At 44.6% G+C, this 250,219-nt stretch overlaps 8 protein-coding genes and 1 long non-coding RNA gene across 18 annotated transcripts; 6 read left to right on the top strand and 3 right to left on the bottom strand.

Moving 5' to 3' along the window:
- Positions 1 to 15,465: 15,465 nt before the first annotated feature.
- Positions 15,466 to 51,745, bottom strand: snrkb (SNF related kinase b). The gene is made up of 6 exons (XM_046353322.1): positions 51,398 to 51,745; positions 38,996 to 39,714; positions 20,674 to 20,815; positions 17,222 to 17,434; positions 16,889 to 17,026; positions 15,466 to 16,798 (listed from the first exon to the last, which is right to left on the bottom strand). Exons 2-6 carry the CDS (start codon positions 39,582 to 39,584, stop codon positions 15,541 to 15,543), a joined length of 2,340 nt encoding a protein of 779 aa, XP_046209278.1. The 5' UTR covers positions 39,585 to 39,714; positions 51,398 to 51,745; the 3' UTR covers positions 15,466 to 15,540.
- Positions 51,746 to 55,140: 3,395 nt separating this feature from the next.
- Positions 55,141 to 71,116, top strand: ldhd (lactate dehydrogenase D). Its single transcript, XM_046353309.1, is given in 11 exon segments — positions 55,141 to 55,363; positions 60,936 to 61,048; positions 61,446 to 61,587; positions 64,329 to 64,469; positions 64,751 to 64,938; positions 65,131 to 65,330; positions 69,627 to 69,755; positions 69,901 to 70,028; positions 70,136 to 70,226; positions 70,356 to 70,467; positions 70,588 to 71,116. Coding segments are annotated over 11 exon segments (1,509 nt in total). The 5' UTR covers positions 55,141 to 55,264; the 3' UTR covers positions 70,754 to 71,116.
- A 199-nt stretch (positions 71,117 to 71,315) lies between these two features.
- znrf1 (zinc and ring finger 1) lies at positions 71,316 to 101,227 on the bottom strand. Of its 3 annotated transcripts, none has more exons than XM_046353281.1 (5): positions 100,030 to 101,227; positions 86,496 to 86,591; positions 75,855 to 75,960; positions 73,965 to 74,056; positions 71,316 to 73,189 (listed from the first exon to the last, which is right to left on the bottom strand). In XM_046353281.1, exons 1-4 carry the CDS (start codon positions 100,412 to 100,414, stop codon positions 73,999 to 74,001), a joined length of 645 nt encoding a protein of 214 aa, XP_046209237.1. In that variant the 5' UTR covers positions 100,415 to 101,227; the 3' UTR covers positions 71,316 to 73,189; positions 73,965 to 73,998. The 3 variants fall into 3 exon arrangements, with proteins under 3 accessions (XP_046209237.1, XP_046209247.1, XP_046209253.1); XM_046353291.1 differs by having other exon boundaries at positions 71,316 to 73,029; XM_046353297.1 differs by having other exon boundaries at positions 71,316 to 73,003.
- A 1,057-nt stretch (positions 101,228 to 102,284) lies between these two features.
- gins3 (GINS complex subunit 3) lies at positions 102,285 to 117,452 on the top strand. Its single transcript, XM_046319496.1, has 3 exons — positions 102,285 to 102,742; positions 109,504 to 109,737; positions 116,892 to 117,452. The coding sequence occupies exons 1-3, from the start codon at positions 102,572 to 102,574 to the stop codon at positions 117,120 to 117,122; spliced, it is 636 nt and encodes a 211-aa protein (XP_046175452.1). The 5' UTR covers positions 102,285 to 102,571; the 3' UTR covers positions 117,123 to 117,452.
- A 3,232-nt stretch (positions 117,453 to 120,684) lies between these two features.
- On the top strand, positions 120,685 to 128,456 carry LOC124008254. Its single transcript, XR_006834076.1, has 4 exons — positions 120,685 to 120,746; positions 127,282 to 127,426; positions 127,748 to 127,826; positions 128,238 to 128,456. It is a non-coding gene; the product is annotated as an uncharacterized LOC124008254 (long non-coding RNA).
- Positions 128,457 to 128,984: 528 nt separating this feature from the next.
- On the top strand, positions 128,985 to 176,204 carry LOC124037935 (protein NDRG4). Of its 7 annotated transcripts, XM_046353219.1 has the most exons (19): positions 128,989 to 129,140; positions 132,433 to 132,506; positions 147,795 to 147,885; positions 148,844 to 148,996; positions 150,021 to 150,059; positions 158,878 to 158,983; positions 162,150 to 162,270; positions 162,446 to 162,508; positions 162,627 to 162,687; positions 162,986 to 163,072; positions 163,222 to 163,278; positions 164,246 to 164,349; positions 166,006 to 166,062; positions 166,847 to 166,898; positions 171,474 to 171,521; positions 171,679 to 171,714; positions 172,099 to 172,150; positions 172,492 to 172,530; positions 175,198 to 176,204. In XM_046353219.1, exons 2-19 carry the CDS (start codon positions 132,433 to 132,435, stop codon positions 175,344 to 175,346), a joined length of 1,389 nt encoding a protein of 462 aa, XP_046209175.1. In that variant the 5' UTR covers positions 128,989 to 129,140; the 3' UTR covers positions 175,347 to 176,204. The 7 variants fall into 7 exon arrangements, with proteins under 7 accessions (XP_046209191.1, XP_046209208.1, XP_046209175.1 ...); XM_046353235.1 differs by lacking the exon at positions 132,433 to 132,506 and having other exon boundaries at positions 128,985 to 129,140; XM_046353243.1 differs by lacking the exon at positions 148,844 to 148,996.
- A 16,529-nt stretch (positions 176,205 to 192,733) lies between these two features.
- si:ch211-194m7.8 (olfactomedin-4) lies at positions 192,734 to 195,151 on the top strand. The gene is made up of 5 exons (XM_046353193.1): positions 192,734 to 192,923; positions 193,148 to 193,306; positions 193,467 to 193,679; positions 193,900 to 194,032; positions 194,190 to 195,151. The coding sequence occupies exons 1-5, from the start codon at positions 192,891 to 192,893 to the stop codon at positions 195,026 to 195,028; spliced, it is 1,377 nt and encodes a 458-aa protein (XP_046209149.1). The 5' UTR covers positions 192,734 to 192,890; the 3' UTR covers positions 195,029 to 195,151.
- si:dkeyp-50b9.1 lies at positions 195,147 to 210,946 on the bottom strand. Its single transcript, XM_046353207.1, has 13 exons — positions 210,851 to 210,946; positions 210,580 to 210,745; positions 208,974 to 209,109; positions 202,316 to 202,508; positions 199,060 to 199,224; positions 197,566 to 197,653; positions 196,886 to 197,010; positions 196,743 to 196,804; positions 196,590 to 196,656; positions 196,282 to 196,366; positions 195,961 to 196,036; positions 195,754 to 195,825; positions 195,147 to 195,575 (listed from the first exon to the last, which is right to left on the bottom strand). Exons 2-13 carry the CDS (start codon positions 210,721 to 210,723, stop codon positions 195,484 to 195,486), a joined length of 1,305 nt encoding a protein of 434 aa, XP_046209163.1. The 5' UTR covers positions 210,724 to 210,745; positions 210,851 to 210,946; the 3' UTR covers positions 195,147 to 195,483.
- A 51-nt stretch (positions 210,947 to 210,997) lies between these two features.
- On the top strand, positions 210,998 to 247,648 carry LOC124037916 (sphingomyelin phosphodiesterase 3-like). Of its 2 annotated transcripts, none has more exons than XM_046353169.1 (8): positions 210,998 to 211,406; positions 227,237 to 228,969; positions 238,058 to 238,133; positions 243,220 to 243,378; positions 243,541 to 243,630; positions 244,648 to 244,711; positions 246,019 to 246,178; positions 246,675 to 247,648. In XM_046353169.1, exons 2-8 carry the CDS (start codon positions 227,572 to 227,574, stop codon positions 246,774 to 246,776), a joined length of 2,049 nt encoding a protein of 682 aa, XP_046209125.1. In that variant the 5' UTR covers positions 210,998 to 211,406; positions 227,237 to 227,571; the 3' UTR covers positions 246,777 to 247,648. The 2 variants fall into 2 exon arrangements, with proteins under 2 accessions (XP_046209125.1, XP_046209135.1); XM_046353179.1 differs by lacking the exon at positions 210,998 to 211,406 and adding an exon at positions 217,051 to 217,216.
- The last annotated feature ends 2,571 nt before the right edge of the window (positions 247,649 to 250,219 follow it).

Below are 250,219 nucleotides of genomic sequence, written 5' to 3'. Positions count from 1 at the left end.
GTTTCATAAAATGCGGCACTTCCTGATTGGATTTTTATCTGGGTTTCGCCTGTAACATCAGTTCTGTGTTTTCTTTCCAAAGCTGTCAATTATATGCATAGTCGAGCATATTTTCGTGACAAAATATCTTGTTTAAAACGGGAAAGTTTTTCATCCAAAAATTCAAATAGCGCCCCCTATATCCAACTGATTAACATCTTCAATAATGTTCCACCTGGAGAATTCCTTTGTCTTTAGAAATGCAATGGAACGCAGGTCGCTCTCACAGGTGCGAGCATGATCAGCTCATGGCCTTCTGCCAGACCTCTGGTTGAAACAGCTCTCATTCTCTCCCCCTTCATAGTAGAAGCCTGAAACTACATTCTAAAGACTGTTGACATCTAGTGGAAGCCTTAGGAAGTGCAATATGACCACATAGACACTGCGTATTCGATAGGTAATGAGTTGAAAAATTACAAACCTCAGATTTCACACTTCCTAGTTGGACTTTTCTCAGGGTTTCGCCTGCTTTATGAGTTTTGTTATACTCACAGACATCATTCAAACAGTTTCAGAATCTTCAGAGTGTTTATCGAAATCTACTAATAATATGCATATATTAGCTTCTGGGCCTGAGTGGCAGGCAGTTTACTCTGGGCATGCTTTTCATCCGAACGTGAAAATGCTGCCCCCTTTCCCAAACAGGTTAAAACATTGCATTGGAGGGGGTGTGGACCAGCATCTGCATAAACCTAGTACCGTAGTCCTTATTCTGTCCCTGACTTCCTCCATCCTGCTCTGTGTATGACATGGTGACGTTGGACCCAGGTGCAGAGAAGAGACCAGACAAGGAATCCAAAGATAAACATAATACTGTACTGAGAAATGGTAGCCGCAGGATCACAGTACACTTGAAAAACAACAAACACTAAGTCAAAAACTTACACAGGAAACGAATGCACACGGTCAACAATTCAAGCTTCTGCAAAGGACAACAGAAAACACACCTCTTCTAACTTCTTAGGGCTAGGCCCCTTTTTTCTAAATTTCCGCCTGAATGACGTGCCCAAAGTAAGCTGCCTGTTGCTCAGGCCCTGAAGCCAGGATATGCATATATTTGGGTAGAAATGCATATAAGTGTGTAGAAATGTTAAAATAATTAAAAGAATCCAAAGAATAACACCCCAAAATTTGAGAGACCCTGCTCTTACAATAGAAAGTGTAAGGGCATACTGGAAATTATTCCTACGGCTTCCAGAGGGTGTCAGCAGTTTATGTTCAAGGTTTCAGGTTTGTAACTTCAAAAACGAAGAAGAAATATCTGTTTTAGTACAGGGAGACCGTCTTGGAAATTTGTGTTTGCGTTCACCATGAAGAAAGGACGCACCTGCTAAAAAGTTTCCTATTGAACATACTTCTTTCTGTAAGAAATATTATAATTTGATTACATTTCAGAGTATCTAAGGAGTAAATAGAAACTTATTTTGACTTGTTAAAACAAAGTTTAGGGGTAGATTTTTGGATTCCTTTCTCTGCATGTTAAACGAGTGGATTACTCAAATCAATGGCGCCAACTTAACTGACTTGTCCCTGGAGGGGGAGCGTCACCTGAGTGGGTTGATTCACTGATGTGGTCATCCTGTCTGGGTTGGCGCCCCCCCTTGGGTTGTGCCGTGGTGGAGATCAGCCTAGTGGGCTATATTCAGCCTAGTCTCAGGATGGTAAATTGGTGGTTGAAGATATCCCTCTAGTGGTGTGGGGGCTGTGTGGGGTTATATCCTTCCTGTTTGGCCCTGTCCGGGGGTGTCCTCGGATGGGGCCACAGTGTCTCCTGACCCCTCCTGTCTCAGCCTCCAGTATTTATGCTGCAGTAGTTTATGTGTCGGGGGGCTAGGGTCAGTTTGTTATATCTGGAGTATTTCTACTGTCCTATTCGGTGTCCTGTGTGAATTTAAGTGTGCTCTCTCTAATTCTCTCTTTCTCTCTTTCTCTCTCTCAGAGGACCCGAGCCCTAGGACCATGCCTCAGGACTACCTGACATGATGACTCCTTGCTCCCCAGTCCACCTGGCCGTGCTTTTGTTATAATCTTCACCCAGCACAGCCAGAAGAGGACTGGCCACCCCACATAGCCTGGTTCCTCTCTCGGTTTCTTCCTAGGTTTTGGCCTTTCTAGGGAGTTTTTCCTAGCCACCATGCTTCTACACCTGCATTGCTTGCTGTTTGGGGTTTTAGGCTGGGTTTCTGTACAGCACTTTGAGATATCAACTGATGTGCGAAGGGCTATATAAATAAATTAGATTTGATTTGATGACTTTTTGGGATATAAAGAAGGATTTTATCTAACAAAATGACACTATATGTTTTGGCTGGGACCCTTTGGATGACAAGCCAGAGGAAGATTTTCAAAAAGTAAGTGAATATTTCATCGCTTTTTGTGAATTTCTGAAACCTGTGCCGGTGGAAAAATATTTGTGGGGCGCCATCCTCAAACAATCGCATGGCATGCTTTCGCTGTAATCTCTACTATAAATCGTACAGTACAGTTAGATTAACCTCTCTGAACCACCCATCCCGGATCCGGTATAATTGTCATCAGCAACACTGAATAGCATAGCACCACAGTCAAATAATATTACTAGAAAATATTCATATTCATGAAATCACAAGTGCAATATTGCAAAACACAGCTTAGCCTTTTGTTAATCCACCTGACGTCTCAGATTTTGAAATTATGCTTTGCAGCAAAGCAATACAAGCGTTTGTGTAAGTTCGCTCGACAAAACAATAAGTACACTTAGCAACTCAGGATCTTGAATAGTCCCTGCGAGCGAGGTTCCTCGAGTCCACCCTTAAGGGAAGATCATGGGTGGACAGCCACACCCGTTGATCCGGTCGGAAGAGCCGAAGAGGCCTTCGGTGCCGGTTTGCCTGGGGTTGGTGTCAGGCAGAGGAGCGGAGCAAGGGGGATCCAGGTGCAGCGACACAGTTGAATTAACCTCTCGGCTGCTGGCACCCCCGCTTCAGCCTCTTGTTCAGGAAATAGGGGAGGGCGAACCCGAACTGACACTCAAACGGCGACAGTCCATTGGACGAGTTCGGCAGTGTGTTGTGAGCATACTCTGGCCAGACGAGGAAATTGCTCCAGTTGCTGGCCTGGGTGGAGCTGAAACTGCGGAGGAACTTCTCCAGCTCCTGGTTGGCCAGTTCCGTTTGCCCATTCGACTGTGGGTGGAACACTGAGGAGAGACTCACTGACGGCCCCAATAGGGAGCAGAAGGCTTTCCAATACCGTGTGACAGAAACGATGTCCTGGCGAAGTCCATGTAGTTGAAAGACAAAGGTAATCATGAGATCAGCGGTCTCTTTCTCTGAGGGAAACTTGGGTAAGGTGATGAAATGGGCTGCCTTGGAAAACCGATCGAGGACCACCAGGATATTGGTAAGCCCTTGGAATGGGGGTAACCCTGTGATAAAGTCTATGGAAAGGTGGGACCAGGGCAGGATGGAGATAGGCAGAGGTTGGAGCAACCCAGCCGGTCTCTGTTGTGAGGACTTGCTTTGGGCACAGGGGAAGCAGGCTGTAACGAAGGATCTCACATCCTCAATCATGTTGGGCCACCAGAATTTCCGCCTCAGGAACTCCAGTGTCCAATTAACCCCTGGATGCCCAGGTAATTTAGAGGAGTGTCCCCATAGTAGTACTCAGGAACGGGCTGATCGCGGGACATGAAGTCTGTTAGTGGGACCCCCACCGGGGTCACGTTCTCAGATCTGGGCTTGTTGGACCGTGGTCTCAATACTCCATATCAAGAGGGCCACAATGCGGAAGCTGGGGATGATGGGCTCAGAGTCCCCCTCCTCGTTGGAGACACTGTATTGGCGGAACAGGGTGTCTGCTTTCTGATTCTTGGATCCCAGGCAATAGGCTAGTGTGAAGTTGAACCTGTTAAAGAACAGAGCCCACCTAGCCTGGTGAGTGTTCAACCTCTTGGCTTCTTGAATGGCGACCAAGTTCTTATGGTCCGTCCAGATCACGAAAGGATGAGGTGCCCCCTCCAACCAGTGTCTCCATCCCTCAAGGTCCCACGTAACTGCCAAGAGCTCCCGGTTGCCAACATCGTAGTTGCGTTCCGCTTGGAGAGAGTTTCTTGTCGCCCTCGTTCCGCTGTGAAAGGACCACCCCTGCTCCGGTGTCTGAGGTGTCCACCAAGGGACGGGTAGGATCAGGATGTACGAGGACGGGTCCGGAGGTGAAACATCCCTTGAGCTCCCCGAATGCTCAGTCAGGCTCAGAGGTCCAGAAAAAACGGTTCTGGGACATGCGGGTTAGGGCCGTGAGAGGTGCTGCCACAGCACCAAAGTTGAGTTCTCGACTTTGAGGACACTGAGGTGAAGCACTTGGAGCCAAGCACAAACAAGTCTGTATTGCAAACGGCCTGGCCCCTGGTTTCTGTTGATGCTATATCGATCTGCTGCTGCCCTCCTAGGTTGGCCTCCTGGACTCAGGTCAGCTGTCCCTGTTGTGTTTCTGAGTGGATGGAGTCCCTGGTCCTCATCCAGCTGTCAAACAACGTCCAGCCTGTTACCAAGAGGTGGCTCATCTCCCTGATCGAGGCATCCGAGCGAGATGAAGGTTAGCTAGGATCAGCACCAGGGCAGAGGTCTGACTGTTGTTCAATTATTTCAATTGTTGTTCAATTGTTTGTTTCGTTCCAACTCAGTACTATTAAGTATTAACCAAATCTGATTTAGCTGATTCGCCTGTAGAGTTATGTTCAACAATGTATAGAAATGTTTTATATGTTCAATATTCATGTTTATATTTTTCAATATTCATAAATGTATGTAAGAAATGTGTTGTTAAAATCAAAATACTACTCATATTACAGAGCAAGTAGTAAAGCTTCATATGACACCGACGTACTGTTTGTACTGTATTCTGTTTACCTCAGCATTTTCTGTCCTCTCTGTCATGATCTTGCTTAGCTAATCTGTTCTGCAGCATAGCAGAGCACCACCTCTGACTGATCATTTCAGTGCTCTCTCTTGTCTTCTCTCACACTCTGTGATCTGCATTTGTGAGTGATAAAGTACACCTTCCCTCTGCATGACCAGCAGAGACTGAATGACATTGGATGGTACTCTAGGAAGCCGATATTGAGACAGCCTGTCCCTAAACAACAACAACAACATGCAGTAAACACAAACACACACACACATTTACTCCTTTGCCCTACTAAGGATCTCTCTCTTCATGTGAAGACGCAATCCAGTCTTATTTTGCAGGCACCTTAACATTTTACTTCAGTTTTTGAGATTTCTACACCTGAGTCCTGGCTTCCCAGGCCTGGTCCTGACCTTTCTTCTGCTGGAGCTGGTACAGGTGGTGGAGTGGTGACAGGGCAGGCGGGGACGGGTGATGGAGGTGGAGGAATATGACGGACCCTGTCAGCGGTCACATGTTACAGGCTGTGTTCAGCATCCTAGAATTAGGAATTAGAATACTAGAATGGACATGAACCTTGACTTTGACGGGACAAAGGTCAGACATTTTGTTCAGAGAGTTGGTTAAACATGATTTGCCAGTTCTGTGATAAAATATGTAAGTGATAATGCCAGAGAAGCACGTGTTTGGAGGATATATTGGCACGTGTGTTGTTAGGCCCGAGATAAAGTCGAAGGCCGGCTTATCAACATATTCAAATAATAACTGAAATTAAAAACATTATTTTGATGAATTTATTCATCCTATTCCATCATTCTGCAAGATATAGTCCCAACACAAATCTGGGGTTGTTACCCAAGCCAGCTGGTCGGTCGTTCTATCGGTTTGTTTGCCAGAGACACGACACAGTCCTTCAGTCTATTTGATCTGTATCTATGGACATTTGTTCTAAATGTCCTATTGCCATTATGGTTGGCAACGTTCTTATCCCTTGCTTGCTAGCTAGCCAACTACTGTACGGCTAACTTACAGTAATGTCAAAAAGTGCCGAATAACAGCAAAGTAGCTGCATTTGCATTTGCTTAAGCTGTTTTCTAGTGACATTTATTTGGATACATCCATAACAATGAGCTAATGAGGGGCGATTTCGCATAGAAAATGTGCTCACTCATCTGGACACTGTTGTTCAGAGGAGCTAGCCAACAACACAGCTAACACAATCACTTCAAAACTAAGCTGTACATATTGCAAACTCGCTGCACTTTGTTTCGTTTGACTTTTTTCAATTCATCTTTCTTTGTACATATCCATAAAAATGATACCAGCTGAGTCATGATTACGACTGGCTGAGAAATGCTGCCTGCCTATCTGTCTCGTCCCAACAGCTGGAGATCAAATTTGAATATTGAAACAATGTTGCAAATGTCGGATAGCCAGACATTAAGGTTTATACAAATCTCCGCTGTTGAAAACTAAATGTTAGTCTAAAAGAAAGGTGAGATAATGTCTAGATGCTTTTTATAGTGGATATCAAGTTTATAAATTGCCTGGCTGGGCTGATGAGACAGTGGATTACACAGTCAAATGGGACAGAGTAAATAGGCATTTTAACGTCATAAATTTAGCTAGTGGGACACGATCAATGAGGGCACTATCGAAAGTACGTATGCATAAATCATCAGATACATTTTTACGTGATTTGGAAAATAACATACAGTATACTTGGTTTTACTTGCATTAAGTACCTACAGTGGCGAGAAAAAGTATGTGACCCTTTGGCATATGATCGGATCTTCATCTAGTTCACAACAATAGACAAACACAGTCAGCTTAAACTAATAACACACAAACAATTACACATTTTCATGTCTTTATTGAACACACCGTGTAAACATTCACAGTGCAGGGTGGGGAAAGTATGTGAACCCTTGGATTTAATAACTGGTTGAGCCTCCTTTGGCAGCAGTAACCTCAACCAAGCATTTTCTGTAGTTTTGGATCAGACATGCACAACGGTCAGGAGGATTTTTGGACTATTCCTCTATACAAAACTGTTTCAGTTCAGCAATAATCTTGGGATGTCTGGTGTGAACTGCTCTCTTGAGGTCATGCTACAGCATCTCAATTGGGTTGAGGTCAGGACTCTGACTGGGCCACTCCAGAAGGTGTATTTTCTTTTGTTGAAGCCATTCTGTTGTTGATTTAGTTCTGTGTTTTGGGTGGTAGTCCTGTTGCATCACCCAACTTCTGTTGCGCTTCAATTGGTGGACAGGTAAGCCTCCTGCAAAATGTCTTGATAAACTTGGTAATTCATTTTTCCGTCGATGATAGCAAGCCGTCCAGGCCCTGAGGCAGCCAAGCAGCCCCAAACCATGATGCTCCCTCCACCATACTTTACAGTTGGGGTGAGGTTTTGATGTTAGTGTGCTGTGCCTTTTTTTCTCCACACATAGTGTTGTGTGTTTCTACCAAACAACTCAACTGTAGTTTCATCTGTCTACTGAATATTTTGCCAGTAGCACTGTGGAACAATCAAGGTGCACTATTGCGAATTTCAGACATGCAGCATAGTTTTATTTGGACAGCAGTGCCATTGTCTGTGGTGTCCGCCCATGAACACCATTCTTGTTTAGTGTTTTACGTATCGTAGATTCTTCAACAGAGATGTTAGCATGTTTCAGAGATTTCTGTAAGTCTTTAGCTGACACTCTAGGATTCTTCTTAACCTCATTGAGCATTCTGCTCTGTGCTCTTGCACTGTGGACCGATGAAGGTCAAGGTTTTAAGAGATACTTCTGTAACCCTTTCCAGCTTTATGCAAGTCAACAATTCTTAATCTTAGGTCTTCTGAGATCTCTTTTGTTCGAGGCAGGGTTCACATCAGGCAATACTTCTTGTGAATAGCAAACTCAAATTTTGTGAGTGTTTTTATAGGGCAGGGCAGCTCTAACCAACATCTCCAAACTTTTCTCGTTGATTGGACTCCAGGTTAGCTGACTCCTGACTCCAATTAGCTTTAAGAGAAGTCATTAGCCTAGGGGTTCACATACTTTTTCCAACCTGCACTGTGAATGTTTAAATTATGTATTCAATATAGACAAGAAAAACACAATCATTTATGTGTTATCAGTTTAAGTACACTATGTTTGTCTATTGTTGTGACTGATAAAAATCAGATCAAATTTGATGACCAATTTGCTTTTTCTTACCACAGTATTTCAGTTCAACAAAGGCTTTCTGCCGGGCAATAAAGTCAGATTGAAGCTCTGACAGAGGCTGGTCTGCTGTGGGGGCAATAGCAAACACAACAGTGTCATCTCCATACAGGTGAAAGTTTTTTACAGATAAACCAATATTGTTCATGTAAACAGTGTAAAGAACCAGACCAAAAATTGATCCTTTGTTATGTCCAGAAAACCTGATTTAACACCATCATTAAATACACGCTGTTGTCACGACTGTCCTTGTGTGATCCAAATGGGCAGATCAGGTTTGTAATTAATAAACTTCCACCAGACCCCCTCTCACCCGCAGAGTGGAGGAGGGAACTGGTGTGGGTGGGTTTTGACACCTCACGCCCTGTCGTAAATTAAGGTAGAAGAAGACTCACTCCCTCCCTCTTTAAATGCGCATAGGAATGTACCTTTGTTTCACAGACAGTTTTCCCGCCGAAACTCTAACACGTTCAAAAGCGAATACTGGAACAATATTTCTAACATAGGAATGTGGGGAATGGTTAGAGATCATCTATATAAAACTAATGTCATATTGCTTTTTATTTTGTCATGTCATTTTGTGATGTCCTTAACAACATCACAGAGATCAGAGCAGATACGTACAACATTTGTAAACTCTTCCAGAAACCCTTCTCAGCCCGTGTACAACATGGGAGTGTGGCAGGCCAGGTGGTATTAAGCCAAGATGTGAACAGAGAGGGAATTCTACTGCAAATGATCTATGTAGATAAATCTGGTAAATAAGTAGATGTGAGCAACGTGCAGTGGTCAATGTTATTTCCTTATCAGTGCCCATCTATGTCCCTATGCACATGTCTGTATTTGCTCCTGTCCTTGTATGTACCTGTAACCATATTACTGTATGCCTGTGTGTATGTTTCAGACAGCGTTTGAGGTTCTGGGCTTTGTCTCAGTCATGTCTAACTGCTGGCTGCTGCCTCCTCGGGTTAGGCAGTTCTGTCTGGAGGGAGGGATCAGCGGCAAGAACATCATACTCTTCATCTTCCTGGTGGAGGTACAGTATGAGGGAGGGGAGTTAGGTTTGGGGAGCCATCCTGGTGGAGGTACAGTATGAGGGAGGGGAGTTAGGTTTGGGGATCCATCCTGGTGGAGGTACAGTATGAGGGAGGGGAGTTAGGTTTGGGGATCCATCCTGGTGGAGGTACAGTATGAGGGAGGGGAGTTAGGTTTGGGGATCCATCCTGGTGGAGGTACAGTATGAGGGAGGGGAGTTAGGTTTGGGGAGCCATCCTGGTGGAGGTACAGTATGAGGGAGGGGAGTTAGGTTTGGGGAGCCATCCTGGTGGAGGTACAGTATGAGGGAGGGGAGTTAGGTTTGGGGAGCCATCCTGGTGGAGGTACAGTATGAGGGAGGGGAGTTAGGTTTGGGGAGCCATCCTGGTGGAGGTACAGTATGAGGGAGGGAGTTAGGTTTGGGGAGCCATCCTGGTGGAGGTACAGTATGAGGGAGGGAGTTAGGTTTGGGGAGCCATCCTGGTGGAGGTACAGTATGAGGGAGGGGAGTTAGGTTTGGGGAGCCATCCTGGTGGAGGTACAGTATGAGGGAGGAGAGTTAGGTTTGGGGAGCCATCCTGGTGGAGGTACAGTATGAGGGAGGGGAGTTAGGTTTGGGGAGCCATCCTGGTGGAGGTACAGTATGAGGGAGGGAGTTAGGTTTGGGGAGCCATCCTGGTGGAGGTACAGTATGAGGGAGGGGAGTTAGGTTTGGGGAGCCATCCTGGTGGAGGTACAGTATGAGGGAGGGGAGTTAGGTTTGGGGAGCCATCCTGGTGGAGGTACAGTATGAGGGAAGGGGAGTTAGGTTTGGGGAGCCATCCTGGTGGAGGTACAGTATGAGGGGGAGGGGAGTTAGGTTTGGGGAGCCATCCTGGTGGAGGTACAGTATGAGGGAAGGGGAGTTAGGTTTGGGGAGCCATCCTGGTGGAGGTACAGTATGAGGGAGGGGAGTTAGGTTTGGGGAGCCATCCTGGTGGAGGTACAGTATGAGGGAAGGGAGTTAGGTTTGGGGAGCCATCCTGGTGGAGGTACAGTATGAGGGAGGGGAGTTAGGTTTGGGGAGCCATCCTGGTGGAGGTACAGTATGAGGGAGGGAGTTAGGTTTGGGGAGCCATCCTGGTGGAGGTACAGTATGAGAGAGGGGAGTTGGGTTTGGGGAGCCATCCTGGTGGAGGTACAGTATGAGGGAAGGGAGTTAGGTTTGGGGAGCCATCCTGGTGGAGGTACAGTATGAGGGAGGGGAGTTGGGTTTGGGGAGCCATCCTGGTGGAGGTACAGTATGAGGGAGGGGAGTTAGGTTTGGGGAGCCATCCTGGTGGAGGTACAGTATGAGAGAGGGGAGTTAGGTTTGGGGAGCCATCCTGGTGGAGGTACAGTATGAGGGAAGGGGAGTTAGGTTTGGGGAGCCATCCTGGTGGAGGTACAGTATGAGGGAGGGGAGTTAGGTTTGGGGAGCCATCCTGGTGGAGGTACAGTATGAGGGAAGGGAGTTAGGTTTGGGAGCCATCCTGGTGGAGGTACAGTATGAGGGAGGGGAGTTGGGTTTGGGGAGCCATCCTGGTGGAGGTACAGTATGAGGGAGGGGAGTTAGGTTTGGGGAGCCATCCTGGTGGAGGTACAGTATGAGAGAGGGGAGTTAGGTTTGGGGAGCCATCCTGGTGGAGGTACAGTATGAGGGAGGGGAGTTAGGTTTGGGGAGCCATCCTGGTGGAGGTACAGTATGAGGGAGGGGAGTTAGGTTTGGGGAGCCATCCTGGTGGAGGTACAGTATGAGGGAAGGGGAGTTAGGTTTGGGGAGCCATCCTGGTGGAGGTACAGTATGAGGGAAGGGAGTTAGGTTTGGGGAGCCATCCTGGTGGAGGTACAGTATGAGGGAGGGGAGTTGGGTTTGGGGAGCCATCCTGGTGGAGGTACAGTATGAGGGAGGGGAGTTAGGTTTGGGGAGCCATCCTGGTGGAGGTACAGTATGAGGGAAGGGGAGTTAGGTTTGGGGAGCCATCCTGGTGGAGGTACAGTATGAGGGAGGGGAGTTAGGTTTGGGGAGCCATCCTGGTGGAGGTACAGTATGTTGTTACTGTTCATCATCTGCCCAACTGACATAAGTGTGTGTGTTTGTCAGCATAAATCCAGTAGATAGTTTAAAAAATTGTTCAGTTTGGTATAGAAGAGGGAAAATTGGAACGCTTGTATATCAGGACAATGCCATATTGATCGATTTGGGACAAAAGCGTGAAAATTGACACACTTGTATAATTTTTCACACTGTACAAAACCTGATATAGTGCCATTTCAGCAAAGCCCAGTGTAAGCATGTAGTGCCCCCTGGGGCTATATAGACCCAACACAGTGGAAGCCATGACCCAAAACATCAATACAGGTAAGTGCATTTTCACCATTGACCTATAGGGTGTACATCTCCCTTTGACTCCTGCAGAAGCTTTGAAGGCTGTGGAACCCCTGAGGGTGTTTGTGTTTCCCATCCAGTGTTGGTCTGGAGACTCTGGATCTGGGGGCTCATTAGAACCAGCTGCCACGACGAAGATGGGGATGATCCACAGACAAGTCTGGGAGCTGAGCCATGAGAGCCTGCTCTCCGCCCCAAGAAACTCTGTCAGTATCTCCCTCTGGAGGACTGCTTCAGTCATACGTAGAGTGGTCTCTCATGTCATGGGAGATACTAGAGAGAAGGCCAGGGACTAAAGGGAAACGCAAAGAAGAAGAACTATGTTCATTGTGTTAATATAGCATTAGCATCCTTTTTTTTCCCATGTTGCATATCATTTTGTAAAATGTTCCCAGTGTGCTCCATGTAATTTCCCATTATCAGTGTTACATTGTACGCTTAACATATAATAGGCACATCACAAACACAACGAGAGTACTTGATATCACATAATACAGTATATCTGTGCACTTCTACTTGAAGTTGACTATATTTTAAACATTTGGATTGATGAGCTTGTTGTTGGAATATTTGTAGGCCTATCTATTACATATGTATTATCAGTATCTTTTAAAAATAAAGATTTCAGAACTGATGCAGTGTTGGATGAATGTAGATAGCAAGGCTGATGGTTGTACTTGATTTAGTATAGTTTGCCATCAAAATTATTTGTACAGTATGCTCTTGTCAAAATGTACTGAAATCCACTTGGACTTTGCTAAAAAAAAAGACAATGTTCCATGGCCGTTTCGGAGGAGTAATTATACATTGGTTTATCCTTACTATAGTACATATAACCCATTAAATCACATCACACACCATATCACTGGTTAAATCCATTTTAATAAATAAATACAAAAATAAATAAATCTCATTGAGACCTAGAATTGGATTCAATCCGTAGCGCCTAAAATCAGTGTTATAGCGTGATTGAAATTTAAAGGTGAAATCTGCCATTCAAACAACAAAGGCCACCCCACCACTGATTTGGTAAACAGAGGAGAGATGGGGCTGGAGAAATGTAAGCGCTCTCAAATTCATAGACTGAACTATGGGTGCAAGGACTGACCAGCTCTGAGATTAAAATGATAGTTTTAACCATGTTTGGAGGCTATACAATGTTTGTTTACAAATGAAGAGGTGTAAAAGGTTAAAATATGTATTGTGATGGGGTACAACAGTTGAACTAAGCATTTATAAGTTATATTCTTCAAGAATGAGTGGGTATACCACCAATTTAAAAGTAAAAAAATGGACCTAGCAATCACAAATTGCCGTTTTAAATGCAATGCTTCCGCGGTAAACACTTCATATGTCGGCTCAATCGAAAATTACTTACAAATTTAAACCGTGCTACAACACTGATCTTCTGCGCTACAAATTGAATCCAGCCCTATAGTCATAGTTTAAATCAGGTTCAATGGGCCGACAGACAGACAGACACTTCCCAGGTAAGGTGACTCCAGGCTAGGTGTGGAGGAGACAGCTGGTTGGCGGAGTGGAATGGAGACCCCCCCCCATCCAATGACAGAAGAGGAAAGGAGACAGGGGAGATTGAAGTGTCCATATCATATGAATGTGTGACAGCTGAGGTTAGTGCTCTGTGCCCAACACTACACTCTTCTCTTCCACAACGAGGGGGATAAAAGTATGCCATTAATTCTGCTCTCATACAGTCCTCTGGGGATTCCACTGATGAGAAAGAACACAGCTTTTGGAGGACTCTCGTTCTATAACATTTCTTCTTTGCATAATAGCTAGTTCGCATCTAGATTAGGATTTCTGATTTGATCAAGTGGTATCTCTTAATAGTATGTATAGGTGTACTCTCAGAACCATAGACAGACAGAATACATATATACACAAATCCCCAGGCAAGTCCAACAACAATATGCAGGGACACGGTTTGTTTGTTTAACGGCCCAGAGTACACTGAGGCATATGTGGTAAATAATACAGATTTAAATACAGGGATTTAATGTACAGTATCTGTCATCGCTCTCGAGACTGATTCATTCTGCCACACTTAGATACCACAAAATAATAGTTATTATCACGCACCTGTGGATATGTCCTACGACAAAGAAACTGTTGTCCGACAAAATAAAAGGGTCCAATAGCATTTGTAAGAATAACGATGAAAGATTTTTAAATAAAGTACATTATACACACAAACAATCTGGAAGACCTGCATTTCCGTAGTCGATATCATATCCATTTTCAAAAGTCTCTTGTATTAAACCCTGTCCAACAATTGTTCACAGATTTTGCTCTCCCTGCATTAGTCAGTTTAGGTCCCAAACCTTACACCTCTCAGACTACCACTGACGTATCCAACCCCCAGCATTAAATGATACCATGCTTCCAGCTACATTGTCAATGGCATCAACCCTTTCATCAGTCCGCTAGCTGAGCTAATGTAGACGGGCGGCTGAGGCAGGGAGTATAGCTGTCCCCTCTACAGCATGCATCATCTTCATGCTAGACATTACAATTATAGCACTGTACTAGCAGGCCTCAGAGTGACAACATACCATACGCTGAAATGGGCTCAGTTCGAGATAAGCTAGTGCAAAATGAAGAGCTACGATATAAGGGATTTTATAATAGCAATCAATACAAAGCTATATACTATATATTGATAGTCTAAGAAGACTACACAAAAAGCAGTTAATAAACTTCAGTACATGGCAGCACAAGAAGTTGAGTTATTTTCTCACAAAGGAAGCAGCAGTAGATGCTAAGTATAACGAGGTAAGGGCTACACAGATCTAACAAGAATTGTCTACAAAATGTCTGAGGTCACAGTAAGATAGTTCAGTTCAGGTAGGATGCAGACTTCTAGTTCAGGTAGGATGCAGACTTCTAGTTCAGGTAGGATGCAGACTTCTAGTTCAGGTAGGATGCAGACTTCTAGTTCAGGTAGGATGCAGACTTCTAGTTCAGGTAGGATGCAGACTTCTAGTTCAGGTAGGATGCAGACTTCTAGTTCAGGTAGGATGCAGACTTCTAGTTCAGGTAGGATGCAGACTTCTAGTTCAGGTAGGATGCAGACTTCTAGTTCAGGTAGGATGCAGACTTCTAGTTCAGGTAGGATGCAGACTTCTAGTTCAGGTAGGATGCAGACTTCTAGTTCAGGTAGGATGCAGACTTCTAGTTCAGGTAGGATGCAGACTTCTAGTTCAGGTAGGATGCAGACTTCTAGTTCAGGTAGGATGCAGACTTCTAGTTCAGGTAGGATGCAGACTTCTAGTTCAGGTAGGATGCAGACTTCTAGTTCAGGTAGGATGCAGACTTCTAGTTCAGGTAGGATGCAGACTTCTAGTTCAGGTAGGATGCAGACTTCTAGTTCAGGTAGGATGCAGACTTCTAGTTCAGGTAGGATGCAGACTTCTAGTTCAGGTAGGATGCAGACTTCTAGTTCAGGTAGGATGCAGACTTCTAGTTCAGGTAGGATGCAGACTTCTAGTTCAGGTAGGATGCAGACTTCTAGTTCAGGTAGGATGCAGACTTCTAGTTCAGGTAGGATGCAGACTTCTAGTTCAGGTAGGATGCAGACTTCTAGTTCAGGTAGGATGCAGACTTCTAGTTCAGGTAGGATGCAGACTTCTAGTTCAGGTAGGATGCAGACTTCTAGTTCAGGTAGGATGCAGACTTCTAGTTCAGGTAGGATGCAGACTTCTAGTTCAGGTAGGATGCAGACTTCTAGTTCAGGTAGGATGCAGACTTCTAGTTCAGGGCAGGACCCAGACTGCTCTGGTGTTTTGTGTTGAACTAGATGGATCGGTGACAGGCTCTGGCCTGGTGTGAGGCTGTCTTGATGGGCCTGAGGACCCCTAGTTTGTGCCCCGTGGCCAGGCTATAAAGTGAGTGAGTGATGTGGGAGGTATAGGGAGGTAAAGCTACAGGTGGCTCTGCCTACAACACGTGGCAGCAGTTGTACTGGGCGAAGGGCAGGAGTTTCTCCTTGGAGGTGGGCTGGATGTTGAAGGACAAGGCCTTCTCACAGAGGGGGAACTGCAGTAGGCGGTCTCGCAAGTTCACGTTCTTCCCCTTCCCAGGATCCAATCTGACTGCAGGGTCGGTCCCCGCCTCTCTGAGCCCAAGAGGGCCCTGTGGTGCAATATGGGATCTCTCCAACTGGAGCTCCTCCGGCATTTCCCCCTCAAACTCTCCTCCAGGCCCACCCACCTTGCGTGTCGTCTCCACTCCGTCAGGACCCAGGTCTACACAGTGGTTACGTGGCAGAGAGCGGGGTGAAGCGCTTGGAGTGGAACCCCCACCCTGCACCAGGAGCTTAGGCTTGGACTCTGTGGTGTTGTTGTTGTTTTCAAGCATAGTGTCTTCCTCCACTTCCATGATGTATGGGGTAGGAGACTCTCGTTGCCCCCGACAACACTGCACCCGCCCTAGGCGAGACAGGCATGGAGGATGAGCTTTCGGAGTGAGTTGACTATCTACCACTGTCTGAATCAGGTTTTCTAAACCATTGATTGGCTGGTCTGTAGTCGCATGACTACCTAGCCTCAGTGGGTCACATGACATATTCTCTTCCTCCATGGGCTTCTCCTCTGACTCCACTGTACCCTGTTCCTGTCTGGCTGCCACCTGGTCAGACTCCATATCTTTGTTGTGGCTGGAAACCTTGTCCTGCTGTTCCCTGTCCCCCTCCCCCCTCTTTGTGTCCGGTGCTTCCTTCACTGAGGTGCCCAACAGGCCTGTTTCCTCTCCCTGACCTGGCACTACTCTGACTGGGTGCCTCTGTGGAGCCTCTGGAGCTGAGAGCATGGGACTTGACTGTTCTGTAGACCCAGTGGTTGATACCAAGCCTACTATGTGAGGCAGTGCTTGAATATTATGAAGTCCAACATGTGGTTTGATTGCCTCTTCCTCCTCCTCTTCTTCTTCCTCATCCTCTTCACAGATCAGCTGCAGGGCTCCCAGGCTTTTGACCTGCAGGGGTTCATCAGGGGGTTGGGGGTGCAGGGTGAGCCCCGGGCAGGGCCCTGTGCTGTACTCAGGGAAGGGGCTCTCTGTGCGACTTGGCTGTGGCTGGAGCAAAAGGGGCCTGTGGGCTAGGAAGTCCCCAGACTCTGACACCCCTCGGCGGGGACAGCCAGGCAGCAGTCCATGGAGCCCCCTCTGCTCCAGATCCAGAGGCTCAGACAGTGGCCTCCTGTAGAAGAGACAGGGACGTTAGTAGTGTTCATGATCCGTTAGTGGCCTAGTATGTAATGTGACTGTCAGGGACGTGAATAGGTCTTACTGGAGTTGTGGTGGCTCAGCCCATGCACTGTCGACTTTGGGCATCTCGCTGGGCTGCTCCTGCTTGTCTCTCAGGATGCGCTCCCCCAGCAGGTAATACGTGGCTGTGATGTGGTTGTATCGGTCTGCCTCTAGAGCCCTGGGTGCAACACAATGATTGGTATACACTTAAAATAAAATAATGAACTATCAAAATCAACTACATCCATAACGCATATCACCAAGCTCCCTTGCTTGAAAAACTTACAGATCTGTGGCAGGGTACAAAGGAAGAGGATAGAGATTGAGAGAGAGAGAATATGGGAAGGAGAGGGAGATGTAGAGATGTCCTCACTCTTGGATGACGTCGCGGTCTGCAATGTTGCCACTGGTCATGGCCTGGAGGATGACCTCGTGTTCCTCTGGGGACAGGCTACGGTGGGAGGTGAGGGGGGCGGCACTGTGTCCCGCGGGCGAGGAGTCGACCCCTAGCAGCCAGGGGTGGTTCTCGATCTCCTGCAGGGAGGCACGGCTAGATGGATCCCTCTGCAGCATATGGGAGATCAGACTGAGAGAGAGAGAGAGAGAGAATTCATCTTCTATGGACCAGATACTATATATAAATATCTCCTTTTGGAACACCGGTACAAGTGAGTGAAGTTCTCATGTACACTGATTCAGTAATTGACAGGCAAAGCACATAACCCCATATATCTGTGATAGGAGAGGGAATGAGATCAAACTGTCTATCTCATAGTTAATCAATATTTATGAGTGCCTGCAGACCTCAGACAGTCTTTAGGTGCACCCATGCAGGGCCAGGCAGATAATTTGCTGAGAAGCATGGCATAATCTGACTCTTGGCATCATCATGCAGGCTCTGAGACAGGATGGGGACTTTGTATTTCTCTCTTATATGTGTGTGTGCATAGAGGTATGCAAAGTCTGCATCAGACATCTATTTGTTCATGCGACTGTTTTATTGCACTGCAGTGAAAGGCTGAGCGGCCTCTACAAGCTCATTTGAATTACCAGCAGGGGGTGCCACTGCGCCCTCTGTGTCTCATGTATTTATTTATTTAATTTGGCAAGTTAAGTTAAACTTCTTATTTACAATGACGGCCTACCCTGGCCACACCTTAACGACACTGGGCCAATTGTGCGCCACCCTATGGGACTCCCAATCACGGCCGGTTGTGGTATAGCCTGGAATTGAACCAGGGTCTGTAGTGACGCCTCTAGCACTGAGATGCAATGCCTTAGACCACTGCGCCAACTCGGGAGCCCAAGTCGGGAGCTTAGTGTATGTGTATACACTAAGCTCTTTCCATGACATGACTGGCCAGGTGAATCCAGGTGAAAGCTATGATCCCTTATTGATGTCACTTGTTAATTCCACTTCAATCAGTGCAGATGAAGGGGAGGGGACAGGTTAAATAAGGATTTTAAAGCTGCGACACAAATGGGGCATGGATTGTGTATGAATGCCATGGTAGTATGTGCCAGGCACACCGGTTTGAGTGTGTAAAGAACTGCAATGCTGCTGGGTTTTTCACACTCAACAGTTTCCTGTCTGTATCAAGAATAGTCCACCACCCAAAGGACATCCAGCCAACTTGACATAACTGTGGGAAGCATTGGAGTCAACATGGGCCAGCATCCCTGTGAAACGCTTTCGACACCTTGTAGTCCATGCCCTGACGATATTTCGGCTGTTCTGAAGGCAAAGGGGGTGCAACTCAATATTAAATCAAATCAATTTATATAGCCTTGCGTACATCAGCTGATATCTCAAAGTGCTGTACAGAAACCCAGCCTAAAACCCCAAACAGCAAGCAATGCCGGTGTAGAAGCACGGTGTTCCGTGCTTCTATTATATTAGGTGTTCCTAATGTTTTGTCTGTCTGTGTGTGCGTGTGTGTCTTTACGTGGTTTAACCATGTAAGACCAGGATCACCAAATCAGCTTATGCACTTATCAGAAATGTTCTATTTGCCCTTAAATCCATCTATACTGTTCAAGTACCCATGCTTCTCTGAACCTCCAATAATGCTGTTGGTGTTTGGTATAACCTATTCATACAACTACTTAAATATTTATAGAAATTAATTATTTACATACCACCCTAACTGACCCATGCATATCTCACAACACTACTGTAGAGTAAAGCACTAAATACAAATTAAGAGTTGCTTGAGAGAGAGAGAGAGAGAGAGAGAGAGAGAGAGAGAGAGAGAGAGAGAGAGAGAGAGAGAGAGAGAGAGAGAGAGAGAGAGAGAGAGAGAGAGAGAGAGAGAGAGAGAGAGAGAGAGAGAGAGAGAGAGAGAGAGAGAGAGAGAGAGAGAGAGAGAGAGAGAGAGAGAGAGAGCAACAGAGGGGAGAGAAATAAATGGGCAACGAGAGAGAGAAAATGAAAGAGATGAAGGGTGGGGAGAGGAGGTTTCTGCTTTCGTTCAGTTGATTGTTGCCCGCAGGACTAAACTGTTTAGCAAGAAATCATCTTTCCATTAAAGGAGCTTTCATCAGGGCCCTGGTCATGTGGCCCATGTTCTATGTTTGGAACTGTTCTTGAGCCAGTCATCCAGAAGTCTGAGGCAGAGTCATCTGCTTCGGAACCACAACATCTGCCAGGTCTCTGGTCTGAGGTTCATGGGCTGCAGGGGTGTTCTTCAGTCTCAACCACACATAGCACTGGTACCAAGGGGCTCAGCTAACACAACTTTTAAAACAAATACAGCTTTGTCAAGATTGATCTTTAATATATACCAGAGCTGGGGTGAGATCTGAGGTCCGATATGGAATGGACTAGGTATGCAGGGATTGATCACACCCATGCCAATCCAATACAGCATGGGTTGCAGCCAACTCACTCAATTTCCTATAACGCCTGACATGAACTTTCCCTTTAGTCAGCTCTTTATTCTACCCACTGGTTGGCTTGCCCCCTCAAATCAACACTCAATATTGTATTCCCTATTCAGTGATTGGCTTTCCCCAATTGACAAAAACAGCCAATGATCACAGGGTACACTGTGTCTAGAAGTCTGTTTGTACAAGGTTGTCAGATAGGTGTGAGGTTTAGAGTTTGGTCGATAGGAGACACTGGTTTATCATTTCTGGGCATGATCTAGGGCAGTGTAGGCTGGGGCAGTGTAGGCTAAGGCAGTGTAGGCTGGGGCAGTGTAGGCTAAGGCAGTGTAGGCTGGAGCAGTGTAGGCTGGGGCAGTGTAGACTGGGGCCGGGCAGGCTAGGGCAGTATAGGCTGGGGCAGTGTAGGCTGGGGCAGTGTAGGCTGGGGCCGGTCAGGCTGGGGCCGGGCAGGCTAAGGCAGTGTAGGCTGGGGCAGTGTAGGCTAGGGCAGTGTAGACTGGGGCCGGGCAGGCTAAGGCAGTGGAGGCTGGGGCAGGGCAGGCTAAGGCAGTGTAGGCTGGGGCATTGTAGGCTGGAGCAGTGTAGGCTGGGGCAGTGTAGGCTGGGGCCAGGCAGGCTGGGGCAGTGTAGGCTGGGGCAGTGTAGGCTGGGGCAGTGTAGGCTGGGGCCGGGCAGGCTGGGGCAGTGTAGGCTGGGGCAGTGTAGGCTGGGGTAGGACAGGTTGGGGTAGGACAATTTGGCGCATTGTATTCATAAACACGGAGAGCTGACAACTGACTGACATCATGATTATTGTGTGTATTTTTGTCATATAACCACAGTATCTGACCGAATAATAAAACCATATGACATATTCTTACTGTGTTAAGGTCAATGTGTGGATGTGTGAGAGAGAGAGCTGGGGGCCTATCTCTGTAAGTGATGGGTGGTACTCACTCTTTGCAGTCTGAGGAGACGTGGGCTGGGACGGTGTAATGACAGTCCATGATCATGGTGAGCGTCTCACTGTCATTGGTCTCCTGGAAAGGGGGCTGTCCACACACCAGCATGTACAGGATCACCCCCAACGACCAGATATCTGTAACACAAACACCATGCATACAGTCATCATATGATACAATACAGAAACACCCTGTCACACTTGAGTAAAGTGAGTACGCACACACATACTATATGATCACTAGGGCCTAGAGATTTGTATGGTCAGGTCACAAGATCATGAAAACATAATTTTCCTAACAGAAAACAAGCACTCAAACAAACCAATAAACAACCATCTACAGTATAACTTGTTCCTCAATAGGCTGGTTTCAGTAGCTGAAGTATATGATGTTGTTTACAGAGCCAGGCATTTGTCCCAGACAGCTGTGTGAGTACATAACTCTCCCTCCTCCAGGCAGACTGGGTCTGGAGTCTGAAACCTGGAGCGAGCAGACAGGCCTTGAGACACTCATTGTCAACCTCTCACCCACACTGTAAGTTGCCCTATGATTGCTTGCCCTAAAAGACAGACAGGCAACCTCTCACCCACACTGACACAGGCCCTGCTCAGAGCCTTCTATTTGTCTCTGCTCTTATTGAGTGACATTCTTCAGCGTGCACGGTGCACGCCCTTCCTGTCTCCTCCCCTCTCCCCTTCCTCAGGGCCGGAGTAACGCAAGGTCTCTGGAAGCGCTTTCAGAACATCCTGCACCCAGAACAACTCAGAACAGTGTGTGACCTGTCACAAGTAGAGAGCAGCTGTGGAACATGGGGGCTGGCCACAGAGAACTAATCTTTTTCAGGATGGTTCCATTCCAAGATATCTGTCCAGGAAAATAAACCTCCCTCCTTCTCAGTCATGTGCATAGAGAAAGGAGCACTGGAGAGAGTACGTGAGAGAGATGGCGAATCGAATATGTAACCCAATTCCCTGAAAAGGGGCTGATTCAAATACCATACATACAGATAATCTTTATTTGCATGTTGTTTATTAACCTTTATTTAACCGGGCAAGTCAGGGGCCTCCCGGGTGGCGCAGTGGTTAAGGGCGCTGTACTGCAGTGCCAGCTGTGCCACCAGAGACTCTGGGTTTGCACTCAGGCTCTGTCGTAACTGGCCGCAACCGGGAGGTCTGTGGGTCGACGCACAATTGGCCTAGCGTCGTCCGGGTTAGGGAGGGTTTGGCCGGTAAGGAAATCATTGTCTCATCGCGCACCAGCGACTCCTGTGGCGGGCCGGGCGCAGTGCGCGCTAACCAAGGTTGCCAGGTGCACGGTGTTTCCTCCGACACATTGGTGCAGCTGGCTTCCGGGCTGGATGGCGTTGTGTTAAGAAGCAGTGCAGCTTGGTTGGGTTGTGTATCGGAGGACGCATGACTTTCAACCTTTGTCTCTCCCGAGCCCGTACGGGAGTTGTAGCGATGAGACAAGATAGTAGCTACTAAAACAATTGGATCCCACGAAATTGGGAGAAAAAGGGGTAAAATTCAACAACAAAAAACACACAAAAAAAAACTGGGCAAGTCTGGGCAAAAATCTTATTTAAAATGACGGCCTCTTACCCAGAGTGAGTTACAATTAGAGTATCCATCTCTCTGGGATAGGCGGGACGCTTGCGTCTCACTTGGCCAATAGCCAGGGAAAATGTAGAGCGCCAAATTCAAATAAAATACTATAAAAATCTAACTTTCTTTAAATCACACATGTAAGATACCAAATTACAGTTACACTCATTGTGAATCCAGCCAACCTGTCAGATTTCAAAAAGGCTTTTCGACGAAAGCGTAAGATGTTACTATCTGATGATAGCACAACAGTAAACAAAGAGAGTAGCATATTTCAACGCTGCAGGCGCAACACAAAACACAGAAATAAAATATAAATCATACCTTGCCTTTGACGAGCGTCTTATGTTTGCACTCCAATATGTCCCATAAATATCAAAATAGGTCCTTTTGTTCGATTAATTCCGTCGATATATATCCAAAATGTCCATTTATTTGGCGTGTTTAATCCAGAAAAACACAGCTTCCAACTTGCGCAACGTCACTACAAAATATCTCAAAAGTTACCTGTAAACTTTGCCAAAACATTTCAAACTACTTTTGTAATACAACTTTAGGTATTTTTAAACGTTAATAATCGATCAAATTGAATACGGGACAATCTGTGTTCAATACAGGAAGACAACAAACTCACGCTACTTTTCAAGTCATGCTCCTCTCTCAAAAAGTACACTTCAAATGACACTGATTCAAGATGGCCGTACTTCTTCATTACACAAAGGAATAACCTCAACCAATTTCTAAAGACTGTTGAAATCCAGTGGAAGTGGTAGGAACTGCAAACAAGTCGCTTAGAAATCTAGTTTCCCAATGAAAACTCATTGAATAGACAGTGACTTAAAAAAAAACATATGAATATTTTGTCCTCTGTTATACTCAGACATGATTCAAACAGTTTTATAAACTTCAGAGTGTTTTCTATCCAAATCTACTAATAATAGCATATCTTATGTTCTGGGGATGAGTATCAGAAAGTTGAAATTGGGCACGCTATTTATCCAAAAGTGAAAATGCTGCCCCCTATCCCTAAATAGTTCCCCCCCTCTTCCATCTACACACAATACCCCTTATTGACAAAGCAAAAACAGTTTTTTAGAACATTTAGCAAATGTATATATATATTTTTAGGATGGAAAAATCACATTTACATAAGTATTCATACCTTTCACTCAGTACTTTGTTGAAGCACCTTTGGCAGCGATTACTGCCTCAAGTCTTCTTGGGTATGTATCTGGGGAGTTTCTGCCGTTCTTCTCTGCAGATCCTCTCAAGCTCTGTCAGGTTGGATGGAGAGCTATTTTCAGGTCTCTCCAGAAATGTTCAATCAGGTTCAAGTCCGGGCTCTGGCTGGGCCACTCAAGGACATTCAGAGACTTGTCCCGAAGCCACTCCTGCGTTGTCTTGGCTGTCTGCTTGGGGTTGTTGCCCTGTTGGAAGGTAAACCTTCGCACCAGTCTGGGGTCTGGAGCGCTCTGGAGCAGGTTATCATCAAGGAGCTCTCTGTACTTTGCTCCGCTTATCTTTCCCTCAATCCTGACTAGTCTCTCAGTCCCTACCACTGAAGAAAAATCCCCATAGCATGATGCTGCCACCACCATCCTTCACCGTAGGGCTGGTGCCAGGTTTCCTCCAGATGTGACGCTTGGCATTCAAGAATGATGGAGGCCACTGTACTCTTGGGACCTTCAATGCTACAGAAATGTTTTGTACCCTTCCCCATATCTGGAATTATAGACCATTCCTCTTTACAAAACTGTTTCAGTTCAGCAATATTTTTGGGATGTCTGGTGTGAACCGCTCTCAAAATCTGTTTGAGGTCAAGACTCTGACTGGGCCACTCCAGAAGGTGTATTTTCTTCTGTTGAAGCCATTCTGTTGTTGATTTAGTTGTGTGTTTTGGGTGGTTGTCCTGTTGCATCACCCAACTTCTGTTGAGCTTCAATTGGCGGACAGATAGCCTTATGTTCTCCTGCAAAATGTTTTGATAAACTTGGGAATTCATTTTTCTGTCAATGATAGCACACTGTCCAGGCCCTGAGGCAGCCAAGCAGCCCCAAACCATGATGCTCCATCCACCATACTTTACAGTTGGGGTGAGGTTTTGATGTTAGTGTGCTGTGCTTTTTCTCTCCTCACATAGTGTTGTGTGTTCCTTCCAAACAACTCAACTGTAGTTTCATCTGTCTACAGAATATTTTGCCAGAAGCGCTGTGGAACATCCAGGTGCTCCCATGAACACCATTCTTGTTTAATGTTTAGCATATTGTAGACTCGTCAACAGTGATGATGTTAGCATGTTCCAGAGATTTCTGTAAGTCTTTAGCTGACACACTAGGATTATTCTTAACATTGAGCATTCTGCGCTGTGCTCTTGCAGTCATCTTTGCAGGATGGCCACTCCTAGGGAGAGTAGCAACAGTGCTGAACTTTCTCCATTTATAGACAATTTGTCTTCCTGTGGACTGATGAACATCAAGGCTTTTAGAGATACTTTTGCAACCCTTTCCAGCTTTATGCAAGTCAACCATTCTTAATCTTCGGTCTTCTTGGATCTCTTTTGTTTGAGGTATGGTTCACATCAGGCACTGCTTCTTGTGAATATCAAACTCAAATTGTGTTTGTTTCTTTTATAGAAAATAATTTTGTCAGAAAGTTGTTTTCATTGCAAGTTAAAAGCGTACCGTTAGCTAGCTAGCTTACGTTACGTGATCTGTGTAGTACTATTATTCATATCTCAGAAAGCCATTTGCATTGCTAGTTTTAGCCTAATGTTAGCTATGAAAAATACATTTTAATTTTAATTGATTCAGTGTTTACCAGAGACGGTAATGTGAAGAACATGACCTGCAACAATGTCAGTTAAGGATATAGGCCAAGGACTAGATAGTGTATTTTTATACCACTTTCAACACTTTAACATAGGTTGTATACTACACTATCTTAGGTTGTATACTACACTATCTGTTTAGCACATGGCCTCACGTGAATTCTTCAAAAGATGGGTGGGGCTAAGGCTTAAGAGGGTATGAACGATGCTGAATGGGTGTAGACAAAGAAGAGTAGGTATACCAAAATATTCAAGGGCATTCTCTCAAAAGTGGGGTTACAAATTTATCGACTTTCAAAGCTGAATTACTTTCCCATTGTTCCTCAACTGCAGTGTATTATATACAATTTTCTAGCTCTAAGTCTTTGCTTTCCTCCAATGTAAAAAAAACACAATTTCAAATTTTGCTACATAAGACCGAATCGAGCCGGTCGGGCACATGTAGAAAACAATGTAGTTCATTGTACATTGTTCCAGAGAAGAGGAGTGCGTGCTGGTCTAAGCAGAGACATTCCCCTGACTGACAGTCAGACGACTCAGCCTGAACAGAACAGCCTCATGGGACAGGACAGTGGGCGTCATCACAGCTGCATGCTGGGACAGAGGAGATTATGATGCCTGCTGAGTGCATGTTACCATTGTCCCAGAGGGCTCTTGACAATGAAAACAATAACCCTCACTCTCTTTCTGCCTCGTTACCATATCTATCCCACATATATAAACATTCACACAGAAATACTCTCATGAACGCGCGCACACACACAGACACACACACACACAACCCTCTCCACCTCAGTTATACAACGGCAGCAAATTCAAAATGCGACGCTCCCTCTCTCAATCCACTGGGGATTTCCACATATTCTTACCACACATTAGATCTGACAGATCTGCAGTGCTGCACTCAAAAGACACATCACTCACTGCTAAACAAGCACAAACACTGTCTTCACCCTTTACCCTGTCAAAAGCACAATTATCGTCATCACTCGTCTCTGAGCCCAGGGAAAGTAAACAGAAGTTGAAAAGTGAAAATCAACCACGAGCACCGAGCATTCGATCGTAAAGCAAATAACCTTTCCTTGGCTGAGCTGCCATATTTAATCAAGCTCAGTCCAATAAATCGTATGTATGTGTTCCCACTACGTAACATATTAACTGTAGTTCGCCTTTTCTCTGCTGATGACTCCTGAACACTGAGATACATGCACATAATAATGTGTGTTCAAAGGGTAGAACATGAATAGCTGGCCTTTTTAAGTTAAGGTTCAGCTAATGACATCTGACAGCCAGAATGCCCCATGGCACTGATTGCTGTATGAGGGCAAAGGTTACCCATGTGGAATTCCTGTGATTATTCTCCTGATCTATTCTCTTCCTGCAATCTCGATCTATAAACAGTGGGGTCAGAAATTATTGACACTGTTGATAAAGATGAGAAAAAATGACTGTATAAAATAAATAATTCAAATACTGCTAACATTTGGTTCCATGGAAGTTGGTTTCACAAAAAAAAAATAAAGAAGCCATACATTTCCTGACCGGTAAAACATAACCTTTTTCAAACATTCTGAGAACAGAAGTGAAAATGTTGCCTATTCTGGAAACGTTTATTTTTAGGTTGCAGGGTGGATTTGAGAATGTTTTTTTTCTCTGGTTGCTTGAACATTTTCCTGGTAGGTTTTATTAATAAATGCTCTGAGAAGGAAATTATAATTTATTTGGAGGTTTTTGAATAACTTCCTTACAACTTTCAGTGATTAGTTTTCATTTATGTTTACCTATACAGACTTTTGATGACACTGCTAGTTTATTTTGGGTTAACTTTTTTGGGATTCCAAGCACAGATAGAACACATGAAAATGTATTTCCTCAGGCATGAACCATGCAAACACTTTTCTTATTATTACACAGCATCAATGAGATTAAAAACTATAATCTTCTGTTCTTTATCCATGGAATTAGTCCACTGTGCCACCAAGATGGAGCTTAAATGCCTTGTTTGTTTGTTTTTCCGCATACAAAGCTGTTCATTTTAGTCTATTCAAACAGACCCTATTTCAAACAAAACAAGCACTCATTAATATCAGGTGTGGCCAATTAGGTGTGGCCAATTAGTGGGGGTGACCAACACACCTGAACACATTTAAGTAAGATGGTACCGAAGAAGATGGCTGACGTGTTACATGCCCGTAACCAATTGTGCTTTTTTTTGAGTCGTTTGTAACTTATTCTGTTTAAACTTATTTTGTACGTAATGTTGCTGCTACCGTCTTTATGACCGAAAATAACTTCTGGACTTCTGGACAGAACTGGGATTTACTCACCAGGAACTAGAAGAAGCTTTTCTGTTAACGAGTCCGATGAGAAAGATATACTGTTTTCCCGGGAACAGGCCCAGATCCCCATCATTTGCGTGAAGAAAAGACGGAGGAGAAGAGGACGCAGAATGGGCTGCCTTTTGAGAATCTGTAGGCCAGCGAGTAAACTCCCACTGCCATCAATTCTACTTGCTCACATGCAATCATTGAAAATAAAATTGATGACCTACAATAATTCTACCAACGGGACATTAAGAACTGTAATATCTTATGTTTCACCGAGTCGTGGCTGAACGACAACACAGATAATATAGTGCTGGAGGGATTTTCAATGCACCGGCAGAACAGAGAACCTACGTCTGGTAAGATGAGGGGTGGGAGTGTGTATTTTTGTCAATAACAGCTGGTGCGCGATGTCTAATATTAAATAAGTCTACAGGTATTTCTCGCCTGAAGTTGAGTACCTTATGATAAGCTGTAGACCACATTACCTACCAAGAGAGTTACCTATATTATCTATATTATTCGTAGCCATCTATTTAGCACCACTGACCGATTCTGGCACTAAGACCGCACCCAACCAACTCTATAAGCCAATAAGCAAACAAGAAAAATCTCACTCAGAAGTGGCGCTCCTAGAGGCCGAGAACTTTAATGCAGGCAAACTTAAATCAGTTTTACCACCATGTCACATGTGCAACCAGAGGGGAAAAAAACTCTAAACCACCTGTACTCCACACACAAAGATGCATACAAAGCTCTTCCCTGCCCTCTATTTGGCCAATCTGACCATAATTCTATCCTCCTGATTCCTACTTACAAACAAAAACTAAAGCAGGAATTACCAGTGACTCGCTCAATACTGATGACGCGGATGCTAAGCTACAGGACTGTTTGCTAGCACAGACTGGAATATGTTCCGGCATTGAGGATTATACCACCTCAATCATCGGCTTCATCAATAAGTGCATTGACGGCATCGACCCCAAAGTGACCATACGTACATATCCCTACTTTAAGCCATGGATAACAGGCAACAGTCACATTGAGCTAAAGGCTAGAGCTGCCGCTTTCAAGAAGTGGGACACTAATCCGGATGCCAATAAGAAATTCTGCTATGCCCTCAGACGAACCATCAAACAAGCAAAGTGTCAATACAGGATCAAGATTGTATCCTACTACACTGGCTCTGACGCTCGTCGGATGTGGCAGGGCATAAAAACTATTACTGACTAAAGAGGGAAACCCAGACGCGAGCTGCCCAGTGACGCAACCCTACCAGATGAGCTAAATGCCTTTTATGATTGCTTCTAGGCAAGCAAAACTGAAACATGGAAGAGAGCACTAGCTGTTCTGGATGGCTGTGATAATGCTCTCGGTAGTGAGCAAGACCTTTTAAACAGGTCAACATTCACAAAGCCGGCAGGCCAGATGGATTACCAGGACGTGTACCCAAAGCATGCGCGGACCAACTGACAAGTATCTTCACTGACATTTTCAACCTCTCTGTAATAGCTACATGTTTCAAGCAGACCACCATAGTCCCTGTGCCCAAGGAAGCGAAGGTAACGTGCCTAACTGCTTACCGCCCCGTAGCACTCACATCAGTAACGATGAAGTGCTTTAAAAGGCGGGTCATGGCTAACCTCAACAGCATCCTCCCGGATACCCTAGACCCACTCCAATTCGCATACTGCCCCAACAGATCCACAGATGACGCAATCTCAATCGCACTCCACACTGCCCTTTCCCACTTAGACAAAAGGAACACCTATGTGAGAATGATGTTCGTTGACTAAAGCTCAGCATTTAACACCATAGTGCCCATGAAGTTCATCACTAAGCTAAGGACCCTGGGGCTAAACACCTCCCTCTGCAACTGGATCCTGGACTTCCTGATGGACCACCCCCAGGTGGTAAGGGTAGGCAGCAATACATCTGCCAAGCTGGTCCTCAACACTGGGGCCCATCAGGGGTGTGTACTTAGTCCCCTCCTGTACTCCCTGTTCACCCATGACTGCGTGGCCAAACACAACTCCAACACCATCATTATGTTTGCTGACGACAACAGTGGTAGGCCTGATCACCGACAACGATGAGACAGCTTATAGGGAGGAGGTCTGAGAACTGGCAGGGTGGTGTTAGGACAACAATCTCTCCCTCAATGTGAGCAAGACAAAGGAGCTGATCGTGGACTACAGGAAAGGCGGGCCGAACAGCCCCCATTAACATCGACGGGGCTGTGTTTGGACCAACAAACTATCATGGTCCAAACACACCAAGACAGTCGTGAAGAGGGCACGACAAAACTTTTTCCCACTCAGGAGACTGAAAAGAATTTGCATGGGTCCCCACATCCTCAAAGTTCTACAGCTACACCATCGAGCACATCCAGACCGGTTGTATTACCGCCTGGTATGGCAACTGCTTGGCATCTGACCGTAAGGCGCTACAGAGGGTAATGCATACGGCCCAGTACATCCCTGAGGCCAAGCTTCCTGCCATCCAGGACCAAAATACTAGGCGTGTCAGAGGAAAGCCCAAAACTTGTCAGAGACTTCAGTCACCCAAGTCATAGACTGTTTTCTCTGCTACCGCACGGCAAGAGGTACCAGAGCGCCAAGTATAGGATTAAAAGGCTCCTCAACACCTTCTACCCCCAAGCCATAAAACTGCTGAACAATTAATCAAATGGCCACCAGACTATTACATGACCCACCCCCCCAAACATTTATTTTATACACTGCTGCTACTCGCTATTTGTTATCTATGCATATTCACTTCACCCCTACCTACATGTACAAACTACTTTAGCCTGTACCCCCACACATTGACTCGGTACCGGTACCCCATGTATATAGCCTTGTTATGTTATTGTGTTACTTTTTATTATTTTTTACTTTTAGTTTATTTGGTAAATATATTTTCTTAACTCTTTTTGAACTGCACTGTTGGTTAAGGGCTTGTAAGTAAGCATTTCACAGGAAGGTCTACACTTCTTATATTCGGCGCATGTGACAAAGTTTGATTTGATTTAACCTCTTGAGTGTAGGGGGTTGAATACAAATGGTTGAAAATGGTTGAATACAAACATTGTAGTTATTGCCTCAGTAAGCCAATCAAACAGGAAAAATGTCAGTACAGAGACAAAGTTGAATCGCAATTCAACGGCTTAGACACAAGACGTATGTGGCAGGGTCTACAGACAATCACGGATTACAAAGGGAAAACCAGCCACGTCAGACACCGACATCTTGCTCCCAGACAAGCTAAACACCTACTTCGGCCTCTTTGAGGATAACACATTGCCACCGACGCGGCCCGCTCCCAAGGACTGTGGGCTCTCGTTCTCCGTGGCCGACTTGAGCAAGACATTTCAGTGTGTTAACCCTCGCAAGGCTGCCGGCCCATGCGGCATCCCTAGCCGCATCCTCAGAGCATACACAGACCAGCTGGCTGGAGTGTTTACGGACATATTCAATCTCTCCCTATCCCAGTCTGCTGTCCCAACTTGCTTCAAGATGTCCACCACTGTTCCTGTACCCAATAAAGCAAAGGTAACTGAACTAAATGACTATTACCCCGTAGCACTCACTTCTGTCATCATGAAGTGCTTTGAGAGGCTAGTTAAGGATCATATCACCTCTACCTTACCTGACACCCAAGACCTACTTCAATTTGCTTACTAACCCCAATAGTGTAGAGCCAAAGACGATGCCATCGCACAACATCACTGCCTTATCCCAGCTGGACAAAAGGAATACCTACAACAGAATGCTGCTTATTGACTATAGCTCAGCCTTCAAAACCATGGTATCCTCTAAGCTCATCATTAAGCTCAGGGCCCTGGGTCTGAACCCTGTCCTGTGCAACTGGGTCCTGGACTTCTTGACAGACCACCCCCAGGTGGTGAAGGTAGGAAACAACACCTCCACGTCACTGATCCTCAACACAGGGGCCCCACAAGGGTGTGTACTCAGCCCTCTCCTGTACTTCCTGTTCACCCATGACTGCGTGGCCACGCATGCCTACAACTCAATCATCAAGTTCGACACAAAAGTAGTAGTCCTGATTACCAACAATGACGAGAGCCTACAGGGAGGAGGCGAGGGCCCTGGCGGAGTGGTGCCAGGAAAATAACCTCTCCCTCAATGAAATGAAGGAACTGATCCTGGACTTCAGAAAACAGCAGAGGGAATACGCTCCTATTCACATCAACGGGACCGCAGTGGAGAAGGTGGAAAGTTCCTCGGCGTACACATCACTGACAATCTGAAATGGTCCACCACACAGACGGTGTGGTCAAGAGGGTGCAACAGAGCCTCTTCAACCTCAGGAGGCTTAAGAAACTTGGCTTGGCCCCTAAGACCATCACAAACCTTTGAAGATGCACAACTGAGAGTATCCTGTCGGGCTGTATCACCTCTTGGTACGGCAACTGCACCACCTGCAACCACATGGCTCTCCAGAGGGTGGTGCAGTCTGCCCAACGTATGACCCGGGTCACATTGCCTGCCCTCCAGGACACCTACAGCACCTGATGTTACAGGAAGGCCAAAAAGATCATCAAGAACATCAACCACCCGAGCCATGGCCTGTTCACCCTGTTATCATCCAGAAGGCGAGGTCAGTACAGGTTCATCAAAGCTGGGACGAGAGACTGAAAAACAGCTTCTATCTCAAGGCCATTAGACTGTTAAATAGCCATCACTAGTCGGCTACCACCCAGTTACTCAACCCTGCACTTTAGAGGTTGGTGCCCTATATACATAGACATGGAATCACTGGCCATTTTAATAATGGAACACCAGTCACTTCAATAATGTTTCCATACTGCTTTACTCATGTGTTTATTCTGTATTTTAGTCAATGCCACTCCGACATTGCTCGTTCTAATATTTACATATTTCTTAATTCCATTCTTTTACTTTTAGATTTGCATATTGTTATATACAACTGCACTGTTGGAGCTAGGAAAACAAGCATTTTGCTACACCCACAATAATATCTGCTAAATATGTGTATGTGACCAATCATTTTTTAGTTTTTAGTTTTGTTGATGCTGATAACGGAATGTATGTTTTTAAATAACATTCTTGTGGTTTTTATGGAAAACTTGCTTAATGTTCTTGGAACAATTTGAGGACATTACTGTAAATAGAACCATGAGGAAACAATATGATGAAGTACTGAAATTCCCACAGAAGAATGTCGTTTCTTAACGTTCTCTGAACTATTCGAGAACATTCCCAATGACAAACCAGTTGGAGAACATTACTAGAACATTACCAACATTTTCATTGAATGTAACCATGTTGGACATTTTAGGAAACATAATGAAAGTAATGAAATGCCAAAGAAAATGTAGTTTCTTGCACTATGATGCAGTGCCTTAGACCACTGCGCCACTCGGGACCTTATGGACTTCCCTCTTCAATTAAAACCACAGTTTTTCAATGTCTAGTGACTAAGCTGGCCATTGCAAAATAATTTTGTGGCCAATAAACCATTTCTTTGTGGATTTTGATGTGTGCTTGGGGTTATGGTCTTGCTGGAAGATCAACTCCTGACAGAGGCAACCAGGTTTTTGGCAAAAAACGTCCTGGTACTGGGTAAAGTTCATGATGCTGTTAACCTTAAGGGCCCCAGAACCAGTGGAAGCAAAATAGCCCCATAACATCAAAGATCCACCATATTTTAAAGTAGATATGGCTTTTTTTCTGCTCATGTGTTCTCATTTTGACACCAAACCCACCACTGGTGTGCGTGGCCAAAGAGCTGTATTTTCATGTCCTCAACAAAAAAATGTAAACGCCTGGAGTTTGCAAAACTGTGTGTGTGTGTGTGTGTGTGTGTGTGTGTGTGTGTGTGTGTGTGTGTGTGTGTGTGTGTGTGTGTGTGTGTGTGTGTGTGTGTGTGTGTGTGTGTGTGTGTGTGTGTGTGTGTGTGTGTGTGTGTGTGTGGAGAGCTAGTTCTCCCGGTCTCTCTCTCTGTTCTGTCAAATATCCTACCAGATGGTGTTCAGTCCCTCTCTCAGAGGAAATGCTCTGTCCTAGAGTAAATAATGAGAGCCCTCTACCTCACCCAATCTGTTCCTCTCTCCCTAAATCTGTCACACTCGGACTGAACGAGAGGATCATACTAAACCACTGAATCACCATGTAGTGACGCCTCATGGAATGGGGTAAGGGTGAATCATAGAAAGGAAACTACACCCACTTTAGACTGATGAATGAAAATAGTTTATCTGAAAGCACATAATCACAAGCATTACCTGCAACAACTCTCCTTAACTCTACCTCAAAGCTGTATATTAATGAGCGCCAACTGGCCTGCTACAACTCTCCTTAACTCTACCTCAAAGTTGTATAATAATGAGCGCCAACTGGCCTGCTACTAACTCTCCCCAACTCTACATGTAGATTTCCTCTGCTATTGAGTATGCCACGACTGTCCGTTTAGGCACAACCCAGGTAGAGATAGACAAGTTCTACTTAAATAGCCCTGGACACAAGACAAGACCTGAGATGGTATCTGACTGTTCTTCTCCACACTGCTTTGTTTCGGCTTATGCAGTATAACAGCCATGTGTTAGACACAGAACAGGCCACTGTCCCATCGCCCTGGGTCTGGTACTGCTGCGTGGCTCTGCACACACAGGCCTCTGATTCTCTCTGCCGCATCACATGACCACAGTCATGCTGCACTCAGTTTAATGGCCCTCGGGATCCATTCATAGCTTCATACAGTACCCACCTATAAAATACCAGTACACCCTGTACAAATATTTAATACGTGGTTGTACATTTGTTTGTATATTGCAACATAGGTGTATGAGTGATACACAGTGTGCTATAAAAAGGAGTTTATGACTCACGTCCCCATGGACTAAGGTAATCTCTTTTCTCAGTACAGAAGGGACATCTCTTTCTCAGAGCTACTCAGCATTATCCACAAACCTGCATCTGTGCAGAAAGAGGGATATAATGGAGTATCATGTCTCTAAGCTCTTCTTTCACACGCACATGTCACGCCTTGCAGTGTTCCGCAGAGCTGCAAGGCTGGGGTGAACCTCATTTGCATTCTGTCCAATCACTCCAATCTTCCAGGTGTCATTTATCTTCTAAGAGCAGTTTGAAATTCTTACATTGGAAATTCAATTTACTTTCTGAATTGCCTGAATGTAAATGGAGTTGACCCCAACCCTGCTGTGTTGTGTTGTGCTGTGTTATCATAACAGGGCTGCATGGCAGTATAATGGCAGTGGGCCTCAGTGAGCAAGCTGCCTCGCTCAGCTGGCACTCTGTCACTAAGACCTAATAAGTAGATTACACCAGCACCTGCTTAGTGGACCAGGATAAGAGCATGCTGAACTAATGAATATTCATTAAGTGATACAGTAACTGTACACAACCACCCAGGTAACCTGTGGAAATACTACATCACACTGACTCAGGCTCCATCCATAGCATTTACAGGCGTCATCAGAAGACGACTAAGTCACAGAGACTAGACCATAGAATCCAGTAGTAATAGGATATCTGTGGTCTAGAGACACAATGCCTTCAGAAAGTATTCAGACCCCTTGACTTTTTCCACATTTTATTAGATTACAGCCTTATTTTAAAATGTATTAAATAGTCCCCCCCCCCCAATCTACACACAATACCCCATAATGGTAAAAGCAAAAACAGGTTTTTAGAAATGTTTGCTAATTTATAAAAAAATTAAAAAAGAAGAAAAAATATATATCACACATAAGTATTCAGACCCTTTACTCAGTGCTTAGTTGAAGCACCTTTGGCAGTGATTACAGCCTTGTGTCTTCTTGGGTATGACGTGACAAGCTTGGCACATGTGTATTTGGGGAGTTTCTCCCATTCTTTTCTGCAGATCCTCTCAAGCTCTGTCAGGTTGGATGGAGAGCATTGCTGCACAGACATTTTCACGTCTCTTCAGAGATTTTTGATCGGATTCAAGTCCGGGCTCTGACTGGGCCACTCAAGGACATTCCGAGACTTGTCCTGAAGCCACTCCTGCAATGTCTTGACTGTGTGCTTAGGGTCGTTGTCCTGTTGGAAGGTGAACCTTCGTTCCAGTCTGCGGTTCTGAGCATTCTGAAGCAGGTGTTCATCAAGGATCTCTATGTACTTTGCTCCGTTCATCTTTGCCTCGATCCTGACTAGTCTCTTAGTCCCTACCATTGAAAAACATCCCCACAGCATGATGCTGCCACCACCATGCTTCACCGTAGGGATGGTGTCAGGTTTCCTCCAGACACGATGCTTGGCATTCAGGACAAATAGTTAAATCTTGGATTTATCAGAACAGAGAATCTTGTTTCTCATGGTCTGAGAGCCATTTGGTGCCTGTTGGCAAACTCCAAGCAGGCTGTCATGTGCCTTTTACTTTGGAGTGACTTCCGTCTGGCCACTCTACCATAAAGGCCTGATAGGTGGAGTGCTGCAGACATGGTTGTCCTTCTGGAAGGTTCTCCCATCTCCATAGAGGAACTCTAGAGCTCTGTTAGAGTGACCATTGGGTTCTTCAATCAATTGAATTTACCACAGGTGGACTCCAATCAAGTTGTACAGTAGAAACATCTCAAGTATAATCAATGTAAACAGGACACACCTGAGCTCAATTTAGACTCTCAAAGCAAAGTGTCTGAATACTTATGTAAATAAGGTATGTTTTTTGTTATTACATTTGCTAAAATTTCTAAAACCCTATTTATGCTTTTTCATTATGGGGCATTGTGTGTAGATGGTATTTAATCCAATTTAGAATAAAGCTGTAACAAAATGTGGAAAAATTCAAGGGGTCTGAATATTTTCTGAAGGCACTAAATATAATCACACACACACACACACACACACACACACACACACACACACACACACACACACACACACACACACACACACACACACACACACACACACACACACACACACACACACACACACACACACAGCAGGCCTTGTCCCGGCTTGACTTCAACAGCCTGTCAGATAACATCAGGGACAAGTTGATACTAGAAACAAGGTCTCTTCAGCCACATGGGTAGGTGTGTGTTGTTTCCCAGGCTCATTGACTGGGCTCAAACCAGGTTAATGCCCCAAACCTGTCCTGTGCCGTATGTTGGGTGTGGAATGGGACCTTTCTCTGTGCCAGGCACTGCAGTGCACAGCATGCCACACAATCTGATTATACCACTGTGAGCCTCAACCCAGTGGGCAGACTGCCACTGGTCAGTCGCACACACAACACCAAGGCCACCCACGTGCAATAGGTCAAAATATTTGGGATTTTACAGTAGTTCCACTGCCTTGCAAGCCAATAATCTTGTTTTGATCTAATTATCAAAATGTGTGCCAGATGTGTTTGAGGTTAATCAACCCGTAGTAACCAGAGGGATACAACCAAAAAAATCTGCTCTGATTTACTTGAGCTTCCACTACAAATGTAGGTGAGCACTGTCCAAGCATTATTGCACGTGCCCACAGTGACACACATAGGACTGATCAGAGAATATACTGTGGCTCCAGTGATCAGAGAATATACTGTTGCTCCAGTGATCGGAGAATATACTGTAGCTCCAGTGATCAGAGAATATACTGGAGCTCCAGTGATCAGAGAATATACTGTAGCTCCACTGACAAGAGAATATACTGTAGCTCCAGTGATCAGAGAATATATTGTAGCTCCACTGATCAGAAAATATACTGTAGCTCCACTGATCAGAGAATATACTGTAGCTCCAGTGATTGTCACCAGTATCCCGGCTACAATAGTCTCTATTTGAGGTGTGGAAGTTAAAGCCAGGTACTGGTGAATGTGGTGGTTGTGTTGTGGTTGTGTCTTTAGTTTCAGTGCACATGCCTAAACCCCTGCGGTCCCTCTGCAGTGGGAAGCCCACTTAGCTTTTGGCACCTGGCAGGCTTAGCTGGAGCTGTATCTCAGAGGAGTCTGACCCAGTTAGGGGCTGGCACACTCCCAGCACCACACTGCATACAGCCCAGTCAGTATGACTTTCGTCTGTGTTACCAGCCCTGCATGGGTTACATGGCTGCTTGAGAACAGTCTCAACTATATGTTCTATAGTATGTAGCCATAGGGGATATTCTTTACTTTGCGTAGTGCTGATCTTCATTTTTTCACATGGCCCATCAGCAGTTATGATTAAGGAATGTACATGACCATGCATCTGCGCACTAGAAGAGTGTTGTTCCGAGATGAGGTATGAATCTGATTTGAGTCCCTCTAAACTGTGATCCTGTCTCATAGGGTTACTGGATTACTCACCGCTAAAAACCCAGAGAATAACTCTGCACACGCTCTTCTACTATTGCTCAGTATTCTGCTAGGGTGTTAATGACACCGCACCATAACACTTTCCACATGTTAAGATGTCATGGTGCATTTTCACAATAACAGTCCATTTCCCTGTAGCAGACGAATGAGGTGCAGCCAGGTGTTCATATCTGGGGCAGGCCAGGAGTGTGTATTTGGGGCATGCTTAGGTCTGGAATACTACAGGGCTGGAGACATTGTACATTTACTCTCGCTGCACTACTCTCCACTGATTTTAATTTCATTGAAGAAAAATCCAGATACAACCCTGCCTGTCTGCGGAAAACAAACCAGACCTAAAAACAACATCAGTGGGCAGACAGGCTGAACTGTAAGTGGAAACCCACAGTCCTCCTACCCTGACACAGAGACAACTATCCGCCTGGCTCTAGGCTTTAAAGATGGAATTCGCAGTAGGGGGGAAACAGCGCCACTGGCCGCCCCACCACCGTTGTTATTATTGCCGAACTGAGGTAAAAAATATACAGTGTGATACATATTCTGCTCTTCTATCGCACGTGCAATGATGTCCGAGGGGGCGGAGGGGGGGGGGGGGGGGGGGGGGGGGGGGGGGGGGGACTGTGTACATTGCTTACAGTAACTTTAGGTGTTGTAATATCGCAAACAGACATGGCTGTTTCCCCATTAAGGATTCCAGCTTTAAGCCCTGCATGTACACAGCTTCACTGTCCCTGCCCTGGATTAAAGCCCTGTGTGGATTGCTTCAACCACATCGCCCATCCACACGCAAATTACATTTCCATTCCAGATTCTATGCAGCCCAGAGAGTAGTCCATCTGTTCACGTTTGTGTGTGTATGTTGGGTGAGCTAGAGGAATGCCTGCCTGACTGACAGATCCACAGGCAGTACCACAGACACGCCCATGTTTATCTCTCCAGCTTTATCTTGGTCTCAGGGGATTTATGGTAATTCTGTGTAGCTCAATGGCTTAGCCTTAGAAGGACCTGAATCTATATATGTGGTCTTACGGGCAGAATATAATTTTTAAAAACTCAGTGAATCACGTACTTGTCTGCAAAATGAGTCACACGCAAACAATGTTCTATTTATTTTATCTTCACATTTCTCTCATCTCATTGCATCACTTGTCCCTTCCTATGAAGAAAACAGCCAGCCAGATAACCAGATGGACAGACAGACCCCCTGCCGAACCAGACACCCCCGTCCCGGTCCCCCATTTGTCTTACCTACAGCCGGAGCATCATACTCATCTCCCAGCAGGATCTCTGGGGCGGAGTAAGCCAGCGAGCCACAGCTGGTCATCAGCATGGTCCCGGGCTTGAAGAGGTTGCTGAAGCCGAAGTCGGTCAGCTTGACGGTCCCCTGCTGCCTGAAGAACACCACGTTCTCTGGCTTGAGGTCTCGGTGCACCACGTGGAGCCGGTGGCAGTAGGAGATTGCTCGGACGATCTGGGCGAAGTGAACTTTAGCCGTGTCCTCAGCCACGCCACCCTCGTGGCGCAAGATGTAGTCATACATGTCTCCTCCATCGCCCAGCTCCAAGATGAGGTAGAGCTTGTTGGCAGTGTCGATGACCTCGTAGAGCCGCACCACATTGGGATGCTGCACCAGCTTCATACAGCGCACCTCCTGCAGCAGGTGGCCCGTCGCCATGGCGTCCAGCTTGGTCTTGTCGATCACCTTGACTGCCACCAGCTGGCCTGTGAAGACGTGGCGTGCCAGCTTGACAACAGCGAAGTGGCCTTTACCCAGCGTGCGATCCAGGTCATAGAGGCCGGCGATCTTTCCCTCGTAGCCGCTCTTGGAGGCAGCCATGTCTGGGTGGGGCAGGGCAGAGACGGGGTGAGGGGAGTGGTGTGTTGGTGCTGGAGACAGTCTCAGTCTGGATGAGGGACCTTGGAGGGGTCTTGAAGCTCTATGGAGGCTCTCTCTACTGATGCATTACCTGGACAAACAGAGAGATGTGACACAGAGTTGTGCTTGATATCAAACAAGACGGAGGAGGGTTTTAGTGCAGATTGGTATGTGTAATGGGGTGTTTGAAATAAACTAAAACCAATATACTTTGGGCCTTATATCTCAATGTATTGTAATTTCTGCAGTCTGTTGCAGCTAGGGTCCTTATTCGAGTGCGAGTGCTCTGATCAGTGGTACAGACTGAGTGCTCATTGTGTGGACTGCCATTACAGTACTGCTACGGTAACACACACACACACATTATGCAACTGCTTTCAACAAGCTATTCATTGTAGAGGTCTATACATTTGTGCAAACTATATTACAATACGAACAGAATCTACTTTTACAATCTTGAAACTAATTTTATCAGTCATAGTGGCCATTGTCAACATTTATGCAAGAGAATTTAAACTTCAGAACGGTTGCCAAAATATCCTGGCTGCACTTCATTCTCATTTCCAGTTTCTCACACAGACTGTCCTGCCACTGAACCTATACGTGCGCGTGTGTGTGTACAGTAGGCCTGACAGACAGGTTAGGGAAGCGTTCCTATCAACATAAAGGGAGTGGAAGCATCAAGCAGGAAGTAGCCTCGTTGACAAACACAGACAGTTGAGGAGGCCATGTTACGACAACTAAAAAGCTTTTTTTCTGTGACACCTTACGACATTAAAACAGTCTCAAATCCCTTAATGGCATCATAAACACCCAAGCAACCTTCTGTGCCTCCAAGAATCCCAGAGGACTTTCGAAGGAAGCAGGAAAGAAGGCAGAAAGAACAACAGAACAGGTGTCACTATTGTAGCGCTCTAAGGCATAGATCCACATAACTGTGAGGATAATAGCCAGGACAGGAGAGAGGAAGAGCTAGAATAAACAGTTGGGGAAGGGCTCGATGGAGGAGGGTGGCAGATACAGACAAGGTTGGAAGGGATAAAGGCTATGGATGTTGAGTGTGTTTAGGGAATTAGTGGCAGGGAGTCAGATAACAGCAATCCTGCAAAAATGGTATGGATCAATATCTGTAATGAGATATCATAATTTGTTTGTGTGGGTGTATCGCAGTGGGGGGGTGTGTGTGTGCATGCGTTTGTGCGTGCATGTGTGTGTGTGTGTGTGTGTGCGCGCTCGTGCAAGTGTGTGTGTGTGTGCGTGTCTGTGTAACTGAATGGTTAAAGAGCAACTGCCCCTAAACTTCTCATTTATAAAACAGTCTGTGGCATTAATTAGACTACAAAAGTGTAAATAGGATAATTTTGGTCAAAGTCTGTCTCATCCAAAACAGAGTTTGTGAGACTTGTGATCGTGACTGCCTCACAATGTAAATGAAGGTTGGGTTTGGTTCGATCCCACCCACACCCACAGCTGGCAGCACTCAAGTGATCATCAATTCAGAGGGCAGATGCCCGTGGTAAATTTACATTTGGGTTGACTTTGAGAATCCCTATGGATATCCCGATGGGGCTAGTTATTCGGCCCCCTTGAACTTTGCGACCTTTTGACACATTTCAGGCTTCAAACATAAAGATATAAAACTGTATTTTGTTGTGAATAATCAACAACAAGTGGGACACAATCATGAAGTGGAACGACATTTATTGGATATTTCAAACTTTTTTAACAAATCAAAAACTGAAAAATTGTGCGTGCTAAATTATTCAGCCCCCTTAAGTTAATACTTTGTAGCACCACCTTTTGCTGCGATTACAGCTGTAAGTCGCTTGGGGTATGTCTATCAGTTTTGCACATCGAGAGACTGAAATTTTTTCCCATTCCTCCTTGCAAAACAGCTCGAGCTCAGTGAGGTTGGATGGAGAGCATTTGTGAACAGCAGTTTTCAGTTCTTTCCACAGATTCTCGATTGGATTCAGGTCTGGACTTTGACTTGGCCATTCCAACACCTGGATATGTTTATTTTTGAACCACTCCATTGTAGACTTTGCTTTATGTTTTGGATCATTGTCTTGTTGAAGACAAATCTCCGTCCCAGTCTCAGGTCTTTTGCAGACTCCATCAGGTTTTCTTCCAGAATGGTCCTGTATTTGGCTCCATCCATCTTCCCATCAATTTTAACCATCTTCCCTGTCCCTGCTGAAGAAAAGCAGGCCCAAACCATGATGCTGCCACCACCATGTTTGACAGTGGGGATGGTGTGTTCAGGGTGATGAGCTGTGTTGCTTTTACGCCAAACATAATGTTTTGCATTGTTGCCAAAAAGTTACATTTTGGTTTCATCTGACCAGAGCACCTTCTTCCACATGTTTGGTGTGTCTCCCAGGTGGCTTGTGGCAAACTTTAAACTACACTTTTTATGGATATCTTTAAGAAATGGCTTTCGTCTTGCCACTCTTCCATAAAGGCCAGATTTGTGCAATATACGACTGATTGTTGTCCTATGGACAGAGTCTCCCACCTCAGCTGTAGATCTCTGCAGTTCATCCAGAGTAATCATGGGCCTCTTGGCTGCATCTCTGATCAGTCTTCTCCTTGTATGAGCTGAAAGTTTAGAGGGACGGCCAGGTCTTGGTAGATTTGCAGTGGTCTGATACTCCTTCCATTTCAATATTATCGCTTGCACAGTGCTCATTGGGATGTTTAAAGCTTGGGAAATATTTTTGTATCCAAATCCGGCTTTAAACTTCTTCACAACAGTATCTCGGACCTGCCTGGTGTGTTCCTTGTTCTTCATGATGCTCTCTGCGCTTTTAACGGACCTCTGAGACTATCACAGTGCAGGTGCATTTATACGGAGACTTGATTACGCACAGGTGGATTGTATTTATCATCATTTAGGTCAACATTGGATCATTCAGAGATCCTCACTGAACTTCTGGAGAGAGTTTGCTGCACTGAAAGTAAAGGGGCTGAATAATTTTGCACGCCCAATTTTTCAGTTTTTGATTTGTTAAAAAAGTTTGAAATATCCAATAAATGTCATTCCACTTCACGATTGCGTCCCACTTGTTGTTGATTCTTTAAAAAAATACAGTTTTATATCTTTATGTTTGAAGCCTGAAATGTGGCAAAAGGTCGCAAAGTTCAAGGGGGCCGAATACTTTCGCAAGGCACTGTACAAAGGGACAATATGTTAAAATTCCAATAGCGTTAAATTTCGATGACTTAAAAACATCAAACCAACTATATAAATTGTAGAAATGCATATGCAAATATTGAACACATTTACTGAGAACTAAAAGGTGAACAACATAAAAATTGTGTAATTTTACATTGTGTAATTTTATTGACGGTCCTTAGCATTTCCCCAGGGCTAGTTATCTAAAGTCAAACAAACTTTGCCACGGTCGCACACATGCTGGCTGAAGCTAATTAGCTAAATCATTTGGCAAACTCTTCCCACTTGCAAACACACTCATCAAATCAGACCCCGAGACCAAGACACGTATTTCTTAATGAACCATATGTAAAAATCAGGCCAAATCAGGAAGTGCAGACGCCCTTTAATGAGAAGCAGAAGCTTTGGAGAGAGAGCAGGCCTTCTCACATGTGTCTGAGTGCAGAGTCCTTGGAGGAGCATGTGCAGACAGACACAGAGATCAGTATGCAGAAATCAATGCTGCTAATTATTGACCTACCCACAGTCTGATGGGCGTCTGATGGCCAAGTCTCTGGACTCTCTCTCTCTCTCTCTCTCTCTCTGCAGCATATGAGACACCCAGACCTTCAGCCAACAAGAAACAGTCTCATAACATAACTTGTGTATAATGCTAAAGAAACGTGACAGTGGATCATCATGTTTACACTGTGTTTTTGTTGCCACTGCAAAGCTGGACAACTGAACTTATAGCTAACCTACCTGAAACATTGTGGGAATCCATTAAGGTTCGGTGGTATTATTACAAGAAGTGAACACAAGGGGCGCTATTTTTAAAACTCAAGAATTATTAGTTCTCTCATAGTTATACTTAACTTATATGCAGTGGCACAGCACGCCCCCTAGCGGGAGCTGTGGGAGTGCGTGCTGTGTCACCAGAAATTACAAAAGAGCCGTGTCCCCGACCCAAAAAATAATACAAATAAAGCTTTTGTATTTAATGAACAAAACAATTTAAGCAACAGGGATCTTGATCCAGGAGGGGATTTAATGTCTGCTGTAGCCAAGAAGCTTGATCTTGACATCTAGCCATTTAGCAAGTTAGCAAACCAAATGCATAGCTAGAGGCTTGAGCTGAATATCATTTATTTGACACATCTTAGATTTCTTATAGTTATACTTAACATAGATAGGAGTGGCGTAGCATGCACCCCGGGTGCCCCCAAATTGTTTAATTTAAAATGTTTTTTTTATTTTTTATGGTATTGACAATCATACCATTGGTAATTCAAAATATACCGTTTATAGCATATACTGAGGTATCAGCCAAGCCTAGTGTATACATACACTAGAGCTGTGTTTGAAAACTAACTCATACTAACTAAGTTCCCGGATGTCGTACTAAATTCGCTAAAATACGAATTATACAAGCAGTGGACACTATTTCCATGCTTTTAGGCCCCATAATGCAATTATTCAGAAAATGAGCGTAGCTTCACAACGTTTTCAGATTTTAAGAAAATGAAGGACAATATGCAGCCAAAGTCCGACGAGAGCTTATAAAAATGTATTGCTTTCACAAATTATGATGTGTTAAGACCATTTTGAGCGACGTAATGCCTTTTCAAATAAGTTACACGTTATGTTGGCTGACAATTTGTTAGCTACGCTATCCTTACGAACCGCATAGCATATCATTACAGCAGTATGTACCGGTGTTGGCTAGCTACCTAAAGTAATGTTAGTTGGCTACTAATAAATCAGACCTTCCAGTATATTAACTATATGCTAACAAACTACCCAACGTTGATTGACTTGATTATTCATGTCACGCTTAGCTAAGTGGCATAGTAGTTGTGTGTTCTCAATGGACATGGTTAATTCGTTCTGGCTATCTACTCTAATTTCAGAGCACTCTCGTGTGAGTGTGCCAGCACGCAGAATAATTCAAATCAAATTTTATTTGTCACATACACATGGTTAGCAGATGTTAATGCGAGTGTAGCGATCTAACAAGTAATCTAACAATTCCACAACAACTACCTTATACACACAAGTGTAAAGGAATGAATAAGAATATGTACATAAAAATATATGAATGAGCAATGGCCGAACGGCACAGGCAAGATAGAGTAGATGGTATAGAATACAGTATATACAGTAACAAAGTATTGAGATACACTTGTTATTGACCAAATACTTATTTTCCACCATAATTTTCATTAAAAATCCTACAATGGGATTTTCTGGATTTTTTTTCTTCTCATTTTGTCTGTCATAGTTGAAGTGTATTACCTATGATGAAAATTACAGGCCTCTCTCATCTTTTTAAGTGGGAGAACTTGCACAATTGGTGGCTGACTAAATACTTTTTTGCCCCACTGTACATATGAGATGAGTAATGTAGGGTATGTAAACGTTATATAAAGTGGCTAGTGATACGTTTATTACATCAAGTTTTCCATTATTAAAGTGGCTGGATTTGAGTCAGTATGTTAGCAGCAGCCACTCAATGTTAGTGATGGCTGTTTAACAGTCTGATGGCCTTGAGATAGAAGCTGTTTTTCAGTCTCTCCGTCCCCGCTTTGATGCACCTGTACTGACCTCGCCTTCTGGATGATAGTGGGGTGAACAGGCAATGGCTCGGGTGGTTGTTGTCCTTGATGATCTTTTTGGCCTTCCTGTGACATCGGGTGGTGTTGGTGTCCTGGAGGGCAGGTAGTTTGTCCCCGGTGATGCGTTGTGCCGACCTCAATACCCTCTGGAGAGCCTTATGGTTGTTAGCGGAGCAGTTGCCGTACCAGGCGGTGATACAGCCCGACAGGATGCTCTCGGTTGTGCATCTGTAAAAGTTTGAGTGTTTTTGGTGACAAGCCAAATTTCTTCAGCCTCCTGAGGTTGAAGAGGCGCTGCTGCGCCTTCTTCACCACACTGTCTGTGTGGGTGGACCATTTCAGTTTGTCCGTGATGTGTACGCCAAGGAACTTAAAACTTTCCACCTTCTCCACTACTGTCCTGTCGATGTGGATAGGGGGCTGCTCCCTCTGCTGTTTCATGAAGTCCACGACCATCTCCTTTGTTTTGTTGACATTGGGTGTGAGGTTATTTTCCTGACACCACACTCCAAGGGCCCTCACCTCCTCCCTGTAGGCCGTCTCGTCATTGTTGGTAATCAAGCCTACCACTGTAGTATTGTCTGCAAACTTGATGATTGAGTTGGAGTCGTGCATGGCCACGCAGTTATGGGAGAACAGGGAGTACAGGAGAGGGCTGAGAACGCACCGTTGTGTGGCCCCAGTGTTGAGGATCAGCGGGGAGGAGATGTTTCCTACCCTCACCACCTGGGGGGTGCCCGTCAGGAAGTCCAGGACCCAGTTGCACAGAGCAGGGTCGAGACACAGGGTCTCGAGCTTAATGACGAGTTTGGAGGGTACTATGGTGTTAAATGCTGAGCTGTCGTCGATGAACAATATTCTTACATGGGTATTCCTCCTGTCCAGATGGGTTTGTGCAGTGTGATTGCGATTGCAGTTGTGTCGTCTGTGGACCTATTGGGGCGGTAAGCAAATTGGAGTGGGTCTAGGGTGTCAGGTAGAGTGGAGGTGATATTGTCCTTGACTAGTCTCTCAAAGCACTTCATGATGACGGAAGTGAGTGCTACGGGACGATAGTCATTTTGTTCAGTTACCTCCGCTTTCTTGGGAACAGGAACAATGATGACCCTCTTGAAGCATGTGGGAACAGCAGACTGGGATAAGGATTTGTGGGTAGTTAACTTTGTTTGGGGCACTAATGCCCTAAAAAGCTTCACGGTTGGTTTTTCGTTTGTTGTTTTGTTGGCAACATTTTGAAATAAAAAGGAAAATGTACGCTCACCACACTGCACCTTGGTCTTCTTCCAGCAACGGCCATGACAGCGAGCAAAGAAGTTGTTTAGTTTGTCTGGGAGCAAGACATCGTGGTCCGCGACGGGGCTGGTTTTCCTTTTGTAGTCCGTGATTGACTGTAGACCCAGCCACATACCTCTCGTGTCTGAGCCGGTGAATTGCGACTCTACTTTGTCTCTATACTGACAATTAGCTTGTTTGATTGCCTTGCGGAGGGAATAGCTACACTATTTGTATTCGGTCATGTTTCCGGTCACCTTGCCCTGATTAAAAGCAGTGGTTCGCGCTTTCAATTTTGTGCGAATGCTGCCATCAATCCATGGTTTCTGGTTGGGGAATGTTTTAATAGACGCTGTTGGTACATCACTGATGCACTTGCTAATAAACTCGCTCACCGCATCAGCGTATTCATCAATGTTATTTTCCGACACTATGCGGAACATATCCCAGTCCACGTGATCAAAGCAATCTTGAAGCGTGGTATCCGAATGGTCTGACCAGCGTTGAACAGACCTGAGCACGGGCGCTTCCTGTTTTAGTTTCTGTCTATAGGCTGAGAGCTACAAAATGGAGTTGTGGTCAGATTTTACGAAAGGAGGGTTGGGTGAGGGCTTTGTATGCATCGCGAAAGTTAGAATAACAATGATCCAGGGTTTTGCCAGGCTGGGTCGCGCATTCGATATGCTGATAAAATTTAGAGAGCCTTGTTTTCAGATTAACCTTGTTAAAAAACCCAGGTACAATAAATGCAATGTCAGGATATGTGGTTTCCAGTTTACATAGAGTCAAATGAAGTTATTTCAGGACCGTCGATGTGTCTGCTTGGGGGGATATACACGACTGTGATTATGATTGAAGAGAATTCTCTTGGTAGATAATGCGGTCGGCATTTGATTGTAAGGGATTCTAGGTCAGGTGAACAAAAGGACTTGAGTTCCTGTATGTTGTTATGATCACACCACGTCTCGTTAATCATAAGGCATACACCCCCGCCCTTCTTCTTACCAAAGAGATGTTTGTTTCTGTCGGTGCGATGCGTGAAGAAACCAGGTGGCTGTACCGACTCTGATGACCTATCCCAAGTGAGCCATGTTTCTGTGAAACAAAGAACGTTACAATCTCTGATGTCTCTCTGGAAGGCAACCCTTGCTCGGATTTCGTCTACCTTCTTGTCAAGAGACTGGACATTGGTGAGTAGTATATTGAATTTACGAACGCAACACCCGTTGAATATAACCGGTGGCAGTAAAAGTTGGCATAAAATGCGTATTTAAATTGTTGCCAGCAGCATAGTTAGTCACCAACTCTCTGAATAACATGAAAACAGCCTAACCAGCTCTGCTAGGGTGAGTAAAATGGTCAGAGTGAGGTGTTCTCTCAGTTGTGGCTGGAAGTAGCTAGCAAGCTAGACAACGTTAGCCAGTTAGCTCGGGTACTTGACTGTCGTTGTGACGTCAGAACGCTCGGATCAACCCTACTCCTCGGCCAGAGCGTCAGGTGTGGGCTCTAAACGATCCGAGAGCAAAACGCTCTGAATTTACAAACGGACAATCTGACAACGCTCTGAATTTACGAACACTCAGAGTGCACTCTGGCACTCCAGATTGATTTTTACAAACACACCCAAAGTGGTATGATGTCTAGCTAATTTGTTATGCTAATAAGCTAGCAAGAGGTTGCACAGCAACAGCATCAACTTCTGCTAGACAGGCAAAGGGCTAGTATTATCAACTAAAAGGATACCGTTTGTTTACAGTATACTAAAATGAACTAATAGCATATAGTATGTAGTATATACTCATTAAGTAAGTTAGTATGGGTATTCAAATACATCACTGTACACAGAAAGGCAAACTCACTTGTGCATTCAAATGAACACAGCCACACAAACACAATGTGTGTGACTTGCCTCAGGATCTGTCCTTGGGATAGAGCTTTTATGTTACATCTGAGAGATGCAGCAGTTATGTTAAACAACACTCAGTGGAAAAGCTGTGCTGTGGTAGACTGTAAAAGAGAGGGGGAGTGAGAGAGAGAACAGAGAATGAGAGAGTTTAAGGATAAGGCCATCCTCCTATTCACTGTGGCTTTCACTGCCTCTCTTGTCAGTTACCAAAGCAGAACAGGTCTTAAACAGACCGCTGCTTCCTATAGGGAGCAGGGAGGGAACAACACTGTTTCCTTCTGATAGTGTTCACACAGGGAAAAGGCTTCCGCTGGGGAGATTCCTTTTACAGTTATAAAAACACACAGACACACATACCGACAAACTAGCACATACATACACTCGCACGCACACACCCACATGCCTGCAGGTGCACGTACACACATACACAAATAAACAATGCCAAGGCATCATGATTTTAGTACACTCAGCATATTTCTTTGCAAACATAAAGGATCTCACATCTTGAGCCAATTATTGAAAATATGTTTTTACTAGTGCTAGCTGAGCAGAAAAGGCAGAGAGCACATTCTACCTAAGTGAACATTTCAGACAAACAACAATAGAAGGGCCACACTTAAAGATGCACGCAGGGATCTTAAGCGCAAGAAATGTGTAACATATTGCACAAATTGAGTTCGTAACATATCACAGGAATTGCAAAATAAAACGGATGACGTAGTACACAATTTGAAGACACAGTACACAAAAAAGGGGACCCATTTTGGCTCAAGAGCACCACTTTCAAAACTACTGGCTGAAATTATACAAAAGTTTGAGAGTGCATCTTTAACACAAAGACAAGGGTGAATATGGACCCATGCACTGCAACACACACACACACACACACACACACACACACACACACACACACACACACACACACACACACACACACACACACACACACACACACACACACACACACACACACACACACACACACACACACACACACACACACACACACACACACACACACATGGTACAGCTGGGCAGGATTATGGTGTGAGAGAAGCATAACGAAAGAGGGGCAAGGGGATGACTCATTCGGTTTCGTATCAGAGGGAAGAGTAGAGAGTGAGAAGATAGGGATGGAGAGGGGAAAAGGGAGGGAGGAGGAAATGGAGTCAGGATAGTGAAGGGGAAAATGGAGGGAGGAGTGATGGAGGAACAGAGTGGGGTTTCCTTAGGTATGATCTCATCTCACTTGTTCCCATCATGCAATATTCAACATGGTGAGGTCCACGTGGGAATAGGGGAGCAGAGACTTGAGAGAGCACTCTCTCTTCTGAATTCTCAATTCACTCATTACAACAAAGTAGATTCAATTCTACACTCATTCCCAGCATTTAAACTCATCACATATTTAACTCCTCCATTACCTCTGTCTCTCCCTTTGTATGGAACAGCATTTTAATATTAATAGAAATACAATTAGGAGGTGAAGTACAGTGTTGAGTGGGTTGTGTCTTAAATACCCTTATATCGGTCTATCCTTGTCTTCCTTCCCTCATGACTAGGGCCCAAAGTTTGGTCACGGACAGTCAAATCAATATGGTGGATACCTATCCAGTTCTTTCACCTATCAGTGGTAATGAGAGAGCGGAGTTGAGGACAGCATGGCTCTCAAGGCCTACCGAGACACATAGTTAGTTGATGTGTTGAGCAGCACACGCTCTGTTTCTCTATGCAGCAGATCGAAGCACTTAACAGAGGCTGTGTGCTGAGACTGACTGCTGCAGGGCCTGTGTGACCTGGCTGCTCTCCCTTCTTTCCTGTCCCCTCTCTCTCCCCTAGGCCCACCCCATGACCCAGGGGTCACAGCGCAGGCAGAGGACAATCTGTCTCCTCCCGCAAATGTTTTTAAAAATTAACTGAGGACAAGATGGTCATAAGCAGTAACTTGTACACATGCCAACAAGCCCACACGCACACATGCACTCTGACTGTATACACACAATCACATGCTTGTTCCCTCAATTATCAACTCTGTAGGATCACTTTAACTTTCCTCTGCTATTCAATCACCCCATCTGTATTCCTGTCCACCCTCTTCTTCTCTCTCCCTCTCTGGTTGGTGGTCCTGTGATGACTCAGAGTTGACCCATGCTCCATGGTTTCCCTGGAGAAGCCAAGATAATAAAAAGAAGAAGTGCAGGCCAGGATCCAGCTCTCTTGTTACAGTAACGACCAATAGGCTACAGCGTTATCAGTGTTCACACAATGCACTGTGAGATGCCACCGGACTTGCCACCCCCCTTAACAAAAGACAACACACACAGAACACATGAGCAATAATTTTACTCATCATCCCCTGTACTACAATCATCATCATCTTTCATTATGGGATCATGAACATCAACAGTTCTTTACTTACATTAAAGCATTCAAAGTTTCTGCTAAACTTGAATAGGAATCTGGATATTAGAGATGATGGATCTATCATCCGTGAGTCAGTGTAATTTTCTGTGAAAGCTGCGAGCACATATGGATAGATATCAAAATGCAAAAAACAATTGTCCCATTGTCCCCTTGGAGATTAATATAAGCAGTACAACAGCCCGGCGTAAACACTTACTTTCGACTGGTAAACTTCCACTCCGCAACTGCAGTCCTGAGTTCGCAAAATACGCATCTACTACGCATCTGATGAAATGCACAAAAATAGACATGTCGTAAACATCCGCGGTCTGACAATAACATTCGAACCAAAGATGATGATGCTAAAATTGCTAAAAGAGTGAGAATATTGCTACCTTAAAAGGTTACAAAAATAACTTACCATTGAGAGGAAAATGCGTTATCCTTGAGGCTCGTGGAGCGACCTGCCTCTGTAAACAGCTTGGCACTTCTTGCTATTCCAATACTACTTGATGAGTTGGAATCGTAAAGCTATTGGTTTCCAATATTGTCCCGACGTCCTGTTGTGTTCACTGTGCCAGTGGCGTGTGTATGCCCCGATGTATCCGAAAGGACGAGGCAACAGGGATGGATGGTCGATGCTGCGAGTGCGCCTCTCTGCAGTATTCGCGCATTCATTCACTGTCTGATCGGCTCTGAGCGCTGGCCTGCTACTGACGTCAAAGCATTCCAGCTCACTCGCGTCCTCTGCGGACGATGTTGTCTCCCAGTGCGCGAGAGAAAGGGCTGAGGGCCTATACAGGAAAAAATGTCTGTTCTGAAGTCAAGAGAGAGGAAGACTATTATGCAATGCAACAGCCAGCGTGTCACTGTCTATAATTAGGTAGGTGGAGGAAAGCAAGAAACAATGGGGATAATACCATTACTCACATATTTCTATGGGTTGAGGCATAGTGGCCTATTAGTGGAGGCCTTTCAACCACATCACATTAGGTGGACTGTAGCCTTTAGCAATGATTCATAACTACAAAGGCGTTTTACAAATTGTAATTCTTTAGAATGCCTTTGCAGAGAAATAATGAAAACACGTTCTCTTTCGTCAGTATGGCTACCTTAGCCTATTATAAATGACAAAAGATTATCCTCAGACACCTGTATGTAACAGATGCAATCAACTTGTTAATATCTGTAATAAGTACATATTACACAACATAAGCTGTTGTAAATACACAAGGAGGACAGAAAGTCCTGTAAACAAACTAAAGCAGTTGAGCAGAAGCAAACAGTGCGGAGAGTCCTGGAGTTCTAAGTGGAAAGAGAGAGCATTTTAATCATCCCAGAGGCATTGATCAGGTCTCTGAACATATTTGGCCCAGGCAGCAGAGAGTTCTGGTCTGGGGTGTTGGGACCTGTGCCACACAGACTGACAGCTTGTCCGCTAAAAGCTATTCTGGAACCAGTGGAATAAGAAGGGTATCAGATACGGCCTCAAATAACCCTCTCTCTCTCTATTGATCCTGGTTGAAGGGCCCCCAACCGAGCCCATATCACTGTAGGCCACTGACCCACACTGAAATGTGAAAATCCATCAAGTGTATTGACAAAACTTTGTACTGGGGCTATAATACAAAACCTACCAGCAGCACAGCTGAGCAGCCAGATATTTTGATTGATTTCATCTTGGGAAAAAAGGAGATATCTCATTCCAATTTTCTGCTGTCTTATATGACCTGCGGACATGTCACTAGAGCAACAAAAAAAACAGAGCTTTCTAAATAGAATGGCTAGCTACATAAACAAATGAAAAAAATAACAGTACTGTACCTTGCGTCTGATTATAGCCTACTGGATGAGGAATAGCCTTGAGGAGACTTGTGGTACCATACTCCCATCTAGTGGAACGATGCTATCACTAGAGGCTTCTTTCCTATGACATTTGCATTTTATAAATGCGTCACCATTCAATGTGTCACTTTGTGACTTTGGCCAAATTGATTTTAAAAAAAAGCTTGGCTTAATTAAAAGGCTCACAGTAACAAATTGATAGCTATGTCTTACAAAACTTGTTTACAGTCGAATGGATTGTAGATTATACAAATGATTCCAAATATGTTATTCAAGACAAAAAAAAACTGTTTAATGTTAAAATTTGAAACACTAGTAGCCTGATTGGTTTTGCTTGATATTGCTGCTCAATATGTAGGTGGCGTCTCGAGCCAGACGGATTACATCCGCAATCTTTAAATGCTACAGTTAAAGGTCCAATACAGCTGTTTTTATCTCATATATAAAATCATTTCTGAGTATCTTACTGTAATTGCTTTCAATTAAAATGGTCAAAAAGAAACAAAAATAGCTTCTTAGCAAAGAGCAATTTCTCAAGCAAGAATTTTGCTAGGACTGTCTGGGAATGGTCTGAGTGGGAGGGGACAACTGAAAACTAGCTTTGGAACTCTCGAATTGATCTATTAACTACTTCTGCACCTGGCCAAAATCTACCCCACCAAAACAGGCAGAAATTTCAGGAGGTGTTTTCAAACAGCTCTTACAACAAAATTGCATTATCATAATTTTGTATAATATTATTCCATCCTCAGTGTGGAAATATATATATAACACAGGGAAATCATGTTTTTGACTGCACTGGGCCTACAAGCCGTTGCCCAAGGTCTGGCTAGTTGAGACTAATGTGTAGGCAGGTACCTGGCGTGAGGTCGACGTCAGAAGTGCGATGACGCGAAAGCGTAAGACTTCGCTGTTAAGATCAGAGACTCGTCTCCTGAGCATGCACCTTCGTTCAAGGTCTACATACCTATGTCTCCTAATTACAAACCAAGTAATCTTACTTATAGGTCATCAAGCTCTCTTGAGAACCTTGATGATCCGCGAAATGGAGTCAGTCAGCAGTGGTGAGCGCTCTGAAGTTGAACCAGTCCAGGATGTATTGGGCCTACCTGTGGTGACAGGTGTGGTAGTCTTCCGACATTTGCCCTGAGAATCGTACCAGAGATGATTTTGGACAGGTAGGAGTGCGAATTTTGGAAAGAGTGGATTCCTGCTTTTTGGCTGACCCATACATTGAGTCAAGCTGGGTGAAGGACAAACTGGTTACATTTGTGGAAGTTTCGAGAAGTGGAATTGTTTAGATTTGTGTATCTACCTTCTAGAGGAAGTGGGCACTTGGAGTCACGTGGCTCGGGACTCAACCTGTGGTGGGCTTTGCTCTCTGGAGTCACTAAAAGGGTGATCAGTGGGATAGCGTTGTGTAGAGGTGGATCAAATTAAAAGGTATATTCCTAGTGTTTGTGACGCCTGCCGTTTGGCAAGACGTAGACTCGGTGGCAATGGCAAGACTGAGAATACCCTGTCTGTCATGTTTAGCTTTGCTATTCTGTGAGGGCCTATGTTCTGAACCTGCTTCGGTGCTTTAGGTGCCAAGGATTCAGACATGTTGCAGCAGTGTGTAGAAGGGAGATCCCATGATGTGAGAAATGTGCAGGAAGGAATAGTCAGAGGGAGCGTGCTGTTGGGATAGAGAAAGCACTGTAGTCAACTGTGGGGGTGCCAATGTAGCTGGGGATCCCAAGTGCCCTGTGAGAGAGAGACAGGTTGAGATTTCCAGAGTTCAAGTGGGGAAGAAAGTTTCCTATGAGGCAGTGAAGAGAGTAGAAGATAGCCCAAGGATGAGTGAGTCGACTGGGATGCCCCCATGAGTAGGCCTGAAGAGAGAGAGCCAGCGAGGATGAGTTTTAGTAAGGTTGGATTTCTTGCATTTACAGCCATGGTGATCAACTGCACTGCACTGATGGAGCAGAAATCACAGAAAATAGATGTGGTAGTTGCAGCAGCAGATAAATATTTGGGTGTGAAATATTTTTAGTTTAGAAGATCTACAGGATGTTTTGAGAGAAGGGGTTCCATCCTCCCAGGCCGACAGCCTGTTGTAGGCTCGTTTAGGGCCAAAGTTGTGGGATGGGGTGGTGGGATAGTGTTTAGGTGCAGGGTTATATGGTGGTGCAATTAAAGTTTTTCCCATTCCACTTTTCCCTTTTTTTTGGTCACAAAATGTGCAATCCGTACTCTGACCTGCGAATGGCAGCAATACAACACAGCATCTGGTCTACCGGAAAACCAAACGAAGAAGAAGTCTCGACGTCACTACTGTAAACTTCTGATCCGGAAGAATACTTTGTCCATTATGAAATCGCAGGCGACAGCTAAGTGCATTTAGTATACAGTAGTTTATTATAAAAAAATATTTCACGGGCCGACATCCTGATCTGTGAATATGACCTTCGCCTTGAGACCAACGCGACGCTTGTACGCTCACCTGTCAACGTCTAATTTCGTGCAGTGTCGCACTATCAAGAAAGAACACACTTTAAAAGTGAGCATTCAGTTAACTTGGTAATGTGTCAAGTTTGTTCTGATATTTTGATCATACCGGTAGTTAATGTTTAAAAGCTTAATGAGCTGCTTGATATATTCTTGTTCTGGTGGATAGATAACCGAAATGCACGACTGCATTTATTCTGTAGACTAGTAGTAGAGCCTTAGCCCTTGATCATGACTCCGTTACATTGCATTACACATGAGTCATTGGAGGAAGGCGTCTTCTGTAGGGGGAATTGTGTTAAGATCTCGACGCTCAGTCTGAACATTAACATGCATCTCTTGCGCTACTGTTTTGGAAACACAAGAACCTTATCTTTCATATCAGCGAGAAATGTTTTATTTGTCTTTTTGTTAAACTAAATGTTAAATTGATACACACCTTGTTAAGGTTAGTGTGGCCATTTCTCTATGTTACAGCACTTGTTTACTGAAGACAAGAGGCTATCTAAGCATGTTCCGAACACCTGTGTGTAATGCCGCGTTCACAACAACTGGGAACTCAGTGCAAATCATGAAGTCGGTGAACGTCAGGTTGGAATTCGAGAGGCCCGGGTTCCTGATTTGGAATTCCGAGTTGGATAACACTTCAACTCGATTTTTCCCAGTCGGATATAGTTTTTTCCGTGTTCCCAGTTGTTTTGATTTCATCCGACTTCCGTGCTCCCAGTTGTTTTGATTTCATTCGACTTCCGTGCTCCCAGTTGTTTTGATTTCATTCGACTTCCGAGCTCCCTGTTGTTTTGACTGTGGCATATGAAGCTGAAGCGTAGTTTAGTCAGATGGAGGCACCCATAGCTGAGTGGCTCTGCGCAAACTGCTACATTATGTGTATATGTTTTATTTGAAATATTATTTCTAACTGATGAAAGATACGATATTTTTCGAAAGCAATATAGCAAGTGATGATTATATACATTTATAAACGTTACAATACAGCGTCGGGATTGTAGTTCACGTGTGGCATTTGTGGGCGAAGCAAATGGCGGAGAACTATAGGGAGAAGGCATAATTCGACCTAGTTTTCCAGAGCTAGTATAGCCTAGTCATCTAGGCTACCAAGTAAGCAAAATTACGTTGAAAATATGTATTTTTCAGACGTGGACATCACATGCATTTCAGGTGCTGGGCGTCAAAAATACATATTTTACGAAAATGAAAAGACGTCTTGTGTTTTTTTCCGGATGTTTAAAGACGTCTTCTCCGGACATTGAAATCAGTGCATTATAGGTGTTGAATGAAAGGTAAAAAAATAGGTATTTTACGGACGTGGAAAATACTTATTTTTCAGGCGTTGAATCTATGGCCAAAATTAAACTGCTATACATTTTTAATTAAGTAAGCATTATATCGCAATAATATTTGCGATATATCTTCATAGGAAAGAGGAGCAGACTGCAGACCACTTCAACTACAATAGCATTATAGAGTAACGGTTATATATTTTTAATTTTTTGCTGTGACTGATACGTTGTTGTTTATCTATCTTAGATGAATGTACTGACTCAGTCACTCTGAATAAGAGTGTCTGCTGATTGACCTAGACCTAAATGTAAAAACAAATTAGTTGAATGCACTAAGTCACTCTGGATAAGAGTGTCTGCTGACTGACCTAAATGTAAAACAAATATATATATATTGCAAAGCATGATGGGTATTAGTCTAATTAGTTGCGCCCCCAAACAAGTACACGTTTGGTCAGTGCGAGCCAGATCTAAATCTGAACGAATCATACAGTACGGCACAGTTTAGTATAGTAGAACACAGAGTACAGTACAGGCCCCGGTTTCCCCATGGCAGTGTTTTAACAAAGCATCTGTCCTACAACTAACGAAGATGTAACATGCGTTTCCCAAAACACCACACAGATAGAACGGTCGGTAAGTGTTTTGTTGAAGCATGTGTCTGTACTGATGGAGTCGAAAGAAATGTGGGGCTTCTCTCGGATCACCCTTTTCCATGAAAATCTTACCTTGACATTTGAATTATTTGACAATACTGATGACGAATCAGCTCCTAGAGAGATAAACACTCATATATTGAGGTGGCTTATTCTAATTATTTTCCAATAAAAATGCACTAAATCACAGATTTGGAACATTGAGCTCATGTTAGGCTACACATCATGAAATGTGGTCCTTCTGTAGCTCAGTTGGTAGAGCATGGCGCTTGTAACGCCAGGGTAGTGGGTTCGATCCCCGGGACCACCCATACGTAGAATGTATGCACACATGACTGTAAGTCGCTTTGGATAAAAGCGTCTGCTAAATGGCATATATTATATTATATATTATTATTATTATATTAAATAAGTTAGAGGAGCCAAATAAAAGTAAATTGAATGAACATGAAATCTATTTCAATATCATTTAATACCGTATATAGGCCTATGTAGCCTATACTGTACAGAAGGTAGGCTATTTATCTAATGCAGTCATCTCAGTTTTCACTTGAAGCATCTTTTCATCCTTTGCTTGTTTGCAACAATTTCAAAGACATTGTATTTGTAGTCAACTTCATTGTGACGTTACCCGCAGTCACAGAGACAGATAAACCTCTTCTGTGTGTGAAGTGACATGGAAGGGAAAAAAGGCATCTAACGCACTTAACTGTTCTAAGAGTGGTCTGAGGCAATCGTTAGAATATAAGTGTTTGTAAGTCGCTCTGGATAAGAGCGTCTGCTAAATGACTTAAATGTAAATGTAAATGTTTATAAGTGCATCGTTAATAATAATGCTTTTGGGAAACAGCTCAGATATCTATCGATGAACTTAGCCTTAAGCTGCACAGGACAGAGTTTTATTCGGCAGAATACGACACAGTAGAGAGACATTTAGTAGAGGACAGTTTAGTAGGGTACAATAGATTTCCGGAACTCTGTCCTGGGGCCCCAATTGGGTGCATGTTATGGTTTTTACCCTAGCACTACACAGCTGATTCAAACAATCATAGCTTGAGGATGAGTTGGTGATTTGAATCAGCTGTGTATTTATTTAACCTGGCAAGTCAGTTAAGAACAAATTCTTATTTACAATGACGGCCTACCGGGGAACAGGACTGCCTCGTTGAGAACTACAGATTTTTACTTTGTCAACTCTGGGATTAGAGGGGGGAAGGCAGGACCGAGTTTGGGAAACCCTGCACAAAGTATACTTTGCTTTACTTTTTTTTAAAGTTCACTGAGGACACATTCTCATTTACAGCAATGACCTGGGGAATAGTTACAGGAGAGTGTAGGGGGATTAATGAGCCAATTGGAAGCTAGGGTTGATTAGGTGGCCAGGACACCAGGGTTAACACCCTTACAATAAGTGCCATGCTATCTATAATAACCATAGATTGTGTCATGAGGTTGGCCTGGGGTTAGGTTTATGACAGTCATAAATACCTCTTCCCCCCCCTTTTTCCTCTCTCTACCCTACTGATGTTACATTTGCAAAACCCTTGGTTAACATAGAGATTCTGGGAACATCAGAAGGTGGGGGGAAATGAACTATATTCTGGTAATCTGACCAATTGAACATATGCGGTGGTACTTAATGAATATGATGTCAGTTCAGTTGTCATCTGAGACATTCTCATCAATGATAAGATGACAAACTCTACAGTGGAAAGTCTACACCTCAGAGTTATCGGATTCACATGGAATTGCTGTTCAATTTAAATGTTTGAATATGAAATTATTCGTGATGAAATGTGATTTTAGCTTCTAAAATGTGAGATTTGGGTTTTCATAATGGCTCTGCTCAATCGGTGGCCCGCCCCTGTGAAGGGACATGGGCTATAAAACTTTTCAAACTAGGCTACCCTGGGGCGGCAGTTCAAACCCCCGAGCTGACAAGGTACAAATCTGTCGTTCTGCCCCTGAACAAGCAGTTAACCCACTGTTCCTAGGCCGTCATTGAAAATAAGAATTTGTTCTTAACTGACTTGCCTAGTAAAATAAAGGTGAAAAAAACACACCCTCCTCTCCCTAAGCCCTTGACAACAATATAACCTCCTGTTCCGAGGACGTGAGAACGACGGTCCGATGACAGAATGGTTCAGATAATAACTACAGAACAAAGCCAACATCAGCTTGAGCTTTGGTTGCGAATGGTATGAACTCTTATTCACTACAGAAGTGATACCTCCTAGCCGTTGAGTTAGCAACAGCTGCTGCAAACGAGGGTTAGGAAGGAACAGACAGAGTATCCCGTCGACCACACAATGACGTTACTACAACGTATTCAATTTACCAGCAGAAAGATTCTTCAAAGGACACGGTTGGGCAACACGGCCTTCCATCTACCACCAACCTACCGAAGCGCAGCTCAGAGTAAATATGTATTGCATTTTCCTTTTCCAAATGGGAGGTCATTTGGGAGGTCATTTAGAATGCATAAATGCATAAGATACTGTATTTACGATAGCGCAGCTTCGCCCTTTGTTCCTCAGTCTTTCCACTCTTTCACTCAAACCCAGCCCCTTTTCATTTGTGTAACCAGCTGTCATATCTGTTCCGCACGCTAGGGACATTTTCCTTTATGACGTCATTTGTAATCAAGTTATGATTTAAATATGTGTTTGTGTAATTCTGTGTGATTAGTTAGTTATTTAGTAAATAAATAATTAAACCCAATTTTGTATTGCTGATTCAACTTGTTAGCCAGGGTTCGTGCAGATAACCAATAATTTACAACTTTCAGATGTGACTGAATTAAGATGACGATTAATATTGACTGCTATTGATGTAAAATATTACTAGGTCTTTAAGACTTTATTCGGAAGATAACAGTTCTATAAATATTATTTTGTGGTGCCCAACTCCTTAATTACATTTAAATGATTAGCTCAATCAGGTAATATTAATTAGAGATACATTAATTTTATAGAATAGCATGTCATATCACTTAATCCGGCATAGCCAAAGACACGACAAGAGTCAGTACACCTGTTTAACGTCCCATCCGAAAGACTGCACCCTACAAAGGGCAATGATCCCAATCATTGGGTTAATTTGTTTGGGACCAGAGGAAAGAGTGCCTCCTACTGGCCCTCCAACACCACTTCGAGCAGCGTCTGGTCTCCCATCCATGGACAGACCAGGACCGACCCTGCTTAGCTTCAGAAGCAAGCCAGCAGTGCTCTACTATATTGTTCTGTACTATACTCTGATCTTCTTTACTGTACTGTGCCGTCCAAACTTGTGAAACGTAGATGTCTATGATTGACCAAAAAAAGACGTTGCATGACGTCAAATGCTTAGTGGGTGCTGAAAACAGGGGTCTCTCCTTGTCAATCCTTATCTTTTGTCGTTTTTTTTTTGTAGTTGTAATTTTCAGAACTTGTGAACAGTAATGCTTTATTACTTGTTACAAGCATGTATACATGCCTTTTTAAGGCTTTTAATTATATATATTTCTGTGCATTTTTTTATTCACCTTCCTGCCTTTCTTGTCTATAGAAGTCTATAGAAGTATACAGTTGATTAATTCAGTCACAAGTCCAACAAGCCTGTGGTTCTAGTATAGTCCCCTTGTTCAGGTATGGCTAAACTGTTCTTATTGTGTGTGTCCCTGTGTTAGAATGGTGGGTGGGAGCGGGTGATCCCTGCATTCCGCTCGGTGTGTGGTGAAGATGGAGTGTCCCTGGGTGCAGCAGTCAGGGAGCAACATGGCAGAGACGAGTCTGTACACAGGTGAGCTCAGCCGTCTGGCACAGAGCAGGTGTGTCCTGTCTCCAACATGCAGGCACACATACGCACACACTCGATTTGTGTATGTGTTTCAGGGTTGGGGTCAATTTCAATTGAAGCCAGTCAATTCAGGAAGTGAACTTAAATTTAAATTCAATAATTGAAAAAAGGGCATTTCTTTTCAATGTCTTCTCAATAAACTGAAAAGTAGAAGCTATTAAAAATTTTATTTAAAAAAAAATCTGATTATTACATTTGCATAAATTCCTGAATTGACTGCCTTCAATTCGAATTGACCCAACCCTGATGTGTTTCTGGTGATGGATAGCTACAGGGATTCGGGGTGTGCCTTGGTGGTTCTAGGAGTATCCGATAAGTCTAAGTGATTGTTCTCTCCCAGATGTCGCCCCCCAGACATAGTGGTGTGGCCGCGGAGTGTGGAAGAGGTCAGTGCCCTCGCCAAGATCTGCCACCACCACCACCTTCCCATCATCCCATTTGGCACAGGCACAGGCCTCGAGGGAGGAGTGGGTGCACTTAAGGTGAGAGCGAATCAGTCTGTGTCAAGGAGAAAGATAAATACCAGCCTGGAAAGTTTGATTAATCTCTCTGTGAATTTATATATCATTTGATTAAGATAATTGATTGTAGACAAATTAGCCATTTTAATTGATAGGATTCAGATAATCTTCAATAAATATAGTACCCAACATCCAATTTGGAACTTAATTCTTCCTAACAATGAGTAAGACATAAGGAATCCAATAAATTATAAAAAGCCACCCATGGAGCCTACACACCCCATGCCAATCCAACCCCAACAACCAGTATACAGCATCGTTTATCAGTGTTTGAAAAGTAGTATGGAGTATTGCTTCTTCTGCATCCTTTGTAATGTATTCCCTGTGAATCTGGTGATGTTTTTTCCCTCTGTTCAGAGAAATTAGTCATTGAAGTCACTTGCATTATTTACCATAAATAAGTACCACATTTTGTCCACTACTGCCACCACACCCTTTTATCCATGTTGCTGGTCTCTTGTGTTCATTAGATGGATCACAACATTCTTTTTACAACTTTGGGTAGAAAACCAATGGCTTTTGCTCATGATGAAAATAGATTTTATGGTCATCTTCACAATTTGAGCTTGTCCTCCATGAAAGCAATTCTGTTTTTCATTCTCTTAGGCTTAATTTCTGTCCTCTGTGTGTGGTTTATTCCCTTCAAAAAGGTCTGGATTAGTTAGACCATTCCTGGTGAACAAACAAACCATTAGGTTACAGCACTTCAATGGTAAAAATCCCAAATACACACTGTGTGTGTATATATATATATATATATATATATATATATATGTGTTTTGCAATGGTAATTGTATTGGGTAGGGTTTAATGGTAAATGTCACTAATCACACTACATAAATGTTTTCTAAGAATTTGATTGAAAAACATATGACTGCCATGCAATGGATTATATTTGAATTATTTTTTAAGGGTTGTCATAACATTTTAGTCACTAGCCCATTTCTCCATCAAAGTTTTGGGCTTGAAAGAAAATTCTTCATATGAGAATTGCACCGTACGGATAGTTCTCAGAGAGCTGCCACTTGTTGGACTATTCAAGGAGAGCTGGGTTGAAGCTTTCGGTTGCTAAGAGAAGGACAAACTGAATTCCTTTCATGGAGGACTGGCTTGACCACACAATACATTTATCAGCAAAAGCTATTGGTTTTCTACCCAATTTCCAAAGAAAATGTTGTGATTCATTTAATAAACACAAGAGACCAGCAACATGGATAAAAGGGTGTAGTGGCTGTAGCAGGAACAGCGGTATCTAGTGGACAAAACATGGTACTTTCACACATTTATGGTAAATGTGGCAAGCGACTTTGTTAGAGGAATTCTAAATTCCTATATGTTTTATAGCCAAAATCAATTTCGCACTCTCTCTAGTTCATTAATGAGGTGTAAGTTCATTAATTATGCATGAAGTAGATCGAGACCAGTCTTAAAAGCCAGGTAACAGCGTTTAATTCCAGAGAGTACTCCCACATACACATTTCCACAGGTTATAAACTGAAAATGATGTCAGCGTTTTCTAAACGTTCTATCTATTTCACAAGTAGAGGGGCACTCTAGCTCTCGAGTCTTCGCGTTATCAGCACGAAGTCAAGGTCAGTCAGTATAAATCAGCATCCTAGACAGTCTGGAGATGGGCCGTTCCTGCCACCTGGAGATTGTACAATGAATGAACTAAGGAACAGACCTTCATTGTTACTAAACTCCTGACTACATTATATACAATTGGGAATGGGAGCAAGAGAGAAAATTCATATGTACAGTACATTATAGCATTTGGACTAGTCAGTTCTGATTGGAATGTATACATAATTAGTCATTTCAACCATAATTTCCTCTAACAGACTTCAATGGCTAATTTCTCTGAACAGGGGTAAACAACCCTCACCAGATTCACAGAGATATACTTTACAAATATTGAATAAGCAAAGCAATACTCTAAGCCACAGCTCCATACTACTTGTCAAACATAGAGAACTCAATCACATTTATTTATAAAGCCCTTCTTACACCAGCTGATGTCACAAAGTGCTGTACAGAAACCCAGCCTAAAACCCCAAACAGCAAGCAATACAGGTGTAGAAGCACGGTGGTTAGGAAAACTCCCTAGATAGGACAGAACCTAGGAAGAAACCTAGAAAGGAACCAGGCTGTGAGCGTACTGATTGATGGGTGGGATTAGCCTGGATGGATGTTCCTTGTGTCTCACTCAATGGTAGGAAAAGTGTAGACCAAATCGTATGTTGAGTACTATAATTTGTTGAATATTATGTGAATCCAATTTGGGTACAATCAGTCAGCTTTATTTCTCAATAACAACCTGAGATGCTGGGTGTCATGGCTTGTTGAAATGACATGGAATGACCCTAGAGAGAAAGATTACTAGAGTGAGAGAGAAAGTTGTTTTGTGTAAAAGCCATAATAATTCATGTTGACGTTTTTTGTTTCTCTCGCACAATGTTAGTCGGAATGTGTGTGACAGAGTAAGACAGGATGCAGTGTCATCATCTCCTAAAGGTGTCTAAATGAAGGGTGCTGTGTAAGAGGTCTTGAAAAGGGGGTCAATGTGTTGTCAGTACCAAATAGCACAGGCAGACGTCTGTACAGTGCATCCCTGACCTCTGATAACATGGGTCCTTGTATTCACAATGTTTCATTGAGGGTCTATAGGAAGTATTCCAAGTGTGTGTGTGTGTGTGTGTAAGGGCGGGGTGTGTTTTAGTCTGAGGAACATGGACAGGGTGTTGGACCTCCATCAGGAGGACTTTGATGTGAGCGTGGAGCCAGGTGTGACACGCAAAGGCCTCAACTCCTACCTGAGAGACACGGGCCTGTGGTTTCGGTGAGTCACGTGACCTGCAATGATGTCACTGCTCCAACGGGTAGGCCCAATAGGGCTGTCACTATACACACGCCTGAGTTTAGTTAATCAATGTGAAATGAAGGGGAACATTTTTCTATCATGATATAGGGGTCCATGGGTGGAAAATGTTGGGAAACCCTGATATAAGTAATCACACCAACTACTTTCATGTACAATGGTATTGCATGATCGTCATTCCAGCTGACATTTTGTGCCCGAGGTTGGGAAGAATATTTGTGAAGTGTTGGGTATGAAATCACTGAGGTGTTCTACTGTCTGTCGGCACACACAGACCCTGGTGCAGACGCGTCTCTGTGTGGCATGGCTGCCACCAGTGCATCAGGCACCAATGCGGTGCGCTACGGCACCATGCGGGAGAACGTACTCAACCTAGAGGTGGTGCTGGCAGATGGATCCATCATCCATACAGCAGGCAGGGGGCGCCGTCCCCGGTAACACTCCCAGACATGTATATATTCATGGTTATATACGTCATTGGTTACACTGCCAGGCCTGAAACAGAAAGTGACAGTTAAAACAGGTTTTAGTGTTTAGCTATTAACAACCTATGTGGTGTTCTTTTTCTGTAATTTCACCAGTAATGAGGACATGTATGACCTTTGACCTTCTCTCGTCTCCGTTAGGAAGACGTCAGCGGGGTACAACCTGACCAACCTGTTTGTGGGTTCAGAGGGCACTCTGGGAGTGATCACGAAGACCACCCTGCGTCTCTACGGGGTGCCAGAAGCCATGGTGTCTGCTGTGTGCACCTTTCCCTCTGTCCAGGCAGCAGTGGACAGCACTGTGCAGGTCCTCCAGACTGGAGTGCCCATCGCACGCATCGGTGAGTAGACAAGGTGGACATTTACTAGTTTAACACAGAACTTACCTCTGCGTTCATTGTTTTCTTACTGTAAGGTGCCTGTCCATCTTAAATTGACATTTACATTACATTTAAGTCATTTAGCAGACGCTCTTATCCAGAGCGACTTACAAATTGGTGCAATCACCTTATGACATCCAGTGGGACAGTCACTTAACAATAGTGCATCTAAAACTTAGGGGGGGTGGGGTGAGAGGGATTACTTAACCTATCCTAGGTATTCCTTAAAGAGGTGGGGTTTCAGGTGTCTCCGGAAGGTGGTGATTGACTCCGCTGTCCTGGCGTCGTGAGGGAGTTTGTTCCACCATTGGGGGCCAGGGCAGCGAACAGTTTTGACTGGGCTGAGCGGGAGCTGTACTTCCTCAGTGGTAGGGAGGCGAGCAGGCCAGAGGTGGATGAACGCAGTGCCCTTGTTTGGGTGTAGGGCCTGATCAGAGCCTGGAGGTACTGAGGTGCCGTTCCCCTCACAGCTCCGTAGGCAAGCACCATGGTCTTGTAGCGGATGCGAGCTTCAACTGGAAGCCAGTGGAGAGAACGGAGGAGCGGGGTGACGTGAGAGAACTTGGGAAGGTTGAACACCAGACGGGCTGCGGCGTTCTGGATGAGTTGAAGGGGTTTAATGGCACAGGCAGGGAGCCCAGCCAACAGCGAGTTGCAGTAATCCAGACGGGAGATGACAAGTGCCTGGATTAGGACCTGCGCCGCTTCCTGTGTGAGGCAGGGTCGTACTCTGCGGATGTTGTAGAGCATGAACCTACAGGAACGGGCCACCGCCTTGATGTTAGTTGAGAACGACAGGGTGTTGTCCAGGATCACGCCAAGGTTCTTGGCGCTCTGGGAGGAGGACACAATGGAGTTGTCAACCGTGATGGCGAGATCATGGAACGGGCAGTCCTTCCCCGGGAGGAAGAGCAGCTCCGTCTTGCCGAGGTTCAGCTTGAGGTGGTGATCCGTCATCCACACTGATATGTCTGCCAGACATGCAGAGATGCGATTCGCCACCTGGTCATCAGAAGGGGGAAAGGAGAAGATTAATTGTGTGTCGTCTGCATAGCAATGATAAGAGAGACCATGTGAGGTTATGACAGAGCCAAGTGACTTGGTGTATAGCGAGAATAGGAGAGGGCCAAGAACAGAGCCCTGGGGGACACCAGTGGTGAGAGCGCGTGGTGAGGAGACAGATTCTCGCCACGCCACCTGGTAGGAGCGACCTGTCAGGTAGGACGCAATCCAAGCGTGGGCCGCGCCGGGAGATGCCCAACTCGGAGAGGGTGGAGAGGAGGATCTGATGGTTCACAGTATCGAAGGCAGCCGATAGATCTAGAAGGATGAGAGCAGAGGGAGAGAGAGTTAGCTTTAGCAGTGCGGAGCGCCTCCGTGATACAGAGGAGAGCAGTCTCAGTTGAATGACTAGTCTTGAAACCTGACTGATTTGGATCAAGAAGGTCATTCAGAGAGAGATAGCGGGAGAGCTGGCCAAGGACGGCACGTTCAAGAGTTTTGGAGAGAAAAGAAAGAAGGGATACTGGTCTGTAATTGTTGACATCGGAGGGATCGAGTGTAGGTTTTTTCAGAAGGGGTGCAACTCTCGCTCTCTTGAAGACGGAAGGGACGTAGCCAACGGTCAGGGATGAGTTGATGAGCGAGGTGAGGTAAGGGAGAAGGTCTCCGGAAATGGTCTGGAGAAGAGAGGAGGGGATAGGGTCAAGCGGGCAGGTTGTTGGGCGGCCGGCCGTCACAAGACGCGAGATTTCATCTGGAGAGAGAGGGGAGAAAGAGGTCAGAGCACAGGGTAGGGCAGTGTGAGCAGAACCAGCGGTGTCGTTTGACTTAGCAAACGAGGATCGGATGTCGTCGACCTTCTTTTCAAAATGGTTGACGAAGTCATCTGCAGAGAGGGAGGAGGGGGGAGGGGGCGGAGGATTCAGGAGGGAGGAGAAGGTGGCAAAGAGCTTCCTAGGGTTGGAGGCAGAAGCTTGGAATTTAGCGTGGTAGAAAGTGGCTTTAGCAGCAGAGACAGAGGAGGAAAATGTAGAGAGGAGGGAGTGAAAGGATGCCAGGTCCGCAGGGAGGCGAGTTTTCCTCCATTTCCGCTCGGCTGCCCGGAGCCCTGTTCTGTGAGCTCGCAATGAGTCATCGAGCCACGGAGCGGGAGGGGAGGACCGAGCCGGCCTGGAGGATAGGGGACATAGAGAGTCAAGGGATGCAGAGAGGGAGGAGAGGAGGGTTGAGGAGGCAGAATCAGGAGATAGGTGGGAGAAGGTTTGAGCGGAGGGAAGAGATGATAGGATGGAAGAGGAGAGAGTAGCGGGGGAGAGAGAGCGAAGGTTGGGACGGCGCGATACCATCCGAGTAGGGGCAGTGTGGGAGGTGTTGGATGAGAGCGAGAGGGAAAAGGATACAAGGCAGTGGTCGGAGACTTGGAGGGGAGTTGCAATGAGGTTAGTGGAAGAACAGCATCTAGTAAAGATGAGGTCGAGCGTATTGCCTGCCTTGTGAGTAGGGGGAAGGTGAGAGGGTGAGGTCAAAAGAGGAGAGGAGTGGAAAGAAGGAGGCAGAGAGGAAAGAGTCAAAGGTAGACGTGGGGAGGTTAAAGTCGCCCAGAACTGTGAGAGGTGAGCCGTCCTCAGGAAAGGAGCTTATCAAGGCATCAAGCTCATTGATGAACTCTCCGAGGGAACCTGGAGGGCGATAAATGATAAGGATGTTAAGCTTGAAAGGGCTAGTAACTGTGACAGCATGGAATTCAAAGGAGGCGATAGACAGATGGGTAAGGGGAGAAAGAGAGAATGACTACTTGGGAGAGATGAGGATCCCGGTGCCACCACCCCGCTGACCAGACGCTCTCGGGGTGTGCGAGAACACGTGGGCGGACGAAGAGAGAGCAGTAGGAGTAGCAGTGTTGTCTGTGGTGATCCATGTTTCCGTCAGGGCCAAGAAGTCGAGGGACTGGAGGGAGGCATGGGCTGAGATGAACTCTGCCTTGTTGACCGCAGATTGGCAGTTCCAGAGGCTACCGGAGACCTGGAACTCCACGTGGGTCGTGCGCGCTGGGACCACCAGAGTAGGGTGGCCGCGGCCACGCGGTGAGGAGCGTTTGTATGGTCTGTGCAGAGAGGAGAGAACAGGGATAAACCGACACATAGTTGACAGGCTACAGAAGAGGCTACGCTAATGCAAAGGAGATTGGAATGACAAGTGGACTACACGTCTCGAATGTTCAGAAAGTTAAGCTACGTAGCAAGAATCTTATTGACTAAAATGATTAAAATGATACAGTACTGCTGAAGTAGGTCAGCTGGCAGTGGGTGCGTTGTTGACACTACACTAATCAAGTCGTTCCGTTGAGTGTAATAGTTTCTGCAGTGTTGCTATTCGGGGCTAGCAGGCTAGCTAGCAGTGTTGTTTACGTTACGTTGCGTTAAAAGAACGACAATAGATGGCTAGCGAACCTAGAAAATCGCTCTAGACTACACAATTATCTTTGATACAAAGACGGCTATGTAGCTAGCTAAGTAGCTAGCTACGATCAAACAAATCAAACCGTTGTACTGTAATGAAAATGAAGTGAAAATGTGATACAACCTGTGAATGCGACCGGGTAGTTGAGTTCTATACAGAAGACGTTGGCTAGCGTTGGCTAGCTGTTGGCTAGCTAGCAGAGTCACCTACGTTAAGGACGACAAATAGCTGGCTAGCTAACCTCGGTAAATTAAGATAATCACTCTAAGACTACACACTCTAAACCTAAACAACACAATTATCTTGGATACGATGATACGATGATACGAAGACAGCAAAGACAGCTATGTAGCTAGCTAACACTACACTGATCAAGTCGTTCAGTTGAGTGTAACAGTTTCTCCAGTGCAGCTAATCAGTGGACGTTAGCTAGCTGGCTAGTGAAGACTACGTTAGGACGGCGAAATACGATAATTACGCAATTATCTTTGATACAAAGACGGCTATGTAGCTAGCTGAGAAGAAATTGCTAAGATAAGACAAATCAAACCGTTGTGATATAATGAAATATAATGAAAAAAGTAATGAAAAAGTTATACTACCCGTTGGAGCGACGTGCAGATGCGACCACTCGCTCCAACCGGAACTATGCATTCTTACTCAGAGTAACCAAGGGCTTTAGACACTAATTGGAGGACCTGATGCTATTTAAAACACTGACCAAATGTTTTTTACCACAATCTTCTCAGTGGAGCTGGAGCCTTGTTCTAATCCAACCATGTCTGTCCTTGCCAGAGTTCCTTGATGATGTGATGATTGACGCCTGTAACAGCTTCAACTCGCTGTCCTACCCCGTGGCCCCCACTCTCTTCCTGGAGTTCCACGGCACTGAGAAGAGTCTGGAGGAGCAGGTTACCGTCACAGGTGTTTTGTTGCTGTACGGTGTTATACTGAATTATACTGAATGTGTGATGTAATTGTACGTTAAGTTAACGTTACTTGCGATAGTTTGCTGTAAATTTGACTTGAGTGAGATTTCTTCTTTATTTGTTGATTGGAAACTGTCCAGAGGAGATCACGCAGGCTAACGGTGGGTCAGACTTTAGCTGGGCACGGGATGCAGAGACCCGCGGGCGCCTGTGGAAGGCACGGCACGATGCCTGGTACGCTGCCCTGGCACTCAGACCGGGCTGCAAGGTAAGTAAGGCTCTGACTCTAATAATTATTGATAAGTAATGTAATCACTTCGGCATTATTGTTTAATGTTGTAACAGAAATGTGCTGACTCCATTTTGGTCCTGCAGGCCTACTCCACAGATGTGTGCGTCCCTCTCTCTCGTCTCCCTCAGATCATTGTGGAAACCAAGGAGGACCTGATGCTAAACGGACTCACAGGTAACGGATAGCTAACAATCAACACAGACTCCCTGGTGGAGCATCACTCAGAGGATACAGTGTTTGTTTATGTTACTGTACATGTTTGTGTGTGACCGGTAGTGTATTGAGGATTCTTTCTCTCCTGAGGTCCGATCGCGGGTCATGTTGGAGATGGAAACTTCCATTGTATAATGGTCATGGACCCCAATGACCAGGATGAGGTCATTAGAGTTCATGAGTTCACTGAGCGACTGGCCAGGTACTGTATGTCTCTCTTTCCTTTCTCCTTTTATCGCCATTAAATCGACCCCTTGTTCCTGACCATTGAACTCCTCTCTTATCCCTGTATTTATAGTTCTCTTTTTCTCTCATGCTGTAGGAGAGCACTGGCCCTGGACGGGACATGTACGGGGGAGCACGGGGTGGGCCTGGGGAAACGAGCGTTGCTCCGAGAGGAGATGGGACCCCTGGCCATCGAGGTCATGCAGGGCCTCAAAGCCACCCTTGATCCCAAGAACCTCATGAATCCTGGGAAGGTTCTGTAGCTGAAGGTACTGTAGCTATGACCTTATCAGAGCACTGAATCAATGAATGTAAAACAATACCTTTGTCTGCCACAGGGTGTCAGGAGTTTGGTATTTTATAGAGTAACTGACTGAGTACCACGGGCAAATTGTGTTATTTTTGCCTGTCCAGTTCCTCAGAATGAACTGCTGCTAATTTAGAAGTTATTACAATGGAACGGTGGCTCGAAATTATTTATTTGCAACAAACCTAATGCAACGTTCTGTGTTTTGTTTCTGTTCAATTGTGTGCCCTGTTGATGTGTACATACTGTATTCAAACTGTAATTGGTCGCTTCTGATTGACAATTAAGTATTTTTAAATAAAAATCCCTCATATTGCCATGGTGTAGTTGTTCTTATGTCTAAAGATTTTCTTACAATCTGATTTGTCAATATTAGCTGATGCCTTCAAATTTGGTGAACAAAGTAACTAAATGATAAGCATTTACACACCATCATTTCATGAGTAGATTTGTCAAACTGAACATTTAGGCCTGAATCTAGTTAAGGAAATTACATGGAAAGACATGTTTATTTAGACTTTTATTATTATATTTATCATTACCCATCCCACAGATTGCACATCAAAATCATGAGACAATTAGTTGATACCTCCAAAACAGGCATCCATTCACATCCTTGGAAAAAAAAGTAATCAAAAGACATTAAAACTAAATAAAGCAAGAAATGTAGGTATGGCCCTTTAGAGCGTTGAGCAGGGCTACAGTTAGCAGGAGACGTTAACTTATATACTTTATATCATAACTGACTAGTAGTCTGTCTCCCCTGTGTCTGAGAAGCTTGGTGGTTGTCTGCTTGCTTAATAAATGGTTTTTGTAGTGCCCTCACGGGTATGAAGCAGATAACCCTGCAAAAATACTATTCTCTACATTTTAATCTAGCACAAATGGAAGAAAAATTTGTTCAGTCTTTTTTTTTTTCCTCACAGAAACACAATTCTGTTATTCTTTATGCATTAAAGGCATTCTGAAGAGTACTGTGAGTTTTCTGACCGATTTGGAAAAACAAATCTTAAATGTGAATAAATAAATTGTAACCCCAGAATAGCTCAGTTGTAACCCCGGAGTAGCTCAGTTGTAACCCCGGAGTAGCTCAGTTGTAACCCCGGAATAGCACTAAAATGTTTGGGTTGATGGGTCCATTACAGTAGGTCAACACAACCAGAGAGGACATTACCTATTTCAGCAGAAAGCATATGTGGCACAGACAGTCTCTTAGGCCAAGATGCATCACACACACACTCTCACATGAACACACTCAAGGCCCCTACAAAGAAATGACTCATTCTGATCAGTGTCCCCATCACAGCAAAAACCTGGTGGACAAAAATAACTACATAGAATATGTCATGTTGATTTTCTGTAACTGTAAACATTAGCGAAATAAAGGGAGAAATGACACATTCACACAGGGAAAATGGACATCTAAATTGTAAACGTTTCAAACACAGACCAACACACAGTATTGTCTCAGACTTCTATTTGACCCTTTAGCAAATCAGGCTCTCACACTACAGAGATCATCATCACCCCAACCACACCACAGGTATGGTGACTGACATCATCCTCACCGCCCCAGCACATAGAAGAACGTAAACCAACGAACCCCAACTGCCCCCTACAACACACAAGCACACATTCACACACCACCAAGCATAAACAATGTACCCCCTCCACACACAGAACAAGTGTAGTTTGACTGGCATCTTCACTGCCCAAACACATAGAGAAGCATCAACTACACACCTGACACCACCCACCCACACACACAAACCTACACAGACAGACCCTGCCTGCCCCACCAATTCGGCATCTCACACACCGCTACTCCACCTCAAAGCGAAGACTAAGAGAAGCACATGTGACTCCAGCTAATGAGTGAGTGGGTGGGTGCTGTAACTATAGTGATTGGGGGGGCTTCTGTCTGATGATCAGACAACGTCCTGGGAGTCGACCTTTCCCTGGCACACAGGGTGCATCCAGCCCGATTCTTCCTCCCCTGTCTCTTCCGGTGAAGGCCATGTGAGGACTGGATCCAGATGCGTGACAGGGAGCGCTAGACTCTGGAGGCAGAATGGAGGGCAGAGCAGGGGGCCAGGGCATGTGGTGGGGCAACTGGCTGGCTGGGGTGGGGTGACAAGCGGCCTGATGTGGCAGTTTGTCTGGAGGGATGGTCAGCCTGGTTGGGCCCGACTGGCAGTCTCTAGGGCTGAAGGGGCAGGGAGGAGGGGCACTCTGTAATGCATGTGGAAGTGACAGTATTGGCTTGATGTTTCTTCTTTTGGTTCAGTTTGCTAGGAATTTTCTTGATAGATCAATTGATTGGTTGTTTTGATTGTTTCATTTTTTTGGTTACTTCAGTATCCAGTTATCCATGGTTGGACCATAAAGTGCCCTGAGAGGTTATAGCCATATAATCAAAGTGGATACACAAAGACAGTTAAGGGTGTTATTTTAAATGTATAATTCACACTTACAGAATGCTATAATTTCATACCGACTAAGAAAGTTTTATTCAGGGTGGTTATACTGTACATGCATGTGTGCGTATGTATGCATTATACAGTGCATTTACACTGAGTATACCAAACATTAGCAACACCTTCCTAGTATTGAGTTGCTCAATTAGTCAAGGCGTGGACTCTACAAGGTGTCAAGTTTTCCACAGGGATGCTGGCCCATGTTGACTCCAAATGTTTCCCACAGTTGTGTCAAGTTGTCTGGATGTCCTTTGGGTGGTGGACCATTCTTGATACACACGGGAAACTGCCGAGCGTGAAAAACACAGCACCGTTGCAGTTGACACACTCAAACCGGTGCGCCTGGCACCTACTACCCCGTTCAAAGGCACTTAAATCGATTTGCCTTGCCCATTCACCCTCTTTAACCAGTCTCCTCCCCTTCATCTACACTGGTTTTAAATAGATTTAACAAGTGACATCAATAAGGGATCATAGCATTCACCTGGTCAGCCTAAGTCATGGAAAGAGGTGTTCATAATGTTTTGTACACTCAGTGTAGACGTTAGTGAGTGAGCTATTTCAAGAGTATGTTCTCATCATATTACTACTACCTAGTTACACCGAGTGAGTGTCCTATTTGTACCATAGTATTCTTGTAAGAATCTCCTGTCCCCAGTCTCCTGTGTGGAAGAGAAGGGATGCTCTCACCTTGAAGGAGTAGTAGTAGCAGCACAGAGGTCAGTCAGTCTGAAGGATGCTCAGGGCAGGACCGATTAATCTCAAACCAGGAGTCTATACAGCTGGGAGAGGAAGAGAGAGGGAAACACAACCATTACATGAATGCACTTATCTCGTTGGCCTCGGTTACGGTATATCACTGAGCCCTAAATGTATTGCCCCACTGCGTATAATTAATCTAGTGGAGTCATTTCAGGCTGGGTAATCTTGTGAGCCTGCGTGTACATTGGGAACGTATTCAGAGCCCTCGACTTTTTCCACATTTTGTTACGTTGCAGCCTTTTTCTAAAATATATATTTTTTATTCTCTCAATCTACACACAATACCTCATCATTACCAAGTGAAAAAAGGTTTTTAGAATGTTTTGTAATTGTCTTTTTAAAAAAATATAGAAATACCTGATTTACATAAGTATTCGGACCCTTTGCTATGACAAATTAAGCTCAGGTGCATCCTGTTTCTATTGATCCTCACTGAGATGTTTCTACAACTTGATTGGATTCCACATGTGGTAAATTCAATTGATTGGACAGTGCATGTCAGAGCAAAAACCAAGCCATGAGGTCAAATGAATTGTCCCTTGAGCTCCGAGACAGGATTGTGTTGAGGCACAGATGTGGGGAAGAGTACAAAAACAATCATTCTTAAATGGAAGAAGTTTGGAACCACCAAGACTCTTCCTAGAGATGTGCCCCTGGTCAAACTGAGCAATCGGTGGAGAAGGGAGGTGACCAAGAACCCAATGGTCACTGACAGAGATTGAGTTCCTCTGTGGAGATGGGAGAACCTTCCAGAATGACAACCATCTATGCAAAACTCCACCAATCAGGCCTTTATGGTAGAATGGCCAGACGGAAGCCACTCCTCAGTGAAAGGCACATTGGCATCCCACTTGGTGTTTGCCAAAAGGCACCAAAAGGACTCTCAGACCATGAGAAACAAGATTCTTTGGTCTAATGAAACCAAGATTGAACACTTTGGCCTGACTGCCAAGCATCACGTCTCGAGTAACCCTGGCACCATCCCTACGGTTAAGCATGGTGGTGGCAGCATCATGCTGTGGGGATGTTTTTCAGGGGCAGGGACTGGGAGACTAGTCAAGATCGAGAGAAAGATGAACAGAGCAAAGTACAGAGAGATCCTTGATGAAAACCTGCTCCAGAGTGCTCAGGCCCTCAGACTAGGGCGAAGGTTCACCTTTGAACAGGACAACGCAGGAGTGGCTTCGGGACAAGTCTGAATGTCCTTGAGTGGCCCAGCCTGAGCCCGGACTTGAACCAGATCGAACATCTCTGGAAAGACCTGATAATAGCTGTGAAGTGATGCTCCCCATCCAACCTGACAGAGCTTGAGAGGATCTGCAGAGAATGGAAGAAACTCCCAAAATACAGGGGTGCCAAGCTTGTAGCGTCATACCAAAGAAGACTCGATACTGTAATAGCTGCCAAAGGTGCTTCAACAAAGTACTGAGTAAAGGGTCGGAATACTTATGTAAATCTGATGTATATATTTTTTTCAATTAGCAATTTAAAAAAAATATATATATGTTTTTGCTTTGTCATTATGGGCTATTGTGTGTAAATTGTTTTTTTCTCCCCCTCATCAATTTACAACATTTTAGAATAAGGCTGTAACGTAACAAAATGTGGAAAAAGTCAAGGAGTCTGACTGAATACTTTCCGAATGCGCTGTACAGTCCGGACCAGGAGTTAAGTCAGAGGGTTCATCAAATGGCATCCTAATTCCCTATGGTGCATGTCTTTTGACCTGAGCCATATGTGCCCTATTCAAAAGTAGTGCACTATCTAGGGGATAGGAGGTCATTTGAGACGCAGCCTGAGAGCGGAGTCGTACCTCACCTTTTGTGATAGATGCAGAGACAAGGCAGTCTGGCGATGGTGTCTCCTTGCTGCAGCTCCTCCAGACAGATCACACATTCCCCGGCATCCCTTGCTAGCACGTCATCTGTGACACACACAAACACATGCAGGCGCACACACACAAAAGAAAGCAAGACAACGGTGAGTGGCAATGACACATCACATCGTACCAAATATGAAAAACAAAGACAGTGTGTCACTGCCACAAGAACAAAACTAAATTCAGTAAAAAACTGGAGACTATTCCAGTAAAGCAACAATAGAACAGATACACCAGAATAGAACAGAGCAAAATAAACACAGCTGTGCACTCTGCTATTCAGGTGGAAGAGCATCCAGTCAGTGCGTCAGAGGAGAGGGAGGACTAGGCCTTGTCTGGTTGCTGCTGTGTAAAACAAACAGCAGGGGGCAGCATTGAGCACAGTCTGGTCTAGACCAACACAACCAGAGAAGAAGAGGTGAAGCAAGAGGGTCCACTGCTGTCAAAATCTGTCCACGCGGGAATACAGTGATAAGCAGACCGATAAGCAGACCGCCTGCCTACCCGCCTTTTGGGACAACGACTCCTATTTTTAGGGCAGAGACACAGTATCTCTAACAACTCACTGATGCAGGGTTTTACTGACTTACACCGGGCCAACACATCGTTTGGCTTCTAGACCCAACATGGCTCACAGTTACTGTCTCTGTGCACAGTCAGACGGTATACGAACCAGAAGACTGTGTGTGTGTCTGTTACTGGAAACATCCAGCCATTTGTTCAGCAAGGTAATGATCTGCAGGATAGAACACGGTAGCTCATACCCCAACAGTGAGTCACTGAAACACATTTCACAACAGCCATTGTTCTTAGAATAAAGACATTGTGGATTCCAGTAAAACCTAGTTTAAATTTGACAGGAAATGCTGCAGTGCCAGAACAGAGTAGGACACCAGACCACATCCTGTTACAGCAACTCAATACTTTCCCTGGAAACACCAGTGTGTGTGCGCGTGCGTGCGTGCGCAAGCACGCATCGTTCTTGTCATGACTGTTTTGTTTGAGTGAGAGTGGGGTTTTAGAACAAAGGGTAGACTTAAACAATAAGGCCCAAGGGGGTGTGGTGTATGGCCAATATATCATGGCTAAGGGCTGTTATTAGGCACAACGTGAAGCAGAGTGCCTTATTGCTTTTATAAACTGGTTACCAACATACACTGAGTATACCAAACATTAGGAACACCTTCCTAATATTGAGTATCAAAGGCTTTCCACCGGGATGCTGGTCCATGTTGACTCCAATGCTTCCCACAGTTGTGTCAAGTTGGCTGAATGTCCTTTGGGTGGTGGACCATTCTTGATACACACGGGAAACTGTTTATTTTTTTTAACTCAGCAGCATTGCTGTTCTTGACACAAACCTGTGCACCTGGCACCTACTACCATACCCTATTCAAAGCCACTTTTCTTTGTATTGCCCATTCACCCTCTGAATGTCACACATACACAATCCATGTCTCAATTGTTTCAAGACTTAAAAATCCTTCTTTAACCCGTCTCTCCCCCTTCATGTACACTGATTGAAGTGTAATTAACAAGTGACATCAATAAAGGATCATCGCTTTCACCTGGTTGGTCTATGCCAGTGAAAGAACAGTAAACAAGTATGTTTGTGTCATACCCGTGGTATATTATCTGATATACACATTCTGTTTTAGCCAATCAGCATCACAGACCCAAACTACCCAGTTTATAAAACGGGATGGTGAGGTGGACGTGATGCACTGAACCTCTGGTAGTCCATTCAAAGCATTTAAGGAAGTGAAGGTTATATTTTTAAATGACCCTAAATGAAATGTTTGGTTAGGTTTGAGCACTGGGTGAAAACAGTATTAGAACAAAGGAAAGCGGGGGGGAGGAGGGATGAGAGACGAGGGAGGGAATGTGGGGAAGCTAAGGTGAAGGGAGGAGAAGACAGCGTGAGATGGAGTGAGAGACAGACAGAAGACATATGCTCTGAATGTAAATCAGCTTAGCTAGCTGCCCAGTCCCGTCAACCCTCTGCCTCCCCCTCTCTCCCCCCCACCTCCCACCCCCTCTCCTCCAACATCCTCAATCTCCAAAACTGGTCCTCAGTAAATTTATACACAGCTGTTCCCTTTCCACACCCTTGCAGATAGAACAATAAGCACCCCCTCCTCCTCCCCCCGTCCTCACCTCCTGCTCCTTAGCTTGTTATCCTCTTAGGAGCTATGGCATCAGCGGCTCGCTTCGCATTATGCCAGCCAGCCAGAGGGAGGGAGTGTTTTTGTGCATGCAATGTTGTGTACATGGGGGGGGGATTTAGGTCTAGGTCTTCACACTGCAAAGTACAGTGCAGTATGTGTCTATATATTTGCGTCTGTGGGTATGCATTATTATTTGTGTGAAGTTTGTTAGGTCTTATGTTTTATGCTTATGTATGCGTGTGGGTTTTCTAGGAATCTAGGGGTGTTTGAGTGAGTGACTGAATGTGACACTGTTTTAGTAGAAATGTTAAGTTGGAGATTGAAGGATAGGTGAAGCCAGTCCACGTCAGCTGACCACAGTCTTTTTTGGGCTACGACATTGCATGATGATATTTTAATACCTGTGGTTAAATATAGCCCTTGCAGAGAGAGGAGAGTTGGTGAGAGAGAGGAGAGAGAAAGAGTTTGGCTTTTACAGCACAGGTGATAGCTGCCTGCTAGTCTGGAGGACACACAGAGACAGACAGGGAAGTAAGCCATGCTTGAGAAAGCCATAAAATAAAAAGTACTTTAATCCTATTTGATGTGTTTGGGAAGAATGCCAAATCTCTGTTGGCAATATACTGTATGCAAATGACACTGAGTGGGAAAGGAGTTTATCTGTGAAATAAACATGAATAATTCAATAACGTCAAGATATTACACTGTCTCTTACAGTTGATGGCGGACGGTGCTGTTTTTGACCAATATTAATGCACTTATATATATGTCTGTATTAGCTGGGTGTCACCACCCCTATGTTAATCTCCTATAAGGATCAATACTGGCTGGGGTGGGCAGGAGTTCACAGGTATAAGCACCATTAAAGACCACTGGGTAAACCACACAAATAATGTGTGGCATTTCTAACCAGTAACCAATATCACAATGTCAATCTGGCTGGCCAGATACCCACACACTGTATGGGTCCTCTATGTCATTATAATAGACACACACACACAACTCTCTAGCTGCTCCACAAACAGAAACAGTCAGAATGCAGACAGACACACATTTATCACTGCCACTGCGGACAGGGTGTGTGTGTGTGTGTGTGTGTGTGAGGTACATTGGCCATGCAGAGAGATCTGCTGATGTGTGACAGGAAGCGGGCCCAGCTGATTGACAATGGGCCACAGAGCATTCTGGGAAATAAGATAAGCCGCAGCCCTGTCCCTATGTGTCACTAACTCAGGGGATTGCAGAGCGAGAAAGGGGGGGGGGGGGACAGAGAGGAAGAGATGGAGAGAGAAAGCAAATGTGTCAGAAATCAAATTTGAAAGGACAGTTGAAAAACAACCCCAAAAAAATGAGAGATTTCTCCTCTTACTCTTTATCAGCCATCTCTGTATCACACTCCAGACTCTTCCATCCTTCTCAGTCACTCTCTGTACTATTCCATCCATCCCAGTCAGTTTAGCTCTACTTTTGCTGCTCACTATCAAGCCAGGCAACCTGGGCTACTATTGCCGGATACCAAGCACGCTAAGCAGTTAGCCCTTGTTTTAGGACCACCGATTTCCAGAGGTTTCTACTGCTGGCGTCTCTCATTTCACAGAGTGAATAGCGTGCTCGTCCTACTATCATTACTATCATGCCTCCGAAAAAAGGCAAGGACCACATCTCTGCTGGACAGGTACGTGAACTCTTGGAAAAGCTGAAAGTTTTCTATACAGAAATGATACTTCAGCAGGAAAAGAACTGTAAAAGCTTCATACAAATGATCATGGAGTCGACCAACAAACAGCTGGACGACCTGACTAAAGATGTACAAGACATTAAAACACGCCTTCAGTTCACACAGAAGGATGTGAATGAAGACACACTTGAAGATACACTTTCCAGAAACGGTTCCTCGATGCGGAATGAAATCACCACAGTCAGGGAGGGCCTCCAGAACCTGTCTGGGAAGGCAGAATGAAATCACCACAGTCAGGGAGGGCCTCCAGAACCTGTCTGGGAAGGCAGAATGAAATCACCACAGTCAGGGAGGGCCTCCAGAACCTGTCTGGGAAGGCAGAATGAAATCACCACAGTCAGGGAGGGCCTCCAGAACCTGTCTGGGAAGGCAGAATGAAATCACCACAGTCAGGGAGGGCCTCCAGAACCTGTCTGGGAAGGCAGAATGAAATCACCACAGTCAGGGAGGGAACCTCCAGAACATGTCTGGGAAGGCAGAATGAAATCACCACAGTCAGGGAGGGCCTCCAGAACCTGTCTGGGAAGGCAGAATGAAATCACCACAGTCAGGGAGGGCCTCCAGAACCTGTCTGGGAAGGCAGAATGAAATCACCACAGTCAGGGAGGGCCTCCAGAACCTGTCTGGGAAGGCTGATTACCTGGATGGACATTCGAGGAGAAATAATCTCGTAATAGATGTTATCCAGGAGAGCCAAAGTGAGACATGGGCTGAATCAGAGGACAATGTTTGAAAGCTGTTTACTGAGGAGCTAAAACTGGATCAACAGGTAGAGCTGGAACGTGCTCACCGGTCTGGGAATCCAGGGGGCACTGGTGGTGCAAATGGAACCAGACCCAGGACAATTGTAGTGAAATTCCTCAGTTTTAAAGATAAACATGCAGTCCTTGAAAATGCCAAACGTCTTAAAGAGTCCTTCGTCTTCATCAATGAGGGTTTCTCAGATGCAGTCTGTCAAAGAAGAAAGGAACTAATACCAGCCATGAAGGCTGCAAGAGAACGAGGTGACATAGCATATCTGAGGTATGACAAACTGATTGTTCACCTCAGTTAACTCCCAAGGAGTTAGGAGGAGCAACAGACAAGTCATTCCAGCTCCACACACACATCTCAGATTCCAACTGCTGATTCATGTTTGGACATATAAATACTGTGCATCTACCAAAGAAAGGTCTGTTGATTGCGCACTTGAATATATGCAGTTCAAGGAACAAAATTCATGAAATATGCTGTCTAGTGCAGTCAAACAATATTCATGTATTGGCAATAACAGAGACTCACATGGACTCTTCTCTTGAGGATGCTGAGATCTCTATACCTGGATATAATTTGTTCAGGAGGGACTGAAATAGATATGGGGGCGCAGTTGCAGTTTACATCCAGAGTCATATTCCAGCAAAACAACGTAAAGACTTCATGTTGAATGGATTAGAGGTGCTACGGGTACAGGTGGATTTTCCACATTTGAACCTAAACTAGTTGGTTGCTACTATAGGCCACCTGGTGCTGATGTGAAATATATTGATGTAATTTGCAAAATGTTGGACAAGGTAGCTGATGAAAACAGGGAAATATATTTTGGGGGTAGATATAAATATTGATTTTTTTAACACCAACTGTCCAATGAGAAAGAAACGTATTTCTGTTGCCAATGTACAGTTGAAGTCAGAAGTTTACATACACCTTAGCCAAATACATTTAAACACAGTTTTTCACAATCCCTGACATTTAATCCTAGTAAAAATGCACTCTCTTATGTCAGTTAGGATCACCACTTAATATTAAGAGTGTGAAATGTCAGAATAATAGTAGAGATAATGATTTATTCAGCTTTTATTTTTCATCACATTCCCAGTGGGTCAGAAGTTTACATACACTCAATTAGTATTTGGTAGCATTGCCTTTCAATTGTTTAACTTGGGTCAGACATTTCGGGTAGCCTTCCACAAGCTTCCCACAATAAAGTTGGGTGAATTTTGGCCCATTCCTCCTGACAGAGCTGGTGTAACTGAGTCAGGTTTGTAGGCCTCCTTGCTCGCACACGCTTTTTCAGTTCGGACCACAAATTTTCTATGGGATTGAGGTCAGGGCTTTGTGATAGTAACTCCAATACCCTGACTTCGTTGTCCTTATGCCGTTTGCCACAACTTTGGAAGTATGCTTGAGGTTGTTGTCCATTTGGAAGACCCATTTGCGACCAAGCTTTAACTTCCTGACTGATGTCTTGAGATATTGCTTCAATATATCCACAATTTTCCTTTCTCATGATGCCATTTGTTTTGTGAAGTGCACCAGTCCCTCTTGCAACAAAGCACCCACACAACATGATGCTGCCACCCCTGTGCTTCACGGTTGGGATAGTGTTCTTCGACTTGCAAGCCTCCTCATTTTTCCTCCAAACATAACAATGGTTGTTATGGCCAAACAGTTCTATTTTTGTTTCATCAGACCAGAGGACATTTCTCCAAAAAGCATGATCTTTGTCCACACGTGCAGTTGCAAACCGTAGTCTGGCTTTTTTATGGTGGTTTTGGAGCAGTGGCTTCTTCCTTGCTGAGCAGCCTTTCAAGTTATGTTGATATAGGACTCGTTTTACTGTCGATATAGATACTTTTGTACCCGTTTCCTCCAGCATCTTCACAGGATCCTTTGCTGTTGTTCTGGGATTGATTTGCACTTTTCGCACCAAAGTACCTTCATCTCTAGGAGACAGAACACGTCTCCTCCCTGAGCGGTATGACGGCTGCGTGGTCCCATGGTGTTTATACTTGCGTAATATTATTTGTACAGATGAACGTGGTACCTTCAGGTGTTTGGAAATTGCTCCCAAGGATGAACCAGAGTTATGGAGGTCTACAATTTTTTTTCTGAGTTCTTGGCAGATTTCCACATAATGTCAAGCAAAGAGGCAATGAGTTTGAAGGTAGGCCTTGAAATACATCCACAGGTACACCTCCATTTGACTCAAATGATGTCAATTAGCCTATCAGAAGCTTCTAAAACCATGACATCATTTTCTGGAATATTCCAAGCTGTTTAAAGGCACACTCAACTTAGTGTATGTAAACTTCTGACCCACTGGAATTGTGATACATAGAATTATAAGTGAAATCTGTCTGTAAACAATTGTGGGAAAATAACTTGTGTCATGCACAAAGTAGATGTCTTAACCGACTTGCCAAAACTAGTTTGTTAACAAGAAATTTGTGGAGTGGTTGAAAAATGAGTTTTAATGACTCCAACCTAAGTGTATGTAAACTTCCGACTTCAACTGTATGTAACCTGACCCAAGTTATGACATTACCAACCAGAACGTTCACTAATAGGTCTGGTATCACATCATCAACTTGTATCGATCACATTTTTACTAACATGGCTGAACATTGTTCTAATGCTGTATCAGTGGCACTAGGTTGCAGTGATCATAACTTGATTGCACTCACTAGGAAAACTAAAATACCAAAATCTGGCCCTAAGATAATCTACCTCAGGTCCTACAGAGGGTTCAGGACTCATTTGTGGATGAGATTAAAAATGTGCAACGGTTAGAAGTATGTAGTAAGGATGATCCTGAAAATGTCACTTAAGTTTATGAAATCATTTATGGTTATAGTTGATAAGTACGCCCCTTTAAGAAAATGCACTGTGAGGTCAAACGGTGCCCCGTGGATTGATGATGAGAAATGTAATGATTCAATGTTATGATGCCAAAAAAGTAGCAGATAAATGTGGCACTCTGTTTGATAAACAAAGTTATTGTAAATTAAGAAATCTTGTGACCAAGCTAAACAAAGGAAAGAAGAAGGGATTCGATAAGCACAAAATTGATGAAGGGTGATGGGAAAAAGCTGTGGGGAACGTTCAACACTTATGGGTAGGAATTCAAACATGTTCGCCTTTTTTGTTGAATCAGAGGGTAAATTTATTACAAAACCACATGACATCGCAAACTACTTTAATTAATATTTTACGGGCAAAGTGGACAAGTTGAGGAATGCTATGATTCCAACTGATGGCTCAGTGGCATATACCCTTATAAAAGATTGTATGATGAAGGAAAGGCAATGCATGTTCGAATTTCATCAAGTAGAAAGTGAAGAGGTAGAAAGGATGCTGCTGTCTCTTTCAGATGACAAGTCACCTGGTACAGATAATCTTGACGCCAGATTGCTTAGAGCTACAGCTAGCCAAATATCTACCCCAATCTCTTATATTTTGAATAAGTGCTTGATGTAGTGGGTGTGCCCAGAAGTCTGGAAAGAGTCAAAGGTTATTCCACTACCTAAGGATTTAAAAAAATCTGCATTCACTGGTCCTAATAGTCGTCCTATAAGTTTGCTGCCTGAGTTAAGTTAATTTTATCTGTACAAATCAAGGATTATTTCTAATGTAGTGATCTAATAACGGGTTTCCAGCATGTGTACAAAGAAGGGCATTCTACGAGTACGCCCTTAGCACAAATGACAGATTATTGGTTAGAGAGTATGGATGACAGGAAGTTAGTTGGTGTTGTGTTGCTAGATTTCAGTGCTGCTTTTGATGTAATTGATCATGAACTGTTACTAGGTAAACTCAAATGTTATGGTTTTAAGTCTGCAGCTCTATCCTAGATGGAAAGCTATCTATCCAGGAGAAGGCAAAAATGGTTATTTAATGGTAGCTTTTCAAACAATAAATATATACACTGTGGTGTTCCTCAAGGAAGTAGCCCAGGCCAATTTTTCATGACCTTCTGAGATGAACAAAGCAAGAATGGTCATGTATGCTGATGACTCCACAATGTATAGCGCAGCATCAGAATGTAATGAGCTAACAGATGTACTGAGCAGTGAACCAAGAATGGTGTCTGAGTGGGTTGATATGAACAAATTGTCACACTTCGAGTCCTGTCCAGTTCTATGGTCATCTGCAGCAAAGAAAGATATAAAACATCTCCAAATCACTCAAAACAGGGCTGGTAGATTATCTCTTCATTGATCTAGCTCAGTAGCTCAGTAGCTCAGTTGGTAGAGCATGGCGCTTGTAACGCCAGGGTAGTGGGTTCGATCCCCGGGACCACCCATACATAGAATGTATGCACACATGACTGTAAGTCGCTTTGGATAAAAGCGTCTGCTAAATAGCATATATTATTATTATTATTATTATCTAACCATATGAATATTATCCAAATGCATCAGAATCTCTCATGGCTTCATGTTAAAAACAAATTACAATCTAGTCTTCTGATTTTCTTTAGGAATGTTATATTTACATTTTTTTTTAAACAACAGTATTTTTCAGTCCAGTTAGTACATACTAGCAACACACATAACCACCAAACCAGACAGGCAAATTCAGGGCAGCTAAAACAACCCAAGCCAAGGAGAAATCGCCTTAAGAAATACAGTTTTATATAGAGACATAGCTGAATGGAACAATTTACCAATCCATATTTCTCAGGAAAAATGTAAATCCACCTTCAAGAAGAAGAAAAAAAACATCTAATGCGATAGATCACATGACTGGATGGCAAATAGATAGCATCAACTGAATGTTAAATGTGTTTCCTGTCAGGTATTTTAATGATCTGTATTGTCTACTTGTTGAAAGTCTTGATTGTGGTTGTTTGTAATGTCTTGTTAATTGGTGTTGGACCCCAAGAGGATTAGAACAGTGTTACGGCGTTAGCTAATGAGGATCCTAATAAAAATTACAATCTCAATCTTTTTCTACCCCCATTCCTTTTCAGCCCCTCATCTAGCTCCTTCTCCGTCCTGACAGACCTGGCTTTAAATGAGCCCCAGAAAGCAGACTGGTCATACGTGACATGCAGCCCACAGGGTCACCTTCAGCCCCAGACCGGAACGGAAAGTGCTCACTCAAACAGGTAGCAGTCAGTCAATCACAGGGGTGACCAAGGCTGCAGGCAGCCATCTCAGCTAGTCACGCTGTCACTCAAACAACCTGGAGCCAGGCCAGCACACATGGTCACGGGAAAAGAACAGCAGACAAGTACCCATAATGCCCTGGAAAGCTAATTGTATACCTGAATCGACTCGGAATGTATATCTGGCTTGACTGCCTGAACATACTTATATGTGCCTAGCTGACACTCTGAACATTTAACTGTCTCTCCCACAATCGGAGCATACTGATTACACATGAACCAAAACCAATTACAGAGCTCATGGCATACATACACTATCTCTGTGTATGGCTACTGTATGGTGCATGTAGATCAGGTTTTTCTTGTTTAGATACTGTGATTACTTAAGTACAAGCAGCTCAAGCCATTGTTATAGAATTCTAATTATATTTCTATGGCTACAGTCTGCAATGGACAATCCTGAACTCTCATATCGAGGCATGTTCACAGACAGACAGTAGTAATATGGAGAGAATCGATGGAGGGAATAACACTCGCCGTGACCCCCCAGCTCTGGTGCTAGAGAGACGGCTCATATAAAGTTCACGTCTACATTCCCACAGTCACAGCCAACATCGACATAGTAAGAGATAGGGGGGAGAGAGCATCATAGGAGACGGTGATGAGAGGCTATGTGAGCAAGAGAGAGAAGGCTAATGAGAAGAATGCAAAGATTCAGAGGAGGAAAAGTGACAAACAAGAGGGGAGAGAAGAGATCAAGAGCAGGATATAGGGTCTGGGGAGAGGTAGAGGAAGTGTGTCTCACCATTATAGGACAGGCGGGGCTTGCTTAGACACATGATGAAGTGCACCTCCATCTCATTGGACGCCACAGACTTGGAGCAGACAGGACACTTGAACCCTGTGGAGAACGAGGTTAGACCTTAGTATATACACACACAAGTTACACTGGCGCTCAAAGCAACCATCCAATTTACAACAGTGAATAAGTGAAACTAATTATCTTAGATTATTACAAACCAATGTTCCAAACTAAAATAGGGGCACCACAAACATTGGCATCAACCATGTAGTCACACTGAATCACTCGGTCTGTCTTTTCTAGTCAGCCCCCTTTGCATGACAATGTGATACAGACCTGTCCCCTATTAATCATGTAATACAACACTTATCATCTGTAAAAATGTTGAATCTTCACCTGCATATGGAAAGGGACTGCAGATGGAAATGAGCTGTGTTGCAAAATCTGGTGAGATATACAGTATGTTGTCCCTGACGAATAAACTAAACTCTTTTTCAAACTGTGTTGATACAAATCTGGCACATAGAGTGAGTCATTAATCACATACTGTATATCCCATCCCAAATAGCAGACATGACTTACTGCAAAGCCCTATTTTAGCTATCTCCCTTACGATGTTTGGTTTCAGCTTTGTGCATACAACAGCATTAGCAAAGCAAATAGCAGGAGATTACATCAATTCCTGGCGTCGCTCTCTATCCAGCCACGGGTTGAGTTTTGCATCATGAGCTCTCAATACTGCTTAAACACAGACACTATTAGTGTTCAGCTGGCTGCATCCAACACTTTAAAATGTACACAGCAACCATAAAACAGACACCAGGGTAGTGTCCCAAATGGCACCCTTCCCCTATATCGTGCACTACTTTGGAATATAGGGTCTCGTTTGGGACGCAACCCAGTAGTGTTTAGCTGGCTGCTGCACCAAACCCTTTACGTTTATTTACACAGTTACCATGCCAGATCCCACAGCGCTGGTCTGGACTTGCCAGTGTTTTAATACACAATAGCAGGCCATTATCACGTTGGCCATGAAACCACTCAGTACAGCGACCACGCTGTGCTGTGTGTGCATGGCCAGAAATGAGCTCAGCCGTGCCAAAATCAGTGTGCTTTTGGTAGAATTATAACTATGCACTCATGAAGATGTTGCTATCAATTTAATACTGGTAGCATATGACCGAGTTATTCTTCAATCCTAGTTAGTTATTCATGTAATGTTTTAGAAATGGTACATGGGACAGCAGTGGGCAGAATGTGTCCTTCCGTATTTTCTCTTTACTCAGTAGAGGGAAGGACAGCATAAATGTGTCAGTGATGGGATTCGTAACCTTATTGCCCATGGACAATATGTGCTTGGGAGACTGCAGAACTACCGCTATGCCACGCTACTGCACCGGAATGTGTGTTTAGTGTTAAGTCAGGGTCTAAACTCTTTCTATGGAGGCTTGTCTGGTTTCTATGAGTCTGTCTGGGATTTACCTAAAGAGCATAAAGCATTAAGCAGACGGACTACCACAGTCGGGAGAAGAGTTGGAGAGATGAAGAAAAGCTGTAGAGTTCGAGGTAAGAGAGTAGCTTGGAAGATACGTTTGACAAAGGGATGAAGGTGGGATTGATAGACAGAGGGAGGGAGAAACTAAGAAGGGAAGTAAATGTAGTCAGTAAACCAGGGCCCCCTCCCCACCCACCAGCCCCCCACGGCAGCTGACCCACTTTTCCCCTGGCTGCTATTTTCAGCCCCTCCTTAGGGACAGATGGAGAGGGGGATGGAAGACATTTGAGAGGAAAAAAAGCGAGGTGCAGGAGGACTTCATAAGAGAGATGCTCTGCAGAGGTTGGATGGACCTGATGGACAGAGAAAGGCCATGAATCCCCTGCCAGAAGGCAAGAGGCCAGAGAGGCCCTGTCTGTAAATGGCAAAGCAGACATTATATGGCAGCATCTCTATGACCATTCCAATGATCAAAGAAGTGTTCAAACAGAGTTCCCTTGACAACACTGTGGACCGTTTATCCTCATCATGGAATGGAAACAATGCTAATTTACCCTTCCCTTTCTTGTTCAGACTTTCGGCCATTTTCTCTCACTGAATATAAGTGTGTGTGTGTCCATCCACTGAGGCGACATCAGCCTCTGAGAACATACTGTAACTGAGAAATAGCACTCTAGTGTGAGGTCAAATAGGGGCAAAAGAAAATCACAAGACTGCATCAAAACATAAGCAAACAAAGATATTCCCCACAGTGAACACAGTGTGTGTCATGAACACAGAGCTGGCCCTTCATCAAACCACACATACAAGACATACTTCATACTGGCAGAGAGAGCACAAATAATCAACACAAACAAATGTACCTGCATGAAGCTAAGACTAACCACCACACCATAAGGGAAGGGCGGCTTATAATAATGGCCGGAACGGAGCGAATGGAATAGCGTCGCTGTATTTGAAACCATTCCACTCCAACCATTACCATGAGTCCGTCCACCCCAATTAAGGTGACACCAATCTCCTGTGGTATATGTACATATCTACCTCTATCAACTTTGTACTGGTACCCCGTGTACACAGCCAAGTTATCGTTATTCCTTGTGTATTTATTCCTTGTGTCATTATCTTTCTATTATTTCTGTTTTTCTCTCTGCATTGTTGGGACCCGTAGGCACTTCACTGTTACTCTACCTGTTGTTTACGAAGAGTGTGACAAATAAAATGGTATTTTGTTTGATAGTCTTACTAGGTAATAATACAGCCACTGTATACCTACCCTGAACAATGTCGAGTACAGATGTCACACAACTGTATAGATATCAAGCCATTGTTAAAGTAACTATGGAGTGGGCATGCTAAGCCCAAGATGACCAGCGCGCTGCCCCCATGTTCCTGTAGGTGAAATAGAGCCGTCACACTGCGCTTCTGTTAAAGTGTCCCAAGGCGCCTCTCGACAAAGCCGACACTTTTCTCAAGCCGAGCCGACTGACTCAATCTCTGCTTCATGCATTTTTCATGATACCGCTGCAGTCCAGCCCCATTCGCCATCGTCAATGACAACGAATTCAAAACCTTACAAAAATACCTATGTCTCGGAAGCTCATAAAATGCCCATGACTGGCCACCAGCAATATGATAGCTTCCTTCCTCAGGATCATTACCCTCTCGATACCTAACCCCTCCTCTCCCTGTGTGTGAGAGAAGAAAAACCATCTCCTTTTTTAGATGATGTCAAACTGCATTTACCCTTCTTCAGAAGCACTTCAAATGTGAATTACTGCGATTTAAGGTAAAATTGTAAACATTAGGCATAAGAAATGGATCACTTAAACCACCAAACAAAAAAAAGACGTAGATAGACAGGATCAGCACCCTAAATGACTTTAGATCAAATTAACGGTTAGGTTAATTGTTTTGTAAACCACACTCCGACTGAATCAATACATTGTTGTGACAAGTGTATTCAACCGTCACATAAATATCTAGGCTCTAGGCCAGGTTGAAACGGAAGACTGAAAAACACAAAAAGGTTTTGGATAAATGCTACTATTTGCAAATAACAGTTAACTGCTGATGGTAAGGCAAGGCCATGCATCTGACACAATATTTCACTCATGTGGCACAAACATCACTGCATAAGCACAGTTAAAATACCTCAGAATAATTTCCTCCACACGGGTCTTTTGGGGGCCATAAGTGAGATTTGGTTGGGGGGCCCCTCACGTCACAATAACACTTTAGTGGCCCCCCTCTTGATGGTGGAGAGAAAACTGAAGTTTTAAAGTTAATTTCCTGCAATTCTACACATTTTGTCATGGGGCGTAGAGAACATGTTGCAGTTTTATAAAAAAATGTCATGCAATTCTAGGGCACAGACAAAATGTGCACTTTTACAGCTAATTTCCTGCAAATCTACCTATTTTTCCATGGGATTGAGAGAGATTTTTGCCATTTTAAAGCTGGGGAAAATCAGGAGCTGAGACAAAACGCTAGTTGACTTGACAAACAAGACGAACTGGCAAAAGACAAACAGAGAACACAGGTATAAGTACCCAGGGGATAATGGGGAAGATGGGCGACACCTGGAGGGGGGTGGAGACAAGCACAAGGACAGGTGAAATAGATAAGATATGCATCTGCTGGTCACAGATACCTTAAATAAAAAGTAGGGTGTGGATCAGAACACCAGTCCATATCTGGTGTGACCAACATTTGCCTCTTGCAGCGTGACACATCTCCTTTGCATAGAGTTGATCAGGCTGTCAATTGTGGCCTGTGGAATATTGTCATTCCACAGGCCACAGGCTTGTCTCCACTTACCTCCAGGTGTCACCAATCTTCCCCATTATCCCCTGGGTAATTATACCTGTGTGCTCGGTTTGTCTGTTGCCAATTCGCCTTGTTTGTCAAATCAACAAGCATTTTGTATGCACTCCTCTTCAATGGCTGAGATGTTGCTGAATAATGGCAGGAACTGGAACAGGATGTCATACACGTTGATCCAGAGCATCCCAAACAGGCTCAAATGGGTGACATGTCTGGTAAGTATGCAGGCCATGGAAGAACTGGGACATTTTCAGCTTCCAGGAATTGTGTACAGTTCCTTGCGACATGGGGCTGTGCATTATCATGCTGAAATATAAGGTGATGTCGGTGGATGAATGGCATGACACTGGGCCTCAGGATCTCATCACTGTATCTCTGTGCATTCAAATTGCCATTGATAAATGCAATTGTGTTTGTTGTCCGTTGCTTATGCCTGCCAATACCATAACCCCTGTTCACAACATTGACATGAGCAAACCGCTCGCCCACACGACGCCGTACACGCTCTGCAATCTGCCCAGTACAGTTGAAACAGGGATTCATCCGTGAAGAACACGCTTCTTCAGCATGCCAGTGGCCATCGAAGGTGAACATTTGCCCACTGAAGTGGGTTACGACGCCAAACTGCAGACCCTGGTTAGGTCGACAGTTTGTGCAGAAATTATTTTTGTGTGCAAACCCCAGTTTCATCAGCTGTCCAGATGGCTGGTCTCAGACGATCCTGGAGGTGAAGAAGCCAGATGTGGAGGTCCTGGGCTGAAGTGGTTATACGTGGTCTGCGGTCGTAAGGCCTGTTGGACATACTGCCAAATTCTTTAAAATGTTGGAAGCAGCTTAAGGTAGAGAAATTAACCTTAAATTATCTGGCAACAGCTCTGGTGAACATTCCTGCAGTCAGCATGTCAATTACACGCTCCCTCAAAACTTGTGGCATTGTGTTGTGTGACATAAGTGCACATTTTAGAGTGGCCTTTTACTGTCCCCAGCACAAGGAGCACCTGTGTAATGATCATGCTGTTTAATCAGCTTCTTGATATGCCACACTTGTCAGGTGGATGGACTATCTTCGCAAATAAAAAATGTTGAGAGAAATAAGCTTTTGGGTGTATGGAAAATTTCAGGGATCTTTTATTTCAGCTCATGAAACCAACACTTTACATGTTGCGTGTATATTTTTGTTCCGTGTACTGTATATTATTTTTATTTTTTCACTTGGGGGCCTCCTAGCGACCACTTATGCCTGGAACCGGCCCTGCCTCCACAAGCCAAAACTGTGAGCCAGATGAACACTAACTTGGAAAGATCTGGTTTTGAATTAATAAAGTATACATTTTCAGTTTCCAAATGTTCTGAAGACCATCATGACACACTCACCCAAAGCCAACAAACTATTTTAATTAATTGTAGCAATTCACATAGACAAATGTTTGGCTTCTACCTTGAACTTGTATTGATTTTAAGGCAATCATGAATCTTAACACTTCATGAATCATTAATCTCTACTTAAAGCAATCCTGTCATCGCCTCAAGCATTCTGCATAAATTATACAATGCATTTGTTAAGTATTCAGACCCCTTGCCTTTTTCCACATTGTTACGTTACAGCCTTATTCTAAAATAGATAACATTTTTTAAAATCTTCATCACTCCACACAATACTCCATAATGACAAAGCGAAGACAGGTTTTTAGAAATTACAGACAGACCCTTTGCTATGAGACTCGAAATTAAGCTCAGGTGCATCCTGTTTCCATTGATCATCCTTGAGATGTTTTTATAACTTGATTGGAGTCCATCTGAGGTAAATTATATTGATTGGACATGATTTGGAAAGGCACACACCTGACAGTGCATGTCAGAGCAAAACCCAAGCCATGAGGTCAAAGGAATTGTCTATAGAGCTCCAAAACAGGATTGTGTCGAGGCACAGATCTGGGGAAGGGTACAAAAACAATTCTGCAGCATTGAAGGTCCCCATAAACACAGCGGCCTCCATCATTCTTAAATGGAAGAAGTTTGGAACCACCAAGACTCTTCCTAGAGCTGGCTGCCCGGCCAAACAGAGCAATCGGGGTGAGAAGGGAGGTGACCAAAATCCCAATGGTCACGCTGACAGAGCTCCATAATTCCTCTGCGGAGATGGTATAACCTTCCAGAAGGAAGGTTACCATCTCTGCAACACTCCACCAATCATGCCTTTATGATAGAATGGCCAGACGGAAGCCACTCCTCAGTAAAAGGCACATGACAGCCCACTTGGTGTTTGCCAAAAGGCACCTAAAGGACTCAGACAATGAAAAACGTAATTCTCTGGTCTGATGAAACCAAAATGAATGCCAAGCGTCACGTCTGGAGGAAACCTGGCACCATCCCTACGGTGAAGCATGGTGGTGGCAGCATCATGCTGTGGGGATGTTTTCAGTGGCAGGGACTGGGAGACTAGTCAGGATTACGGGAAAGATGAACGGAGCAAAGTACAGAGAGATACTTGATGAAAACCTGCTCCAGAGCGCTCAGGACCTTAGACTGGAGCGAAGGTACACCTTCAAAACAGGACAACGACCCTAAGCACACAGCCAAGACAACGCAGGAGTGGCATTGGGACAAGTATCTGAATGTCCTTGAGTGGCCCAGTGTTAATGGAATTTATATGTTTAAATGAATGATTAGAATATTCCACCCTGAAACCATATAATTGTATGAAATTGATTAGGATCATAAAATTATTATTAATGATGTGTGTAGTTTTTGTCAGTAAAATTATATAATAAGTGTGTAGTTTTAGTCAGAATTAGGGTAAAACAAAATAATTGTACAATATGTCTCTATAATATCTTAAACACAGACTGTCTGAGCAAAATTCGGTGCCGACCTTGGCTAGGGGCCACAGAGATTTGGGCGAGGGCAGGGAGTACTTCTCACGGCATCACGGTCTCCATACTCTATGTCGGCTGGGTAGGGAGACAGGATACCTTCTGTTTGTGTGTGAAAGTATGTGCGTAAGGAGCCAATATAAAATGAATGGTTTTGTACAATGAACTAGCGCTCTCGTGAATAAACATTTTGGCTATCATAGCTGGGCCTCAGTCTGTTTTATTCAACCAGTATCTTGCAAATCTTGGGTTGCAGACTGAGTAGTTTAATTGAATTGGGTTATGAACATTGAGAACATAATTCTCGTAACACCCAGCCAGAGCCAAGACTTGAACCCGATCGAACATCTCTGGAGAGACCTGAAAATAGCTGTGCATTGACACTAAATCAAATCAAATTTATTTATATAGCCCTTCGTACATCAGCTGATATCTCAAAGTGCTGTACAGAAACCCAGCCTAAAACCCCAAACAGCAAGCAATGCAGGTGTAGAAGCACGATGGCTAGGAAAAACTCCCTAGAAAGGCCAAAACCCAGGAAGAAACCTAGAGAGGAACCAGGCTATGTGGGGTGGCCAGTCCTCTTCTGGCTGTGCCGGGTGGAGATTATAACAGAACATGGCCAAGATGTTCAAATGTTCATAAATGACCAGCATGGTCGAATAATTACCCATTACCCATCCAACCTGACAGAGCTTGAGAGGATCTGCAGAGAAGAATGGGAGAAACTCCCCAAATACACGTGTGCCAAGCTTGTCGCGCCAATACCCAAGAAGACTTGTGGCTGTAGTCGCTGCCAAAATTTGCTTCAACAAAGTACTGAATAAAGAGTCTGAATACTTATGTAAATGTGAGATTTACGTTGTTTTTTTTATTATACATTTGAAAACATTTCTAAAAACGTGTTTTTGCTTTGTCATTATGGGGTATTCTGTACAGATTGCTGAGGGGTGGAAAACAATTTTCATTTTAGAATAACGTAACATAACGTATTTTAGAATAACGTAACAAAAGGTGGAAAAAGTCAAGGGGTCTGAATACATTCCTAATGCACTGTATATAATACATGATGGTTTAAATAGGTCAGAATATCATTAAACAACATGTATTATTAGAACAAAGTAAGAAGTAAGTTTCAGTGTGTTAAAATGCAAGGATGCCTACCCACCTGTTCCCTTAAGCATTCCATAAACATAAACACTATCTAAAGGGAGTATTCACAACAAGAAGACCACCAGCAGATCATTGGATTTCAAAATCACAATATCAATATTTAGATTCATATTTTAATAGCATTCCCTTGGCTCATTGGTAAAATGCAACAAGCACACACACACAAAAAAAAAACTGACTAGATCTCTCCCTAAATTCATGATGTTTTCAAAATGACATTCGACCGAATCTGTCTTTGCTCAGAGAATCATGTAGAGGGAGAGATGGAGGGAAGAGAGGAGCAGGGGAGTTGTGGTAGCCAGCCAGACAAACACAGTACTGAGAGGTTCAAGGGTAGCATTATGAACAGAGCCAAGAGGTACAGTAGCAGACGAACAGAGTGCACATCCCAAATGGCACCCTATTCCTTATACAGATGTAGGATCTTAAATTTGAGCCAGTTTGCTACAGCAGGAAAATCACCCTGCTGTAACAGGAAATGTGAATTATGTGGATTATAATTAATGGACAATTTTGTAGGAGTTGCTACATTTTTTAAAAGGGAAAATCAAGTCTGATATTTCAAAGTGGAAATTAAACTTCAAATACACTACAGGTTTTACATTTCCTACATTGCAGAAAAATTATTCTGCAACAGGGTGATCAAATTAAGATCCTACATAAGATTCTACAAAGGTAGTGCACTATATAGGGAATAGGGTGCAATTTAGAATGTGACCCTGGTCAAAAGTAGTGCACCATATAGGGAATAGGGTGCTGGTTGGGATGCAAGACAGAGAGGGGATAAGACACCATTAAAGGGTACAGATGGGAAGTCTGTCTCCCTCTAGCAGGCAAGGTGACAACTAGCTCCTTGTAATACCCTGCCCGACCTGCTGTCCAGAAAGCCTCTGTCTCTCTGAGGAGAGCAAACACCTTGCTATTTCAAGCCCTCTCTCTGTCAAGTCAAGGACATAGCTTGTTTACTGTCTACACAGGTCATTAGAGTAGACAAGACAACATAGATTATCTTATTAAATGAGTGACCTTGTTTGTTTGTGTATAACTTCTTTCCACGTGTCTGGGCTGGTTGTCCCTCTAATGATGGTACTAAATGAGGAGTGTATGAGTGTGTCTAGAGACCGGTTTAGTCCAGAATACAGGACATTATGTTCAGAATACAGGACATTATGTTCAGAATACAGGACATCATGCCCATACATGGATAGTAGCCATTTGATTACATCACATCCAACTCAAACCCAACTCAGACAACTCTTTACCTTACCGGAAAGAACAGCAGTTTCCATGGAAACAGCTGAATGAGAGAGTCAAAGACTTGGAGAGGGAAAGGGGGAGGAGGGGGCCGAGAGAGCTGACATACTGACCTATTGTTGTTTTAGCTAAACTCTTTGATTGCAGGAAGTAATGTGGCCTTAGATACAGGTGAGACGGGGGTAGAGTATGGGTAGGAGGGAGGTGTGTAATGGCACTGGTGTGTATTGTGTCGGGAGAAAGGGGTATCATTACACAGCGAATAAGACAGAATGGGCTGTTATGCTGTGGTGAGAAACAATGTGATTTAGGTTTGTGATGCTTAATGATTTAGAAAGCATCCAGTGATCAGTAATGCTTACTAGCCATTGGCATTATCAGTGTAGTTGATTGACAGGGGCCATTGCCCCCTGCTACTGATGTCAAAGGTTTATCTTTAGAAAGTCTCTGCTGTATGAGGACAGGATTTAGTCCCTACACCACGGCAACGGTCGCCACTGCCTTAGCTCCGTCCATTTGTGGTGTCCTTTTATTAGAAAGGTCTGTCGGCTGTCACTCAACAACAGACTGGCTGTGAAACACTGGTGACAGAAAGTCTGTTAGAGGAACTTGTCAAGCTTCTATCCCTCTCTCACCTTACCTCAGTCTCTTCCTTTCTCCCTCTCTCACCTTACCCCAGTCTCTTCCTTTCTCCCTCTCTCACCTTACCTCAGTCTCTTCCTTTCTCCCTCTCTCACCTTACCTCAGTCTCTTCCTTTCTCCCTCTCTCACCTTACCTCAGTCTCTTCCTTTCTCCCTCTCTCACCTTACCTCAGTCTCTTCCTTTCTCCCTCTCTCACCTTACCTCAGTCTCTTCCTTTCTCCCTCTATCCCTCTCTCCCTCTCTCACCTTACCTCAGTCTCTTCCTTTCTCCCTCTCACCTTACCTCAGTCTCTTCCTTTCTCCCTCTCTCACCTTACCTCAGTCTCTTCCTTTCTCCCTCTCTCACCTTACCTCAGTCTCTTCCTTTCTCCCTCTATCCCTCTCTCACCTTACCTCAGTCTCTTCCTTTCTCCCTCTATCCCTCCCTCCCTCCCTGGCCCTCTGTCTCTTGAGGAAACAAGTGTGTGAGGATATTGTGGGGATAGCAAGGAGCAAGCAAGTGTGCATCTTGAAAACAGCAGTGACAAGCAACATGGTTGTCACAGCAACAGAAATCCTCTCTCAGCAATCCAGTGTAGACTGTGTGTGTGTCCCTCTTCCTCTGTATACACTGTGCTGAGCTAATGGGAGAATGGAGAGAGACAGTGTTTGAGGAGATGGGAAAACAGAAATAAAATGAGTGACCTATATTGTTGAATCGTGCTGCCAGACAGTTTAGCACATATGTTCCACAATCCCATCATTCCAAAAAAACTTGCCACTAAAACCCAGCCACAACAGTGTGTGTCTACAGTAGTGCGTGTGTTCATGTGTGTGTGTGTTATCGTTGTCATTATTTACGTTTCAATTTAAATGGAGGTGTACACAAGGGAATGATTGCTTATGGCTCTAATCTGAGAACAATTACATTGGTTTCCGCTAAAAGAGAGTTCAATCAGTGCTCTGCTCAGCTCACATCGGTGAGTGAGTGATTACTTATCTCTGTGACAGGTGACTGTACACGGTGGGTCAAACACAGGAGAGATATTACACAGACCATTTTTAAAGGGTCTTTCATCTGAAAGTGCATAACAACAACAGTAGGTGAACAACTCACTAAGTGACAATGCAGAAAGGACTCAGAAAGGACTGTTTAGGAACAGCATTAGTGGAGGGAGAATTGTCTCAGTGTTGTTCACTGCTTGCATCTAGATCAAACAGTTGACTAATCAGAAGGAGGTTTCCTGTCAGGATCAAGTTTATCAGGCAGTCATACACCAGCCGTGTAGGCACGGAGGAAGCCAGGCCCAACCAATCAGATTGAGCAAAAACAAAAATATTTACTTGTCAGTGGTCCAAACGGGACATTATTTGTCATGCAAATAAGCTGTGTGTTTTTGGTCCACCCAAATTTCAGCTGGCCCACCCACAGCACTGTCATACACTATTGATAGAGTGTCAATGCAGTATCACGGAGGCTGAGGAAAAGGACAGGGCAAAACAGTCCAGTTGGTAAAGATCAGAGGCCTCTGTGATATTTGGGCATTTCCACTGTAACGGAATTATTCTGAGACTCAGATATTTCCATTTAAAATGTATGCCAAACAAAAAACATTGATTTCAACTCCTTTGCAAAATGACATTTTGAACAATTTACACAGTAAAAAATAATAATTCAATGGAAAAACTGTGCAAAGTTTGGTAACATAATTAATTGGTAACACAGCTTTATTCTGTTACTAAACGTATCTGCACAGTTCATCCTGTGAATCCGTTTTTGAAAAATGTTCAGGGAAATGTTTAAAAGTAGTCCTTGTGAATAAAGTGATTTTTCTTATTTTTCCACACTATGAGGTTGGAATAATACTGTGAAATTGTGAAAATTATAATAATTACTTTTTTGTGTTTTGGTGGGTTGGCGTTCTGGCATACCTGATGGCCTGCCTCCCCACTCAGACCACTCCCAGACAGTCCTAGCAAAATTCTTCCTTGAGAAATGGCTATTTCCTAAGAAGCATTTTTTCATCTTTTTGACCATTTTAATTGAAAACAAATCAGAGTAGGTTCCTTAATTGATAATGAGATAAGAAGGGCTGTCTTGGACCAGTGTGATTCTGCTCCCATAGAATTGCCCATTTGTAATGATCAAACCCTTGGAGAAGTACAGTATATCCCATTGTCATAGGAGTGCTCTGTGACTTTGTGTCATTACATTGTTCATTTTGCAGCAGAACTGTCTACGGTCTACCATGGTGGAAACTCAAGCCTTCGTGTGTTAAAATGCTTTGCAAGACTGCCAGTACTGTTTCTAGTTTGACAAATCAATTGAAGGCAACAAGATGTCTGACAAATGCTCCACTGAGATAAGAAATATCCAGAAAAAAAATACTACATACTATGATAAGAGTGTGACCATAACAGACTGGAGGGTTTGAAATTGATACAATTTAAGATTGTGTCTCTGTCTCAAAACATGCTCTATCAGAGACATAGACATGGAGCTCAGAATGGAGTTACTAGAAATCTGTAATACTGTTGGTCTAGAATAGACCAGTGTAAGGCATTGGTCTACTTAGCATGGCCTTCACTTTTCAATCCCCATTAATAAATACCCTGTGAAACTGAAACCTGAATACATTGACTATCTTTTCCATCCTTAGGCCTTCTTTAGCCACCCCCCAACCAGAGTGGACAGAAGAAAGCGGTTTTGAAAACAGGGCTAAAATCTGTACCCGAAGCAGGACCAGTGCCTTGCTCACAGAAAGCTTCTCAGTCACATAAACATGAATATCATGGGTCGCCTAGTGATAAAAGGGAGGCAAACAATCTGGATGATGCCTAACTCTCTGTTTCCCTCCCATGGGCTGCTGTTTTGGGCTTTGGTAATGAGGGCCTGGGGACCTGAGCCAGTGTCCTCAGTTTTCTGCAGCTCAGGCCCTGACAAGCCCAGTCAGTGACACATATTGTGGTTTGAGGTAAGCGGATGATAATGCTGGGCCCTCCCTCCTCCTCTCTAATCATAGGCCAATTGACTGAGCTAGATTTGGGAACATGGCTTAAAGCGTCATTTCTCACAACAAGGTATTGGAGACATCCTGCCAGACAAGAGGTCAGACACTCAATAAACCCTGACTTCGTGGCCTGCCGCACACACTTCACAAATGAATGAATGAAGTTCCACGGATGGTAGGGAAGTTTGCTGATGACATCTAGCCTAATGTCAAAGCATCCCTCTGTAAACCCTGATAACTTCGATGTATGCTGCCAGCCAGAGGTGGATGTGTTGACACTTACCACTGTGGGCGCTAAACCACCGGGGTGCAATGTGCAGGGGCAAGGTGTCTGCCAACGACCCTCGGGATCCCAGATAGAGCATACCGTCCGTGTGATGCCCGCCGCCTGTTTCCTGGTAGCCGTTACCATGGGCAGCGTTAGTGCCAGACCCCCCTCCGGCCCTGTCCGAGTCAGTTCCTCTGGGGGTATAAAACCCAAAGGGCACCGCAGGACTATGTTCTATGCCCATCCCAGCCACTGAACTCACTGAGCGGCTGCGTAGCCCCATAGTGCCACTCGGTCGGTAGTGGCCAAAGTGAGCCGAGGGCGGCACTGCGCTGTCATCCGTCGAGACACCGGGAAAAGCACCCCGTGGCCGCCCTGCCGTACTTTGCTTGCCCCCCATCCAAAGTACCCGAGCAAAATGGGTGGGGGTTGTTGAAATGGGGGCTCCGCAGAGAGTCGAGCCGTCACTGGAATCGCCCCCGACACGCCTGTCTGCAGTGGACTTCTCGCCCTTTGCCAAAGACAAAACGGAACCTAAAAAAAATCTGGGTTGTCAAGTCTGACTAACAGACGCAACAGCCCATTTCCCTGACCGCAGCATGAGCGACTGGGTGCTTTGATTCACACCAACCGAGAAAAAAATAGAATCTAAAGGATGATGTCAAACGAATGACTGACAAACAAAACGATAAAGATAAGCAACACGTTTTCCCTCACAGCTAATGACAGGTAGCCTGCCCAAAATCACAACAAGGTTGACAAACATAAAGCGCAACAAACGTATCCGACAGTAGAGCTTCTCCGCAATTGGCTACCACATTTACATGTATTATTTTGCCTTGACTGGCTCAGCTGATCATAGCAATGACAACTGTTGCTGTCTGTCTGCCAGTATGTCTTTCCAACGATGTGTGTCCGAGTCCACTTGTTCTCCGGTTCCCGGAGATTCGGGTCAATGTATGCCGCTCCCCTGCACTATCATATCCGCGCGCTCGCTCTCACTCTTGCTGCTGGCAGACAATGGCGTTCAGTGCGCATACTCGGATTATCAATGTAAAGACAGTGTGAAGAGGGAATACACAGTACTCTATATTCTTAATCACGATTAATTGATTAACAGATTGTCCTCGTTGTCTATCTCTTCTAGAAATCCAACGATGGCTCTTGTCTGGCTCGTCCCCGGCTGCCAAATCAGAATGCAGTGTGAGCAGAGGACGAGATATGACCTGATGTCATAACCAAGTTAACATGCAGATGGCACAGCATTCATATTTCTCACCATATACGGCATTGTTGAGATTATTGACTCATGAGTAATTATGGGATTAGGCCTACTAAATCTCATCATGTTGATTAGTAGCCTTCATGTATTTCCCCCCAAATAGTCCTAATTGTTATTGGCATAAATTATTGCCGAACTGTTTATTAGCCTACTGTTAAATAAACTATAAATGAACAAGCAATGAAGACTATTCACCATTTATAAACCCAGTAAACAATTTGTAAGGTGCCAGAATGTAAAATAAACTACCACTGTGTGTTTTTTAAAAGCAATCTGACTGAGAAAACGGTCTATCATTCCATGGTATCGCAGTTGAAAGAGAAAGGATAGCCTATAGGCCTACGGAACGAGTCAGAGGTATTTACTTTGCCTTCTTTTATTAATGTGTGTGGGTGTGCCACTGTGCCAGGAAACACACATCAAATGCGTGTTAACAATCGCTTTGATTTAGGCTACACGTGATACAGGTTGGCCTATGTGTCTGAATGTGTGGGTTTGAGTGACAGCACAGTCAGGGGCGACAGACACCTGTCACTCCCATTCACTCATGCAACAAGGCAGTCTAACTAACAGTATATCAGAATGTCATATCTCAGGTCAAAATAACCCAATTAGGGCATCCTTGTTGATGTGGTCATTAAACATAGCCTACCTACCCCCCACCCCCACACAAACACACCCACAAACACCAACCTACAAGATAAATATTTTAACTGCTTCATACAAAGGCGACCTTGGGACCTCCACTGGCTAAATTAGTAATTGCAAATTACTAATCACTCACCATCACTTAAACTTGCATTGTTGTTGCAAAGAAATTACATGCCACCTCAGATAGACTGAACAGCATGGTTATCTTCAGACTGAATAACGTGTTTTCAGCGATACAGGTTAGAGTATTTTAGCCTATATGATCAGTGAAAAATATAGCTAGTCTGCTAATAATGCACGGAGATTTGAGTTTTTTTTAAGAACAAAGAAAAATAAGCATTAAGCATATGTCTTTCATGTGCACGTCTTTCATGTACTCTTCTCATAAGAACCAGTAATTATAGGCTAAATGTTCAGAAAGCTCTCTGTTTTATCCGATTGTTTTGACTGTCGAAAATCGATTGCTCTCGCCTGACTCAAAAGCGGACTGTTGCGCATGTCGGTTCATTTCGAAGTTTCGCGCCAAACCAGGGAAGCAAAGTGTAAACAGTCCCACACAGCAGAAGTTAGAGACCTCGCTAATAACTTGGCAGATATCTATTTTTGAACTACTGTGAGTTTTTAATGGAAACACATTCGTACCTTCCCGTGCCTCCCGGAGTGGGGATGGAAGAGAATTTCTTATCTCTTGATGACATTTTGCTTTCTCACGAGAGGCTACCCAGTCGGACAGAATGCACATTTCCCCGACTGGGATTCCTGGAGAAATCGAGTGACTCGCGAGACATTCAAGAGGTGAGTCGAACATGTGAAACAACGTAGAACGAAAAACCACATCTGATAATGTTACTGTGTAGCTATTAATCTCACCACCTGTGGCTGTTAGCTAGCTAACTAGTTATCGTTTTAGTTATCCACTTGGTATTCCTGCTGGTCATTCAGTCACCTCGTTCACTAGCCCTAGATCATGACCCAGTTCCATTACATTACATTACACAAGTCACTGGAGGAAAGCAACATTTAAAATACGTATTTTCTAGGCGTTTAAGTTCACTTCAATTTTGTTTCTGATTGAAAGCAAGAAAGGTATTTAATGTTTAAAATGCATATTTTACACGATGACTGTATGTTTGTTTTACTCCATGTGTAACTCTGTGTCGTTGTATCTGTCGAACTGCTTTGCTTTATCTTGGCCAGGTCGCAATTGTAAATGAGAACTTGTTCTCAACTTGCCTACCTGGTTAAATAAAGGTGAAATAAAAAAAATAAAAACGATGTTGAAAAGGCGTCTTTTCCGGACGTTGACAATTTTTTTTACTTCCGGAAGTTGAAATGTTTATTTTATGTTCTGAAAGAAAGTTGACAATTAGTCATTTATAGACCTTTGTTTGGGCCAAATAAGGCTCGTCCATACCGGACAAAATCTGAACCAAGCAGACGTGCACTGGTGATTTTAGCATGTAAATCTTGGTGGGGGAAAAAAAGTGGGAGATGCATGCCAGCAAAGCCACTACACAATACATTAATTGCACTATAACGGTGACAAACGGTGTCTACATAAAGCTGCAGTCCTAACTTCTTACCACTGCTACACCTGGCTATCAGCGGAGCCTTGTCTGCCGCTAAACAGTTAATTCAGCCTCATTTACTACCTTTAAAACAAAACAGCTGACTTGCTTAAACAAATGTGGTTTCTACAGACAATTTAGATGTACAAACTATGGCAGAAGGGGGCGATGAGCAGATAAAAGTCCATTTCGATTAAGACATTATTGAGCGAGCTAAGACTGAAGTAGTCAATTTTGAAATGTACAGCGACAGAATTCAGAACATGGGTCGTTCTTAGTGTATTCTCCCTATACAGCAAGTCAGAACCGTAGGATAAATACAGGGGGCATATAAGCAGACAATGAAAGCTCTTCCAAAATGTGTTGATTACATTTCTCTAAAACACATTATAGGCTACATGTGCACCACCAAATCAGAACAGTAGGTTGAAATTAAGAGGGGTAAATAGACAAAATTATTAGTGTAAGGCACATGGGATACTAACAGCTTACTACACAACATACTCCTAGTATTACTTTCATAGCTACAGTATAAATATCTCCCTGGCATATTACAGCATTTATGCAGCAGCATACAATACATTGTTGGACTCACCTTGTTGTGCTGTGCTCACTTGAATAGGAAGGTGGTGCGGCGGTCCTTCGTTGGCAAAATTTGTCATCAAAGTCTGTAATTCTCTGGATTTATAGTGCTTTCAAGACAACAGGAACTCTGGGGGGGAGGTTGAATCATGATGACGTCAGTGATCTTCAGCTCGTAGCTCTAGAAAGAGGCCCGAGTTTCGAATTTACAATTCCGAGTTGGATAAAAGTTCAAAACGTATTTTCCCAGTCGTAGCTCATTTTTCCTGAGTTCCCAGTTGTCTTAAAGCCAGATTTTTCAGTTCGGAGTTAGTTGTTTTGAGCGCTGCACAAATCATGCTTAATTGACAGCATGGCCAATGTTGAATATTTAAGATTAAGGGTCTCTTTTCCTAGTTTAAAATAATAGACTTTGGACCACACAGACACTCCACAGAATAGCATTGCTTTGCAATACTTGCATTTAGCCACACTGAATCCTTCCAAACCACTCATTGTTGAATTTGAGATTTCCTTGTGTAATGTGATTTCCATGTGTAATGTTTATGTCCAATGGCCGATGAGCACCTATACGTTTTATCTATAATTTATTTTCATTATTTTCCTTCATACAACAAGGATTACAAAGGATTTATCAGTAGATTGTCGACTTGATTCATGATGATTTTGAAAGTGTGATGTTGACATGATCAGTCAAATCAAAGCTACTGTACACGTAATGTGATTTGACTTCCTTTGATCTGTGGCTTATGACATTGAGCCTTCTTGGTTGGGCACTTCTAATGGAACTCTATGGCAGAAACCAAGGGGCTAGAATTTTCTATCTGTACCCTAGACTTGGCTGTGATGTGGTGTCCCCATGAGTGACAGAACACTGAGCCGATCACAGCACAACACTGTATTTTCTCCTGGCTTGCCCCACCACAGAAAGCACTGATCTAGGCTGAAACACCTGGATTTTTGAGCTGCCTTCCTCAAGAAAACAAGAGACCATGTTTATGTGGCTTTTTTAACTCAATTACATATATTTTTTTGCATTGTTTGCAAACTGATGTGACATGTATAAATGCCAAAATAGCATGCAAAAAGGATGGCCCGCCACTGCGTAAATGATTGGTTCAGCTACCCAACTTTATCAGGTGTTATCGCGAGCCTATTTGTAATGTGTTTACAACAGCGGGTAATACAGAAGTATTTTATTTAGTCAAAAATGGACAGATACAAACTTGAAACCACTAATGACAATGGGGTAAAACTCCTGGACAACAGTTGTGATTGTCCATTCCAAATGGTCCCTTTTACTTTGACCTGTCCCTGTTTTTAGGATTTGTTTGTTCACATGCCAGTGCATTTTTATTTTGGTTGAGCGCCATTTAGGTTAGGCTATTTGATCTAAGAAACCTGCATGATGTAAAAAGTGTCCTTCTCAAAATGTATGACAATGTAATATCTCCAGCCTGTAGGCTACAGAAAGGCCACAAACACTTTCTACAGTGGTTCCTCCTTTAAAAGTTGTGAGCTTGCACTGTGGGACTTAGAGGTACCCAGCTTCACGGCTTCATTGTTCCAGACCACCACAAGGGGGAGTTAGAGCACTCATTGTGTATTTGGGTTCCAAGGTTTTTATATGACCAATCATATCGAGTGGTTCCAATGACGAATTTTGACGCAAGCCACCCTTGCCTTGTGGCATCCTTCAACAAAGAGGGCTGACAAAACATTATTGTGGAACCAGATGTAAGTTGTTCTAACGCGGGGGAATAAACGACTTGTGTAGAATGTAAACCTCGATGCTGTCAACTGTGTTTTATGTCTGCGTAGCGTAATGGAAAAAATAAAAACTTCTGGCCTAGTGATCGATGACTAACGAGCTCGCTGCCCAGGCTTGCATAATTACAAAGAGGAGATTCTCCTGATTTAAGATGGTGCCAGTGAAACAGTTTTGCTTCCGTCCCTCTCCTCGCCCCTACCTGGGCTCAAACCAGGGACCCCCTGTACACACAGACAACAGCCACCCTCGAAGCATCGTGACCCATCGCTCCACAAAAGCCACGGCCCATGCAGAGCAAGAGGAACAACTACTTCAAGGTCTCAGTGAGTGACGTCCCCGATTTGAAATGCTATTAGCGCACACCTCGCTAACTAGCTAGCCATTTCACACCGGTAAACCCGACTTGAAATAAAATCGAAATATACACATTGCGATATTGTTTCCAGCAGCACATTTCCAGTCACCAACGCTCTGGTAAACACGAAAAATGCCTTACCAGCTCTGCTAGGGTGAGTAAAATGGTCAGAGTAGTCTCATTTGTGTCTGGGCGTAGCTAGCCAACGTTAGCTTGGGTGCTTGACTGCTGTTTTTATAAGGCCGGAACGCTCAAATCAACCCTACTCCTCGGCCCGAAGGTCCAGTGTGTGCTCTGAGTGACATGGTCTGAATTTACAAACAATTTTTCTCTGAATGGAAACACCATGATATTAATCAAATTATGCCACATTTCTTCAAATCAATCCTATATACTATGTTATTACAAAAAAGGTTTTAAATTCTCTGGCATGCCAGTACGGAATACTATCAAATGCTTCTCAAAGATGCCCTCTGGTGGTCAAACTAACAACTAACTTGCAGTAACTGAAGAAATGGCTGAGAATTCAATGACCTGCCACAGAATGCTGCAGCAGCACACAGGGTGTGCCGCAGTGTGACGCAACTTTTAGAGGAACCACTGTACCATGTCCTACATCTGCTGTATGATATTTATTTTTATTTGGTGGAGCGCTGCAGTAATGCGTCTCTCAAACAGCACCCCGAAGAGGTGCGCTGGGAATGGACAAGCAAAATATTTTGCGCCCCTACCTTAGACAAAATGTGAACTGCTTATCACAGGGTGGCATCATCCCGCACCTAAAAATTGTATTTATTACATTTTTATTTAACCTTTTATTTAAATAGGAAAGTCAGTTAAAAACAAATTATTATTTACAATGACGGCCTATCCCAGCCAACTCCTAACCCGGACGACATTGGGACTCCCAATCACGGCCGGTTGTAATACAGCATGGACTCGAACTAGGGTCTGTAGTGATGCCTCTAGTACTGAGATGCAGTGCCTTAGACCGCTGCGCCACTCGGAAGTCCATATGCCACTGGCTGAGAGAAATTGTCATTGTTTTTGGGCAGAATTCTGGGAGGTTTTGTGTTGTTGTTGGAGGTGAGTATTGGTCAGTTTAGTGCAGAAAATGCAGCCCTGATCGATCTGCCTAATCAGTGGGGTGGCCGTGGTGTTATGAAGGGGAGAGTTTTGTTAAGAGCACAGATAGTTATAAACATCTTTGCCGTGACGCTCAGTCTAAACATTAGCATGCATCGCTTGTGGTACGGTTTTGGAAGCATAAGGACCTTTCATATCGGTGAGAAATATTTATTTTAAAAAAAAATTAAAGGTTAAATTTATACGCCTTTTTTAAAAATGTTTATGCTGTGGATTGTTTCGAATCACAAGCTCGTGGGCCTATGCCTATTTAGGAAGCCCCACAATTTGGGCAACTGAGTGTGGCAATAGGCCTAGTTGATAATAACGTCGTAGTTTCTCAAAATCATTGTCAGGTGGGTTATTCATAAAAATCGGAAATAAAATGATCACTTTTAGATGTTTAAGTCAACTAATGCTGTATCACCAGCCCCTGCCATATGGACACATTGATACACCATGATCCATTGGTGGCTAAAGAAATGAGTACATGGAACTCGGCCCATTTTAATTCCTATTTTTATGATTAACCACTTGACAATGATTACTTAAACTACAGCTTTATTATTTAAATGAAAACCATTCCACAAAATATGCATATGAAAATCATAACTGGCACGCAGAATAGTAGAAATGGCCGGATAAATTGTAATCGGATATTGCCTATAGACTACTTTGAAGCAAGGTAAGCCATGCCTCATAACTACTCCAGCAGCAACCAGCTGAGGAGTTGCAGGAGAAATCCAGCTCAAAATAGGCTCTGTATGTTCTGCGTGTGTGATAGTCATCATGTATCTTATCCATCTAATTTAATTCCACTAAATTATGCAAATGAACCTATAGGCCGATAAGCATGATGGTCAAATGTATTTCCATCAATAAATAAAAAGCATTACTTTACAATGGGATTTTTTTTTATCCCAGTCATTTTGGCCGGTAACAGGATTTTTATTTTATTTTAAAAAAATTTATCGGATTTGTATTTTTTCTGACAAAAGCCGGCCATTGCCTGCTAATGGAAACCCTGTCAGGGATATGAGTCTAGCGAAGTTGTAAAGTATGTTTTACAGAAAAACATTTCATGCAATCTCATTGGCTTGTGGTGGCCTTGTTGTTTTAAGCAAGAGTTTTGGAAAATATTGCACTTTGAAGACGTGCATCCATAGACGCGATATAGCAAATTTGGTGCGAGTGGTTCTGGAGAAGATGTTTTAACATTATAAATTATCCAAAAATGTATCAAAAGCAAAAAAAAATAATGTTCTGGTATTTGGCAAGCGTGGTAAAGACTACAGAATTAGCTAATTCTAGGGCGACGTGTCCATTTTGTCCTGATGGTCTCAGTGGGCCCACAGCTTGAACCCCGGCATTGCTGCTTGCAGCTGTATTTCTCATTATTAATAGGAGACAAATATAAGCACCCACAAATTGTGTAGCTATAGACTCATATAATGTTATAAAGTAATGAGCCTTGTGCGTGGCCAAACTGAAATGCATTTTGGGGAGATGTTTGTTGTGACTATACAGTTTATTAGGTATACCATATGGTTCGCTCCTACAGACAGTGTGTCGTGGCTGTGGCTTGCTATATAAATCAGGCAGACAGGCGCCGATGCAATTCAGTTACTGTTCGATTGAATGTTAGAATGGGCAAAACAAGTGACCTAATCCAGTGGTTCTCAATCCTCTCCTTGGGGACCCCCAGCCATTTAATCTATTCCAGAGCTAGCACACCTTTTTCAACTTGTCAACTAATGATCAATCTCTTGATCAATCCCTTGACTATGTGAATCAGGTGAGCTAGTTGAGGGTTACTACAAAATTGTGAAACATCTGAGGGTGCCCGAGAAGAGGTTAGAGTACCAATGACCTGAGTGACTTTGAGCGTAAGCAGCATGACTCCATGGCCACATCATGCCTGGTGTCAACGGTACAGGCTGGTGGTGTAATGCTGTGGGGATTGTTTTCCTGGCACATGTTAGGTCTATTGATACCAATTGAGCAATGTGCCCATGCCCCAAAGAATTCAGTCTGCTCTGGAGGCAAAGTGGGTCCGGCCCGGTACTTGATGGGTGTGCCTAATAAGGGTATATATCTAGCTAGCGGTGTTATTTTTGATCCATCACCAAAATAATATTTTTCTCCGGTCTTCCAGGGTACGAAGATGGAGATGCCCCTGTTCCTGGCAAAGGGCTTGTATGAGAGGAAGAGGCGTGTTGTCTCAGTGGAGCTGCCTAAGGTCTACAAAGAGGGCTGGAGGACTGTGTTCAACGCAGACCCCACTGTAGTTGACCTTCACAAGATGGGACCCTATTACTATGGCCTCGGCTCCCAGTTGCTGCACTTTGACAGCCCTGAGAATCCGGAGATTGCCCAGGCAGTACTTCAGGTGAGTACAGCACACAAACAGTGATATCAGAGGGTATAAATATCTCACTGCTCACTCCACTACCCCCCCCCCCCCCCCCCCAGAAACTGTGCACATCCCAACTAACGTTCCTTGTTTTATTAGTCTGCTGTTGATACAGTCCCAAAATGTTTGCCATTTCAGCAATCAAGTTTTCAAGATATAGAACTTTCTAAATATAGAAACTGTCACAGTATGATGCGTTTTGCATGAATCGAGTTTTCCTTCCATATCAATCATGGGGTGATATCGTACTATCACTCTTTTAACATCATCATTGATTTCATATAAGGGAGAAGTGTATAGAGAATTATAGAAACCGATTCTGGGGAAAAGGTTTTTGAAGACTACAATTTTAAACATACTGGCCCTGTGCAGAAACCCAACTCCTGCCTCATTGGTGCTACTACCATAGCAAAATTATTTCTCACTGATCTTTATCTATTTGTACTAGAGGTCGACCGATTGTGATTTTTCAACGCCGATGACGATTATTGGAGGACCAAAAAAAGCCGATAGCGACTAATCGGCCGATTTTAAAAATAAATAAATAATAGTAAATATTTATATTTTTTTTTTGTAATAATGAAAATTACAACAATACTGAATGAACACTTATTTGAACCTATAATACATCAATAAAATCAATTTAGCCTCAAATAAATAATGAAACATGTTCAATTTGGTTGAAATAATGCAAAAACAAAGTGTTGGAGACGAAAGTAAAAGTGCAATATGTGCCATGTAAGAAAGCTAACGTTTAAGTTCCTTGCCCAGAACACATGAAAGCTGGTGGTTCCTTTTAACATGAGTCTTCAATATTCCCAGGTAAGACGTTTTAGGTTGTAGGAATTATATTTCTCTCCTATACGATTTTGTATTTCATATACCTTTGACTATTGGATGTTCTTTAGAATTGCCGGTGTGACAAGATAGCTTCCGTCCCTCTCCTTTCTCCTACCTGGGCTTGAACCAGGAACACATCGACAACAGCCACCCTCGAAGCAGCGTTACCCATGCAGAGCAAGCGTTTTGAAACGCTATTAGCACGCACCCTGCTAACAAGCTAGCCATTTCACATCGTTTACACCAGCCTAATCTCGGGAGTTGATACGCTTGAAGTCATAAACAGCTGCTGGCAAACGCACAAAAGTGCTGTTTGAATGAATGCTTACGAGCCTGCTGCTGCTTACCATCGCTCAGTCAGACTGCTCTATCATATCATAGACTTAGTTATAACATGATAACACACAGAAATACGAGCCTTGGGTTATTAATATGGTCAAATCCCGAAACCATCATCTCGAAAACAAGACGTTTATTCTTTCAGTGAATTACGGAACCGTTCCGTATTTTATCTACCGGGTGGCATCCATAAGTCTAAATATTCCTGTTACATTGCACAACCTTCAATATTATTTCATAATTACGTAAAATTCTGGCAAATTAGTCGGCCCAAACTGTTGCATATACACTGACTCTGCGTGCAATGAACGCAAGAGAAGTGACACAATTTCACCTGGTTAATATTGCCTGCTAACATTTTAATTTATTTTAGCCAAATATGCAGGTTTAAAAATACACTGCTCAAAAAAATAAAGGGAACACTTAAACAACACAATGTAACTCCAAGTCAATCACACTTCTGTGAAATCAAACTGTCCACTTAGGAAGCAACACTGATTGACAATAAATGTCACATGCTGTTGTGCAAATGGAATATACAACAGGTGGAAATTATAGGCAATTAGCAAGACACCCCCAATAAAGGAGTGGTTCAGCAGGTGGTAACCGTAACCACAGACCATTTCTCAGTTCCTATGCTTCCTGGCTGATGTTTTGGTCACTTTTGAATGCTGGCGGTGCTTTCACTCTAGTGGTAGCATGAGACTGAGTCTACAACCCACACAAGTGGCTCAGGTAGTGCAGCTCATCCAGGATGGGACATCAATGCGAGCTGTGGCAAGAAGGTTTGCTGTGTCTGTCAGCGTAGTGTCCAGAGCATGGAGGCGATACCAGGAGACAGGCCAGTACATCAGGAGACGTGGAGGAGGCCGTAGGAGGGCAACAACCCAGCAGCAGGACCGCTACCTCCGCCTTTGTGCAAGGAGGAGCAGGAGGAGCACTGCCAGAGCCCTGCAAAATTACCCCCAGCAGGCCACGGATGTGCATGTGTCTGCTTAAACGGTCAGAAACGGACTCCATGAGGGTGGTATGAAGGCCCGACGTCCACAGGTGGGGGTTGTGCTTACAGCCCAACACTGTGCAGGACACTGTTTGGCATTTGCCAGAGAACACCAAGATTGGTAAATTCACCACTGGTGCCCTGTTCTCTTCACAGATGAAAGCAGGTTCACACTGAGCACATGTGACAGATGTGACAGTCTGGAGACACCGTGGAGAACGCTCTGCTGCCTGCAACATCCTCCAGCATGACCGGTTTGGCGGCGGGTCAGTCATGGTGTGGGGTGGCATTTCTTTGGGGGGCAGCACAGCCCTCCATGTGCTCGCCAGAGGTAGCCTGACTGTCATTAGGTACCGAGATGAGATCCTCAGACCCCTTGTGAGACCATATGCTGGTGCGGTTGGGCCTGGGTTCCTCCTAATGCAAGACAATGCTAGACCTCATGTGGCTGGAGTGCGTCAGCAGTTCCTGCAAGAGGAAGGCATTGATGTTTATGGTTAGGTACACATTGGAGCAACGATACGCACCACATCGATTATATGCAAAGCAGGACACGCTAGATAAACTAGTAATATCATCAACCATGTGTAGTTAACTCGTGATTATGATTGATTTTTATAAGATAAGTTTAATGCTAGCTAGTAACTTACCTTGGCTTACTGCGTTCGCGTAACAGGCAGTCTCCTCGTGTAGTGCAATGTAATCAGGTGGTTAGAGCGTTGGACTAGTTAACTGTAAGGTTGCAAGATGGAATCCCCTGAGCTGACAAGGTAAAAATCTGTCATTCTGCCCCTGAACGAGGCAGTTAACCCACCGTTCCTAGGCCATCATTGAAAATAAGAATGTGTTCTTAACTGACTTGCCTAGTTAAATAAAGATTAAATAAAGGTGTAAAAATAAAAAAACGTCCAAATCGGTGTCCAAAAATACAGATTTCCGATTGTTTTGAAAACTTGAAATCGGCCCCAATTAATCGGCCATTCCGATTAATCGGACGACCTCTAATTTGTACCCTTTTAGTTGTATAATATCACTAGAAAGTTTATGATTGAGTCACCACCCAGGTCAAATGGTTGAACACGCTGACAAACCCATTCAGTGTTATGTCCCATAGTCAGCCACTAGGTGGTGCTATGTGATCGAATTGTCATTGACTAAAAGGCTGCGTAGTGTTGTTTTGTTGCTGGGCAGACTGACAAATCACATCAGTCATCTTTGAAAAACAATGACTTCAAGTGATTCCAACAGGATTATTATTTGTCTCTCTGCATCCACAAAGGATGACTGAGTTTCATCAAATGTTTTTATTCACCTCTTCTATCTCCTTCATGTATGTATACTGGTTGTGTGTATTTTTACATTTACATTTAAGTCATTTAGCAGACGCTCTTATCCAGAGTGACTTACAAATTGGTGCATTCACCTTATGACATCCAGTGGGACAGTCACTTTGGTGGTGTTTATATTGACCTCCCTCTTTATTCACCTCTTGTATTTTCTTGAGCTCTCGGTATGCTTGTGTGTATTTCTCGTTGCTTGGGTTGATGTGAAACATATTCTCATGTCTTATCCCAATGATGCTTGTAAACTCTGTATTGCTGATTCTATGTAATTGGCAATTGAGAGGCTTTGAAGCCACCAGTCAGCCATATTTGCACACTCCAGTAGGAGCTGTCCTCCCATAGGAATCAATGGAATTCTACAGTATTTCAATGAATTGTTTCAAGGACAGAATGACATGTATTCACATTTTTTGCAGTGGGGAGAGTAACATTAGTCATCCATTTTTTATATATATTTATTTATATATTTATTTACATATATATTTGTATTTATATATATATATATATTTTTTATATATATATATTTTTTTATATATATATTTTTTATATATATATTTTTATATATATATATATTTTTATATATATATATTTTTTATATATATATATATATTTATAAATATATATATATATATTTATAAATATAAATATATATATATATATTTATAAATATATATTTATAAATATATATTTATATATATATTATATTTATATAATATATTTATATATTTATATATATATATATTTATATTTATTTATATATATATATTTATATATATTTATATATATATATTTATAAATATATATATATATTTATAAATATATATATATATTTATATATATATTTATATTTATTTATATTATATTTATATATATATTTATTTATTTATAAATATATATTATATTTATATATATTTATAAATATATATTTATTTATATATATTTATAAATATATATATATATATATATATATATATATATATATATATAAAAGGATGTGTGTGTTATTTTTTAGCTCATGTAATTTTTAAAGTATGCATTTAAATGTGCAATAGTCTCCCGATTGGCGCAGCGGTCAAAGGCACTGCAGTGCTAGAGACGTCACTACAGACTACAGACTGTTTGGCCGGCCGGGATGTCCTTGTCCCATCGTGCTCTAACGACTGCTTGTGGCGGGCCGGGCGCATGCACGCTGACTTCGGTCGCCAGTTGTACGGTGTTTCTTCCGACACACTGGTGCGGCTGCCTTCCGAGTTAAGCGAGCAATGTGTCAAGAAGCAGTGCGGCTTGGCAGGGTCGTATTTTGGAGGAAGCATGGCTCGCGACCTTTGCCTCTCCCAAGTCTGTATGGGACTTGCAGTGATGGGGCAAGACCGTAACTACCACTTGGATATCACAAAAAAGGGTTAAAAAGTACAACAAATAAAGGTACAATTTGAAAAAAATCACGTCGCCATTTCCTGGTTGCTAAAATTTTAACAGTTTGCCCAATTTTAGTTTGACAAAACAAGCATAGAGAACCATTGTACCATCTAAACCACTGTTAAATGTCTTTTCATTAACCAAACCTATTGTATTTTCAGTTTGAAGCTGGTGTACAAAACCGAAAGTAAAAGATGTAACATAAGAACGGGAAGCATAGAAATGGCAAAAATAGAACAGATTTAATTCATCTTAGACTTGCTTTCAATGACATATCTATAACTTAAATTTCTATGTGAATATTGTCCAGGTGTCCAAAATGTTACATATTGAAGCTTTAAGATGTCTAATAGAATACATGTGGCAACAATTAATATAGACATTGATAAATGCATTTCTGTAGCTGTATTTATTTTATTTATTTTTTACAATAGAGGGTGAGTGCCAAGATGGAGTCACTGCTTCAACACAGCTCCTGTGTGTGTGTGTTACTACCTCCGTTCAAAAGTTTGGAGTCACTTAGAAATGTATTTATTTTTTTAATGAAAATAAGAAAAAATGTGTCCATTTTTAAAATGGCATTAAATTGATCAGAAATACAGTGTACACATTGTTACTTTTGTTAATGACTATTATTATGGAATATCTACATAGGCCCATTATGAACAACCATCACTCCTGTGTTCCAATGGCACGTTGTGTTTGCTAATCCAAGTTTATCATTTTAAAAGGGTAATTGATCAGTAGAAAACCCTTTTGCAATTGTGTTAGCACAGCTGAAAACTGTTCTGATTTAAAGAAGCAATAAAACTGGCCTTCTTTAGACTAATTGAGTATCTGGGGCCAGTTGAGGACTTGTGAGGTGTCTGTTTATCAAACTAGACACTAATGTACTTGTCCTCTTGCTCAGTTGTGCACCGGGGCTCACACTCTTTCTATTCTAGTTAGAACCAGTTTGCGCTGTTATGTGAAGAGAGTAGTACACAGCGTTGTACGAGATCTTCAGTTTCTTGGCAATTCCTCGCATGGAATAGACTGACGAGTATCAGAAGAAAGGTCTTTGATTCTGCCATTTTGAGCCTGTAATTGAACCCACAAATGCTGATTCTCCAGATACTCAACTCGTCTGAAGAAGGCCAGTTTTATTGCTTCTTTAACCACAACAACAGTTTTCAGCTGTGCTAACATAATTGCAAAAGGGTTTTCTAATGATCAATTAGCCTTTTAAAATTGTAAACTTGGATGAGCTAACACAACGTGCCATTGCAACACAGTGATGGTTGCTGATAATGGGCCTTTGTAGATATTCCATAAAAAATCAGTCGTTTCCAGCTACAATAGTAATTTACAACATTAACAATGTCTACACTGTATTTCTGGTAAATGTTATTCTATTTTAACGGACCAAAAAAACATGTTCTTTCAAAAACAAGGACATTTCTCAGTGACCCCAAACTTTTGAACGGTAGTGTACACTGAACAAAAATATAGAAATGCGATATGTAAAGTGTTTCATGAGCTGAAATAACAGATCTCAGAAATGTCCCATATGCACAAAAAGCTTGTTTCTCTCAACTTTTGTGCACAAATTTGTTTACGTCCCAGTTAGATAGCATTTTAGCATTTGTCAACATAATCCATCCACCTGACAGGTGTGGCATATCAAAAAGCTGATTAAACAGCATGATCATTACACAGGTGCACCCTGTGTTTGGGGACAGTAACAGGCCAATCTAAAATGCCACAGATGTCTCAACTTTTGAGGTGGTGTACAATTGTCAGGAATGTCCACCAGAGCTGTTGCCAGAGAATTCAATGTTGATTTCTCTACCATAAGCCACCTCCGTCTTTTTAGAGAATTTGGCGGTACGTCCAACTGGCGTTACAACCGCAGACCACTTGTAACCACTCAAGCCCAGGACCTCCACATCCGGCTTCTTCACCTGTGGGATCGTCTGAGGGGAGGGGAGTGTTTTTGTCTAATAACGCCTTTCTGTGGGGAAAAACACATTTATTGGCTGCGCCGCTGCCCAGTCATGTGAAATCCTATAGATTAGGGCCTAAAATAATTTATTTCAATTGAATTATTTTTTTATATGAACTATAACTCAGTAAAATCTTTGACATTTTGTATGTTGCCTTTTATTTTTGTTCAGTATAAATCATTGGCTTAACCTCTTCACCTCCAGACATTCATTGGTCGTTTCCGCCGGACCATGGATTCCTCACAGAATGCCTACAACGAAGACACATCAGCCCTGGTGGAGCGCTTGGATTACCTGGAGAGGGCACTGTTTCGGGCAGGGCAGAGCGGCCTCAACAGCTTCCAGAACTGGGAGAGGGGCCGCGCATCAACGATCACTGCCTCTAGCTTGGTGCTCAACTACCGCAAGAGGAAGATCACTGATCTGCAGCCCTGAGGGACATCTCCAAAGATGCATCCCAAATGGCACCATATTCCCTATACAGTGCACTACTTCGGCCCTGGTCAAAAGTAGTGCAGTATAAAGGGAATATGGTGCCATTTGGAACTCAAAGCAACAGGCCAGAAGAGAAATGACTGAGTTGGAAGGAGAGTAGTGGAGGTGTGTGTGTCATAAAAGATAGAAAACTGATTCCCACATGAAACTTAGCTGAGGTTTGCTTTTATGTTATGGTGTAATCTTGTGTTTTATTTTGAGATCTTTATACACATTCTGTACACATGTTTTTCAAAGACTTTGTAAATAATAAAAAAAATATCTGCTTTACGTAATGTATGTTTGAATGTTTATAAAATTAAAGCTACCGTAGTCTTTAAATTGGATGTCATCCTTAAAGTAAGACATGTTGCAGTTTAACAGGAATGTTTTTTTTAAAAGTAGTTGCCTTATTTTGCCAACGCATGTGGCCATGCATTTCATCAGGGAAGATAAGGCAAAAAACAACTTTTAAATGGTTGTGTAAGGATTAACAGGAATGTATTACCATATTATCTAGCTCTGCATGCATAATGAATGTAACCTACCCTTTCTTCATAAATGTCATTATTACAACAACAACTTAATGAATATATGCCAGAACTGATTTACCGCACATCTATTTAGTCTGTTTGAAAACCATCTACAGTACATCATCATATGCTGTGTTCATAACCAAGTGGGAAGGTGGTATTTATCACACGACTGGGGAAAATCCACTGGAACGCCCCACCAACGGGTAATTATTTAACTAGGCAAGTCTTTTAAGAACAAATTCTTATTTACAATGATGGCCTACCAAAAGGCCTCCTATGGGTGCTGGGTTTAAAAATATAGGACAAAACAAACATCATGACAGGAAAATAATTACTAGTGGGAAACGATCATCCCTGAGCTCAAGCGTCTTCCACACGCTAAGTAAATGACATCTAACAGCGTTTTTGTTAGTTAAATGCAAAAACATTTTTTAATAAGAAGCAATCTATTCATTTGGTTTTTAAACACTTGAATTTGTTTCCAAACATGATAGCTGTACTTTTAGTTTATGGTGGACGCAGTTTGTTGGCCATTAGCTGATCAGCGTTTCTCAACGAGTTCAAAGCACATGAATATATCCAACTGGTATTTATGACTTCACAACTAGTAACAATGTTAGTCTACAGAGGAGTAGCTTGGATCTCTGCACATAGAGAATGATGAAGGATTCTTATCTGTCCCATTATGTCATCTGAGCACACGGGCAGAGCCATTGAGGCCATCTCCATTTTGAAGTAGTCCATGTTCCTCTACTACTTCTATGAGCGGGTAAACGGGCTGAAAAGGCGCATTCTGCCATCTGGAATGTGTTCATTGGCTGATCCCTCTTGATGACCTGGATGGAATTATGTGATCATGCTCAAACAGGCTTTTGGTCACTGGACTCCTATCTATTGATCTGCCATAGAGCCCGTAGTCATAACAGCACAGAGAGTTGTTGATGCTGCTGCATTAGCTACGCATTGGTTGTTAGGGCACTTCATCTTTACAATGAAACTGCCGTAAGGCATGACCCAGTTAAAAGTACATCTAATTTGTACTCTTGTCAGCATCAAAGTTTCAGCCTGTGAACATTTTAATCCACAGGGAATGATTCTTGACTCAAAATGTGAATTGGCTAAAAAATGTCATCTCAATTTGTTTAACCTGAAATGTGGTTTGCATAATGTAATCCTCTGTTTACAGTACATATTCATGTGGTGCAGTGTCTGCATAATAATGACTGCAGTGACGGGGAGCTCTCAGGAGATGTGTTATGGCCAGCTGACTGCGCAGGGTTACAACGTCAAGTTTTGAATGGTTTATTTTTGCAAAAGTGTTAATGTGTGATACATAAACGTGAGTGCGTTGGCCTTGTGCTGCTGCTGTCACTCATTGGACTTGTCTTTGTCGCAGCACTGCCTGTTCCCCAGAGGTGACATTCACACACGTCACGTGCATTTATTGTGTGTGAGAGATGATCAAAAGCTCTATCTGCGTCAAAATGCACACGGGCAAGTCTCGGTGTGCAAACCTCCGCACTTCACACACAAATAAAAGACCTGTAGGAAGCTTTCTAAAGAGAACAAGTACTGTTTACAAACGATTAAAATGTCTATCCCTGTTGAGGGGAAATGTACATACATTATGTATGGTAGTACATATGTTTCTACAGTGCAGTGACAGTCCTATATGTTCTCTCCTGTGTTAAATGCGGGTCAGCTGATGCCTGCGCTGTTAGGGAGTTGGTGATTCGATAGAAGCTATTGACGTTCCCCTCTGGGGTGTAGCTATTGATCCTGGGGACTGACCTCTGTGGGGAGGGTTTGAAAAATATCAACTTTTCCCTCGTCATAGACCTACGTCATAGTGTACTGTAACTTTTTATGCTGGACCATCAGGAATCTTACCAGTCCAGACCATTTGGAGGGACTCTGCAGTTCTGGTAATGGTAGAAATCTGTTGTCAGTGTTTCCTGACCAGGGAAATTCCTGGCTCTAGTCATTAGTACTGCAGAACTGAGGTTACGTTCTTAGCTCTTTAGCACAGGGCCCATTTCTCCATGGTCTTGAGGCGAGAGAGAGAATATGCCTTGGCTAGAGTAGCTTCCAATCAATGCCCCAGCGGACTAAGCCAGGGTTGTCTAGATATCTGAAGATTGTGACGCAATGCCTGAGCACCACGTGATTCTAGTGTGTGTGCTATGTAGTATGGCTGATTTGCAGGCTTCTAGAATGTTCTGGTCTGATCTTGTCTGGTGCTGTGATAACTGTCGGAGCTCTCCCTGGAGCCAACTAGAGAGACTATGCTCAGCCAAAAGATTATCAACATCAAAGGGTAGAGTTAGGGACAGAGTCCAGGAACTGACACACACAACCCAACACAGCAGCCTCTGCTTTCTGTTTAGTTTAAGGGTCTCTGACGGATTTAAAACAAACCTATTTGTGTACGCTTGCGCCACACTTTCTGGGTATTATGCAGGCAGAGTTGGGCTTTTACTATGAATGTGGCTGCCAATATTCTGTTTCCATGCAATTAACAATTTAATTATCTTTTCTTTGAAGTGTATGACTGCACAGTTCCATAATAGGGCTTGTGTTTTGGGTATATCCAGCCCACATTATTTAGACTACTTTGGTCTACTACAGCACTTCTCTTTAAAGTCCTTGTCCTTATTTGAATAATGGTGGTGGGATGCTGCTGGCTTTTTGTTCTGTAACACTACATCTCATTGAAGGTTGCTTCTTCTCACCTTTCTATTTTCTGATTGTCTTCTGTAGGGTGTCTGCCCTTTTTTACCTGCATGGCTTCACAGATCAAAGAACAACACTGAATATCAGAGGAGGCTGGTGGAGGAGCTATTTGTAATATCTGGAATGGAATAAATGGAATGATATCGAACACATCAAACATATGGAAACCACATGTTTGTTCTATTTATTCCATTCCACACGTTACAATGAGCTCATCCTCCTATAGCTCCTCCCACCAGCCTCCACTGCTGAATATATGCTAATGTGTGGAAGCTGTTTCATTGCAAAGATAGTTGAAAAGGTACTGGAAAATAAGGTATTATAAGGAGGTGTATATGTTTTGTGTCAAATTGCACTAATGTACAGTATGTGTTTGTGCTGCTAATTTATTTATTAGGCTGCTTTCTTGGCCAGGGCGCATTTTTTAAATCGATGCTCACCGCAAAGTGAGCTTCCTGCTTCAATTATAAATGAAATAATAAGATGTCCAACATCTGATAGATGTCTTTATTTATGTCTTGAACGACACCACCCAACGACATAAAGCGTCTGGATTAATCAGGACCTCCACCTCAGTGAGGTGAAACGTTAACACGAGCGACTAAAAGTAAACTTTTGACGAGCTTTACTTTTCCTGCGAGATGACGCCTTCCTCTCATCCTCACTACAGGGAGCATGTAGCCTCGCTACATCAATAGAACTGTCCCTGCATCTGTCTGCTTTCTCCTCCTCTCTGTCTCCTCAGACTGCCATGTCTGCGTGAGAGCTGTGCACGTTCCAGGGGTTTCTGTAAGAGAACAGAGGCGTAGCGAGTGAGAGGTGCTGAGGCGCACATTGCATCCACATCGCAGCGATGAGGTGTGTCAGGATTAGCAGTATCTGAGTGAACGCCCCCACACCGCTCTTCAAATTGGTATAATCTCCCCCCGCTGCGCACTCTGGCACGGACACATGGGCTGGGGGTGGGAGGGTAGAGAGAGAGAGGAATATATTCTTCCCAATATTATCTAATGCGACAAACATTGGTATTGTATAGGCTGAGTGTAGACTGATAAGTAGTGATAATGGAAAAACTGCGACACAGAACCATTGGTTACCCATGTGATGACGCACAGCATGGCTAAACTACCTATGAACGCTCTATAAAGTATACCATAATGTACATGTAAAGTGTTACCACTAATCCATCTCTCTTTGTCTTGATTGATTCTCTGCATTCTCCCTGGTTCCCTCCTTCTCTACCTCTGTCGGTGGATTGTATGTAGCGCTGGGTGTTCTGTCCATGGACAAGGGAACTTCTCAAGAGAAGTGGTCTCCATAAATACATCAGAGCAGAGCCACTCTCGCTGCCTGAGAGCTGCCCATTCTCAGCATAACACACAGATGAGTCAGAGTTGTACTGCAGGAGGAATACTGTACTCCAGGGTTCCCCAACTGGTGGTCCAATGGACAAATTTGACCCGTGGTTGATTTAATTTGGCACCCCAAGTATTCTGAGAATTTTTAAAAATATTATTATTTATTATTATTGCTGGACATAAGACTAAAAACACCAGAAAATCAGCTCCAAGTTATTTTAATTTAGGAAATGAATCAAAGTATTCCCACGCATAATAGAGATATACAATCACCAGCCAGTTTATTAAGTACACTCATCTAGTACTGTATCGTACCCCCCTTTGCCTGCAAAACAGACTGAATTCTTTGGGGTAATCTACAAAGTGTCAAACGTTCCACATGGATGTTGGTTCATGCTGACTCGATGGCATCATGCTGCAGATTTGACGGCGGTGCGTTCATGATGCGAACAACCTGTTCCATCTCATCCCAAAGATGCTCTAATGCACCAGCCTTTTCTGAGTCAAGATCACTTTTTGAGTCAAAATGCAACTTGAGATGTACTGCTCATATATACATGAGCCCGTCCTCCTATGTATATACACACACACACAGGTGACGTCAGAAGTTTACATACAATTTAGCCAAATACATTTAAACTAGGTTTTTCACAATTCCTGACATTTTAATCCTAGTAAATAATTCCCTGTTTTAGGTCAGTTAGAATCACCACTTTATTTGAAGAATGTGAAATGTCAGAATAACAGTGGAGATAATGATTTATTTCAGCTTTTATTTCTTTCATCACATTCCCAGTGGGTCAGAAGTTTACATACACTCAATTAGTATTTGGTAGCATTGCCTTCAAATTGTTGAACTTGGGTCAAACGTTTCGGGTAGCCTTCCACAAGCTTCCCACAATAAGTTGGGTGAATTTTGGCCCCTTCCTCCTGTCAGAGCTGGTGTAACTGAGTCAGGTTTGTAGGCCTCCTTGCTCGCACAGGCTTTTTCAGTTCTGCCACACATTTTCGTTGGGATTAAGGACAGGGCTTTGTGATGGCCACTCCAGTAGCTTTGTTGTCCTTAAGCTATTTTGCCACAACTTTGGAAGTATACTTGGGGTCATTGTCCATTTGGAAGACCCATTTGCGATCAAGCATTAACATCCTGACTGATGTCTTGAGATGTTGCTTCAATATATCCACCTTCTTTTCCTGCCTCATGATGCCATCTATTTTGTGAAGTGCACCACTCCCTCTTGCAGCAAAGCACCCACACAACATGATGCTGCCACCCCGTGCTTCACTGTTGGTATGGTGTTCTTCGGCTTGCAAGGATCCCCTTTTTCCTCGAAACACAACGATGGTCATTATGGCCAAACAGTTCTATTTTTGTTTCATCAGACCAGAGGACATTTCTCCAAAAAGTACGATCCTAGTCCCCATGTGCAGTTGCCAACTGTAGTCTGGCTTTTTTATGGTGGTTTTGGAGCAGTGGCTTCTTCCTTGCTGAGCGGCCTTTCAGGAGCATTCTTCATACCAAACCACATGACCTTTGTTTTGGAGGTGTTCAGAATAAGGTTAAGGGCAGAGAGTTTGTTGGACACAAAAAAAACTTTGTTGTAGAGCGTTTAACACAAAATTCGGCCCACAAGAATGGAATGGTCTACCATATCAAAAGCTTTGGCTTACTCAATAAAAATAGTAGAAAGATTTTGCTTAGAATCAAGGGTAATAGTGACTTCATTTAGGACCTTTAAGGTCGCTAAGCACATCCATAACCTGAGCGGAAACCAAGTTTTTCCAAAACGTTTGATAAACAGGGAAAAATATAAATTGGCCTACAACAGTTAGGATCCGCTTGATCTCCCCCTTTAAGTAAAGGACGCACTGTGGCTCCCTTCCAAGCAATGGGAACCTCCCCAAAGAGGAGAGAGAGTTTTTTTAAAGTCAGAGATCGGCTTGGTGATGATAGGGGCTGTAACCTTAAAGAAGAAAAGTTTCTAAACCATCTGACCCAAATGTTTGTGGGGGTCAAGTTTAAGGAGATCCTTTAGCACCGCGGACTCAGTAACCGCCTGCAGGGAGAAACTTTGTAGCGGGGCAGGGGTAAAAGAGGGAGGAGCATCAGGGATAGTCGCATTAGAAGGGGTGGGAAATGTTTGACGGGCAAGGAGGAATGGCTGAGTCAAATAGGAATCCTGACTTAATGAAGTGGCGATTTAAAGAGCTCAGACATGTGCTCTTTGTCAGTAACAACCACATCATCAACATTAAGGGACATGGGCAGCTATGAGGAGGGTTTATTCTCCAGGTCTTTAACTGTTTTCCAGATCTTCTTGGGGTTAAACCCAAAGAGAGAGAACTGCTCCTTAAAGTAACTAGCTTTGGCCGTCCGGTTAACCTGAGAGCACTTATTTCTCATTTGCCTCACGAGAGCCAGTCAGCCTGAGTATGCGTGTGCCAAGCGATTTGACAAACAGAATTCTTGAGGTGGAGTAACTCTGCCAAATCTGTAACGGCGTTCTTCGTTTGTCGAAAGAGAGTCGGACCGAAATGCAGCGTGGTGGTTACTCATGTCTTTAATGAATCAAATGACGATACATGAAATAACTAAATAAATACAAAACAACAAACGGAATGTGAAAAACCTAATTACAGCCTATCTGGTGAAATACACAGAGACAGGAACAATCACCCACGAAATACACAGTGAAACCCCGGCTACCTAAATATGGTTCCCAATCAGAGACAACGAGAATCACCTGACTCTGATTGAGAACCGCCTCAGGCAGCCAACCTAAGCTACACCCCTACTCAGCCGCAATCCCAATGCCTACAAAACCCCAATACGAAACACAACATATAAACCCATGTCACACCCTGGCCTGACCAAATATATAACGAAAACACAAAACACTATGACCAAGGCGTGACAAAATCACTGTCGAACCAGGGGCTGAATCTGTTTTTCATTTTCTTTATGGGCGCGTGTTAACAATACCTCTGAAAATATAAAAAAAGAAGGTTCAAGCGTATTTGACAGAGTGGATCAAGATGATTCTATACCATTTTACAGAGGCCAGTTCATGAAGGAAGGCTTTCTCATTCAAGTTAGCAAGCGTCTGACATCAGGACAGGTCATTTCCCTGAACAGCCATTACAAACACAGGCTGTAAAACAGTGATCACTAAGGTCATTACAGAAAACATCAGACTGATACCTATCATGATTGTTTGTGAGGATAACATCAAGGAGAGTAGCCTTTTCTGGGTGTTTGGAGTCGTACCTTGTGGGATTGGTAATAATCTGAGAAAGATTTAGGGAGTCCCATTACTTTAGGACTTGGTCAGATGGTTTAAGCATGTCCCAGTCACCTAGCAGGACAAATTCAGACTTTGTGTAAGGGGCCAGGAGAGAGCTTATGGCATTTAGGGTACAGGCCGGTGCTCGTGTACAAATGTGATCATGTAAAAATGTAAGCAAGGTTTGAAATAATTGTTTAAGTAAAATAGTATACCTGTTTGGGCTTCTTGCGGTCAATTTGCAGTCTACAAATGATTTGTAATTATGTTCCGGCCCCCTGACCATCTGCTCAAGAAAAGATCGGCCCGCGGCTGAATCTAGTTGATGATCCCTGCTGTACAGTATGTGGGTTGAGTAGTTAAGCAAGCTGGCACAAACACCATCCCACATACTGGACCAAGTGCTCTTTAACATTTCTCCTCTGAGGGTAGAGTCCCTCACTGTGCCAGGTCTCTGGTGTCCCTTCAGCCTCTCAGCCAGGCCATGCCCTGTTGGTCAACGGCTATTCTCCACTCCAAGATGCTTCTCAAATGTCACCCCTGATCCTATTCCCTATGTAGTGCACTTATTTTGACCAGAGCACTGAGCACTGCATAGGGGATAGGGTGCCATTTCAGACACAGTCCAGTCCCTCTGTGTGCCAGGTTTCCCTTCAGTCTCTATGCTGGTCACACCCTATTGGCTAACGGCTGTTCAGTTCTCCACTCCAGCATACTATCCTATCTACATCCTAATAAGGTCTCTGACCTGCTTACTGTGCTGGACCATCAGCAGTATCACTGCACAGACAAATTAGGGCCAATAGCTCCCTGTTTGTGAACACTGCGTACACTAATCTGTGTCTGATGAACACTGAGCATTTTGTCCAGACCAAACATGACAGCGTTTAGAACTGTGACTCACCCTGCCTCACTGAACAAAAATATAAATGCAACAAGTAACTATTTGAGTTACAGTTCATTTAAGGAAATCATTCAATGTAAATAAATTCATCAGGCTCTAATCTATAGAGTTCACATGACTGTGAATACAGATATGAATCTGTTGGTCACAGATACCTGAAAAGAAAGGTAGGGTGTTGATCAGAAAACCAGTTAGTGTCTGGTGTGACAACCATTTGCCTCATGCAGTGCGACACATCTCCTTCACATAGAGTTGATCAGGTTGTTGATTGTGGCCTGTGGAATGTTGTCCCACTCCTCTTCAATGGCTGTGCAAAGTTGGTGGATATTAGCAGAAACTGAAACACTCTGTCATACACGTCGATCCAGAGCATCCCAAACTTCCCCAGTGTGCCAGTGGCCATCGAAGGTGAACATTTTCCCACTGAAGTCAGTTATGACACTGTCTGCAGTCAGGTCAAGACCCTGGTGAGGAGACAAGTACGTAGATGAGCTTCCCTGAGACTGTTTCTGACAGTTTGTGCAGAAATTCTTTGGTTGTGCAAACCCACAGTTTCATCAGCTGTCTGGGTGGCTGGGCTCAGCAATCCCACAGGTGAAGAAGCCGGATGTGGAGGTCCTGGACTGGCGTGGTTATACGTGGTCTAAGTTGTGAGGCCGGGTGTACGTACTGCCAAATTCTCTAAAACGACATTGGAGGCAGCTTATAGTAGAGAAATTAACATTCAATTCTCTGGAAATGAACTCTGAGGAACATTCCTGCAGTCAGCATGCCAATTGCACGCTCCCTCAACACTTGAGACATCTGTGGCATTGTGTTATGTGACAAAACTGCACATTTTAGAGTGGGCTTTTATTGTCCCCAGGACAAAGTGCACCTGTGTAATGATCATGCTGTTTAATCATCTTCTTGATATGTCACTACTGTCAGGTGGATGGATTATCTGGGCAAAGGAGAAATGCTCACTAATAGGGATCTAAACAAATTTGTGCAGAAAATTTGAGAGAAATATGTTATTGTGAAAATTTCTGCCATCTGTTATTTCAGCTGATGAAACATGGGACTTTGTGTTTATTTTTTTGTTCAGTGTATTTTATTGTAAGTCACCTAAATATCTAACTACATTTCCCATTGTTCACGTGACAATGACTGGTCTTGATAGAGATGATTTGGTATCGTATGATCATCCGTAGACAAATTGGCATTAAAGTAACTGTCCAGTGTTTCTAGATTTCTATGAAATATTACTTATAATTAATTACAATATGAGTGAAATACTTTTCCTTCCGCAAAAAATGTAATTAGGTATGGCATACCCCAACAACAGAATGGTGTGGGCGTATAACGGTCATGATCATATGCTCATGCTGGATATTGGCTGGAACTGGAAGAGGCTGTCGTACGCGTCGATCCAGAGCATCCCAAACGTGCTCAATGGGTGACATGTCTGGTGAGTATGCAGGTCATGGAAGAACTAAGACATTTTCAGGTTGAATTTATTAACCCTAGAAACAAGAGTGTGTCATACAGATCAGTACTGACTTAGACAACCCTGGGCAACCTGCGTATTACTAAGTAATATAGAGAATACACAGTCTAACCTCCTTACCAGGAGCAGGCCTTCTGCTCTCCAGTTAAAGAGAAAAGCGAACTGCTTTGCTTTGTTGTGTTTAGTTGTGTATCAGCCGTAGAAAAAGGTTTGCATACCCTCTCCTCCAACAACCAGCAGCCACACTAATCACTAACGGTCATGATCATATGCTCATGCTAGATATTGGCTGGAACTGGAAGAGGCTGTCGTACGCGTCGATCCAGAGCGTCCCAAACGTGCTCAATGGGTGACATGTCTGGTGAGTATGCAGGTCATGGAAGAACTAAGACATTTTCAGCTTCCAGAAATACACATGGTCTGCGGTTACATTGGAGGAGGCTTATGGTAGAGACATGAGCATTCAATTATCTGGCAACAGCTCCGTTGGACATTCTTGCAGGCAGCATGCTAATTGCATGCTTGATACATGTGTGGCATTGTGTTGTGTGACCAAACTTAGAGTGGCTTTTTATTGTCTCCAGCACAAGGTGCACCTTTGTAATGATCATGCTGTTTAATCAGTTTCTTGATATGCCACACCTGTCAGGTGGACGGGTTATCCTGGCAAAGGAGAAATGCTCACTAACAGGGATATAAAAAAAATGTGTACAAAATGTGAGAAAAATAAGCTTTTTGTTCATATGGAACATTTCTGGGTCTTTTATTTCAGCTCATGAAACATGGGACCAACACTTTTGCGTTTTTATTTTTGTTCAGCGAAGAAGAGGCTCTCCATTTTGGCAATCGGTCCATCTGGTCTGATATTACTGTGTCTCGTCAGTGAATCAGTGCTGTTCTAAAGTAGGTCACTTGTTGCAGATCCAGCAAACAAACACAGATCCAATATTGCCTGCATGATGAAAAAAAGATGTTCAAAATAAAAGTAAACCAGCAGATCCCTTTTAACAAACCCAATGTATTGGTTTATTCCTGTGTGTGTGCGTGGGAGGGGGGCGCCTGAGAGAGGCTGTCTACAGTTAAAATGTGCTAAATGAAATAATAAATCCATAAGTACTGGTTTTGGTGGAATGTGCCACTGTGTGGGTGTTGCAGAAAATAGACTTCTGAAGCTCATGATTGTGAACTCATTGGTGCAGAACCTTCCTTCACTCTTCTGCTTTCAACAGCAAGTTATTACCCCAAAAAGATCAGTTTCTCTCCTTTACCAAACTCTAAATCTCACTTTTATGAACATATCATTCTATCCATACCCTCCGTATAATTTACCTCCCATCATGTTCTGTCTTTCATTTCATCCCCTCTCCCCTTCATCTTCTAGTGTGGCGGCGCTCTCATGCTGCATCATTGGGGATGACACGTGCTCTCTGTTTATTGCCAAGGCGAGAAGGGAGCGCGAGATGGAGAGGGAGGGAGGGAGCGGGAGAGAAAGAGGGCGGGAGGATGAGAGGGAGAGAGATCTGGAGAGCAGAGACCCCATAGAATACACTGCCTCTTTCTGTAGCACGCTCATACACACAGACTGGAACAGACTAAGGCAAAGAGAGAGAGAAAAACAGACGCACTACAAAATACGCAACAATAGCAGCCGTTGAAGCTCAAACCACCACAAGAGGTAAGTCCTTATGTGTCTGTATGTTCAGTTTGGATCTGATGATGATACCTACATGAGATAGAATGACAGAACTTGTTTTTGCAAAGCTTGACTTAACTCTTTGATAGTGCATAAGAAGGTTAAGGTACATCGATCATGGAAGAGGGAATTGATAGCACATACTTTATAGGGACATTTAGCAACCCCAGATCCTCTACTGTCTCCTAGCTGTATAAGTGTGGTTCTGACTGTGCCCCAGTGCCAGCCTCTGCATTGGCGTGAGTACGAGGTCGTCAGGTTGAATTTATTAACCCTAGAAACAGGAGTGCGTCATACTGCCTTAGACAACTCTGGAAAACCTGCGTATTACTAATTAATATAGAGAATACACAGTCTAACCTTACCAGGAGCAGGCCTTCTGCTTTCCAGTTAAAGAGAAAAGCGAACTGCTTTGCTTTGTTGTGTTTAGTTGTGTGTCAGCCGTAGAAAAAGGTTTGCGTACCCTCTCCTCCAACAACCAGCAGCCACACTAATCACTAACACACTGCACTTCATATCTGAGGCCATTGCATGTGGAAGGGGTAGAGTTAGAGATGGATAGAGACAGGAAAGCTTCTATTCTGTTCCAAGTAGAATCTGTGTTCCAATTGTTACAGTCTCAATGAAGAGTTCATCAGTGGACATTTCCAGAGCCTTCAGAAAGTGTTCACACACCTCTTGACTTTTCCCACATTTTGTCCTGTTACAATCTGAAATTAAAATGGTTTACATTTAGATGTTTTTGTCACCGGCCTACATACAATAGCTCATAATGTCAAAATGGAATTATGTTTGAATACTGTACGAAAAAATGAATTGCTGAAATGTCTTGAGCCAATAAGTATTCAACCCCTTAGTTATGGCAAACCTAAATATGTTCAGGAGTAAAAATGTGCTTAACAAGTCACATAAGAAGTTGTATGGACTAAGTCCTATGCAATAACAGTATTTAACATGAGTTTGGAATAACTGCCTCATCTCTGTACCCCACACATAGAATTATCTGTAAGGTCCCTCAGTCAAGCAGAGAATTTCAAACACAGATTGAACCACAAGGAGGTTTTCCAATGCCTCGCAAAGAAAGGGCACCTATTGGTAGATGTGTAAAAAGAAAACAGACATTGAATATCCCTTTGAGTATGGTGAAGTTATTAATTACACTTTGGATAGCGTATCAATACACCCAGTCCATACAAAGATACAGGCATCCTTCCTAACTCAGTTGCTGGAGAGGAAGGAAACCACTTATGGATTTCACCATGAGGCCAATGGTGACTTTAAAACAGTTAGAGTTTAATGGTTGTGACAGGAGAAAACTGAGGATGGATCCACAGTTACTCCACAATACTAACCTAATTGACAGAGTGATAAGAAGAAAGCCTGTACATAATCAAAAATATTCCAAAACATGCATCCTGTTTGCAACAAGTAATACTGCAGAAAATGTGGCAAAGCAATTAACTTTTTTTTCCTGAATACAAAGTGTTATGTTTGGGGCAAATCCAATACAACACCTTTACTGAGTACCACTTTCCATATTGTCAAGCATAGTGGAGGCAGCATCATGTTATGGGTATGCTTGTAATTGTTAAGGACTGGGGAGTTTTCCAGGATAAAAAAAGAAACATAATAGAGCTAAGCACAGGCAACATCCTAGAGGAAAACCTGGTTCAGTCTGCTTTCCAACAGACACTGGGGGATGAATCCACCTTTCAGCAGGACAATAACCTAAAACACAAGGCCAAATATACACTTGAGTTGCTTACCAAGAAGACAGTGAATGTTCCCAAGTGGCAGAGTTACAGTTTGGACTTAAATCTACTTGAAAATCTATGGAAAGATCTAAAATGGTTGTCTAGCAATGATCAACAACCAATTTGACAGAGCTTGAAGAATAAATTAAAAATATATAATGGGCAAATGTTGCACAATCCAGATGTGGAAAGCTTTTAGAGACTTACCCAGAAAGACTCACAGCTGTAATCACTGCCAAATGTGCTTCTACAACGTATTGACTCAGGGGTGTGAATACTTATGTAAATTAGTTATTTCTGTACAAATTTTCAATACATTTGAAAGCATTTCTAAACATGTTTTCACCTTGTCATTATTGGGTATTGTGAGAGAAAAAACTATTGAATCCATTTTGAATTCAGGCTGTAACAACTAAATGTGGAATAAGTCAAGGGGTATAAATACTTTCTGAAGGAACTGGAATTGGATATCTGTTAGGCCTACATTTCGTTTGAGCTCTTTGTGTATGTGGATGTTCGTTTACATGCTGTGTGCACAGCCTCCTGCCTCATTGAATAGTGGTTGCACACTTGGACCTGTAGGCAAACCCTTTGAGATCTGAGGCTGAATGTCAGGCCTGACATGGTGTGAGTGAACTTCATCACCTGTCAGCAAAACGATGACAGGCTCCTGGGCTGTGGTGGAAGTAAATGCTGATATGTATCACTTTCACCTTGTGAGAAATATGTCCTGTTCATTTGTACACTTTCTGTCGACAAGATAATATGAAATAATATGGGTGCAGCCCCAATTCATTGTCTTATATAAGCCTGGTGCAGAATTCTAATACATAGGTTTGTTCTAGGATCAAAAGCTTTGACAAATGGACAGTAGACACAATGTCCCTGTTATTTAATCCACACTGTCTATTATGATTTATTATCACCCTATACAGTGTAAAAAAGGACGTTATCAGGTTAGCATTTTCTCCTTCAGCATATGCAAGCTCAACAAAGCCCACTGTATCCTATGGGACCAGGTCTGTTTCTTTGCTGCTCTTGGATATTAATAGAACTACAAAGAGCATTATAAACTGGGTGGTTCCAGCCCTGAATGCTGATTGGCTGAAAGCCATGGTATATCAGACCCTATACCATGGGTATGACAAAACATTTATTTGTACTGCTCTAATTACGTTGGTAACCAGTTTATAATAGCAATAAGGCACCTCAGGGGTTTGTGGTATATGGCCAATATAATACGGCTACGGGCTGTGTCCACTCCGCTTTGCGTCGTGCCTAGGAACATTCCTTAGCCGTGTTATATTGGCCATATAACACCCCTCCCCCCGGGCCTTATTGCTTAAAAATACCCTGTGAGTTTGTTGCTTTATCAGCTAAGCAGGCAGATAAAATTGCTCTGTTCCTACCACTGTAAAAAATCGACCTATGAGTCATAACGATATGGCTTGAACTTTGATGTTCACTTTTTTCCCTCACTCTTTCAATCTCCAACGGATGATTTCATTTTGTACTAATAGATGGGGCCCGGATTGTTTTGGAACTTCCCTTCAAAGGCTAACTGCACGGTGCCGCAGAGCCTGCTGCAGACCATGTACGTAGTGCCTTCTGGAATGGACTTCATATACTGTATATAGCTTCCTTAACTTATGTTTTTGGCATCACATTCATCACTCTTTCCATTCACACTGTCCGTCCTTCCTAAAGTCATGAGCTGATGACTGCAGTGTTTCACACCGAGGCCTAGCTTGTGGACCAGTGGAACGTAACTTAGTGTCCTGGACTACAAGCTAATGGCCAATCCCTGCAGAGCATTGGACAGCAACTCGTGACTCTGTGGCCAATCGTGACTCAGTATTGGACTATTACTTGTGAGTCATCAAGCACTTTTTTGGCAAAGTTGAAAGAGACTCATGAGCCATGGACCAATCGCAGCAGAGCACTGGACCAGGACTGATCCAATTTGGGAGATCATTTGATGACTCGTATCTCACCTTCACCCCATTAAGTCCATGGTAATGATGCTCAGAACGAGCTTTAGCCGAGCATCACAGCACACATTCTCTATGTGTGTGTTATATTACCATCCATCAGCGTTGAACCCCAGCCATGGCTGTTGTTGTGTTCAGTTTGGACAGAACTGCATGTTCCACACATATTGCATGCGAATCATGTCCTTGTTTTGGGGTGTGTAGGTATAGTCTCAAACTTAGTATTAGCATATGCTTGATAGTCTTTTGAAGTAAGGTATAGCTAGTTTTCAAGTGTTTGAAACCTGTTGCGTATTTTTTTGTTTCGACTTTTGGGTTTTGTTTCCTGACTACCCACTGGGCACAGACTTCATTTCAACGTCTAGTTTTGATATTCATTTGGTTGAGTTGTCAACTAACGTGAAATCAACCAAACATGTGACCATGTCTTTGTTTTTAGTTTTTAAAGTTGGGTTAAAGAAATAAGAAATGCCCTTACGTTGATGACTTTGATTAAATCCAATCAGTTTTCCCACATTGATTCAACGTTTTATTTAAAATGACAAACAACATTAATTCAACCAGTTTTTGCCCAGTGAGTAACCAGCATACGGGGGGGGGGGAGACAAAAAAGAGACTGGATGCTATAGGCCTAGATGTTGTGGATGCTTGGGTTAGAGTAGATAGACAGTGGATGATTCAGTGAAGCGGATCATGTAGCCCGTTGACATATTGGATATTGAGTGTGGCTTCACTGGACAAGGATGTTGGCTGACGTCAGAAATGGCCGATGAGGGGCATGTCAGGCAGCATATCATGTCAAAGACTCCAGCCACCCCAGTCACAGACTGTTCTCTCTGCTACCGCATGGCAAGCGGTACCGGAGTGCCAAGTCTAGGTCCAAGATGCTTCTAAACAGCTTCTACCCCCAAGGCATAAGACTGCTGAACAGCTAATCAAATGGCTCCCCAGACATTTACGCTGCTGCTGCTGTGTTATTATCTATGCATAGTCACTTTAATAACTCTACCTACATGTACATATTACCTCAATTACCTCGACACCGGTGCCCCCGCACATTGACTCTGTACCAGTACCCCCTGTATATAGCCTCCACATTGACTCTGTACCGGTACCCCCTGTATATAGCCTCCACATTGACTCTGTACCAGTACCCCCTGTATATAGCCTCCACATTGACTCTGTACCAGTACCCCCTGTATATAGCCTCCACATTGACTCTGTACCGGTACCCCCTGTATGTAGCCTCCACATTGACTCTGTACCGGTACCCCCTGTATGTAGCCTCCACATTGACTCTGTACCGGTACCCCCTGTATGTAGCCTCCACATTGACTCTGTACCGGTACCCCCTGTATGTAGCCTCCACATTGACTCTGTACCGGTATGCCCTGTATGTAGCCTCCACATTGACTCTGTACCGGTACCCCCTGTATTTAGCCTCCACATTGACTGTACCGGTACCCCCTGTATGTAGCCTCCACATTGAGTCTGTACCGGTACCCCCTGTATGTAGCCTCCACATTGACTCTGTACCGGTACCCCCTGTGTATAGCCTCCACATGTACCGGTACCCCCTGTATGTAGCCTCCACATTGATTCTGTACCGGTACCCCCTTAATATAGCCTCCACATTGACTCTGTACCGGTACCCCCTGTATGTAGCCTCCACATTGACTCTGTACCGGTACCCCCTTTATGTAGCCTCCACATTGACTCTGTACCGGTACCCCCTGTACATAGCCTCCACATTGACTCTGTACCAGTACCCCCTGTGTATAGCCTCCACATTGACTCTGTACCGGTACCCCCTGTATGTAGCCTCCACATTGACTCTGTACCGGTACCCCCTGTATGTAGCCTCCACATTGACTCTGTACCGGTACCCCCTGTATGTAGCCTCCACATTGACTCTGTACCGGTACCCCCTGTATGTAGCCTCCACATTGACTCTGTACCGGTAACCCCTGTATGTAGCCTCCACATTGACTCTGTACCGGTACCCCCTGTATGTAGCCTCCACATTGACTCTGTACCGGTACGCCCTGTATGTAGCCTCCACATTGACTCTGTACCGGTACCCCCTGTATGTAGCCTCCACATTGACTGTACCGGTACCCCCTGTATGTAGCCTCCACATTGACTCTGTACCGGTACCCCTGTATGTAGCCTCCACATTGACTCTGTACCGGTACCCCCTGTGTATAGCCTCCACATGTACCGGTACCCCCTGTATGTAGCCTCCACATTGATTCTGTACCGGTACCCCCTGTATATAGCCTCCACATTGACTCTGTACCGGTACCCCCTGTATGTAGCCTCCACATTGACTCTGTACCGGTACCCCCTGTATGTAGCCTCCACATTGACTCTGTACCGGTACCCCTGTATGTAGCCTCCACATTGACTCTGTACCGGTACCCCCTGTATATAGCCTCCACACTGACTCTGTACCGGTACCCCCTGTATGTAGCCTCCACATTGACTCTGTACTGGTACCCCCTGTATGTAGCCTCCACATTGACTCTGTACCGGTACCTCCTGTATGTAGCCTCCACATTGACTCTGTACTGGTACCCCCTGTATGTAGCCTCCACATTGACTCTGTACCGGTACCCCCTGTATGTAGCCTCCACATTGACTCTGTACTGGTACCCCCTGTATATAACCTCCACATTGACTCTGTACCGGTACCCCCTGTATATAACCTCCACATTGACTCTGTACCGGTACCCCCTGTATGTAGCCTCCACATTGACTCTGTACCGGTACCCCCTGTATATAGCCTCCACATTGACTCTTTACCGGTACCCCCTGTATGTAGCCTCCACATTGACTCTGTACCGGTACCCCCTGTATGTAGCCTCCACATTGACTCTGTACCGGTACCCCCTGTATATAGCCTCCACATTGACTCTGTACCGGTACCCCCTGTATGTAGCCTCCACATGGACTCTGTACCGGTACCCCCTGTATGTAGCCTCCACATTGACTCTGTACCGGTACCCCCTGTATGTAGCCTCCACATTGACTCTGTACCGGTACCCCCTGTATGTAGCCTCCACATTGACTCTGTACCGGTACCCCCTGTATGTAGCCTCCACATTGACTCTGTACCGGTACCCCCTGTATGTAGCCTCCACATTGACTCTGTACCGGTACCCCCTGTATGTAGCCTCCACATTGACTCTGTACCGGTACGCCCTGTATGTAGCCTCCACATTGACTCTGTACCGGTACCCCCTGTATGTAGCCTCCACATTGACTGTACCGGTACCCCCTGTATGTAGCCTCCACATTGACTCTGTACCGGTACCCCCTGTATGTAGCCTCCACATTGACTCTGTACCGGTACCCCCTGTGTATAGCCTCCACATGTACCGGTACCCCTGTATGTAGCCTCCACATTGATTCTGTACCGGTACCCCCTGTATATAGCCTCCACATTGACTCTGTACCGGTACCCCCTGTATGTAGCCTCCACATTGACTCTGTACCGGTACCCCCTGTATGTAGCCTCCACATTGACTCTGTACCGGTACCCCCTGTATGTAGCTTCCACATTGACTCTGTACCGGTACCCCCTGTATATAGCCTCCACACTGACTCTGTACCGGTACCCCCTGTATGTAGCCTCCACATTGACTCTGTACTGGTACCCCCTGTATGTAGCCTCCACATTGACTCTGTACCGGTACCTCCTGTATGTAGCCTCCACATTGACTCTGTACTGGTACCCCCTGTATGTAGCCTCCACATTGACTCTGTACCGGTACCCCCTGTATGTAGCCTCCACATTGACTCTGTACTGGTACCCCCTGTATATAACCTCCACATTGACTCTGTACCGGTACCCCCTGTATATAACCTCCACATTGACTCTGTACCGGTACCCCCTGTATGTAGCCTCCACATTGACTCTGTACCGGTACCCCCTGTATATAGCCTCCACATTGTCTCTTTACCGGTACCCCCTGTATGTAGCCTCCACATTGACTCTGTACCGGTACCCCCTGTATGTAGCCTCCACATTGACTCTGTACCGGTACCCCCTGTATATAGCCTCCACATTGACTCTGTACCGGTACCCCCTGTATGTAGCCTCCACATTGACTCTGTACCGGTACCCCCTGTATGTAGCCTCCACATTGACTCTGTACCGGTACCCCCTGTATGTAGCCTCCACATTGACTCTGTACCGGTACCCCCTGTATGTAGCCTCCACATTGACTCTGTACCGGTACCCCCTGTATGTAGCCTCCACATTGACTCTGTACCGGTACCCCCTGTATGTAGCCTCCACATTGACTCTGTACCGGTACCCCCTGTATGTAGCCTCCACATTGACTGTACCGGTACCCCCTGTATATAGCCTCCACATTGACTTTGTACCGGTACCCCCTGTATGTAGCCTCCACATTGACTCTGTACCGGTACCCCCTGTGTATAGCCTCCACATGTACCGGTACCCCCTGTATGTAGCCTCCACATTGATTCTGTACCGGTACCCCCTTAATATAGCCTCCACATTGACTCTGTACCGGTACCCCCTGTATGTAGCCTCCACATTGACTCTGTACCGGTACCCCCTTTATGTAGCCTCCACATTGACTCTGTACCGGTACCCCTGTACATAGCCTCCACATTGACTCTGTACCAGTACCCCTGTGTATAGCCTCCACATTGACTCTGTACCGGTACCCCCTGTATGTAGCCTCCACATTGACTCTGTACCGGTACCCCTGTATGTAGCCTCCACATTGACTCTGTACCGGTACCCCCTGTGTGTAGCCTCCACATTGACTCTGTACCGGTACCCCCTGTATGTAGCCTCCACATTGACTCTGTACCGGTACCCCCTGTATGTAGCCTCCACATTGACTCTGTACCGGTACCCCCTGTATGTAGCCTCCACATTGACTCTGTACCGGTACGCCCTGTATGTAGCCTCCACATTGACTCTGTACCGGTACCCCCTGTATGTAGCCTCCACATTGACTGTACCGGTACCCCCTGTATGTAGCCTCCACATTGACTCTGTACCGGTACCCCCTGTATGTAGCCTCCACATTGACTCTGTACCGGTACCCCCTGTGTATAGCCTCCACATGTACCGGTACCCCCTGTATGTAGCCTCCACATTGATTCTGTACTGGTACCCCCTGTATATAGCCTCCACATTGACTCTGTACCGGTACCCCCTGTATGTAGCCTCCACATTGACTCTGTACCGGTACCCCCTGTATGTAGCCTCCACATTGACTCTGTACCGGTACCCCCTGTATGTAGCCTCCACATTGACTCTGTACCGGTACCCCCTGTATATAGCCTCCACACTGACTCTGTACCGGTACCCCCTGTATGTAGCCTCCACATTGACTCTGTACTGGTACCCCCTGTATGTAGCCTCCACATTGACTCTGTACCGGTACCTCCTGTATGTAGCCTCCACATTGACTCTGTACTGGTACCCCCTGTATGTAGCCTCCACATTGACTCTGTACCGGTACCCCCTGTATGTAGCCTCCACATTGACTCTGTACTGGTACCCCCTGTATATAACCTCCACATTGACTCTGTACCGGTACCCCCTGTATATAACCTCCACATTGACTCTGTACCGGTACCCCCTGTATGTAGCCTCCACATTGACTCTGTACCGGTACCCCCTGTATATAGCCTCCACATTGACTCTTTACCGGTACCCCCTGTATGTAGCCTCCACATTGACTCTGTACCGGTACCCCCTGTATGTAGCCTCCACATTGACTCTGTACCGGTACCCCCTGTATATAGCCTCCACATTGACTCTGTACCGGTACCCCCTGTATGTAGCCTCCACATGGACTCTGTACCGGTACCCCCTGTATGTAGCCTCCACATTGACTCTGTACCGGTACCCCCTGTATGTAGCCTCCACATTGACTCTGTACCGGTACCCCCTGTATGTAGCCTCCACATTGACTCTGTACCGGTACCCCCTGTATGTAGCCTCCACATTGACTCTGTACCGGTACGCCCTGTATGTAGCCTCCACATTGACTCTGTACCGGTACCCCCTGTATGTAGCCTCCACATTGACTGTACCGGTACCCCCTGTATGTAGCCTCCACATTGACTCTGTACCGGTACCCCCTGTATGTAGCCTCCACATTGACTCTGTACCGGTACCCCCTGTGTATAGCCTCCACATGTACCGGTACCCCTGTATGTAGCCTCCACATTGATTCTGTACCGGTACCCCCTGTATATAGCCTCCACATTGACTCTGTACCGGTACCCCCTGTATGTAGCCTCCACATTGACTCTGTACCGGTACCCCCTGTATGTAGCCTCCACATTGACTCTGTACCGGTACCCCCTGTATGTAGCCTCCACATTGACTCTGTACCGGTACCCCCTGTATATAGCCTCCACACTGACTCTGTACCGGTACCCCCTGTATGTAGCCTCCACATTGACTCTGTACTGGTACCCCTGTATGTAGCCTCCACATTGACTCTGTACCGGTACCTCCTGTATGTAGCCTCCACATTGACTCTGTACTGGTACCCCCTGTATGTAGCCTCCACATTGACTCTGTACCGGTACCCCCTGTATGTAGCCTCCACATTGACTCTGTACTGGTACCCCCTGTATATAACCTCCACATTGACTCTGTACCGGTACCCCCTGTATATAACCTCCACATTGACTCTGTACCGGTACCCCCTGTATGTAGCCTCCACATTGACTCTGTACCGGTACCCCCTGTATATAGCCTCCACATTGACTCTGTACCGGTACCCCCTGTATGTAGCCTCCACATTGACTCTGTACCGGTACCCCCTGTATGTAGCCTCCACATTGACTCTGTACCGGTACCCCCTGTATATAGCCTCCACATTGACTCTGTACCGGTACCCCCTGTATGTAGCCTCCACATGGACTCTGTACCGGTACCCCCTGTATGTAGCCTCCACATTGACTCTGTACCGGTACCCCCTGTATGTAGCCTCCACATTGACTCTGTACCGGTACCCCTGTATGTAGCCTCCACATTGACTCTGTACCGGTACCCCCTGTATGTAGCCTCCACATTGACTCTGTACCGGTACCCCCTGTATGTAGCCTCCACATTGACTCTGTACCGGTACGCCCTGTATGTAGCCTCCACATTGACTCTGTACCGGTACCCCCTGTATGTAGCCTCCACATTGACTGTACCGGTACCCCTGTATGTAGCCTCCACATTGACTCTGTACCGGTACCCCCTGTATGTAGCCTCCACATTGACTCTGTACCGGTACCCCCTGTGTATAGCCTCCACATGTACCGGTACCCCCTGTATGTAGCCTCCACATTGATTCTGTACCGGTACCCCCTGTATATAGCCTCCACATTGACTCTGTACCGGTACCCCCTGTATGTAGCCTCCACATTGACTCTGTACCGGTACCCCCTGTATGTAGCCTCCACATTGACTCTGTACCGGTACCCCCTGTATGTAGCCTCCACATTGACTCTGTACCGGTACCCCCTGTATATAGCCTCCACACTGACTCTGTACCGGTACCCCCTGTATGTAGCCTCCACATTGACTCTGTACTGGTACCCCCTGTATGTAGCCTCCACATTGACTCTGTACCGGTACCTCCTGTATGTAGCCTCCACATTGACTCTGTACTGGTACCCCCTGTATGTAGCCTCCACATTGACTCTGTACCGGTACCCCCTGTATGTAGCCTCCACATTGACTCTGTACTGGTACCCCCTGTATATAACCTCCACATTGACTATAACCTCCACATTGACTCTGTACCGGTACCCCCTGTATATAACCTCCACATTGACTCTGTACCGGTACCCCCTGTATGTAGCCTCCACATTGACTCTGTACCGGTACCCCCTGTATGTAGCCTCCACATTGACTCTGTACCGGTACCCCCTGTATGTAGCCTCCACATTGACTCTGTACCGGTACCCCCTGTATATAGCCTCCACATTGACTCTGTACCGGTACCCCTGTATATAGCCTCCACATTGACTCTGTACCGGTACCCCCTGTATGTAGCCTCCACATTGACTCTGTACCGGTACCCCCTGTATGTAGCCTCCACATTGACTCTGTACCGGTACCCCCTGTATGTAGCCTCCACATTGACTCTGTACCGGTACCCCTGTATGTAGCCTCCACATTGACTCTGTACCGGTACCCCTGTATGTAGCCTCCACATTGACTCTGTACCGGTACCCCCTGTATGTAGCCTCCACATTGACTCTGTACCGGTACCCCCTGTATGTAGCCTCCACATTGACTCTGTACCGGTACCCCCTGTATATAGCCTCCACATTGACTCTGTACCGGTACCCCCTGTATGTAGCCTCCACATTGACTCTGTACCGGTACCCCCTGTATATAGCCTCCACATTGACTCTGTACCCCCTGTATGTAGCCTCCACATTGACTCTGTACCGGTACCCCCTGTATATAGCCTCCACATTGACTCTGTACCGGTACCCCCTGTATGTAGCCTCCACATTGACTCTGTACCGGTACCCCCTGTACGTAGCCCTGCTGTTGTTATTTACTGCTGCTCTTTAATTATTTGTTGTTTTTATCTATTACTTTTTTAGGGGGTATTTTCTTTAAACTGCGTTGTTGAGGGCTTGTAAGTAAGCATTTCACTGTAAGGTCTACACTTGTTGTATTCGGCGCATGTGACAAATAACATTTGATTTGATTTGAAAACAGCATTTTCTTACCAGCTGAAGTACCCACCAATCTGTAAGCTTTAACAAAACTGAGTCAGGTGGAAGGAGAGGGTTTGGATGTTCAAAGAAAAGGGCTTCCAACTCCCTGTTGGGCAAATCCTTTACAGTGTTACATTTCATAATAAAATAATTAAGAGATCCATCTTTTGATATGCAGGAATGAACACTGCAATCGAAAATGTAGTCTTATGAGACAGTGGTGTTTGTTCAGGAAGGTTTTAAGACTCCCCCCCCCGCCTCTCCCCTCTCTGTTGTGTAAAGGTCCCATTGAGAGCCACATGCCATGTCCTTCTGGCCGACTGGCTCTGTCCCAAAGCCCTGGGTACCTATAGTGACAGGAGGCAGGGTTAGGCAGGCTGGAAACACAGCCCTGTGGATTCCTCAGGGGACACGGCCCTATCAGGCCATCTCTGACGCCAGAGCTGAGGGCAACATAGAGACAAAGATAGGGGTGGGCTGCGTCCCAAATGGCACCCTGTTCCCTATGGAGTTCACTACATAGGGAATAGTGCACTACATAGGGAACAGTGCACTACAGAGGGAATAATGCACTACATAGGGAATAGTGCACTACATAGGGAATAGTGCACTACATAGGGAATAGTGCACTACATAGGGAGCAGTGCACTACGTAGGGAATAGTGCACTACATAGGGAATAGGGTGCAATTTGGGATAGGCACATGACTGGCCTGCAAGGCAGTTCTGTAAGTATAGGTATAAAAGGCTAAATGCCAGGGGCACCAGCCATAGCAGCCTCAAGTTGATATCTGGCTATCAATTTTTAATCCATATTTGATATATTGCTCCCGCCAGCGCATGTTCATCTAAGGTCTTCAGACATACACCACTATATTAAAAATGGAATGTGTCACTTCAAATAGTGAAAAAAAGTTGAATCTCTAACATTGTTTTGATTGCTCTGTGTGTGTGTGTGTGTGTGTGTGTGTGTGTGTGTGTGTGTGTGTGTGTGTGTGTGTGTGTGTGTGTGTGTGTGTGTGTGTGTGTGTGTGTGTGTGTGTGTGTGTGTGTGTGTGTGTGTGTGTGTGTGTGTGTGTGTGTGTGTGTCTCTATGTTCCAGTGAGATGATGCCACTTCAATATTGACCTGTTGAAGTGAATCTCTGGTCACGTTGTCAGTCTCTGTTAGCATCATTCTCTGGGCTTGTGTGGGAGGCGAGTCCTGTAGGGATATGTCCACTTAGCTCATAAACAACACTTGAAGTAGCACAGAGAAACCAAGCAGGAGCAGAGAGGATGATGGATACAGAGGAGGGATTGGTAGTAACAGACACAGGTCTGGTCTGAGTAGACTAGAAGATCCCCCAAGAAGGGTTTTGAGTTGTTTTCTTTGAAAGCAGATCATTGAGAGAAGAGAGACGAAGTGATGACAGCAGGATTACTGTGAGAGAGGTGACACTGGTTGCATCTAAAATGGTACCCTGTTTATTATATAGTACGTCACTTTGGACCGGTGTTCTTGTTTGCACTTAATCATCGTTAGTGTGTATAATTTATTTCATTTCTTGAGTTGTTAGGTTCCAGTCTGCTGAGGAGAGCAAAAGGCCATGTTCTGTTTTGGACGAGTTGGCCTTTAATCCTCTCTAATGTTAACGCCCATATGGCTAAATAATACGCCGTACCGGAGTTAATTATGTTACTGACAGAGAGGAGGCTTGAAAAAACATGAATCAAGTAACAGGGCCTTTCTGGACGTTGTTTTTCCAGGGGTCACTGGTGGGTCAGCTTTATTGAATTTATGGGTAAAACAAACTGTTCAAAAACTCGTCAGTAAGAGTTAAAATCCTGACACTACCCAAACGCAACCATTACACAATGAAATGCACACACACTGTGCACACACATGACAGAGAGCCGAATCTGGCCCAGTTTCCGGAATTGATTCTGAATCATGCATCTGGTCAGATGCTTCCCCCTACATGCACATCCCATCGATTTCTTGTCCAGCAGAATGCTTTTCCTCAGGCCCACTCTCTATCACCGATATGAGTCACCGATATGAGTCACACATAAGGCCCCTGCAACTGTAATTGGGGACTGTGAGAGAGAACTAGTCTCTCCACAGTACAAAGTCAACCCTTCCAGCTCATAACCCTATGAGCTACATGAGAGGAAAGGAGAGCGATATGGAGGATGGAGGCCGGCCAGCCAGACAGAGGTAGTTAGTGTGGGTAAAGAGATGTGAGGGGAGCAGCTGGTGGTAATGAGAAGATGTTAAAAGGAACAGAGAAGGTAAGCCAGATCCTTGTAGAACCCAGGCGAGTCGACAGCACTGCTGGAGGTTGTCATGGCTACAAAATCTGTGTAGAACTGTAAAAGAACAGAGGAGAGGAGAGGGAGAGATGGAGGGAGAGAGAGATGAAAAGGAGGACAGATTTATTTGACCATCCTTGACCAAATAAAATGACGGTCTTCTCATGGGGAAAAACAAACCTGAACTTGGTAAGAGAAACCTCACATCTTCTTTTCACTAACAGAGAGTTGATGATGAAAAGACACTGGATGAATGGAGACTTTGAAGTAGCACTTGACTACTTGACTCCATAGACCATGGATGCACAATGGGCACACGTAAAAACACACACCACCAGCACCACCCAGAAGTGAAGTTGATGTTCCCGATCAGCCTCATTTTAGGGTAAATGATCAAGTCCCCCTCATTTAATTACATTAGTATGAGGAATAATTCCTCAGAGAAAATATAAAACTGGATTTGTGGATTTAGGGAATATTGAATAAAGCAGCTAGCGAACAAAAGTATTGAGTCATTTAAACCTGAATCAGTGGGTTTGAAACGGCTTCAGCAGGGACGAATATAGACTGTAATGGAAATTGATTTCACAGCAAGCCATCTTATATAAGGAGCGAGAGAGAGAGATTAAGCAGGCAGAGTAATGAGGCTGGTTGTCCTGGTTAGTTCCTAATTAAAGTTGGTCATGGGCCCATTATAATGTCATGCAGAAGTCCCTTTCAGACAGAGAACAACACAAATAGGAGGAGAGGGTTTTCATTTCCAGTGTTGTCACAAATAGGAGGAGAGGGTTTTCATTTCCAGTGTTGTCACAAATAGGAGGAGAGGGTTTTCATTTCCAGTGTTGTCACAAATAGGAGGAGAGGGTTTTCATTTCCAGTGTTGTCACAAATAGGAGGAGAGGGTTTTCATTTCCAGTGTTGTCACAAATAGGAGGAGAGGGTTTTCATTTCCAGTGTCGCAAATTACTAGGGACTTTTGTTTCGGAGTGTCTGCATCTGGGTTTTGTCTAAGGGTCTGGAAACTTCCGCTGACAAGAGAGAGAGCGTGTGTTGACTAGCTGTTGCGCTTACTGCATCCCAGCCATTAAACAACCTGTCACTGTGTTGAGTTGGGGTTTCTAAATCATTATGAGGCCACTTTATCACTGTGCATGACTCAATTTGGTAGGAAGACTCAAACAGCAAACAATGTTTTGATGCTAACTAAGTCTGTCAGTAAAATAGTTGATCAAGCAGGGAATAGTTGTAAATGTCATAGGTTTCCATATTTCACCGTACATGCTTGTTGGGCTGACAGCCTCCCATTGCAGCTTCTTTACCATTACGTTTGGATCATTTTGACATTTTTTTTTATTCAATAGGCCTTCTTTTATTTTGTTGCATTTGTTTTTCTTGACAATGAGTGAGCTAATGTGCCTGTGTTGTGCATGCCTATCGAACGTCCGTGCCACCTTGAACTTTTGTCACATATTGCTTTACAAAGTGGGATTGAAATATATTTAACACAAAATACTCCATAATGTCAACGTTTTCTTCTTTTTACAAATGAATACAAATTAAATAACTAAAATATGGTCTTTGCATAAGTATTCAGCCCCTTTGTTAAGGCAAGCCAAACTTAGTTCAGAAGTGAAATGTGGCTTAACCAATCACATAAGAAGTTACATGGACTTGCTCTGTGTGAAATAATAGGGGTTGACATGATTTTGTTTATGACTATCCCTCAGTCTGCTGTACACCAGACACTGGGAGAGGAATTCACCTTTCAGTAGAACAATAAACTATAACACAATGCCAGATCTACACTGGAGTTGCTTATCAAGAAGATAGTAAATGTTCCCGAGTGGCCTAGTTACAATTTTGACTTAAATCTGCTTGAAAATCTATGACAAGACTTGAAAATGGCTGTCTAGCCATGATCCCCAACACCTTGACAGAGTTTGGAGAATTTTGAAGAGAATAATGGTCAAATATTGCACAATGTAGGTGTGCAAAGAACTTATGAGACTTAACATGTATTAACTAAGGGGGGTGAATAGGGTAAACCTAGTCAGTTGCACAACTGAATGCATTCAATGAAACGTATCTTCTGCATTAAAGAGGTGAGGGGGCTGCCTTATTCGACGTCATTGGCGCCAGGGGAACTGTTGTTGGGGGTTAACTGCCTTGGTCAAGGGCAGAACGGCAGATTTTCCCAACTTGATGGCTTGTGGAGTCAAACCAGCGACCAACGCTCCCAACCACTAGGCCATCAGCCGCCCGATACTTATCTAATACTTATACTTGTAAGACTTATCTAATCATGGTATATTAGTGTTTTGTTTTTCATTAATCTTCCTGTCGACCAAAAAATGACAATGAAATCTATTTTAATCCCACTTTGTAATAATGTAATGTGATGAAATCCAAGGGTGGTGTAGACATTCTCTAGGCACTGTAAATAGGCTGTGTCTGTGTGTGTCTGTGTCTGTGTGTGTGTCTGTGTGTGTGTGTCTGTGTGTGTCTGTGTGTGTCTGTGTGTGTAAGTGTCTGTGTGTCTGTGTATCTGTGTGTGTGTGTGTGTCTGTGTGTCTGTGTATCTGTGTGTGTGTGTGTGTCTGTGTGTGTCTGTGTGTGTAAGTGTCTGTGTGTCTGTGTATCTGTGTGTGTGTGTGTGTGTGTGTGTGTGTGTGTGTGTGTGTGTGTGTGTGTGTGTGTGTGTGTGTGTGTGTGTGTGTGTGTGTGTGTGTGTGTGTGTGTGTGTGTGTGTGTGTGTGTGTGTGTGTGTGTGTGTGTGTGTGTGTGTGTCTGTATGTGTCTGTGTGTGTAAGTGTCTGTGTAAGTGTCTGTGTATCTGTGTGTGTGTGTGTGTGTGTGTGTGTGTGTGTGTGTGTGTGTGTGTGTGTGTGTGTGTGTGTGTGTGTGTGTGTGTGTGTGTGTGTGTGTGTGTGTTTGCATGTACGTGTGAGTGTTTGATATCCTCAGTGATCCAATGTGTTAGTCGAGTGGCGCCAGCCTGGGTCAGCTCTGCTCTGTGGGCTTATCAGTGCCCTTGTATAGACATATCAATCTAAATTGATATAGCCCCTCTGTGTCCACTGATCTGGCTACACTGCAGGAGTTTCATTATATCCTAATGGGGAAGCTCACTGTCTGTCTGGCTGGCTGGGTCCTCAGACCTGCTTTATTCAGTCTGTGACCCAATTCATGAGCTGAAGACCACTGGAGGCCCAAAGAGAACAGGCTACTACTGTTTAATATGTTTTCCAATAGGCCAATACCACAACTTTCCACAAACTTTCCACAACCATTGAAATCTTTGGGTGTCTGCCTTAGCATTTCTTCTGGTCTCCTAAGTCCAAGCAATGTTTAAATAAGTACACATTATATTATCACGTTTGAGCAAAATCGCAGGAATTTTTCTTTAAAACTGCATCAATGTATCTCAGCTCCATGGACAAATTTGTAGAATTGCAGGAAAATGTCTCTATAGCGCCAAGATTGGGGCCTCTTAAATGTTCTCTAAAATTCAGACACACCGACAGTGCCCCCTGCAAGCCACTTTTTGATCCAGAAAAAACCCTGGACATGTATTCTCTATTCAGATAATAATAATATACTGTGCATCCCTGGACTTCTTTACATGCCCAACAAAAAGGGACTATGGGGGCTGGTGTAGCAATTATATAGGGAAAATTGACTTGCCCCGCCACAGCAACCAAACCTCCTGAAGACCTTGCCACCCAGCCAAAAGCTTGATATACTGTAGACATTTACTGGGGGGAGAAAAACATGATAATGCGGTTTTGCTACTGCAGTGGTTTGAATTGATGGATGAATTTCAGATTTTAAAGTAACAAAGTGTGCGTTGCTATGGTGATTGCAGGTTGCTCTCCAGGATGGCTGGGATGAAGGAGCAGCAATTTACGGAGGAGAAACCCCTACTACCGGAGCAGAGAGGGCAAGATACTGAGATGGTGAGCATTTACTTTATATAACTGTGAATGAGTATGTGTGTGTGTGTGTGTGTGTGTGTGTGTGTGTGTGTGTGTGTGTGTGTGTGTGTGTGTGTGTGTGTGTGTGTGTGTGTGTGTGTGTGTGTGTGTGTGTGTGTGTGTGTGTGTGTGTGTGTGTGTGTGTGTGTGTTCAAATGTGTATTTGTTTTTGTGCAGAGTGTGTGATATAATAGTGTATTTTTGTGTGTCTTTCTTTGGAAACAGAATGTGTTTACATGTGTAGGAGGGATGAATCATACACTGCATTTCAATTCAGGAGTGTGAAAGAAGGGGTGGGGGGGACAAGACTGTAATTGAGAGGCTGCAAGGTCTAACCAAATCCACTGATTGCAGCAGTATGCCTGTCTTAGCAGGAGCTGTAAGTAACTCTTGATTGCTGGGACTGTATGTGAGGAGGACAAGAGAGGTGGCATCAGTAGAGGAAAGACAATCACATTGATTGAAATGCCAAATGTCTAAGAGAATATGTCACTGTAATTTATACACTTCCCTGACTCTCTTGACAATGATTGAGAGAGGGGAGAAACTAATTACTAAGACGATGCCAAGGCATTGGCGGATAAAACTTGGAGGCCAAATAATAAATTCAAAGTTATTGATGATTATTACCTGCTAGCTAGTAATTAGTCCCAAGGGAAATCCACATTAAAGTAAAACGTTATCGGGAGTGGATGTGTGACACAGATGACATTGTATCCTTTAGAAGTCTATGTTGTTGAGGATTTAACAGGAGGATATCATTGCAGCAGTTTATCCAGACAGCTGTTAGCCTTAGCCTATCCTCTGTTGTCCTCCTCTACGTGGATCATGTCCTCCCATGTCTGTTAGTCTTCCTCCCCTCCAGGCCTCTCCCTGCCTGGACCCCTGAGGTGGACTAACCAGCCACTGTAACACACCTGTGTTTGTGTTTATGATGCAGAGAGACCAAGGGCGGTGTGTGAACGCACTCCCATGCGCAAGCCCTGCGCCACTCACCGCCCCCTCTTCCTCAAGCCGCCCCCCACAACGGTGGCATGTGATCGCGCGGCACTGGCTCCACCAGACCCGCAATCGGACCAGTGGGTGCATCCCGGTAATTACATACCCAGAACTCACCTGCAGGGAGACTATTCCCCATGCCCTGCAGGGGTAGCAAATCTCCGTTACCTTTGACTGTTATCGGATGCACCTTTAAATCCTCACCTGCAACACATCCTGAGTCAGAGAAATATGGAGGGCCACAAACAACAGAGATTATCTATATTTATTAAAGTTCCTTTACACACAGGCTGTAGTAGTAGCAATAGCAGTGTTTCATACTGACATAAATTCACAGACAGGCTAAGGATAATCTGATGATAGAGAGATTTTGAACATTCCTGGAGACCAACATGCAGCCAGCCAACACCTCCAGCACAATGTCGCAGACCCCCCCCCATCACCACCACCACCACCACCATGCTGTGCTACTGCAGTCACACGTGGGCTCCAAAGGACAAGAGTGACACCTGCTGGTCCGACCGTCCGAATGAAACCACTAACCTACTACGTCTCTCCACTAAAAACAACTGCATGAAATATCCATTCTTTCTAGGTGTGTCACTGTAACACTGTAACACTGTCTTGAATGGCATCACCCTCTATCAATGGACTGCTGATGACAATCCTCTTTCACCTCGTCCGTGTGTTGATCTGTAATCCTTTTGTCTTTCCTGAAACCACTGTATATGAATACACTATCTAGGATCGCACCTTTAGCACCACAAGGAGTTTGGGGACAATTATTCTTAACCCACTAATAATGCTTCTGATTCAACTATAACCTCTATAGAGCATGTCCTTCATGTTGCACTGAAGTTTAGGGGAATGCTTGGGTTCTGGTTTGGCTCTTTTAGGGCAGGGAAAACGTATTCTGTCTCTCCTGAGCCTTCTCTTCCCTGTCCACTAACTGCTGTCTGTCTGTTTGGACCCACACAGCCTCTATCCATGTTGCTCTCTGTGGATCCATCCCCTCAGCTTTAACGGCCTGCTCAGCCCTGTGGCATCTCAGAAGTGGAAGCAGAGGGACTAACATACTGGGCGTCAGTTGACATTGTGTTTTTGTTATCTGTCTGCAGGAGAACTGTGAGACCCTGATGCCAATTGGAGACTGGAAGGTACTTCAAGTCTATTCTCTTCTATTCTCAATATACTGTATCCCCAATAATCGTTATGACTGTCCACTCGCCCGCGTAACCATGGTGTCGCACTGGGAGGAGAAGGAGGAGGGATTGGTTGGCCAAATGGTTGATGGAATCATTCGCTATCACACAGCACCTCTCACACAGTGTGGTACAGATTTGTGTCTGAATGATAACGTGTAAAGGACTTATATGTGTTTGTGTGTGAGAGAGACTGTTCAATGATTATCGCTCACATAATAGGGCATCAATCTCAATACTACAACTATCACTATAACCATAGTAACCTACTATCCGTTATGGATTAGTAATACCACAGTTATTTCAAAGACCTCAGAAGTTGATTTCTGTACCCGTGATGTTGTCAATTTGAACATGAATCCACGTGACGATGAGATCAGAATAATCCAGACACCTTGTTTCTCACCTCTGTCTGACGCCTCCAGTGTCACCCCCCTCTTCTCTCACTCTCTCCAGTCTCACCTCCTCTCTCTCTCTCTCTCTCTCTCTCTCTCTCTCTCTCTCTCTCTCTCTCTCTCTCTCTCTCTCTCTCTCTCTCTCACTCTCTCCTTCCCTCTCACTTCCCTCTCCTACTGCCTCCTGACAGTCCTTTATAATGGAAAGGCTAACAAACACAGTTGCTTATTATGTTGAGTTAAACGGGAGAGGACTGTGTACCCTTGCGATTGGTGCTATGAAAATAACAACTGTGATTTGCTTTGCACAAATCAAATGAACAGGCCTCTTGAAGTTTGAGTGTTGAGAGCGTGTATGTGTGCGCCTGTGTGCGTGTCCATGCATGTGTGTGTGTTGAATTTTAATTAGCAAAATAAATCTCACAGTTAGCAGGATAAAGTCAAGCGAACAAAGAGAGTACCCAGCACATTTCTGAACAATAAAAATGCACAAATAAAAAGGTAATAAACCCAAAATTGCTTTGTAAAAAAAAGTATACCAGTGACTGAGCCTACGAGTGACTAGAGAAGATCAGCCATCTCTGGTATACAAAGTGCAGTGGTGCGTAAGGGTTTTGCAGTTTAAAATAAATCTCAAAGTTCCATGGTAAAGAGTGTCAATTGATCTCAAACACTGAGCGGAAGCATTCACATATAAAATATCCCCCTAGTCTAGTGGCATAAATGTAGCTGATACTAGCCTCCTTCTGGCTTCAAAAGAAAAACAGGCCTTATTCCTAAAATAAAATCCCAATTTCAGCTTACATTTTTTTGTAAGTTGTTGAATATGCAATTTAAAAGAGAGGCCGTCATCAATTAAAATTCCAAGATATTTCTATGAGGTTACAACCTCAATCTCCTTGCCCTGACAGGTAGTAATAGGTGAAAGGTTCAGAAGTCTATTTCTTGCATTAGAAAACACCATCAGTTTAGTTTTGTCAGTATTGAGGATAAGCTTCAATTTACACAAGGTATGTTGAACAGTATAAAAAGCCGTTTGCATGTTCTGGAAAGCTTTTGTAAGAGACGAGGCACAACAGTAAATATCAGCATAAAAATGAAGTTGTGCATTTTGGACATTTTTGTCTATATCATTTATATAAATAGTGAATAAGAGAGGACCAAGTACAGAGCCTTGGGGCACCCCATTCAAGACAGACAATTTAACAGACATAAGCCCATCAAATTGAGTGCACTGAGTTCTATCAGACGGATAGTTAGCAAACCATGCAACTGCATGCTCTGAAAGACCTACACTCGACAATCTCTGCCTTAGTATAACATGATCAACTGTATCAAAAACTTAGAGAGATCAATAAAAAGCGAGACACAGTGCTGTTTTTTGTCAATGGCTTTAAAACCTTCATGGCTGCTATAATTGTGCTCTGCTTCTTCCTGAAGCCCGATTGGTACATTGATAAAATAGAGTTAGTAAATAAAGACTGTTTTAGCTGTTCACTTACAAGGGTTTCAAGTATTTTCACCAGGGGTGACAGCTTTGAGATTGGCCTATAATTATTTAAAAGAGTTGGATCTCCCCCTTTTAAAAGTGGTAGGACAAATGCTGATTTCCAGATCTTTGGAATTTCATTACATTCCAGGGTTAGATTGAACAGAGATGTAAGTGGTTCAACTATGAAATCAGCTGGCAGATTTAAAAAGCAGGGATCCAAAAGATCAGGACCTGCAGGTTTTCTCTGATTGAAGAATTTCAGGGCTTTATGTACCACCTGCACTGAGAATGGCAAGAAGCAAAAAGTTTGACCAGCTCTCACGAGTTCATCCACACAGGGTTGTACAGAGACAGAGGACACTGAATCGGGATGTGTGATTCGGGGTGCTCAAAAGTGGAGCGTCTATGTGATCATTGCACGTACGGTAGGTACGCTTATAGCTCATCTCTTGGCAGAAGTACTGTAGACTACTTTATCACTGACCTCAACCCAGAGTCTCTCAGAGGGTTGACAGTCAGCCCACTGACACCCCTATCAAGTACATTATTTTCTTTAGGAATATAGTGAAGTAAATGTAGTCAAAAATATAAATAGTAAAGTAAAGCACAGATACCCCAAAAAACTACTTAAGTAGTACTTCAAAGTATTTTTACTTAAGTACTTTATACCACTGACTGTAATAGTGAAGGTGTAAACTTGGCAGTAGAAAACCTAAACAGTATATTTTACATCTCAGCTTCTCTATCAAGTATTTGTTTTCAAGCAGACAACCTAAGAAAATTAACAACAATGACAAATGGTTTGATGAAGAATGCAAAAACTTAAGAAAGAAATTGAGAAACATATTCAACCAAAAACATAGAGACCCAGAAAACCTGACCCTACGCCTTCACTGTGGTGAATCACTAAAACAATACAGAAATACACTATGGAAAAAGAAGGAACAGCAGATCAGAAATTAGCTCAATGTGTCATGTTCACTTGTTCCTGTGATTGTCTCCACCCCCTCCAGGTGTTGCTTATTTTCCTCAGTGTATTTATCCCTGTGTTTCCTGTCTCTCTGTGCCAGTTCGTCTTGTATGTTTAGTCAAGTCAAACAGCGTGTTTTTCCTGTGCTCCTTTTGCTATTCTCCTCTTTCTAGTCCTCCCGGTTTTGACCCTTGCCTGTTTCTGGACTTTGTACCCGCCTGCCTTGACCACGAGCCTGTCTGCTACTCTATACCTCCTGAACTCTGATCTGGTTTTGACCTTTTGCCTATCCACGACCATTCTCTTGCCTGTCCACGACCATTCTCTTGCCTGTCCACGACCATTCTCTTGCCTGTCCACGACCATTCTCTTGCCGACCCCTTTTGGATGATTAAACATTGTAAGACTCCAACCATCTGCCTCCTGTGTCTGCATCTGGGGCTCGCCTTGTGCCTTGATACAATGTAATTGAAGAAACAACATTTCAGTTTCTGCAAAAATTGGGAAACACTAAACAAACAACAACACAAATAATTATCTATCCAAAACGGAGATGTATGGATAAACCACTTCTCCAATCTTGTTTGCTCTATAACAAAGAACAAACAGCAAAAACATATACAGTACCAGTCAATAGTTTGGATACACCTACTCATTCCAGGGTTTTTCTTTACTTTTACTATTTTCTACATTGTAACTCTGGGTCTTCCTTTCTTGGGCAGTCCTCATGAGAGCCAGTTTCATAATAGCCCTTGGTTGGTTTTTGCGACTGCACTTGAAGAATCTTTCAAAGTTCTGGAAATTTTCCGGATTGACTGACCTTCATGTCTTAAAGTAATGATGGACTGTTCTTTCTCTTTGCTTATTTGAGCTGTTCTTGCAATAATATGGACTTGATCTTTTGCCAAATAGGGCTATCTTCTGTATACCAACCCTACCTTGTGACAACACAACTGATTGGCTTAAATGCATTAAAATGAACTTTTAACAAGGCACACCTGTTAATTGAAATGCATTCCAGGTGACTACCTCATGAAGCTGGTTGAGAGAATGCCAAGAGTGTGCAAAGCTGTCATCAATGCAAAGGGTGACTATTTGAAGAATCTCAAATCTCAAATATTTTTTGATTTGTTTAATGCTTTTTGGGTTACTACATGATTTCCATATGTGTTATTTCATAGTTTTGATGTCTTCACTATTAGTCTACAATGTAGAAAATAGTAAAAATAAAGAAAAACCCTTGAATGAGTAGGTGTGTCCAAACCTTTGACTGATATTCAGACCCTTTGCAATGAGACTCGGAATTGCGCTCAGATGCATCCTGTTTCCATTGATCATCCTTGAGATGTTTCTACAACTTGATTGGAGTCCACCTGTGCTAATTTCAATTGATTGGACATGATTTGGAAAGGCACACACCTGTTTATATAAGGTCCCACATTTTACAGTGCATGTCAGAGCAAAATCCAAGCTATGAAGTCGAAGGAATTGTCCGTAGAGCTCTGAGACAGGATTGTGTCGAGGTCTGGGGAAGGGTACCAACAAATGTCTGAAGCATTGAAGGTCCCCAAGAACACAGTGGCCTCCATCATTCTTAAATAGAATAAGTTTGTAACCACCAATAATCTTCCTAGAGCTGGCCGCCTGGCCAAACTGAGCAAGCGGGGGAGAAGGGCCTTGGTCAGGGAGGTGACCAAGAACCCGATGGTCACTCTGACAGAGCTGCAGAGTTCCTCTGTGGAGATGGGAGAACCTTCCAGAAACACAACCATATCTGCAGCACTTCACCAATCAGGCCTCTATGGTAGATTGGCTAGACAGAAGCCACTTCTGAGTAAAAGGCACATGACAGCCCTCTTGGAGTTTGCCAAAAGTCACCTAAAGGATTCTCAGACGATGAGAAACAAGATTCTCTGGTCTGATGAAACCAAGGTTGAACTCTTTGTCCAGGCATTGCTTATCACCTGGCCAATACCATCCCTATGGTGAAGCATGGTGGTGGCAGCGTCATGCTGTGGGGATGTTTTTCAGTGGCATGGACTGGGAGTTTAGTCAGGATTGAGGGAAAATCCTTGATGAAAACCTGCTCCAGAGTGCTCAGGATTTCAGACTGGGGCGAAGGTTCACCTTCCAACAGAACAACGACCCTAAGCACACAGCCAAGATAACGCAGGAGTGGCTTCGGGACAAGTTTCTACATTTCTTTGAGTGGCCCAGCCAGAGCCTGGATTTGAACCCGATCGTACATTTCTGGAGAGATCTGAAAATAGCTGTGCAGCGACGATCCCCATCCAACATGACAGAGCTTGAGAGGATCTGCAGAGAAAATAGGAGACAATCCCCAAATACAGGGGTGCCAAGCTTGTAGCGTCATACCCAAGAAGACTCCATGCTGTAATTGCTGCCAAAGGTGCTTCAACAAAGTAAAAGGTCTGAATACTTATGTAAATGTGATATTTTATTTATTTATACATTTTTTTTAAACTATAAACCTGTTTTTGCTTTGTCATTATGAGGTATTGTGTGTAGATTGATGAGGGGGGGAAACAATTTAATCCATTCTTGGATAAGGCTGTAACGTAACAACATTTGTAAAATGTGAAGGTGTCTGAATTTTTCCCAAATACACTATATATCAACAAATTGGTTAGGGCGCTAGAACAGTCTGCACCACCTGGTCTCACCCTACTAGAATCTGAAGTCAAATGTCTACTGTTTGCTGATGATCTGGTGCTTCTGTCACCAACCAAGGAGGGCCTACAGCAGCACCTAGATCTTCTGCACAGATTCTGTCTGACCTGGGCCCTGACATTAAATCTCAGTAAGACAAAAATAATGGTGTTCCAAAAAAGGCAGTTACCAGGACCCCAAATACAAATTCCACCTAGACACCGTTGCCCTAGAGCACACACAAAGTATACATACCTTGGCCTAAACATCAGCGCCACAGATAACTTCCACAAAGCTGTGAACGATCTGAGAGACAAGGCAAGAAGGGCATTCTACGCCATCAAAAGGAACATAAAATTCAACATACCAATTAGGATCTGGATAAAGATACTTGAATCAGTTATCAAACCCATTGCTCTTTATGGTTGTGAGGTCTGGGGTCCGCTCACCAACCAAGAATTCACAAAATTGGACAAACACCAAATTGAGACTCTGCATGCAGAATTCTGCCAAAATATTCTCTGTGTACAACGTAAAACACCAAATAATACATGCAGAGCAGAAGTAGGTCGATACCTGCTAATTATCAAAATCCAGAAAATAGCAATTCTACAACCACTTAAAAGGAAGCGATTCTCAACCTTCCATAACAAAGCCATCACATACAGAGAGATGAACCTGGAGAAGAGTCTCCTAAGCAAGGTAGTCCTGGGGCTCTGTTCACAAACACCAACAGACCCCACAGAGCCCCAGGACAGCAACACAAATCCAATTTTGATAAACTCTCATATCTATTGGGTGAAATACCACAGTGTGACATCACAGCAGCAATATTTTTGACCTGTTGCCACAAGAAAAGAGCAACCAGTGAAGAACAAATACCACTGTAAATACAACCCATAATTATTTGATTTATTTTCTCTTTTGTACTTGAACTATTTGCACATTGTTACAACACTGTGCATAGCCATAATATGGCATGGCTTTTGTGAGTGTAATGTTTACTGTACATTTGATATTGTTTATTCCACTTTTATCTATTTCACTTGCTTTGGCAATGTAAACGTATGTTTCCCATGCCAATAAAGCCCTTTGAATTGAGAGAGAGAGAGAGAGAGAGAGAGAGAGAGAGAGAGAGAGAGAGAGAGAGAGAGAGAGAGAGAGAGAGAGAGAGAGAGAGAGAGAGAGAGAGAGAGAGAGAGATCTCCCCTGATATAGAGCAGTGGTGGTGGTGATGAGAGAGCAAAACAAGAGCACAGCAGAGAAGATGCTGTGACTGATTGGGCAGCCAACCAATCAGATGCAGAGAGCCAGCCAAAGGGCTTGAGCTCAGCACGCCCTCACGGTGGGTTTATAAGGTGTCTGGGGAAGAGAGAGGGCAGCAGCAAGACTGCAGAGCTAGACGAGACAGAGGCTAGACGGCTAGACGAGACCGAGACCACCATCAGCAGCAGTCCCACTACCAGAGAGGACGAGCTCTGAATGTCTCGTCTCCACCCGCAGCTCCTACTCCTCCTGCCGCTCTTCCTCCTCTTTCTCCTCCTCCACCGAGCACACTTACTCAGGCACCATGCCTGAATGCTGGGATGGGGTGAGTGGCGGTGTAAAGTGTGTCTGCGGGTGACTGAGTGACTGATAGCGGGAGGGTATTTTGATCAAGTAAATTCACTGTGTCTTAATGAACTCCTCTGTTCGTGGATGTGCATGACGAGCACATTGTGCACACGTTTCTTTCTCGTGCACATGTTTATTTCTCATGCACACGTTTATTTCTTGTGCACACACACAACCACGTCTTACCTTCTTCATGCATGTTCTTATACCATGTTTATATCGTAGCAGAACGACTAGCTGTCTACCCATCTGTTTTAATGCTCTGGGATCATGAGTGAAATCTGCATGTTGAAATATTAGTAGTCTAGATTTGGTTTTATTATATAACTGAACATATGAGTTAATGTTGCATAGTGGCATGGTTGTTGTACTGTTATTGTGTTGCTCTAATGATCAGTCGTGTAAATGTCTCCGTGGAGACACACTGACACACTAATGCTGTGACACACTAATGCATTCTGCAACACATGCAAGCCTACACAGAGATGCCCGCAAGTCTGGGGGAGATGCAAATGATTCCGCACTTGGATGTCTGTGTGACCTTGGGAGTGAGGGAGGAAGGGAATTAGAGAGGAAGATGAGTGAGAGACAAAGAAATCACAGAAGAGACTAAGAGAGGGAGGGAGTATTTGCAGTGATACAGGTGCTGTTTTTACCTGCAGTCTATTGTGCGGCCATCCAGAAAATACCAAAATAGTTTTACCCATTCCATCAACCCCTATCGTACTACACGTTTAGACAACCCAAATGACCTTTACCTTTACATTGTATCTGTCAATCGTTCACACAAGCATTTCATGTCACACAAAGACAAAAAAGACAACAGATTTTACAGGTGAGTGTATTGCAGTAGCTGCCGATGTAATTGCTTCACAGAGGGAGGGCATGCAGCATACTGTCAGACATACATGTATTGGGTGCCAGACCGATGCGTGGTTAGGGAGCACTTAGCGTCACAGACTATGGCTACAGTACATCCTCAATGGCCCCTTACTCCCTAGTTAGTGCACTACTTCTGACCAGGGCTCATACGGTGCCATTTGGGATGCAGCCTATCAGTGGCATTTCTCTGTCTGGCTGTGATAGGACATAATCCTGGAGCGCTGAACCAACGTTTATGGAAATAATATCTGCTGCCTCCATTTTGAGTGTGTCTGCCTGTCTGGCTGTGTTGATGAGGATGTGGGTCATGTGAGATTGAAATACCAATGAGACCCTGTAACTATGTCAACACCACACAATAACATTTTGTAATTCATATGCTATTGCATAGAATGTTTGCAGGTTTTTGTTTTTTCCTTTCATTTAAGACCTAGAAAACCAGATGTGGGGGTGAAGTTACTTACTAATTAGTTACCTTAATTAATCAATCAAGTACAAGGGAGAGGCGAAAACCCGCAGCCACTCGGTCCTCCGTGGAACGAGTTTGACACCTGTGCTTTACAGTATATGTTGTCAGGCCTCTCAGAATGTTGATCAGAACTGGAAGGTTGGTGTCTATTACATCTCAGTGATTAGTGGGTCAACTGTTTGTGCTCATCAGTGAACTCCATTGTATGTGCAGAGGTACAAAATGCGTCCCTGTGGAAGTAAATGTACATGCATTTAAATATGAGTATTTGTCTGTTTCAGGAACATGACATTGAGACTCCGTATGGGATGCTACACGTGGTTATTCGTGGGGCCCCCAAAGGAAACAAGCCTGCCATCCTCACCTACCATGATGTGGGGCTTAACCGTGAGTACAAACACTGTCCTTCTACCTTTATTTAACCTTTATTTAACTAGGCAAGTCAGTTAAGAACAAATTCTTATTTTCAATGACGGCCTAGGAACAGTGGGTTAACTGCCTGCTCAGGGGCAGAACGACAGATTTGTACCTTGTTAGCTCGGGAATTTGAACTTGCAACCTTTCGGTTACTAGTCCAACACTTTAACCACTCGGCTACCCTGCCGCTATGCTTGTGTGTGTGCGTGCACACGCGCTTTCAGTGTGTGCTCCATGTGTGACTTCATGTCTTTGTTGCACCACCATCTGTCATGTAACAATGACCTGCAGCTGGTTCCAGGGTTCATCTTGCCACACTTCCTAAGGGTGCTGTTGTTCATGGTGGGATCTGGCAGCTGTATCCGTCGAGCTGTCAGCCCCGGGAGGTGTTGTGCCCATCTGAGGTGATAATTGGACTCCATTCTGGGAGCTATATCAGAGTACCAGTAGCATTCCCTGACAGCGGTCCAGCCAGCCCACTGCAGAGCGCAGACAGACAGTGTGACTCTCTCACGTTTACCCAGCATGTCCGTTACTACCTCCCAGCTGAGCCTGCTCGTTAGCTCCTCTAATTGGTGGATGGGGACTGCTTTTCAATGTTGCTGCAGTTTGCAGGGAGTATTGTTACACTTGTAGCAGGAAATGACTCCAGGATACAAAACACAATATTTAATCATCTACATTACAACTGCATTGCCTGTAGCTGTCTGAAATAGGATCCAGCCCATTGAAGTACCAGATACAAACTGCATTCCACAAGATAGCACTGTCTGTCAGTGGCCAGTCAACAAAGGACTGGGTAATGAAAGAATGACGGCTGGAGAGAGAAGAAAGAGGGAGAGTGAGAAATGTAGGTCAGAAAAACATCCCTATCATACAAGCGGGGTGGTGTTGGGGGAGGGGTCAGCACTGCTGCACTGTAGATCAGCTGTTCCTCTGCCTCCCTCTGCATGCCTCCCTCTGCATGCCTGCCTCCCTCTGCATGCCTGCCTCCCTCTGCATGCCTGCCTCCCTCTGCATGCCTACCTCTCTCTGCATGCCTGCCTCCCTCTGCATGCCTGCCTCCCTCTGCATGCCTGCCTCCCTCTGCCTGCCTGCCTCTGTCTGCATGCCTGCCTCCATCTGCATGCCTGCCTGCCTCCCTCTGCATACCTGCCTGCCTCTCTCTGCATGCCTGCCTCTGTATGCATGCCTGCCTCCGTATGCATGCCTGCCTGCCTCTACATGCCTGCCTCCCTCTGCATGCCTGCCTCCCTCTGCATGCCTGCCTCCCTCTGCATGCCTCCCTCTGCATGCCTGCCTCCCTCTGCATGCCTGCCTCCCTCTGCATGCCTCCCTCTGCATGCCTGCCTCCCTCTGCATGCCTGCCTCCCTCTGCATGCCTGCCTCCCTCTGCATGCCTGCCTCCCTCTGCATGCCTGCCTGCCTCCCTCTGCACGCCTGTCTCCGTCTGCACGCCTGTCTCCGTCTGCATGCCTGTCTCCGTCTGCATGCCTGTCTCCGTCTGCATGCCTGTCTCCGTCTGCATGCCTGCCTCCCTCTGCATGCCTGCCTCCCTCTTCATGCCTACCTCCCTCTGCATGGCTGCCTCCCTCTGCATGCCTGCCTCCCTCTGCATGCCTGCCTCCCTCTGCATGCCTGCCTCCCTCTGCATGCCTGCCTCCCTCTGCATGCCTGCCTCCCTCTGCATGCCTGCCTCCCTCTGCATGCCTCCCTCTGCATGCCTGCCTCCCTCTGCACGCCTGTCTCCGTCTGCACGCCTGCCTCCCTCTGCATGCCTCCCTCTGCATGCCTGCCTCCCTCTGCACGCCTGTCTCCGTCTGCACGCCTGCCTCCCTCTGCATGCCTCCCTCTGCATGCCTCCCTCTGCATGCCTCCCTCTGCATGCCTGCCCCTCTGCATGCCTGCCTCCCTCTGCATGCCTGCCTCCCTCTGCATGCCTGCCTCCCTCTGCATGCCTGCCTCCCTCTCTGCATGCCTGCCCTGCCTCTGCATGCCTGCCTCCCTCTGCATGCCTCCCTCTGCATGCCTGCCTCCCTCTGCACGCCTGTCTCCGTCTGCACGCCTGCCTCCCTCTGCATGCCTCCCTCTGCACGCCTGCCTCCCTCTGCACGCCTGTCTCCGTCTGCACGCCTGCCTCCCTCTGCATGCCTCCCTCTGCATGCCTCCCTCTGCATGCCTCCCTCTGCATGCCTCCCTCTGCATGCCTGCCTCCCTCTGCATGCCTGCCTCCCTCTACATGCCTGCCTCCCTCTGCACGCCTGTCTCCGTCTGCACGCCTGCCTCCCTCTGCATGCCTCCCTCTGCATGCCTCCCTCTGCATGCCTCCCTCTGCATGCCTGCCTCCCTCTGCACGCCTGTCTCCGTCTGCATGCCTGCCTGCCTCCCTCTGCATGCCTCCCTCTGCATGCCTGCCTCCCTCTGCATGCCTCCCTCTGCATGCCTGCCTCCCTCTGCATGCCTGCCTGCCTCCCTCTGCATGCCTGCCTCTGTCTGCATGCCTGCCTCCCTCTGCATGCCTGCCTCTGCATGCCCATCTCCGTCTGCATGCCTGCCTCCCTCTGCCTGCCTCCCTCTGCATGCCCATCTCCGTCTGCATGCCTGCCTCCCTCTGCATGCCTCCCTCTGCATGCCTGCCTCCCTCTGCATGCCTGCCTGCCTCCCTCTGCATGCCTGCCTCTGTCTGCATGCCTGCCTCCCTCTGCATGCCTGCCTCTGCATGCCCATCTCCGTCTGCATGCCTGCCTCCCTCTGCCTGCCTCCCTCTGCATGCCTGCCTCCATCTCCAAAGAGAACTAGGACAACAGCGGCCGGTGGGTGGGTGGGTGGGGGGGGGGGCAGAGTTGTTTTCAGAGGTGAGGTATATAGGGTGTCATTTCTGGTCTGTTAAACAGAGAGGGATGGCACTTCAGTTAACCTATAACCTCAGTTAAAATGCAGTATATCAAACTAGATCGTCTTTTCTTTACTCTGACTTAATGTACGATCACTCAAGCACCCAGATGATAATGGAATGACTCCCAGTAAAACCTCAGGTCATTTCCCGTTCTCATTTCCCCTGCTGACGAGGTGCTCTCTGCATAGTGCATGTTTAACGTTGTCTTCCCTCTGTTTCTCTCTCTAATGCCCTGCACAGACAAGTTGTGCTTCAACAGCTTCTTCCACAACGAGGACATGCAGGAGATCACCAAGCACTTTGTGGTGTGTCATGTGGATGCTCCTGGACAGCAGATTGGAGCCTCTCAGATGCCACAGGGGTATATAACACCTAAACACACGTACATGCCTGTACACACTTATACATATCCATGCACCTCTGGTGTCTTGTATTGGCTGGAGTGTGCAGACAGACAGATAGACAGGGATTCCTTCAGTGCTGTCTCTTGGTCATGTGACTGTTTAACTAAAAATCTCCACCTCACCTCTCAACAGGTACCAGTACCCCACCATGGACCAGCTGGCAGGCATGCTGCCCAGTGTAGTGCAGCACTTTGGGTGAGATGGCCTCCCCTTCCTCTCTCTCCTAGTAAACAGTACATATATTAACCATATTGTTCAACTGTGAATGCATGAATGAACCTGTAAAGTAATTCAAACCATTCCCATTTGACAGATTCAAGAGCATTGTGGGCATTGGAGTTGGGGCTGGCGCTTACGTCCTGGCCAAATTTGCTGTAAGTCATACCTGGTTATTGTTCTTTGCTTTTCCACATATTTCATATTTTGGGGCCTAATAATGATCCCAGGTGTATCTACCACAGGAGGTTGGTGGCACCTTAATTGGGGAGGACGAGCTCATGGTAATGGCTCAAGTGGAATTAGTGGAATGGTATCAAGACATGGTTTCTATGTGTTTGATGCCATTCCATTCGCTCCGTTCCCGACATTATTATGATCCATCCTTCCCTCAGCAGCCTCCTGTGGTATCTATCTAACATAAGACAGCGTTGCTCTGCTCTGCTCTGCCCTCAGCTGATCTTCCCTGATCTGGTGGAGGGCCTGGTGCTGCTCAACATCGACCCCAACGGGAAGGGCTGGATCGACTGGGCCACTGGCAAGGTAGCAGACCTCTGTGGCAAACACATAAACAGAGTTACCTTTCAAAACTAACAAAATGGCTGCTGTACTTGCAATTGGTGCAAGGTAATAATATATATCTCTCTTTCCTCATCTCTCTCTTTCTCTCTCTCCTCCTCCTTCCTCTCCAGCTCTCTGGGCTCACCAGTGCTCTTCCAGACACAGTCCTGCCCCACCTCTTTAGCCAGGTGAGTCCTCACTCCAGATATGTGTGGTAATCAAACCATTATCCACGTACCTAAAATAGTTTGCGGCAATACATAGGACTACACACCACAATAACAACAACACTAGACTGGAGGTTTTGGATTACACACCATAATAACAACAACACTAGACTGGAGGCTTTGGATTACACACCATAATAACAACAACACTAGACTGGAGGCTTTGGATTACACACCATAATAACAACAACACTAGACTGGAGGCTTTGGATTACACACCATAATAACAACAACACTAGACTGGAGGCTTTGGATTACACACCATAATAACAACAACACTAGACTGGAGGCTTTGGATTACACACCATAATAACAACAACACTAGACTGGAGGCTTTGGATTACACACCATAATAACAACAACACTAGACTGGAGGCTTTGGATTACACACCATAATAACAACAACACTAGACTGGAGGCTTTGGATTACACACCATAATAACAACAACACTGGAGGCTTTGGACACCATAATAACAACAACACTAGACTGGAGGCTTTGGATTACACACCATAATAACAACAACACTAGACTGGAGGCTTTGGATTACACACCATAATAACAACAACACTAGACTGGAGGCTTTGGATTACACCATAATAACAACAACACTAGACTGGAGGCTTTGGATTACACACCATAATAACACCATAAGGCTTTAACAACTAGACTGGAGGCTTTGGATTACACACCATAATAACAAACACTAGACTGGAGGCTTTGGATAACAGCAACACTAGACCATTAATAACAACAACACTAGACTGGAGGCTTTGGATTACACACCATAATAACAACAACACTAGACTGGAGGCTTTGGATTACACACCATAATAACAACAACACTAGACTGCAGGCTGTGTAATGTTAATAACCTTCAGAGACACCAGTCTCTCAGTCTACCTGTGTTATTGTGGATGGTTGTACAGGAGGAGCTGATGAACAACACAGAGCTGGTCCAGAGTTACCGTCAACAGATCAACAACACCGTCAACCAGGTCAACCTGCAGCTCTTCTGGAACATGTACAACAGGTAACACACACACCTAGTGTGTACACACACACTCAAAGTGCTGTACAGAAACCCAGCCTAAAACCCCAAACAGCAAGCATTGCAGGTGTAGAAGCACGGTGGCTAGGAAAAACTCCCTAGAAAGGCCAAAACCTAGCAAGAAACCTAGAAAGGAACCAGGCTATGAGGGGTGGCCAGTCCTGGCTGTGCCGGGTGGAGATTATAATAGAACATGGCCAAGATGTTCAAATGCTCATAAATGACCAACATGGTCAAATAATAATAATCACAGTAGTTGTCGAGGGTGCAGCAAGTCAGCGCCTCAGGAGTAAATGTCAGTTGGCTTTTCATAGCCGATCATTAAGAGTATATCTACCACTCCTGCTGTCTCTAGAGAGTTGAAAACAGCAGGTCTGGGACAGGTAGCACGTCCGGTGAACAGGTCAGGATTCCATAGCCGCAGGCAGAACAGTTGAAACTGGAGCAGCAGCACGGCCAGGTGGACTGGAGACAACAAGGAGTCATCATGCCAGGTAGTCCTGAGGCATGGTCCTAGGGCTCAGGTCCTCCGAGAGAGAGAAAGAAAGAGAGAAAGAGAGAATTAGAGAGAGCATACTTAAATTCACACAGGACACCAGATAAGACAGGAGAATTACTCCAGATATAACAAACTGACCCTAGCCCCCCGACTCATAAACTACTGCAGCATAAATACTGGAGGCTGAGACAGGAGGAGTCAGGAGACACTGTGGCCCCATCCGATGATACCCCCGGACAGGGCCAAACAGGAAGGATATAACCCCACCCACTTTGCCAAAGCACAGCCCCCACACCACTAGAGGGATATCTTCAACCACCAACTTACCATCCTGAAACAAGGCCGAATATAGCCCACAAAGATCTCCGCCACGGCACAACCCAAGGGGGGGCGCCAACCCAGACAGGAAGATCACATCAGTGACTCAACCCACTCAAGTGACGCACCCCTCCTAGGGACGGCATGAAAAAGCACCAGTAAGCCAGTGACTCAGCCCCTGTAATAGGGTTAAAGGCAGAGAATCCCGGTGGAAAGAGGGGAACAGCAAGGGCGGTTCGTTGCTCCAGAGCCTTTCCATTCACCTTCACACTCCTGGGCCAGACTACACTCTATCATATGACCCACTGAAGAGATGAGTCTTCAGTAAAGACTTAAAGGTTGAGACCGAGTCTGCGTCTCTCACATGGGTAGGCAGACCATTCCATAAAAATTGAGCTCTGTAGGAGAAAGCCCTGCCTCCAGCTGTTTGCTTAGAAATTCTAGGGACAATTAGGAGGCCTGCGTCTTGTGACTGTAGTGTACGTGTAGGTATGTACGGCAGGACCAAATCAGAGAGATAGGTAGGAGCAAGCCCATGTAATGCTTTGTAGGTTAGCAGTAAAACCACACACACACACATACCTAGTGTGTACACACTAGGTGTGTGTGTGTGTGTGTGTGTGTGTGTGTGTGTGTGTGTGTGTGTGTGTGTGTGTGTGTGTGTGTGTGTGTGTGTGTGTGTGTGTGTGTGTGTGTGTGTGTGTGTGTGTGTGTGTGTGTGTGTGTGTGTGTGTGTGTGTGTGTGTGTGGCAGATGGTGAGAGCACATATTATTTGAGAGAATGTAAGCAGTGTGTCTCACAGTTCTCTTCTCCCTCTCAGCCGTAGGGATCTGGAGATGAACCGCTCTGGGACCATCATCAATGCCAAGACCCTGAAGTTAGTCTCTCTCTACACTACTAGACTATTGTCCTTTGGTCCTTCATGGCATTGTCTAATTAAGCAATAAGGCACAAGGGGGTGTGATATATGGCCAATATACCATGGCTTAGGGCTGTTCACACCGCAATACGGAGTGCCTGGATACAGCCCTTAGCCATGCTATATCAAATATTAGGACAAGCAATGTCGGAGTGGCATTAACAAAAATACAGTACAATAGAATATATATATGAGATGAGTAAAGCAGTATGTAAACATTATAAAAGTGACTAGTGTTCCATTATTAAAGTGGCCATGTCTATGTATATAGGGCAGCAGCCTCTAAAGTGCAGGGTTGAGTAACCGGGTGGTAGCCGACTAGGGATGGCTATTTAACAGTCTGATGGCCTTGAGAGAGCAGCTGTTTTTCAGTCTCTCAGTCCTAGCTTTGATGCACCTGTACTGACCTCGCCTTTTGGATGGTAGTGCGCTGAACAGGCAGTGGTTCAGGTGGTTGATGTCCTTGGTGATATTTTGGCCTTCCTGTAACATCGGATGGTGTAGGTGTCCTGCCCATATACCACAAACCCCCGACGTGCCTTATTGCTATTATACACTGGTTACCAACATAATTAGAAGGAACAAATTTTGTGTCATACCCGTGATATATCAGCATTCAGGGCTCGGTCCACCTGGTTTATAGTAGTATATAGGCACCTTTAACATTCATAACAGGTTACTGAAATTAGCCAAATTTGTGTATGTGTGTGTGTTGTTGCTGATCTGTGCTCTGTGTTTCTAGGTGCCCTGTCATGCTTGTTGTTGGTGACAATGCTCCAGCTGAGGAGGGAGTGGTGAGTCCTTTTCTCTCATCTACACCCTCACTCCATTTCAATCTCTTACTCCTCTACCTCCCTGCCTCCCTGTCTCACCTCTCTTTCTCCCTGTCTCACCTCCCTGCCTTACCCCCCTTCCTTCCTCCCTGCCACACCTCCCTTCCTCCCTGTCTAACCTCCCTTCCTCCCTGCCCCAACTCCCTTCCTCCCTGCCTGTCTCCCTTCCTCCCTGCCACACCTCCCTGCCTCACCTCCCTCCCTCCCTGCCTCACCTCCCTTCCTCCCTGCCTCACTCCGTTCCTCCCTGCCTTACCTCCCTGTCACACCTCCCTGCCTCTTCTCCCTGCCTCACCTCCCTTCCTCCCTGCCTCATCTCCCTTTCTCCTTGCCTCACCTCCCTGCCTCCCTGCCTCACCTCCCTGCCTCACCTCCCTTCCTCCCTGTCTAACCTCCCTTCCTCCCTGCCCCAACTCCCTTCCTCTCTGCCTGACCTCCCTTCCTCCCTGCCACACCTCCCTGCCTCACCTCCCTTCCTCCCTGCCTCACCTCCCTTCCTCCCTGCCTCACCTCCGTTCCTCCCTGCCTTACCTCCCTGTCACATCTCCCTGCCTCACCTCCCTTCCTCTCTGCCTCATCTCCCTTTCTCCTTGCCTCACCTCCCTGCCTCACCTCCCTGCCTCACCTCCCTTCCTTCCTCCCTGTTCCCTGTCTCACCTCCCTTCCTCCCTGCCTCACCTCCATTCTTTCCTCCCTGCCTCACCTCCCTTTCTCCCTGCCTCACCTCCCTTTCTCCCTGCCTCACCTCCCTGCCTCCCCTTCTTCCTCCCTGCCTCACCTCCCTTTCTCCCTGCCTCACCTCCCTGCCTCCCCTTCCTCCTCCCTGCCTCATCTCCCTTTCTCCCTGCCATCCCTCCCTTTATCCCTGCCTCACCTCCCTTCCTCCCTGCCTCACCTCCCTTTCTCCCTGCCTCACCTCCCTGCCTCACCTCCCTTTCTCCCTGCCTCACCTCCCTGCCCCCCTCCCTCCCTTCCTTCCTCCCTGTTCCCTGTCTCACCTCCCTTCCTCCCTGCCTCACCTCCCTTTCTCCCTGCCTCACCTCCCTGCCTCCCCTTCTTCCTCCCTGCCTCACCTCCCTTTCTCCCTGCCTCACCTCCCTGCCTCCCCTTCCTCCTCCCTGCCTCATCTCCCTTTCTCCCTGCCATCCCTCCCTTTATCCCTGCCTCACCTCCCTTCCTCCCTGCCTCACCTCCCTGCCTCATCTCCCTTTCTCCTTGCCTCACCTCCCTGCCTCACCTCCTTGCCTCACCTCCCTGCCTCACCTCCCTTCCTCCCTGCCTCGCCTCCCTTCCTTCCTCCCTGTTCCCTGTCTCACCTCACTTCCTCCCTGCCTCACCTCCATTCTTTCCTCCCTGCCTCACCTCCCTTTCTCCCTGCCTCACCTCCCTTTCTCCCTGCCTCACCTCCCTGCCTCCCCTTCTTCCTCCCTGCCTCACCTCCCTTTCTCCCTGCCTCACCTCCCTGCCTCCCCTTCCTCCTCCCTGCCTCATCTCCCTTTCTCCCTGCCTCACCTCCCTTTCTCCCTGCCTCACCTCCCTTTATCCCTGCCTCACCTCCCTTTATCCCTGCCTCACCTCCCTTCCTCCCTGCCTCACCTCCCTTTCTCCCTGCCTCACCTCCCTGCCCCCCTCCCTTCCTTCCTTCCTCCCTGCCTCACGTCCCTGCCTCCCTGCTTTACCTCCCTACCTCCTTGCCTCACCTCCCTGCCTCACATCACTTCCTCCCTGCCTCACCTCCCTGCCTTACCTTCCTGCCTCCCCTCCCTCCCTTCCTCCCTGCCACACCCCACATTCCTCCCTGCCTCACCTCCTAACCTCCCTGCTTCATCTCCTTTCCTCCCTGCCTCACCTCCCTTCCTCCCTGCCTCACCTCCTTACCTCCCTGTCTCACCTCACTTCCTCCCTGCCTTACCTCCCTTCCTCCCTGCCTCACCTCCTTACCTCCCTGTCTCACCTCACTTCCTCCCTGCCTTACCTCCCTTCCTCCCTGTCTCACCTCACTTCCTCCCTGCCTTACCTCCCTTCCTCCCTGCCTCACCTCCTTACCTCCCTGTCTCATCTCACTTCCTCCCTGCCTTACCTCCCTTCCTCCCTGCCTCACCTCCTTACCTCCCTGTCTCACCTCACTTCCTCCCTGCCTTACCTCCTTACCTCCCTGTCTCACCTCACTTCCTCCCTGTCTCACCTCACTTCCTCCCTGCCTTACCTCCCTTCCTCCCTGCCTCACCTCCTTACCTCCCTGTCTCACCTCACTTCCTCCCTGCCTTACCTCCCTTCCTCCCTGCCTCACCTCCTTACCTCCCTGTCTCACCTCACTTCCTCCCTGCCTTACCTCCCTTCCTCCCTGTCTCACCTCACTTCCTCCCTGCCTCACCTCCCTTCCTCCCTGCCTCACCTCCTTACCTCCCTGTCTCACCTCCCTTCCTCCCTACCTTACCTCCCTTCCTCCCTGTCTCACCTCACTTCCTCCCTGCCTTACCTCCCTTCCTCCCTGCCTCACCTCCTTACCTCCCTGTCTCACCTCACTTCCTCCCTGCCTTACCTCCCTTCCTCCCTGCCTCACCTCCTTACCTCCCTGTCTCACCTCACTTCCTCCCTGCCTTACCTCCTTACCTCCCTGTCTCACCTCACTTCCTCCCTGTCTCACCTCACTTCCTCCCTGCCTTACCTCCCTTCCTCCCTGCCTCACCTCCTTACCTCCCTGTCTCACCTCACTTCCTCCCTGCCTTACCTCCCTTCCTCCCTGCCTTACCTCCCTTCCTCCCTGTCTCACCTCACTTCCTCCCTGCCTCACCTCCCTTCCTCCCTGCCTCACCTCCTTACCTCCCTGTCTCACCTCCCTTCCTCCCTGCCTTACCTCCCTTCCTCCCTGCCTCACCTCCCTACTTCCCTCCATCCTTCTGTTATGACTCTGTGCAGTACTTGGCATGCTGAAAGGTATGTTTGCCCTCATTGAGAGAAACAGAAGCAGGTTAGTCAGCAGAAGCTCAGTTCTCTGTCTCTCTCTAGGCACCCCTTTCCGGGGACGGCTGAGTCAACTGTGTGTGTCTCACTGCCTCGCCGAGGCCCATATGTATCTCTCTCTCTCTGCTCCAGTCTCTGGGTTTTCACATGCTCTTATGGGCCAGATATTTCTATCTGTGTGTCTTTCTGTACTGTTCATCTGCTAGACTTTCAGGAGGTCAAGGCTTAATCACATCCCTCCTCTGTAAATGTAGGGATGATAGGAGGGGATGGACAGGGGAGGAGTAAAATGACAGGTTATACAATCTTTTGAGAGAGAGAGAGAGAGAGAGAGAGAGAGAGAGAGAGAGAGAGAGAGAGAGAGAGAGAGAGAGAGAGAGAGAGAGAGAGAGAGAGAGAGAGAGAGAGAGAGAGAGAGAGAGAGAGAGAGAGAGAGAGATGTCACTTTTTTTGCTATGTGATGTGTCTGCCAGCACACATCTGTACACACCCTGTGTGCTGGAATGACTCATCACTGCAGCAGACTTCAGTAGCGGAGTCCACCCTCTCCCCCACCTCACTCCAAGCCTCTCTTCTGTCTTTCATTCACAACATCTATGTCTCTACAATCCTATTGATTTCAATTTTTTATATATATGTATGTATATATGTATGTATATATAAAGAGATGACTCCGGGATGCTGGCCTTCTAGGCAGAGTTGCAAAGAAAAAGCCATATCTCAGACTGGCCAATAAAAAGAAAAGATTAAGATGGGCAAAAGAACACAGACACTGGACAGAGGAACTCTGCCTAGAAGGCCAGCATCCTGGAGTCGGGTACTATTTAATGAAGCTGCCAGTTGAGGACTTGTGAGGCGTCTGTTTCTCAAACTAGACACTAATGTACCTGTCCTCTTGCTCAGTTGTGCACCGGGGCCTCCCATTCCTTGTTCTATTCTGGTTAGAGCCAGTTTACGCTGTTCTGTGAAGGGAGTAGCACACAGCGTTGTACAAGATCTTCAGTTTCTTGGCAATTCCTCGCACAAAATAGCCTTCATTTCTCGAAACAAGAATAGAATGACGAGTTCCAGAAGAAAGTTATTTGTTTCTGGCCATTTTGAGCCTGTAATTGAACCCACAGATGCTCCAGATGCTCAACTAGTCTAAATGCCAGTTTTATTGCTTCTTTAACCACAGTTAGTTTTCAACTGTGCTAACATAATTGCAAAAGGGTTTTCTATTGATCAAATAGAATATCATTTTAAAATGATAAACTTAGATAAGCTAACACAATGTGCCATTGGAACACAGGAGTGATGGTTGCTGATAATGGGCCTCTGTACGCCTATGTAGATATTCCATTAAAAATCTGCCGTTTCCTGCTACAATAGTCATTTACAACATTAACAATGTCTACACTGTATTTCTGATCAATTTTGATCATACATTTTAATAGACAAAAAAAAAATGCTTTTCTTTCAAAAACAAGGCCATTTTAAAAAGGGACCCCAAACTTTTGAAGGGTGGTGTACATCTAAGAATGAAATATCCAGCACCATGAGCCTTTATGTAATATTTTGTTGTTCCTCAAGGTTGAATGTAATTCCAAACTTGACCCGACCAACACCACCTTCTTAAAGGTATGAATGCAAAGCATTAATTGTGGAATGTTGGTCTTTATTAGATTTTTCATCTAATTCATTAACCAAATGGAAAACAATTGTGCCTTACAAGTTGTACTCGTTGAAACATTTGATGTAATGACTAATGTTCCTGTTCTCCCCTGTTGTGCTTCAGATGGCTGACTCTGGTGGACTTCCTCAGCTCACACAGGTCAGAACACTGCCTTCAGATGGCCCTCTGCATCCTCTCATTCCATATTCAAATACTCCTACTATTATTTAGCCATGCCTTCCTCTGCACCACCTCCATATCCCACTTACTTCCTCCAGTTTCTCTTCTGACGCAACTCTCATATGACCCTTAACTTCCTCTTTAAAATACCTCTTTAACCTCTCTATATAAGGCCTCCTCCATACAACCCTCTTATGAATCTCCACTTCCTCTTTTTAGAAGCCATTCTGCCACCATGAGAGGGTTGGCTCTATAGCACTCTCCACAGAACTCCACAGAGGTCATTGACATCATCTGGGGTCAGGGTTACACAGAGTCTCAGGAGGTCAAATGTCCAACCGTGCTCTTCTTGTTGTTTTATAGCCTGGAAAACTGTCCGAAGCATTCAAGTACTTCCTTCAGGGGATGGGCTACAGTAAGTATCTAGAACCCGATCACAGTAATTTATCATACAGTATATGAGTGAGTGTGTGAGACTGTGCATGTGTTTGAGGTCTCTCAGAAACTAGGCATCACTACCTTGACTGAGTTTATCTCTCCATACCTTAGAAATACAATGTTGTACAGTCTTCTCCCTTGTTTGTCTTAATCCTCTGCTTAAACACTGTCTGTACGTTGGGTTGCTCTGAATGTGCGATGGATTCCAGTCCGGACTGTGTTGTGAAAATGTTGTTTGGTATGGTGCGATGTGATGTCTATTTGCAGGGACCTGTGTTGTGTTAATCTTGCCCTCTATGTTTTCCTGCCTTCGCTCAGTTGCGTATGTGAAGGATCGGAGGTTGAGTGGAGGGCCAGGTACTTCCTGTTTGCTGTTCACCTCTGACCTCCTCCTCTCTTCTTCCCCTACATGAGATGTGGAGTGATAATACTCTGATCATATATCTGCCTTGTGACTTATTATTGCATTTTATTTGTTTTGGCGCTTGATTTCTGGTCATTGGCAATCTTGACAATATATATATATTTTTTAAATAAAAAATTATGCATTTTTCCTCAGCCTAAGGGAAAATATGCCATTGTTACTTTTTTCCCCATCCCTGCCATTGCACTCTCTATCTTGCTCTTTGCATGGGATACAGTTAATTATGATCCAGAATTGAACTCTCATTGGCAAATTGGATTGTCCAAGTGAAGCAACTTTTTGAGGAATGTTTGCATGAAAACAAATAGGAAAAGATCTTGCCAGATTGTAAATGGAATATTATAGCTAATAGGCCTGTTATGCAAATACAGTGCCCTCCATAATGATTGGGACAGTGAAGCATTTTTTATTATTTGGGCTCTTTACTCTAAAAGTTTGCATTTGAAAACAAACAATGACTATGAGGTTAAAGTGCAGCTTTGATTTGAAGGTATTTTCATCCATATTGGGTGAACCATTTAGAAATTACAGCACTTTTTGTACATAGTTCCCCATTTGATATTTGTGCATCTGTAACTTTCTCACTTGTCATTATTTACGATTCATTCAGGATGATCCGTAATCATGGTAGCATCCACATTAATGTAGAAGTGTTTAGAAACATATTCTATTCAAATTTACAATAAAAGTGACTCCAAAATGACACAATACATTATTTACCATTCATTTCGATTGGGAACAAAAATCTGAAACACAACCAAAACGAACAGCAGATGCATCCGACAGAATTGTAGAGTCACAAACTCATAGTCATTGCGTGCTATACACTGCCTTCGGAAAATATTCAGACCCCTTGACTTGTTCCACTCCTGTGTTGTCTTGGCTGTGTGCTCAGGGTCGTTGTCCTGTTGGAAGGTGAACCTTTGCTCCAGTCTGCGGTCCTGAGCATTCTGGAGCAGGTGTTCATCAAGGATCTATGTACTTTGCTCCGTTCATCTTTGCCCCGATCCTGACTAGTCTCCCAGTCCGTGCAGCTGAAAAACATCCCCACAGCATGATGCTGCCACCACCATGCTTCACCGTAGGGATGGTGGCTGGTTTCCTCCAGACGTGATGCTTGGCATTCAGGCCAAAGAGTTCAATCTTGGTTTCATCAGACCAGAGAATCTTGTTTCTCATGGTCTGAGAGTCCTTTAGGTGCCTTTTGGAAAACTCCAAGTGGGCTGTCATGTGCCTTTTACTGAGGAGTGACTTCCATCTGGCCATTCTACCAAAAATGCCTGATTGGTGGAGTGCTGCAGAGAGTTGACCTTCTGGAAGGTTCTTCCATCTCCACAGAGGAACTCTAGAGCTCTGACAGAGTGGTCCTTCTGTAGCTCAGTTGGTAGAGCATGGCGCTTGTAACGCCAGGGTAGTGGGTTCGATTCCCGGGACCACCCATACGTAGGATGTATGCACACATGACTGTAAGTCGCTTTGGATAAAAGCGTCTGCTAAATGGCATATATTATATATATTATATATTATTATTTAATTATTATTATTATATTACCTCCCTGACCAAGGCCCTTCCCCCCCGATTGCTCAGTTTGGCCAGGTGGCCAGCTCTAGGAAGAGTTTTGCTGGTTCCAAACTTCTTCCATTTAAGAATGATGGAGGCCACTGTGTTCTTGGGGACCTTCAATGCTGCAGAAATGTTTTGGTGTCCTTCCCCAGATCTGCGCCTTGACACAATCCTGTCTCTGAGCTATAAGGACAATTCCTTCGACCTCACGGCTTGGTTTTTGCTCTGACATGCACTGTCAACTGTGGGAAAGGGGGATACCTAGTCAGTTGTTCAACTGAATGTATTCAACTGAAATGTGTCTTCCGCATTTAACCCAACCCCTCTGAATCAGAGAGGTGCGGGGGGCTGCCTTAATCAACATCCACGTCTTCGGGGCGCCCGGGGAACAGTGGGTTAACTGCCTTGATCAGGGGCAGAACAACAGATTTTTACCTTCTCAGCTCTAACCACTGGGACCTTTTATAGACAGGTGTTTGCCTTTCAAATCATGTCCAATCATTTGAAGTTACCACAGGTGGACAGTCAAGTTGTAGAAACAGCTCAAAGATGATCATTGGAAACAGGATGCACCCATGCTCAATTTCGAGTCTCATAGCAAAGGGTCTGAATACTTGTGTAAATAAGGTATTTCTGTTTTTTATTTGTAATAAATTTGCAAACATTTCTAAAACTTGTTTTCAGGCTGTCATTATGGGGTATTGTGTGTAGATTGCTGAGGATTTTTTAACATTTTAGAATAAGGCTGTAACGTAACAAAATGTGGAAAAAGTCAAAGGGTCTGAATACTTTCCGAAGGCACTGTATATATGGGACCAAATACTTAACTTTCTGCTACATTAATACACATGTAAGTGAATTCGTCCCAATACATTTGCTCCTCTAAAATTGGGGGAGGGGACTGTCCGCTTTTACCTTTACCTTCAGACTGACCTCCCAAAATTGTACCTTCCCCTATTTCATTCTGTCTTATTTATTTCACTCTCTTTCTCTCTCTGTCTCCCTCTCTCTTTTACTCTGTCTGTCTCTCTCTTAGTGCCCTCTGCCAGTATGACCCGTCTGGCACGCTCCCGAACGGCCTCACTGACCAGTGGCAGCTCCATTGAGAGCTCTCGTATCCGGGGTTTTACACACACTGACAGCAACGAGGGCCAGGTCAGCCACACCATGGAGGTGTCCTGCTGAACCCTCAAACACACACACGTAGATAAACAGACAGACAGAATGACGTTGGTTGGAGAGAGATGAGTTTCTACTTTGAAATTGTTAGTGCAGGATGTTCTCTCTATCTATCTCTATTTGTCTTTGTCCTAGTAATATCTTTCCCAAAGTCCCTCAGTATTTTACAACTTTTGCCCCTCCCCCCACTGTAAAATGACACCAATGTATTACTCTCCCCCCTTAAACTTAAGAAAGTTTTGGTTTTCTTGAATTGTCGTCTATTTTGCTCAGTGTCTCCTCCCCCTTAATTTTCTCCTGCTCCCCCAGCCCTCCACCTCCACCTGCGCCCGCCCTCCTCCCACCCATAGCCTCATCTGCCCCCTCCCACACTCATCCGCTTGCCTGCCGAGAGTTTCTATGAGGTGGTCAATGATGGTAGTTAAGTGGTTTATGGTCAGTGAGGATGGTTGGGTCACTGGGGAAAAGACATACCTGACAATATGTATTAGGTTGCTCTATTCTTGCTCTTTGTCTGGGAAGTTGAAGATTTGACAGAAAGCAGCACACAGCCTTATATTTCAGAGGGGGTTTGTATCACATTGTGGAGGATGTGTCTGTCTGACAGCTACTAGATCAGTATTCCCACTCCACATTCCATGCGTGGCGTTTTCCCATTGATTGTCATAAAAAGCATAAATACGTGTAGAGTGATTCTATACCCATGTAGCCCACGTGACTCCACTCACCTGCATTGGTAGGAGCATCCACCCTATAGGCAGTGTGACCACGGTCATTTCCAGCTCCCTAAAATGGAAGTAGTTCTGCCGAGGATCGGTTCTTAGTGGTCTCCCAAATGACAATCACACCTTGACCCAAACCAAACCAGACCTAGGAGTCGAGGCAGAACCTGTTAGATCTGAGATGTTCTTCTCTGAGGTCATATATACCAAATCTACACACACACACACTAACCTACGACGGCTGGGCTCTGTAAGGGGACCGATTGAAATGATATCTGCACAGAAGCACAAAACATGCACAAACTTACACACACATGCAAACACTGTCAATGTGTCACAGTTCATGTATTTACATACCCATATGCATAGCTCACATAGAGAACTATCATCCCACAGACCTCTTTTTCCCTCCATGATATTGAGCTGAAATACTGGTCGTTGTTAATGGAGAGGAGTGTGCTGCTAGCTGCTGTGATGGACGACCCATTGAGTCAAGTCCTATGAGGAGGAGCTGTTGTCCCTGACAATTTGCACAGTAATGTCTTTCTACATTCTATTTGCATTCCTTATTCTCAGTAAAAACATCTCCCTATTCTCTATTTGAATGTCAATCTCTGCATCCCCGACAAGGGTGAGGTGGGATAACTACTACTGCAGGGTGCTTCCTGGGACTGTCTGTAAGGGACGGGACTTTTTTGGGGCCCATTGCTCAAAGCTAGGAATGTAGGGAAATCCCATCCCCAACCACAAGATGCCCTGCCCCTTACAGATACGTCCAGTCGTCCCAAAAGGGCTATCAGCTGAGGTCACTTTTCAGTTCATAGTGTTGCCTGGCAACAGTGCACCAACGTACAACGGTCCCCAAGGGGTACACAGCAAAGATTTTAGGACAGAGAGATGAATTCATGAATGACTTCTGACAAAGAGTGAGGGAAAGGGAGAGATTATGTCTGGATGAATAAGAGGAATTTTCATTTGTAAAGATGGAAAGAGTGTGAGAGAGCTGGATCTACAAAATGTCTTGATAGGGGGACAATACGGGGGGGGGGGGTAATACATGTAAAGAGGTTATGAGTGGGGCTTCTGGGAGAGGATATTGGGTCAGGTCAACAAACACTCCCTAATACTCCTCTAATCTGTTTGCATGCACCTTAATGTGTGATATTCAAGGCTGTGGTCATGCATTTTCTCTCCGTAAGACTACTGTTGCTGTCAACTCTTGAGCAGGCCTGATTTTGACCCCTCCCTCAGTCTCATGCATACTGTCTGGTGGCCCCTGAATGTAATTGGTCATATTAAAGTGCTGTACAGTATCGTCCAAGTGCCCCTTCCACCTACCCACCACCATTACCCGCTTGTAGCTGATTTCCCCCTTACCCTAACTCCTACCCTACATTGTATCCTAACTCCTACCCTACACTGTACCCTAACTACTCCCCTACATTGTAACCTAACCCCTACCCTACACTGTATCCTAACTCCTACCCTACTCTACATTGTACCCTAACACCTACCCTACATTGTATCCTAACTCCTACCCTACACTGTACCCTAACTACTCCCCTACATTGTAACCTAACCCCTACCCTACACTGTATCCTAACTCCTACCCTACTCTACATTGTACCCTAACACCTACCCTACATTGTATCCTAACTCCTACCCAACCCTACATTGTATCCTAACTCCTACCCTACACTGTACCCTAACTACTCCCCTACATTGTAACCTAACCCCTACCCTACACTGTATCCTAACTCCTACCCTACTCTACATTGTACCCTAACACCTACCCTACATTGTATCCTAACTCCTACCCTACACTGTACCCTAACTACTCCCCTACATTGTAACCTAACCCCTACCCTACACTGTATCCTAACTCCTACCCTACTCTACATTGTACCCTAACACCTACCCTACATTGTATCCTAACTCCTACCCTACACTGTACCCTAACTACTCCCCTACATTGTAACCTAACCCCTACCCTACACTGTATCCTAACTCCTACCCTACTCTACATTGTACCCTAACACCTACCCTACATTGTATCCTAACTCCTACCCAACCCTACATTGTATCCTAACTCCTACCCTACACTGTACCCTAACTACTCCCCTACATTGTAACCTAACCCCTACCCTACACTGTATCCTAACTCCTACCCTACTCTACATTGTACCCTAACACCTACCCTACATTGTATCCTAACTCCTACCCTACACTGTACCCTAACTACTCCCCTACATTGTAACCTAACCCCTACCCTACACTGTACCCTAACTCCTACCCTACCCTACATTGTACCCTAATTCCTACCCTACATTGTACCCTAACTCCTACCCTACATTGTACCCTAATTCCTACCCTACATTGTACCCTAACTCCTACCCTACCCTACATTGTACCCTAACTCCTAACTTACATTGTACCCTAACTCCTACCCTACTCTACATTGTACCCTAACACCTACCCTACATTGTACCCTAACTCCTACCCTACATTGTACCCTAACTCCTACCCTACATTGTACCCTAATTCCTACCCTACATTGTACCCTAACTCCTACCCTAACTCGTCCAAGAACCCAAGTCCTTCCAGGTCCTCCTTGCTCTGTAGATAGAGCAGGTTAACTGAAAGAACACTCCAACACTCAACACTATTGTATTGTGACAAACAGCATTTGGTTCCTCTTTCCTAGAGTTCCCCTTTTTACATAACAATATAATTCAGTTTTCTGTGGTGTATTGGTTCTCGTGTATTATTATTATTATTACAGTATTATTGATTGATTTATATTGAGCAATAAGTTGTTTTTTGACTGTATGGTTTCATGAGAGTCTCCCCAACATTGTTTCTGTTCACAGAGAAAGTAGGAATTGACTCTTACCTGCTTAGTCATAAAATGTGTAATGTAAAGTTTAAATATACATATAGTATATATACCGTATCTTTCTCTGTCCAAGCATTGAACATGTAAAGACAAAGAAATAAAGACTATGTCAGCATGGAGTCATATGTTTAATAAGTGCATTTCTTTGCAACACTGGTTTTATTGAAAAAGTCATGATTCACACATTTTTTCACTTCCACCGTTGCTGGATATGTACACAACAAAATACACACTGTCAAGTGATCAATAAACACTTATTTAGATGCGACTCAAACATTATTGTTGTATATATACAGTACATTTACATTTAAGTCATTTAGCAGACGCTCTTATCAGTAGTTCACCCAAAAGTAACCTTGCTGTGGGGGTGACCTTTTGGCGGTGATGTTGAAGTGGCAGACAGCGTCTTTGTTGTAGCAGTTATTCGTAAAGGGCGACCCCGTATGTGACGTCGTTCGTTCCCCTGGATGGTGTTGGAGATGTGAATCACCACACTGCCTGGAATACTGACCCCCACAACCAGAGAGCTCAGCTCTGTATAGCAGCTCAGGCTGCTATACAGTCTCACAGAGTTGAGCAGGTTTGGGGTCATGACCCCAAGAGCCAAAGCTGAATATACAGTTGAAGTTTACATACACCTTAGCCAAATAAATATAAACTCAGTTTTTCACAATTCCTGACATGTATTCCTAGTAAAAACTCAGTGTCTTAGGTCGGTTAGGATCACCATTTTATTTTAAGAATGTGAAATGTCAGAATATTAGTAGAGAGAATGATTTATTTCAGCTTTTATTTCTTTCATCACATTCCCAGTGGGTCAGAAGTTTACATACACTCAATTAGTATTTGGTAGCATTGCCTTTCAATTTGGTTTAACTTGGGTCAACTGTTTCGGGTAGCCTTCCACAAGCTTCCCACAATAAGTTGGGTGAGTTTTGGCCCATTCCTCCTGAGTCAGGTTTGTAGGCCTCCTTGCTCGCACAGGCTTTTTTAGTTCTGCCCACAAATGTTCTATAGGATTGAGGTCAGGGCTTTGTGATGGCCACTCCAATACCTTGACATTTTCCTTAAGCCATTTTGCCACAACTTTGGAAGTATGCTTGGGGTCAAGCTTGAACTTCCTGACTGATGTCTTGAGATGTTGCTTCAATATATCCACATAATTTTCCATCTATTTTGTGAAGTGCACCAATCCCTCCTGCAGCAAAGCACCCCCACAACATGATGCTGCCACACACCCTTTTTCCTCCAAACAACGATGGTAAGTTCTATTTTTGTTTCATCAGACCAGAGGATATTTCTCCAAAAAGTACAATCTTTGTCCCCATGTGCAGTTGCAAACCTTAGTCTGGCTTTTTTATGGCGGTTTTGGAACAGTGGCATCTTCCTTGCTGAGCGGCCTTTCAGGTTATGTCGATATAGGACTTGTTTTTACTGTGGATACAGATACTTTTGTACACGTTTCCTCCAGCATCTTCACAAGGTCCTTTGCTGTTGTTCTGGGATCGATTTGCACTTTTCGCACCCTAGTACGTTCATCTCTAGGAGACAGAACACGTCTCCTTCTTGAGTGGTATGACAGCTGCATGGTCCCATGGTGTTTATACTTGGGTACTATTGTTTGTACAGATGAACGGGGTACCTTCAGGAGTTTGGAAATTGCTCCCAAGGATGAACCACATTTGTGGAGGTCAGCAATTTGTTTTCTGAGGTCTTGGCTGATTTCTTTTGATTTTCCCATGATGTCAAGCAAAGAGGCACTGAGTTTGAAGGTAGGCCTTGAAATATATCTACAGGCACACCTTCAATTGACTCAAATGGTGTCAATTAGCCTATCAGAAGCTTATAAGCCATGACATTTTCTGGAATTTTCCAAGCTTTTTAAAGGCACAGTCAATTTAGTGTATGTAAACTTCTGACTCACTGGAATTGTGATACAGTGAATTATAAGTGAAATAATCTGTCTGTAAACAATTGTTGGAAAAATGACTTGTGTCGTGCGCAAAGTAGATGTCCTAACGACTTGGCAAAACTATAGTTTGTTAACAAGAAATTTGTGGAGTGGTTGAAAAACGAGTTTTAATGACTCCAACCTAAGTGTATGTCAACTTCTGACTTCAACTGTAGTATATAGTAGCTGAATATATGTCGGGACCAGTCATGCTCTGAAGGCTGCCTATAGAACCGTTTCCTACACGAGACACAGAATGAACAACAGGACAGTGACACCACAGCAGCAATCAGCTCTTTAAACGCTGATGAGAAAGTTATAGATGTCAATACAAGTGCTGTGGAATAAAAGCATGGTGATGTTCAAGGGGCGGGGCAGTAAGATGTTGGCCATTCTAGCACTGGTCCAGGTCTTTCAGACATTTGTTAGCCTCCTGTCCCCTGACCACCTGCATGTTGGCAAACTTCTCCAGGTCCCCCATCTCTGCTATGACCTCCTGCAGCTGGTGAGAGTGCCTAATCATTCCTCAATACACAGTCACAATGAGGATCCACATGCTTCTCTACAACACCTTTAAAACATAGTAGTCATACATGTTCATATTTAATGTACTGTGGCTGCTCATTGTTAGGGTTAGTATGTTTTACTATAGTTTGTGACCCAGCATAGAGAAATATGTTGGGTTTTTAAAACATGTTTGACAACATCCATTCATTGTTTATTGCCTTTGTTTATTTAACTTTATTTCTGGTTGATGCAATGAGCTGCTGGGTCTGAGGCAGTTTGTTCTTTATGACCTGCAGAGACATAGTCCCGTACAGATCCCCATCATCTGCATACTCCAGCACACAATACGCCTCTTCAGACCCAGCAACAGACCCTCCACTTTCACAGGCTAGAGGTGAACATTAGACAGGTAACAGGCTAGAGGTTACAGGTGACCAGTAGACAGGTAACAGGTGAACAGTAGACAGGTAACAGGTGAACATTCGACAGGTAACAGGTGAACGGTAGACAGGTTACAGGTGAACAGTAGACAGGTAACAGGTTACAGGTGAACAGTAGACAGGTAACAGGTTACAGGTGAACAGTAGACAGGTAACAGGCTACAGGTGAACATTAGACAGGTTACAGGTGACCATTAGACAGGTAACAGGTGAACAGTAGACAGGTAACAGGTGACCAGTTGACAGGTAACAGGTTAGAGGTGAACAGTAGACAGGTAACAGGTGAACAGTAGACAGGTAACAGGTGACCAGTTGACAGGTAACAGGTTAGAGGTGAACAGTAGACAGGTAACAGGTTAGAGGTGAACACTAGACGGGTAACAGGCTACAGGTGAACAGTAGAAAGGTAACAGGTGAACAGTAGACAGGTAACAGACGAACAGTAGACAGGTAACAGGCTATAGGTGAACATTAGACAGGTTACAGGTGAACAGTAGTCAGGTAACAGGTGAACATTAGACAGGTTACAGGTGAACAGTAGACATGTAACAGGTTGCAGGTGAACATTAGACAGGTTACAGGTGAACAGTAGACATGTAACAGGTTACAGGTGAACAGTAAACAGGTAACAGGTTACAGGTGAACAGTAGACAGGTAACAGGTTACAGGTGAACAGGTAACAGGTTACAGGTTAACGGTAGACAGGTAACAGGTGAAAGGTAGACAGGTAACAGGTTACAGGTGAACAGTAGACAGGTAACAGGTTACAGGTGAACATTAGACAGGTTACAGGTGAACAGTAGACATGTTACAGGTGAACAGTAAACAGGTAACAGGTTACAGGTGAACGGTAGACAGGTAACAGGTTACAGGTTAACGGTAGACAGGTAACAGGTGAAAGGTAGACAGGTAACAGGTTACAGGTGAACAGTAGACAGGTAACAGGCTACAGGTGAACATTAGATAGGTTACAGGTGAACAGTAGACAGGTAACAGGTTAGAGGTGAACAGTAGACAGGTAACAGGTGACCAGTTGATAGGTAACGGGCGAACAGTAGACAGGTAACAGGCTACAGGTGAACATTAGACAGGTTACAGGTGGCCATTAGACAGGTAACAGGTTACAGGTGAACAGTAGACAGGTAACAGGTGAACAGTAGTCAGGTAACAGGTTACAGGTGAACAGTAGACAGGTAACAGGTTACAGGTGAACATTAGACAGGTTACAGGTGAACAGTAGACATGTAACAGGTTGCAGGTGAACATTAGACAGGTTACAGGTGAACAGTAGACATGTTACAGGTGAACAGTAGACAGGTAACAGGCTGCAGGTGAACATTAGACAGGTTACAGGTGAACAGTAGACATGTTACAGGTGAACAGTAGACATGTAACAGGTTACAGGTGAACAGTAGACAGGTAACAGGTGAACAGTAGACAGGTAACAGGTGAACAGCAGACAGGTAACAGGTTACAGGTGAACAGTAGACAGACAACAGGCTATAGGCTGTATCATCATCGTTGGTGATCAGGCCTACCAACGTCATGGTGTTGGACAGTGGTAGGTCGGATCACCAATGACGATGAGACCCACAACCGAGGCTACGCAGTTGTGGGTGAACAGGGAGTACAGGACTAAGCACACACCACACAGGGACTACGATGGTCTGCTTGTAACGTGTAGGTATTACAGATTGGGTCAGGGAGAGGTTGAAAATGTCAGTGAAGACACTTGCCATCTGGTCAGCGCAGACTCTGAGTACACGTCCTGGTAATCCATCTGGCCTTGTGAATTTAACCTGTTTAAAAGGTCTTACATCGGCTACAGAGAACTTAATCACACAGTCATCCGGAACATGCTCTCATTAGGGAAGGGGCGCTCAGGTCACACACACACACAATCATTCAGCGACAACCAGGCCTGCGAAGAACAGTGGGAGAAATGTGCAGAGAAAGCATACAATATTGTAATACACACCTGCAGGACCTTTTTTAACATTGAATTGTCAAAGATTCATGTAGACAAAATGTGTTATCAGCTGAGCAGGACAGTGGTGAGGATGGAGACCGTCCCAGTGATCATCAATGTAAACACCAGAGAGGACTTCATGTTTGGCCAGAGTACAGAATGGATGTTAGACCAATTGCTCTAAGACCCATGTAAATATGAGAGGCATATGCGACTCCCTCTTGTGAAAAAAGACATAAGGCATTAATGCTGATAAGAATAATGGTAAGAAAGAAAAATGTGAAAGAAAAAAGATGGGAAGTTAATTTTTATAGTTTGGGTTTGCAAATGAAATATGACCAAATATGTGTGGTAGGGAAAAAAATATTAGGAACAGAAACATGTTCTACTTCTGTTCACAAGGCAACACGATAGATGAGAAAAGATATCGGATTGTGCAAGAGCTTATTCTAACTCGCTCTCAGTTCCACTATTTGTCACGCTTGGTTTGTGCAATTAAATTATATTGAAAAGTTGCCCCCGTAAAAGAATGTCTGTTCTTCGTCAAGCATGTCTGATCTATGGCAATGCCAGACCTTTAGCTATACACTTTAGTGAGCAGCTTCAAGTCTACTGTACGTCACACCGAGATGGATCTTCATTTTCTAACATTTTAGAGCTAGTGTGGTGTTTAAAGGAGTTCAAATTTAAAAATATCAAGTAGTAGTGGGGTTAGCTTATCTGATAACTTTTTAAAGAGGTCCTCTAGAAAACCATCTGGGGCTATAGGCATTTCACATGGCAATGCTTGGGTGCTTGTCTTACTTAAGAATGGTGACTCAAACTATACGTCCAGCTCAGAATGAATGTACAAAACATTAAGAGCATCGGCTCTTTCCATGACATAGACTGACCAAGTGAATCCAGGGGAAAGCTATGATCCTTTATTGATGTGACTTGTTAAATCCACTTCAATCAGTGTAGATGAAGGGGAGGAGACAGGTTAAAGACGGATTTTGAAGCCTTGAGACAAGCCAACATTGGACAAGACAAAAAATGTAAGTGCCTTTGAACGGGGTACAGTAGTAGGTGCCAGGGGCACCTGTCAAGAACTGCAACCCTACTGGGTTTTTCACGCAGAACACCTCGTCCAATTCTCCCTTGTAGGGTGGACTGGTGATTCAGCTGCCAGCCTGTATGCTCTTTAAAATCAAATAAAAAACAGTTAGTCTGATACCAAAACTGAATCACAATGTATTTATTATGAGCACACCCCACTATTGGTTAGAATGAGATTTCAGAAATCATGATGCTGTCTGCAATTCAACAGACGGTGAATGCGTTACCATCGCGCCAAACAGCACTTGTGATAAACATCGTTACAGGCAATTTAAGCAATTATTTAACTGGCTGCTGACCGGTTGAGTATCTATTCTTCCCGAAAGTCCTTCATAAGGACAAGTGACATGTCAAAAACATCACCATCCAGACAGACTGAGAGGAACCTCTGACTGGATGTAATATAGCCATCATCCGCTGGGATTTTGTGCTGTATTGCTACCATCTCGCTACAACACACACACTCGTACTCTCTAGCCATTATCTAGCAGGATCCGCACTCACCCAATTGTGGCACAGCTACACCGAACCTCTAGCTGAGGTGTTTCAGGTGGCGTATCTGTGTCACTGCTACGAGAACAAACTCTTTGATTTGGGGCATCGATCAGCTCAAACATGAACGTCTTCAGTAGGTTGATTGGCTCCCCAACTGACTTTATTTCATCCTCTGTTATTAACTCATTCTCATACTCGGAGCTACTCTTGGTAAATTGTTGGATCCTGTGTTTTACATTATAGCCATTACCATATATATGATTGAATATTATCTGCTTTTGGCTTGTGTGGATGTATGTATGTGTTATGCAACATAGCTGACTTGAACCATTGTTAAAAGTATCAGGGCCATGGGACTTTCTCATGATGGAAAAATACAGAGAAGCATGAAGACAGGAACTGTTCAAATTAGTTGGGAGGGGGGCACATTCAGAGCGGGGTGTTGCGAACAAGCAGTCTTTTGTTAGATAACAGGAGCCAGGTGAGAGATAACGGTATGGAGCATGAGAGCCTGGATGTTCTTCATGTTCTCCACAAGCAACAGTTACATCTATCAACAGAAGCGCCAAGAGGCGGGGACCCGCCTGAGCGCCTGCAATAGGCTGAGCAAGTTTAAACCACGCCCAGTCTCTACTGTGATAGGCCAACAGACGGGTTGGAACTGTCTATCACAGTATAAAGAATACTGTTGTCAGTTCTCTGTTCTGCCCTGCGTGGTAATTACAGTGAGCCGTATATACGAAAGTTGCATTTGCCATTTATTACTTAGCTAATATATGACTCATTGTTATATTTATCCTGATACCAGATTCGAATTTACGCAACTCTAACAAAATTCAGACATTTTTGTGAGTTCCAACATGTTCTCTCCTGCCAGTGACGCAACAATGCCAATATGGCGACTAACAACTGGCCGGCGTTCTAAATCCTAGTTCCTCTTTAAAGATTGGTCCGAGGGTTCTGACCTCACAACCACAGGCAAGATAACTGGCTAACGTTGGCTACTGTAGCTTACTATGCAGACGACACACAATTAATCTTCTCCTTTCCCTTCTGATGACCAGGTGGCGACCGCATCTCTGCATGTCTGGCAGTGTGGATGAGACTACTTCCAAACACAAATGAGAGAACAGCTCACTGACCATTTAACTCGCCCTAACAGCGCTGGTTAGGCTGTTATGTTATCCAGTGCGTTGGTTACTGCAACTGTGCTGCAGGCAACAATTTACGCTTTTTGCCAACGTTTACTGACACCGGCCAAAATCAACAGGTGTTGGGCGTTCATAAAGTAATCAGTTATTCTGCGCTCTAGCACTCAGACGAGAGTGCTCTGATATCGGAGCAGATAGCCAGAGCGAATTTACCAGCTACGTCTATCAACAGTTGTCGCAGTGACATTCTATTGAAACGGTTACTTGCATAGTGGAGTCTTTTGTTCAGACAAATAGCTAGCTATGTAAACAATGAACCATAATCCCCTCATGACGTTCGTGCCCTGCATAAATCTGCAGGTAGCTAACCAACCAGATTCACTGTTAGGTAGCTGAGTCTTTCTACAATTGGAGGACATTTTCTGTCCCACCCTAGAAATGTGACATTCTATTGAAACGGTTACTTGCATAGTGGAGTCTTTTGTTCAGACAAATAGCTAGCTAATAATCCTAACCAACCAGATTCACTGTTAGGTAGCTGAGTCTTTCTACAATTGGAGGACATTTTCTGTCCCACCCTAGAAAGGTCTAATAATCCAGGCCCAAAATGGTAAAACATGTACTTGTGTAAATGATACTTGTCATGAGACAAAATGTATATATAGTTGTAGAAAAGTGGTGCCAAAATAATTTAAAATACCAAATAGTTCTTGAGCACCCCCCAAAATGGCATTTCTCTTGTGCCACCTTCTTGATGACCAAATTGCACATCAAATATAACAGTTAAAATAAGTTTTAAATCTACTTGTTTTGGTATGATTTTGTTATATGTCTCTTGTAATTGTTAAAACATGTGTTTAATCATCACATTTTAAATGACATAAATTATGCACTGAAGTTGTGTCCCACAACATGCATGCAGCCCTGTTACCAGAAACCTATTTATGTCACACCCTGATCTGTTCACCTGTCCTCATTATTGTCTCCACCCCCTCCAGATGTCGCTTGTTTTCCCCAGTGTATTTATCTCTGTGTTTCCTGTCTCTCTGTGCCAGTTCATCTTGTATGTTCCAAGTCAACCAGCGGGTTTCCCGTACTCTTTGCCTTTCCTTTTCTCCTTTTTTCTAGTCCTCCTGGTTTTGACCCTTGCCTGTTCTGGACTCTGTACCCACCTTCCTGACCATTCTGCCTGCCTTGACCACGAGCCTTTCTGCTACTCTATACCTCCTGAACTCTGATCTGGTTTTGACCTTTTCCTGTCCACGACCATTCTCTTGCCTCCTCCTTTTGGATTATTAAACATTGTAAAACTCCAACCATCTGCCTCCTGTGTCTGCATCTGGGTCTCGCCCTTGTGTCATGATAATTTAGCCTGGCAGAGGACCTAAAAAAAACACATGAGTCACATGACAGAGGAAATATCATCAAACCATTTGCTAACACCATGGGTAGACCAAAGGTATGTCCTCTTTTTTATATTCCTCCAATCTTTTCAGCCTTGATTGAGTGTCACTCTAACCAACACAACCCTGTTACTCATTATCAGAATAAGACAAATTCATTTCAAAGTTCTGTTTTATATTTATGTAAAACTAAGTTTGTCCTTGACCTTGACAGTAACGCTACATTCCACAGCTAGCATCTATTCCTGAGAAAAAGCTTACATTAGCATAGATTGCACTACAGTATTAGGGTTGAATCTCCTTCAGTTCACTCTGCAGGTGAAATAGTGAGGTGACAATATATTTGTTTCTTTTAGGCAACGTGATCTTCGGATAAGAAAAAGGAGGGCTGCCAAAGAAATTCAACCGTGAGCTGCAGAAGCTACAAGATCAGTTGAGGAAAGTCGAACAGCGAGCAGAAAAATACAGAAAGCAGCTCCAACAATCGAAATGGGACCACCCGTCTCCAAGATCCAAAGTCAACAAGTTGGTTCCGCAAATCTCGGGCACATCCTTAAGGAGAACCCTGTTGTTTCATACAGCAGTAGCTGAGGAAGTATGTAACAAGTACGCACATTCAAAGAGGGAGCGTGACAGACAAGTCATTGCAGGAATAGTCACCAGCAGAATCCTGAAAAAGTACAGGTTGCAGAGATTGGCAGAGGAGGTTTTTGGATTTTCAAGGAGGTGGACAAAACTGGCAAATGAAAATGTCTACAGGAATCAGAGGAAGAAGCCCGAGGGTATTGCTGCCACGATGAGATCAAAGGTGATATTATTATTTTTACTTGACGATGTCAGCAGGATCACAACTGGGGGGAAAAGCAAATGGTGACAAGAAACTGCAGAAAAGATTACTGGTGGATTCAATGAAGAACCTCAATTTGAAGTTCCTGGATGAGCATACCAACCTCCGTCTATCATATTCACCGCTCTGCACACTTCGCCCCTACCCCGTCCAACATTGGCAGATCGTGACACATGCATGTGCAAACAACATGAAAATCTAGGCTTTATTGCCAAAAAGCTTCACCAGATGCACATCATCGACTCATCCGATGTAGAGAGCCTGACACATGACATCACGTGACCCCACAAGCAATGTATGTATGGGGAATGTGAGCAATGCAGCGATTAATATCTATCCCCACAAAAGGCATTACAGAGCATCTCCTACCTTCAGTAGGCCACTGTGGACAAAGAGCACAAAAATTATCCAGACAGAAGGGACCACCTGCCATATAGCAACACCTGGAGCCCATCATGAGGGAAATCCAAGAGAGATGCCCGGATGTGACAACCGTCTATTTAAAAAAAAAATATATATTTTTAGCAATGATCCCTGCACACAGTACAAGCCGTGTGGTAATTTGTACCTCTTTTGTACTGACACTTTTCAAGAAGGGGTTTACAAGAGGAACCTGGAACTACTTCGAACCCAGTCGTGGCAAAGGTGCCCCAGGTGGTGTGGGTGGCACATTGAAGAGGATATCCCCACAGAGTTGATATCCCCACGGCATTATCCCTGTACCAAGCTCTGAGTGAGGGACAATCAAAGGTGAAATTGTTTTACATCCAGGAGCAAACTGTGGAGGATGCAGTGAAAGAAATGCCAGCTGACCTTCCAGCCGTACCGTCCACAATGAGGCTCCACCAGGTGGTCACTCTTTCACCTGGGAAGATTCTCTACCGCGACGTCCGCTGCCTGTGTTCTGCAACAGGGAATCTGGAGTGTGATTGCCAAAAAACAAAGTGCTTCAGCTTTAATCTCACAGATGACCCCATACACAGCACACCAGAAGAAGTGCAGTGGCACAGTCCAGAGGTTGTGGGGAAAGGGTGTGCCACCACACCATCTACCCAGGGATCATCCAAGAGGTGAATAAGACCCACTGCCAGGTGAAATGTATGCAGAGAGTGGGGGTAAACTGTCCCGCAATGGCCATAAAAAAAACTTTGGTATCCCTTTGAGGATGTGCTGGCCCTCATTCCTCCCCCAGAGAACATTACCTCACACCACATGGCCATCGCAAGTGAGGTATGGGATACTCTGGCCAGGCACTAAATTGATCTGAAGAGAACATCAGCTTTCTAAAATATTGATCAGTGCATGACTATTTTTGATATGCTCATTTAATGTCACCCTACTGTAATATGAATATTTATTTTTTATATTTGTCCATTTTAATATTTGATCAGATCCAGTTTGTGGTCTTGTTGACATGTTTATTTTTTATCATTCATACTCATCCTGTTGATCCTCATTTTAAAACATATATTTAATATTATTAAACAACGTTCCTGTGGTCCTGGGTATTTAATTGTCACATTTGTCATGATTTATGTCATGTTACTTTGTGCAACCCTGTAACTCTCATTTCAACCCGGTTACCATATCAGTTTTATTAAAATAATCTTAAATAATTTTCTAAACTCACAAGGGTTTAACCTATTGTCCTTCTAATAGTTTGAATGATTATATGCATAACATATTTGAAAATACTGAAATTAGTTTTAAAAAATGTGACTATTGAATGGTTGGGCAAGCTAGATTTCATAAGTCAAGTCTTATCTGAAATTGAATGCGACTTTCTTTACATAATTGTAAAGGATTTATTAGACAATCATTTAAAATATACTTTTTTCAGGTTCCTGAGTATTTGTATCAGGTTTGCGCCAAGCATAGCACACAAAACATCATTAAAAGTGTACTTTTGATGCCTGTGCTGGAGGAATCAAATAATTTGACAGTTTATTACCAGTTTTTTTTTCATAACAGAAAATGATCAAATAAAGGGTTCATTTTTCAAAAGTGACTCATTTGTCCTCCAATTCTGGAATGACCCAGCTAACATTTGTAACGGCTCTCTTCTATCTCCTCCTCTGACGAAGAGGTGGAACAAGGATCGGACCAAAATGCAGCGTGATGATGATTCATGATATATTTTAATGAAGGAAAAACTATACACGCAGAAACTACAACAATAATGAAATGAAATAATGAAAACCGAAACAGCCCTATCTGGTGCAAACACAAAGACAGGAACAATCACCCACGACACACTCAAAGAATATGGCTGCCGAAATATGGTTCCCAATCAGAGACAACGAAATCACCTGCCTCTAATAATAATAATAATAATAATATTAAGCCATTTAGCAGACGCTTTTATCCAAAGCGACTTACAGTCATGTGTGCATACATTCTACGTATGGGTGGTCCCGGGAATCGAACCCACTACCCTGGCGTTACAAGCGCCATGCTCTACCAACTGAGCTACAGAACCTGCCTCTGATTAAGAACCGCCTCAAGGCAACCATAGGCTTTCCTAGACAACCCTACTCAACCACAATCCCAATACCTACTAAAACCCCAATACAAAAACACACCACAAAATAAACCCATGTCACACCCTGGCCTGACCAAATAAAGAAAGAAAACACAAAATACTAAGACCAAGGCGTGACAAAATTAGGTTATAACTAGCAAAGCAAATGGTTCTGCAATACGAATAATAAGATCATACACATATCGTTAGCTAGCTAACAGTACACTTTAACTTAAAATGAAAACGACTTTGTCAAAATTAGAATTGTGTAACATCTGAAAATGTGGCTAGCTGGACTCTTACCCGTGCTCTGATATCGGAGCAGATAGCCAGAGCGAATTTACCAGCTAGTACCTCTAAAAACAGTTGTCGCAGTGACATTCTATTGAAATGGTGGAGTATTTTGTTAATAAGACATGTAGCTAGCTAGGTACACAATAAACCATAATCCAAACAAATGACATCACTACCCTGCATGAATATGCAGGTAGCTAACCAACCAGGTTCAATGTTAGCAAGCTAACATTAGACGAACTAGCCAAGCAAATGGCTCTGGGATAGGAATAATAAGATCATATACACGTATCGTTAACTAGCGAGACAGCCAGCTAACATTAGCTCGTATACATCATGTCACGGATGCCATGGTTTCACTTAGTTTGGAGATGTAATCTGGAGACAGGTGTTTTCTCTATCTCTTTAGCAAGCATGCTCTAATTCAATTCCACTGATTTCAAAACTTGGTCCTTCAGAATGTGGAGAGCAACATGTATACAGTTCTACTACAATGCATTTTTAAAAAGCCACGATAGACAGGATTACCTACACATTCTGACCAGCTCAAATTGACAGAAGCGTGCTATATGGCAGACCAATCCGAACTCATCTCTCGGTGTGTCCAGCCCACTCATTATCTCAGCCAATTATGCCTTAATGGAAGGTTGCTTTCTTTTTATGTGGCTAAACCAGCTAGACTTGTAATTTAATACATATATTTGTATTTACAGATGGCATACAAGTCTGTTATTAAGGCACATGAAAGTTCAAATGTTCCAGAAGGTATTTCTCCCCAAAAATGCATTTAGATTAAAATGGCTCTGCTGTGAAGTAGTGACCCGCAACATACACCTATTTTCCTGAAACAAGTCACTATTATGAAGGTGTTCTTGTTGTTTTGTACACTCAGCGTAGAAATGCAGGTATGTAAATGTGTCCACAGTGCACACGTTTCATAACATATTTGTTAGTGAAATGTGAAGACCTCAGCAAAGTGGGTTGCGCAGTAAGGGAATCATGAGGTAGGAATATGGAACACACTTCCTGTCACTGATTCCGCCACAACCACAGTACATGTCCATATTTTGGTTTAATGGTTTCACATCCTAATGATGAGCTAGATCTTTCTCAACCTCTGCATTTACATAGAAAAACCTGCCTTCTACAGCAAAAGTAGTAACATCTGTGGCTGTGTACATCTGTGTGTCTGTGTGCTTAAAAGCCAAAGTCGTTCCTTTTCGTTTCAGTGTGCCGTGGGTACTCTAACACTGGCCATGCTGTTGCTCCTGTTGCTCCTGACATCCACTGTGAGTGCTACTCTTTGTCCACACTGCCTGTGTACTATTTTACATGACCCATATCATACATCTAATATCTTTTTAAAACCTCCACAGGTTTATGTTCATTGTAATTACAGCACACCTGAATTGTTTTTAAGGATTGATAGCATATTTCTGTTCAAGTAGATGTTTTTATGTTGGTGTGTGTGAACAATTTAACATGCTTTTCTCTGCATGCTGTGCATACACAGAGTAATGGTGATGCCCAGCGTATTCCTGGCTTGAAGAAGGATGACTCATGTTCATGTCAGGTCAACAGTAGTGTCTGGGCGTTCCCTGCCAGGAAGTTTGAGGGGGCGCTGCAGCTGGTGCAGGACTGTGGCGACAACCTGCAAAGCCTCCAGGCACAGGTAAGGCGTGTTACACTGGGCTATGATTATGTTCTGAAATGTTTTCCTGTTCCACAAACAACATGACCCTGGATATGGGATATTTAGAAAATGATCTCTTAGGGTAATAAGAGTGTGTTTTAACTTGATTGATAGCTGATATTCTCAACTGATTGTGTAGGTGAAGCTGTCCAACGAGAGGCTTCCTGAGATCCAGGCCACCATTAAGAATGTGACAGCTCGCCTGGAGCCGTACCAGTACCTGAACGACCAGGGTCTGTACACCGCCCTGCACCTGCGTCAGCTAGCTAAGGAACTGAGGGAGCTGGAGGAAGACATCAGTTCCATACACCAAGACAAGCCAAGTGATCAGACTCAGAAACTGACCCAAGAGGTACGTACATACATTGTCTTTTTGGACAATCTTACATGCTATCACAACAACAACCCTCTCAACCTATAGATATATAGATGAATTACAACATGCTATACAATCTGGCCAAGGTGGTTATACATGCATCTCAAATGGGGGAAAAATGAGAGCTTGCCAAGGTCTTTTTCTGGGTAGTCTAATGTGTAATATGCTAATTTTGTCACTTCACTGTGTCTCCCAGATAGGTAAGGTACGTAAGGAGGTAGATAAGATGCATTTGTCAAACACCTTTAACATGAAGACGGTGAAGGAAAAACTCCGCTCGCTGAAGAATGGCGTGGAGTCCTGCAGGACAATCCCAGAGGAGTTCATAAGTGAGTGTTGTGTTTATGTATGTTTCTGTGAGATAGCTAAAATATGTTATGGATTTTTTGTTGTTGATTAATTGCCATCATTTGGACTTTTATTGATGTAGAAAATCAATCCTGCCCTGACTGTATGACCATCTGACTCCATTGTCTCTTTTCCCAGGCAAGCAAGGTGTTTGCTCTCAACGCATCATGTCCAACATCAGCACCCCTGTGATCACAAAGATCAGCCCGTATGGCAAAAGCTATACATCTGGGGCCTGGGGTCGCCAGGCCAAGCAGGTCATGGAAGACCAGGAGGGCAGTGGGGTGTTCTACTGGGTTCAGCCCCTCGTGAACAGCCACAGACTGGGGAACATCGTTCGACGCTACCGTTCCTACGACGACTTCATTGCCTCCAAAAACCACGAGGATGTGTCCGTGGCACCGTCCTACAGCCATGCTAATGCCATCCAGGGCTCTGGCACGGTGGTGTATGGTGAGGCAGTGTTTTATAACTGCTACTACTCCCCTGAGCTGTGCCGCTATGACCTACAAACCAAGGTCACAACTCGTCTGAAGATCCCAGACATCGGTACCAACAACGAGTTTCCCTACTGCTACTACAACTGTAAAGACTGGACAGACACCGACTTTGCTGCTGATGAGACTGGCCTGTGGGTGATCTACAGCACACGGGGTAACCATGGGAACCTGATGCTGAGCCGGCTAGACAGCGAGGCGTTCAACGTGACACACACTTGGACCACGCGCCTCTTCAAGAAGTCAGTGACTAACGCCTTCATGGTGTGCGGAATACTGTATGCCACCCGTTACATTGACCGGTTCCATGAGGAGGTGTTCTATGCGTTTGACACAGCGACAGGTAAAGACGACAACACCCTGGCTCTTCCCCTGGAGAAGATTGAGAACGGTGTGGCCAGTCTGAGCTACAACCCCATTGACAGGCAGCTCTACATGTACAATGATGGTTACCTTCTGTCTTATCAAGCTATCTTTTAAAGTCAACCTTGTAGGTAGAAACAGTGTATACTGTGTGACAAATCCCACATTTTGCTGTTTTTCTGCTTGTCTTTCTAAACTTGACTTCTTCCTAAAAAATAAAACCACAGCAATGAGCCTCAATTATTTTGATTTTAATAAGACTGGGTTTTAACTGTGTTGAGGCGCTATAAAACACAATTAACAGACTGAACTGAGCTCTAAATTACTTAGCATTTCACTTTCCTTTCCCCAAAGCTACTATTGTAGACATGTAACACACACACACAGATGATATGAACTCTCAGTGTAGTCTTGTTGTATCCATAATAGTGCTCTTGTGCCCTGAAAATAAATACATAGAAAATTCCATTAGTTATGAGCCCTTTTTTTTCCAAAATAGAAAGTATTGTTTCTCTTGTCCTGCAAATTGTACCGGAATCTTTTTCAGCTTGATTTCATTTTCAGCCTCTCTCCTACATCTCTGCATCTAGCGACAGGTCCAAAGTACTGGGAGGTGAGCTGATGGGTTCACTGGGAGATTCCGGGTCATTCTGATTGGGATCATCTGAAAAGCAGAACATCCTTAAAGCAAATGAATACTGTTTAATGTTTACATTCAAACATAGATATAAATATAAAAACAAAGCTTCATGGAGATATCAGTAACTTGGTATGGCCAGTGCAGGGTGCTAGAAGGACTAGCAATGCAATCAGAACATGTTGGCAAAGCTAGCCACACTGACCTGAGTCGTAAATCACCTGCCTCTCTAGGAGCTGTCGTGTCTTCCTTAGTTTGTACTCCAAGAACTGCTGCTCTGTACACACAAACAACGCACAACAATGCTTCATCATCTAAATTCTGTACAGCATTGTGGATATGTCTGATCAAAACGGAGTAGGGCCAATGTCTGAGTATATTATATGAGTATATAAACCCATGTGAAACGGACCTACTCTGTGCCGTCGCTCTCTCTCCTTGTCCAGCTCATTGTTCAGGTTGTCCACATCTCTCCTCTGTAACTCCAGCTGAATGTGTTAAAAATACACATGATGTATATTTTATTGTGTACCTATTTTTAATTTGTTAATTTTCTGACTTTTTAACTCTGGCTTGTTGGGAAAGGAACCGTAAGAAAATATTTCACAGTAAAGTCTACACCTGTTGTATTCGGCGCATGTGACAAATACAATTTGATTTAATGTACAGTTATCTATCTAGGCTATATATTCCATAGTATATCCTCAAAGGAGGAGTGGCTGATTAGTCTCACCTGTTCTCTAAGGGTCTTGACCTCTCTGACTAGCCTTGTCACACACACGGCCTGCTGCTGATAGGCTGCCAGGGCCTTTGTCCTCCTGACAGAGATAGAGGAGACAACAGTTACCTTCTGACAGGGCACAACAATCATAGTGTGTGATCTCACTTTCTATGTATTATGTTCCACCATGTAATAACACTGAGACATTGCTGTGCAACCTATGTGCTACTTTATATAGTCTCTGCTCTAATAAACAATGTTAGGGGTGGTCTCTATGGCCACAGCTGGGGAGTGTCACGTTGTGTGCTTAATTAACTCACGCCATCTCCACCTCCAGCTTGAGCTCCGGCAGCATCAAGGAAAACCCAGGGTTACGGCTCTCTGACTCTAGAGGCAGAGAGGATGGTAAAAGGCTGGATTTATTGATATGACCAGTATTGAGCTCCCTATGTGGTAAATGTCAGGTGGCTCACCTGTGGTGAAGGGAGGTAGATAACTCATTAGGGTGGTGTTGGTCCACTCATCCCTCACTTCTCTGATGAAAGATAGACAGAGGCAAGATGTAAACAACATGTTGAACATGCAGACTGCTGCCGGTGAGGATGTGTTTCAGTACCTGAACTTGTCGTTGAGCAGGGCGTCGTCAGTGAGGCCACAGCGTGAGAAGAATTCCACCGCGTCTGTGTCAGCGTGAGCGAGGAATGCATCGTAGGTCCCACACACTGATTGGGTCTTCAGCAGCTGACCACCACAGAGGAATAACGAAAACAAAGCTAAGCTTTTATAATAGTATATCATCATCAAACACAGATGCTGGTAGATTTGGGACTGACAGGTACTGCAGAACCATACAGTAGTAGTTCACTGTAAAGATCTGCAAATCCTCTCATGGCCAGCAGGGGGCCCTCTAACCGCACAGAGACAGAGAGAGGATCAGAGATGCTGTATGACTGCGCAGCAGACAGAGAAGAGCGCTGCCTTGATTTGACTGACACACCCAAACTCCTGACATAATAACAGACCGCTGGTTCATAGTTAAAGAAAATGTACATTCTGTATAGTTAACGCTCTGTGGTTACAGCATTTTGACCTTTCATCATGTACAACTTTTAGTTAGTAATATTATTTTTAACTGGATTTGCCAGTTACTATTTTTCAAACCAGTATAGCCCAACATTACAGAGGGAATTTCTTCTGATTTCAGGTTCTCACTAAAGCACGGTTCACATAGCTACTGGGAACCTCTACTGTATATTCCCACTGAGCTGACAAACACATGCCCCAGCCCCACCCTACCTCTATGATGTAGCGACCCACTCCACAGTTCCGATAGCGCTTCCTGGTAGCCATCAGAGATAACTGTAGCACCTTCTCTCCTGTTGACCTGGTAGGGTGAAAGAGAGGTCAGACCTTTGCGTTTCCCAGTAGTGTTGTTGTTTGCTTTCGCTCAATGTCATGTCCATATTTCCGCCAATAGCCATTACTACAGCGGTAATGCACATGATGGCCACACTACTATCATCATTACCCCATTACCCATTACCAGTGATGCTCTTATACTCCTGCATTGCATGCATTAGTGATGATCCCACCAGTTATGACGATTAGCTAGCAAGCATCTATGCCTGAGTTGATCCCTCTCCTTATGGCCATTACCATCTCTGTTAATACAGCTTGTTATGTCCATAAGTAACCACTAGGGGTAATACTTCCAAATGTGATTAATATTACAGTTCCTATTTTAAGGACCACGTTCAATGGACTGGTGTGCCTCTAAAGCAGAAGATCTGAAACACTGTTGAGCTGCAGACTCTAAGCACAGTTTCTCACTCTGCCACCACCATCCACTTCACTGGACAAACTGTGAAAGTGTGGAGGATCGGGTTGGCAGAGGGGAGAGGTGGAAGCCAATGGCAGGGAGAGGAGAGGGGAGGGTGGGGGCAGCAGTGGAAAGGGAAGCAGTACGCTGCTGCTGCTCTCTCATTGGGAGGTAATTACACACTACCTCCCTCACAGCTCAGCGCAGTGTTCAGTCCAGCCATCTTCTGGAAATAGAGGCAGGCAAGCCGAGAGGGTGTGGGAGGGATGCAGGCCACAAAGGGTGGGACCCAGACTTGACTTCCAGAAGGGGACTTATAATGACAAGGCCTCTTTCAGCTTGAAGATATACATTTTTTTTTACTCTTTTAAAAACCTGGAAGGGATCCACCCAGTCCAAGAGGAGAGGATGGATGGAAATGGTAATGCCTGCTCGACACTGTACCCAGTCTATTCCCTATACTGACTGGGTCATTGTGTTTAAGGGCACTTCCCGGACGGCTTTGGGGCTAAAACATTCCATTTTAATATGTCCTACCAGATACATAAAAATGTGGGTTCAAATAGAATGTTGAAAACATGGTTCCACACCCTGATGTAAATGCATTTTCTTCTGTGCAAAAACAGAGACAGGTGCTCAGGAATTCCTATGCTGTTGACAGAGGACTGAAAAAGGATAAATAACAGGAAACCGATTTTGGGAGAGAAATGTAGATGAAGACAGACAAGGAAATGATGTTCCTGTGGCAAAACCTGGGCTAGAGCTCAGCAAAAAGTATAGTAACTCTTTCAGGGTGTAACCTGTCCCAAGTTTTCACCGAAAGCCCCATCACCTCACCTAGGATCATTTTCCTGTGTTACATTTTGACTGTAATAAAAAAAAAAAAATCTTTAATCTTTGTTCATTTTACCACAGTACCACATATCCCTGTGTACCTGATATCTTACGCCTGCCCTCATACTGCTACTCACAATGTCTTTAACTCGTACGCTGCAGCCCCTACGATGAGTGACTCAGCTCCCACAGCTGTGGGCAGGAGTGGCTGGTCGTCTCCTGGAGTGTCTCTCTGTGCCCTCCGCTCCCGTGCCCTGGCCAGGAACTCCTCCAGCCCCGTACAGAAGGTCTCCCACACAGACCTGCAGGGATGGATCCCTGCACAGTTAGACACACAGTGATGGACTGACTGGGCCAAACAGTCCTCCTACTATAAGACGACTAGAGGTATGGCTACGTAATAAGACGCTCTTAGAAGCCAGGCCTAAAGAACGGACACAATGAAGACAACTGTCACTATGAATTACAGACTGCTACACAAGCTAATGAGGCACACCGAGGCACACAAGCTAGTAAACAAACACTACAAGGTTTTTCACTACAAATCACAAGAAGATATTTAGCCATGCCTCTGCTGTCTGATAATCAATCTGCAAAGCGGTGTCGGCACACAAGTTACATATCATAATGTTTCCATGCTCTAAAAGCTCTGAGCGGTAGTGTTTCAGCTCTCTATCACATCGCCTTGTACTTTGGGGTGCTTCAGTGCTCTGTAATAGAGTAACCTCATACTGTTCGGTATAGGTCTGTTTCTTCCCCTGTGATAAAGCTGTACTGCAGGCAGGAACTGAGTAGTGGGTGTTTCCCTTCCAGGAAATGTCATCTCCAGAGCATCAGTGCTAATGTTAGTTGGGCCTGCTCTGCTCTGCTCTGCTGCAGGGAAGCTAAGCTCTAGTTGGACAAGTGAGAGCACTTGGCTGACAGCAGTGTCAGCCTTGGGAGTGGATATATCCTCATAGTCCCGTAATCTCATTATCTTTAATAGAGTCGCTCTTGTTAGCCGGGTCTCGCCTTGGGTTTACTTTGCCCTCATTTGTCATTCATGTCCATTAGCATCCCATCAAAATGCAGAGACACAACCTTACAGCTATCAACACACTTACGCTCACACATGCACTCTCACACGCACACCCGCATACGTGCGCACATGAACACACACACCTGGAGGATATTGACACAACAAGCGGACAACTCACAGTCCTGAGACCACGCCACAACATATGTAATACACTCAAACACAGTCGGACACTACTCACTGGGCACAGAAGTCAGTCCAACATTTAGTTTTGATTTACATTGGATTGATTTGAAATCAAATCAAAATCAAATCAAACGAGCCGACTAGACTTTACCGTGAAATGCTGACTTACAAGACCGTAAGCATTATTTGGACAGTATGTACTGCAGGAAGTAGTATATTGCTAGCATAATGGTGGGGGGGGAAGCAATTAACAAAGGAAGACAGACAGACCACTATAACCCTTAAAAGTGTCGTTCTTTCCTTGAGAGAAATTGCAAAGAAAGCCAAGGTGTCAGTGAGTACAGTTTCCTACACCATCAATAGGCACTTGGAGACTCTGACGGGAAGAGGTCTGGCAGACCCAAAGCCACAACAGAATCGGGCGTTTCTGAGAGTCAACAGCTTGCGTGACAGGTGGCTCACAGGACAACCGCTTCAAACACAGCTTGACACTGGTCAACGTAAGCAAGTCTGTTCCAACTGTGAAGAGAAGACTTCGAGCTGTAGGTTTGAGCGGTCGAGTGGCAGTAAGAAAGCCATTGTTAAGATGATAAAATAAGAAAGAGGCTTGCCTGGGCCATGAAGCACTGCCAGCGGACAACTGAAGACCTCAAGGAGGTCTTCTGGACCGATAAATCTAAATGTGAACTCTTCGGTTCATCGTGCAGGGTTTTTGTACGCCGTCAAGTTGGCGGAAGGATGGTTCCTCAGTGTGTGACAGCAACTGTCAAACATGGAGGAGGCAGCGTGATGGTCTGGTGCACTTTTGCTGGATCCAGAGTTGGCGACTTGAAAAGAGTGAGTGGCACCCTGAACCAAAACGGCTATCACAGCCTTTTGCAGAGGTTCATCGTACAGCAAGGTAATGACCCAAAACATACCTTCAGGCTATGTCAGAACTACTTTAGAAGAAAAGAACAAGACAGTAGGCTTCAAATCGTGTGAATGGCCAGCCTTTATCCCCATGGAGCTGGTTTGAGATGAACTGGGCAGAAAGGGGGAACGCAAAGCCACCTACAAGTGCAACACATTTGTGAGAACTTCTGCAACAGTGTGGGGAAGAACTTTCCCAACACTACTTGATTTCCATCGTAGAAAGAATGACACAAGTGTGTTTGGCTGCAAAAGGTTATGTTAACCAACAGTGCCGTTCAAGAAGAAGAAAATATTTACCAAGTAGACTAAAACAAAAATACATAGTAAGAATAACGAGGCTATATACAGGGGGCATCGGTACCGAGTCAGTGTGCGGGGGTACAAGCTAGTTGAGGTAATCTGTACATGTAGGTGGATGCGAAGCGACCATGAATAGATAACAAACAAACAGCAAGTAGCAGTGTGCAAGAGGGTGGGGGGGGGGGTGTCAATGTAAATTGTCTGGTGGCGATATTTATGAATTGTTCAGCAGTCTAATGGCTTGGGGGTAGAAGCTGTTAAGGAGCCTTTTGGTCCTAAACTTGGCCCTCCGGTATGCTTGCCGTGAGGTAGCAGAGAAAACAGTCTATAACTTGGCTGACTGGAGTCTCTGACTATTTTCTGGGCTTTCCTCTGACGCCGCCTAGTATATAGGTCCTGGATGGCAGGAAGCTTGTCAACTAACGTAAATTCAAAGTAAAATCAACAACAACAAAAACCCAATCTCATTGGATTTAGGGTCAAAGTTGGATCTGCCCTGTTATTCCAGAGCAGGGATTCTGGTAGCCCCTCTTCTGTTCGTGTCTTTCAGCCCATCCTATTTAAGCACCAAACAATCCTATCAGCTTTATGGTTCCCCCCAGGATCTACCTTTATATTCATCTTCAACCCAGTATTCAGACCAATAAATATCATTTCCATGGCACTCACTACGGCAATGCTTTTGGAAATTACTTCAATGTGCGTAAATCCCTTATTTCATTCATTCATTCGTTTGTTTGTTCATTCATTCGTTTGTCTTAAATGCTTGAATTGTTTAGGGATTAGTGAGACTGATGTTGGCATTCTAAGTCAGTGCTATATAGATCCATCATGTATTAGTGTGAGCTCATGGATCAACACACCTGCCAATACCAAGAAGAGCTTTTTGAAATCAGGAGTGTTACAGTACTATGAGCCAATGTAACAGTGGGTCAGAGGCAGTAAAATGTGATGCATGAGTTACTGTAGCACTGTACCTGGGCTCTGTGCCCTCCTCGCCATCTTCATGCTCATCAGAGCTGTCATCTGAACTGTCTTCTGATTCGCTGAACACTTGGAGGTATCGTCCCTCTGATTCTCTATCCCCATTTACCACTGCAGGTACAGGGGACATCACCGGTTCCCGTCGAGGAATGGGCAGTGGTCTGCTTCTGTACTCTTCTAAAACATCTGGAGAGAGAAAGGAACAGGGGGAAAGCGAGAGAGGAGCAGTGGGGAAAGAGAGAGAGGAGCAGTGGGGAAAGAGAGAGAGGTGCAGAGGGGGAGAAAGAGAGAGAAGAGCAGAGGGGGAGAAAGAGAGAGAAGAGCAGGGGGAAAGAGAGCGAGGAGCAGAGGGGAGAAAGAGAGAGAAGAGCAGAGGGGGAGAAAGAGAGAGAGGAGCAGTGGGGAAAAGAGAGAGGTGCAGAGGGGGAGAAAGAGAGAGAAGAGCAGAGGGGAGAAAGAGAGAGATAGCAGGGGGAAAGAGTGCGAGGAGCAGGGGGAAAGAGAGAGAGATGCAGAGGGGGAGAAAGAGAGAGAAGAGCAGAGGGGGAGAAAGAGAGAGAAGAGCAGGGGGAAAGAGCGAGGAGCAGGGGGAAAAGAGAGAGGTGCAGAGGGGGAGAAAGAGAGAGAAGAGCAGAGGGGGAGAAAGAGAGAGAAGAGCAGGGGAAAAGCGAGAGAGGAGCAGGGGGAAAGAAAGAGAGGTTAGGGGGTGAGAGGAGGAAAGAGAGAGAAGGGCAGGGAGAAAGAAAGAGAGAGAGGAGCAGGGGGAAAGAGAGAAAGAGGGGCAGGGGAAAAGAGAGAAAGAGGAGCAGGGGAAAAGAGAGAGAGGATTAGGGAGGATGGAGTAGCAGGGGGAAAGAGAGTGAGGAGCAGGGGGAAAGAGAGAGGAGCAGAGGGGGAGAAAGAGAGAGAAGAGCAGGGGGAAAGTGGGAGAGGAGCAGTGGGGAAAGAGAGAGAGGAGCAGAGGGGGAGAAAGAGAGAGAAGAGCAGGGGAAAGTGAGAGAGGAGCAGTGGGGAAAGAGAGAGAGGAGCAGTGGGGAAAGAGAGAGAAGAGCAGTGGGGAAAGAGAGAGAAGAGCAGGGGGAAAGTGAGAGAGGAGCAGTGGGGAAAGAGAGAGAGGATCAGAGGGGGACAAAGAGAGAGAAGAGCAGGGGAAAGCGAAAGAGGAGCAGGGGGAAAGAAAGAGAGGTGAGGGGGTGAGAGGAGGAAAGAGAGATAAGGGCAGGGAGAAAGAAACAGAGAGAGGAGGGGGAAGGTGAGAGAGGAGCAGGGGGAAAGAGAGAGAGAGAGGAGCAGGGGAAGAGAGGGTAGCAGGGGGAGGGAGAGTGGAGCAGGGGGAAAGAGAGAGGAGTGGGGGAGAGAGGAGCAGGGGGAAAGAGAGAGGAGTGGGGGAGATAGGAGCAGGGGGAAAGAGAGAGGGGCATGGAGAAAGAGAGAGAGAGGAGCAGAGGAAAGAGAGAGGAGCAGGGAGGAGAGAGGGGAGCAGGGGGAAGAGATAGGAGCAGGGGGAAGAGAGAGGAGCAGAGAGGAGAGAGAGAGGAGCAGGGGGAGAAAGAGAAAGAAGAGCAGGGGGAAAGAGAGCGAGGAGCAGCGGGGAGAGAGAAAGGAGCATGGGGAAAGAGAGCGAGGAGCAGTGGGGAGAGACAAAGGAGCAGGGGGAAAGAGAGAGTGGAACTGAGAGAAATAGAGAGAGGAGCAGGGGGTGAGAGGAGGAAAGAGAGAGAAGGGCAGGGAGAAAGAAAGAGAGAGAGGGGCAGGGGGAAAGAGGGAGATAGGAGCAGTGGGGAGAGAGAGGAGAGCAGGGGAAGAGAGGGTAGCAGGGGGAGGGAGAGTGGAGCAGGGGGAAAGAGAGAGGAGCGGGGGAGAGAGGAGCAGGGGGAAAGAGAGAGCAGTGGGGAGAGAGAAAGGAGCAGGGGGAAAGAGAAAGTGGAACTGAGAGAAATAGAGAGAGGAGCAGGGGGTGAGAGGAGGAAAGAGAGAGAAGGAAAGGGAGAGAAAGGGGAGCAGGGGGAGAGAGAGGGGAGCAGGGGAAAAGAGAGCAAGGAGCAGGGAGAAAGAGAGAGAGGCGCAGGGGCAAAGAGAGAGAGGAGCAGGGGAAAAGAGAGCAAGGAGCAGGGGGAAAGAAAAAGAGGAGCAGGGGGAAAGAGAGCGAGGAGCAGGGGGAGAGAGAGTGGAGCGGGGGAGAGGAGCAGGAGGAAAGAGAGAGAGAGGGGCATGGAGATAGAAAGAGAGAGGAGCAGGGGAAAGAGAGTGAGGAGCAGGGGGAGAGAGAGTGGAGCGGGGGAGAGGAGCAGGAGGAAAGAGAGAGAGGGGCATGGAGATAGAAAGAGAGAGAGGAGCAGGGGGAGAAAGAGAGAGAGGAGCAGGGGGAGAGAGAGAGAGTAGCAGTGGGAAAGAGAGAGGAGCAGTGGGGAGAGAGAGGGGAGCAGCGGGAGAGAGAGGAACAGGAGGGGAAGAGAGTGAAGAAGAGGGAAAGAGAGAGAGGAGTGGGGGAGAGAGGAGCAGGAGGAAAGAGAGACAGGAGCAGGGGAGAGAGGAGCAGGAGGAAAGAGAGAGAGAGGGACAGGGGGAAGAGAGGAACAGGGGGAAGAGAGAGGAGCAGGGGGAAAGAGATAGAACAGCAGGGGGAAAGAGAGAGAGGAGCAGGGGGAAGAGAGAGAGGAGCAGCGGTAAAGAGAGAGATGCAGGGGGAGAAAGAGAGAGAGGAGGAGGGGAGAGAGAGAGGAGCAGGGGGAGAAAGAGAGAGAAGAGCAGGGGAAAGAGAGAGGAGCAGTGGGGAGAGAGAGGAGCAGGGGGAGAGAAACAGGGGGAAGAGATAGGAGCAGTGGGGAGAAAGAGAGAGATGAGTGTGGGGAAAGAGAGAGAGGAGCAGGGGGAGAGAGGCGCAGGGGGAAAGAGAGAGAGAGAAGAACAGGGGGAAAGAGAGCAAGGAGCAGGGGAGAGAGAGTAATGGGAAGAGAGAAGAGCCGGGGGAAGAGAGAGAGGAGCAGGTGAAGAGAGGGTAGCAGGGGGAAGAGAGAGGAGCAGAGAGGAGAGAGAGAGGAGCAGGGGGAGAAAGAGAGAGAAGAGCAGGGGAACGAGAGCGAGGAGCAGTGGGGAGAGAGAAAGGAGCAGGGGGAAAGAGAGAGTGGAACTGAGAGAAATAGAGAGAGGAGCAGGGGGTGAGAGGAGGAAAGAGAGAGAAGGGCAGGGAGAAAGAAGGAGAGAGAAGGGCAGGGAGAAAGAAGGAGAGAGAGGAGCAGGGGGAAGAGAGAGAGGAGCAGCGGTAAAGAGAGAGATGCAGGGGGAGAAAGAGAGAGAGGAGGAGGGGAGAGAGAGAGGAGCAGGGGGAGAAAGAGAGAGAAGAGCAGGGGAAAGAGAGAGGAGCAGTGGGGAGAGAGAGGAGCAGGGGGAGAAAGAGAGAGAAGAGCAGGGGGAAGAGATAGGAGCAGTGGGGAGAGAGAGGAGCAGGGGGCGAGAAACAGGGGGAAGAGATAGGAGCAGTGGGGAGAAAGAGAGAGATGAGTGTGGGGAAAGAGAGAGAGGAGCAGGGGGAGAGAGGCGCAGGGGGAAAGAGAGAGAGAGAAGAACAGGGGAAAGAGAGCAAGGAGCAGGGGAGAGAGAGTAATGGGAAGAGAGAAGAGCCGGGGGAAGAGAGAGAGGAGCAGGGGAAGAGAGGGTAGCAGGGGGGGAAGAGAGAGGAGCAGAGAGGAGAGAGAGAGGAGCAGGGGGAGAAAGAGAGAGAAGAGCAGGGGGAACGAGAGCGAGGAGCAGTGGGGAGAGAGAAAGGAGCAGGGGGAAAGAGAGAGTGGAACTGAGAGAAATAGAGAGAGGAGCAGGGGGTGAGAGGAGGAAAGAGAGAGAAGGGCAGGGAGAAAGAAGGAGAGAGAGGGGCAGGGGGAAAGAGAGAGATAGGAGCAGTGGGGAGAGAGAGGGGAGCAGGGGAAAAGAGAGCAAGGAGCAGGGAGAAAGAGAGAGAGGCGCAGGGGCAAAGAGAGAGAGGAGCAGGGGAAAAGAGAGCAAGGAGCAGGGGGAAAGAGAGAGAGGAGCAGGGGAAAGAGAGCGAGGAGCAGGGGGAGAGAGAGTGGAGCGGGGGAGAGGAGCAGGAGGAAAGAGAGAGAGGGGCATGGAGATAGAAAGAGAGAGAGGAGCAGGGGGGAGAAAGAGAGGAGCAGGGTGAGAGAGAGAGTAGCAGTGGGAAAGAGAGAGGAGCAGTGGGGAGAGAGAGGGGAGCAGTGGTAAAGAGAGAGAGGAGCAGCGGGAGAGAGAGGAACAGGAGGGGAAGAGAGTGGAGAAGAGGGAAAGAGAGAGAGGAGTGGGGGAGAGAGGAGCAGGAGGAAAGAGAGAGGGGAGCAGGGGAGAGAGGAGCAGGAGGAAAGAGAGAGAGAAGCAGGGGGAAAGAGAGAGAGGAGCAGGGAGAAAGAGAGAGAGGCGCAGGGGAAAAGAGAGAGGAGCAAGGGGGAGAGAGAGTGGAGCAGGGGGAAAGAGAGAGAGGAGCGGGGAGAGAGGAGCATGGGGAAAGAGAGAGAGGAGCAGGGGGAGAAAGAGAGAGAGGAGCAGGGGGAGAGAGAGAGAGGAGCGGGGAGAGAGGAGCAGGGGGAAAGAGAGAGAGGAGCAAGGGGGAGAAAGAGAGAGAGGAGCAGGGGGAGAGAGAGAGAGAGGAGCAGGGGGAAAGAGAGAGGAGCAGTGGGGAGAGAGGAGCAGGGGTAAAGAGAGAGAGATGCAGGGGGAGAAAGAGAGAGAGGAGCAGGGGGAGAAAGAGAGAGAGAAGAGCAGGGGGAAAGAGAGGGAGATGCAGGGGGAGAAAGAGAGAGAGGAGCAGGGGAAAGAGAGAGGAGCAGTGGGGAGAGAGAGGAGCAGGGGGAGAGAAACAGGAGGAAGAGAGAGGAGCAGTGGGGAGAAGAGAGAGAGATGAGCATGGGGTAGTGAGAGAGGAGCAGGGGGAAAGAGATAGAGGAGCGGGGGGAAGAGAGAGAGGAGCAGGGGGAAAGAGAGAGAGGAGCAGGGGGAGAGAGAGAGTAGCAGGGGGAAAGAGAGATGAGCAGTGGGGAGAGAGAGAGGAGCAGGGGTTAAGAGAGAGAGGAGCAGGGGAGAGAGAGGAACAGTAGGGGAAGAGAGATGAGCAGTGGGGAGAAAGAGAGATGAGCATGGGGTAGAGGTAGAGGGATGCAGGGGGAGAAAGAGAGAGAGGAGCAGGGTGAGAAAGAGAGAGAGAGGAGCAGGGGGAAAAGAGAGAGAGGAGCAGGGCGAGAAAGAGAGAGAGAGGAGCAGGGGGAAAAGAGAGAGAGGAGCAGCGAGAAAGAGAAAGAGGAGCAGGGCGAGAAAGAGAGAGAGAGGAGCAGGGGGAGAAAGAGAGAGAGAGGAGCAGGGGGAAAGAGAGTGAGATGCAGGGGGAGAAAGAGAGAGAGGAGCAGGGGGAGAAAGACAGAGAGGAGCAGGGGGAAAGAGAGAGAGGAGCAGGGGGAAAGAGAGAGAGGAGCAGCGGTAAAGAGAGAGAGATGCAGGTGGAGAAAGAGAGAGGAGCAGGGGAAAGAGAGAGGAGCAGGGGAAAGAGAGAGGAGCAGGGGAAAGAGAGAGGAGCAGTGGGGAGAGAGAGGAGCAGGGGGAGAGAAACAGGGGGAAGAGAGAGGAGCAGTGGGGAGAAAGAGAGAGATGAGCATGGGGTAGTGAGAGAGGAGCAGGGGGAAAGAGATAGAGGAGCGGGGGAAGAGAGAGAGGAGCAGGGGGAAAGAGAGAGAGATGCAGGTGGAGAGAGAGGAGCAGGGGAAAGAGAGAGAGGAGCAGGGGGATTGAGAGAGTAGCAGGGGTAAAGAGAGATGAGCAGTGGGGAGAGAGAGAGGAACAGGGGTAAAGAGAGAGAGGAGCAGGGGAGAGAGAGGAACAGGATGGGAAGAGAGATGAGCAGTGGGGAGAAAGAGAGATGAGCATGGGGTAGAAGTAGAGGGATGCAGGGGGTGAAAGAGAGAGAGGAGCAGGGCGAGAAAGAGAGAGAGAGGAGCAGGGGGAAAAGAGAGAGAGGAGCAGGGCGAGAAAGAGAAAGAGGATCAGGGCGAGAAAGAGAGAGAGAGGAGCAGGAGGAGAAAGAGAGAGAGAGGAGCAGGGGGAAAGAGAGTGAGGAGCAGGGGGAAAGAGAGAGAGGAGCAGCGGTAAAGAGAGAGAGATGCAGGTGGAGAAAGAGAGAGGAGCAGGGGAAAGAGAGAGGAGCAGGGGAAAGAGAGAGGAGCAGGGGAAAGATAAAGGAGCAGTGGGGAGAGAGATGAGCAGGGGGAGAGAAACGGGGAAGAGAGAGGAGCAGTGGGGTGAAAGAGAGTGATGAGCATGGGGTAGTGAGAGATGAGCAAGGGGAAAGAGATAGAGGAGCGGGGGGGGAGAGAGAGAGGAGCAGGGGGAAGAGAGAGGAGCAGGGGGAAAGAGAGAGAGAGGAGCGGGGGGAAGAGAGAGAGGAGCAGGGGCAAAGAGAGAGATGAGCATGGGGTAAAGAGAGAGGAGCAGGGGGAAAGAGAGAGAGAGAGGAGCAGGGGGAAAGAGAGAGAGGAGCAGGGGTGGAGAGAGAGAGTTGCTGAGACAAAGATGGAGCAGGACATTACAGAACATGTTTGATGTCTGATGTCTATCTCCAAAAAGGCCCACTCTAACTGTGTGAATAATAATCATACTTTAGAAAGTGAAGTATACCTGAGGGTTGCCTGAGCAGGATAATAGTGTGCGTTCCATGGCTGTGTACCGTGTCATGGACATCTCGAGGGCCAACATCAGGGAGAGACACATCAAACAGAGCAACCACTGAACTCAGGATATCCTTATTTTCTACCTGTGGAAAACACACACACTCATAAACACACACACACAACCCTTCCATATCCTACTCTTCCAAGACACTGGGATTTAGCAGGATTTGAAAGTGTAATCAATTAATAATTAGAGTTATGGGACAATTAAAGGCCTGCGGCAGGAGGAATACTATTGATGATAATATGACCTATATGCATAAAATACGCATCTGTACAGACAGGCTCGTGGGAGGCAGAGAGCCAGGAAATGGGAGGCAGAGAGCCAGGAAATGGGAGGCAGAGAAGTCGAAGGGGTGGAAAGAATATCATAATGAAAGTATGAACGAGAGGAAATGAGATGGGTGACGAGAAAGAGATAATGGGAGAAGGTGTGTGTTTTGTGTGTGTGTAAGATCTTAATTTGAACACTCTTGTTGCTTAGAATTAAATATGTATGCTGCTCTGTACCATCACTCATTCATATATCCTTATGTACATGTTCCTTATCCCCTTACACTGTGTATAAGACTGTAGTTTTGGAATTGTTAGTTAGATTACTTGTTGGTTATCACTGCATTGTCGGAACTAGAAGCACAAGCATTTCGCTACACTCGCATTAACATCTGCTAACCATGTGTATGTGACAAATAAAATTTGATTTGATTTGATTTGATTTGATTTGATTTAAATGCAGACGAGATTCATAATTCACATAAATTTACTGATGACCTGAACTAACACTTGGTTATATTAACAGTATTGCACTTTTCATATATCCTCATTTTGTCCAGCTAATAGCCTAACCACCAGTCAGTCAAGCAACATTATGGACTAAGCATTCAAATCCTGTTGCTGCAGGATTATTTTGCTGCGACAATACTGGTCAAATTAAGATCCAACACCTGTATGTGTGCACTTGCTATTTTTCTCTCCCTTTCTCTCTCTCTCTCTACCCTCTCTCTCTCTCTCCTTTTCTACTGTAGCTATTGCAATAATTTGTTTAGTCATCTACAGTGGTTTCGCAACAAATGAACTTCACAACCGAAGCTAGGTTCAGTGTGTGTCTATGAATAGGATGAGGGTAAACCGCAAGCATCAACACATGCACACAACCCACACAAATGCGCATGAGAATACAGACTTGGCTGCACTACTATACAGTATCTTCTAATGATCAAACATAAGGGCATTTGTTCTATATGTTGCATCTTGGCTTCACAGCAACACTCCCTAACCCCTTTGGCAGAGCCAGGCATTCGTTTATTTTTAGTAGTTCCAGAAGAGTGGATGCATTTGGACTGCACCCTATAATTAATCTGATTGCCTGTGAGAGGAATTCATCATAGAGTCGGTGGGTATGAGGACACCTGTGCTGTTTCCAGCGGAAAAGGGGTGCTACGGTAGGGAGGGGATGGACAGATGCACACAAGTTATTCAATGTGAGCGAGGTAGTATGTCTAGATAAGAAGGCAAACGGATGCGGGGGGGGGCGTGGCAGGAGTTGCGAGTACCTGTGGAACGAGCTCATTGGCATCACTGATTCCCAGCAGCTCGTAGAAGTGAACTTTGATGGGCTGTGCAGTAAAGTCACCTCTGCTGCCATCTATTTTGGGCTTGAATTTCACTGTGTGGAGACGGACCACACAACCATCCATATTCACAGGCGCTTTATTTACCCTGCAGTAATGACAACAACAACACAAATACTTGTCATGTTATCATTCAAGTCGAAGCTAACAGCTAATTAGCTAACTAGTGTCTGATACGAGCTATGCCACTTACTTGCCTGCTGCTGGTAACCTACAAAAACTCCAACGTTTTGTTATGGTAACTATGGAAACACTGTGGCCGACTGTGCATTCTGGGAATTGAAGTCTAAGAAATGTTACAGCGCAGAAGAAGCGAACGAGAACCTCACTGAGAGAAGTGACCAGTGGTTTCAGGACGCGTGTGTGAGTGGGCCATGCAATCTCACGTTTGCATTTCTACTTAATTCAAATAGTGCATTTAATGGAGTTAAAACCAACCCAACTGCCCGAACGAGCACCAGAGTGGTCGTCATGAGAGGCTTCAGGGATTGTCTCTGCCTTTCGATTGGCGGTGGTCGTTATAAAAAAGGGAGTGGCATCGTAGCCGGTGAGCTATGACGTCAATGGAGCTGTTCAAAGTGTGGTGGTGCTGGAAGGAATCTCACGCAGTTCATCAGCACAGGCTCCGCGGCCATAAAGTGGACTGGATTTGAGAGCATCAAAAGGCTATTATCACGGTTCAGAGGGGGAGAATACCGAAGAGAAATAGTGCTCCACCTGTTTGAATAAAACAGCGAGATCTGAAAGAAGTGAGTAGCTATTCTGAGTCGCATGATTTGCGAGGGAAAAAGGGTTGGGTTCATGAAGAAATGTGGCTTTTAGAACATCTTGAGCACGTTGCGATAGTATAAATTTTTCTTTGCCCTTGTGAATTTTCAACCATACACAAACGGTCCTGATTGGTTACTTCGGGTTGCCTCTTGCCTATAATAGCTTTATTGGTGCGTCTTTGTCTTTGTAATCCGCTCCTTTCACCTCAATGACTATTGCATACACAATGGGATGATTTGACTGGTATTTGCATAAGTCCCAAGGATCGAATGTTCAAGGCACATCGAGTGTGTGTTTGTGTGTAAAAGACGAGGGAGAGCGAGAAAGGGAGACGTTGTTCGTTTCACATAGACTAGTCTAGTAAATCAAACCCATGGAATTAAAAAAAACATTATGCCCCCACATTTCATGTAGCCTACTCCTCGTAATTAATTGTCTCTCTACATATTATATTCTTCTTCAACGGGCGGCTAGGTGAAGTTACTTGGACATGGTGGCTAGGAGAAGTCACTTGGACATAGTTTGAAAAATATACCCTTTTATGAGAAGTCGTAATAACAGTTTGCATGAAATCAGTAGGCCTAGATATCAACACTGTCTGGACAGAATTGTAGCCTACAGTCTTTCCAAAAGGGTTCTTTGCGGAGATAGGGTTCTACAAAGAAGCGTTTTTATCTGAAGAGCCATTTTTGGAAGCCGTGGGTTCTTTGAAAGGCAAAGGGTTCTATCGAGAACCTTTTTCATCCCAATATCCGTTTTTTAGAAGAAAGGGTTATTTTATGATTATTTTGAAGGAAATAAGGATTCTTTGTAAAGTAAGAAAGGTTCTACATATATTGAACACTTTGAATATGAATTATTTTTATTTGTATTTTACCTCAGTGTTTAAACATCAGGAGTTTGAGTAATCTTAAAAAGATAGATGTGAGCATGTTTTAAACTGTACCAATAAAGGAATATTTGTAGGCTAAATTTATCTGGTATTCTCTTATTCTCTATATAACATTTCTAGTGTTGATTCAGGAGTTAAGGGAACTTAACACTCAGTGGCATGAAATAACCTACAACCAGAGTTGAGTGTAGAGTAAAAGACTCAAAACCACACCCATCATTATGATATTTCCCAGCATGGTCTATTGCAGGTTGATTTTCAGAATTGTTTGTTTCAATATTTGTGTTTTTGCATGTAGATTGATTAGTTCATTAATCTTATGCTATACACAGATAAATAATATACATTTTTCTAAATGAAACCAAACTGTTAGTTGTTGGACTTATTGCACCCATTACTGAGATTGATGTTCCAGTTTAGATCATTTACGTACTCTCATTAATTAATCTTCCCTACCCTGACATGTGTTCTGTATGCATGTTGTGGGTGATTAAAAGTACCAATTGTTGGATATCCTCACTCTGGCTGGATTCCAATAGGAATTACACATCACTTTGCAAGCCAGCATAATGTGACGTGAAGACCTGATGTGGTCTGTAAACCAGGAGTTTCAGAGCACAGTTTTAATGTATAACTAAGCCCTCAACAAAAGGCCTAATGATATATGTAATGTATTGTAATAAATCGTTTTTTAAAAGGCTATTACGACTGGTGGAACCGTTCATAGAGGGTTCTAGGAATAACTTTTAGATGATAAAAGGGTTCATGGTGGAGCCATTTATAGAGGATTTTATAAGAAGAACCCGTCATAGAGGGTTCTAGGTAGAACAATTTACAGAAGGTTCTATGAATTACCCTTCATATAGGGTTCTAGGTAGAACCCTCTGGAAAGGGTCCTCCCTAGAACCAAAAATGATTCCCCTAGGAGACAAGCTGAAGAACCCTATATGGTTATACTAAGCACCTTTTTTTCTAAGAGTGTATTGAAATAGGCTAGTGTTATTGACTGAACATGACTATTGATTTAGCCCCCATGTTGCTGTAGATTCATTGGAAACTAAATCTTTGATTTCGGATGGTGATGATATTCCAATGATAGGTGTGGCACAGCCGGTGTGCACAGGCTGCTCTCTCAGTCGGTGTCCATCTCTGATCCGCTTTTTGGCTGACGTGGTGAGAAAGAGTCAGGTGCTATAAAACTCCTCCCTTCTCGTGGATAGACGCTGAAAGCTGAGGTGACAAGGGAGGGAGCATGAGGATGCTGGTAGCTGATAGGCCTAAGTGTGTCCCATTAATTAAAACACAACCTGCAACTCGTGGCCAAGTGTGATAGGCTATCTTCAAAATGTGGGTAAAGAAAATATAGGCATTCAATCTTCAAAGTAGCCTATAATTGGATAGAATTGAGTGGGTCTACTTTCACTTTATCACAGACCTGCCCGGTGTATGTCTGGCTTGCCTATCAAACACCCATCTAACCACTGTTCAATAATGAACCAGGTGGTCGGGCCAGATGGGGGTTGATGGGCCTTGCACAGGTGATACAGGATACTTCAGGATTCAATTTCTTTTATGTGTAACCTACATTACAGTCTCATGAGATAAGTGACAGCCAAATGTAAATAAGAGGCCAGTGACAGTGGTGACAGAAAAACATTCATGTTCAGTGCCACTGTCATTATAGTCTTCAATACATAAGCCTGTGTTTTTGTCCATGCAGTTCCAGCTGGAGTAGGGCCCATAAAGGAAAAATCCACCCAAACAATACATTTTGTTATTTTTTTCATTAGTGTTAGCAATCAAGTTTTCAAGATATAGGACTTATAAGCAAATTGTCACCTCCTACATCATCATGTATCATGTATCAACAGTGGACAAATGGGCTCCTTTAAGTGTTATCAAGTGAGGCTGAATACACAACTCAGTACATGGAAATGCTCTGTTGTGTATCCTGCAAGCAGGCAATTTTCTCAGCTAGAGGATGCAATCACTAATCAAATGCATTGTTGAATGCTTTTTAGCAAAATAGCAGCAATACAACACCGGTCCCACTGTGAACATCTACAGTCTTGGTGCCAAAAAGTAGTTCCTGAGCTTCAAGAGGAGATGGGGCCCTCTGCCATTCTAGGCCTACACTGCTTTCACTCTTTGTGACACTGAGCAAGTTGACAAGGCTCTCTCTCCATTTAGGCCCATACACTTAGAAAAAAGGCGCTATCTAGGACCAAAAAGGGTTCTTTGGCTGTCCCGAAAGGAGAACACTTTGAAGAACCATATTTGGTTCCAGGTTGAACCCTTTTTAGTTCCATGTAGAACCCTTTCCACAGAGGGTTTCACGTGGAACCCAAGAGAGTTCTACCTCAAAATCAAAAGGGTTTTACCTGGAGCCAAAAAGTGTTCTCCTACGGGGACAGCTGAAGAACCCTTTTGTAACCCTTTTGTAACCCTTTTGGAACCCTTTTGGAACCCTTTTGGAACCCTTTTGGAACCCTTTTTTCTTAAGACTGTGCCTTCTTCCTTCTTTCTTTCATTTACTCCGTTCTGACCATCTGCCTTTTTTTCAACATACATCATATTTCCATCCAAGTCTACTTGTCGTTCACTCTCTCCTCTCTCACACAACCCTGTCCCTCTCTGTCTGTCTCTGCCATCTCCCTTTCCTCTCCATCTGTTTGTTTCCATTCACAGTGCCCGGGTTAGGTTGTCAGTGTTGTGTAGCCTGATGTTCCCGCGGATGTATTATTATACAAAGCGAAATGGTCCAAAACTCAGCGAAGCTGGCTCAATTTAGTCTAACCCACGTCACAGTATAGACACAGCAAACTGAATCACATAAATACATCCCATACGATTGCCGGAAAAGACTTCTCTCAATGCCTCCACTTTTCAGCATAAGACATGTTGGCTCGGGACAACAAACAATCATGCAAAAAATATATTTCAGTAAGATTTATTTTAACACTGATATAATGATTCTTCATATATCCGAATAGTTACACAAACTATGAACCCCACTTTAAACACTCAAGAATAAGGACAGATGATTTACTGCAGATTTATTAGCTGCACATGACCCCTCTGACTCGATGGCATTTAGAAAAGATTACCGACATCTCAGACGTCATTCAGAGTGAGCACTCAAAGAACACACAAGGAAGGAACAATATAACAAGGTTCAATTGATGATCCCAAATGGTACAGCAGATTTGATTTGTGTGCTCTAAAATCAGATTTCATTCAGATGAAAGTCACTGTACAGTGTTTACAGATTTCTCTGAAATATGACCTATAATGAATTACAATATGAGTGAAATAGTTGCTAATTAAGCATGTTAAAGTGCAGCTTATCTGTGTTGGAATGGTGTGGGCGTACCCCAACAACCAAATGGTGTGGGTGTATACCTGTCATTAAAAATATTAATGCGAGTACACCGCTGATTGGCCAGCTCATCCTACTCAGGATGACATCATCCTCTGTGAGGAGATAGCAAGCATTATTTTTTCATGTCTGTTTGAGATACAAGTTTAAGGTGGGGTTTTTTAAGTGTTTTTTTCTCCAATGTATGCTTATGCCACAAATACAAGTATAGGATGAGTAAACAACATTATTTGGGAATGAGCTAATAGAATATGAACTTTTAAAAGTGAGATTTTCATTGGACGGTTTAGGGAAAAAAAACATTTGCTGGTGGATTTTCATATGCTAAAAATATCACTCAAAGTATAGGACAGAGCAGCCTACAATTAGTCTAGTAGAGTGCCATGGTGGGATTTACTCAGCAGGGATATGCTAAGTTTTATTTAATGACCTCTCACTGATCATGTGTTTAAGCCAGTTCATAGAATGTGGTAGGGAAGGAGGGAGGGGGAGACCTGGGTTATATTGGCAGTGTTGTGTGAACAGACTTTGTGAACATGGAGAGATGATGTGTTCTCCACCGGTAGAGGGGAAAATATGACTGACACAAGAGGGGGAGGATTTGGGTTTTGTTCATTAAGCCAGGGTTTTGTTTTAGCCTATGTATGTGCACATGTGCGTGTTTGTGTGACCACCAGCCCTCAACTTGTCCTGTCTGTCTTTGCCGTTCACTCATCAATGCACTCAGCCACCCACACTGCCAGGCTTGACCCAAGCCATCCTCTCTCCTACTAAGCCAGAGCAGAGCTGTGTCATTAGGTACAGTATGCTGCCGGTTGCTGGTCTGGGTGAGTGTGTAATTATGGTGCTGTATGGGTGCTCAGGGTGGTGCTATAGTCTTGCCCCAGACGGTGGATCGTGTGGAGACAGGCGCTTCCAACTCTGGGTTTCCTCTTCAAGGTCTTGGCTACAGGCTGATCACAGGGGGAGAAGTCAGTGTGGGACCTGGGTCTGGGTGGGGTTCACTCCCCCATACCAACACACCCTGCCTATCCTTCTGGAACCTATCAGATGGTCTTTCATTACCTAGAGGCCATGTTCTGACCTCAAAAAGTGTGTGTGTGTGTGTGTGTGTGTGTGTGTGTGTGTGTGTGTGTGTGTGTGTGTGTGTGTGTGTGTGTGTGTGTGTGTGTGTGTGTGTGTGTGTGTGTGTGTGTGTGTGTGTGTGTGTGTGTGTGTGTGTGTGTGTGTGTGTGTGTGTGTGTTGTGTTGTGCATTTGGTTTGCGTGTCGAGTACATGCGTGTGTGAGCGTGTGGAGCAATGCTTCTGTGTCATTAGCCTACTACACTCTGTTGGCTTGTATACTGTGATTGGAGATGGGATGGACTGGCGCGGTGGAACATTTAGCAGACTGCTTGCTGCCTCAGCTACACACAGACCTGGAGAGCAGCTATAGGAGGGCTGCTGTACAACATGTAGGATGTGGTGCGTTCTTCAGAACCTGTTCACGCGGTGGTGCTTGTTGTGACGGGCAAAGGTACGGACACTCGTTTTCTCTCTCTCTCTCTCCATCTCTCTCCCTCTTCTCTCCTGTCTCTCCGCTCCTAGATGGCCTTGTACTCACCTGTGTTTGCCGTTGCCTGAACTTTGAGTGGTTTCCGTGGCAACCTTCACCTCACACTTCAGGGAATACCTGTGATCTCTCTCTTTGTCTGTTCATTCTCAATCTGTCTTGTTTTTCACATTTTGTTACTCCTGTTATGAGTAGCTATGTGTGTTGTTACCATTGCATAATTTTATGTGCTGATATTGCGTTATCCCACTGCTAAAGGGATTGCCATGTTTTTATGCCAGGCCTTTGCTTTGAAGCTAAGCAGCTTATTCAAAAAGTGGCAGTTCCTTCAAGTGGCAGTTGGTTTAGTTTCTAAAGACAATATAAATGGAAATATGATCTCTCAGTGTGCAGCTCTTTGTGGAGCTTCTTTAAAATTACTTATATCTACTATTACCTGGTTGAAGAACCCTAGAAAATATCACACTCTCAAGTTCCACACCTAAATGACGAGGGGCGTTTTAACTGTATGGCCTTCAACCTTGCAGGAAGGGTGCAACGTAACAGTTCATGCCAGAGATTTTCAGTCCGTTTCAAGGCTGGCTTTCAATTCAAGGCTGGCTTTCAATTCAAGGCATGGCTGGCGTTTAGTCCAATGCTGGCTTATACAAGTATTCTCTATCTGTATTTTGAATATGAATGTATTTGTTTTCACTGTCTGCAAGTTATCAGACTGAAACGAACAGTTTAGACATTTCAGTGTTGCCGTAGCCTTTAACATGACAAATGTAGAACAAATCAATGGAACAACCAATCCATATCTGTCTGTAGAAAACCAGGGCAGGGTTCGAGCTAGTGATGGATCACTTACTGTTTGTCTGTGCGTGTATGTACACTACATGACCAAATGTATGTGGACACCTGCTCATTGAACATCTCATTCCAAAATCATGGAGTAGGTTCCGCCTTTGCTGCTATAACAGCCTCCACTCTTTTGGGAAGGCTTTCCACTAGATGTTGGAACATTTCTGCGGGGACTTGCTTCCATTCAGCCACAAGAGCATTACTGATGTTGGGCAATTAGGCCTGGCTCACAGTCGGTGTTCCAATTCACCACAAAGGTGTTCAATGGGCTTGAGGTCAGGGCTGTGTGGAGGCCAGTCAAGTTCTTCCACACTAACCTCGACAAACCATTTCTGTATGGACCTTGCTGTGTGCACTGGGAAATTGGCATCGGGAAACATGAAAGGGCCTTCCCCAAACTATTGCCACAAAGTTGGAAGCATAAAATTCCATTGAATGCTGTAGCGTTAAGATGTCCCTTCACTGGAACTAAGGGGCCTAGCCCGAACCATGAAAAACATCCCCAAACCATTATTCGTCCTCCATGGCACTATGCATCTGGGCAGGTAGCGTTCTCCTGGCGTCCGCCAAACCCAGATTGGTCCGTCAGCTTGCCAGATGGTACAGTGTGATTCATCACTCCAGAGAACGCATTTCCACTGCTCCAGAGTCCAATGGCGGTGAGCTTTACGCCACTCCAGCCGACGCTTGGAATTGAGCATGGTGATCTTAGGCTTGTGTGCGGCTGCTTGGCCATGGAAACCCATTTCATGAAGCTCCCGACGAACAGTTCTTGTGCTGACGTTCCTCCCAGAGTCAGTTTGGAACTCGATAGTCACTGAGCTCTTCAGTAAGGCCATTCTACTGCCAATGTGTGTCTATTGGCTGTGTGCTCAATTTTATACACACAGGTGTGGCTGAAATAGCCAAATCCACTAATTTGAAGGGCTGTCCACATACTTTTATACATATAGTCTATGTGAGCACACATGCGTGCAGGATTTGCTATGTTACTGTAACGAATGTGAGAAGGCATGATGTCAGCCCATATGTCTGTCTGTGAATGTTTTTCAAGGGCAGAGGAGTAGGCTCCACGTTTACAGAAAGAGGAAGCTGGAGTATTTTTAGTGGTCATGGGTGTTACAGCACCCATGACCGGGGGTGAGGAGGGAGGTGGGGTCCAGATGTGTGACTGAGGGAAGGTTGGAGTCAGAGTTCATAAGTCGGGGACAGAGAAACAGGGGACAGGCATGGTGCAGAGGTTAGTGTATAGTCAAGGCACGGTGGGGGGAGGGGCACAGTACATTGCATGAATTGTATGATGGCACATCAGCTCATTCTTATTGATCCAGCATGATCTAGATTTGAAAGTATATTTAGTGCAGCTGCCCAATGGCAGTGTGAGCCCATATAGGCCACAGCCCAGAGGCATGCTGGGTAATTCTGAATCATCATCGTAATCCCCCATGTCAGCAAACGCAAAGCCAAGGAGGTCTCTGTATACATAGCCCAGCAGTAATACTCCACAGCACTACTGTATACTATTCCAGTTCTCACTTTCTCTTTCTCTTTCTCTCACACATCTGTTTTCTTCTTGGTACCCCTTTAAAGTACAGTAGATTTCTCTTATACAGGGTCGGGTAGGTTACATTCTAAATGTAATCCTGTCTAAAATTGTAATCAGTAATGTAACTTTTGCTTACCCAAACTCAGTAACGTAATCTGATTACTTTCAGTTAGTTTTGGATGACTTTCCTCTTAAGGGGCATTAGTAGAAGACAAAAATAATCCAGCAAATGCATGGTGTGTCACAATAGTGGTCTCTGACTCGCTCAGGTGGAGCAAACTTAAACGTGCGCCTTTTTTCAATGCTGATTTGACTGTCATTGAGAAAACAGGAAGGTTTTCACAAACATCCTTTCTGAATTTAAAAGTAATCCAAGAAGTAGGCCTAATCATCTAGTTTTTCGAAAGTATCTGTAATCTGATTACAATATTTTAGCTGGTAATGTATCTGATTACAGTTATAGTATTTTATAATCCGATTACATGTAATCGGTTACACCCCAAACCTGCTCTTATACCTGTGCACAGTAATAACTCTTTAGTTACTCACCAACAACCTTAATTAACAAGTTGTTACATAATAGATTAGTACATCTGTTTAATCACTAAATAACACAAACATACACAAACAGAGACAAATTTCCCTGTGCAAGCCCTTAGAGGGAAGCTTGAGGAATGATTGTTCCTTACTAAAAAGCAGGTGGCAGGAGGGGCTGATTGAGTTATAGTGATGATTGCATTGTGGTAATAGTGATGGCATTATCCATTTCCTCTAACAGTATTACATTCCCAATTACACCCAGCCCAGAGCACAATGTGGCTCCCACATGGGCTTCCGTCTCAGTGCAAAAGGTGTCACTGCAGTACCTGGTTCGAATCCAGGCTGCATCACATCCAGCGGTGATTGGGAGTCCCATAGGGCGATGCACAATTGGCCCAGTGTTGTCCGAGTTTGGCCGGGGTAGGCTGTCATTGTAAATAAGAAATTATTCTTAACTGACTTGCCTAGTTCAATAGAGGTTTAAAAAAAAAAAAAAAAATGTCCTGTCCAGCATAGAAAGGGTGATGTAAAAGAGAGAATCTAATAAAATGATCCAATGAGCTGTTCTAACCCAGTCTTCTACCAGCATACCAAAAACAACCAGTGCTGCTGAGCAAAACCCTTGAGACTGTTTGTCCGGACACAGCCAATCCAACAGCGACAAAACAATAATAGACTGACCCTGATACCATAGAATATTCAGAGCATTTGGCAAAGATGCTAATCTGGCCAATATGCTTTCTGGGTTTGGAAAGGCGTAATGATGATGGATTGATTGTCTAATGAGGCTTTGGGAGGTATTGTTTTCAGCCTGCCTTTCTCATAGGGACTTAGTCAATAGTAGAAGCCAATCTTATGACATTTAAGAATGACAAATGCTTATTTATACCCCACGTGGACAGACTAGACAGGGCCAGGGGTCTGTTACAGACACCTGAGTTAGTGCGTCAGGGTGTCGATCTGCCTGTTGAAATGTGGATCTGAATTACACCTGAATGCTCTACCTGTGTCTCAGGCTCACTGTTATTAGATTGCTTGTTCAAATTTTAAAAGGTATCTGTATCCTTGACCAGGCGTGTGTGTTTGCCAGAGTGTGTGTGTGTGCATTTGATCCAAAGTGCAGTTGTGTAGAGTGTAGTGTAGAGTTACGGTTAGACACAAACATGTGTGTGGCCGGGGAGTTGGAGGTGGGCAGCATTCACCACCACACACCAACAGGCCTCGCTAGTACCTGAGTGCATGTGACTAGGTCACCGTGACAACCGAAATCCCTTAAGCATACTCGGAGTGGCGTCACCGCTGGCTCTGGAAGTGGAGGAAGAGCGGGAGGCAACTTTCAAAGCTTTACGGGGAAGAGAAAGAGATCCAGAGAAGGACCATCCTTAGGGGAGAGGGAAACAGCAGTGGGTCTGCTCCAACTCTGTTCTGATCGTTTTGGATCCTACTGGTCTGTTTTAGTGCTATGCTCTGAACACAGACATCTGCCCGGTGTCTCTGGTCGTCATCGCTCACGATGTAGCAGCATCGTACACTTATAAACGCTTCACAATTCTGCACCATTAATAATGAAACAGAAGGAAACCACCACAGCCGGCTAGATGGGCTACATCGATCTCTGTGGTCACCGGATACTTAGCAGTACATCACTCATTTGCCCACTCTAAAACGTATTGACACAAACAGAGCCTCCACACCCAAGCACACACACAACATACACACACATACACACACGCACACCCGCACGCGCACATGCACACGTATTTACCCAGGATTCAGCAGGAGCTTTCTCCCTTTGTCATTATCAGTATTGATCCAATGGAGGAGGACATTTCGTAAAACAAATCCATGGGGAGCGGTTGAGGCACCCGGACCCCATTCATTTGTCATGCTCGTCCCCATTGAAGCTTGCTCATGAGTCTCTCTGGGTTGGTTATGCTTCAGTTGAGTGTGAATTTTTCAGGCAGGAAGACCCCTTGGGTAACTTATGAAAGATGCCAAAACATTGCTTGGAGATATACGTCACAATTATTATCCAAGTCATTTTAATTCCAAAACAAACACACAGTTGGCTAGCTAGATGAAACAGATACCACCCCTCTCAGCGGGGATATATTCCTAGATTCCTTCCAGCAAACAGATAACAGTTGTTAGTCATGTAAACACAGTAGCTACTCAGGCAGTTAGACAGCAAGGCTCTCTCAATGTCAGTACTAGATGGAGGTCAGGACACTGCTGTGCACTCTGTGGGTGTGTGTGTGTGTGTGTGTGTGTGTGTGTGTGTGTGTGTGTGTGTGTGTGTGTGTGTGTGTGTGTGTGTGTGTGTGTGTGTGTGTGTGTGTGTGTGTGTGTGTGTGTGTGTGTGTGTGTGTGTGTGTGTGTGTGTGTGTGTGTGTGTGTGTGTGTGTGTGTGTGTGTGTGTGTGTGTGTGAATGTGCGCGGGTGTGTGTGGGCGTTTGTGTGTGCGTGTGGTCTTGTGTGGCTACAGACTGCAGAAGCATTAGAAGCTGTCGAGATTTCTATCTCTTCCTGTGCTCAAACCCTGACTACAGCATTATTTCACTTTTTATGTTCTGCCCGAGCACAAGTAGTGTGTTCAGGCAGAGATCGTAACATTCAGGCCTGGTCATCCTGTAGGTTCAGCATCCTGCCGTCTAGCACCACCAGGGGTGGGTTACAGTGATGCACTGGCCTGTCTTCAGCAGGAGTGGACCCAGCATAGCAAACACTGCAACAAAATAGCAGATTGTTTCTGACAGCAAACACCCTCTCTGTAAGTGTTCCTCTGTGTTTGGTTGTGTCACTGTGCATCTGTGTCTCTGAGAGAACTGCTTTTTGTGTATGAATGTTTTATGTGTGGGTATGTGCAATTATATATCTATGAAACTGAAAGTAGATAGGATACTATTCATACCATTTTTGCAATGTGGCGCTATGGTATGCGTGTCTGTGTGTCCTTTTTATGTGTGGGTTAGAGACAGAGAGAGACAGAAATTATGTGTCGGCTCTTACACAACACAGTGATATTTTCTCTATCCTCACTGTGGAGAAGTATGGTTAGTTGAGTCTGGATAAGACATATGGTGACTGTTTGATAAAACAACTGGTGTTTTTCTCTCCATTTCCCCATTTGATCCAGCCATCCGTCACCAGGGTTGGGGAATAACGTATTACATGCAATCAGTTACATGTAATCTGATTACAACAACACTGTAACTAATCGGTTACGTTGTTAATCAGATTACAGATACTTTTGAAAAACTAGATGGTTACTTCTTGGATTACTTTGAAATTCAGAAAAGGATGTTTGAGAGAAAAACAACACATTATGACACCTCTATGTGCATCTGATGGATCCTTTTTGTCTTCTTCTAATGCCTCTTAAGGGGAAAGTAGTTGTGGTGGAATATTCTAATCAAATGAGAGACTGTCATTTCTTCAAACAATCATCTGTATTCAATATCGATTAATTATTGCTAAAATGAGGCTGGTCGATCCCCCACCCTTGAATGTTGGACCGAATAACCTAACCTTTACACAAATGCAGAGTACTATATATAGCTAACACTAAAAATGCTTAGTCATGGTTGGTACCACCCATCCCATGCAGATTGGAGCATCATAAGCCACTCTGGGTTCCTCTGTCGTGTTCTGCACGGGGTTGTTGTCTTAAACCCACCCCGGCTTAGTTTCCCAGATGCAAGGATGATTTTGAGACAATGAGGGATTGTTCTACTCCTAAACTCTCCCAAGTAAAACACATTTTTGTCTATGTAATGCCGTCTTTAACTCATTTGTCAGCTCAAGCCATCTCTAGTGACCATACGCCCAGATTAGCTGCAGGGAACTAGAGTGGAGACCATACAAACACAGACACTAGTAGGACAGAAATGTCTTACTATAAGTGAAATATTTATTGTTAACCATTAATATCAAATAAATCAGGTAAATATGTCATTTGTCTCTCACTTTATCCAAAGTAACCAGATTACGTTACAGATCCAAAGTGACATTACAGGTAACAGTTTTGGACAGGTAACTAGTAACTGTAACGGATAACATTTCAAATGTAATCTACTCAACCCTGTCTGTCACCCCTATGATGCAGAGGTGCAAAGGGAGATAGATGATGATGAGGGCAGGAACCGGCTCTGCACCTGCTCTTTCTCTCCTTCCCATCTCTCCTCACTTCTTCTCTCCTCCGCTCTTCTCTTCACTATATCTCTCCATCTCTATCTCTCCTCTGCTTTCTCTCCATCTCTATCTCTCCTCGACAACTCTGTCTCTCCGCCTCTTTTCTCTCTCCTCCTCCTCTTTTCTCATCTCTCATGCTCCGAAACAGTAGGTGCATGGTGCCTCCGCTCGTGCACGCAGATTTGCTTAGTCTAATTCCATAAAAGGGTCCAGTGTTGTTGTATTCTGTGTTAATCACCATGACACCGCTTTAACCTGGCACCCTGAACAGCGAGATGCATTAAGAATATTGCATATGATCAAAATGTAGCGCGCTAGCTGATTCAAAACAGTAGCCAAAGCCCTATAAAAAGGATCCGTGACAACGCAAGAGATTTTTGGAAGCCAAGTCCGAGGCCTCAATATGAATAGTAGTAATTACAGTTGTGATGGTGCATTACATTACAGACATACGGTGTAGCATTGTAGCTGTCTTGCTGTCATCCGGACATCAAGATACCAAGATGATCTATCTAGCCAACAAAACCTGTACAGTTTTACAAAATACAGTATCTTCCGGATAGAAATTGCTCATATTGTTGTATAGCTTTGCATACACATCATTATCTTGTGAAATGAAGTGGCACATAACTCTACATTGAAGATAGAATAGAATCCCGTTATTATGGCTTCATTCCAACAAACACTGACATGTTTCACATTGGAAAGGAAATGAGCATGTCAAGACAGCTAAGAAGAGTTCACATTGAAATGGCTTATCATCGGAGCAAAACCTACTCACAGTTGTCCCCACTGCCATTTCAGCCCAGAGGAGAAGGTCACAAACAGCCCCGGGTGCTGCCTGAACTCCAATTCAACATAGCCATGGTCAGAGGTCCAGAGACAGATGCAGTTAGTGTGCAGCCAGCCTCATCCCAGGGCATACTCCTCATTTAGCAGATAGACAGACACAGGGTCTGCATCCCAAATGGCACCCTTTCCCCTATATAGTGCACCACGTCATGCTGTATGTCATCAGGGACAGATAAGGGCCTTGGTCAAAAGTAGTGCACTATATAGGGTGTGATTTGAGACACAGACAGGGCCTGCTCTGGGCACTATCTGTCCCTGATGACATAGAGCGTGACGTTCCACAACATGATAGAAGGTTTGACATTAATCATAGTGGTGACAAACAGTGGCGTTACACATGAGGAGACACTATGTAACCAGAGATGGTCTATAATCTTGTAACAGGCTTTGATGTACGAGATGGATGATGAGGTGATCTTATTAAGAGAGCTAGTAGCATCAATATATTTCTGATCCATTGAAAGTTTTTTTGGCATCAGTCCTAAAAGGATTCACTAACTGCTTTGTTATCCTAAAAAGTCCATTGACAGGGACTGCAAAGTCCATTGACAGGGACTGCAAAGTCCATTGACAGGGACTGCAAAGTCCATTGACAGGGACTGCATAGTCCATTGACAGGGACTGCAAAGTCCATTGACAGGGACTGCAAAGTCCATTGACAGGGACTGCATAGTCCATTGACAGGGACTGCAAAGTCCATTGACAGGGACTGCATAGTCCATTGACAGGGACTGCAAAGTCCATTGACAGGGACTGCAAAGTCCATTGACAGGGACTGCAAAGTCCATTGACAGGGACTGCAAAGTCCATTGACAGGGACTGCATAGTCCATTGACAGGGACTGCATAGTCCATTGACAGGGACTGCATAGTCCATTGACAGGGAATGCAAAGTTCATTGACAGGGACTGCATAGTCCATTGACAGGGACTGCAAAGTCCATTGACAGGGACTGCAAAGTCCATTGACAGGGACTGCATAGTCCATTGACAGGGACTGCATAGTCCATTGACAGGGACTGCATAATTCATTGACAGGGACTGCATAGTCCATTGACAGGGACTGCATAGTCCATTGACAGGGACTGCATAGTCCATTGACAGGGACTGTATAGTCCATTGACAGGGACTGCATAGTCCATTGACAGGGACTGTATAGTCCATTGACAGGGACTGCATAGTCCATTGACAGGGACTGCATAATTCATTGACAGGGACTGCATAGTCCATTGACAGGGACTGCATAGTCCATTGACAGGGACTGCATAGTCCATTGACAGGGACTGCATAGTCCATTGACAGGGACTGCAAAGTCCATTGACAGGGACTGCATAATTCATTGACAGCAGTTGCACTATTCGTTCTGTTTCGTAAAACAATGACATTTTCATAGGATCCTGATCGATTCAGAGCAGCATACATAATGGTCGTTTATACAGTGTTTGTGACACGGTCCTGCCCCAGGGTCTCGGTGGCACACTGTCCAGAGTCATATTGCTGTTGCTGTGCTGAATATGGTTTGGTGGCTCTGGGGTTAGGGTAAGGCCAGTGGCCCTTCAGTGTTTCAATTCATGAATTAACAATTCATGATTTATTTATATTGTGTGGATTGCTTCACTTTCCAGTCAACCCTATATTTATATAAGGTTACCCCACTGAGTGCGTCCTGTGTCTGATCAACGTTTACAGCAGTGTTATTTGCTAGGAATTCTGCCAATTTATAAACCATGTTTTGGCACTAAAACCCTTTGGTGTTTTGTTGTGTTATGTTAAAAACAAGTCGGATTTTGACTGTTTAAACACACGGAGAAACGAACAGGAACTGTGTATCACCTGTGATGCAGTATTTCTAACCATTGAGGGACATTAGGGAAATGAACAAGGCCCATTTAGCTGACCACACATTTTCATCACAGTGAGTCATTGCACAGCTGATGCCCCTTCCCTTTTTTCTCCCTCTCTCCCTTCGACTCCCTCTCCCTCTATCCTTCTGTCCTCCCTCTCCTCTCGGCAGGTTCTGAAGCTGAGATGGTACTGAGATTCACTTCTTCATAGATCCGCCTTCCTGGTGTCCATGGGTTCCTTCTGACTACAGCAGCTAGTTCTACATCATCAAGATGACCTCCACCCAGAGACTCTAGTTCCTCATTCCTCCATTGGAGGACCACTGTGGTGAGGGGAGGGGGAGGGTGAAGGAGCCTCCTGCCATCAGGCAAATAGCTGCAGAGCCCGCTGGTGAAAGCAAAGGGAACCATGTGGTGTTCATTTCTCCACCCAGGGGGAGGGTAGATTTCAGTCAAGTTTGTTTTCCATTGATTTTAGTGTGAGAGTGTTTTATGTGAGCCAGAGATGGTCCTCCACACCTCTCCCTACTCCAGTGCCTTCCTGCGGTGCCTCACTAGCCTGTCATGGGGCTTTATCTTCCCCTGCTACTGGCTGCTGGACCGCCTGCTAGCCTCCTGTGTGGCCACCTCTCTGGAAAAGCGCCGGCGCTCCCAGGACCCCTGCTCCTTTGTGACGCTGTATGTGCTGGTGTCCACTCCGCTCTACCTGCTGCTCCTCCTAGCCTCGCTGCCCTTCGCTCTAATGGGCTTCCTGCTGTGGGCTCCCCTGCAGGCGGCCCGCCATCCCTATCTCTACACCCACCGCAGCCCGAACAAGCACCAGGCTGAGCAGGGGGGCGCGGCATCACTGGCCGACTGGAGGCCGCAAGGCCGCAGCTTCTGCTTCGGCAGTGCCAACGTGTGCCTACTGCCAGACTCCCTGGCACGCTTCAACAACCTGTCTGAGACCCAGCGCCGTGCCCGCGAGGTGGGAAAGCGCATCTGTAACGGGGCCAGCCGGCCGCAGATCAAGATATACATCGACTCCCCCACCAACACCTCCATCAGCGCCGTCTCCTTCAGCAGCCTGGTCACGGGGTTCCCACGCACCTCCTCACTGGACCAGCGGCCTGACAACACAGCCGAGGCCGAACCCCTCACTGGGTGCCCAGTACACAATTCTAGTGCAGACTGCCCAATACACACTGCCGGTGCAGACTGCCCCATACCCACCACTGGTGATGACTGCCCCATACCCACCACTGGTGCAGACTGCCCCATACACCCAACAGGGAACCAGAGCTCCTCAGATTGTCCCGTCCATGTAGCTGGTGGAGGGAACACACCAGAGTGCCCGCTTCACACTGCTGGTGCCCATAACAGCTCTGACTGCCCTGTTCACACCACAGTGGCCCAGAACTCCGCAGACTGCGCCATGCACGCCTCTGGGGTCCAGATCAGTATCAGTGCCCCAGAGCCAGACCCCCCAGAGGCCGAGACAGGAAACCACCAAGGCGAGGGTGACGCGGAGAGCCTGACAGGGGGGGTGCCTTCTAACAACACCCTGTCCCACCGCACCTCCATGTTCAAGAAGCACAGCGGCCGCAAGCGGCGCCAAGGCGACGACGGCATCGACCACGAGATCTCTGCCTTCTTCCCTGCCAACCTGGACTTCCTGTGTCTGCAGGAAGTGTTTGACCACCGGGCCACGTCCAGGCTGAGGCGGCAGCTGCAACACTACTTCCCCTACATCCTGAGTGATGTGGGCCGCTACGCCTGGAAGGGCTGCTGCTCCCGCTTCAAGTTCCTCAACAGTGGCGTTATGCTGGTCAGCCGCTACCCCATCCTGGACGCCCACTATGAGTGCTACCCTAACGGGCGAGGGGAAGATGCCCTAGCAGCCAAAGGAGCTCTCTTTGTCAAGGTTAGGTGTTTTTTCTCTCTCTCCTAATGATAGCATAGGCAAGTGCTGTAAATGTGTAAAAGGCTGAAGGAATCATAATTAGGGTAACACTTTGAGTGTTAAGAATAAGTTACTGCCTCTTGTTAACCAGAACTTTGGTAAAGGAGCTAAATTTCCTCCAGGCTGCATCCTCACATCTGGCTGCATTTTGGGGTTGGATGTGTTTCCACTGTTGTTAGACAGATATATTCAATCTTACTGTTGCAGAAACTTTGTGAACACAACGAAGTTGAATTATTTAGGCATAGTTCCCTGTACCCTTGGCTTGGGGGTAAATGAAAGTTGAAAATCTCTCTAGCAATTTTTTTTGCAGAGACCAGGAAAAAATAAATGCCCTTTTTTTATTCAGTCTCAAATTAAATAATACATAACTGTAGACCTTATTTTTCATTTGAGGGTTGCAGATACAGGACCAGTCAAAAGTTTGGACACACCCACTCAAAGGGTTTTTCTTTATTCTTACTATTTTCTACATTGTAGAATAATAGTGAAGACATCAACACTAGGAAATAACACATATGGAATCATGTAGTAACCAAAAGTGTTAAACAAATCAAAATACATTTTATATTTGAGATTCTTCAAAGTAGCCACCCTTTGCCTTGATGACAGCTTTGCACACTCTTGGCATTCTCTCAACCAGCTTCATGGGGTAGCCACCTGGAATGCATTTCGATTAACAGTTGTGCCTTGTTAAAAGTTAATTTGTGGAATATCTTTCCTTCTTAATGCATTTGAGCCAATCAGTTGTGTTGTGACAAGGTAGGGGTGGTATACAGAAGATTTGGCAAAAGACCAAATCCATATTATGGCAAGAACAGTTAAAATGAGCAAAGAGAAACAACAGTCCATCATTACTTTAAGACATGAAGGTCAGTCAATGCGGAACATTTAAAGAACTTTGAAAGTTTCCTCAAGTGCAGTAGCAAAATCCATCAAGCCCTCTGAGGAAACTGGTTCTGATGAGGACCGCCACAGGAAAGGAAGACCCAGAGTTACCTCTGCTGCAGAGGATAAGTTCATTAGAGTTACCAGCCTCAGAAATTGCAGCCCAAATAAATGCTTCACAGAGTTAAAGTAACAGACACATCTCAACACCAACTCACCAGAGAAGACTGAGTGAATAATTGCCTTCATGGTCAAATTGCTGCAAAGAAACCAGTGCGAAAGGACACCAATAAGAAGAAGAGACTTGCTTGGGCCAACCGCTGTGTCTTTGTGAGACGCAGAGTAGGTGAACGGATTATCTCTGCATGTGTTGTTCCCACCGTGAGGCATGGAGGAGGAGGGGTGATGATGTGGGGGTACTTTGCTGGTGACACTGTCAGTGATTTATTTAGAATTCAAGGCACACTTAACCAGCATGGCTACCACAGCATTCTGCAGCGATACGCCATCCCATCTGGTTTGGGCTTAGTGGGACTACAGTATAATTTGTTTTTCAACAGGACAATGACCCAAAACACACCTCCAGGCTGTGTAATTGCTAATTGACCAAGAAGGAGAGTGATGGAGTGCTGCATCAGATGACCTGGCCTCCACAATCACCCGATCTTAACCAAATTGAGATGGTTTGGAATGAGTTGGCCTGCAGAGTGAAGGAAAAGCAGCCAGCAAGTGCTTAGCATATGTGGGAACTCCTTCAAGACTGTTGAAAAAACATTCCAGGTGAAGCTAGTTTAGAGAATGCCAAAAGTGTGCAAAGCTGTCATCAAGGCAAAGGGTGGCTACTTTGAAGAATCTCAAATATAAAATATATATATTTTGGTTACTACATAATTCCATGTGTTATTTCATAGTTTTGATGTCTTCACTATTATTCTACGATGCTATTCCCATATCTAGCCTACAGCATGTCTTTGATTATAATTTTGTGGGCTATTTATACTGTGACCGTATTTATTAAGTACTAAAACAAGGGGTTCAAATGTGAATTAGCACAGGGCAACAGGAACAAATTGTAGAATATTTCATATTTTTAAGGATAATCTTCTGTTATAGCTCTTTTTGGGCTTTCGAGTTGCTCCAGAACTACAGACCTCTGCTATTTCAGAACATGAATTAAGTCATATTTAGCTAGTCTAACCCATTTTCATCAGTGAGCTTCAGTCGTTTTCTAGTGTGGCAGTGCCATGCCGTGAGCTGCAGGTGACTGACGAGGCTCCATTGGGGAGACTGATGACAAGCAGAGCAAAACAGAGTTTGGGTTCATTGATCACTAACCTGCGAGGTTAGGGCTACAAGGCTGGGGCTGTGTGACTGGAGCTAGGGCTGGGGCTGGGGCTAGGGCTAGGGCTATGTGGCTGGGGATAGGGCTGGGGCTGTGGCTGGGGCTAGGGCTGGGACTAGGACTAGGGCTGGGGCTAGGTCTGTGTGGCTGGGGATGTGGCTGGGGCTGGGGCTAGGGCTAGGGCTATGTGGCTGGGGCTAGGGTTAGGGCTATGTGGCTAGGGCTAGGGCTGTGTGGCTGGGACAAGGGCTGTGTGGCTGTAGTTGTGTAACTGGGGCTGTCTGGCTGGGGCTGTGTCTGGGGTTGTGTCCCAAATGGCAGCCTATTCACTTGGTGCCATTTGGGATGCATCCCTGGTTCTGGCTGGGCTCCAGGTCCTGCTGGGGCAGCTCAGCAGTTCTCAGCCTGAAGGTCATGATGGGTCTTGGAGATGCTGGCTGACAACAACCCTGCTAAGTTCTGTATGCACCTTTTAGTTCCTCCACTCTTACAACCATACCTCCCCCTGCTGCTTATTGATTCAGATAACAAGCTCCAATGGCTTTGCCTCTATGTGCCTCCCTCCTCCATAGGGTCATTCTGGGTCATCATCTCACTCTCTCCAGAGCTCTTGTAGGACTGACCCTTAGCTTCAGGGTCCTCGTGCAGCTTGACCCCACAGACTAGTAGTCTTTAGAAATAATTATGTATCCAAGGGGTCTTTCTCTGCAAGATTGGGAGTCTTGTGACCAAACAAACATTATCAAACCACATGGTAATTTTTCTTTCTTAGCAGACCTACATGAAGTGTAAGTGGCAGATTTCATTTGCAATACAAAGTGACAAACTCAGACATGACAAAGACATGAGCTCCGGAGGAAAATGGAAGAAGGGTGAAAGGGAGGAAGAGATACAGTGAGGGAGGGAGGGAGGGAGGGAGGGAGGGAGGGAGGGAGGGAGGGAGGGAGGGAGGGAGGGAGGGAGGGAGGGAGGGAGGGAGGGAGGGGGAGGGAGGGAGGGAGGGAGGGAGGGAGGGAGGGAGGGAGGGAGGGAGGGAGGGAGGGAGGAAGAGGTGAGGGAGGGAGGGAGGGAGGGAGGGAGGGAGGGAGGGAGGGAGGGAGGGAGGGAGGGAGGGAGGGAGGGAGGGAGGGAGGGAGGGAGGGAGGGAGGGAGGGAGGGAGGGTGTGTAGAGATACACAATTAATTAAAAATGTCTCCCTGAAGAGCAACCCAGTAATTAAAGCCTTTCGGTCTCAACATTTATCCCTCTTATTATTATTTAAAACCACAAAGTGCAAGGTTGAAGGAGGAGTGTGTGAGTGAGTGTGTGTGCATGCGTGCGAGAGAGCGTGCATCTTTGTGCATGCTTGTGCCTGTTTGTGTGGAGTTTGAATACATTACAGAGAGAACCTTAAAGCAGGCCCACTCAAAGTACACATTGAATGGAAATCAATGAAAGAAATAAACCTTAGCTTCTCCCTTTGCTTTTAATGACCAAGAACTCCTTTCAGTGCTGAGGTCGACTCCATTTGTTGATATAAATTACCTTCCTTCCTGGGGATAAAGGGACTTGCTTTTACTCTGGCTGTGTTGACGTGAAAGTCTATTTAAGCATTGGACACAGTAATGGGGCACAGTAGAGGTCTTGGCTCCTCTCTCTAGCCTCCATGCTGAGAGAGAAAAAGGTCTGGTTGCAGGAGAATTTAAAGTGGGTCACATAAACTACATGACCAAAGGTATCTGGACACCTGCTCGTCGAACATCTCATTCCAAAATCATGGGCAGTAATATGGAGTTGGTCCCCCGTTTGCTGCTATAACAGCCTCTGCTCTTCTGGGAAGGCTTTCCGCTAGAGGTTGGAACTTTGCTGTGGGGACTTTCTTCGATTCAGCCATTGAAACCCATTTATGAAGCTCCCGACAAACAGTTCTTGTGCTGACGTTGCTTCCAGAGGTAGTTTGGAACTCGGTAGTGAGTGTTGCAACCGAGGACAGACCAATTTTTACATGCTACGTGCTTCAGCACACAACACTCCTGTTCTGTGAGCTTGTGTGGCTTCGTGGCTGAGCTGTTGCTGCTCCACGACATTCCCACTTCACAATAAGAGCGCTTATAGTTTCCCGGGGCAGCTCTAGCAGGGCAGAAATGTGACAAACTGGCGTGTTGGAAAGGTGGCATCCTACGATGATGCCACGTTGAAAGTCACTGAGCTCTTCGGTAAGGCAATTCTACTGTTATGTTTGTCTATGGAGATTGCATGGCTGTGTGCTCGATTTTATACACCTGTAAGCAACGGGTGTGGCTGACATAGCCGAATCCACTAACTTGAAGGGCTGTCTACATACTTTTGTATATACAGTTGAAGTCAGAAATGTACATACACCTTAGCCAAATAAAATACATTTGGTGAATTTTATCCCCTTTTCTCCCCAATTTTGTTGTATCCAATTGTTAGTAGTTACGATCTTGTCTCATCGCTACAACTCCTGTACAGGCTCGGGAGAGACGAAGGTCGAAAGCCTTGCGTCCTCCGAAACACAACCCAACCAAGCCGCACTGCTTCTTAACACAGCGCGCATCCAACCCGGAAGCCGGCCGCACCAATGTGTCGGAGGAAACACCGTGCACTTGGCGACCTGGTCAGCATGCACTGCGCCCGGCCCGCCACAGGAGTCACTAGTACACGATGAGACAGGGATATCCCTACCAGCCAAACCCTCCCTAACTCAGACGACGCTAGGCCAATTGTGCGTCGCCCCATGGACCTACCGGTCACTCTTCTGGGAAGGCTTTCCACTAGAGGTTGGAACTTTGCTGTGGGGACTTTCTTCGATTCAGCCATTGAAACCCATTTATGAAGCTCCCGACAAACAGTTCTTGTGCTGACGTTGCTTCCAGAGGTAGTTTGGAACTCGGTAGTGAGTGTTGCAACCGAGGACAGACCAATTTTTACATGCTACGTGCTTCAGCACACAACACTCCTGTTCTGTGAGCTTGTGTGGCTTCGTGGCTGAGCTGTTGCTGCTCCACGACATTCCCACTTCACAATAAGAGCGCTTATAGTTTCCCGGGGCAGCTCTAGCAGGGCAGAAATGTGACAAACTGGCGTGTTGGAAAGGTGGCATCCTACGATGATGCCACGTTGAAAGTCACTGAGCTCTTCGGTAAGGCAATTCTACTGTTATGTTTGTCTATGGAGATTGCATGGCTGTGTGCTCGATTTTATACACCTGTAAGCAACGGGTGTGGCTGACATAGCCGAATCCACTAACTTGAAGGGCTGTCTACATACTTTTGTATATACAGTTGAAGTCAGAAATGTACATACACCTTAGCCAAATAAAATACATTTGGTGAATTTTATCCCCTTTTCTCCCCAATTTTGTTGTATCCAATTGTTAGTAGTTACGATCTTGTCTCATCGCTACAACTCCTGTACAGGCTCGGGAGAGACGAAGGTCGAAAGCCTTGCGTCCTCCGAAACACAACCCAACCAAGCCGCACTGCTTCTTAACACAGCGCGCATCCAACCCGGAAGCCGGCCGCACCAATGTGTCGGAGGAAACACCGTGCACTTGGCGACCTGGTCAGCATGCACTGCGCCCGGCCCGCCACAGGAGTCACTAGTACACGATGAGACAGGGATATCCCTACCAGCCAAACCCTCCCTAACTCAGACGACGCTAGGCCAATTGTGCGTCGCCCCATGGACCTACCGGTCGCGGCCGGCTGCGACAGAGCCTGGACTCGAACCCAAGCCAAATACATTTCAACTCAGTTTTTCACAATTCCTGACATTTAATCCTAGTAACGATTCCCTGTCTTAGATCAGTTAGGATAACCACTTTATTTTAAGAATGTGAAATGTCAGAGTAATAGTAGAGAGAATGATTTATTTCAGCTTTTATTTATTTCATCACATTCCCAGTGAGTCAGAGGTTTACATACACTCAATTAGTATTTGGTAGCATTGCCTTCAAATTGTTGAACTTGGGTCAAACGTTTCGGGTAGCCTTCCACAAGCTTCCCACAATAAGTTGGGTGAAATTTGGCCCATTGCTCCTGACAGAGCTGGTGTAACTGAGTCAGGTTTGGAGGCCTCCTTGCTCGCACAGGCTTTTTCAGTTCTGCCCACAAAGTTTTGTTAGGATTGAGGTCAGGGCTTTGTGATGGCCACTCCAATACCTTGACTTTGTTGTCCTTAATAAGCCATTTTGCCACAACTTTGGAAGTATGTTTGGGGTCATTGTCCATTTGGAAGACCCATTTGCGACCAAGCTTTAACTTCCTGACTGATGTCTTGAGATGCTGCTTTCTTATATCCACAGAATATCCCCCCTTATGATGCCATCTATTTTGTGAAGTGCACCAGACCTTCCTGCAGCTAAGCACCTCCACAACGCCCACACAACATTATGCTGCCACCCCGTGCTTCACGGTTGGGATGGTGTTCTTTGGCTTGCAAGCCTCCCCCTTTTTCCTCCAAACATAACGATGGTCATTATGGCCAAACAGTTCTATTTTTGTTTCATCAGACCAGAGGACATTTCTCCAAAAAGTACTATCTTTGTCTCCATGTGCAGTTGTAAACCGTAGTCTGGCTTTTTTATGCCGGTTTTGGAGCAGTGGCTTCTTTCTTGCTGAGCGGCCTTTCAGGTTATGTCGAAATAGGACCCGTTTTACTGTGGATATTGATACTTTTGTACCTGTTTCCTCCAGCATCTTCATAAGGTCTTTTGCTGTTGTTCTGGGATCGATTTGCACTTTTTGCACCAAAGTATGTTTATCTCTAGTAGACAGAACGTGTCTCCTTTGTGAGCGGTATGACGGCTGCGTGGTCCCGTGGTGTTTATACTTTCTATACATACTATTGTTTGTACAGATAAACGTGGTACCTTCAGGCGTTTGGAAATTGGTCCCAAGGATGAACTAGACTTGTGAAGGTCTACAATTTTTTTAATGAGGTCTTGGCTGATTTCTTTTTATTTTCCCATGATGTCAAGCAAAGAGGCACTGAGTCTGAAGATAGACCTTGAAATACATCCACAGGTACACCTCCAATTGACTCAACTGATGTCAATTAGCCTATCAGAAGCTTCTAAAGCCATGACATCTTTCTCTGGAATTTTCCAAGCTGTTTAAAGGCACAGTCAACTTAGTGCATGTAAACCTCTGACCCACTGGAATTGTGATACAGTGAATTATAAGTGAAATAATCTGTCTGTAAAAAATTGTTGGAAAAATTACTTGTGTCATGCACAAATGTCCTAACCGACTTGCCAAAGCTATAGTTTGTAAACAAGAAATTTGTGGAGTGGTTGAAAAATGAGTTTTAATAACTCCAACCTAACTGTATGTTAACTTCCGACTTCAACTGTATAGTGTATCTTGTCTTTTGGGTTCACATTGAACTTTTACCCTGCTACTAGTTTACTCAAGATGCAAGGAATTCTGATTTTCATAATCATCATTATGATTAATTTATTTTCTAACATGTAGCCTATGTAAAGCACAAACACAAACAGCGCGCACACACCCGCACATGCACACACACACAAGCGGACCTAGACACATGACCATGATTCCCTTCAGGCCTGTTGTCAGTTTTAGAGCACACGGCTACCCAAGCATGGATAAGCCTCTGAAATATTCATACACAGGGACACAGGCAGAGAAAGAGAGAGAAGTGAAAGAGAGAGAGAGAGAGAGAATGGGGAACAGGAACAGAGGGTAAGAGAGTTGGAAAGGGAGCTGCTCTACAGACTGGGTCAGGGAATGTACAGTGCATGTGTCAGGCCAAGTGGGCAGAGGATGGCTCCAAATCTCTGTGGAGGGAAAAAATGTCACAGAATGTATTATGTTGTTGTCTAAAACTTAACCCTTGCATTTCATTTTAAAGTCTCGCTAATTTGGCTAAGGCTTTATTGTGGTCCTATGCGTTTTCTATGAGGCCCTTGTCAGTGAGAAACAAGCCAAGACTGCGATACAGTGACTGGATGACTGCACAGTGACTGAACAGAGAGCTTGAACACACTGTAATCAAATCTAATCAAACCTGCAATCGCCCTGATGACAGAGATATATTGAACAAGTCCTGAAAGGTCTTTAGATGGATCTTTTCTGACACTAGGTAACACTTCAAAACACTGCACATTTCCAACCCACTCAATAGAATATTGTAGTCCATCCCTATTAACTGCACCCAACTGTGTGGTCCACCTGCCCCTGACACTCAAAAGCACCAGTCAATCCATTCAGTATAACATTTTTTGGCCCGGGCTCACAGGCCCAGTGTAATCTGCAGTAAAAGCCTCTCCATTCATTCCAGGATCATCAGTGTTTCTATGGTCAATTCAGGCCTGTAAATCGAAACAGTGACGAACAGACTATCTCCACTGAGGGGATTTCAAACAGGGACAATGTCAGAGTAAGGGAGGGAGGGAGGGAGGGAGGGGGAGGGAGGGAGGGAGGGAGGGAGGGAGGGAGGGAGGGAGGGAGGGAGGGGGAGGGAGGGAGGGGGAGGGAGGGAGGGAGGGGGAGGGGGAGGGAGGGAGGGAGGGAGGGAGGGAGGGTGATCGTTTTTGGATTGGGCCAATGAAATGAAAGTGAGGAGCAGAAAGGAGGCTAGAACTGCCTTGTTCTGGGGCAGAACAACAGATTTTTACATTGTCAGCTCAGGGATTTGATCCAACAAGCATCGAGACAGAAGTAGGTCTGCAGATGTACAGGTTACATTAATATATGATATTATGTGGTATTAAATATTTTCTAATTCACTGTCCAATCTGCTTGTTGTCAGAGATATTTAACTTCCTATTTTTCTCTCCCTATTCTCTACAGGTGCAGGTGGGAACCTCCCATCAGGAGCAGAGAGTTGTGGGATACCTCACCTGCACTCATCTACACGCCATTGAAGGTATTTTTATGTTTACAGTATACAGTACAGTACATGCTCACACACAATACATTTTTGAGCTTCTTTGCTAATTGGATTTGAGCTTCTCCTCCCTACTGTCTGAATAGGTCTATGCTGGCACTGTAGTCTTATATGAGTATCAGAGGTAAATGGAACAAATGTTTGGAAATATAAAAGGGTTTGAGAGTCAAATCAAATCAAAGTTTATTGGTCACGTACACAGATTTGCAGATACAATAATACAGTAATATACACACAGCAATAAAACAACAATACACATATTATCCCAAATGTTTTAAAACATCTGAAATATCAAAACCAGCAATGTCAGACTCCTGAATATACATACAGTTGAAGTGAGAAGTTTACATCCACTTAGGTTTGAGTCATTAAAACTCATTTTTCAACCACTCCACAAATGTCTTGTTAATAAACTACAGTTTTGGAAAGTAGGTTAGGACATCTACTTTGTGCATGACAAGTAATTTTTCCAACAATTGTTTACAGATTATTTCACTTATAACTCACTGTATCACAATTTCAGTGGGTCAGAAGTTTACATACACTAAATTGACTGTGCCTTTAAACAGCTTGGAAAATTCCAGAAAATGATGTCATGGCTTTAGAAGCTTTTGATAGGCTAATTGACATAATTTGAGTCAATTGGAGGTGTACCTGTGGATGTATTTCAAGGCCTACTTTAAACTCAGCACCTCTTTGCTTGACATCATGGGAAAATCAAAATAAATCAGCCAAGACCTCATAAAGAAAATTGTATACCTCCACAAGTCTGGTTCATCCTTGGGAGCAATTTCCAAATGCCTGAAGGTACCACGTTCATCTGTACAAACAATAGTACACAAGTATAAACGCCATTGGACCACACAGCCGTCATACCGCTCAGGAAGGAGACACATTCTGTCTCCTAGAGATTAATGTACTTTGGTGCGAAAAGTGCAAATCAATCCCAGAACAACAGTAAAGGACCTTGTGAAAATGCTGGAGGAAACAGGCACAAATGATCTTTATCCACAGTAAAAACGAGTCCTATATCGACATAACCTGAAAGGCCTCTCAAAAAGGAAGAAGCCACTGCTCCAAAACCAGCATATAAAAGCCAGACTACGGTTTGCAACTGCACATGGAGACAAAGATCATACTTTTTGGAGAAATGTCCTCTGGTCTGATAAAACAAAAAAATAATTGAGGGAGGCTTGCAAGCCAGAGAACACCATCCCAAACGTGAAGCATGGGGGTGGCAGCATCATGTTGTGGGGGTGCTTTGCTGCAGGAGGGACTGGTGCACTTCACAAAATAGATGGCATCATGGGGGGGGGGGGATTATGTGGACATATTGAAGCAACATCTCAAGACATCAGTCAGGAAGTTAAAGCTTGGTCGCAAATGGGTCTTCCAAGTGGACAATGACCCCAAGCATACTTCCAAAGTTGTGGCAAAATGGCTTAAGACCAACAAAGTCAAGGTATTGGAGTGGCCATCACAAAGCCCTGACCTCAATCCTAATAAAAATTTGTGGGCAGAACTGAAAAAGCCTGTGCGAGAAAGGAGGCCTACAAACCTGACTCAGTTACACCGGCTCTGTCAGGAGGAATGGGCCAAAATTCACCCAACTTATTGTGAGAAGCTTGTGGAAGGCTACCCGAAATGTTTGACCCAATTTCAACAATGTAAAGGCAATACCACCAAATACTAATTGAGTGTATGTACACTTCTGACCCACTGGGAATGTGATGAAAGAAATAAAAGCTGAAATAGATCATTCTCTCTACTATTATTCTGACATTTCACATTCTTAAAATAAATTGGTGATCCTAACTGACCTAAGACTAGGGAATTTTTAGTCTGATTAAATGTCAGGAATTGTGAAAAATTGAGTTTAAACTTCTGACTTCACCTGTATAATTATAATGGTGTGTATAGACGGTATGGACAGGATATGAATATAAAAGGTGTGTATATAATGTTGTGTATTGGTGTGACTTGACTTTAACATTAATCTGAAGACTGTTATTTATCTAATCAACTAACTATATTAAATTGTTACCTGATTAAATTAATCATGTAACAATGAACTCATATGGGGCACCACGAGAGCGGTTCTTTAAAGAGTTACCATCTCCCGAATTAAACTCTACTTATCACATCTATAAACAGTCAACTTATTCATCATTAACTTTGTTAAAAGTAAATAATAAAATAAGTATAATTATTTTGTTGTTATTTGTAAACTCAGGTTCCCTTGATCTAATAGGTTTTGGTTGAAGATCGGATAACTGTAACGGTTTTCTAGGTGTGGTGAAGGAGAGTCGGACCAAAACGCAGCGTGTAGATTGCGATCCATGTTTAATGAACAAAAGAAACGTCACACGAATCTAAAATACAAACACTACAAAACAAAGAACGTAATGAAAACCGAAACAGCCTATACTAGTGAAAACTAACACAGCCAGGAGCAAGGACACTAAGGACAATCACCCACGACAAACTCAAAGAATATGGCTGCCTAAATATGGTTCCCAATCAGAGACAACGATAAACACCTGCCTCTCATTGAGAACCACTCCAGACAGCCATAGACCTTGCTAGATCACCCCACTAGCTACAATCCCAATATATACACACCAAACCCCAAGGCAAAACACACCACAATACAAAAACCCCATGCCACACCCTGGCCTGACCCAATACATAAAGATAAACACAAAATACTTCGACCAGGGCGTGACAATAACATTCAGTAATCAGAAAAGGGTCAAATACTTTTCACTGCACTGTATACATATAAAGTCAAATAGTATGTAAACATTGTTCAAGTGACCAGTGTTCAATGTCTCTATATACATGGGGCAGCAGTCTCTAAGGTGCCGGGCAGAGTACCGGGCGGTGGCCTGCTGGTGATGGCTGTTCAAATGTGTGATGGTCTGGAGATAGAAGCTGTTTTTCAGTCTCTCAGTCCCCGTCTTTGATACACCCGTCGCCGTCTGCTCGATGAGCAGGGTGAACAGGCTGTTGCTCGGATGGCTGAGGTCCTTGATGAGCTTCTTGGCCTTCCTATGACACCGGGTGCTGTAGATGTCCTGGAAGGCAGGCAGTGTGCCCCAAGTGATGAGTTGGGCTGAACGCACCACCTTCTGGAGAGCCATGCAGTTGAGGGTGGTGCAGTTGCCGTACCAGGCGGTAATGCAGCCTGAAAGAAAGCTCTTAATGGTGCATCTATAGCAGTTTGTGAGGGTTTTAGGGGCCATGACGAATTTCTTCAGCCTCCTGAGATTGAAGAGGCACTGTTGCGCCTTCTTCACCACAGATTCGGTGGAACCATTTCAGGTCCTTGGTGATGTGCATCACCAAGGAACTTGAAGCTTTTGACCCTCTCCACTGCGGCCCTGTCGATGTGGATGGGGACGTGCTCTCTCTGCTGTCTCCTGTAATCCACAATCAACTCCTTTGTTTTATTGACAATGAATCACATGGCCACCACACTATTTACATTGACACCCCTCCCCAACATTTGTTTTGTACACTGCTGCTACTCACTGTTTATTATCTATGCATAGCCACTTCAACCCTACCGCTATGTTCAAATTACCTCAACTAACCCATACCCCCGCACACTCACTCTGTACCAGTAACCCCTGTATATAGCCTCGTTATTGTTACTTTTTTAAATTTGTTTTTTACTTTATTTGGTCAATATTTTCTTAACTCTTTCTTGAACTGCACTGTTGGTTAAGAGCTTGTAAGTAAGCATTTCATCGTAAGGTCTACACTTGTTTTATTCGGTGCATGTGACAAATAAAGTTTGATTTGATATTGAAGCAAGTGAGATGACAGACTGAGATGGGGAGAGATCTGAGTGATTGTACACGAGTCTGTGAACACAATAGTAGTAGACAGATGGTGTAAATTGGATAGTGTGTTTGTAGTAGCCTACTCTGCTTTCTACCTTAGAGCAGATAAATGGATGCATCAAACCCACACACTTGCTCTGCACACATGCTCTGTTCCCATGGCGATGGGGCTCAAACTGTTTTAAGAGTCAGGCCTATTTAAAGTCCCTGGTCTCTGGTTCTCGTTTTTTTAAAGACATATCTCCCTGCTATTTTTGGAGCATCCTACACCTCTGAGAGTCTGCTCACTGGGCTAACTATAGAACAAGGGCTATTTCTAAAGACAAATGAAATATAGGGAAGAGAGAACAAGAGAGGCCTTATTATGTTCTAGGTGATGCTTTACACAGTACAAAACTGATCTTTACAACGAGGCACATAGCTGCTTGTTTTTCATGTCCCATTTTCCCCTCCCTCTTACTGCTTGTTCTCTGTGTGTGTGTGTGTGTGTGTGTGTGTGTGTGTGTGTGTGTGTGTGTGTGTGTGTGTGTGTGTGTGTGTGTGTGTGTGTGTGTGTGTGTGTGTGTGTGTGTGTGTGTGTGTGTGTGTGTGTGTGTGTGTGTGTGTGTGTGTGTGTGTGTGTGTGTGTGTGTGTGTGTGTGTGAATGTGCGCGGGTGTGTGTGTGTGTGTGTGTGATTTCTGCTTCTACTTCTGTTTATTTTGGCCTTTGCTGCTTATAACCCATGTTTTCATTGTCTTGTTGACTCATAAATGATCAGCATTGAATAGATGTTGTCAAGGGTTCCAGACCACCCCTGCTCTCCCCACACACAGATCTGTTTAGTAGCTTGGTCGTTCTTGCTGGCCACAGGGAGACTCCCCATTCCCCAGCCAGCAGCCCATAGTGACCAGTATGCAGTCTGCTGTAAATACTGTTTGAGTACAATCTATGTATTTTTTCTCCCTCTTTCCTTGTGCTTCAGCCAAAATCCCATCCAAAGCTAAGCCACTCACATTTTGTATTTCCATCCTCCTAACCACCCCCCCCCCTCTCTCTCTCTCTCTCTCTCTCTCTTTCTCTCTCGCTCTCTCTCTCTCTCTCTCTCTCTCTCTCTCTCTCTCTCTCTCTCTCTCTCTCTCTCTCTCTCTCTCTCTCTCTCTCTCTCTCTCTCTCTCTCTCTCTCTCTCTCTCCCCCCTATTTCTCTCTCTCTCTGTCTCTCTCTCTACGTCCTTTAGGAGATGCAGCTGTGCGTTGTGAGCAGTTGGATCTACTCTTGGAGTGGGGGACGGATTTCCGCAAGGCAACGTCCCGCCCCTCAGAGGAGAAGGGTCTGGAAGACCAGGTGGCCTTTGATGTTGTCCTCGGCGACCTCAATTTCGACAATTGCTCTTCAGGTAGCTAGTTCTTTGACTGTGTGAAAAGCTTCTATTCTCTGACATCCTGCAGAAATTGTATGTTTGGGTGTTGTACCTATCATTCCATGTATCTGGACTAATGACTGGGGGATCTGGACAGACAAGCCCCTCTTTGTTTCTCATCTTATCCCTCCATTTCAGAGGATAAACTGGAGCAGCAGCATTCCCTCTTCACGCAGTACAAGGACCCGTGTCGCCTGGGGCCAGGGGAGGACAAGCCATGGGCTCTGGGTGAGTGGACAGGAGTTTTGGCTGGTACTGGTGGGAGTGGGTGTGCTTGTGTCAGGGAACTAGGCTTTGTCTCTTTGGCAGCAAATCTGGGAACACATTGTGCAGATCAAAATAAGTACAATAGATTATGAGACATCAGCAATGCTGGCATAAACCTGGAGAATGATGGCCTGGAACTGAATCTAAAGGAGAAGGAACATTAGCAAATCAAATCAAATTGCATTTGTCACATACACATATTTAGCAGATGTTTTGCGGGTGTAGCGAAATAGGACACACAGTGATGTTTGGAAAGTGATATGTGCTGTGATGGCAGGGAGATAGTAGGATGGATGTTTGCGTATATTCAACCAAGTCAAGTTTATTGTGCACTAGAGTCAATGTGTAGATACTGTATATGGGAGTTATGTTAATCACTGTGAGTCACCATGGTCTCCTTCCCATCTACTGCTCATTTAAATGTTGTCTCGCCCTCCTCCTTGTGGGAGACATCATTAGCCTAAGCCTAGGTCCTCAGAGGTCCTCATTACTGTTACTACACATGTGTTTGCTGATCACAATTCTCTAAATTAACATTTTCGAGGTCCGGTGAGAGATCTGTTATGTCACAGAGGAGGCAGATACTGGAGTGTTCTTTTTTTTTGCCCAACTACAGTTCATCCATTTGTGTTATTGTTGAGTTTTCGAGAAATTATAGAGAAGACAGGCTTCAGAACTACAGGTTTCTATGAGCTGCCATCCATTGTCAGATTACGAAATTGGTCAGGTGAACTCAAATTCCTCCCTGTCAGCTGTTCTCTAACCCAGGTGTGTGTGTGTGTGTGTGTGTGTGTGTGTGTGTGTGTGTGTGTGTGTGTGTGTGTGTGTGTGTGTGTGTGTGTGTGTGTGTGTGTGTGTGTGTGTGTGTGTGTGTGTGTGTGTGTGTGTGTGTGTGTGTGTGTGTGTGTGTGTGTGTGTGTGTGTGTGTGTGTGTGTGTGTGTGTGTGTGTGTGTGTGTGTGTGTGTGTGTGTTAACAGGAACACTACTGGACACCAGTGGGCTTTATGACGAGGAGGTCAGTTCACCAGAGAGTTTACAAAAGTAAGTAAAACAACCGGTATCAACTCACACAAAGACATAATAATAATAATAACATGTAGTACATAGAATACATAGCACCCAGCTCGCACCTTTGGTTCCTTGGAAATTGTGGGAACATGTGTTTTTGGTTTCCTGACTGGTAAAAAAAAAAGTTTTTAAAACGTTCTGAGAACATTCTCAAAATGTTGTCAAAGTTTCGTTATGGTTATATACTACCCATCAAAAGTTTTAGAACACCTACTCATTCAAGGGTTTTTCTTTATTTGACTTTTTTCTACATTGTAGAATATTAGTGAAGACATCAAAACTATGAAATAACACATATGGAATCATGTAGTAACCAAACAAGTGTCGTAACCAAATAGCCACCCTTTGCCTTGATGACAGCTTTGCACACTCTTGGCATTCTGTCGGCTTCACCGAGAATGCAGTCTTGAAGGAGTTCCCACACATGCTGAGTACTTGTTGGCTGCTTTCAAATCAAATCAAATCAAATCAAATCAAATCAAATCAAATGTATTTATATAGCCCTTCGTACATCAGCTGATATCTCAAAGTGCTGTACAGAAACCCAGCCTAAAACCCCAAACAGCAAGCAATGCAGGTGTAGAAGCACCTTTCATTCTATGGTCCAACTCGTTCCAAACCATCTCAATTTGGTTGAGTTCGAGGGATTCGAGGGATTGTGGAGGCCAGGTTATCTGATGCAGCTCTACGTCACACTCCTTCTTGGTCATATAGCTCTTACACAGCCTGAAGGTGTGTTAGGTCATTGTCATGTTGAAAAACAAAAGATACTGTAGTCCCACTAAGCCCAAACCAGATGGGATGGCGTATAGCTGCAGAATGCTATGGTAGCCATGCTGGTTAAGTGTGCCTTGAATTCTAAAAAAAATCACTGACATTGTCACAAGCAAAGCATCCCCACCTCACCACACCTCCCCCTCCATGCTTTATGGTGGGAAATACACATGCGGAGATCATCAGTTCACCTACACCACGTCTCACAAAGACAAGGCGGTTGGAACCAAAAATCTCCAATTTGGACTCCAGACCAAACAACCAATTTCCACCGGTCTAATGTCCATTGCTCATGTTTCTTGGCCCAAGCAAGTCTCTTCTTATTATTGGTGTCCTTTAGTAGTGGTTTCTTTGCAACAATTTGACCATCAAGGCCTGATTCACATAGCCTCCCCTGAACAGTTGATGTTGAGATGTGTGTGTGTTACTTGAACTCTGTGAAGCATTTATTTGGGCTGCAATTTTAAGGTGTTTTTACGTAAGTGGTTGATTGTTTCCATTGACAGAGTGATGGAGAATGAGGAGGGGAGGAAGGAATACCTGGTGTTCCCCACCAATAAAAACCACTGTCCTAATCAGAAGGGCAGAAAGATCCCCCTGAAAGGCAACGGGAGGAGGATCGACTACATCCTTTACAGTGAGGCAGTGCAGCAGGACTGGAAAATGGTACGTTCATTGACCAAATACCCTCAAGATCCCAAGGAGGTCGAGATGTAGAAACACACAAAAGAAGGAGACTGAGCATAACAGAACCACAGCTGATCAAGACCAGATCAAATCAATTGGGAAAGAAGGGTTAGGACAGTGTTTTCATCACATTTTGTTTATGGGTCAAAGAGGATTAGAAAACCAAATTACTTTATTTGCATAGATTGCAAATCTGTGCTCAACAACATCTCGCTTTTCTCATTATGAATCATGGCACTGAACTGCCACCTTGTGATTAAATGTAGCTATGGCAAGAATTCTGAGTGACATACATTTTCAGATAAACCAAATTTTGAAGGACATTATGCACAATGGCTCAGAGGATTATGATTTAAAATATGCTGCGTTGTAATCTAGTATTATGATAACGTGATATAATTAATCTGTAATCCCATAATGTTGTATTATGAAATTATAATGATGTCATGTACCTACTCTCTGTTGCCACCTGCAGGACATTGAAGAGTTTAGCTTCATCACCCAGCTGGCCGGCCTCACTGACCACCTGTCTGTGGCCATGCGTCTGGCTGTGTCCACAGGAGAGGAGGAGCCTTAGGCCTACACCCTTTATACTGCCACGGAGGAAGAACGGGGACCGAAGAGGCAGAGGGAAGGCAATGAACTCAGGCCTGAGAAAGACAGAGCTTGAAAAAGGAGAAGAAACGGGTGGACATAACGAAGAAATAAAGGAGTAGATGCAGAGGAGTCATGTGATCCAGAGAGAACCCAGTGGAGAGAGATAAAAGAGTGGTTGTTGTGTGTGCCAGAGGTCTGGACCAGGCCCAATGCGGACCTGAGGGACTGAGCCAAAGACTCACACAAACACACACAGTCTGAGGTTGACTCACACACCTACAGGTCTCCACCGTACCATGTATCACCCCTGGTCCTCGGGGTCTATCAGCTCCCTGATGATGGAGTCCCAATGATTGACTTACTATGACTCATTTCCTGTATTTAGATACTTTTATGTTTTTAGGCCTCATTTATGTCTGACCTTTTTCTGTTTTAACTTTTTGGGCTCGGAAGCGTCTAAACTTTGTTCTTTATTTGATTTAAAACGGTGACATGAGACTTCTCTTGACTCATGGAATTTAGAGTGTAGCCTGGCTTACTGTGTCTCCGTGTTGGTGTGTTTGTTCCTCTCTTACCTTTACCCCAATTCATGGAACCTCGGCATAATGTATTTTTTTCTAACTCTTTCTAATGGTTTCTATGGTCAACGTACCATCTTTGTGGGGAGCTGAAACACCCACATTTAATACTTTAAATTTATAATGAAGTATTGTATGAAAAATAACATCTGAAAGGGATCTTTTCGGGGCCAATCTGACTGGCATCTCATGTTTCAGTGGTTGTTTGGTTGTTATGGAGAGCTGAGCAGTGTGGAACACGTGATATGATTAGATAAGAGGAACTTAGTTAGGAGGGCCTGGGTGGGGGAGGGGGGGGGTCTGCATGGGGAGGATAGTGAGGATATCAGATGCAATCCCTCAATAAGAATTTTAATCACAGACTGTTTGGGTTGAAAGCCTGGTCTCCAGGGCGATAAGCATGTTCCCCTGACAATGCAATCTCAAATGCTGCCAATGCAATGAGTCTGCATGAAATGCCACCCTGCCAAAACCCACAAACACACACACCTGCACACTCATTACATACACAGACACCATTGGCACTGATGCCTGCCTCATTTGTGACAACACCTTTTTATTCTCTCACCTGTTCTTATTGACACTGTTGCTATTGCTGGCTGTATCACAGGATGATAAGGGATGTGCGTATGTGTGCAGAGCTGGCTTTGGGATATGTGACGACCCCATGTCCCACTTTAGCATGGTGCAGTATTTATAGATCTTATTCCTGGTTGTGGCCACAGCAGAGGTGAACGTTTACACACCTGCTTACTTGTTTCAGGTCATGGAGGGATCCTGGTCGGTCAGAATAGCTCTGTACTTGAATATGTATGTACTGTATGTATGTATGTATGTATGTATGTACTGTATGTATGCCCACCTGGCGTTTCTACTCATCTACTATCACCTGGCTGCTTTTATACGCTCTAAAGCCTCTTTACTATTATTAGTAGTAGTAGTATTAGTAGTAGTAATATTGGTAGGGTTTATATTTGTGCTTTTTTAATACAGTACATGGCCCATCTTGCATTGATCTGTTCCATATTTAGGATGCTGCAGTTCCCTGGTTTAGTTCACAAACTCTTGGAAATAACATCTCCCTTGTGCTGGTCTGACTCTCCAGTCCCTCAGCCTCTCCGCGGTTGGGTCTGTTTTTGAGTCAGGGACTGGGGAGGGGGGGGGGTCAAGGGGCAGGCAGGGGGACTGCTGTAGCTGCTTGCAAAGTGTTATGATGATGCTCCATGGCTTCTAGTCTCTCCACAGATAATGCATCACATTGCTATTCTTTTGATTTTGTTCTCTATAATAACTGATGGTTTTGTAAAATCATTTTGTGGGGAATGCTGCTTTGGGGTAGCCTCGTTATCTGAGTGATGTGGCAGGGAATTGGCTCTCTCTTTTTTAAGCTTATTCAACAGCTTATTTTCTTCTGCTTTAAAAAAATATATATTTTCCCTCTTTGAATCACTGGCTCTCTGTGTCTTTAATTTGAGTGTGGAGTATATGTCTGAAGGAGTCTCATTCACCAACAGTCATTCTTTGCCAAGCCTCCAGTGGAAAACACCACAGAAGCCTTCTGTCTCACTGGGACTTAGGGACTGTGTGTGTGTGCATGGGTGACCCAAACTGACCCATAAGTGTGTGTTGTGTTGGTCTTTGTATAGCAAGCGGTGGAAAATAAATGTTGCTTTACCTTTGCTGAGCATCAGATACCCAGAGGAAGAGTGGTGGGTCACACAAAGACCAGCCAGAGGTGCGCGCGTACCTGTGTGTGAATTTGTTTTCACTACCTCAAGTTGTGTAAGTCATGCCCATGAACATACCACAGCTCACAGCCATTTTCTGAGCTTCACTGTCTATGAAAGCTTAGAGTTACACAGGGTAATTGTGCTTAGTGTCACATTGTATAGGACATAGAAAGGAAATGAACAACTTGTGCATAGAAAGAGAGAAAAGTGACAAGGAAGTAAAACCTTGTGTGTACTTTCCTTGTATGACGTGGACTTCTGCTTTTTAATATCAGGGGAGAGGGGAGTTCTATGTTACACTTGACAAACAACAAAGCACTCTTCGCTGTGACAGCATGCCCTTGAATTAGCTTTTTTGAAAACCCCAAGGAGGGGAGTCCCTGTGAACATAAACCAAAAACAAACAGAGACACAAGACCAAATGTGAGATAAACATTTGGCCATCTTTTGCCAACCAGAAGGGTCCATAATAATTGCATTCTTCCAAACCAATAACACATGCCATAATTTGTATCTAATTTCGAGGTTATTATTGTTTATTTGAGGTTGATGATATGCCCTATATGCTAATGAGTTCTGCAGATTGTGTGTCCAGTCAACCAAACACATTTGTTGCTAATAAAAAGCAACTCTCAATTTATAATGACAACATTCAGGCATAAATACAGTGAATCTGTGCCAACGGCAATTCTATACGAAAGCCTTCTACATGCATGACTAGAAACACATGCAAAAACACTAATAGGAGGACTTTTAATAAAGAGGGGAAATCACCTGCCTGTGTAAAACTTTTTGAAAGGGGGTGCAGGTTTTGTTTTTGCCTGATATTTCTGCTTATAATTTCCAACATTTTGGTAGGCTGTTTGTTAGTTGATTTATCTATAATTAAATTAATGTAGCTTCTCTTCTGTCATTAAATGTTGCCCTAGAAAACTAAATAAATCCTCGCTCAACAGAATCATGTCATAGATCAATATATGTCACGGTCGTCATATGGAGGAGACAAAGGCACAGAGTGGTAAGCGTACATACTCTTCTAATCAAAGAACTAACACTGAAAAACACTATACAAACCGTGAAGCTATATGACTAGTGCAACCAGGTAACTAAACACA

Source organism: Oncorhynchus gorbuscha, linkage group LG01, assembly GCF_021184085.1.
Source record: "Oncorhynchus gorbuscha isolate QuinsamMale2020 ecotype Even-year linkage group LG01, OgorEven_v1.0, whole genome shotgun sequence".
NCBI lineage: Eukaryota > Metazoa > Chordata > Actinopteri > Salmoniformes > Salmonidae > Oncorhynchus > Oncorhynchus gorbuscha.
Note: the sequence above shows the minus strand (reverse complement) of the source record. Positions and strands in the feature narration are given on the sequence as shown.

Excerpts from the sequence above, each read along its gene's own strand:
- LOC124037916 (XM_046353169.1), top strand. The coding sequence starts at position 227,572 with ATGGTCCTCCACACCTCTCCCTACTCCAGTGCCTTCCTGCGGTGCCTC. Across the intron at positions 243,631-244,647 it reads GGACAAGCCATGGGCTCTGG|GAACACTACTGGACACCAGT; the intron begins GTGAGTGGACAG and ends GTGTGTTAACAG. Across the intron at positions 246,179-246,674 it reads TGCAGCAGGACTGGAAAATG|GACATTGAAGAGTTTAGCTT; the intron begins GTACGTTCATTG and ends TGCCACCTGCAG.
- snrkb (XM_046353322.1), bottom strand. The coding sequence starts at position 39,584 with ATGGCTGCCTCCAAGAGCGGCTACGAGGGAAAGATCGCCGGCCTCTAT. Across the intron at positions 17,027-17,221 it reads GACCGCGACGTCATCCAAGA|GGCTCTAGAGGCAGACCGAT; the intron begins GTGAGGACATCT and ends TGTTGCACCCAG. Across the intron at positions 16,799-16,888 it reads GCTGAGCCACCACAACTCCA|GAGGCCACTGTCTGAGCCTC; the intron begins GTAAGACCTATT and ends TCTCTTCTACAG.
- si:ch211-194m7.8 (XM_046353193.1), top strand. The coding sequence starts at position 192,891 with ATGCTGTTGCTCCTGTTGCTCCTGACATCCACT. Across the intron at positions 193,307-193,466 it reads TGCAAAGCCTCCAGGCACAG|GTGAAGCTGTCCAACGAGAG; the intron begins GTAAGGCGTGTT and ends CTGATTGTGTAG. Across the intron at positions 194,033-194,189 it reads AATCCCAGAGGAGTTCATAA|GCAAGCAAGGTGTTTGCTCT; the intron begins GTGAGTGTTGTG and ends CTCTTTTCCCAG.
- si:dkeyp-50b9.1 (XM_046353207.1), bottom strand. The coding sequence starts at position 210,723 with ATGGATGGTTGTGTGGTCCGTCTCCACACAGTGAAATTCAAGCCCAAA. Across the intron at positions 202,509-208,973 it reads CCTGCTCAGGCAACCCTCAG|ATGTTTTAGAAGAGTACAGA; the intron begins GTATACTTCACT and ends TTCTCTCTCCAG. Across the intron at positions 196,805-196,885 it reads CTGCTCAACGACAAGTTCAG|AGAAGTGAGGGATGAGTGGA; the intron begins GTACTGAAACAC and ends ATCTTTCATCAG.
- znrf1 (XM_046353281.1), bottom strand. The coding sequence starts at position 100,414 with ATGGGGGGCAAGCAAAGTACGGCAGGGCGGCCACGGGGTGCTTTTCCC. Across the intron at positions 86,592-100,029 it reads GTGGTTTAGCGCCCACAGTG|GGTTCAAGTGTCCTGTCTGC; the intron begins GTAAGTGTCAAC and ends CGTTCTCCACAG. Across the intron at positions 74,057-75,854 it reads CTCTGCATCTATCACAAAAG|CTGTATAGACTCCTGGTTTG; the intron begins GTGAGGTACGAC and ends TTCCTCTCCCAG.
- LOC124037935 (XM_046353219.1), top strand. The coding sequence starts at position 132,433 with ATGGGGCCCGGATTGTTTTGGAACTTCCCTTCAAAGGCTAACTGCACG. Across the intron at positions 171,522-171,678 it reads CCAACACCACCTTCTTAAAG|ATGGCTGACTCTGGTGGACT; the intron begins GTATGAATGCAA and ends GTTGTGCTTCAG. Across the intron at positions 171,715-172,098 it reads GACTTCCTCAGCTCACACAG|CCTGGAAAACTGTCCGAAGC; the intron begins GTCAGAACACTG and ends GTTGTTTTATAG.
- gins3 (XM_046319496.1), top strand. The coding sequence starts at position 102,572 with ATGGAAACACATTCGTACCTTCCCGTGCCTCCCGGAGTGGGGATGGAA. Across the intron at positions 102,743-109,503 it reads ACTCGCGAGACATTCAAGAG|GGTACGAAGATGGAGATGCC; the intron begins GTGAGTCGAACA and ends CCGGTCTTCCAG. Across the intron at positions 109,738-116,891 it reads TTGCCCAGGCAGTACTTCAG|ACATTCATTGGTCGTTTCCG; the intron begins GTGAGTACAGCA and ends CTTCACCTCCAG.